The sequence below is a fragment of the Lycorma delicatula genome, chromosome 9 (genome assembly GCF_047948215.1).
Source record: "Lycorma delicatula isolate Av1 chromosome 9, ASM4794821v1, whole genome shotgun sequence".
Lineage (NCBI taxonomy): Eukaryota > Metazoa > Arthropoda > Insecta > Hemiptera > Fulgoridae > Lycorma > Lycorma delicatula.
In genome coordinates this window covers 39,618,344-39,906,701 of record NC_134463.1, presented here as the reverse complement: position 1 = coordinate 39,906,701, position 288,358 = coordinate 39,618,344, and the positions used below count along the sequence as shown (strand labels likewise).

Sequence of the window (288,358 nt, the reverse complement as noted above, 5' to 3'; positions counted from 1 at the left end):
CCTAAAATGGCTGTTGTTACTGTCCGTCGAAATGGCACCAACTATGCAGACCTCCTCAATAAGGTCAAAGGAGGGATTGGCGATGACATGGCTGAGGACATCCTCCTATCTGTTCGCAGGGAAAGTGCTAAGTGCTTGGAATAGAGTTCAAGATGTTGACTTGAAACACAAGGATGTGAAGAAGAGATTGGGGAAAACTCTTCAAGGAGCCCAGGTTATAGACCGAAGTGGAAACTTCAGATTGCAGTCTATTTGCATCAAGGACCTTGATACAACTCAAGAGGAGGTGGAACAGGCTGTTTGGAGGGGGGTGGGTGATGCAGTCCTCATGTGAGTCTCCCCTCTACGACCAGCTTACGGCAACACGTTGAGAGCCACTGTCTGACTCCTGCACAGAGAGGCAATGCGGCTTGCTGAAAAATTGCCTTGACTGTGATGATTTGGGCCATCACCAGAAGCTGTAAACATCAGACATCATGCTAAGAGTGCTGCTTTCTAATGCAAATAGATGCTTTCTCTCCCGTGATCTTGTGGATGAGCTAGCTATGGAGGTTTTGGTTGCATTGGTCAGACCAGCATACCGAAACACGCAGAATGCTACCATCGTGCTTCCACAGAAACAGGCAGTGAAATTGTGCCAGCACAGAAGAGTATTAATAGGATGGCACACCTGCAGGGTGGAGTTGCAACAGAAAGTAGACAGGTGCTAAAGATTCTGGGAGCCTGGGCATAAAACTGTAGAATGCAGGGGCCCTGACAGGTCGAAAAGGTGCTATAACTGCGGGGCAGAAGGGCACTTCAGGGCAGCCTGCAAAGAATCTGGTAGATGCGCAGCATACGGCAAGGAGGGTCACCGGATGGGTAGCCTTTTGTGTAGCAGAACTGACCGACAATGAGGATACTGCAGATCAACCTCAATAGATGTAGACTCACGCATGACCTGGTATACTTAAATGCGGTTTCCGGCCTCGAGAGGGGGGGGGCTGGTGAGGTGGAGGTTTAGTCTGTAGGGCGCAGGCTACATACGCCATAACATCTGTGGAACCTGTTAGCGAACCCAACACTTTGTCTGTAAATGGGATTACTCCCCTAACCAAAAGAAAAAAAAAGGGGATGGATTTAGGCATGGGTTCTTACATTATGATTTGCTTTTGAAATAAATTTACCAGAGTTTATTAAAGTGTAACAATAATAATTTGAATTGTAAATAAAACGGGACAAATAATAATTATAATAGATATTACAAATGATTGTTTAAAGATATTCTTAAATGTAAAAATATTTTAAAAATTTACTTTTTTTATATTTTTACATCAATAATTTTGTTTTTGTTTCAAAAATAAGTAGTGTTTTTCAATAAAAAAAAAAAAACAGTTTTTGAATATTTACAGTATTTTACAAGTAATCTCTTCAAAATATTCTCATTCTCATTGTTCATGTTCTCTCAACGTCATTTCTACTTTATGAAGCAGTTCTGGAATACACTTTTTGAAATAGATTTTAGGGTATGTTTTGATAATCTTGTATGAATTCTTGAATCATATCTATGGCTGAATGGCAATTGAAATTGTCATTAAAAGAAAATTGTCTCTTTGACAGTTTTCTGACCCGCTGTGACGACAGACTTTGCTTCTAGATTGTATGCACACGCCTGTGTTTATCAACGGTTATTATTGCAGTAAGAAGGTTTTATCATCATTTGTACGATCCAAACGTGCCCGACAGATCGCTACACGATTGTCTTTCTGCTTTTCGTTTCAAGGATTTCATGATTAGTCCATATCCCTTTGCTGTTTAATATAATTTATGATTTATTGCAACATTTCAACCCTTATGAAAAAATTTGTTAAAATTATAGCTGTGTTTTATACCTCAAAATTATTTAAACGTGTAGAATAAACATTGTTACATATTCTGAAACATAATTTATGATGTGTTATAACATTGCAACCCTTAGAAACCACCCTAATGACAAAAAAACTTAGTTTTCAACAATTTAAAATGTTTTAATGGTGTATTTATAGTGAATTATAAACTATTTACAGTTGTTAATGTAATTTATAATTTATTGCTTGCAATTTTTAGAAGATCCTGAAAATAAATATTCTTTTGTTAATTACACTAAAAATACTGATTTTCTCATAAGATTAGTCTAAAAAATTTATCCGAGTTTAAGGTATTAATAGAAAAAAAAAAGAAAAAAAAACATTTAATAACTAACAATATTTTAATTATTTAAAGTATTAATTTCAGTAAACAGCACAAAAATATGTGTAATTCCAAAACTGAGTATAATTTGTAATGAGAATTATCTCAATATCATAAACGCGCAGCGTTGTTATTAATAATTATTGCGTTCTTGCATTTGCAATTATGTCTCTTAAATATCCAGCAATTTAAAAATAGTGTCTATAGGTGAATTATGAAAATATTAAACGTATATAACAGTTACTTGAAAAAATACATTATAGAATTTATAATGAATTTTATTTAATACTGTGTATTTACCTTTTTATCCGCCTGACTACCAATTTTGCTGTATAGTCAAAATTGCTAGTCGGCAACTGTATAAAGGACTTTTTGGACTGGCTTTATTTGACTTATTAGAGCATTTTATTTGGGGTGGCTGTGCGATTTTGCAAAATATGTTTTGTTACGAACATTGTTGTTTTTCAATTGTTAATAAATGCGCCTAAGAAAAATATGACGTTAATTAGGCGAAATCTCGAGATACTGAGGGTTCCCTTGCTCTACAGTCTCAATTCCAACACCTTTTTCCTTGAATCCTTTTTGAAATCATTGACCTCATTGGATTTTTTGAACTCTATTAAATAAACTCGTTTATTTGTAACACTTATTATTAATTCCAAAATTTTAAAGTTTTTTTTAAAAATTAAGTAATAAAACACGCATTTGGATAAAATATAATCGATGAGTTATTTATATATTACAATAACTACGGCAACAGCCTTTTTTTTATTTTGAATAATAACCGACAATAAATGTTAAAAGTTAAATATTAAATTGAGCAGACTAGCCGGTGTTTTTATTAAAATATTCACGCAAATTAAAATCATTAAGTTTTACTTAATAACGTGTAAATGTTTCTAAAATAAAAATAAATGTATTATTACATTTTTAATTAAATTGCCTATCAACAAACAAACCTACTGAAATATTTTTAAATTTCTAAGATAAACTTCATTCTTTTCTTACTCGTATACCGGTAACGATAAAGCAGGTAAATGAATATTTAAAAATGATCGAAACTTTGGTTAGCGATAAAAAATATATTTATTAAATAGATACATTTTTTACCGCTTGATCGTAAGTTTACTAAAAGTTTTTGAACTACAATACATTTAAAAACGTTTGAAATTTTACTTACTTTGGTTTTTGAATATTTAGATCTTTTTAATAAATATATATAGTTCTACCCGACTGTAATTTCTTTCAAATTCTTAATGATAATTGCAGAAATTACATTCAGAAGCGTGGCGCCCGTATTTTTAATAATCCAATACTTTTGATATTTGTTTTAAAAAAAATATGTGCAATGGCTCATCGTCAAAGCCACTGTGACTTCATGAAAAAAGTAATTCAAGATCGGGTTCAAAATTTGCTTTGAAATTCGGTTATAAACTATACCATGCTGTTATGCCTTAATGGTGTTTTTGGGGAGGGGTTATAGTCGGTGAAAGCCCGACTCTACTATATATACGGGCATACGGTGGCTGGTAGAGCTTTCCTCACGCACGCAGTAAATTAAAAAAAAAAAAACTAAATAAATAAATTACAAACATTAGAAACTCGAGATTCAGGAAATTAAAAGAGTATCAAAATTTAAATATCTCTGAGTAGTAATAAGTATATATATGTATATATGTATTTTCCATAAAATTTACATTAACGGCTTGACTTACTGCGATGAGAACCCAAATGACTCCATGTAATTAATACTAAGTGAAGTGTCACCTATTGAAACGTCACTTAGTGTTAGTAACATTTTACTATTAACAAATTTTACTAGTCCTACTGTCTTAAGAAAGTAATATAATTATTTTTTTTGGCCCTAGGATGTGAGATCCCAAATAGTAACGGGATAATATAATACTAATCCATTTTCAAAAATCTGATGTGGACATCATATGACTTCCTTGTACGCCTATTAAATTACATTTACACGTTTTTAAAAGTACATAAAAGTTCATTTCATTCAAAACTTCTTATATTTTTTATTTAATTATTCATCGTAAAAACGTTTTTAAATTGAGAGGTTAATAATTATCAATAAATCAATATATTTAAATTTAAAAAAAGTTAAAAGTTAAATTAAAATAAAAAGGAGATGAAGTCTGATTCGAACCGATGTGCCTTCTCCTTATAAAATCCAAATATTTCATTAATTAAATATTTATTTGGCTATAACTCGGGAACCGATGAAAATAAGTACCGCTTTTGATATATCCTTGAAAATCTCTCGATGAGAACTTATTACTGCAGTTAAGAAAAAGTCCAAAATCTAATTTTTTCGAATTTTTGGTCAAGTCCATTTTCAGTTAATCGAGATACGTAAATACGTACACTCGTCACGCCGAAACTAGTCAAAATGGATTCAGGGAACGTCATAGAATTTATATTTCTGTTGAAATCTAGAAACCGAAATTTTTCGTTATCATAATATTTCCTTTACTTCGTCAAAGAAATAAAAAAGTTAAAAATATATATATCTGTTTGAAGTCGGATTCAAATCGACGTGTGCGTGGTTACGGATCCGATACGTTCTCAATTACACCACATAACTACTTGATCGACTTGAAACAAAATTGATAAATAAACTAATATAAAATTGCCATCGGACACCACAAAAAACGTGAAGCCATGTGGTGTCCACTGCAATGCAATTGTGCGACTGTCCACTTTATTAAAGATTGGAGAATCGTATCTCACTTTCAAATGAAATGCAGCAAAAAATGTTTATATATAATTTAATAGGCGCATAAGGACGTCGTCATACGGTGTACACGACAGATTTTTTATATTTAGTATCTTCATGTTTTTACCGTAATATTATTTCACGTGTGTATTTTATAATTAATCTTGTATTTTGTGAAGCTGCTCTGATCAAGGTTTACTGCGGTTTCCCTTGATCCATCCACACAAATGCTGGGGCAGTTGCATATTTACCCGTTCTCTGATCGGTTTATTCAGTGCGTTCGGAAAGTTTCTGTATGCTGGAATTACGGAAGCGTAATGACGAAACTTTCTTTGTAATTTTATTTCATTATTTTATATAAATGGACAGCTTATAACAAAACGGGAACTGTTTATAAAAGGCGTTTAAAATGAACTCCTCCAACACGTTTGGATATATTTTCAAATACTTTACCCTGCTGATATACTGGAATGTTTCGTACGTATGCCGTTATTGCGGTTTTATTTCATCAATCGTGCGTGGTCTGTTGCGATGCGATGCTTGTTTCACTGCCCCCCGTAGAAAGTAATCAGGGGAAGTCAGACTGGATGATCATGTAGGGCACAAACTCCTCAAAATGATTCCTTCACCAGGGAAGTTTCGTAAAAACGTCATTGACCTGCTAGCTTTCTTTTTTTTTATTTTTCCTGTTTAGCCTCCGGTAACTACCGTTTAGATAATTCTTCAGAGGATGATATGTATGAGTGTAAATGAAGTGTAGTCTTGTACATTCTCAGTACGACCGTTCCTGAGATGTGTGGTTAATTGAAACCCAACCGCCAAAGAACACCGGTATCCACGATCTAGTATTCAAATCCGTGTAAAATAACTGGCTTTACTAGGACTTGAACGCTGTAACTCTCGACTTCCAAATCAGCTGATTTGGGAAGACGCGTTAACCACTAGACCAACCCGGTGGGTTTGACCTGCTAGCTATGTGCGCTGTGGCTACACGTTATTGTAAGCAACCGTGACTGATTTCTAGTTCTGTTAACTGAATAATGAAGTTCGTTAAAACAGCACTTCGCAAAACGGATCATATTACGAGTATATATATATATATACTGAAATAGTACATTTCAGTAAGAACAGACTTTGGCAGAGACGGCTCTCATGTAATACAACCAAAACCCTTGAATTTCCTGTACCCGTACTCCTACGGAACTACTGAACGTCGACTGTCGATTAACCCACCGGGTCGGTCTAGTTTTGAACGCGTCTTCCCAAATCAGCTGATTTGGAAGTCGAGAGTTCAAGCGTTCAAGTCCTAAGTAAAGTCAGTTATTTTTACACGGACTCGAAATACTAGATCGTGGATACCGGTGTTCTTTGGCGGTTGGGTTTCAATTAACCACACATCTCAGGAACAGTCGACCTGAGACTGTACAAGACTTTACTTAATTTACATTCATACATGTCATCCTCTGAAGTATTATTTGAAAGGTAATTTCCGGAAGCTAAACTGGAAAAAGAAAGAAGGACTGTACATTACGTAATTGTTTATCGGGGTCCAAATCTCTTTGTTGAATGTCAAGCAAATGTCAGGCTTAGCCGAATTAGATCTCTCGATGGACTTAGGATCGAAGAATTGGACAACTCCAAATTAACACAGGAAGAAGACTGCAATAATAATGCATTATCAAAAAAGGATCGATGAGAAATCTTTTATTAAAACACAAAAAAAGTTTGTTGAAAATTGTGGTTAATTAAGGAAATGAAATAAAAACTTCACTATTTCGTTACTTTGTATAGTAAATGTTTGATTGAATATTTTTTTAATATTTTTTTTAATATACCCAGCAATGCTTCGCTGTTGCTAGATTTGAGTATATTAAATGAAAATGATTGAAAGTTTGATAAAACATTAACAAAATGAACGTTACAGAACTTTACAAAATTTCACTTTATACTTTTTCTCTATTTCCCTTTTCCCCTATTTTCTCTTTTCCTTTTTCCCGCACGTAAATCGGGTCGGGTTCAAAATTACATACCGATTGTATAAATCGTCACAACTATACTGTCCAAAAAATGCTCCCGTTAAAACCCATCAGGGCTAAGAACGGGGCGGGGGTGTGGCAACCGGAAGCGTAACAACGCGGGTGTCTTCCCCTCCGGGGTTGGGAAGTCCACAAAATGACAGTAACCGTTTTTTAAAACGGTTATAATTCCAAAAAATAGTTCAATATAATTATTCTAACTTTAATGAGCTTTGAGCTTTTTATCTTATAGAATTTTAATCAACTTTCCTGACAGATCACACTATATAAAATTATTTTAAATTTGCTGGCCCGTCTTGCCAGAATTTGAACCCTCGGGGCTCAGGTCAGTCCGGACGAATCCCGGAGCCAACTCACGGGCTCGGGACGTACTTTATGGCCGCAGAGCACGCCGCTCGCCATTGTCTTCTACCCTGACGGCACCATACCCTGGATCCCCGCACTGTACGTTACTCTCATAGTTGTGAAAATATAATTATATTATTATTCAGGCTTTATAGAAACCTGAAAAAGATACCAAATTACGAAAGATAGAATAATAGTAACTATGGTAACCAGAAATTTTAAGTCGAAAGCCTATATAATAAGTAAAATGAAAAAAAAATACGGTTTACGAGGTATTTCATTTTTTATTTCATCTACAAAACCGAGCTGTTTGAAATAATATTTGAACTAATGTTTTTTTTTTGCTTGATGAAATTCACTACAGAAACTCTTATTTTGGTTATGAATAAGAAATGTGATTTTTGCAGCGCGTAAAAAATGTTATGCCTGACCGGAATTCGAAGCCAGGAACTCCGAACGAAAGACAGAGACGCTACCACTCGCGCCAGAGAACCCCACATTCAATTTCATTTCCTTATATTATAAAATCTGTTTGTAAGTGTTAATTTTAACGCAATTTTTTTTTTATATTGTAAAATATTAAAACCGAGCAAATCTTTTGTTTTTATTTGTTTTAATTCTTTAGCAAACAAAAAAATATTCATGTAGCATTTTATCGACCTGGATAATTCGTTTTCATTATTAAAAATGATATCAATTTATAACTAAATCGGATGATTACCGTACATTAATTTTAGAAGTAAATCTAAACTACTTATATTAAAATCCGCTTGTACAGCCAACTTATCGATTGATTCTGAATCGATAGTCGAAATCTATCAAGATCGATAGTTACAATTTATCGATTCAACTACCATCCTAAAGATGTTACCTTTGCATTATATATAGAACTATTCCATATATAAAATTAATGTTTGTTTGATTGTCCCATATGCACTCCTATACCGTTCATTGGATTGCGATGAAATTTTGGTGAGTTGTACGCACGCCCGCAAAGGTTTTTGAATTGATTTGGCCCGCTAAGTGGCGCCGGGGTCGAGATATTTCGGAAAATTGTATTTACAGTCCAATTTGCCTCATATTTTTCGAAAACGACAAACTGTTGGTCGACACACAATTAACCCTATGTAACCATATAGTGCGTGCGAAGGACGACGGGAATGCTAGTATAAAATAACCCGACTTACGTCGCTGCGTAAAATGTCACCGATGTATGACGTCGGGAAATAAGTTTAATTAATTAAAGTTGCACATTTTTGAGAACTCGGTTGAACCGTTGGAAGTTTAAGAAAAGCGCATAATAAAAATAGTTTTCTTTGCTTATGTACTTACGGGAAGGTAATTTTTAATATTATTTCTAAAGAAAACTAAATATAAATTGAAGTACACAATTTATCTGATAATTTTTATATTTTAACGTATAAGTGAGCAGTTCTGAAGCAATACTTGTCAAAGAATTGACTTAATGAGGAAAATTTACTTCATTTTTAACGCAATTCAATATAATTGTGTCAAGAATGCAAAACTCTTAGGAAAATTTAAATAAAACCTCTTTCTACAATTTCAAATTATTTTATCGTATCGCAAGGCATTTATTTTTCGCCGAACAAAACAACTGTAGTAAATCATAAATAAATCCTAATGGCCTAAAAATAATAATAACAATAATGTGATTTGACCCCCCCCCCCCCCGAATTTATTTTGTATATAATCGTGTAATTGAGGGTACAAATTAAAATAAAGGACTATATAAATTTTCTAGCCGAATTTATTCGAAATGTATAAGAAATTTTACACTGCAATAAATTCATTAAATTAAAAGCTGAACCTTAGATTTACGTCTTTAATTTTTTCTTCCGTTCTTGCTATTTTTATTAAATTATTCCTTTTTTGATTGTCATTAGCTTAAATTGTATTACAGACCTACCGTTACAATGCACATAGCGGTCGTAAAATTGAGATTATATATATACGTGATTCAGGAGGAAGGAAACATAATTTAAGAATTGATTATACAGCTTGAAATAAGCAAAAATATTCACACAAAATTAATATAGTGGCTTCTAGGTCAGCCGGTCTTAGGTTTAATTCCTGACAAGGGTTCAAAATTTTTTCGCTTAGGCTTGTCACCCGTTGACAAGCAGCACGTTATATTAAGTAATATATCGAATTCGTTTAAAATTCCAACTATTCTTTGGATAAGGACCTAAAACTTATTTAAGCAAAGTTTTTTGATATCGCCAACCGTTGACCCGGGACGTGAAAGAAATCGAGTTCGAAGACAAAAAAATCATTCCTTCCGTAATAGGCGTAGTATCGAATCGGTTTAAAGTGGTCGTTAGTTCTGTAAACATTTCGTAAAACGTTAGATATGACCAACCCTTACGGCAAGGGATGACCAAAATATTGCTGGAACGGTAAGAAGATGGGGTTTGTCGTATCGAGTAAATTTGAAGTAAAATAATTTTAGGACGGTATCTCAGAATGGATTTGACAACAAGCTTTGACGTGGTGATATGCAAAATTATGTGAAAGTCAAATTAAAAAACTTAATTTTATTCAAATTAAAAATTTGATGTTTTTGACAATTATTTCTTATGCGTGATGAATGGCAACTTTCATTTAGTTGTAAATGAAAGACATCAGAATGATGTTAATAAACAATGGGCAACGTCAAATAAAATGACTTTTTTATCATTAAACATCGAAAAATAATAATATATTTTTTTATATGAGTTTCTACAACTTGAGGTGTACTGTGACCGTTTTTGAAATTAGCGGTAAAAAATGTTTAATAGCCGAAATACGGCAAGGGTTTACTTAAGCTAATGTTTTTGTAAAAAAATTGTTGTTTTGCTATGACCTTTAAAATGTTGTCGTAACCTTATCCTAAACTTTGGTCCTTCTGATACGTATAATCAAAGTTGTTGCCGTGACTCGAGTCTGCTTTGATGTTTAAACCGGTGTCAAGTGGTACCCTTGTAAACCGGTACCTTACCCGATGTTGAATTTAAGAATTCAAAAAAAGCCTTCTGTTAAAGCCTTAGTCGGTAAGCCGACTAAGGCTTTAACAGCATCTGTGTGAAAAGCGGGGAGCGTTCGTGATTTATTCGTTTTTGCCGAGTTCCTTCTTGGTATCTGGTGTTTGATTTAGACATGCACCTACCTCTGAAAGGGCCTTGTAAATCGATCGAGTTTTTGTTTTACAAGGCACGTGGTGAAGAAGAGGTAACGACAGCTAGTGTAAATACCCTGTAACGAGCAACGGTTCGCCACGGTAGGGCGGCGAGCTCTACCTGGGCTTGCGCTAGGACTAATCACTGTGGATACTACCAGGATACTACCTGCATACGCTCTTTTCAGAGCGTTTTTTCGTAATTGCATGCTCTTGGGTAAACTATCCAGCAGCGGCTAAGAGGTGCGAAATGTGACATGAGGACAATCAGGCCTCCGGCTGTTCGTATCTCGCTGCGTACCGTTATCGCATTTAAGGGTTGAGTGTAAGTAGATAGATTAGTTTTGCTTATTCTAATTAGTTGGGGATGCACTGGCGAAGAGATCGGTTGTATAATCTGAAGAGTCTTATGGGAAAACTCAGGCGGGTTAGAAAGCAAGAGGATGTCGGGAGGGGAGTAGAGGATGTTAAAGTCTTCTCCTGTGATGACGAATGCTAATCTAGGCAGGCGAATACGTCCACCGGGATACCAAAAATCAGGCTGAATAGTGATTTCGTTAAAGCTGGTGGCAGTTAATTCTCCCACTAGTAGCATAATTTCAGTAACAATGTGAGCAGTTGTTGGATTTCCTGAAGGCATTCGAAGCGCCTCTCCAGCGGTTCGCAGACGAGTGATATCAAGGCTTAATGAGTAGGAAAATGTTCTCTGCTTTGCCGAACGGATTTAAGACGCTTGCCTCTAAACCAACTGAAGTCAAGGAGGTTGTAGTTAAAGGAAAGAGACAGTGTCCGTCCCGGTATCAGCGCCCAGCACTTGTGCTTATTAAGGCAAAGCGGAAACTCAACGCTGCCTTAAAGGCAGCGGCAGGCAAGCAACCAGAAGTCATATTCATAAACAGGAAAGAGGACTCCACAAAAATAATGAAGAAGGAGTTTCAGGCTGCCCTCCAGGCCAATTTGAAAATTAAGAACATAAAGAATAGTAGGAAAGGTCCGGTTGTCACAGCGGATGACAAAGAGACAGAGTCGTTTCAGAAACTGTCGTTAGTAAAAGGCTAAAGGTCAAAGCGCATCAGAAATGTAAAAGTCTGTCAGAAATGTCTGTAATAGGCATTGACCTCACTACCGAATGCGGATGAGAGCAAAATAAGAAGGTATATTTTTATTAGAGGCTTATTAAATTTGTAAATCTGTTGCTTGATTTTTAAGTAAATCAAGAGGACTTTGAGTAAATTGAATTGTAGGACAAAACTGTGGTTGCAGTCAACACTTGTTTTGTTGGCGTGAGGATAGTATTTTTGGTGTTTAAAGACACAATCAAAAATGATTTGAGTGCACGGTCTAATTGAAATAAGATAAGGAAAATGTTTGTGTGAAACCATCGGTGTTAGGGAAGGCGCGGATCTGATATATCACATTTAATAAAAAATATTATGTCTGGAAATTAATTTATGACCAAATTCAATTTATATTTAACAATTTTAACCGATATTAATTAACAAGTTAATACCTTTTTCTGTCTTAGAGAATACAATATTACCAAATTTTTTGTTTTACTTTTCAAAACTGCAAAAATAAATACCGGTGCAAAAAACAAAAGTTCAGTTATGTAAATTACTATTCAAAAAAAATTCTGTTAATTTTCAACTAGATCGGCAATTCTGATGACGTAATTTGTTTTGTCAAATAATATATTAATACAGGTAAAAGTAAAAAAATAATTTTGAAATTAGTTAATTTTTATTTTAAATTGAAATATATATTTTAAAGCGTTTATTATGAAGAAGATTACAAAGTTACGTCAGGAGGGATTCATTAGAACGATTAAACAACTGTAATACCACCACTGACCAATCAGAAACACAGAAATGTAATTAACTTGTTTTTCAATTCAATTCTTATAACAAAGTTGTTTGTCTATTTTAACGTTGGACGGATTACGATATGTAGCGAGGGAGTCGCTCGGTCTCTGCGTAAACAACCGATATGATTGACCAATCAGAGACGCAGAACGGTTATCAGTTGTTTTTCAGCTTGTACGTTATACGAAGTAAGACATCTCTTTAGTTGCGTCGTAAACGTTCACCTGTGCACATGTTCGTGTGGTAACTATGAACAATCTTCTATAAAGAAAAACCACACAATTTAGGACATTACTTTAAAGTGAGGAACATTTATTTTATTGTATGCAACATAGATTTATTTTTTTTAATATATCGGTTTTAAATTAACATTTTTTTCTTAATTTACGGTTTAATGAAAATTAAAATTTAACGTATAATTTTTAAAGCATGTTGCTACAGTTTATATGATGATCTTTTTTACATGGGATTTTGTTTTTTAATTTAAAATCTATTCTAGATAAATAATAATCTTCCATTTTACAAAATTTGTTTTATTCAAAAAAAGAGGGGTGATGTAATCTTTTTTTGAAATGGATACATCAATAATGCAAAATTTTTATAAAATGAATTACCGATGAATTTTATGTATAAACTAAAATGAATTTTATTCCGGAAAAAAGTATAAAACATCTTAATATTTTCAATAATTTTATAGGAATTGCCTAATTTTTATATTGCATCTAGATACATTATTTGTATTGTAAATGTAATTTATATGTATTGAATAGATATGTTTTTTCTTGCGCTTTGCTACCTTTGTCTACTGAAAATAAGTACAAATATCTTAGTTCAATGAATATATCACAGGAACTATAACATTTTATTTATAGTTTGATATATCACATAGTTTAATTATTATTGCTGAAACAGGAAATGCTTTTTAGAAACTCTATTAAAAGAAAGTTTGCATTTTGAATTAGGAAAACAGTAAGGGCAGTTATGTATCATATTTAAAACACACTTATTCTTTTTTAGTTTTTTTCAGATCGTAATAATTGTGTTATCTCCCCAATAGAACAATTGGAATCTTCTTTCATCCAAATCATTGAACCACATCTTATCGGACATCCACACATTTTCACATCTCATTATTCAATTTATTTTTTCTGCAATTCTGTAGAAAATTCTTGAAATAAAAGCCAATTATCACTTGTACTAATATTTTCCATTATTGCAGATATAGTCTTCATTTATTTCTCAAGAGTTTATAATAATAAGAAATTAGCTTTTATGTTAATAAAAGATAATTTAAAATTTATTTTTGTTTCCTACATTTCTAAATTTTTCCTGGATGTCAGTTGTAGTTAACTGCATTCATTTCTGGGTCTCTTGATTGTAACCTGAAAAAGAAATCCTGTGTAAAGCTGTTTTATTGCGTAATCAACTGATCTTGTTTCAGATATTTTGTCTAAATTTATTTCATTGTTGTTCAGTTCACTAACAGAATATTCAAATCCAAATAAAACTTGTTCTAATCCATTTGATCCATTACCACGTTTTGCGAATTAACAACCGGCACACAAATTTCTGATTACTGTAATACAATCAAAAAAGTTTAATCATTATTTTTAAATTATTTTCAAGAAAGTGACAATTTTTTCTTTATCTCTGATTATACAGGTGACTAGATGGAAAGAAATTATAAGGGCATAATTGTTTTAATTACTCATTTTTCTTCTAAATGAATTTTAGTCTATGCTTTAATATATTTTTTATGTAATTCTTAACTTTGTTAGGCTAGGTACTTTGGTGGTTAAATTACTGATTTCTTATACCTCCCTTGTCACTTCATTCATATCAATAAGTTAGCCGATTATTTCAAATAATTTCTTCATTGAAATCATTTAAAAGTTTTTCTCTGTTTTTGCTTTTCAGTTACAATTATTTTACAGAATTTATTTAATTATGTATAGCCATTAGCAAAACTTCATACAGGAAGAAAAATACAATTCCAGTTTATATTCATGCCTTTAAGCAAGTAGTCAAATGACCATATACTGTAAAGGTTCCATTTATTTTCATAATAACAAGTAGTACGTTGTAATTTTGTTCTTTATGTGAATTCTCGGTTTTTTAATGTAATGTAAATAATAGATTTTTTCAAAAACATTAATAAGCATTATTTTCCTAACCTTTTAATTAAATATTTAACTTTAACCTCTTTGGAGAGAGAAATGTTTTTACTATGTATATTTCATATACAATTATGTTTACATGGTTTTGTTGACTCATATACAGTAATTTTAATAATACATAAAATAATTAGGTAGCTTGTAGCATGTACTTCTTATGTAGCTAGTAATTTCATGCATTTTTATGTAGCTTGTAATTGCATGTTCTTTTTATGTAGCTTAGAAATATAACTGTTTTATTGTAAAAAATTGTTTTACTAACATTGACTAACATTAATTATACTAATTTAAGTTTAGTTGATGGGTATTTTATGTATATCATTCATTCTGCTGTATATGAGTTGAATATCTAAATTTAAATGTAATAAAATCGATTTTCTAGTATTAAATTAGAACTGTCTTCAAAGAGGTTAAATTATAATTGATTCTAAGGAAGAGGATATTTACATAAACCACTTGACAAGCTGTTTATACAATTTCTGCAGTTATCTGTAAATTTATTATTTTTACTATACTTTTTTTTTAAATAAGCAGAATTTTGTGATTTGTTAATTCATAGTATTGGCTTTTTTCAATCGTATTTGATCTGTTTATGTAAAACAGCCTCGCATCTTATTTTCTTTGTGGATTTGCTTTTATTTTATAATTACACTAAAGTAATTTCTTAAATAAATAACCATATTTAACAACAAAATTAATTCTAAAATGTCCCTTTGATTATCTACATATAAACAAATTTATGAATATAACACATATAAGATTTTTTAGCTTTCATTTAAAAAGATCTTCTATCTCACCCTAACTATCTAATGTTACATAAATCTATTTTTGACACCATCAAACAGTATTTGAAAGTATACTGGTCTTCTGCAAAGAACAATCGAGGAACTATTACAGTATATCCGTCAGAAATCATTTTAGTTCTATTTAAAAGGCCCATCACTATTACCGTTGATAATTTTTACAGGAATGTTAAACCTAAAAATACACTACATTAAACCTTTCATATGAGCAAACTATATACATAAACCCCCTGGTTTTAGTCTTCTAGAGTATATGCCATATCTTGCCTGGTGGTTATCCACTGAAATTATTAGTTTATCTTTCTATAAATGTATTTTTTTATAAACCATTTTCCAAAACCATGTAAAACTGAAATAGAGCACATTCTGTTTTCTTATACGAGAATAGAATTTGCGATTTAATGGGTACCTGTCACCTGCTATTAATCATTTTGCACCTCCCACTGTTCACATATAGAATTAAATTGTAATTATATTTCATATTGAAAAAAGTCCTCCTTATGGATTACTGAATAATATTTTAATTTTTTTCTATAATCCTACAGATAAAGGTAACTTCAATATTACATTTAGTATTTGCATTATTTAATACCCCCTTTTACACTTGGATTGTCATCAATCTCAACTTGATTCCATTTGCTATTCATTAGTAACTTTACCTTTTTTTCAATAATATAAATTATAGACTTTTGTTTTTTTTTAATTCCAATTGGGATTGGCCATATTATGCTGTGAAAATGTATTCTTAAGAGAATCTTAAATGGGGTAATTAAGAGGTCTGGATGGTAATGCATACATCTGCACAAGTGCAAAAGGAAAAAAAAGAAATATGGAAAACACAAGTAAATTCATTATGATTAAAAACTCTGAGTAACTGATTTCTTTGAAGGATCTTCTATTTTTAGTATTGAAAATAATAGAAAAATCCCTTAAGTTATATTTCATCAAATCAATAACATTTTTCTGTTGAAATTATAAAACAAAAATCTTCTGGTTAATTCATATATATCCCGAGTTCAATCTTCTTATTCGGTTTCATTATTAGATATACAGTTTCAGATTGTGTAATTGTAAAAATACACATATTAGAGTATTGCACAGATAGCAAATTTGCATTTATACTTTGGCACAGTTCAGGATGTATTATTTTAGGTTGTTACCCAACAGCTAGAAAATCTGATATGCTCTGACAATTCAGGGTGTATTATTTTAGATTGTTGCTCAACAGCTAGACTCTGACAATTCAGGGTATATTATTTTAGATTGTTGCTCAACAGCTAGCAAATCTGATATGCTCTGACAATTCAGGGTGTATTATTTTAGATTGTTGCTCAACAGCTAGCAAATCTGATATGCTCTGACAATTCAGGGTGTATTATTTTAGATTGTTGCTCAACAGCTAGCAAATCTGATATGCTCTGACAATTCAGGGTGTATTATTTTAGATTGTTGCTCAACAGCTAGCAAATCTGATATGCTCTGACAATTCATGGTATATTATTTTAGATTATTACTCAACAGCTAGCAAATCTGATATGCTCTGACAATTCAGGGTGTATTATTTTAGATTGTTGCTCAACAGCTAGCAAATCTGATATGCTTTGACAATTCAGGGTGTATTATTTTAGATTATTACTCAACAGCTAGCAAATCTGATATGCTCTGACAATTCAGGGTGTATTATTTTAGATTGTTGCTCAACAGCTAGCAAATCTGATATGCTCTGACAATTCATGGTATATTATTTTAGATTATTACTCAACAGCTAGCAAATCTGATATGCTCTGACAATTCAGGGTGTATTATTTTAGATTGTTGCTCAACAGCTAGCAAATCTGATATGTTCTGACAATTCAGGGTGTATTATTTTAGATTGTTGCTCAACAGCTAGCAAATCTGATATGCTCTGACAATTCATGGTGTATTATTTTAGATTGTTGGTAAACAGCTAGACTCTGACAATTCAGGGTGTATTATTTTAGATTGTTGCTCAACAGCTAGCAAATCTGATATGCTCTGACAATTCAGGGTGTATTATTTTAGATTGTTGCTCAACAGCTAGCAAATCTGATATGCTCTGACAATTCAGGGTGTATTATTTTAGATTGTTGCTCAACAGCTAGCAAATCTGATATGCTCTGACAATTCATGGTATATTATTTTAGATTATTACTCAACAGCTAGCAAATCTGATATGCTCTGACAATTCAGGGTGTATTATTTTAGATTGTTGCTCAACAGCTAGCAAATCTGATATGCTTTGCCAATTCAGGGTGTATTATTTTAGATTGTTGCTCAACAGCTAGCAAATCTGATATGCTCTGACAATTCAGGGTGTATTATTTTAGATTGTTGCTCAACAGCTAGCAAATCTGATATGCTCTGACAATTCAGGGTGTATTATTTTAGATTGTTGCTCAACAGCTAGCAAATCTGATATGCTCTGACAATTCATGGTATATTATTTTAGATTATTACTCAACAGCTAGCAAATCTGATATGCTCTGACAATTCAGGGTGTATTATTTTAGATTGTTGCTCAACAGCTAGCAAATCTGATATGCTTTGCCAATTCAGGGTGTATTATTTTAGATTGTTGCTCAACAGCTAGCAAATCTGATATGCTCTGACAATTCAGGGTGTATTATTTTAGATTGTTGCTCAACAGCTAGCAAATCTGATATGCTCTGACAATTCAGGGTGTATTATTTTAGATTGTTGCTCAACAGCTAGCAAATCTGATATGCTCTGACAATTCAGGGTGTATTATTTTAGATTGTTGCTCAACAGCTAGCAAATCTGATATGCTCTGACAATTCAGGGTGTATTATTTTAGATTGTTGCTCAACAGCTAGCAAATCTGATATGCTCTGACAATTCAGGGTGTATTATTTTAGATTGTTGCTCAACAGCTAGCAAATCTGATATGCTCTGACAATTCATGGTATATTATTTTAGATTATTACTCAACAGCTAGCAAATCTGATATGCTCTGACAATTCAGGGTGTATTATTTTAGATTGTTGCTCAACAGCTAGTAAATCTGATATGCTTTGACAATTCAGGGTGTATTATTTTAGATTATTACTCAACAGCTAGCAAATCTGATATGCTCTGACAATTCAGGGTGTATTATTTTAGATTGTTGCTCAACAGCTAGCAAATCTGATATGCTCTGACAATTCATGGTATATTATTTTAGATTATTACTCAACAGCTAGCAAATCTGATATGCTCTGACAATTCAGGGTGTATTATTTTAGATTGTTGCTCAACAGCTAGCAAATCTGATATGTTCTGACAATTCAGGGTGTATTATTTTAGATTGTTGCTCAACAGCTAGCAAATCTGATATGCTCTGACAATTCATGGTGTATTATTTTAGATTGTTGGTAAACAGCTAGACTCTGACAATTCAGGGTGTATTATTTTAGATTGTTGCTCAACAGCTAGCAAATCTGATATGCTCTGACAATTCAGGGTGTATTATTTTAGATTGTTGCTCAACAGCTAGCAAATCTGATATGCTTTGACAATTCAGGGTGTATTATTTTAGATTGTTGCTCAACAGCTAGCAAATCTGATATGTTCTGAAACAGTTCACGGTGTATATTATTTCAACTTTTTCCTTAACTGGTAGGAGATTCGATGTGCTCTTGCACAGTTCAGGGTGTATTATTCACATCTTAGCTTATCAGGTACCAAATATGATACAAAATTATTTTTAATTATAATTCTTGATTACAAATTGACATTGTAAATATCTATGTTGTATGCAATGAATAGTTCTAGCAAGTGCACGGTACATAAAGCATTCGTACCGCGTCAACCGCGTCGCGACCGTATTTCATCATCCCGATATCGTTCATCGGGTTTCGGTTGGGGGGTGCTGTGTACATAAATGTGTTTATATATTGGGGGGTGATATATAAATATGTTAATGTTAGAAATAGTTTATTCATAATATTTATAGTTATTCTGTGTTTATTATGTTTCTTTGTCTTTTCAGCTCATCACTTCACTACCAGCGGCTGAAGTCCTCCTTATAAATCAATTTACATTTTTTTTTTTTTTTTATTACATCACGTAAAAATTCCTCTTGTAGTTTAATTGCTTTATACAATTTTTTTGAAATATTAATGAGTAGGTTTTTAAAATTATCCTTTTTATAAATTATTTAAATTTTATTAATTTCATTGACAAAATTAATCATTTAAATAAGTTCAAGAAATTTAAAAAATACGTAAAGATATAGAGGCAATTTCTTAATTAACTGTAGCTTTTAAATCTGGTTATATATTTATTTTTATATATATATTTTTTTTATATTTATTATATTACATAAGCTATTCCTTAAATTTTTTTCCTTAAATTTCCTTAAATTTTTAATGAAATTGAAGGTTAGAGCATATTTATATCTAATTACAGTTTTAAGAATTTTTTATTTTATTTTAAAGATTTTAAATTTTGAATACCCCCTTTGCTTTCCCAATCAGCGTTCAGCCACCTGCTTCAAAGAAGATGCATGCTTGCATGTTAGTTTAATTTTTTCAAACCAGGGTCAGCTGATTTTAGAGGTGCCATAATAAATTATTTCATTTTATTCGCTAAGTTTTTTATTAAAAAAATTAACTTACATAAGTAGAATGATTATTTGAAAAAATTCATCTAGCTTAACAGTAATCCAAATTACTTCAAAATTTAATCATTTTTATATGTAATATATTTGCCTTTCATATTAAAAAGGTATGAACTGATTCTGGTTTTTAGTATGTAATTATTTTATCTTATATAACATATTTTAAAATTGTGGGGGAAATAAGTGATTGGTGTAAATAAAGTGTGAAATTGAAGTGCGATCAAGATTAAAGTGTGAAATTGACGTTATCTTCCTCACTACAAAAATTTACAAACTATAAATAAAAATAAGACTTGAAATAATACAGATTACCAGGTTATATTCAACATCTCATCAACTTTTCACTTCATCCTGCATCCTATATCTTCAGAGTACCAGATCGATCGATTCTTTCAGCTGCTCGATGGATTTGATCCTTGGATTAGCCGTGGTGATGAATGTAAAGCTGTGTACACAAATGGTAAAATATTAAGGTACTACTAATTCTTTACTACATCATATATATTTCCCAATAATACTAGTATTTATTAAAAGACTCCATCCATTTATGTAATGTTTAGCTTCAGTTAGAGCAACCAAGAAATGGAGCTACTCACTCTGTGGCTTCAACCAGCCACTATCACTTTCCTTGTACCAGTGGCCAAGGCCAGGGTCAGGGCTTTACCCCACCCGGTCTAGTCTAGTGGTTAACTCATCATTGCAAATCAAATGATTTCAAAGTCGACAGTTCTAAGGTTCAAATCCTAGTAGACTTTTAAATGGATTTGAATACTAGATTGTGGATATCGGCATTCTTTCACGGTAGGGTTTCAATTAACCACACATTTCAAGAACGGTCAACATGATACTGAACAAAACTACACTTAATTTGCATTCATACATATCATCCTCTTAAGTAATTCCTTATGGTGGTTCCCGAGGCTAAACAGAAAAAGGTATTAGTTTAGACCCCAGTTTACATCATTGATAGGTAACTTTCTTTTTTGATACTGCAGTTACTTTTATAAAAATTTTAGGTAGATCTGACATAAAATGTCATGCGCAGCACAGAAAGTTTGTGTGGCAAATTACAATATAAATGCAATAAAAGAAACATCAGTATAATAAAAAGCAGAAACTTAGTATACATATCAAGAAATACCATTATCTGGTCAATGCCTAATTTGTCTCTGATATATATATTTTATTTGAAATATAAACCACCAAAACACAGTAATTACATAAGTTAAACTTGCCATATTAATTTCCATTGACTGTTTTTCATAGTACCTTGCATCTTCAGTCTGTATTAAATTCTATTTTTATTAAATTAAAACTTATTCTTTTTAATGAGTTCTCTTTTTTAACATAAATTATAATGTTAATTGTGAAATTTTAAATGATATTATGAACATAAATGTAGTTGTGAAAATATTTATAATGAAAAAAAATACAAATCAATTAAAAAGAATTAGTTATAATTTAATACCAACTGAAGATGCAAGATACTGCACAAACTGGTTATTGGAAATAAATAAGGTAAGTATAACTAATCTAATTTAAGTGGTTTATATTTCATATAATGTTAAATTTTAAATATATATATATATATATATATATATATAATTTGTGTATATATATAAAATTTGTATGTATATATATATATATATACACAAAAATTTTTATTTATGAATTTTGTTAGTTAGAGCAATGAAACTTCATAAGCTTACTATGTACATTTCTTGGCTTACGATATTTCAAGAAGACTGTTATTCATATTTTTATTTTAACCTTCCTAATAATATTTTGAGTATTTATCAGTTAGCAGTACATCACTTGATTTTTTCATCATTGTTAATAAAATTGAAATGCAATATATAATTAAACTAAATTATTCTTTTTGTTGACAACAATCATTTGTTTATAATGTAAAGAATAGTCATGAAAAGCAATTGGATTTGAGAGATTTCATAATGTAAAATGAATGAAATAAGAATCAAACTATTGTCGTTACAGTCATCTTTTCACTTGGATATCCCGAAACTTTTAATTATAATAAAAATGAATTTTATGTAAGTTTACAGATAGAGAGCAGGTTTTGATAGATGAAACAAAGCGATATCTTCATTTAACGCATTATTTTAATAGAAGATATACTGTGTGAAAATTTAGAAGTGGTTTCACAAGTTTTTTTCTTTTTTGACAAGGAAATTCTGTTTAGTCCTTTATTGTTTTGCTTGCTTTGGCGATGAATCTATTGCCTGACAGCGGTTTTAAAATTGAATGAAACCATGCTCGCACCTCTTTGTCAAAATTTGTAGAATATACTTGCAAAGTAGATGGTACATAAATAAATATTTCATGAATTTTAAATACCAGAGCGATCAAAGCAAGTGGAAACCTACATAAAAATGTGAAAATAATAAGAAAATAAATGATGCATTTCATTCTATAAAAATATTAAATATGATTTTACAAAATAATATAAAAATTAGTAAAAGGATCAGGTGGTATACAGATATCCTGTATCGATTTTTGTTACCATTCAACATTATTCTTAGCTGAAAATTTTAGCTCGGCCAAGTAGGTTCATATAACACACATTCCTGGATGCGATATAGATTTGTTACCATCTACATCAGTGAACCTTAATTCAGAATAATGTTTTTGCATTTATTCTTGGTAAAGCGCTCTGATCTTGTACGAGAGGAATCCTTGCTGCCTTAAAAGGGGCTTAGAATTTTTTTGAGCGAGTTGTCTTGTTTAGCAATCTTCCTTTCTCACCTTCTAACTTCAACTTTTTTCCTTTATTTTCTTCTACCGTGATCTATTAAAAGGGTGTTTTTCAATGATTTCTCAATGGATATCTACCCGATGCGGGGTCCGTAAAAAATTCAGTGTTCTTTGTATCTATCTAGTCTGGAAGAAGGTATAGCTTTTCTTGTGTACCTACCTAGCTAGTGATTCTATTTCTGTAAAAAATGTCTATATAAATACTTGTACCTCAGGTTAAATATTTAAGAAGTAAAAATGGACCACCTAATCATTCCTAATAAATATTTTTGTTAGAAAAAGTTAAGTGCTATCATACATGAAATGAATTAAATAACTAAAACAAAACTATTTAATTTCACAACCGCTAATTGAATTTGTTTTATTTTCTTTTGTTTCAGGTAACTCAACGGTTCATTTAATATTCTAAGGGAGAGCTGCCATGTAAGTGGCCCTCCTTACATTGTGGTACTCCCTTTTATTGTAGGATAATTTTCTACTAAAGGTACTTACTTTTGTTATTATTGTTTAATATTATACATTTTCATGTTAAAAATAAGTTGTTTAGTTTTTAAGTTGATGTATAATATTCTTATAAAATCGCGGTAGGTGCCTAGTCCCAGTAGGGTCCCCTGATAGGAACTTTCCTTTAGGGAATTATTTATGTCTATTTTTGTGCATGTTTCTATTTCAGGTTCAACATAAATTTTACATTAAAATTACTTAGATAAGCAGTGTAAATTAAGTTTTATGAAAATAGATATAAATTTTGTATATGCTGTGTATGTTTTTTCAGGTACAATGTAGATATTATTTTATTATTAGTTAAGTCGCGTCCGCGATCCCAATGCCTAGTCCCAGTAGGGTCCCCTGATAGGAACTTTCCTGTAGGAAATTTTTATGTCTATTTTTGTGTATGTTTCTGTTTCAGGTTCAACGTAAATTTTACATTAAAATTACTTAGATAAGCAGTGTAAATTAAGTTTTATGAAAATAGATTTAAATTTTGTATATGCTGTGTATTTTTTTTCAGGTACAACGTAGATATTATTTTATTATTAGTTAGTTAAGTCGCGTCCACGATCCCAATCCCTAATAGGGTCCTCCTCCCTAAGGGGGAGGTTTTTAGTCGGTGAGAGCCCGACACTACCGTCTGTTGCGGGCGCAGACGGTGGCTGGTAGAGCTTTTCCTCCTCCTACGCAAAACAAAAAAAAAAAAAAAAAAAAAATTAACAGTTCATATTAAGTGCATTACTAATCTTTTTGCCAAGTGATTTTGAGTTGTAGGTGCTGTACTGGGAGTACTTTTAAATTCATGGAAGCTGTGACAAAAAAAATGGTTACTGATTCTCAAATATAATATTGAAAGCGGAAAATGGTTATGGAAGATAAAAGACAATTTTAGTTAAAGTGACTATCAACCGTAGTTTCAAATCTGGATTGAATAAAAAGTAAGTACTGTAAATGTCTAATAGAATTTTTAAAACGCAGCAAAATATAAAAATCACATCTAGAATTGGGCATGGTATTTTAACAAATATTGGTTGCTGAATTCAAAACTTATAAAATTTTGTGTAATACATTGCATTTTTAGATACATACGATTTATTTACCAATAAATGCATAATCAGTGTCATACCAATATTTCAAAAAAGTTATTATTTTTATGTATTCATTTATAATTTGTTTAAATCAGCTAAGTTTTTGTTATTCAAATACAGATGAATTGAAATATATTCAATAGAGTTTTTAAACGATTAAATCATTGGAACTAAGTTTTTAAAATAAGTTTACAAATGTTTTCTCGCTTATACGATGTTTTATCAGTTTCTCTAAATAAAAACCAACAACAGTCGTCAATCATTCTAGCGTCCCATCTTCCTTGGTAGTGATGCTGACGGAAACGGTCTCCTTGCTCATCACTGACAGAGCACAAATTTTCAGGAAAAAAGTCTAGGTGAGACTGTAGGAAATGCATTTTTAATGACATCCTACGTACTAAATATTTGTAGTTTTTTAACAGCTTATTAACCATAAACATAGTTTTCATCTTTTCTGTTGCCTAAAAAACACCAACAATGTCTCTGAAGGACTTCCATGCAGGTAATGCATGATAAATAACAGGGCTCGTCGTTTCCTGTTGAACCGTTCAGTTACTGAGCATCATATAAAAATAACACGAGGCACCCAGATTTTATCTTGATCCCTGAGTGCGCAATCCAGAAATAAGTTTTTCTTTGAGATTTATGCGTACATTTACCTCTAATGTAACAATAATTGTCTGGATGATTTGAGCATCCATCAACTTTTTAGAGGCCATGTAGCAAATAAAAATGAGAAAAAAATCTCTTCAGTATTATAAAGAATTTATGAAAATATAGCAAAACACTAATAACTGTGTGAACACAACACACAGTATAGACAATTGAAGTTTTGACTGAATATAATTTTAAGCTCTGTAGTAGGCAACAACAGATGTCTGTATTATTTGGCTGTCTCAGCGGACAGCCGAATCACCCAGCTTTTGACCCAGTTCTTAAGAATCCTAATATGAGGGAGTATGACGACCGTCCACGTTGTATTGTGCCTGTGGGTGTCCGTACACGACGTCTGCTGCAGCATATGAGTGTTGACTCTCCCTCGTTCTTTCCATCATGTCCGTGCTCGAACCCCCCGTGGAGAATACACCATGTAAATTTTACGTCTGATCTTACAACATAATATAAGCGTTCCACGCCACCTATTGTTTTCTGGCAGATGTTTCAGTTTCTCCTCGCCAAGTTGAACCCAGGCGTGGTGATATATACTGATGGGTCGAAGCATGGCGGTAACGTTGGTTGTGCTTTTGTTATCAATGAACAGTCCTATATGTTTGGCCTACCCGGTGTTACGAGTGTGTTCACCGCAGAACTACTCGCTGTGGATAGGGCTCTAAGTATCGTTGGCCCTAAATATAGGAGCATTCTTATTTTCAGTGACTCGTACAGTGCTCTCCAGACATTGGAAAACCTTTATTCCAAACATCCTGTCATTGACATTTATGATAAAATCGCTGAGTTAAATAAACGCAACAGGGAGGTAGGTTTTTGCTGGATCCCCAGCCACGTTGGAATTCTAGGTAACGAAAGAACAGATTCTGCTGCCAAGGAAGCGTGTATTCAGCCTCCTTTCACCACCCGTGTTAGTACCTTTGATTTTATCAATCATATAAAACAATCACTGCGAGCGAGGTGGCAAAGTGACTGGACGGCTACCATCGATAATAAACTCCAACGGATTAAGTGTTGCCATGGGAAGTATAATTTTAAAAAAATATATATATAAAAATTAGTAAAAGGATCATGTGGTGTACAGACATCCTGTATCGATTTTTGTTACCGTTCAACATTATTCTTAGCTGAAAATTTTAGCTCGGCCAAACCGGTTCATATAACACACATTCCTGTATGTGATATAGATCTGTTACCATCTATGTCGGTGAATCTTAATTCAGAATAATTTTTTTGCTTCTATTCTTGGTAAAAGCGTTCTGATCTTGTACGAGAGGAATCCCTGCTGCCTTAAAAGGGGCTTAGAATTTCTTTGAGCGAGTTGTCTTGTTTAGCAATCCTTGTAGATTACGCCTTTCTAACCTCCACTTTATTCCTTTATTTTCTTCCACCTTGATCTATTAGAATGGTGTTTTTCAATGATTTCTCACTGGATACCTAACTATGTCGGAGATGTAAAAAATTCAGTGTTCTTGGTATCTATCTAGTCTGGAATAGGGTAAAGATTTTCTTATGTACCTACTTAGCTAGCGATTCTATTTCTGTAAAAAATGTCTATATAAATAGTTCTACCAGGCTAAATATTTAAGGAGTAAAAATGGACCATATAATCATTCCTAATAAATATTTTTGTTAGAAAAAGGTCAATGTTATCATAAGTGAAATGAATTTATTAACTAAAACAAAACTATATTAATTTCACAACTGCTAATTGAATTTGTTTTATTTTCTTTTGTTTCAGGTAACTCAACGGTTCATTTAATAATCTAAGGGAGAGCTGCCATGTAAGTGGCCCTCCTTACATTGTGGTACTCCCTTTTACTATAGGATAATTTTCTATTAAAGGTACTTACTTTTGTTATTATTGTTTCATATTATAAATTTCCATGTTATTATTAAGTTGTGTAGTTTTTAAGTTGAATATTCTGATAAAATCGCGGTAGGTCCCAACTCCCAGTAGGGTCCCCTGATAGGAATTTTTTATGTATACTTTTGTGTATGTTTCTGTTTCAGGTTCAACATAAATTTTACATTAAAATTACTTAGATAAGCAATGTAGATTAAGTTTATGAAAGTATATGTAAAGTTTTGTATATGTTTTTCAGGTACAATATTATTATGTATGTTTTTCAGGTAGATATTATTTTATTATTACTTAGTTAAGTCGCGTTCGCGATCCCAATCCCTAATAGGATCCCAGTAGGTTTCCCCATTGATAGAATATGATATTTTCAATGTATTTGTGTTGCATGGTTAGGTCCAATTCCTATTTCATAAAGGGGGAGGTTTTTTAGTCGGTGAGAGCCCGACACTACCGTCTGTTGCGGGCACAGACGGTGGCTGACACAGCTTTTCCCTCCTCCTACGCAAAACAAAAAAAAAAAAAAAAAAAAATTAACAATTCATATTATGTACATTATTAATCTTTTTGACAAGTGATTTTGAGTTGTAGTTGCTGTACTGGGAGTACTTTCAAACTCATGGAAGTTGTGAGAAAAAAAATGGTTACTGATTACTCAAATGTAATGTTGAAGGTGTAAAATGGAATATGGAAGCTAAAGAAAATTTTAGTTAAAATGACTATCACCGTAGTTTCAAATCTGGATTGAAGAAAGGTGAGTATCATAAATGACTAACAGAATTTTTAAAATGCAGCAAAACATGTATATTTAGAATCGTACATAGTGATTTTAACAAATTTTGGGTGCTGAATTCAAAACTTATAAATTTTGTGTAATACATTGCACTTATAGATACATAAGATTTATTTACCAATAAATGCACAATCTGTGTGATAACAATATTTCAAAAGAGTTATTATTTATGTGTATTCATTTACAATTTGTTTAAATCAGCTAAATTTTTGTTTGTTCAAACACAAATGAATTGAAATATGTTCAATACAGTTTTTAAATGTTTAAATCATCGGAACTGAATTTTTAAAATTTGTTGTCAAATTTGTACAATGTTTGATCAGTTTCTCTAAATAAAAACAAACAATAGTAGTCAATCATTCTAGCATCCCATCTTCCTTGGTACACTAATGCTGCACGGTCAGAATATCCTGACGGAAATGGTCTCCCTGCTCATCACTGACAGAGCCCAAATTTTCAGGATAAAAGTCTAGGTGGGAGTGTAAGAAATGAATTTTTACATACTAAATCTTTCTACAGAAAGATTGTAGTTGTTTTAACAGTTTATTAACCAAAAAAATTTAGTTTTATCTTTTGTATTGCCTAAAAAACACCAATAATGTCTCTGAAGGACTTCCATGCAGCTAATGCACATTCACTAAGTTATCCTCAAATGTTAAATCCTTAAGCATTTTGATTTGTGGATTGATAAATGTACTCTCCTTGAACTTACAATCACTCAATTTAGGAAAACTTATTGTTAAATGATTAAATCCTCATCCATCTTGGTGTTTTCCATTGGTCCAATTGTAATGTGAAATTGTGATTGTATGATCTTACCACTCTTAATTAATGATAAATTCTTTACATTTTTTTCACCAGGCATAAAGTTCTGCTGGAATGGCCAGTTCTTTACTTAGTAAGACCTTTTGTACCATGACTAGTCCAAAAACAAAGAAAAACAATATTTTGTAAACCCTCCTTGTAAAGCAGGAAGTAAAGCACAACTTTCAAATCACTGCAAACTTGCCACAAATGCTCTTTGTATTTTATCGCTTCTAATACTGATGCCACATTTTCATACATTTCCTTCATGTAGACTGCATGAGCTAATGGAACGGATGTCTGTTTGTAACCATTACCTTATAAAACTGCTTTCATGCTAACTTAGTAGTCAATAAAAAAAGCCATTCTTCAGGAACATGCTGAATTCCAAGCTCTTTCATCAGGGCATCGACATCAGTACAAATGCGCAATGAACTCCTCATAGTAAAGTAAGTTGAATAAGTTTTATTTTGTGTTACAAACACAGTAAATTTTGTTTTTTCTGCCAAAAGATTCAACTGTTGTAGTCTAGATGTCAAGACGTTCAGCTTTCTGCTTTAATAACTTTAAATCACAAACTATATCATTAAGTTCATATTGTTGAATTAAGTGAGGTCTCATCGGATACAGGAAGAAATTTTTCAACATCCACTACATTTTCAGATTGTTTTTCTAAAAATGTTGGATTAGATGGTGGTACACGTATAGGTAACTCCTATCCCCCATTTGGTACCAGCTTTGGACCTGAGGATACATCTGTATATTTTATGAACTTTCTTTTTTTGAATGAAAATCCAAATATATTTGTCATACAAAAGTAGCAGTGTGAAGTGTTACAAACCATCAGTACAGTAAATAGGAGGACTTGTTGTTTCCCCTTCAACCATTCGGTTACTGAGCACGATATAGAAATAACATGAGGCACCCAGATTTCATCCCTGGATGCGCAATCAAAATAAAATTTATAGGCAGTTTTTATCGATTCATGAGTAAGTCTTTCTTTGAGATTTATGCATAAATTTACCTCTAATGAAACAATAATTGTCTGGCTGATTTGAGCATCCAAAAAGTTTTTCAGAGGCCATGTAGGAAATAAAAATGAGAAAAAGTCTCTTCAGTATTATAAAGAATTTATGAAAATATAGCAAAACAATAATAACTGTGTGAACACAACACACAGTATAGACAATTGAAGCTAGACTGAATAAAATTTTAAGCTCTGTAGTAGGCAACAACAGATACCTGTATGATGTCATCATACATGTCTACTTCTCATGATACATTGCCATTCTGTGGGACTTGCATGTCGTCTCTTGTCGCATTCAATCTTTTGTTTATGGCAAATGACTATAATTATTTTATTGATTTACATTTTCAAGGTACAATTTCATCCTAAGTAACTAGAAATAAAAAAGAATTATCATAACAGCTGCGGTTCTTCTATTATGTTTTAAAATAAATATTTAAACATCAATCAGGTTTAAGGTAATTCTTGATTACAAAACATTGTTCAGCTGTTCTTATGCAATTTTAGGACAAATTAAGAAAAACTGCCAAGTTTTACTTTAGTAAAAATCTAAAGCTATCATGAAAAGTCCATTCTCCACAATGTATAGACAAATATGGCATCATGTACATGAATGAATTTTGGTAAGAAAAAAAAACAGTGTCTAAATATTTTGTTATTTAGATCATATATCTTATAAACATATCTGCACTACACTTTTCCCTAAAAATGCTCCACTCTCGGGCACTTGTTGCACTACAACACCAACTTTTGTAGAAATGATTTTAGAAATCCACCACCCATCCATTTTTGAACCCCTTGTTTGTTTCAATATACTGATTAACAGACAAATCTTTATCTTAATAAAGAGATTGTATTCAAGCAGTGTCTAAACAATAGGAGTAACAATAAAAATCTCCAACTTGAACCGACAACTAAAGCCTTTGAGTGGCCTTTAGTGTAAGGTTATGCGTTTTCATTCAGAAGAATAATCACCATTGTGAGCAGTTTGCACGGTTTGATTTGTCCAAACTCCTTCAATTAATAATAAGATTCTGATGTTTCTGCAGTCCCAAGTTCCATGAATTCTGCTAGTAGATTCTTTTGTTCCCAAAATACTGTGACAATCATTTTTTAGTTCAATAATATCATTTGAATCTGTTTGGCTTGTTTCTCTCTAATTTTCTGGCATCATGACTATGTCTCTCATAATATTATTATAAACATGAGATTGTAATCTACAGATTTTAGTTTCACTGTATGCTTGCTCACAAAAAATGAATTGCAAAACACATCTCACAGTTGGAAACAGAGATATCAACATGTCTTTCATCAATTGCTCCTTTACTAGCACTAAACAGAATGAACAATTGATTACATTATAAATTCCTGATCTGTGACTTCTGTGTAATAAAAGTCACGCAAGATATAAATGATACCATATAAAGTTGATATCTTTACATTTATGATGACACTATATAACAATTCAATGTCATGAACAGAATAAAAGCGCCAATTTCAAGGCTGAATATCATCTATAGTTTAGTCAGCTTCGTGCTGGTATGCAATAATTTTTGAGGGAAAGGCATCTGAAAAACAATTAAAATATCCATTTACCTCAGCAAGCCTAACTTGTGATGTGAGTTTTTATTAAGACTGGCTCAGCGTTTTTTTGGAAATAGATATGTGTCATGTCAGGTTATCTGTTGAGTGACTCCTTCAGAGACATAAAAATATTAATTATTATTATTATGAACTAGACTCCTTGAGTCGATTGGAATCCCTTATTCCTCAAATAGATTCCATGAATATAGATTACATCTTTGAGTTTTATATTTGATAAAATTCTGGATAAATCTCTTAGGCTGAGGCAATAGCTACTTTCTTAATGGCCCCTTAACAGAGTGATATCTCTTTGCTTATGAGACTTATATCGCAGGCAAATTATTATATTAAAAGCACAACAGACTACACTTAGATGTCTTGATGAATTAATGTACACTTCTTATAATTTAATTCACCAAATTTCTTCATAACAAAAAATATAAAATTAAATTTTATAATTTATTGGTGGAGTAACAGACAGTAACAGTTGTATTATACTAATACAACTTATAGACTTGTCTGTTACTTATTTATAATAATTTAATAATAATTAAACTGGTAAGTTTTCTTTTTCAGTAATGTCAGATGGAGGACTTTTATCCCAGAATTTAATCATAAATAGAATTGTGATTTTCATCAAATTAGATTGGAGAGGAAACAGTAATTGGTGAGTTTTCTATTTAATTATTACAATATATAAAATGTGCAATACAATAAGTAAAAACCATTAAAAATTTAATGTAGAAAAGCGGTAACATCAATGTACATTTAAGAATGTTCAGCAGCTCTTATGGAGGGGAAGACCATGTGTAAGGAAAGATTAGAAGGGCTCTAACAAAAAGAAAAAAAGTTCCATAGGTGTTTTTTTAAGTTGAGAGAAAACATTTAAAAGAATTACGAAAACTTGGGATTAACTCATTGACTCTTGATTCTACTAATCTTTATTTATTTTATTATAATATTTAAAAGGCTTAGCTCTAAAAAGAGGCTTATGAATGTAATTAAATTCCATTGTATGAATAATAATTTGTCTTTAAGATCAATACAATATTAGTAATAAAGCGATTAATTTGGATAACATCTAAAGTTTCAGGTTGTCTTTCAAATTACTTTATATAAGAGTTGAAGCATATCGTGGCAGATTTTAGTGTATCTCTCAAAGAGAGAAACGATCTACTTAATTTTCATCAGAAAGTTTTTTATGTTTTTTGGGGTAAGAGTAACATCTTTACTTTCACTGTTGGGAAATGATATTTATAACCACCGATATTCTTATGCAGAATTTACAAAATTTGCTAGATTATTATAATTTTCAAATCATATAAAGACCACTTAGATTTTATTTTTTGAATCAAATGTTAAAAGAATAAAGCTCGCAGAGACGAAAACCCTTTAAATCATTAATTCACTTTCAGGCGTGATTTTTGATTGCAACTTTCCTGTAAATTATGGTAGTAAATAATTTACTTTATAATCCACTAAAAATTTCTGTACCTGCACTTACATGTAGTTTCTGCCTTAACTTAGTTTAAAATTATATTTTAATAAATGTCATTTTGTGATAATAAAATTCTTAACAGTTAAGCCAAAAAATATAATTTTAATAGAACATATGAGATGAAGAGGTAATCACTGAAAATTAATGTAATCATTGCAGTTTATTTATTGACCAATAAAGAAAAATTCTATTTTAAATCAAACTTTTGGCATTTTGCAATGTTGTTCAGGAGAGGTACAGTGGGAAAGTTTCTGTTATCAAACCATAATTTCTAAAAAAAATAAACTCGCCTTACAGCTGCTGTTGGTGTAGTCTACTATCGGCATAAACTGTCACTTCCAATCTATTCTCAGCAATATCATATAAAATACACTTTCATGATTTATTACACCTTCAAATCTAACATTTGTCTCCGAGATCATCCTGTTATCATACAGCATTACTTTGTTCTTAGCACTATATTAAATTCTTAATCATATAAATTTATTACTTTTCATTTTACCTTCATATCTTTTGTGATAAAAAAGAAAACAAAAACACAAAAAATGGGGATATAGTGGTTGTACTTTTAAAATATTGTTGCTATAAATTTATACATAAATTAAAATACAATACTATTGCAAAAAATTATTCCATTTTACAATTTAATTTAATCTTACCTGTAGTTATTCTATCTCTTTTTTTTTAGAGCTTAATTTATTGTTGAATTTACTACAAAATGAAGCTGTATTTGTCATATATCTACTAGTTTATCTGAAAATATAACAAGTATAACAAATAATATTATCAAGATACCTCACAACTTACTAATGAGAAATAAATTAAAAAAAAAAAAGGGACTGATAATATAGATAGATAGATAGATAGATAGAATAGTTGTTGGTAATAAATGGATTTTTATTCTGTTTTTCATATACTGAATCAGTTCTTAAAGTATGTTCTGTATTACCTATCCAAATGCTACTTGAACAGAGTAAGATGTGTATTATAACGTACTTAAAATATCATACTCAAATGCGTGATATAATTAAAGAAAATGTATATGTATATTGCTATGTTTATTCTTGATAAATATTATTGTGCAGTGTACTGATGGGACAGCTTAACAGCAGATGTACTATTATACTGATAAGGTAATTTAATTTTTATATTTCCATTAGCAAACACGTCTAACAAGATGTAGCAATTTCCCAGTTTTTGTAAAGTATTTTAAATTCTTTAAGATAAAACAATTTCATTTTCAATTTTCTGAAATATTTTTAAAACTACTTTGTAGCTGTGGTATCAGTATCGGAGGAGAAACTTTCTTTTCAAGTTGTACCTCACAAATTGTGAACAGGTAGTAGAAATTTTATCTTTGACAAAAATGCACATGTAAATTTAGGTTCTCACTTCAAAATGTAGAATGTGGTGCACCTCAGATAAAAGTTTTTGCTTTCTTTATTGTTTATTAATGATCTGCCTCAAAATCTTTAGCCATTCATTATAACTCTTCTCACAGGTAACACAACTACTATTTCTAAAGATAATTATTAAAAAGAAATTGAGAATTGCTTAATTGCAGCTTCAAAAAATTATTCAATGGATGCATTGTAACCATCTAACTTAAAATATGTATAAAACAGTCACATTGTGCTTCTCGGGTAGACATAACATTGCAGATTGCATGGCCAGAATTCCCATTAGGGATATTGATAGCATTTTTGTTGTCCGCAGAAGTTTTTGATTTGATAAATTCTTGTGGGATGATCAAACTGATTTTGTTTGTTAACCAAATGGAGTGAACAGTTTTACTCTGAAGAATCTTTACAAAACACTAAGCTTGTAATCATTATGAACATATATTATGCCTAAATATTTTCTCGTATAATGTCCAGTTTTTGGGTTTTTTAAAAACATGAGTTTTGAAGAGAAAAAAAAAGAAGAGCTTTCAGTTTATTACCGATGCACACTTTATGAGAAAGGTAACTGTACAATCAGTTTATTTTACAATAACAATATTATTCTGTTGATGAATTAAAAAAAAGACAAACATATGATTTACCTTCAACATGTACAGATATACTATATGCTCGTAATAATTTTCAGTAACGATTTCTTAGCTGTTAATTATTTTGTAGTAATATTTCAAAATTAATGTATTTACATTAATATCATTTCATGTGCTTGATTAAATAATTGGTACTTACTTATAACGCCACTGCAGCTACAGCTTTATTTAAAAACAAAGTAGTCAATCAGATTTCGGTGAAAAATTATATCGGTGATATAGAGTTTAACATAGATTCAAAAGAGTATCTTTATTAATTTTAATACATGGTTATTTATATTTACTTATTTTATAAATATAATTTAATCAAACTTAACCTACGCTCGCTAACCTTGACTAATTAACAGGATTTTGTTCCGATCAGAAAAAAACATTTATTTATTAAGTGGCAAGTTATGTTAAATAATTTGTTATAATATAAAAATAAAAATCACCCTTACCAACAATTTATATTATATCCCAAGGTATTTGGGTCATTTGTCCATCCTCAGGAGAGGTATTTTTTTGTAAATTAAAACATTAAAATTAAAAACGTAAATAAAAAATTATAACTATATAATATAATTGATAACCTAACAACAAGTTGTCATTGCTGTAACAACAAGTTCGGCAAGTTATAATTATTAATTTAGATAGAAAATCATCTTCAAATTTGATATGTTCATTGATTAATTTATTGTTATTAAAAAATATATAAAATTTTTAGAGATTGCTTATTTTATAATAATCGGTGGAAAAATCTAATATTTAATAAAATTATTTGTTATTATTTTTGTAATAATTAGCTGTAATTATGTCACATTTTTATAAAATGTGATAAGCATAATTGGATTTATCGAAACAGCCTTTCTTTATACTATTATTATGTTCTTTAGCTCCAATAGAAAACGAACAGTTGGTCACAATAATATATTCTAGACGGAGGTTTACACGTTTTAAACTATAACCAACTTGTCTAAGATATTTATTTATTTGGAGGTTATTATTTTAGTAGAATCGCTATTGTTTATAAAATTTAAATATTTTACTTAAAAGTAATAGAACGTTAAATACATCTAATTTTATTTTTTATTTTTTGAAATTGACATTACACCCACTGGGTTGGTCTATTGGCGAACGCACGTTTTCACAAATCAGCTGATTTCGAAACCGCGAGTTCCAACATTAAAATCCTAGTAACTTTAATACAGATTTGAATACTAGATAGCGGATACCGGTGTTCTTTGGTGGTTGGGATTCAATTACACACACATCTCAGGCATGGCCCACCTAAAACTGTACTAGACTACACTTCATTTACACTCGTACATATCATCCCCAAAAGTAATACCCGATTGTGATTCCCAGAGGCTAAACAGGATCAAAAGAAGAAAAAATTAATTGAAATAAAGTTATATACAGAGTATACAAAAAAGTTCTTCCAGAGTTTTTAAAACATATTCTACACATGAAATTAATGGAAAAAGTTCATATAAACATACACCCTAAAATGCTTAGTTTGTGAGTAATGTCTAATGACAGATTTCACCCAGACTTCAGCAACCCCGGTGAAAGAGGTCATAATGAAATTTTTTGGACATTAATTAGGGAGTAGAAATCACTAGATTTCTATGGTTTTTTACCTTAAAAGTTGAATAAAATATCTACCACAACTGTATCTGCAGTAGTTTTTAAGTAATCTGGGATGAAAATCAATAAATTAGGGTAAAAAACAGTTTTTATGTTTGACATACAATAAGTTTGTTAAATGTGTAATAAACATGTAAAACCTTTAAATAAAACTTGTAGAGAACTTAATTCCAAACAAAATGGTGTAAGATAAGTCTAATAAAATAAACATTTAGAAATATTAAAATTTTATTTAGAAACAATACAGAAGATCGTACCTACTGGTTTATAATAAATATTCAAAAACAAGCCCGCCAGTTTCAAAACATTTCTTGGCTCGCGTCTGCTTTTGTAGCTCTTCATAGTTCTTCAGGGCTATCTTTAAGTTACTAGGCAGCGTCCATAATGTGAACAATTAATTCCTCATGAGAATGTATTTTTGTTTTATATACAATATTTTTCATACATCTCCAGATGTAAAAATCTAAAAGGTGTTAGATCAGATGATCTTAGTGGCTAGGAATCTGAACCTCCACGACCGCTCCATTTCTCAAGGAAATGATGGATACATTATCCAAATGTAGGGTCATATCATGACAGAGAGAGTACACACTTATAATTTAAGATTTCATCATATGATCATCGGGTTCAGAAATTAAGGAGCCAAGTCACAAACTTCATCAAATTATAATTATTTTTGTTGCCTTCATCAGTTTGTAAACATCAAAGATTTTAAAGATTAACTAGACAGCTGTTTACAAGGTACTTAATGTAAAAATCATTTAAAAATTAACTAACTTAAGAAGATGCATTAATTTAAGAATATAGTGTAAATTCAAGTGAGTTGTATTGCAGTAATATTATTTATATTTAAAATATTGATTCTTTTGAATACTGTTGTCGATGTATTGAAAATTACTTCTTTAAAATAAAAGATTTGTCGGATGTTCAAATCCACTAAAATTGATGAGACAGACTCAAAGACTAGTTTGAATATTCTACATTCCAAATACTATCGATTAGACATTTTATAACCGCAGATTTACTATTGTCTAAAATATTTATTCGGCTCATGAAATTACTAAAATCTCATTTACCACTGTAAAAAGGTTCTATACATTAAGTGAAATGAATTTTTATTCCAGTAACAGGCTGTACTATTATCTGTCTTATTGAGTTCAAGATAATATATAAACTTTGAACAAAGTTTAACATTTTGAGGTTGTAGAAGGATATACTTTCAAACTGATTTAATAATCAACCATCGACAACATAATTCTTTTATCTAGGAGTTAAGACCATAATCCAGGTGTTATTCAAATTCTGAATTATGGAAGTTTTTGTATGACTGTGCAGAGGAGGTTGGGTTGATTACATAGAAAGTTAAATTTTATGATTGTTGTGTCATTGTATTGATCAATTACTACTGTGAAGTCAACTAACAAACTTTAAAAATTAAAAGCGTCAAGTACCATAAAACATTTGATTTAAAACAATCGTCGATTAGTTGAATATAAAATAATTATCGTTACCTCCAAATTAAGAGAAAAGGTTCACCCTCTAATGCTAATTATCTTCTTAAAATTCCTGCGATAGTTAATTCATAACTTCCTGAGAAAACAGAAACATTCCAACAATGACAGCACCAGGGTAAATTAAAAAAACAAGTGTACAAAATCAAGGTATCTTCAAAATAATGGACCTTAAAAGTTTAAAGATCAGGATTTTCATCAATACAAAAACTGTAACTACATTGATATTATCAACAAAAAATACTTATAAGTTCTATTCTTTACATAAGTCATTATGTTTCGATTTAATTATTTTTTTTTTAAACTAAGAAGGAAATATTGTATCTTCTTCAAATTATTTTTATTATTATTAAATAGTAAAGCAAAATAGGCAACACTGTTTTTACAAGGTGGACAACAAGATGTGTATGTGTGTGTGTAATTTTATGGAATAAGATCTCACAATTCAATTACATAATTATAAAGAGCAATGCAAAAGTCACTTGAAACTTGTTTATAAAAGTACTGAATCTATTTTATTTTATTTATTACAAACAGTACTTACAATTATATTTTATGTTCAAAATGTTTTCCATCTTCATTAATATATTTCTGCAGTCTTTTGGGAGCACTTTCACACTGTACGGCAAAGTTCTCTTATCACTGCCCAAATCATTGAATGCATTGTAAATTTAATAAGTTCATCAGTAGTATAAGGCCTTCTAGAATAAAAAGACTTCTTGACAACACTCTGTACAAAAAATTCATTGGAGTATCTGGTGAACATGGAAGCATGTTAATATCTGCACGTCAACCAAACTCTCTTCTGCCAAACATTTCATTCAAATAATCGCCATCTGCAGTGACATAATTCGGTGAGTGCCATCATGTTGGAAGTAAATTTCTTTACTGTTTTTAGCATACTTCATGAGTACCTGGTACTACATAATTTTTAAGCACATCCTAGTATTTATCTCCTGACACTGTACTTCAAAAAGTATGGTCCAAGTACACCAAAAGATACTGTCACCCCTCCAAACGCTCACACCTGGTCGATTGAGTTTGTTGCTCTAACAAAAAATATTGGTTTTCAGTATGCAGTATTGTTTTAAGTAAGTGCAGTTATGCATAAATTGGCCTCATCAGGCCATACAATTTTAATGAATAACTCCAGATCTTTCTGTTTGTTAAGCATCGATTCACAAAACTGAAGATCGACCTGTGTCATCTTCAAGTAGGTAAACAAGAAATGTAACGTTTTTAAATTTATGTTTGTGTAACATTCTTTGGATGGACCTTTGTGGTAACTCCAGCTCATAGGCTAATTGTCTTGTTGATTTTCCTGGACTTTGTGTCACTGCTAAACATATGCAATTCATTTTCCTCTGTTGCGACTGTTATTGGGCTGCCAGATCTTGGTGCATCCATGTTGTTTAAATATATCTCGATGTCTACTTCCACTCATTAATAATTACAGTATCACCACTTTTATAAAAAGTTTTTAAAGCAAAAACCTTTCTTCTTTCGTTAACATTGTTATAACTACTTAACACTGAAAACCAAATCGAAAACTACAGCTGATTTCAATAAACTGACATACAGATCTAGACAGTTAAGTGTGTTTGTCATTGTATTGCCAACTTGACACAACTGAATAATCAACATTTTGTAATACCAACATCATGGATTAAAATTATTGTATGCTACATTTTCTATTGTTAATTTTTTAAAAAATTCTTTTGTTATTTGTAATTATTTTTTACCTAGTGTCAAGTGAATTTTGCGCCACTCTGTAAATAATATTATTTGTGATTATAATTACATGAATGTTCTGTTCATTAAATGTATATAATTATATTCTGCTGAACTAAAAGATTCATCTGTTAGCCTCATAAAAAAAATTTAAATTATAATGGTAATATATTATAACTATAATGTGAAGTCATCCTGAAGTTAAAAGTATTATTAAAACACTGAAAAAACTGATTTATAAAACAAAAAAGAGGCAGATTCAAACATATGAAATCAAGAAATAAAGAAAGAAATCAGATTTTATAATGGTCATCTAAAGATATAAAATATGTCAAGGAACAGATACGGATTACAATAACAAGTGATTTATTATGAACAATATATTTATGATATTCATTGAAATTACACAATTAAAGAAAAAGGTTGAAAAAATAAATGAAGTACAAACTAAAAGAGAATGATGTGAAGTTAAAGCCAAATTAAATAGGAACAAGTTTACAAGTTATAACAAAAGTAGTTTCCATAGAAAGCCAAATGAATAAATTTAAAAGATAAAAATAATAAAGTCAATAGAGTTGATATATTAATAGGAACGGATGAAGAAAACAGGAACGTATAAGACAAAGGATGCAGTAAAAGGTATCAAGTTAAATACATTCAATGGAAATCCTAGAAATCCTAGAATCCTAGAAAAGGCATTCGATAACGTAGACTGGAATAAAATGTTCAGCATTTTAAAAAAATTAGGGTTCAAATAAAGAAATAGAAGAATGATTGCTAACATTTACAGGAACAGTAATAATTAAAGAACATAAGAAAGAAGCCGTAATAAGAAAGGGAGTCAGATAAGGATGTTCCCTATCCCCGTTACTTTTTAATCTTTACATAGAACTAGCAGTTAATGATGTTAAAGAACAATTTAGATCCAGAGTAACAGTACAGGGTGAAAGATAAAGATGCTACGATTTGCTGATGATATAGTAATTCTAGCCGAGAGTAAAAGGGATTTAGAAGAAACAATGAATGGCATGGATGAAGTCCTACAAAAGAAAATAAACAAGAACAAAATGAAAGTAGAAATAACAAATATGGACCACTGAATGTGAAAATAGGAGGAGAAAAGACTATGGAGGTAGAAGAATTTTGTTATTTGGGATGTAGAATTACTACAGATGGACGAAGCATGAGCGATATAATTAAAATGTTCGGAATGATTTTTGAAAGTATATGTTTGAAGTGTCGCTTTATATGGAAGTGAAACTTGGAAGATCAGAGCATCTGAGAAGAAAAGATAAGAAGCTTTTGAAATGCGGTACTATAGGAGAATGTTAAAAATTAGATGGATGAATAAAGTGACAAATGAAGAGGTATTGCAGCAAATAGATGAAGAAAGAAGCATTTGGAAAAATATAGTTAAAAGAAGAGACAGACTTATAGGCCACATACTAAGGCATCCTGAAATAATCGCTTTAATATTGGCAGGACAGGTAGAAGGAAAAAATTGTGTAGGCAGGCCACGTTTGGAATATGAAAACAAATTTTTAGGGATGTATGATATAGGGGGTATACCGAAATGAAACGACTTGCACTAGATAGAAAATCTTGGAGAGCTGCATCAAACCAGTCAAATGACTGAAGACAACAAAAAAATAAATACTCAATTTTAAATAAAGCTGTACCTGCAGTGGCGTTAATATGTAAGTACCTTTTCTTTCTATTTTAGGTTGTGTAGAACAAAATGTAGTAGCTGAAATCGAATTGTTTTCTTCAAGTGATAGCGATGACAAAGACATGGATAAGGACTATATTCAAGATGAACCTATGAACTCATCTTCTGATGAAGGTAGTAAATCCTCCTACAACACAAACCACTGAAGTTAGAAACTCATTTTTCTATGAAAATAGGAATTCTATAACACAATCATCTGAAATTACACCACAAAAGGAAGGTGGAAAAGGTGAATTATCAAGAAAACGCAATTTTAATTGTTCTGACTGGAATAAAAATGTAGCAAAAATTAAGGAGAAATTCTGGAAAACGTTATGTTAGTGCTTCTGGTAATTGGTTAACTGGCATTTCTCTTGCCACATTAAGCAGGGTGCTATTCACCACCTGCTTATATGTCCCAACCGCTCACTTTTCAAACTAAATCTAGATCAGGGAGGCGTACCCCTCGTTACTAATTACTAAAAGTCATTAAAGTTAATAAAATAAAAGACAGCAATTTAGGCTGTCATGCCTCAGTCGCTGTACACCAGTTAGTGCCTGTCCACCATTTAAAGCACTTGGAGCTTGTATCTGGCTGGTGGTCAGCCATTATCTCAGGAAAAACTTCTCACAGCGGCGCTATAGGAATCAGTATAACCCAGATTAATTAAAAAACTCTAACGATGACGGGTTGAACTTCGCAACCTCATCGAGGAACTCCCACATGGTCCAACAATGAAATCTCTTTACACTGACTCGCCGTCAGTGTAAAGAGATTTCAGAAAGAACATTACACCCACCTTGCGATACTAAACATAGGTTATCTCGCAGTGATAAAATTTCACATTTACATAGGCAGTAGTTATTACAGTCCTATTGAAGGCTAATCGTCAAAGGGGTTACATATATCAAAAAGAATGACAATAATTGAGCCAAAATATAGATATGCCACAAGCGAAAGTGCTAAATCGTTAAATTATACATATTCCTTCATAGAAAGATAAAAATATTAAGTGTGTAAATTATTTTTCATGAATGCTCTTAAAATAAATAATAAAGTAATTCAGACAACTATAAAGAAAACCATAAACCAGGCCAGTTGAAATTAGTAGACAGGGTAAGCACATCAAGAAATCTGTTGAGGAAATTCTAAATGATGGAATATGTAACCACATGAAGTCGTTACTGAGAATACATTCTCATTACTAATACAAAGACTCAAAAAAAAAAGAATACGTTGATGGAAGCTTAAATGTACAAGAAAAATGTATTACAACCAAAGAAAACTTTGCAAAGTTCAATATTTATGACAGTATTTTCCAAAACGAATTTAATATCTCTTTTTTTATACCAATGTATTCTTTGTGAAACAAGAAAAAATATGAATCAGTCTAATATCACAGAGAACAAAGAAAAATTTACTGAACACGATGAAGAAAAGAAACTTAGCCGACAACAAAAAGATAAAGATATAGAATTACGGTACTTATGTATTCACGCCGCCGCAGCAACAGCTGCTGTTTAGGTTATGTTGACTTCGTGTACTGACAAATCGTACGTATATCAAAATAACCTTTCTTTCTTTTTCCTGTTTAGCCTCCGGTAACTACCGTTTAGATAATACTTCAGAGGATGAATGCGGATGATATGTATGAGTGTGAATGAAGTGTAGTCTTGTACATTCTCAGTTCGACCATACCTGAGATGTGTGGTTAATTGAAAACCCAACCACCAAAGAACACCGGTATCCACGATCTAGTATTCAAGTCCGTGTAAAAATATCTGGCTTTACTAGGACTTGAACGCTGGAACTCTCGACTTCCAAATCAGCTGATTTGGGAAGACGTGTTCACCACTAGACCAACCCGGTGGGTTAAAAATATATCAAAATAACCTAACTAAATATAACCTACGCTCGCTTCGCTTGCTAATCTCTTATAATTAACATTAAATATGCATAATATATACAACTTATTAATAATATAACATTGTAATTAACTAGGCGTCAAATAATGGGCAGGCAGGAGTAGGTTTCGTGATGAACAAGAACATAGGGAGGAGAGTGGAGTATTTCAAGACGCATAGTGATAGAATAATTGTAATAAGGATAAAATCAAAACCTTAACCGACAACGATTGTTAACGTCTATATGCCTACAAGCGCCCATGATGATGATCAGGTAGAATGTGTATACGAAGAGATTGAGGAAGCAATTAAACACGTAAAAGGAGATGAAAATTTAATAATAGTTGGAGATTGGAATGCAAGCATTGGAAAAGACAAGGAAGTAAATATAGCGCGTGAATACGGGCTGGGAAAAAGGAATGAAAGAGGGGACCGACTTATAGAGTTTTGCACAAAGTATAATTTAGTAATCGCCAACACCCAGTTTAAAAATCATAATAGAAGAATATACACTTGTAAAAAGCCAGGCGATACTGCAAGGTATCAGATAGATTATATCATGGTTAAGCAAAGATTTAAAAATATACTCGTTGACTGCAAAACTTACCCTGGAGCAGACAATGATAGCGACCATAATTTGGTGATAATGAAATGTAGATTGGGGTTTAAAAACCTGAAGAAAAGGTGTCAGATGAATCGGTGGAATTTAGAGAAGCTTGAGGAAGAGGAGGTAAAGAAGATTATTGAGGAGGACATCGCAAGAGGTCTGAGTAAAAAAGATAAGGTAGAAAATGTAGAAGAAGAATGGGAGAATGTTAAAAAGGAAATTCTTAAATCACCAGAAGCAAACTTAGGCGGAATAAAGAGAACTAGTAGAAAACCTTGAATATCAAAGGATATATTGCAGTTGATGGATAAAAATAGAAAGTATAAGAATGCTAGTGATGAAGAATGTAAAAGGAACTATCTGCAATTAAGAAATGCTATAAACGGGAAGTGCAAACTGGCGAAAGAAGAGTAGATTAAAGAAAAGTGTTTAGAAGTGGAAAGAGAAATGAACATTGGAAAAATAGACGGAGCATACAGGAAAGTTAAGGAAAATTTTCGGTTACATAAATTAAAATCTAATTTTGTGTTAAACAAAGATGGTACACCAATATACAATACGAAAGGTAAAGTCGATAGAAGGGTGGAATATATTGAAGAGTTATATGGAAGAAATGAATTAGAAAATGGTGTTATAGAGGAAGAAGAGGAAGTTGGGGAGGATGAAATGGGAGAAACAATACTGAGATCTGAATTTAAGAGAGCATTAAAAGATTTAAATGGCAGAAAGGCTCCTAAAATAGACGGAATACCTGTAGGATTACTGCGCAGTGCAGGTGAGGAAGCGATTGATAGATTATACAAACTGGTGTGTAATATTTATGAAAAAGGGGAATTTCCGTCAGACTTCAAAAAAAGTGTTATAGTAATGATACCAAAGAAAGCAGGGGCAGATAAATGTGAAGAATACAGAACAATTAGTGTAACTAGTCATGCATCAAAAATCTTAACTAGAATTCTATACAGAAGAATTGAGAGGAGAGTGGAAGAAGTGTTAGGAGAAGACTAATTTGGTTTCAGGAAATGTATAGGGACAAGGGAAGTTATTTTAGGCCTCAGATTAATAGTAGAAGGAAGATTAAAGAAAAACAAACCGACATACTTGGCGTTTATAGACCTAGAAAAGGCATTCGATAACGTAGACTGGAATAAAATGTTCAGCATTTTAAAAAAATTAGGGTTCAAATACAGAGATAGAAGTACAATTGCTAACATGTACAGGAACCAAACAGCAATAGTCGTGTACTGACAAATCGTACGTATATCAAAATAACCTAACTAAATATATCCTACGCTCGCTTCGCTTGCTAACCTCTTATAATTAACATTAAATATACATAATATATACAACTTATTATAATATAACCTTAATGTTATAGCACTGAAATCCAATTAATGTTAATCCACCGAAATCCGATTGACTAGTTTGTTTTTAAATAAAGCTATAGCTGCAGTGGCGTTAATACGTAAGTACGAGAATTAGTTAAGGGTGAAGATGATTTAATGGTTTGGACATATGATATTCAGGCATATGATATGGAGATTTTTCATTGTTTAACTTTCCTTTCTTTTTCCTGTTTAGCCTCCGGTAACTACCGTTTAAATAATTCTTCACAGGATGAATGAGGATGATATGTATGAGTGTGAATGAAGTGTAGTCTTGTACATTCTCAGTTCGACCATACTTGAGATGTGTGGTTAATTGAAATCCAACCACCAAAGAACACCGGTACCCACAATCTAGTATTCAAATCCGTGTAAAAATAACTGGCTTTACTAGGATTTGAACGCTGTAAGCAATTTTAGGCCTCAGATTAATAACAGAAGGAAGATTAAAGAAAAACAAACCAACATACTTGCCGTTTATAGACCTGGAAAAGGCATTCGATAACGTACACTGGAATAAAATGTTCAGCATTTTTAAAAAATTAGGGTTCAAATACAGAGATAGAAGAACAATTGCTAACATATACAGGAACTAAACAGCAACAGTAACAATTGAAGAACATAAGATGGACCACTGAATGTGAAAATAGGAGGAGAAAAGATTATGGAGGTAGAAGAATTTTGTTATTTGCGAAGTAGAATTACTAAAGATGGACGAAGCAGGAGCGATATAAAATGCTGAATAGCACAAGCTAAACAAGCCTTCAGTAAGAAATATAATTTGTTTACATCAATAATTTGTTGTGCATTTCAAAAATGAATGATACTAATTATGTGCAATCAATTTTTGTGTTAAATTCAGTGAGAATGCAACTGAAATGTTTTTCAAAATTAAAACAATGTACAAAGATGATGCTCTGTCAAGACCCGAAATTTTTAGGTGGTTTAGCATTTTCAAATGGCCAGGAATCAGTTGTAGATGATCCACCCTCTGGAAGATTGTTAACATCAAATAGTTATAATAAACTGTCAAAATTATTGCACCGTACCACAGTCAATTAAATTTTAACAAAAAATTGGACATGAAAAAAGTCTGTGCAAAATTTGTTCTAAAAAAATCTCATTGTTGAATAGAAAAAGAACAGGGTGGAAGTGTAACGCAATCTTCTAGGTGAAATTGAAAGTGATCCTGATTTTTTAAAAAATGTTTTGAATACAACCCAGGGCAAGGAATGTCACATTTTAAACTCAACATGTCCCAAAAAAGTAAAAATGAGGAAATCAGAAATCAGAATCATGCTAATTTGTTTGTTCGACAGTAATGGAATTATCCATAAGTTGTTTTTACCTACAGCACACAATTTAAATGAATATATTTACAGAGAAATTCTTGAAACACTGTAGAAAAAAAAATTTGCCGGTCATCAAAGAAAACTGGATGCTACATCACTCTCTATTAATTATTTTTTGGAAAAGAAAAACATTCCTGTAGTTCCTTAACCACCTGAGTTTAATCCCTGTTCCTGACTAAAAAAAACACCTCAAAGGACACCATTTTACCAAAGTATAAAAAATTAATAAAAACATAACCTACCACCTGAAGGATTTCTGGAGAACACTACTATAAAGATTAGTAGAACCGTTTAAAAGGTCGCATGGCTTCCAATCAAACTATTTCGAAGGTGATAAAATTCATGTATAATTGGATAGAAAAAAAAGCTTTTTTAAATTAGTCTCATTACTTTATTTATAGATCTCGTATACATTTAAAAAAAAAAAAATCGTTCGTTCGTGAATGAACGTACACACATATCTAGTAGGCTATGTTCTGACATTTTGTCCGAATTGTAAGTTAGGTACGAAACATGGCTGGAGGTTTTGATTGTTATAAACGAATACGTGATTTCGAATTTGAAAATATTATGAATAAATTTTCCAGTGAAAATTTAGAAAGTATGTTTAGTGATGATAATTACTGCGAACCAACAGTTAATGAAAATACTCTTAATTTTTTGTCTTCAGGAAGAAGAAAGTGATAGTGAATTTGAGGTTAGTGGTCTGCCGATTTATGAAAATATTAAAGTACTTCCGTAAGTAATACCGATAATTCTAGTAATAATATTACTTGAAATAATTCTAATAATCATATTCAGGAATATGGGGGGAAAATACGATGTATTTTGAAAACAATTATATTTTCTTAATACATTTTTTAATTTTACCCGCGTACTATTAAAATTATTTTTTTATACGTTTTTTTTTTGTTTTCAGTCATTTGACTGGTTTGATTCAGATCTCCAAGATTCCCTATCTAGTGCTAGTGGTTTCATTTGGGTATATCCCCTAACAATTTGTTTTACATATTCCAAACGTGGCCTGCCTACACAATTTTTTCCTTCTACCTGTCCTTCCAATATTAAAGCGATTATTCCAGGATGCCTTAATATGTGGCCTCTCTTCTTTTAACTATATTTTTCCAAATGTTTCTTTCTTCATCTATTTGCTCCAAAACTTCTTCATTTGTTACTTTATCCACCCATCTGATTTTTAACATTCTCCTATAGCATCGCTTTTGAAAAGCTTCTATCTTTTCTTCTCAGGTACTCTGATCGTCCAAGTTTCACTTCCATATAAAGCTGTGCTCCAAATATATACTTTCAAAAATCTTTTCCTGACGTTTAAATTAATTTTTGATGAAAATGAATTATACTTCTGATTCACCTGTGCTATTTCGGCATTTTATATCACTCCTGCTTTAGTTTTACATATTCCAAACGTGGCCTGCCTACACAATTTTTTCCTTATACCTATTCTTCCAATATTAAAGCGATTATTCCAGGATTCCTTAATATCTGGCCTCCCTTCTTTTAACTATATTTTTCCAAATGGTTCTTTCTTCATCTATTTGTCGCAATACCTCTTCATTTGTCACTTTATCCACCCGTCTGATTTTTAACATTCTCCTATAGCACTGCATTTCAAAAGCTTCTTCTAATCTTTTCTTCTCAGATACTCCGATCGTCCAAGTTTCACTTCCATATAAAGCGACACTCTAAACATATACTTTCAAAAATCTTTTCCTAACATTTAATTTAATTTTTGAAGTAAACAAATTATATTTCTGACTGAAGGCTCGTTTCGCTTGTGCTATTCGGCATTTTATATCACTCCTGCTTCGTCCATATTTAGTAATTCTACTTCCCAAATAACAAAATTCTTCTACTTCCATTATCTTTTGTCCTCCCATTTTCACTTTCAGTGGTCCTTATTTGCTATTTCTACTACATTTCAGTACTTTCATTTTGTTCTTGTTTATTTTCATCTGAAGGACTTCACCTATGCCGTTCATTGTTTCTTCTAAATCCTGTTTACTCTCGGCTAGAATTACTATAGCATCAGCAAATCGTAGCTTCTTTATCTTTTCACCTTGTACTGTTACTCCGAATCTAAATTGTACTTTAACATTATTAACTGCTAATTCCATGTAAAGATTACAAAGTAACGGGGATGGAGAACCTTATTACACCTTCTTTCTTATGTTCTTCAATTATTACTGTTCCTGTAAATGTTAGCAATTGTTCTTCTATCTCTATATTTGAACCCTAATTTTTTTTAAATGCTGAACATTTTATTCCAGTCTACGTTATCGAATGCCTTTTCTAGGTCTATAAATGCCAAGTATGTTTGTTTTTCTTTGTATTAATCTTCCTTCTACTAGTAATCTAAGGCCTAAAATTGCTTCCCTTGTCCCTTATACTTTTCCTGAAACCAAATTGGTCTTCTCCTAACACTTCTTCCACTCTCCTCTCAATTCTTCTGTATAGAATTCTAGTTAAGATTTTTAGTGCATGGCTAGTTAAACCAATTGTTCTGTATTCTTCACATTTATCTGCCCCTGCTTTCTTTGGTATCATGACTATAACACTTTTTTTGAAGTATAACGGAACTTCCCCTTTTTCATAAATATTACACACCAGTTTGTATAATCTATCAATCGCTTCCTCACCTGCACTGCACAGTAATTCTACAGGTATTCCATCTATTCCAGGAGCCTTTCTGCCATTCAAATCTTTTAATGCTCTCTTAAATTCAAATCTCAGTATTGTTTCTCCCATTTCATTCTCTTTGACATCCTCTTCTTCCTCTATAACACCATTTTCTAATTCATTTCTTCCGTATATAACTCTTCAATATATTCCACCCACCTACCGACTTTACCTTTCGTATTATAAATCAGTGTACCATCTTTGTTTAATACATTATTAGATTTTAATTTATGTACCCCAAAAGTTTCCTTAACTTTCCTGTATGCTCCGTCTATTTTACCAATGTTCATTTCTCTTTCCACTTCTGAACACTTTTCTTTAATCCACTCTTCTTTCGCTAGTTTGCACTTCCTGTTTATAGTATTTCTTAATTGTCGATAGTTCCTTTTACTTTCTTCATCACTAGCATTCTTATATTTTCTACATTCATCCATCAGCTGCAATATATCATCTGAAACCCAAGGTTTTCTACCAGTTCTCTTTATTCCACCTAAGTTCGCTTCTGCTGATTTAAGAATTTCCTTTTTATCATTCTTCCATTCTTCTTCTACATTTTCTACCTTATCTTTTTTACTCAGACCTCTTGCGATGTCCTCCTCTTCCTCAAGCTTCTCTAAATTCCACCGATTCATCTGACACCTTTTCTTCAAGTTTTTAAACCCCAATCTACATTTCATTATCACCAAATCATGGTCGTTATCAATGTCTGCTCCAGGGTAAGTTTTGCAGTCAATGAGTTGATTTCTAAATCTTTGTTAACAATTTCAATTTCTAAAAACTAGCCTAATATTTTTAAATCATTATATTTGGTTCTTAATCGTAATTATAACTGTTAAATTGTATTTATATCCTGAATCTTGCTAATTTTTTCATCTCCCTGTTCTATACATTTTCTCCATTTTGATGCGGGTTTATGGAGTTGCTTCTTTTTTTTTTTTCAAATGTCAGGTTAGGTATTTATTACATGAAACAATTATGTAAAAAATTATTTGAATTTCTACAAGTTCAGGAACAACAAATATGTAAAAATGTACGAGTTAATTATGAACAACATTCTGATGCGATAAGGATTTAAAGCTTTTATTTTTTCTTTTACTTTTTGAAATTTTAAGGGCATCAACTATTGCGGTCATTAGACCCTTTCTACATTAAAAAAAAAAAAAATTTATTTATTTCCTCTACAAAAACACTAGAATCGAAGTCAGGACTGGTTTTATCTTTTCAAATCTAAAACAGAACTCTGAAAATATAACATAACATGCTCTTCTATTTAGAAATGAATTTCTTATAAAATTTTGTCAAAAATTATCAAAAAACAGAAGATGATAAGGGTTTAAAGGGTCTTTACCTCTTTTTTTCCTGTTTAGCCTACAAATCGTTCAGGTATTATTTCAGAGGATGAGGAAAATGAAATGTAATCTTGTACATTTTCAAATCGATCATTTATGTGATGTGTAGTTAATTGAAACCCAACCATCAAAGAACACCGGTATCTACGATCTAGTATTCAAATCCATATAAAAGTATCTGCCTTTACTAGGATTTGAACCATAGAACTTTTTTTTTTGTCTTCAGTCATTTGACTGGTTTGATGCAGCTCTCCAAGATTCCCTATCTAGGGCTAGTCGTTTCATTTCAGTATACCCTCTACATCCTACATCCCTAATAATTTGTTTTACATATTCCAAACGTGGCCTGCCTACACAATTTTTCCCTTCTACCTGTCCTTCCAATATTAAAGCGACTATTCCAGGATGCCTTAGTATGTGGCCTATAAGTCTGTCTCTTCTTTTAACTATATTTTTCCAAATGCTTCTTTCTTCATCTATTTGCCGCAATACCTCTTCATTTGTCACTTTATCCACCCATCTGATTTTTAACATTCTCCTATAGCATCGCATTTCAAAAGCTTCTAATCTTTTCTTCTCAGATACTCCAATCGTCCAAGTTTCACTTCCATATAAAGCGACACTCCAAACATACACTTTCAAAAATCTTTTCCTGACATTTAAATTAATTTTTGATGTAAACAAATTATATTTCTTACTGAAGGCTCGTTTAGCTTGTGCTATTCGGCATTTTATATCGCTCCTGCTTCGTCCATCTTTAGTAATTTTACTTCGCAAATAACAAAATTCTTCTACCTCCATAATCTTTTCTCCTCCTATTTTTACATTCAGCGGTCCATCTTTGTTATTTCTACTACATTTCATTACTTTTGTTTTGTTCTTGTTTATTTTCATGCGATAGTTCTTGCGTAGGATTTCATCCGTGCCGTTCATTGTTTCTTCTAAATCCTTTTTACTCTCGGCTAGAATTACTATATCGTCAGCAAATCGTAGCATCTTTATCTTTTCACCTTGTACTGTTACTCCGAATCTAAATTGTTCTTTAACATCATTAACTGCTAGTTCCATGTAAAGATTAAAAAGTAACAGTGATAGGGAACATCCTTGTCGGACTTCCTTTCTTATTACAGCTTCTTATGTTCTTCAATTGTTACCGTTGCTGTTTGGTTCCTGTACATGTTAGCAATTGTTCTTCTATCTCTGTATTTGAACCCTAATTTTTTTTAAATGCTGAACATTTTATTCCAGTCTACGTTAACGAATGCCTTTTCTAGGTCTATAAACGCCAAGTATGTTGGTTTCTTTTTCTTTAATCTTCCTTCTACTATTAATCTGAGCTCTAAAATTGCTTCCCTTGTCCCTATACTTTTCCTGAAACCAAATTGGTCTTCTCCTAACACTTCTTCCATATTGATAATATTGATATTAATTAGTCATAATGTTAATAATAATTAGTCAGATTGATAAGTAATTAAAAAATTAATTATACATATTCATTTTTATACTTAATGCAATGTTAATTATGGGTATTATAAAATTAATATCTCTTCTGATTGACTACAGATTAATAATATTTTTAGTAGTTTTTTTTTTTTTTTTTTTTTGTTAGATGAGGAGTTTTTTAATTTAATTTTTTTTTAATATGTAGACTGCATGTGATTATTGTATTTATCTAGTGTACTGAACTTTGGTTATTTGTAGACAATTCATATAAAAAAATATTTCTACAATAAACTTAATAACATTATCATAAATAACAAACATTTAAGTTTACTTCAAAGAGTCGACCACACATTTATTAATAAAAAAAACAAATTTCAAATTCCAAGATTATCAATTTTGTAAACAATCTGTAGACAAATCATTTATGAATAAAAATAATATGTTGCACAATAACATTTAAATAAAATCATTCTAAAGTCAAATTTTTTCGTAACTTAAAAAACACAGGTTACAATGGTGCTACATTTTATAAAATGGGAAAAATTATTGCTTGGAAAATGCTTTTAAATGCTCTTATATGTTTGGTTTTCACTTAAATAATACACTCAATTTGATGAATAGGAACAAACGTTTTTTTTTTAAATCTGTATCAAAAATTTATTATAGTTATGTAAAATTCACAATCTTACAAAAAATCTAATTTTCTGTCAGAGAATATATTAAAAAGGTTCCAGTTTTATATTTTAACAGTTAAGGAATTGGGTGGGACAAAAAGCTAATTATAGAAAAAAAATTACCTTAATGTGCCCTAGTTGGCTTTATTACAAATAATCTAATGTAGAGATAAAGTAAAACTTCAATTTTATGGCATCATAATAGCTTTGGGTCTGTTTTATGTTTTAAAGCAGTGGTTTCCAAACTTTTCTGCGTCATGGCCCCCTTTCCATGGCGCCCTTTTTCAATTAAAATTTTTCCAGGGCATCCTACCTTAAATGAAAGTACGATTAAGCATGAAAGTAAGAAATAAAAATAAATAAAACTCATGAATCTTCATTATTCGTTTACTTTATTAACATTAAATTAATAATTATAAATGTCTTGGTTCAGTTAATTATAAAGCTTTTACAATATTTTGTGGCACCCCTGTGAAGAGGCTGTGTCAGCGCACAGTTTGGGAATCACTGTTTTAAAGGTTTGAGAGAAATTTGAAGTATACCCACTACTATAAAACTACAGATCTTGTGTATTCATCATCCAGGCTCCATTCAAAACGTTAGATACTGTAAAAGCTCTATAATTTATCTCTTTCCATAATGAGTCGTCCATCTTAGGCATGCCCGCACACGCGCATGTGTGTGTTGTGTTGTGCGAGCGTACTATTATAAAAGTTCATAACAATAAAAAGAGAAGTCTGTTTATTTGGCTGTAATTTTAAATAATTTTTAAGTCTAATTTTTTTTTTTCACTGGTAAATATTATATTGCAAAGTAGTAGGGGTTGGCAAATATTGTTTACTTATTTAATACTAAAATATTGGTTATTCAAATTACTTCATCAAGTTACTTACTTTAAAATAATATTCCTATTAATAAAATTACATAGTTTCTTTTTTTAAAAATAATTTTCATAAAAATCAGATATTTCATATCAGAATTAAAAGAAATGTTTAAGAATATATATTGTGTATATAAGAACACCAAGTGATGTTATTGGAGAGTATACTGATCTAGTCGGGAGACCTTTGATACTTCCTTATTGTGGTTTAGAATTTCACCTGTGTAGGTCTGTATTAATTTCAAACTTATTATTTTGTATTTTTTAGTTTTTTTTTGTTATTTTATTATTTTTTAACTTATAAATTTTATTATTACATTACCCGAGATATTCTCAGTGAAGTGGAATAATTTGTTGTTAATATTTAATCGTTATAAACAAACAGTAACTATATTACTTTTAAATGCTGCTGTATATATTTTAACAATTAAGTTTGAAGATAATCCTAAGTTTTTGCCGTGGGTACATTTGTATATGTTTTACGGGTACTTTCCATTAAGAAACATTATAAATGATAATAAACCTATGGGATTTTACATTGCCACTTAACTAGTGACTGCTTACCAAGATTCATTGAACTAACATCACTTATTACATGATTTATTACCCAGTTTACAATCTACAGCTTTATGTGTGAAGTTGTTGCTGGTGAGTTTTGGTTTGTGTTCAGTATGTGTAAAACTTTTTTTAAATTAGAGAAGAGAGTACAAAGAACTATACAAGTTGATTGAGCTTAGAGACTAGTTACAATGATAAAATAATGAATATTATTTTTGAACGATGAGGAAATCTTCACTGAGAACCAAACACGTATTCTAGAATAGTGAATTTGAACAGGTAATAACAATATGTTTTGTTTAGAAAAGTATCCCGTGAGGTTATAGTATTAGAAATGAAGTATTTGAAGAGAAAGTAAAAGAGACATGATGTTTAAAAAAATGATATGGATCTTTTTTTTAGTTGTAATTATATTTATACATACTGAATATTACATAAAATTAAATAATTGAAGGCCTCATCATTACCTGTTTATGTACTGATGGCTATGTTATTTAGCTAATCATGCAGGTGAATTTTAAAAGTTGCATTCATTTATTATGTTGTAAGCTATCAAGCTTAATAAAAAATATTTAAAAAAATCAGAATAAATGTTTGTTGAAAAAAAAATTAATAATAAATATGACCATCTTACATAAAAACCGACCGTTTTGATCTGCAAAACACATCAATGTAAGTTTAAAAAAAGCGAGAAAATATTTAAAAGTATTTCATGCAACAATAAAGGCCATTTTACCTTTTTAAAATACATAGCTAATTTATTAATCATCAAATGCAGACACAGATAAAAGATTTTGTTATTAACAGAAATCTAATTTTTTTTTAAAACAAAAAACAGAATTTAAATAAAATATTGACACCCGAAATAATTAATAAGTAGCAATTATTAGAGCACATTTAAATAGAAATTAAATACAACAAATTTAGTTTACAAAAGAATCAGAAACCTCTCTTTTATTGTATCTGTACTTACTTGAAAGTAAATTATTTTTATTATGTATAAAGTAATCTGTATAAATTTTATTTTATTTTATTTAAAATATATTTGATTAAGCTATAAATAATAATTTTTTAAAGCCTTACAATTCCGATAATTACTGCTAACTTAACGTAACATTGTAATTAATATAACATACATGCAAATCACATTATTCAATTTCGTACTTAAATATAAAAATATTATTATTATAAAATATAATATAAAATATTTTTCTTAATATAAAATATTATTATTAAAAGAACTTACCCGGTTTACATGTTGAATTCTTTTCTGAATGGTCGTTTAGATTCATTTAAAATATTGCTAAATATACTGAGTAAGTAAACAAAATTTGATACGGCTTTAATAACGACGCTACAGGTCGTAAAGAAATAAATATTATTTGGTGTATTTGACAACTTTAATCGTTAATAACAGTAATATTAATTTAACAAATTATCAGAAAGAAAAGATTAGATAATATATATATATATATAAGTTTTGTTTATTTTATCTACATTGCTTTATATAATGGAACAGGTAATAATAATATTATAAATAATTTTATAAATATAATTTCTCATCAAGTATCACATTTTGACACACGCAGTTCTTTTTTTGTTGACGAATTATGGCGCGAAGCAGATGGACGAGAGTCGGAACATTCCAGAAATTTTGCTATCTTGTCCCATTCACGTGCACACTCCCTCACACAATCATCACTACGTACAAAGTTATCACAGGAAGTAAATTTTGTTCAGAGCCATCTTTTTATTTTACTAATGTTAGTTTTTTATTTATTATTACTTCCTTATATTAATAATACAGATTACTGCATTCATTAGTTTTAATTTTCGAGTTAATAGTTTTTAATTCCTTGTACGAAGTAAAGAAAGTAGATTATGATCGCGAAAAATTTCGGTTTTCAGATTTCAATGGAAACATCAGTTTTGACCATCCCTGAATCCATTTTTACTCGTTTTGGCGTGACGTCTGTACGTATTTATCTCGCATAACTCAAAAACGACTAGCCTTAGATTGTTGAAATTTTGGATTTAGGACTGTTGTAACATCTAGTTGTACACCTCCCCTTTTGATTGCAATCGACTGAACAAAAAGTGCCCAAAATCCAAACAATTTTGAGTAATAAGCCCTCACTGAGAGCTTTTCAACGATATATCATAAGTATATATATATATATATATATATATATTTCACTTATTTTATATTATGGACACGATAACTGCCGTAATTTTGCGCCAATCGCTTTCAAATTGATACATAAAATATAACTACCCAAAATCTCGATCGAGTTCGTTAATGGGAAAAATCGGACTATGGGAGTGGAAATGGGGTGGCTTTTTTTTAGAAAACAAAACATCGCTATAACTTTCTTATTAAGTAAAATATTGAACTTCTGTTCAAGTTCCTACTATTCTTTGGATAAGGGCCTAACATATATGTAAGTAAAGTTTTTTGATATCACCAACTATTGGCCCAGGGGTTGGAAAAAATGGGGTTTTGAAGACAAAAAAATCATACCTCTCTTAATAGGCACAATATCGAATCGGTTTCAAGTGATCGTTAATCCTCTAAACATTACCTAAAACTTTTGTTCGAAACAATATTTGATATGACCAACCCTTACGGCAAAATATTGGAAACCAAGGGACGACCAAAATATTGCCGGAATTGTAAGATGGGCTAAAATTGTCGTACGCTAAACATGTGAAACTTTTTTTCACGTGAAATTATTTTTGTATCTAGTAAATATGAAGTTTTTCTTAACTTTAATCTGGTGGAAATCTTTTTTATCCCCTACTTAGCACCGGTGAAATCTACCTTCGCCTTCCGGCGTGCCGAAAGGTTTTTTTTATATTATAACACTTTTAAACTACTTTCAATATAATTTATTATAAACGTATTTTTTAACTGTAATCAATAATTAAAAAAAAAAGATGCTTTAAACTTTTATTTTCTTTTAGAATTACATTATTCTAAATGAATTTTTTTTGTGGTTTTCCGAGAAAAATAAATTACGATTATAAAAAAAAATTAATCAAGTATATTAACTATAACCGGCCTCCGTGACGCGAGTGGTAGCGTCTCGGCCTTTCATCCGGAGATCCCGGGTTCGAATCCCGGTCAGGCATGGCATTTTCACACCCGCTACAAATCATTCATCCTATCCTCTGAAAGTAATACCTAACGGTGATCCCGGAGGTTAAAAAAAAAAAAAGTATTAATAACTATGTTTCTTTCCAAACCGTTAACTGCCTTCCTTATTTCATAATTAAAGAGAAAAAATAACTGGATATTAATGTTGTCAATTGATATTAATAAATTATTTAAGATAAAATAGATTATGAATATTTGTTTTTATAATGCGTGATGAAGATAAAAGTTCGTTGCCGCCCTGTCTCATCAGCGTTTTGTTGCTGTACACAGTTATGTAACCGTTCCTCACTCCAATCACGTACGTTCAAGGTTAACAGAGTTTTATCGCTTTTATATATCCCTTTACCCAGTGGCAGGAAATAAAGTCAAAAATATAAAATAAAACAACTTAAAGCTTTGTCTGATGGTTTTTATTTATTTGTTTTTGAATTTCTTGTCGGGTTAAGAATTATTTTTATGTGCAAATTAAGAAAGAAATATTAAAAAAAAACAAAAAACGTTAATTCAAAGAGCCGAACCCAGTACCTACAGTTGTTTTTAATACGGTTAACCTTTCCTTTTTTTTCTGTTTAGCCTCCGGTAATTACCGTTTAGATAATACTTCAGAGGATGATATGTACGAGTGTAAATGAACTCTTGTACAGTCTCAGGCCGACCATTTCTGAGGTCCTATTTTCTAGATGTAACCGGGTATCGAATCTGGAACTTTTAGTCTAGCAGGTAAAGTAGCTACCTCTCTAATAGCACGGAGGTCATGTTACATATAAAACAGATTAATTCTGTTTTTTTCTTTAATTCCTGATTTGATATTTAAAAAATATAATAACACTTAATAGCAAAATTGTATTGTACTTACTATATATTGAACTTGATTACGTATATAAAATGATTATACATGTAATTAAATAATAAGTAAAAATCTCGTTATAACCCCTTTGTGTACGGTTGGCTGTTGTAGTAGTATGTCCATTTATAGTTTTAAGTGAAAATTTATTCTCTTTAATATTTGAAGGTTAAAGAGAGAAAGGGTAAAAAGAAAAGGTTAAATTTTGTAATTTTCCGTAATGATCATTTTGTTAATGCTTCTAACTTACAATATATATATATATATATATATATATATATATATATATATATATATATATATATATATATACTGAAATCTAGCATAGTGAAGCATAGTCTGCTAGTTAAAATTAATAAATTATTTAAAACAGATAAGAATATTTGTTTTAATAATGCGTGATGAAGAGATAAAAAAAAGTTGTTTGCTGCGGTGTCTAGCCGGCTTTCGTTGTTTTGTAAACATTCCTCACTCCACCGACTACGAACGTTTTCAAGGTTAACACAGAGTCTAGTGCTTTTATAAATCTCTTACGCAATAGCAGGATTGAGTGTTATCTTATAAAACAAATAAATTCAAAAATTTTTGGATTAAATTGTTTTATTCATTTAGAGTATTGATTAAAAACTACGAAATGTATTTTTAAATATCTAAATAAAATAAAATTAGGCTTTACATGTATAATAAAGTGAATTAATAAATAGATCTACGGGTGTATGTACGCGCTTACACACATACTATATATTTTTTTTTAAATTCCTGATTTGATATTTAAAAAATATAGTAACACTTAATAACAAAATTGTATGTGCGCGCGCGTGCGGGTCCGTATTTACATCTACTATGTCTTGAGCTTGATTACGTATATAAAATAAATATTATATGTAATTAAATAATAAGTAAAAATCTCGTTATAACCCCTTTGTATATGGTTGGCTGTTGTAGTAATATGTCCACTTATAGTTTAAGGGAAAATTAATTCTCTTTAATATTTTATCTAATTATAAGTTCGGCAAGATTGATAGTAAATTTTAAAAACAATTAAATATTAGAGGACGTGTAACCGATGGCCTGATGTAAAAAAGTTTGCGAACGGAATTTTAGATGTAATAATTTTGTTGTTGTTTAAAACAAATGGTTGTGTCTTTCGATGTCGGTTGATTCCGTATGGGGTGGCGGGAAGATGGAGAAGAGCATCATGAGTGTAAACTAACGAAATTCACCGAGATGTTTTGTCTTGTAGTTAGTTATTGGCGGGAATTATTGGTAGATAGGCGACTGAATACGTAGTGCAATTACTGCCTTCACATAACAGTAACCTAATCCACATGTAACGTTATCCAAATTTCATCTTTTTATTGAGATATTCCTTATTACTGATTTAAGGTGAGTTTTATTTATTTTGTTAATGTTATTACAATTTTTTAAACAATAATTTGCAGTTGTTTTATTCTGTGTATGTATTACTCAAATTATTTATTAGATTAAAAATGTTAGATTCCAGTTAACGCCGATTGATTTTTACACAATAAATTAATAAATGTAATAATAATAAATAAATAAAGAGAAACAAGTTATATTGTTGTATTTTAGGTTATTTGGCCATTAACGGTGTATATATTTAACTAAACTGATATAAGCAAAGGGTATTTCGTGAGTGATATATCAGTTATATTAAGTTTTAAGTCTGGTAATGAAAATGAATCGTGTTAGAGAGAAAATAATTCGCATCTGTATCGTTATAAAGAATATACTGATTTACTGGTCCTGGGTTCGACACCCAAAATAGCTTACAGTTTCTTCACCGATCTCAGTTAATGTTAAATATTCATAAATGAATGTATAGGGAATAACATAAAAATTTGAAAAAAATAATTTTTGATAGGAAAGAAAGTTACAAATAATCATTTTAATAAATTTGTAAAAATATTTTTAGAAATCTATCGGCGTATTTTTTATTTAACATATATATTTAACAATAATTAATCGTAAGAAAGGAAAAAAACATCGGTAGTGAGTTTGTAGAAGGCGACCGATATTTATAATTTATGTGAGGTTCTGAGTTCGACACCAGGTAATTATAATATATCTTAATAATTATGCCTACATAATATTTAAAGCAGAAATTATTCGTAAACAGTACGACATATATACAACAAACAGTTCATGACCAAATTTTTATATTTAACATTTCCCGTGTTTAATTTATATTTTTTAAGCTAAATAAAAAAAAAAATCACAAAATTGTTGAAAATGTATAGTCGATCGTTCTTTTAGAGGAAAACTATTTTTAAGAAATATATAACGACCCTCCTTAGATAGATCGGTTGATAAATTAAGCGACTGATATACCGAAAATTCTATACGCGTGATTTTTTATTACTACAAACGCCGTTATAACTTTTCTTCTCGTCGGGAAAAATATTGGGATCAGAGGTTAAATTTTACGTAAATTTTTAATTTACAGTTGCCGTTTTTTTGCTTTAATTCCAACGAGAAATTTTTTAAAGCTTTTTCACGAACGGAAAGGCATTAATAAATTTAAAAAGCTTCGAAAACCTTAACGGTCAATTTTTTTATTACAAAGTTTTTGTAAAAATGCAGTTTGAGTGAGAAAATTTAAAAAATACAAACATGTTTAAGTAGCCACCGCATACAGAGAGAGAGTGTGATGGAGGGGATGAGTAAGAGAGTGACTTAGAGAGAGAGGGGAGAGTGAGAGACACAGCTGGGTGAGAGAGCGAGGGTGATTGAGAGAGGGCTGATAGGGGGATCAACGATGGTGAGGAAGTGAGAGAGAGGATCTCTCTCTCTTCCTTCTCTCTTCTCTTCTAATACTATTACAAAGAATTTAACACGATTTAATTTTTTTTTTTTAATATATAAATATAAATAATAAAATAATAATATGATTCATTATTAAATTTAAAAAAAAATAATAAAAATTTTATTAAAAATGATTTTTTTTATTCATCTTGCTTACCGGTTTAACTTGAAAGATTTATTCTACGTAAATGGGACGCAACGCAGCAAATTATATGATGCCGATCTTGGCTGCCAAAGGGCCAAGGGGGAAGGAAAAGTCAGGGTAATTGGCAACATAGCAGATGTTGAAGTCACAATGTTAGAGCTGCGTTTATATATACCAACTCCGTATTAAGAATAGTATTAGAAGAGAAGAGAGAAGGAAGTGAGAGATTTTTTTAAATTTAATAATTTAAATTTTTAAGATTAAGATTGTTTTTTAAATTTAATAATGAATCATATTATTATTTTATTATTTATATTTATATATTAAAAAAAAAAAAAAAAAAAATTAAATCGTGTTAAATTCTTTGTGTTTGACAATAAGGTCAATGAACTTATTTGATATTTATTGTTAATGCATTAGTGTTAAAAACTTAAAAATCGTACTTGATAACTTTTTTGTTTATTTTAATTTTGTTAGTAAAATTATTATTATTATTAATTATTATTATTTTAGTTAGTAAAATAATCACTGATCTTATACATCCGACCTCTCATTTAACCGGGCTTATTTATTTTATTTATCCGTAAAATTTACATAAATTATTGCTTGTTTTAAGTACTCTAATCGGTGATACATAACGGTTGGCGCTGTGGAAATGAAAAAAATTGTAGATACTTAGTATGTTTTCAATACGAGTAAAATAAATTAATAATTATTGAAATATTTTAAATAATTTATTAATTCTAACTAGCAGACCCGGCAATTTCTTCACTACGCTAGATTTCAGTATATATATATATATATATATATATAATTTCATGTACACAATGTCATGTACCGCTTATTCTTCGCTCGTTAAAATACACGTGTAAGGTATTAGGGGGTCGAATTGTTAATATAACTGGAAAAATTTTATCTGCTATTAGCAATATTAGAATCTTTTTTTTTTTAAATTACTTTACAAAACGGATAAACTTTATCGTAATATTTAAAAAAAAATTATAAAAATTAAGGAAGAGATTATTATTATTTTAAATAAAATGTAGTAAATATAAAATAATCGACAAATTTTGATTTAATTTAATTATATCGAACGTCTATATAAGAAATATGGATATTAATTTTGTTACTCGACGACAACAATACACACACGTACGCACGCACACATGTAAGCAAGTTTACATCGCGTGATACTGTACTGTCCAACGGTAGCCAATCAGAGCGAAGGAAGCCACTGTGTTTCTTAAACCCCCTTCCCCTCTCACCGTCATCGCATAGTCAGACTGAGAGATGCGTCATCCCCAAAAAATTAAACGAAAAAATAATTACCTCTAATATTTATTTCTCTTAGCTCGTCTGTCAGCATATTTTATAAATTATTGTTTTATTTTATCATTGGCCTTCGAACTACTGTTTTTTTATTAAAGCATTTATTACCATAAAGAATTTACTTATTAATTTATTTTTTTTATTAAACATTTCGCTTTTATCATAATCTGAATTTTTTTAAATCTAGCACAAATTATGTATTACAGTAAATAAAACTGTACTTTCAAAAGTAAATTGAACTACCATACCGGTATGAAGCTTTTTTGTTATTTAATAAAATCTAATGTTCCAGCTTGATAAAACTATATGTGTATATGTTTTTATCAGTAATGCAAGAGTTCGCACGCATGCACACGCGCGCGCGAAAAAATGCAGAAATCTGTTACTACATAATTACAATTTTTAATTTTTATTAAAATATTACATACGTTTACTTCTTAACAAATGTTACCATTCGTAAATGAAATGCGGGGAAACATCAGAATTTTTAATTTACTAAATCACACGAATCATTTACCGGTACAAAACAAAAATTCACATATTACTATTTAAATTCATATTTTAATTTAAGCACGCTTTTTAAAAAATCTGCCTAAAAGGATTAATATTTGAATAGATGTGTAAATAAATATACACTTATACAGACTTTTGAGAAAAATACACTTAAAATCGAACCTAATCGGCTCGAAGTGCAGTTATTTTAGCGTCGCGTTTAACACTGCTATTACTAATCGTCTATTTTTGTCGGTTGTAAACTATTCCTGCTACAGTGCGATATAGTTTCGTTGTTTACGTTTATGTTTATCCTAAAATACAGTATTCCTTCGAGGAAAGGGCTGCTATCATACAAACATATGTCCGAAAACGCTTCTTTGTAGAGTTGCGGTTAGCGGAAATTTCGCTCGGATTTCAGTTCCCAGGTGAAATGAGGTCATTCTGAAATGTTTAAGGGGGTCATAAAAGAAGTAAACTTGATGGGTTTTTATGATTTTCACTTGAAAAATCGAATAAACAGGTCCCAAAATTGTATCCCCCGTAGGTTTTATGATAACCAGCGTAAAACAGAAAAATTCAGTGATGAAAATCATGTTTTTTTAGGTTTGAAGTACAATAACTTTGTTAAATGACTAATGAATGCGTAAATTTTATTAAGAAAACGTGTAGAGAACTTAATTTTGAGAAAATTGATGAAAAGAAGTCTACGAAAATAAAAAAAATATCTACTTTTATTATTAAAAACAAAACTGAACAAAATTTAACAGTAAACAGCGAATGGATTTATGAAAATTTTAAACAATTTAAACAATTTTTTGGTGCGATAAATTTAGACCGCAAACAACAAATTGGTAGAATTTAATAATCTTCGTGAGAATAGCACACTTCGCAGCACTCGTGTTTCATTTGAACGCCAACCGGTACAAGATGAAAAAATCTTCAAATAGTACAGTTTAGTTCTAAAACGAGCACGCGAAGAATTTCTACGCTACTCAATATTCTACAAAATACAGTATAGAGGATATTACACGCTCAAGGACTGAATCCTTGTCATGTCCAGTGTAATATGCTTAAGCATATTACGCTGCGACTTTTTCCAAGATTAGAAAACCCTTAAATATTCAGTCTAAGAGTAATCTTTTTAGGTAGATTTCATAAGAAAGGTACATATTGTAGAGTACCATGATTCGATTTCCGGAAAATTTTGACATATCTTCGCGTTTCACATTCCCAAGTCCTAGTAAAGCCAGATATTTTTACACGGATTTGAATACTAGATCGTGGATACCGGTGTTCTTTTGTGGTGGGTTTCAATTAACCACACATCTCAAGAACGGTCGAACTGAGAATGTACAAGACTACACTTCATTTACACTCATACATATCATCCTCATTGATCCTCTGAAGAATTACCTAAACGGTAGTTACCGGAGGCTAAACAGGAAAAGGCTAAACATGGTGATTTTGGAGACCCCAAAATCACAATCAGCACAAAGTTTTATATATATATATATATATATATATATATATATATATGTGTGTATCACTTTCTTGTGTACACGATAACTGCTGTAATTTTGCATCAATCACTTTCAAATTGTTCCCTAAATAAAAATCGGCCCAGCATCTCGGTCAAGTTCGTTAACGGCCAAAATCGGATCACTTGGGTGTTGATGTGGTGTCTTCTTCGAAAAAACAAATATGTAATAAAAAATATTATTACATTCTCTATTTAAAAATTAAATTATCTATTTCAAAAGTAAATCGATAAAACATTTCATTTAATAGAACGTAATAATATTAAAAATGCTTAAGTTATAAAAACAAAATTTATTTTTAAAAAATACGAATAATACACGTGTAATGACACGTTTGTAATAAATTATAATATGAAAAGAAGTTTAAATTTAATATTATATTATAATAGGACTAGGTTTGGGCAGCTTACACTTTAATAACGCATCATTTAATATTTAAATGACTTGAAAATAATGAGGTGATATTTAATAATTAAAGGTCCGATGTTTAATATAAACGAAGTGATGGATTTAAATGGACTTTTATTTAAAATCAGTAAAATATATATTTTTTCAAACCGAATGAATTATCTAGTTTTAAGGGGTTGTAAATGGGTAAAACACCCCAAATTACAAAATAGTTTATTTCATTATATTTTTGAACAATCTAATGTTTTAAGTAGATTTCATAAGAAAGCTATCTATTGTAATGGATATATGATTCGACTTCCGGAAAATTTCGAAATATCTGCGCATTTCACATTTCTCAAGTTTATAAATATATATATATATATTTTTTGATAAAAAAATATATCCTTTGAAAAAATGACGATTTTTCCTTCTTTCTCCCCCTGTCGGCCATTTTGTTATTTTTATATAAAAATTAGTATCTCAAGTTCGGATAGACGAATCACATTAATATTTGATAAGCGTCTTGGTTATAAAGTTTTAAAATTATAAAAAAATCAGGAATGAAATACCTTTGCAAATTAAAAAATGGGAGTCATACTTATTATTTTTCAATTCTTTTTATCTCCGTAAATATTAGCTTATCAAAATGTATGTTACTCGATAAAATATTAAGCTTCTTATTTTAAAGAAAGTGACATTTTATTTTTTTAAATCGGTTAATAAATAGCCGAATTATGGCAGAAAATTGATGTAATTTTGTATCTGTAATCTTGTTCTCCACTTTACGTTAAATTCGATTAAATATTAATTTTTTATTTGTTTATTGTTAATTCTAGTATTGTAAATTAGTATCAAATTAACTAATAATTTTCTCACAATAAGATTTAATTCTTATTATTAGGGACAAGGGAAGCAAAAAAAGTTAGGGTTCAAATACAGAGATAGAAGAATAATTGCTAACATTTACAGGAACTAAACAGCAACAGTAATAATTGAAAAACATAAGAAAGAAGCCGTAATAAAAAAGGGAGTCCGACAAGGAATGTTCTCTATCTTTACATAGAACTAGCAGTTAATGATGTTAAAGAACAATTTAGATTCGGAGTAACAGTACAAGGTGAAAAGATAAAGATGCTACGATTTGCTGATGATATAGTAATTCTAGCCGAGAGTAAAAAGGATTTAGAAGAAACAATGAATGGCACGGATGAAGTCCTACGCAAGAACTATCGCATGAAAATAAACAAGAACAAAACGAAGGTAATGAAACGTAGTAGAAATAACAAAGATGGACCACTGAATGTGAAAATAGGAGGAGAAAAGATTACGGAGGTAGAAGAATTTTGTTATTTGGGAAGTAGAATTACTAAAGATGGACGAAGCAGGAGTTATATAATATGCCGAATAGCACAAGCGAAACGAGCCTTCAGTCAGAAATATAATTTGTTTACATCAAAAATTAATTTAAATGTCAGGAAAAAATTTTTGAAAGTATATGTTTGGAGCGTCGCTTTATACGGAAGTGAAACTTGGACGATCGGAGTACCTGAGAAGAAAAGATTAGAAGCTTTTGAAATGCGGTGCTATAGGAGAATGTTAAAAATCAGACGGGTGGATAAAGTGACAAATGAAGAGATATTGCGACAAATAGATGAAGAAAGAAGCATTTGGAAAAATATAGTTAAAAGAAGAGACAGACTTATAAGGCCACATACTAAGGTATCCTGGAATAGTCGCTTTAATATTGGAAGGACAGGTGGAAGGAAAAAATTGTATAGGCAGGCCACGTTTGGAATATGTAAAACAAATTGTTAGGGATGTAGGATGTAGGGGGTATACCGAAATGAAACGGCTAGCACTAGATAGGGAATCTTGGAGAGCTGCATCAAACCAGTCAAATGACTGAAGACAAAAAAAAAACATATTTAAAGGCTTTTTACAAAAAATTATTTAAACTTTCAAAATTAATGTCTCCACCAATAGTACATTATGGGGCCTGGTGCATATCATTTTTTTTAAGCATCTTATAAAATTATCAAAAAATAAATGAAATGTAATAAATTGTATTATTTTTTTTTACTGTTTTACTTATTCGAGATATGATTAGGCATAAATGTGTCGCAGGGTTGAACATTGATCGGGGCCCGTGCGAAGTTAGGTACGATAATTGATTGTACTCACTGCAACTTAAGTGAAAAATAATACTGTTATCTTTTTTACCTCATACCGAGCGTGGGAACGCACGCGCAGGTTAAGAGTATTTCAGACCTTTTTTGTTGAAGAGAAATGTTTAAGCCTCGACATTTGTTATGTTACTCTATCTCTTGGAAGCAGGTCGTATTAAATATAAATTGATTCAGGCAACTTTTATTGCCACTTAGTATTTTTGTTTTATTTTACCTATATGTAACGGCTTGATTTATTTTTTGTTAATCGATGCGTTCCCGTAAACTGCGAGGGAACATTTTTGGAAAAAAGAAAATCAGTAAAGAAAGAATGCAACTCGATAAAGTTTCTTATGCGAATGTATTTACTTCCAAAAAAAGGGAAAACTGACTGGATTCCGCACATAGCGCTGTTTAACACATTTCTATTTTTATATTATATAAGTTCGATGTTTATTTCTTTGTTAACCCCTACAGGCTCATGCCCAAAATTAAAATTGTTGTTGTTTTTTTTTTAAATATGACAGTGAGGTAGATAAATATTTTCGTACGTAAAAAATTAACGGGATTCGTATCAAGAACCTTTCGGATATAAGTCAGTTACGTGATACATTTAATCTGATAAAGTAAAATGAAATGTACATTTTTTGTCAACCACAACGGTAGTACTAAAAAAATAACCAGAAAATTGTATCCTGTTGCCATTGTAAAACGTATTATCTGTAGTCTGTTAGTTAAGCGCCTCAATTGACCTGACAGTTTCTAATGCAGTAAATTTTCTGTAAAAAAAATAATTTTCCCTTACATTTTTGGGTCGATGAAATCAAAAGAATGGATCTGCGATGTACAAAAAATATTTCGTTAAATTTTGAGTCTGTTGCGTAATTAAAGAATAATGGAGGACGCGCGCGCGCACACACATTATATTTTTATTTAACTCTTACTCATATAGATGTTGTCAATTCGAGTAAAATAAATTAATAAAAAAAAGAACCGGTTATAAAAATTAGTTTAATTTAGTGCGAGATAACTTTGTAAATCATACAACAATAATCGACGGAAGAGCTCGGCGACATGCTGTCTACAACCCTGTTGCTATGAGAGGTTATTAACCCTCTCTATCAAACAACAGCTGTGTCCAAGGTTAAACTGCTGCTGCCGTCCCGTACACACGGATGTGCGCGTGAAATACTTTTTTCATAATTTATTTTCTCTGGCAGTTGAAGATATTGTTGTTTATCTAGCCGCTCCCCACCACTGCGGTAGTGTAGAGGTGGGGAGCGACAGAAAAATTACGTGGACAGAATGAGATTATGAAATGTAACGGTCAGTCCGGGTTTGTTAGAAAAAGATTACAGATTGCTTGCGGTACGCAGTTCAATTTTGATCCTTGCGTCTGCGGTCACTCTTGATTTATTATCAACTATTATTATTTCTTATACATTGTTTTAGATAGGTGACATTCATTATCGGTTGAGGTAAGATGTTTTTTATATTATTTTAATATAATTTAAAATAAGTGTACTTTCTGTTCATCTTTCAGCTCATCTAATATTTGTTAGAACTATTAATATATGAATTTTCACCTTTCCTTTAAAATGCTGAAAAGATAATATTACTAAATTCTATATGTGTTCTAGTTAGACAACATATTTAAAAATGTGAGTGTGTGTATATTAAAAATGTGCATTGTGAAATGTGATTTATATATTTAAAAATGTAAACTTAATTAAAAGCATAAAACTATTGTAACACAGTGTAATGATTAATTCAAAGTAAATAAAGGAAGTGCTTAACAATACTTTATATAAATCCGCCCTGATTGTTCCTAGTGGTATGAAATTAGAAGTGCGTTTCACATGTAGAACTTTCATTAAGAAAGTTCACATGAGAATCAGTTTCATGAAGTTTCCAAAAATTTTCAAGTATAGTTGAATGATCTAAGTTATTGTTACTTGTAAAAAGGGGTGTAACAGTATTCTTATGTTTACAGTTAGTAGGAAGACAACCGGTGAAAGTATATTCTAGCTTAGTCTCTTGAATAACTTTAATTTTGGATAAATTCACGAGGTGAAACAAGATCTAAATAAAATTGGGCTCTGATTAAATGATCTAGCCCGAAGGACTAAAAAATGGATAAGGCCAGATAATTAAATAATTATGTGAAATATCAGTTATATGTGAAGTTCTAATATTGTTTTATATATATGTATATATATACACATTGTAGCTTGGAAAATTAAATTTCCACTGGTTATCTTCAATAATAATTAAATTATGAATGAACAAAAATATTATTTTGGAGTTTTCTTCACTACATTGAAACTGGATTCGTAATTTACATTAACACCAATATCTATGTAATATTTGTGTAATTTAGTTTGACTTGTGATGTTTTTTGACCATATTAATAATTGTAATCATTAAGGACAAGGAACAAAATTATGTCAAAAGAAAATCAATTAAGGACTCTATTACAAGAATTGGATTATTCGCAGAGATTAAATAATCAAGAACATTCTGTAGACACAGTTATTAAACAATTACAATTGCAACTTATCAATTTACCATTGTTTAAAGGTGACATTCTTGAATGGCCTCACTTTTTTAATGTATTGAAGATTAAATCCACAATATTTAACAAATATTCAAAAATTACATTATTTACATTTGTCAGTAAAAGACAAAATCTTAGCAATTATTCAAAATCTTCCAATAATTTATGAAAATTATAAAATCACATTAGATTTATTGATAAAAAAATTTGATAATAAATCTATGATTGAATATTTTAATGCAGATTGCATTTTAAAAATAATTTTTTTTGAAAATAGAATCAGATCTTCCATCTAAATTCATTAATGACATTTCTTCGTTTGTCAACTCGCTTGAAGGAATGCAACTTCTAGTTTACATATTTGAATTCATCGTAATTTAATTTCTAACACGGCTAGATTATAGTACTGCCAGATTAGGGAATTCAGTTTAGGAAATGGAAATTTTAAAATACAACAATGCATTTAAATTTCATCACAAATATCCTACTTCAAACGTTAACAACATTCATAAACTACATAATGCAAGTTACTATTCTAGATCTAACATTAAACATAAGAATACTGTTACATTCCTATAAATATATAATATTTATAAATATATAAAGGTACAGCTTGAGGATACTACAGTGTCCCAGAACAAAGTTTATATATGGACCAAACAATTTAAGGGTGGACAAGAAAGTGTAGAAAACAAAAGTCATGATCCAAGGTAAGTCTCACAGCTGACAACATCCATATCGTTCAAGAGCTTATTGAAGGTGATCACCGGTTCACTGTTGAAGAAATCGGATCAGAAGTGGGTATCAGCTGTGGGAGTGCTCAATCCATTATCACTGATCATCTTGGCTTTAGAAAAATTAGTGCTCAATGGGTTCTGAGGTTTTTGGTTGAAAATCAAAAACCAGGTCAGTTTGGAGATTTATGAGAGTCTTCTGAATCAATTTCGGCAAGAAGGGGATGATTTTTTTAAGGTGTATTGTCACATGTGATGACACATGGGTCCATCATTACACTCCGGAGTCAAAAATGGCAATTGAGGTATGGCGAAGGAAGTATGAGGGCTGTCCAGTGAAAGCCAAAACCTGTCTTTTAGCCGGAAAAGTTCTTCCAATGATTTTTTTTTCACTTCCACGGAAGTTTATTCATTGATTTTCTCCACAATCAAGAAACTGTGAATGCGGCTTACTATTGCCAGCTGCTAGTCAACGAAAGCCACCTACTGAAACAGTAGACACTTGTATGCCCATCAGAGATGTCATCCTTCATGTGTATATTATTAATTAATAAATTTATTAAAAAAAATTACTGTTTATATATGATTCACCCTTGTACACACGTTGCTTTTCCAAGTTTCTCCAAATATCATTTAAAATATATTTGTAATAATTTACACATTTATTAGATACAGTGAGCTTGTGTCACTGCTCACGTACTGTCTTGAGTTACAGCACATCTATTATGGCCTAGATGTTGTAACACATGATTGTACCAACTTCAATGAGTAATTAATATTAACCTTTGTTCTGATTACTGATCATATAAACATACATAATCTTTGAATGTTCAATATATTATCAAAAAATTAGAATTTGGTTTAAAAATTATTATTAAGTAGGACTTATGGTATAGAGTAAATTTCTAACCTTTATTTATTTATTTTTTTCTTTTGTTAAAGGGTAAAACTGATATCTAGTGGCAAAGTTCTGGTAGATTATATGACCTTAGAGGCTCAAGGTCTTAAAAATGGTGTACAAATAATGGCAGTAATTTTATCAGAAAACCACTCTGACCTTCAGGTATGTTATTTATAGATTTTTTTTGTAGATATTAATATTTTAAAAATATTACAGAATCATACACTTTACAAGATGCTTCTTCAACTTAGTTCCATCTTACTATAAAATAACTGTTTCAGTGTATTAAACATGTTTCAGTTTTCATTCTTTTGTAGACACATTCTGGCTTTTTGACAGCTATACTCATTCCTTATGTTATCTTTTTCTTTCATATTTAGCCTCTGGAAATCACTGTCAGTATTACTTCAGAGGATGATATTTATGAGTATAAGTGAAGTGTAATCTTGTGCAGTCTCAGGTCAATCATTTCTGAGATGTGTGGTTAATTGAATCCCAACCACCAAAGAACACCAGTATCCACGATCTAGTATTCAAATCCATATAAAAGTGACTGCCTTTACTAGGACATGAACATTGGAATTCTCGACTTTGAAATCAGCTGATTTGCAAAGACGTGTTCACCACTAGATTAACCCGGTGTGGGTTCCTTATGTCCTAACTATTATTTTCTTACCATATTCTTCTAAGCGTCTTCTAATTTTTAAGTAATTTCTTGAATATCTTTAAAAAAAACACTGACAAATTATAAACCTTAAAAAAATTCTACCTTGAACTTTTGAAGTGGAAGGCCAGCTGGACCAGGGGTCATCTTTGATTGATTTGTGGCCATCTTTGAATGTACAGCTTGAAAGCTGTTTTTAAGAGTTCTTTAAGTATCCAAAGGTGATTTCCCAGTATTCAAATGAAATTTGACTCAAACTTGTTATGTTTTTTCATCCATTTTGTGAAATCAATAATCTGCCAAGAATTAAAAACTTGTCTTCACTCGCCAGGATACTACTCTCTACTGAACAAAGATATCGCAGTGATTTTTTCAGTAAGTTTCAAGGATAAAACAAGTTTCCCCTTACACATCTGCAGGCAAACCCCCCCACCTCTTCTTATTGAGCATTGGCAGCACCTGTCTTAAAATTGTCCAATCACATCTCATTATATATGCGTCTGTATATTTTTTTTGATGCTGTAATATATATGAAATAATTAGTGAATGTGCATTAATATAATAGTAAATTATTTTTATGTAACTGGATAAATAATACTTAGCCGGTAAAGAACCAGTATATTTGAACTCTGCATATATGCAGCGTGTAACAGATTAATTACTGCAGTTCATCAAATCCATGTATGAATATCAACCACTGTCTTTATGAACTTTGCGATTTTTTGTGAATGCTTTTACCTTAGATAGTCTGCCAAACTCAACCTCTCCACACCAGGCAAATCATTTTTAAAAAGTTATGAAATTTTTTTTTCTTTTAAAGTTATTTTATATATTTATAATTACTGGAGATATCTTCTATGTAATTATACATTTACAAGAAAAACTCTTTTTAAAAAAGCATAATTGAGATTTATAAATACATACAGAATGATTTTTATTTATATTTAAAATAGATTGTCTTACTTATATGTGGTGTATTTGTATGGTTTTAATGATATATATTAAATGATACTATGTACTGTTGGAGAAATTTTATAGATATAAGGTTTTTTTTTTTTTAGAAAAAACTAACTTGAACATTTTAGTAAAAAAATATCATTCAGCAAACTAAATTATCATTGGAAACGTTCATGTAAAAGACTTAAAAAATTATTTTACAAAACACATTAACTACTTATTTAAAATAAAGACGTTTTAATTTTACCTGAAAATTTAGGAACATTTGAACTAGTTTTATAAAAACTTTATGTGAATTAGACAGTTTATTTTTTGCGTCAAGGATTTGAAGCATGAAATCCATTCGTTTTCTCATCCTTCGTTTTCTTCATGGGAATATAACTGAATTTAGAATGCAGTGTGATCAGGTACATCTTCCCTGGTTAATATTTCACCCACCATGACGTGTTCAGTACATAACTTCATCTTACATCTTCCCTGGTTAATATTTCACCCACCATGACGTGTTCAGTACATAACTTCATCTTCTGTTCTTCACAATCTTCATATTGCAACCTATATCTTCACTATATAAATCCGGTTGGATAGATTTTTTTTAAATCAGTAGAAGCATCAAAGGAGCATGTTTTAAAGACAACGGAGCATGTACTAAGGACTGTATTGGACAATGCACAAATTTAGAATTTAACCTAAAAGCCAAACCATAAGCATGTAGGACACACAATTAGCAAAATCCTTTATATGTGATCTGGAGGTTTACCTGACAAGCTCATTCCTGATGAGTTATTTTCCTTAATTTGCTCATCATCATACTCACACAAACCACAGTCCGTCTGACCTAATTACTAACTGTAATTTATCAAGCCATACATTACTTACGAGCAAAGTACATGGACTGTATCTTAACTTACCTAAGTATACGGACTGTGACTTCACTAATTGTTGTCACTTTATATTTAATGATAGGGTTGTAACTAAAGTGTAATTCAACAATATCTTTCAAATACATTTGTCTTAGATACTAGACAAAGGTATTGATTTTCTAGTTAGGTACTACCTAACTTTTGTTAGATATTTATATCTAACAAAATTCATCATATACTTTCCCGACTTAACAACACCAGTTGAGTTTTTTATTTGTTTTCTCAACTGGAAAATCCTCTGGATGGTGAAAAATACAATAATGCTGATGACATGTTGACCAATGTGATAACGTCATCATAAATTCATCACCAGTGCAATGAAGCATTGAAAAATGCTTTGGAGGGGAATAGATATAACAATGTCAATTACATGATGGCCAGTGTGATGAGGGGATGGTTTCTTAAAGTGGATATCAGGAATATTTCCAATAAATTTATAGTTTGTAAAAGTGTGTAGCTACTGAAGGAAACTACTTTATAGGAAATGTACACTAAAAAATTTTTATGTGGGGAATTTTTTGAACCTATCCTTTATAATTAAGCTACATAACATTAGGTTTGAGAACATAATGATTTAACATAGTTTTTGTATTTTGTTGTGGTATCATAATAGTAGCTGTTTTGATCCTTAGAGATTGTATCATTTACTTGTTTGTAAAGATATATATATATATATTAAAAATATATAAATTTATATATATATTGACTCGGTTTCTTTTTTATATAATTACCTGTTTTTTTAAGGAATATGAAAAAAGAGTGAAAATGTTGGAAACTATGAAAGATGATGTTAAGTTATTGACTAGAAGAGTTGATAATGAAGTAGATCCCTATTTACAGGTCAGTAAAAGCTTACTCCTATTTAATAAAATTGAGTTTTTGTGTATGCCCTTCAGGCATATATATATATATATATATATATATTAAAAATATATAAATTTATATATATATATTGACTCGGTTTCTTTTTTATATAATTACCTGTTTTTTTAAGGAATATGAAAAAAGAGTGAAAATGTTGGAAACTATGAAAGATGATGTTAAGTTATTGACTAGAAGAGTTGATAATGAAGTAGATCCCTATTTACAGGTCAGTAAAAGCTTACTCCTATTTAATAAAATTGAGTTTTTGTGTATGCCCTTCAGGTGATGTAATAATGTCAAGTAGTCTGCACATCAAGCAGGTATAGGTTGTGTGAGGTTGGATAATTTGAAATGTTTTGAAAGAGTGTCTAACATTGTCAATTTTATGTATATTTTAAATGTATGTTGATTTTTTTTTTTTTTAATAATTATCATTTAATAATTTCTTGACCTAGTTAATACATCGCTTCAGTTAACTAGGCTGTATGATTTTGGTTCTCTTTTTGGATTCATTATGTTTTGCGAGAATTTGAACCAAAACAAGTTTTTGTAGCTCTTCAACTGATTTCTGTTTTTTTTTTTTTTTTTTTATGAGTAACAGCATTAACTGACAAGTATATATTTTTTTATTACCTTAGACATTTATTATAGAGGTGTTCTGTCTACTCAAACTTGGATCAGAGTTATAAAAATGTTGTTAAATTCTTAATTCTAAAATATATGCTAGGGTGAAAATAAAATATTGTATAACTTATAACATGCTCTTATATTTTCTTTTCAATGAATAGTTATTAATAAAACCATTATTGAAGTATAAGGTTTTTCCAAGTGGTTGTATACCAATTCATATGAGTATCATTCTGGTTGAATGTGGGAAAGAAGTTTCACTGGATTGGCTGGAATAAAATTTTCTAGATCTGTAGTTAAGAATAAATTAATTATAATTGTAAATATTATTAGTTAATTATTATTTCTATATCATTAATGAATGAGTAGAACGGAATGTTTTTTGCTCTTATTGATTTGATGATCCTGTTTCATGTAAAAAAAATTATATGTGCTCTAATTATTACTGGTAAAATGAATGGTAAAATAAAGTGGAATGCATAAAAAAATCTCTTTAAAGTTGGATTTTCTACTGCAAAACTTACTCTGATTCCTTGAATAATTTTTTCTCCTGCATAAGGGATTGCTGAAAAATTACTGTTACTTCTCAAAATATGTTACCCTCAAGGTAAAAGATAGCCTAAAAATGATATTTATTGTGGTTTATTGTTTGGAGTCTAATAGACTCCAAAATTAGATTAATTAAATAGGTAAAAAAAAAATTAGTTGAGTTTTATAGAATTGTGAAACCCCTATTCAAGGGGACTATTTTAATGATTCTAATATGTTTAAAATTATTATTATTAAATAAATTAAAATCATAATTCAACAATTTTTTTTCAGAATTGGGGAATGTAGGATTAAAAAGGTTTTTTTGAGACTTTTGCACAAAAACAATTTTTTTTTTCTTCAGTCATTTGACTGGTTTGAATGCACCTTTCCAGGATCCCTTATCTAGTGCTAGTCGTTTCATTTCGGTATACCCCCTATATTCTACATCCCTAACAATTTGTTTTACATATTCTAAAAGTTGCCTGCCTACATAATTTTTTCCTTCTACCTGTCCCTCCAATATTAAAACGACTATTCCAGGATGCCTTAATATGTGGCCTATAAGTCTGTCTCGTTTTTTAGCTATATTTTTCCAAATGCTTCTTTCTTCATCTATTTGCCGCAACACCTCCTCATTTGTCACTTTATCCACCCATCTGATTTTTAACATTCTCCTATAGCACCACATTTCAAAAGCTTCTAATCTTTTCTTCTCAGATATTCCGATTGTCCAAGTTTCACTTCCATATAAAGCGACACTCCAAACATATACTTTCAAAAATCTTTTCCTGACATTTAAATTAAATTTTTATGTAAACAAATTATATTTCTTACTGAAGGCTCGTTTCGCTTGTGCTATTCAGCATTTTATATCGCTTCTGCTTCATCCATCTTTAGTAATTCTACTTCCCAAATAACAAAATTCTTCTACCTCCATAATCTTTTCTCCTCCTATTTTCACATTCAGTGGTCCATCTTTGTTATTTCTACTATATTTCATTACTTTTGTTTTGTTCTTGTTAAATTAAATAAATAATTTTTAGGCATTTATAATTTAAAATTTAAAAAAAAATTGATATGGTGCTCCCTAACTCCAGGGGGAGTAATTGGGTAAAATTAATCTTAAAAAAATGTAAAAGTGGTATTGTACAGCAAAGTGACAGTACTAAATTGAAAAAGTAAAAATATATAGTCATAATTTTAGATAAATTCAAATGTGATTTTTTAGGAAGGGGTGACAGTTTTTTGTAACTATACCAACAAACAATCCTATCCCCAAACATTAGGGATAATGAAATATCAATACTGCCACATTTTAAACACAATGAGTATGATATATTGTGTTTTTAAATTTTTTAAAAATTAAAAAAACGATTTTTCATTGCCATGTATTATAGAATTGGAATAAAGGAAAATTTTTATAATAATCTAAAGGTTCATTTGTGTAGGGAATATTCATGTAAGAATTTCCTATTAACTCCTTTTCTGAAGCAGGAAATATCTAAAAAATAAAGAAACAAATTCATTTTTTGGGTCTGGAGATTAATATTAAAAAATATTTGGGAAATTTGTTATCATCTTAAAATTGTTGGCTTCAACTTTTGTAAGAAAAGTGTTTTGATAAAATGCTTCATAAACATTTTTTTATTTTATTTTGACCAAAAAACTTGCACCTTTTTCCAATTTTTACAAAAATTTAATATAATAAATTCCCCTGAGGACAGCATCTTCTTTCTGCGAAGTTGAATTTTTTCTACAAAGAAGAAAATCTATTTATAGAGTCCTGAATTATTAAACTTCAAACAGGCCAATATACGAGGCTGCACGCACAACAGAAACAGTTAAAAAATAAGGGCTGATGAGTTATAAATAGCGATCAGCAACATTGATTGGTTTGCACATGTACAGTAGCTTTAAATAGTCTGTTGGGCATGTAACCGCCACATTTGCTGTTAGTTCATTATTGTTTGCCTTTGTAAGTCATTGTTAAAATGAGTGTGGTAATAACTAATCCTGCCATTTGTGAAGATTGATCAGTGATTACATTTCTAAAAGCAAGAGAACATAATGCTAGTGCATCATCAGTTATGTGAAATATATGGGCCTATTGCAATGAGGTAAGGAAAAGTGAGACAATGATGTCATGAATTTAAGGAAGGGCGTTCAAATGTTCATGATGAACAGAGAAATGACAGGCCTAGTGTCCAGACTGACAATCTTGTTGAACAAGTGAATGCAAAAGTGATAGAAAATAGTCGCTTTACAATTAGTAATTTTTCTCTAGAATTTCCAGAAGTTTCTAAGATAACTTTGTTGAGAATCGTAGGCTACTGTAAACTGTATGCATGATGGATGCAAAAAATGTTGACAAGTGCTCACAAAGATTACCAAATGACATCTGCATGTGGTTTTCTCTATTGCTTTAGCCATAAGGGAGACAGATTTATTTCGCACTGTCACTAGTGATGAAATGTGGATTTCATATGTCAGTGCTGAGACAAAAAAACAATCCTTGCAGCGGTTTCATTCTGGTTCATCTAAACTGAAAAAATTTAAACAAGCACAATTCAAAGGAAAATCACTTTCTAAACTTAGTCATGCCATTTAAAATCTCTCTGTAGAACCTTACTGTAACTCAAAACCTAATGAATAACAGAAATTTTAGTAAAGTAAGCCTAGATAATAACAAGAGACGATTACTTTCAATAAGAGATAATATAATATAATTTCACATTTTTGTTACTGATATTTTTTTTAAATGTTTAGATGCAAATATCATAGACAGAAACTTTATTAAAACAATTCATATTTTTTTAAAACACAAAAACAAATTTATTTTTTAAAGATCTACTAAAAAGGATGAAAATTAATAATTAATATAAGAGATATCATAAATGTGCCAAACAAGAGTACAAAAAGTAATCAAGTCATCAGTACGGAAGAAATGCCATTTTATATACATAATTCTGTAGATAATTTAAGATTACCATTAATCACAGTGTAGGAAAATCAATCATGATACACATTCCAGTACTGGGTATTTGAAGGTATTGAGTGTAATTAATAAGAGAATAAATGGTACATTGGCACTGTTTGTAGAAATTACAGCAAGGATATTTTTTCCTTCACTCAAGCCAAGAATTGTTTATGTCTGAATTGTTCACATCTTTGGATGACTAATTTGAAATATCAATGCAAATGGTGAGTTTCATTTTTTATTATCCAAATTTTCCTCCATACAGAACAAAAAAAAATAAACTTGACCCCTTGATTTGGGAGCTCCCCAATAATTATTTTTCATTCAATGTATGATGTACAATTTAGAACATTAAAAAACGTTTATACATAAAAAATTTTATTCGTCAAACACATTATCTAATTGTGTTTGTAATTGTTTCATAATGAGATGATGACATTTCATTACTAAGATAAGAGTAATGCTTTTTAATGATTGAATTGCCAAAAATTTGCAATGTAATAAGTTTTTCATGCTTATAATATTATAATTATATAATATTAATTAATTAATAAGGCACATTTACCTGAGAAAGTCATGTAATCTTTTCCCAGATTTTTATCATCTACAGATGGGTTTTCTTCCCTCCTGCTACCTCAATTTTAATATCGAAAAGGATTTTTCACCAAAACTCCAGCCTTATAAATTTATAATTTTTGAAATTTGTTTTCTGTATGTTTATACAGAGTGTATCACAAAGTTCTCAGGACTTTCATAAACTATTCTAATTCTTAAAATAATGGGAAAAGTTCATATAACTATTTGTCCTAAAAGGCTTCGTTTACGTGTTAAGGCTAGTGAAGAAGGATTTAGCTCAGATTTCGCTATCCTTGTAAAATGAGGTCGTACTGAATTTTTTAGGACAATCATTAAGAGGTAGAATTATTGATTTCTTATAGATTTTGACCTGAAAAATTAAGTAAAATAGGTCCAGAACCATATCTGCAGTATTTTCTTGAGAAATCTGGGATGAAAACCAATAAGTTGGGGTATAAACCCTGTTTTTTTATGTTTGATATGCAATAACTTTGTTAAATGGGTAATAAATCCATAAAAAACCGTTTAAACAAAAACTTGTAAGAAATTTAATTCTGAACAAAATTGAGAAAGATAAGTGAATAAAACAGAAAGGTTAGAAAAATTCAAATGTTATTTTGAAACAGTACAGAAAAATACTTAATGTAAACAAAAACCAAATTCTTTTTTGGTGATGTGAAAAATAAAATTTACCATTAAAAATTGCTTTTAAAACATTTTCTAAAAACTGGAAATACAAAACAATTGTAAATAGAAATAAATAAAAATTACTTAATAAATTATTTCAAAATTGGCAATAAAATAACAACAGCTGATTAATAATTTGCAATACTGTATTAGTGTTTAAATTTTCTGTAAGGGACATTAAGTATATCAGGTACTGTGAACTATACTGTCGTTATTGAAGATCTATGAATTTTAGTTTGAATGTGATCAGTTTGCCATTGAAGTATTTACAACAAAGGAATACACTGATATTGTCTTCATTGTGGATGTGTGTAATGGTAATACTACAGTTGCTGCAGTAGAATATGAAATATCTTTTTCTGAATCGCAGGATTACAGATCCCAAAACAATTAGCGTGACTTTTTGCATCTTCAGGAAACAGATTCAGTACCTAGTATTCATACCAACTATGAATAATCTGTCCAACATTATGCTGTTATTGGTGAAATCATTATCAATGCAGTTCAGCACAATCCAGGGATCAATGCATGATGTCTTTCTAAGCAGATTGGAGGACACTTAAACAAAACAAGTTTTATCCTTATCATAAACAGCCAGTTCAACATCTAACCCAGGAGACAGTCCACTTCACTTGGAGTTCTGCAACTGGTGGAATACAAATTGACAACTCTACAAGTACGTTTCATTTACTAGCGAGGCAAATTTCATTCAAGATGGTGTCAACAACTTATAGAATGAGCATACACGGGCAGAAGTAATCTCTTGTGAAACAGTGGAAGGCAATTTTCAACACTGATTTAGCGTCAATGTGTGGTGCACCCTTTTCACAATCAGCTGTTTGTACTGTTCATATTACCTGGCCACTTAAATGCTTGAGGTCTATTTGCACTTTCTTCAACAAGAATTGCTGCAACTACTAGAAGATGTTTCTCTAGCGCTGAGCCACTGCACTTCTCTTCTGCCATTTCCACTCACCTAAATCATCATTTCCCTGAGAAATGGATCTGTCATAGAAGTCCATGTTCCTAGTCGCCAAGATCACCTGATCTGACACCTTTAGATTTTTGTGTCTGGGAATGGATGAAAAATATTATCTACAAAACAAAAATACGTTCTCGTGAGGAATTAATTGTCCACATTATGGATGCCACTGAACAACTTAAGGGCAGTCCTGAACAACTAAAAAGAGAATCAAAAGCGTGCCAGGAAACGTGTTGAAAATGGTGTGTTTTATTTTTGAACATTTACTGTAAACTGGTATGTATAATCCACATTGGTCTAGTGTACTATTTCTAAATAAAATTTGAATTTTTCTACCTTTTTTTGGTTTTATTCAACTTATTTTACAATATTTTATTCAGAATGAAATTCTCTACAAGTTTTGCTTAAAACTTTTATGTGTTTATTATCCATTTAAAAAAGTTGTATGCCAAGTATAAAAAACAGGGTTTTACCCCAATTTATTGGTGTTCACCGTAGATTTCTCAAAAACTACTGCATATACAGTGCAGTAGTTTCTACTATTACTCTTCTAGGACCTATTTTATTCAATTTTTCCAGTCAAAAACCGATAAGAAATCACTAATTCTGCCACTTAATTATCATCTTAAAAATCTCAGTAATACCTCATTTCATCAGGGTATAACTGAATATATACGAGGTGCGACAATAAAGTAATGAGACTGATCTTTGACCTTGGTCTATAAGCTACTTCTAGTCCAAGCGGCACATTGATGCAACTGCTCAGTCGTGAGTTGTGCTGTAATAAATGAACACGTGTTTGTGTCTCTCGTCACAGAAATGAAACCGCAAAATATTGCGCAACGGTATGCTATTTCTTTTTGCGTTAAATCGAGTGAAAACACGACGACAACTTATGATAAGCTTCAGAAGGCTTTTGGAGAGGAGGTTATGTCAAGAGCTCAAGTTTTTCGGTGGCATAAAATTTTTAGTGAAGGCAGAACGAATGTTGAAGATGAAGACCGCAGTGGACGACCATCAACTTCACGGACAGATGTCAACTTGACCAGGGTGCGTGAAATCGTACGATCTGATCGAAGATTATCCGTGAAAATGATTTCAGAAGAACTCAACATCAATCGAGAAACGGTTCGTCTAATATTAACTGAAGATCTTGGTATGAGAAAGATTTGTGCAAAAATGGTCCCCAAAAAGTCATACAACAACAGCGAGAAACACGGAAAAATGTGGCAGCCGATCTGTTAGAGCAAACGGAAATCAATTCAGATTTGTTGAGCCGTGTTATCACTGGTGATGAAGGTTGGGTTTTTCAATACGATCCAGAAACAAAACGCCAAAGTTTGCGATGGTGCTCAAAGGGATCACCCAGACCAAAAAAAGCTCGCATTTCAAAGTTAAAAGTGAAACGCATGCTTGTGTGCATCTTCGATTCCAAGGGAATTATTCATAAAGAGCGGGTGCCTCCTGGACAAACAGTTAACCGATAATCTACAAAGAAATTTTAGAAAGACTTCGTAAACGAGTTCTTCGCGTCCGTGCCAACATTGCTGATAATTGGATTCTGCATCACGATAATGCACCATCCCATACTGCTCTGTCAGTACAGCAGTTTTTAACCTCAAAACTACTTTCAGTACTACCACGCCACCTTATTCACCAGATATCGCTCTGTGCGACTTTTTTCTATTTCTAAGAGTCAAAATGGCGGTCAAGGGACACCATTTTCAAACAACACAAGATGTCCAAAAAGCTGTGACGAGGGTCTTGGAGGATATTACAGAAGATGAGTTCCAGAAATGTTACCATCAATGACAGAAGCGCTGGAATAAGTATGTGCAATCAGAGGGAAACTACTTTGAATGAGACAACACTAAACATGACTAAATCGGTAAGCAACATTTTTTTCACATCAGTCTCATTACTTTATTGTTGCACCTCGTATATATAGATTAAATGTACACAATTGAAAGTCTGATAAAACATGAACATTAAAACAATAAAACAAAATGAACATTACAGAACTTCACAAAATATAACCTTCCCCTTTTTCCCTTTCCTTTTCCCATTTTCCATTTTACCTATTTTCATTTTTACCATATTCCCTTTCACTTTCTCCCATTTCCCCTCTTTTCTCCCCATTCCTTCCCCCATTTATATTCTCCTTGTTTTCCCCTTTTCTTTTGTCTCCCTTCCCCTTTCTGTTTTCTTTTCCCATTTTTTCCTTTTCCATTTTCCCCTTCTTTTCTTTTATCTTTTTCAATTTTTGCCTTTCTCACTTTTCCCCACCCATAAATTGTTCCAGTAGTTTTTTAGTCTATAGCACACACATATCAGAAACATTGAAATGGAATCGTAAAATATAGTAGGTATAGTGTGTATTGCTTTTACATCCAACAGATAGCAATGTTTTTCAAAAAAAGCATGTTTTTACCTGTCTCAGGTGTGACATCTTAGGTATATAAAAACATGCACATATTCAAATGCAGTGTGTCAAAATTTCAAAGCAATCGGTGAAGAACTTTCGGAGATTGAAGACTTTGAACAAAGTAACATTTACATTTTTATTTATATAATAGAATAGGTTATGAAAGTCCTGGGAGAACTTCATGTTCCATTCTGTTATAAAAGATGTAATTCTAATTTTATTTCTATAACTAAATGAAAGAACTACTGTACTCTGCATAGTAAATTGTATTTATATAAAGTAATAGGTTGTTAATAAAAGTATTATAAAATTTAATAATAAATAAAAATTTTCTTTATTGTTTTTATTAATTTGTAACAGATAACTGACCAGGTTGGTAAAACTCTTGTTCTTCCACATAAAGAGAAAAAAGCTTTGTTATCAGCAATGGCACTACATGAAAAAGGAAAAGCTGCTCTTAAAAAGGATGAATTTGCTCTTGCACTCATATTTCTACTCGAAGCAGATAAGGAATTTAGGTTGGTTGTCATTTATTAACTAAATAATAATTAGTAGTAATATTCTAGTAAATATAGTAAATGGACAGAATATTATATAAATATTTATTGTTTATTAAATGTTATATAAAAAACAAAAATAAACTGTTTATAATTATGTATATTTATTTTACAGTTCTTGTAATTCTCAGCTGCTGAATTCTGTTGATAATTATGCATTACTTAATTTGGATATTGCATGGTGTTATCTTTGTTTGAAAAATGTTACCCAGTTACCAGACGCTGAAGAAAGATTGAAAATATGCGAATCAAAATTCAGATATAGTTATGGACCTAACTTAGAAAGAGTTGTAGCTTTAAAAGGAAGTTCTGGTAAGTTGATTAGTTTAAATACTAGAACAAGGTAGATCATTCTATCTATTCAATGATTATTTCATAAAGGTATACTTAAGTAGATGAAGGAAACCCAGCCTCATCCAAATTGTATTATAGTCGCCGATTACAATTATTGTGTAACTCCCAGATTGGAAATGGAAGTCACTGGAATAGGGTTGAGAGATATCTTTGTACATATCCGACTGAAAAAAATTTGATCTAGACACCACATGACTTCCTTGTATGCCTACTAAATTACATATATACATTTTTTAAAATGAAAAATGCATAAAATTTTATTTCATTAATAACTTCCCTTTTTTTTATTGTTATTATTGAATTATTATTTATTATATTTTTTTTTACGATCAGATATTAATAATTATTAATAAATCAATATATTTAAATTAAAATAAAAAGTTAAAAAATTGGAGATGAAGTCTGATTCGAACTGATGTGCCTTCCCCTTTTAAGATCCAAATATTTCATTAATTAAAATTTCATTTGACTATAACTCTGGAACCAATGGAAATAACCCCAAAATCCAATTTTTTTGGATTTTGGGCTTTTTTGGACACTTTCAGTCAATTGCAATCAAAAGGGGGGGGGGTGCACAACTAGATGTTACTACAGACCTAAATCCAAAATTTCAACATCATACAGCTAATCATTTTTGAGTTATGTGAAATACATATGTATGTACAGACATCATGCCAAAACTAGTCAAAATGGATTCAGGGATGATCAAAATGGATATTTTTGTTGAATTCTGAAAACTGAAATTTTTTGCAATCACAATACTTCCTTTACTTCGTACAAGGAAATAAAAAATAAATTATAAAATAAGGGTTTGAGGAGTGATATCAAATACCCTCTAGCAAGAAATGTATACTTCTTAAAGATGACAATAGGCAGCATATATATATATGTTTTTTTCCTGTATGTTTTTTCAGGATTTCCTAAGGAAACTCCTTATCTATAATTGTAGTGACATGTGAAAGGAAGTAATGTATAAGTTGTGTCAGTGCAGTAGTTTCTGAAAACTTTATTATTGATGATGATTATTAAGCAGTTAAAAAGTGCACTTATCTTTTTTTATAGATTGTCTGCATTTTCTTCTTGGTAATTTTTTTCAAAAACAGTTTAGAAATGTTAATTTTTCTGGTAGTCAGCCCTCTTGTTTTTAATATTTATTTGATTTAGCTTTAAAAACTAATCCTGCTTATATTAATGTTTTAAATTTATTCTGTAGAGAAAAAATATTTCTGAGGCTTATCATTAATTTAATCATAAAAAGTATGTCCACCAAAGAGGTGATTTAAATGCCAAATATAATCGGTTAAATTTTGAAATAAAATGTTTTTTTTTCTAAGAGATTCTGATTCAACAATCGACCTGGATCATCAAATAAAATTTTGTTTTTTTTTAAATAACCTGTGTTTTTATAAACATACCAATATTTTTGTAGTAAATATTTGTATAAATATTGAATATTTATATCTTCTGTAACTATAAAGCAACTTGTCCTAACTGGCTGATTCATTAACACCTAGTAAAAACTACTGAAGATAAATTAATGAAAATTTGTATATTGATTTTTTTAAATTCCAAGTTTAAAGGGTTGAAATGGAGTATCAATGAAATTTACAATTTTTTTTTTTAAATTTTCAGTAACAAATGATAACAACTTGATTTTTAGTGTGTCTAATCTTCATGTGAATGTTTTAAAGCTAATTTTTAGATTTTTTAATTTCCATGTTAAAGGGTTAAAATGGATTTAAAATTTATTTTTGAAGAGCCTTTTTTTTATTGTACTTTCTTGGTAATAAATGAAGAAATCAACCAGATTTTTTGTGTGTAAATTTTATGTAAATATCTAAAATCCAATTCTAGATTTTACAAAATTCAATCTTGAAAGTAGTAACGAAAATTGAAAAAAGTTTTGACAATTCTTGCAAATTTTTCTCATTTCCAACTATACAAAACAAGATATTCATTAGATTGGGGCTTTCAAATAGTTTTCAGATAAAGATCTAAAAACTATTTTTGGGTTTTTTCAATTTCGATTTTTTAAGGGGTTCAATGTGAACAGTGCGGCAGCTCAACCAACACAACCACTAACTGTATGTTCAACGCAACAGACTGCATCTACCTCCAATTACTTGACTAAAACACATAAAATAAAGGTAATTAAAAAAAAATGAGAAAATAAGTACAGTCACTTCCTACTGGTGTTTGTCGGGTAATGTTATGAACCTGGCAAAATGTCATACGGGTAACCAGTTATAATTATATTTTTAAGATGGAGGCCAACTGATTTTAAACCCATATTTGTAGATCATTCAAAGTTAAGGCCTGTATTGCCCAAACTGTTGCTGTAAATAAATTACAATACACTGATAGTTTTTATAAATTGAACAGGCTTTTATTTTTAGTTAACATTATTATTCTCACAAGCATGAGTTTAATGAAATGACTTGACGGGAAAGACAACTGAAGTGAGCCCTGACTGGCTAAACATTCCCTGACCATGATGGAAAACACAAGTAACCATATAGCATGGGCAAAGCCATGACAAGTCTGCTACTATATATATAAAACATGTCACATGAGTGATCTATAATCAACACCCAGCAAACACTTGTGAAGATAAATTGATGAAAATATGTATACATGTTCTTTTTATGGTGCACACTAAGAAAGGATTTTTTGAAATTCTTAGTTTAAATTGGAGTAACAATAAAATTTACTCTTTTTTTTTTTATTAACAAATGAAGATATTAACTTAAGTTTTGGTATGTGTAATCTTCATTTTGAACAATGATTAGAAATTTTCTCCATTTCCAACTTTACTAAACAGAATATTCAAGTGACTAAAACAATAAAATTAAAAAAAGAAGAAGAAATGAAGTAACTTCCTAGTGGTGTTTGTTGGGTAATGCTAGGAACTGGAAAATAGATTTTTACTTATACAAAGGACAGGTGTAATTTTCATGTAAATATCTGAAAACCAATTTCTAGATTTTTTTAAATTTGATCATGGAAAGAGGTGAAGAAATGTAAAAAAAATTTGAACAATGATTGCAAGTTTTCTCCATTTCCGACTATACTAAACAAGATATTCACTAGTCTGGGTCTTGCAAATACTCTTAAGATAAATATCTAAAAATCACTTTCAGGTTTTTTAGAATTTCGAGTTTTTAAGAGGTGCGATTGTGTACGATGTGGTGATTTAACCAACACAGCCACTGTTATTGTATGTGTAACACAACTGGCTGCATCTGCTTCCAGTTACTTGACTAAAAAACAAAAAAAAAAAAAATCAATTAAGAAATTAGAAATGAAGTGTGGTCATATCTATTGGTGTTTGTTGGGTAACACTAAAAACCGAGTAAAGTAAAATTTTGCCCATATGAAGGATAGATAACCAGTTATAACTATTATTTTTAGGATATGGAGGCCAACTATTTTGAAACCCACATTCTTCAGATCATTGAATGTTTTGGCCAAACTCTTTTAAGTTCTCTTAAATCCATGGCAGAATAAAATATACCTGAAAAATTTTCAGTCATAATTTTTTTTTAAAAATATTATGTTTTTTTTCTTTTATTTTGTTAATTTCTCTTTTGTTTTAGAGAAAAAACAATTCTAGGATAGTCTATGAAAATAACAGAACTTTTTTTAATTCTTCCCTTAAAGTAGTGTCATTTATGATAAAATGTTAAAAGTAATTTTTTATTTGTAAATTTTAATAAAGTTTCCCCCATATTTTTTTTACAACATTGGTTTACCAGTCACTTGTCGTAAATAGAGATGTATTTTGTCAAAATTAAATAAAATAAAGAGTAAGACTAATTATTCTGCATTTTAGAATACAGACTATTGTCAGATTTGTTCACTTTCATCTTTTTAGGAGACTTTTTCGTCATAATTACTTCAGCAATTAGGTTTATTGCATGACCACTGAACAAACTGCTTTTTTCCCATCAGAGTAAACTTTATTAGTGTATTCTGATAACTCATGCATACATCAGAATCTTTTTTTTTTTTTACTAGTTGGTTAGTTTTAGGATTACGCACAGCAGTGTTGAATTTGTAAATGCTTACTTCATTGGTCAAGCAAAAACAAAGTAGTATTCTATTTCTACTTAACCTTTTGATAATTCATCTATGTATTTTTTTCCAATTTTTACAGAATATTCCAGCAGTAACTTTTGTTGTTCTTGCTGTTAGGCAAAACAGCATTTATAATTTTTCATAAATCATTCTGTTTTAAAATCAGCACCCACATTAAATGATAGTCAGTATAATTATTGGAAGAGTGTTGATTAGGGACATTACTTACCAAGTTATTGCCTAGCAGGTACACTTTGAACATCATACTTTGCAGTTATTAATTTCATTGAATATTTATTGCAAATATTACAGTAAAATAACTGGAAAAAAACTATAAATATAGCGAAAGTAACTAATCAAAAGTCATCGGTTAATTTATATTCAGTGTCCGTACTAACAGTGGTTATAATGTTGCATACTGTAAAATTATTTTTGGCATTGATTGGATTTTTCACAATCAGTTAAAATTGACAACCTCATTTGTACTTTAATTTTAACTTTAACATTTTAATTTTAACTATTATTCATTTTCATTCTGCAGCTAAATCTCTTCAATTCACTACATGCATTATTAATTCTGCTGTTTATTAGCATCTTACTTTTTTATTCAGTTTTGAATCAGATTGGAAAAAAAAGATGGTTAAAATAATTTTTTTTTTTTTATTTTGCAAATCCTATTTTAACTTCACTACATACTATGGTTTTATCCTTATAAAACTTTTTTGAAGCAAGAATTTATATACTGGGAAAAATTTCTATTAAGTTTATGATTTACGGGGTATTTTTTTTTTTTTGTATATTTTCTTTTATTCTCATTTAACTTACACTTCTTATATTAGTTATTGTAACTTAATGATTTGTCAGGGAGCTGATATTTGATACAATTCAATCTCAAAACTGGCATAGTAGTACATTATCATAATTATAAAATATGAATCAACATTTTTGTACTGGGGTTATCCTTTTATTTATAAATATTTATAAGTTTTGAAAATATTATTTTTATTTAAGTAGACAGTTAGCATGGAACATAAAATTGCAAGATTCTAACTATATATTTATTCACCTTTAAAATAAAAACCTTATTTAGTTTCACTAATTTTGTTTAGTTTTATAATCAACTTAGAAACATAATCATGAAATTTTATCATCTCTGTTACATCATTGTGTAATTTTTCTGCAAAAATAGTGTACAGGGAATTTAAATTGTTTATGGAATTTGTATTAATGACGTAAAGGGAAAAATATAATATCTTTTTCCTAATGTAAAATTTAACAAGACCTATAGCAGTTTTTAAGCAAACTACATTTTTTAATCATTTATTAAGATGGATTTACCCATTTTTATATTTTGTAATTAAAATTTTCAGAACGGTTTCATTCACCTGTCAAAATTTCCTAGCTGATTAAATTTATCTGCTGGAAAATCTTTTAACATTTTCTCATGCTATTTGTAATTATATTTATTTAAATATTTTTTTTTTTTTTTTTAGGAAATGAGTCAGCACTTCTAATGAGATTACATTTACTTCAAGGTATCGTTTTATTTCATCAAAATAAACATTCTGAAGCTAGAAAAATTCTTGAAGAAACACAGCATGAATTAGCTTTACTTAAAGTTGATGACACAAGCCTTTGTGAACTTGTTGAATTTGGTACGTAAGACTTTTTTTAATAATAATTATTTATTTATCTGTTACATTTATTCTTTGTTAATTAAACTAAGAAATTGAAAAAAACGATTTTATAAGATAGTTCTGTAAAATCAGGATTAATAAAACTTTGGTCATCATGATTATTTAAAATATTTTAAATTATATATACGAAAAAGTATATTTAAAAAAAAATTTAATGAAATGTAATATAGAATCTGGGAAACAATCGTTAAATGTATCTTACGGTTTATGAGTATTGACATACTCATAAACCATAAGATTTAACTCATAATGTAGGACGATGTGTTCTTCATGTTGTGGTTTATTTTTAAATTTTGCACCATTCTATATGTATTAATGAAAAGTGATTTCAAGAGATTACAATTCTGCATAATATGACCTAAAATAACCTCCATCACCCAGCACTTTGCAACTACGTGCTTCAAGCAGCCATTAACATGTCCTGTTCTTACTTACATTCCCCCAATTATTATTTTATATTAAAGGAGGTATATTCCTAATTGCAGTTAATTTATTCACTGGTGACATTTTAACAAAAGGTTACCATTGAAAAATTTAAAGGTTGTTAACTGTTTTTTGAAATTTCTCTAAAACCACCATGAATTTCTTTTTTTGTATTTTTAGTAATTAATTGCTTTTAAATAGCATAAAAAAAGGCCGTTTAATGATCAGTGGTTAGATATAAACTTACAACCAAAATTCAGTTTGTTGAGAAGAGAGATACATGCTTTTTGTGATGTGTGTAAAAAAACTTTTTGGACATGGCAATATAGGCTGAAAGGCTATTGTGACTTTGCACAATAAAGCAAAGCAGTGTAATGAAATAATTAAGATAAGGAATTCTCAGCCTTTACTGAAAGCTTTTTTATCTCCCGGTGGTACTTTGACTCTACAGACTAAATCTTTGATCAACAGTTGTGAGAACGGTTGTGATACATCTGTGTGTTCTTTGTCTGGATCTTCTGATCAGAGTAATAACATTTCAGCTCCAAAGGTGATACATTTGAATCCTCGACTTCATTTACGCAAATAACAAGTATTTCCTGTTAAAATTTGAAATTTGAGCCATTTAAAAGAATGGATCACTATAGCATTTTAATTATTACACTAGACATTCTCTGTCTTTATTGCAAGAAAATGAATAATGTCTTGCTATCTGCTGACAACTAAAGGAGTTGCCCTGTGACTCCTAGATTCTTGAAAGAATATTTTTATGTATACTTCATGACTTTATCATGGTTATTCCAAAACAATGACTATTTGAAACCCCGCTATTACATTATGGACAAAATATTATCGAAATATGATGACTACATGAAGTTATATATTAATTTGGATTATATACCATTTGCAATTTGTTAATGGATTTCTATACTAGTTCCGCAGTGAAATCAATAATACTGAAAATTAATATTTATTTGTTTAGGTTTGAAAAATTTGTAAATCTACAGTAAAATGTATCTGATGTATAATCAGTATTCCTTATCTTTGTTGATAAGATTAATATAATTAAATATTATAATAAACTGATGTAGATGATACATGATATGTTCACATCATTTTTATATGGTGAACCTTGAGCCACGTTCCTTGCAACATGTTCATCTCCATTCTCATCTGTTTCCTACTAAACTTACAATCCCAAGAGCTCCCATTTCCATTAGACTTTCTACAATTTTTTATTTTTCTAGCCTCTCTTTTATAAAACTGCTGATCCTTCTAATACTATTTTAACCAATTCTCCTTTCATGACACATTACAGTCAGCTTTACTATTTATAATTGTTTTTATTATGTTCTATTCTTGTTTACTCTTTCCATAATTTCATTTTTCATTTAGTCTGTCCTTTAATCTTCTCCAATCTCTTCCATGTTCATTCTTCAAATGCTTCCTGCATTTTTCTTTTCTTTGTGTATGCTTCATATGAGGTCTACTCAGAAAATAAACAAACGTTTTTAATTACATGCCCCAGTGGAGATATTTAGTGACATGTGGTTGGCAGCATTGTGTTTCACATAACCTCCTCTGTAAGCACATGTTCTTGGATTGTTTATTTCTCATTTAGTTTTCGTGTTATTGTTATTTCAGTGCAACGTGTTTAAGTGTTGGTAGCAGTTTTTGTAATGTGTGATTTTTTAATGATTGAACTTTTGTTTCAATGTCGTAGCCATAACCAACTTTCATCTCCCATTATGATCCTTTGCATGAATGTTACATCATCATTGGGTTCTTCAAGAAGTTGCCGGCAAACGTCCACTTGATGTTTTTTCTGCTGTTTGGTCATCAAATGAGGAACAAACTTTGCTGTAACTCAATGCATGTTCAATTTTTCAGTCAAAATGTCATGGCATGATCCAATTAGTAAATACCAACATGTGTAAACTCAACAACAAGTAAATACCAACATGAGAAACTGCACCCAACATTGTTTTAAACAGTTATCTATAAAACTGATTTGTTAAATGCAGCCTGGGCTGTTACATTTTTTTTATATCTACTCTACAACTATGAAATATCAGAAGTTGGTCTGTGAAATGTTTCATACATTGTGGAATTATCAGCTTTTCAATCTCATTGAACAGAATAGTTTTGATTGAGTCCCTTGTATTAAAAACAAGCCCCCACATAATAGAAGTTACTTATACTAATAATCTATTACTTAATATTTCATATTTTTCTTAGGTTTTACTCCAGTTGAAGCCAGAATTGACAAGCTACTAATGGTTGTGTAAATTCAGCTGTCGAATATATACAAAAAAGAAGACAAGAACGGGATGAAATTAGAGAAAAAGAAAACTAAGTGTGATGGAAGAAGATTTTTTTCTTTTATACATTTCATTATAAAAAAACTTATTTTGCTGATATTGTTTTTTATAATATAGTACCTTAAGTAAGTATGTAGGCATACCTCTTCCTTGTATAATTAAAAGTTATAAAGTAAAGCAATCTATTAAATTTTACTTATAAAATAAGAAACTTTCATACTTATAGTCAAAATTAGTGTTCTATGAAATCTTAATATAGAAGTTTACATAGCATACATGCTGCTTGATAGAATATTTTAATAATGTATGCATATTATCAACAATGACAATGACAATGATAACATAGTTAAAGTTGAAGTTCAAGCTGATGTAAAGTACTTTGTTTTAAAAGAAGAGTTAGCTTCCACTTAAAAAAAGATTCTTCCCTTTCATTTTTGACTGTAGAAAAGTGGGCTGCTGAATTTAAACATGGTCGTATATATTCCATTCAAGATGTTGAATGCTCAGTGCATCCCAAAAATCACTATGACTGACAAAACCATTAAAAAAATTCAGAGCCATATTAAATTTGATTGCTGACTGAAAGTACTCAACCCTAGTGTAAATAGTTTAGAAAATAAAATATAAATAGTTTAGATTGTTAAATATTAAATAGTTGAGAAGATATGAAATAAGATCAACAGCCAAAGTGACATTTAATAAAGTTGTTCTCTTAGAGCTTTCAAGTTAAAGTTAGTTTGCTGCTATTTATTAATAACTAATGACCATACCAATTCAATGAGACACTTATATGAATAATACAGTTAGTATTATTGATTAGGTCCAGGATTAATAACTGCTGTATATTGTAATATTTATGTTACAATGAAGCAGTTTTCATTATTCTTAATTTTTATTTCTTCCTCTTGGGAAAAGAAAATATTGGGTCTTTGTTCAGATGGTCAACAGTATGTGGAATCTAGACTAGTTAAACAGTTAGAAGCGATGGGATTTTCTCGTTTTATGGCGATCAAAGCTTTAAGCCACACTAATAATGCTGTAAATGATGCAATAAATTTAATACATCAACAACCAGAGTTATTGCAAGCGGCATTGTCTGGCAATATTGACAGTCCTTTTTTTAAAGAACTTATTAATCAGGTAAGCATATTGGTGTAATTCATGGTTTTTAATTATCTGCTGAATGAATAAAAACCTGTTATTTAACTTTTTTTTGTTTGTTTTGAAACAATTATTGCTGCATATTGATTTCAACCTAACATTTACATTTCAGATGTCCTGATTCTTTGAACTTTTCTTTATTTCCTTTTTTTATCTATCATTCTTCAACTACTGTTTCTGGAAAAAATTTTAAATTCCACTGATATTAAGGATGTTTTATTTTTAAGGATCCAAGTAATAGCATTTTGGCAGTTAACCAAAAGGCTGAAGCAGATTACAATATAAAAGTTTGTTTACCATCAAAGTAAGTCACCTTTTAGAAGCTGAATTAAAGTCATAGATTGTTTCTTGTTACCTTACAGTTCCAGTAAATTAAAGAAACTTTATCACACAAAATCTCAGAACATTTTATAAAAGGATATGCAATCTTTATCTCCAAATGAAACTTTATAATTTTGTTTTAAAAGGGAAATATATTTTTTTGAAATGTAAGTTCTACGAGGGCTGTTCAGAAAGTAACTTCCGAATCGTTTAAAAAAAAAAAAAACACCAATAAATAAATAAATTTATTATAAATTATATATATATAAATTTATATTATTATTTTTATTTAGCTACTTTTCTTCATAATTGCCATCTAAATTAAGGTACTTGTCATATCTGTAAACAAGTTTTTGAATACCCTCATCATAAAACTCTACTGTCTGAATTAATCCAGGTAACAACACTGTTTTTCAACTCCTCACAATACCGAGTCCTAGAAGTTAATTTCTAAATAACCTTGAACTGAAATAATCCTGAAACTTATTGTGAGACGTTGCAGAAATTGAGAAAGGTCATACAAAACAAACAACGCGACATGCTGAGTTCAAGCATTGTTTTCTTCATGACAACGGCAATCTGCATACTGCCGTATGCACTCAACCTTAAATCAACAGTATCAAATGGGAGATGTTTAACCATCCTCCATATACAGCCCTGATTTGGCTTCCAGTGATATCACCTTTTCTCAAAAATGGAAAATGGTTAGTGACGCAATGTTTTGAAAATGACGAGAAGTTGAAAAACATTATACCTGGCTTAATTCACAGATGTTAGAGTTTTATGACAAGGGTATTCAAAAACTTGTTTACATATATCACACTTGCCTTAATTTGGACAGCAATTATGTAGAAAAATAACTATAAGATATATATAACAAATTTTATTTTTTTATTTTATCAGTTTCTGTTTTTCAATAACTATTCTGAATTTATTATCCAGATAGCCCTCATAAAAGTTAGTAATTGTATCGTATTTTGGAACCTGTTTAAATACTAGAGTACATTACCAGTAATTTAAAATGAATAACTTCTTTTCAGACATGGTTTTCAAATAACCAGGATACATGATTGAAGCTGTACTTGTTTACATGTGTTATATTTGGAAGTGATTGTGTGCTCCTTGTGAATTAGCTACCATTTGCTAAAGCTCAACTTTCTGATTATATACATTATATATTTATATATATGGTTTTCACAACTCTAATTTTTATTTTAAAAGAAGTTATTACAAAAATAATTAGGATTCTTTATGAAAACCTTTTAATTATATTGCAGATTAAGAGCATTTTGATCATGTTGTATAAAGAATATTAAAGCAATCTGTTGTTTTTTTGCCAAAATTCTGATTTCAACTGCACTACAGTATTTTTGTGTATTTATGTACATATAAAAAAGGATTATAGTAAAATTATTAAAAGATAAATTATTCAAGAACTGTTAACAGAAATAAAAATCTAAAAATTAGATTCAAATTTTGATTGTTAAACAATCATTATATATAGAAGATAATGTAAAGTAAATATAAATGAAAGATATAACTTAAAAATGTGAATATTAATAAAAAGTTAAAAAAGTTTCTATACAATATTTTTTTTTTTTTATATCTTTGTACCTATTATAAAAAAATAATTAAAAATTATTCAGAACGAAATACAATTTAAATTCCCCTGCTTGACTGAATTAAGCATTGTTTCTCACTTTTACAGGGTCTTTGCAATCAGATGTATTATTAGAGGTTGATTATGACATAGAAAAATATCCCTGGATTGTTATTTACAATTATATTCTGTTTCAGAGCTTATTTAAATGTTATCAGATGTATATTCACTTTTAAGTCGTTTGAAATGTTACCATCAACAGAAAATTTGGTATTAATTTATAACCCGACTCATAGATACTGTACATGCAGGATTTTTTGCTACTGGACTAACATTACAATTTATCTTTTAGTCACTTTAAAAGAATTATTATACAAGTAAATAACACTTCATGGATAAACTAATATCACATGCAAACAAATGCATAAACTAGCATTACTCCCACACCTTTAACATTGATTTTTTTTATTTGGTAATAAAATTAAAATTATGCTACTGATCAAATTAGATGGAAAAACATATAATGATTTTGCGTACATATGAATATTACTTTTAATTTGACACCTCTTCATTTTTTTATTTTAATTTTTTTTCTATCTTTCCTTCACTTGTTCGTATTACTAATCGCTCTTTCTTGTTTATTTCGATTACTTTAGGTTGTATTATATTTATTTTCATTCAGTACTCTTTCTTTCCTACCTCCAGATTGATATCAGTTAGAATTATCATATCATTAGCAAACCTTATGCATCTTCTTTTTCGTGCTGCTATACTTATTCCTCTTTCTTTTTTCTTCTAATATATTCCTTATCATATCTTCTATGTAAATGTTGAACAGTCTTAGTAACAGGCAGCATCCTTTCCTAACACCTCTATTGAGATGTAAGAATAAAAATTCACGTACAGCAGATATTTTAAGTAAGGTATATGTCAGAGAAGAATTTGACCAATGTGAATGGATATGATCAGTAACTCATGGTCTACTGCTAACGTAATATTATGTAATATATAGGACATTCAGAAAGACTTACAATAATGAATCATAAGTAAAATGAAATAGTAATTCTGACAGTTTTTCCCAGCAAGTGTTCAATGTGAGCACCTTTTGTCATGCAGCACACATCCAACCATAGGAGAGTTCATGCTATATTTTAATCATCATGTCTGGTGTAATAGAAATATCTCTTTCAACCCTTTTTGCCTCAAATCAAATAGATTAAATGTAGTTGAGGCCACTGGACAAAATTCTTTGTAAAACCCCAAAGAAAAAAATCATATGAGGTCAGATCAGATGACTTTAGATGTAAACAAGTTCTGTCATTGGGTCTATGCCGACCAGTCCAGCAGTTGGGGAAAATGTCATTCAGTCAATCCCAAATAGAGTTATGCTTTTGAGGACCTTGTGCACCTTATACTATCAAATAATATTCTCTGGTCCACCTTGTAATCAACAAAAGAGTCATGTACATAGCATATCTAATAAACAATTCCTGTTACGCTTGCTTGAATGAAAAAGAATGACCTCTAAACTTGCCATCAGGATATCACACAAACATTTAATTACAGGGAGTCCCTTTCGCATTGTAAGGGTTTGTTCGGATTTTCTAACCCCCAGATACAATTATTATGTTTTAACTTTTCCATTAAAATGAAATGTCGACTCACCACTTAATACAATATGATCAAGAAAATCATCATGAACCTCTTCATGCAACATTTCAATGCGAAGTTGGCACATGCAGCACAGTTAGTAGACTTCAAAGCCTATAATAGCTATAAACAGTACGGACACATATGTAAGCATTACCACACTGTAATCACCAGCATCATTAATTCACAACCAGAGCGCCTTCCTAATAGATTTTAAGGATTACATTGGAAAAACTTCCTTACACATTGAACATTTTCTTCAGACACCCTTGGTTGTCCCTTACTCTTTTCAAACTTATTATTGTATCAACAAATGATATTGTCATTTGCAAGATCACAATTAAACTTTTTACAAAATACATGTTGAACTGTACTGAAGATTCATATTTAGCAAACTGCAAAACAGAAAATTTAACTAAAACTGCCCTTTTTACTCTTTTATTGTAACCTTAAATCAACATTGTGCACCTAATCCAAGAGATATATAACAAATTATAAACAAAAAATATTTTCGTTTTTGTACACCCAGTACTTATAATTTTTAGTTATTACTTTTATTTACTTTGTTATTTTATTTTTTTATTATCGATTACTATTTTCTTGTTTTGTAGGTGTCTTCCCTTGGTTATGATCCTCAAATGGCTCTGCTAGCTTTAAAAAACATAATGGTAATATTGAAAAGGCTGTTGAAGAGTTAGTTACAAATAATGGAATAATTAACTCGATGAACTCTGGTACGTGTATTTTTATGTTTTATTGTTGTAATTTAATCTTAGTAAATTTTTTTCTATGTTGCATCACTTTTCTCTTCTTAGGTTAGCCGTGGAGTTAGTGACATCATTTTGACTCATTCCTTTCTCCATTCCTCTTCTGTCCCTATCTTTATATTCTCCAGTATCATTTAAGATGCTTACATTAAAACATCTTACCCATTAAAAACATTTTTATAATATTTTTTAGTTGTAATATATGGTGAAAAGATGTTAATTTAATTAATTTAGTACTGTTAACTTTTATTAATTTAATGATCTCAATTATTTTATTTAAAAAATATTTATACCTTATCTTAACTGATAATGGAAAATAATTGGGAATTCAGGTATACATTTACTTTTTATAATAAAGTTAAACCTGTATCTGTGTTGCATCACTGTTACATTCATATCATTCAGGTGAATATCTGTGTTATTATTTATTATTTTTGTTACTACAGATTTAAAAACCAGTTGCTATTAATGTTTTTTTTTATCAAGAAATTAATTTTGTAAAAATGCTAACTTCAATGATATTCAAATCCAGAGCACTGTTAGATTACATTTTTTACATCTATTAATGTAAATATTAATTATAATAAAATGAGTAATTTTACAAATTGTTAGTTTTAAAAAAATTGACATTAAGTTGCTCTACAATAGTCAAAATCAGAGGAAGAGAGATGAGCATTTTCGGATTCCAAATTTTCAAAAAAATAATTTACATTTGAACATTAATTTTAATTTACAGAATAAGCAACATATATGTCCTAAAATTATTTTGAAAATGGCGAAGCAAATAGTTATTTTTTCTATAGGAATTGCATAAAATTGTTAATGTGGGGCAAATATTAGTCATTTCGGGAACGGTTTTTAAAAATTTAGAAAAGGAATGGTGTTTAGAATGTAACACTACAATAATTATTTAAAATTGTAAAATATGCAATTATTAATTGGAGAAAATGGAGATTGAGATATGAAAACCAATCTGTATGGATTTTTGTATAGCCAAGTTCATTAAGCCGTACTTAGAGAGAGTCATATGAAGTTGTAAGTTGGTAAAATATTTATTTATCTTTATAGAAATTTTAACCGATATATAAATAAATACAGAATTATTTGATTTTTTCCAATGTTCCTGTAAACAACAGTGATGTTTCCTGAACGACAACAGCATTCTTTGAATGACAATTATGATCAACAGTTAAGATTGTAATGTTAAATGGCACAAATAATACACATCTCATCAAAATCAAATCTTTATAGTACTTAGGATACACTTTGGTCAATTGCATCTTACAAATAAAACTAATAGAGATCGAAAGTTGACATCAATTTTACAAAAATAGAGTATCACACTTTTACACTTGTACAATCTAATAAACTATGACAGTTTTTAATATGCGTATAAGTATTTTTTAAACATTTATTATAAAAAAACAAAATTCTTAAATGGGTAGGAATTAAAAGTAAATAGGAATCAAAAAGTGTTTATTTCTCAAAAATATCAATGTCTTCTTGAAAATAATAAAAATTACCTCTACCTTTTTTATGCGATTGAGGGATCGAAAGAATTTTCACGATTTGGTGAAAAGCAATATACAAAACGTTTTCTTCAATTTTAAACATCTTGGCCGAATTACACTGACAACGTAAAAAGGTGACTTTTACATCACCATCTTCATCAACTGAGGTGCTTGCAATTGCAGCATATCTATACATAACGGGTTTTTTTTTCTTTTGGTCAGTACATTTATGAGCAAAAATACCATAGGAAAAATTAAATTAGGTTATAAATTTTCCTTAACCTGATCTTAGGATTTAACAGCATGAAGTTCGTTTCACATACATGGACTCAGTCTGAAAGTGTTCACAAATTTTCTTCATCTGAGCTGCTGGTACCATACACATCATGGTAAATGCTTGCTCTATTAAATTTCAAAGACAGTGGTTCTTGAGAAACTTCCATGTCTATAGGAACTTCTGGTTCTTTATTTGGATAGTCCTTGCAAAAGCCTCCAATGTTACTGTCTTCAAAAATCTCACATGCTGATATAATATCAGTACGTCCAATGCTTTCTGCCACTTTATTTTAGTTACATTCATGATTCCATGTATGGCATCCAATTTTTCAGGTAATGAGTTCTTCACAGCCTTGTTTTTGTCTTTGGTAACTTCTTGAACTAAAACCATTGACTTATCAAATAATTGATAAAATATGGAGCTGTTTGGACATCTTTTCCTTTTAAAACGTAATCATCAGCTCTCTTCTTCAGTAAGCCACCTACACCATCCATTGGTCCTTTACTGTGTCCAGGCTTGCTGTAAGTCCAAGATGCAGATGTAATTTGTGGAAAATGGTCTATCAGAGTGTTTATCCATAAGTAAATGTCTGTACGGTTTAGATACTGCGGGGTAGGACCATCTGAAAACATATGATGAGTTTGGACACCTTCTCTTGTACTTAAAAGTTTCTGTAGAATTGGCTTTAAGTGACCCCAAACAGCATGAGCCTGATGGTCAAGATTATTACTCACAGTTGCAAACGGCCAGTCAGTATCAAATCATTATTTTTCAAGTAAAAGATGCCTGTGTGGAAGGTAAGTTGGCCTTTAGATGCTCCAAAGTGTATAGACTGTATTTCTTTTGCGTATTTAGTCATACAATTTTCAGCAAAACAAAATCTATTTGTACCTAAATCTGTGTCTCAACTAAAGGATCTTGAACTTCTCGCTCTGCCTTAAAGTTTTCATTCATGCCATATGAAATATGTTTTCATTCATGCCAAATGTTTTTTTATATCAAAAATATCTTCAGCTATGGATTTTTTCAGATTCTTCACTGAGCTTGTAACAGTAACATTTTTTAGTAAATCTTCACAACTTTCTTCTCGCCTTTTATTCTGTCTTTTTTTGTCACTTGCCACTGACAGTAATCTACTGCATCTTCATTGCTGCCAGGGTCCAATTCAATTTTTCCACAAGTCAAACATGTACCAAACATACAATCATACGAGGTACCATCACAATTGTATGCTTGAATCATCATTGTTGATGTAGAATTGTATTCCAAATCACCCAATCTCTGTTCAGTTTGTTTAGTTTGAACTAAAAATTTTCATGTTTTACGCACAAGCGCCACAATCTTTTATTTGAGAGACAACCCAATATGCCTTTTCTCTTAGAAGAGTAGCATAGGACAATTCAATTGCTGTTGTAGTGACAAATTTAGCATGTAAATTCTTTACACTATCTAAAAGCAAACGCTTTTGTTTTCCTCCTTTGATACAGTCTTTTTTACCAGGACACATTCTTCTAACATCATCTTTTTCAAAAAAACTGAATTTTTTCATGAACACTTTTACTGATCAGGAATGTTTGAGGCTTTCTGTCATAAACTAAAATATTTCGGTTGTCCTTGTTCTGCAGCAAAAGATTTTGGGCTACTTTATTAAAGCAATATTTTTTTAATTCGACTGCCACTCACCCACTTCTGAAATACCTCCCTTTCTTTAGAATTTTTCTGTAACTTTTCAGAGTTCTCTTTTAGCTGAGATACTAAAACCTCGCCAAACAATAATTTCCTTTTTATTTCAGAAATGAGAGAACAGTCATTAACTCGTTGATGTTTCTATTAGACAAATCAATCTTTTTCTTTGCTTCTCTCTCTCTGCGTGCTGTTTTATTTCTCACAATTTTTTTGCAGACTATGTTTCATTGTATATTGCTGATTTGAGTTTTTTCTTTTTATAGTTCTGTAGATCTATTTATTTTCACAGTTTTTATTTTTAAACTTTGTGATGCGTAAGAACCAGGATTATTTTCGCTTTCATTGTTAGTTTCTGGAGGGCTATTATTTAATATATTTGCCAGCAATCTTTTTTCTTTCTATATTTCTGTGAATTTTTCTTCCATACTTTTCTCTCTTGACTTTTCTTTCAGTTATTTCACTTATAGATTTAGTCTTTCAACTTTTTTTCTTTGATAGTATTCTCTGTCTTTTTTTCTTTCCATTTCCCTTTGCTTGAGTATCATTTTACCTAGAAATTTGCATTTCCTCACATTAGCCTTTTCATGTTGTCTGAAGTAAGCTGAACTGTTATTGTTTATCTGCTTTTTGGTCTTTTTTTATTTTTATCTTTCTCCATCATGTCACTGAAACAAACAAAATTTACATAAAATAACAAAATCAAATACTTTTCACACTTGTAAAGATCAAACATCATTCTGAGGATGAATTAATCATTCCAGGAACGTGCATCATTGTCTAAGTACATTCCAAAAATGACCTTTTCCCGAAATGAAAGAACCTTTCCCGAAATGATGATTTGACATAATGATCATCTTTATATTGAAATAACGCCATCTTGAATGGTTTCAAGGTTATCAATTAAGATACAAAATATTTTAAAGAATATCACACGTAATGTTATTGGCAAAATAAATGAAAAATGGCGTTCTTGTAATGATAAACAATTGAAGTATGCTACACAAATGATGAATTGAAAAGAACTTACCAGAAAAAAATATTATTGAATACAGAAATCACTAAAATATTGACTTCTTTGTTGACAAAACTTCACATGACTGCTCACTAGCACCAACTAGCATAACTAGTTACAACATTTGGCCAAACTATGGGCATATTCACAAAATGACTTTTCAAATGTCAGAAACGTTTGAAAATGCAATAAATCTACAATTTTAATAATTTGAGCATTGTTATCCTTAAATAATAAAAATATGTCATATTAATGTCTACAGAGCACTGCAAAAAAATTGCATGTTCCATTTTATATCGTTTTAAACTTAAATCATAAAAAATTGTTTGTGGACGCGTTCCTAAAATGACTTTTTAAGTATATACTTAAATGTATACTTTAAATGTACTTTTTAAGTATACTTAAATACACTATAAATGACTATAAATTATTATAATGACTTAAAGTGCTTAAATTATTTAGTGTGCTAATAGTTACAAACAAAATGTATGATTTGAAGAACACTTTGTAAAATTTAAATGTAATTTCAGCATTAAATTTTTATCCCAAAATTAATTCTTCACCTCTCTGTTTTTGATCCATTAACATAACTTCTTTTGGGTAAAGTTTGGTTGACTTATGAGATTATATTGTGGTTAATTTTTACATTGCTGTTTGTACCAAATTGAAAAAGTGTTCTTTATGTTATTGTTGGATTATAAACTAATAATTTTTTTTATGTTATTGTTCATTATGTTAGTAGGTAGTAAACAGCAACAAACTGCAGTAAATCAGTTAAAAAAGAAGCAGGGAGAATCTAGTGAATTTAGTGATAGTAATTGCAATAGTAATGACATTGATGATAATGCCACAGTAACAAGTGAGTTTTTTTTTATTATACAAGGGTTATTTTTTTTCAAGGTCCGATCGGTCACGAAATTAAAACCACACTGAAAATAAAAAATTTTTTTTATTTGTAACAAGTACTTACATAGTTACGCTATTTCTCTACATAGTCGCCACTCCAATTTAGACATTTGTCGTAGCGTGGTATCAACTTTCCAATACCCTCGTCATAGAACGGAGCCGCCTGTGTTTTCATCCATGTTTCTACGCTGGTCTGCAGCTCGATGTCTGTGCCAAAATGTTGTCCTCCTAGCCAGCGTTTCATGTGAGCAAAGAGGTGAAAATCGGATGGAGCCAAATCTGGGCTTATGGTGGGTGATCAAATACTTCCCAACGAAAACGTTGCAGGAGCTTCTTTGTTACAGCTCCAGTGTATGGCCGAGCCTTGTCATGGAGAAAGACAATGCCTGATGACAACATTCCTCTCCGCTTATTCTGAGTTGGCCTTCGTAGACGTTGAAGAGTGACGTAGTATGAGGCTGCAGTGATGGTCGTGCTACGTTCCATGAATTCCACCAAGAGAACTCCATTCCGGTCCCAGAACACAGTAGCCATACACTTTCTGTTGGAGAAGGTTTGCTTGAACTTCTTTGGTTTACTGGGAGAATGAAAATGCATCCACTGTTTGGATTGTTCTTTCGTTTCTTCAGTTTCGAAATGGACCCATATCTCGTCCCCTGTGACAATTTTGTTCAAAAAATCTTCTCCTTCATTGCAGTAGCGCTGGAGAAACGTTAGGGAGGCATCCATTCTCATTGTTTTGTGATCGTCAACAGCATCTTGGGAACCCATCTCGCACACAGTTTGCGGTACTGAAGTCTCTCACTCACAATGGTGTAGAGAGCTGACCTTGAAATTTCAGGAAACGAATCACTCAATACAGAAATTGTGAACCGACGATTTTCTCGAATTGCCTCATCCACTCGCTCAATAAGATCATTGGTTGAAGCTCGCTTCCTTCCCTGACCACCTGCATCATGAACATCTTTTGCTGTCACTCATTGAAGTTTCACCGTACACATTACTTATTCGTCGATGAATTTCAGCTGCATTACAACCCTCAGCCTGAAGAAATCAAATTACCACACACACTTCACTCTTGGCAGGAGATGCTATTGTTGTAGACATGTTTGCGTGCTAGCTGCATGTTTAAACGAAGTGATGCGGCGTGATTGAAGGTCATACTAGAGACACTGAGCAACACATATGCGCAAAGGTTCATCTGATTTTTGCGCGGGTTTTTATTTCACGATCGATCGGACCTTGAAAAAAGAATAACCCTCGTATATTATTTTTTCAAATCATTCAAAAATTTATTATTATGAAATAATTTAATATATTTACATTATATCGGTTAACATTTATCACTTAAAATACAACAAACAGTAATATAAGGAAGTATAGACAACAACTCTATTTCTAGAATAAATTAAATTTTCAAAATATTATACTTATTTCTAACATTCAAAAAGTGCAATTGGATAGTTTCTCCTTACTGAGCTTGGCATTTATGTAAGAATCAGTGTATACACCTCAGTTAGCTTTGTTGTCTAGTTCATTGATGTTTTTAACTTAGCTATTGTTATTGATTTTAACTAAATATCATGGATTAAAAAAATCTGAATCTTCGTTAAGTTTCAGATTCAATTACCTACAGTACTTTTGTGACATGATCTAATCCATAAATTTCAAAAGTACTACAAGAAATATTAATCTTTTTAATTGAAAGATAAGTTTATAATTATACATATTAGTCAACCAAATGAATTGAAAATATTGCTTTAAAAATCTGATATCAGGTACGAGGAATTTATTTAAAAAAACTGTTAGGTTAGTTTTTATATTATAATATATGTAAGATCTAAAGGTGGGTCCTCCTACAACCTGCTCCTAATTGCCTCCTCTACTCCACTCCTATATAACCCAGCATGCGGAACATGTGTTACTGGTTGCAACAAAAGTTAGTTCTCAAAGTGATACAGACTTGGATTTATTATTATTTTTATTTTTTTATAATATTTTATTCTACCATATTCATTTATTTTTGCTATTATTTATTTATTTAAATTTGTAATTTAATTATTAAGTATTTATTTCATCTGTTATTTATTCTACTGTATTTATTTTTTATGAAATCATTTCATGTTTTATGTTTATAAAATATTGTATGAATTAATGTTTTAATTGATTAAATTAATATCTCTATAGTATTCATAATTTTTTTTAGAATAAATTTAATAATGTTTATAGTTATATTACTTTTATTTACATTTCTTTAACACTTTATTTTTTATATATTTTTTTGTACAATTTAATCTTGTAGTTTTGTAAGCCTATATAACTCAAAAGAATATTAGTTATTGATGCGTACATTCTATTTAGAAATAATTTTTGTAAATAATTACGCCAAGTCAAAGAAAATCATAATATTATAGCCTGTAATAAATAAACAACTCATTTCATATGTTTTGTATTATGTCATTACTTCTGTTTATTTATAGCAAATCCTTAGTTTAACATACAAAAAAACCATATGCTTTCATGAAATAAATAAATTACCAGAACATATTTTGTTACTACAATAGTAACATCATAATTAGATAGGTGCAAGTCATTGCAAATTAATTGATGTGACTTTTGAAATACACTACTTCAGCTGTTGGTGTGAGGAGAAGTCGCTGAATGATGTTAAGAGCAATAGAGGGGATGCCATAGTCTACTACAGAACCACCTTCAGATATTACATACACTATAAGTTACAAGTGTTCATTCATACATTCATAGTGTTCTGCCATTAGGACAGATCCTGTCACAGCTGCTGCTCTCCACGTTAATCTATCCTTTTCTAAACACTTTTTTTTAGCATATTTTTTCTTTTCCATAATCCAATCCATCATTTGAAATTTCTTCTTTTTCTTCCATTCAACAAACCTGTCACATCCACTTATAAAATTTTTTTTCTCATACAATGTCCTATCCAGTTCCGTTTCCTATATTCAATCACATTTAGCATTTTCCTGTTCTCTCCAATTCTCCTTAACTTACTCATGTTACATGATCTTCTCATCTAACATTTATTATTCTGCACCACACACATCTCAAATGTCTCAATTCAGACAAATGCTTTTTCTTATCATCCAAATTTCAGCTCCATAGAGCATTGCAGTAAAAATCTCCAAGAAATTTAAATTTTGAAACTTAGAGCCATTTAAATTGATATACAAAAGTAATTTCTGGGCCTATATGCAATTCATCAGACATCTGTGCATTACCAAAGTTTTCCACCTGTATAGAAACTTAGCTAGACATTTTTTTTTTTTTTTATAAAAAATAAATTGCCTTTTTTCCAAGAATACTATATACCAGATAAATATATTGTGTTACTCCATTGAAAAGCTTTACATAGATGAAATCTTGATTGTCAAACTGCAAGTAGATAATAGTACTGCATAAACCATTCATTCTAAATACTCTTTGCAAGAGGTTTTGAATTTCTGTTTATATTTAGGAATCTGTTTCAGTTTTTTATTATTTTTTTATATTTTATCACGTAAGCTTTTCTTTTAGAAAGCAGCAAAAACAGTTTGATTATATGTTAGTCAATATAGTTTGATTATATATTAATTGCTCATAGATAACTGGAAATCTGAAAGCTGCTATATATACCTAAAATGGCTTTTGTTATTTAATGGACTTTTAACTGAAATCTCTGAAGTATATCTTTAAGGCTAACACTTTGCCTAGAAACAATAATAAACTTAGCAATACTTTAAGAGCAGATTATATGCCTGTGTCATTTTAATAAAATTGTGAATAAACTTATTTGATGTTTCTTTTATCTTTTATAAGTGTTTTTTTTAATACAAACATGATTTATTTTTATTATTTTAAATTATTATGTTACAGTTATAGAAATGAGTAACAAACTGAATTTCTATAAATTAAAAATATTATTGTATGGATAAATATGGAGGTGGACTGTCATGTAGTATTGTGTTAAAATGAAAAAAAAAACATGTGATTTATCTTATTTATAGTTTGGATTTTGTTTCCCTTAAATTAATAAAATCTAAAGTGATAGACTATGGTAAAATGATTAACAACGTAGAAAATTACAGCTTCTAAAAATTAGACAGATCCAACACTTTACTTAATCTTATTAAATGACTTCCAATTTAACAAAATAGATTTATGTTTAGAACAGAAAAATATTTTTAAATTAAAATTAAGTTAGAAATTGAAATAACTGTGCATGAATGTTTAGTTTAATTAACTAGGAAAAAAATCAAATAGTAAGGGTTTCAGATGTTATAAAAAGTTTGAAGTCCTGCATTGAAGAATTAATAAGCATATTGTACAACTATATTTAAAACTTTTATCAAAGGTACAGAGAGTGCTTTAATTTTAATTCTCTTCCTGTATCTAATTAATAAACCACACCCAAACAAACATTTTGGAAGGATGGAAAAAAGGCAGGTTTTCAGAACCTGTTTTTTTGGTTCTTTTAAAATTAGCTACTTGTTACTTAGTTATTTTCAGAAGAAAAAATTGTTGAAAATTAATGTTTTCTAAAGTCCTTACTAGTTGACAAACTATATTATTAGCTTCATTGTTGATTGGGTAGTAACATACTTCCCATCTTATTTAATAAAAATAACATGTTTATTACAACATATATATTTATTTTTTGATCATTTATTTTTTATAGCAGATAATCTGAATTTTAATAATATAAATGTGAACATTAATGACAACTTAACTCAGCTAGTAAATGCTGTAAGTAATTTTGATAACACATTGATGCAATTTACAAATCATTTTAATGGTAAGTGAAAGAGGTAAAAATATGCTATGTTTGCTTAATGAATTTGGATATAGTGTTGGATTAACCCTATATTTTTCATAAAGACTGTGCTATAAATAATTTAAAACAGCTAATTTTTTTATTCAATTATATATTAACAATAATCTAGTTGAATCTTCTCTAATTCAATCTTTTTATGCTTTTTTAATGACATTTCCGTGTATCTTAATGCAGTTTTATTTTAAATCTCTTTTTTAAACGCTTTAAATATTAAGTGAATACCCAATCTGTTTTCTTCCAGTGCTAAACTCATTTACCATGATGAAAATTTTGATTAAAATTCTGAAAAATATTTCCACTGAACCTTTTTTATTCAAATTTTATTCCCTTAGATATTTGACCTGAGAATTATTTATAATCAACTTTAGAAAAAGATGAGGTTTTCAATTCGATCCTTACGATCCTTATTGTTTTTTTTTTGTTTTTTTTTTTTTTTATTACCAACATTCAGTGTTCATGTATAATTTTGTAATGGTTGAACCATTTTGTTTTTGTTTGAAAAGCAATTTTTCCTGTTGGTCCAATGTAAAGTACATCAAAGTCATCTAAGAACGTTTTTAGAAATTAGCAAAAATCAAAAAAAATTATTTGTTGCAAGGTTCTGATCCTGAAGTTTGAAAGGTATGCTGTGTGTTTCTGGGTGGGTTAATAAATAAAAACTTTTGCTTTAATTAAAAAAAAAAAAAAACACACATCAACTAGGCAGAGCTCATAGTTTATGCATTTCTGCCAGTGATCTATCACCATTTGATTTGTTTAGTACTCCACCCACCGGGTTGGTCTAGTGGTGAACGCATCTTCCCAAATCAGCTGATTTGGAAGGCGAGAGTTCCAGCGTTCAAGTCCTAGTAAAGCCAGTTATTTTTACACGGATTTGAATACTAGATCGTGGATACCGGTGTTCTTTGGTGGTTAGGTTTCAATTAACCACACATCTCAGGAATGGTCGAATTGAGAATGTACAAGACTACACTTCATTTACACTCATACATATCATCCTCATTCATCCTCTGAAGTATTATCTAAACGGTAGTTACCGGAAGCTAAACAGGAAAGGAAAGAAAGAAGTACTTTAGGCTCCAAAGAAAATCCTTCTAAGATTTTCACTTCATTTGAAGCAACATACACTTGACTTTCACAAAAATCTTTTTGCCATCAATTATAGCTGTATTAGGTATAGTGCCTTGTAATTTGTGTACCACTACTACAGCCTATAATTAGCGGAGCCGTTTGACATTCAACATTCCCATATCTTTCAGTGGGTTTTTACTTTTTTTTTGGATAATTATATCACCATGTAAACTTCAAAGTTAGTGTGTGGGAATATGAAGTGGAAATTTTGTAGCATATAAAAAACACCATGCCTGACCAGGATTTGAACCCGGTACCTCCAGATGAAAGGCTGAGATGTTACATTTTCCATCAAGGAGATCAAATTGGAAAGTCACAATGACAAGCAATATTGAAATCGCCATCTGCATTTTTTGCATGATAACCAATGGTGTCATCATCAAATTGAATTAAAATAGCATCTTTCTACTCACCATCTTCTGACTGGTCTCTTCTAACAGCTGGCCATTTGAATTTCTTGACTATACACATACCTTTATTTACAAGACTGTTACTGTCAGATATGTTATGGTAGAACATTACTCGCAACTCTGTAGCTAGTTTTATTGAGTATGAAGGACATCACAATTATTGTTGACATAGTTTGGAATTACATTTGATGTTTTTTCTGTATGTAGCAGCTTCCTGGGATTCATCAATTGTATGTAGCTGCTGTCATTTTTAAGAGAAAAAAAAACTTTTTTTTTCATATATTGTACTGAAAAGGAAAAGATGATCATTTTTCCTAGAAGTTTGCATTCTGGTCATTTCTTTAGGTTAGCGCCAAATTATAAATGAATTACAATTACAATTAGATTACAAAATTACAAGTGTACATAATTTGTTTGAATTTGGCATCAACTTCAAAAAATAAATTTCAAAGATTGGATTGCGAGCGTAGTGAAAAATTATTTTTTCCTTCTATTGAAATGTTTTTTTTTTAAATAGTTATTTGCTAAACTTATCAATATCCATAGCATGTAAATTAATAAAATAAATGGAAAACTTTATAATTTGTATTTAACCCTATCACAGTCTTTCACAAAAACTAATATGTGGGTGAATAAAATTTAAATGGTAATTTGCTAGCTTTGAGCCGGCTTTGTTAGCTCCTTCACTCTTTTCTGTCGTCAGTACAGCCATGAGTGAGCAAGAGGTTTCGTTGTATGTTTTACAAGGTATAATCTTAAAGTTTTTAACCAATGAAAACATTAAACTTGCGGAAATTTTAATTTGTTTAAAGGTACCTTGTTTAGTGGGTATCGGCTATAGGAGTGCTCAATCCATTATCATTGATCATCTTGGCTTTAGAAAAATTAGTGCTCAATGGGTTCCAAAGTTGTTGACCAAAAATCAAAAATAGGTCAGATTGGAGAGATCTGTGAGAGACTTCTGAATCGATTTTGGCAAGAAGGGGTTGATTTTGAGGCATATCATCACATGTGATGAAACATGGGTCCATCATTACACTCCAGAGTTAAAAATGGCGAGTAAGGAGGAGCAAAGGAAGGATGAGAGGTGCCCATTGAAGGCCAGAACCCATCTATCAGCTGAAAAAATTCTTGCAAAAATCTTTCTTGACTCTAGGGGAGTTTTACTCATTGATTTTCTCTACAATCAACGAACTGTGAATGCAGCTTACTATTGTCAGCTGCTACAGTCAACAAAAGCTGAAACAAGATGGGGTATGACCATCAGAGATGTCATCCTTCTCCATGACAACACTAGGCTGCATACTGCAATTTTCACATGGGATATATTTGAAAAAATGCACTGGGAAACCCTTGACCACCCTCTCTACACTTCAGATTTGCCTCCCTGTGACTATTTTTTGTTTGTACCTTTGAAAGAATCACTTGGAAGGGAACAATTCGAAAACAATGAAGATGACGAGGAGCACATGCGCAATTGGTTGACGACTCGTCCTCAAACCTTTTGCAAACAGGGAATATTCAAGCTTCCAAATCATTGGCAAAAGTGTGTAGTTTGTTCAGGAGAATATATAGAGAAATGATGAAGATATGAATGTGTATATTATTTATCAATAATTTTATAAAAAGAAAAATTGCCATTTATATTTGATTCACCCTCATAGTAATGAGAAAACTTGGAAAATTTAAAACATTTTTTTGTTTTAAGATAGATAGTGAAGATTTTTCAGTTTTTTATACTGCTACTAATAAATGTTAAAATAAAACTTACCAGCTGAAGTTTTACCAAAATTCACGTAGAATATGATAGTTATCATATCCCAGCAGAGCCTATCCTTTATTTGTCTAAATTTTTTTTTTTACTGAATCTCCCTTACTTCACAAAAGCAAGTCAACATTCCATATATTTTCTTACCAAATTGTTAATAAATTACCATGACAAAACACAATCATCCAATCATTTGTATAAAATTTTACTCTAGTTTTATTTTTACTTCTTTACACTTGGGAGATCTCAAAACATCAAGATGTGTAAAACAATCTAAATTACAACCCACTATAATACTTACCTTATTATAAGTATTCTAACTATAATCTGTTATCTGTAATTGCCAAAATAATAAAACTGTAAGTGGGATATTATCTGTGGAGGATAATTTTATAACAAAATATTAGGTTTATATGTTTTTTTTAAATTTTCATCCTGATAAAATTCTATTTCTAAACATTTAAATTTTATTTTATCCATTGCATGGGACAATAGCATGCGACATAGCAAAACAACAATTTTTTTTTTATAATACAGGAATAGTTATTGGTTTTCCTCACTGCTTCATAAGTTTACATTTTGGTTCATTGCATGTTAAAATGCTGCTTTTATTTAATCTTTTGGTTACATTGCTTACTAATATATTTATATTATAAATATGTATAGCTGAAAAATATGTATCAGTAGTAATTACTGGTTTGTGTAGTAGGTTTACGATGCTCAGTTTTTCTCAGCATTTCATTCTTTTATATATATATTATATATATAATATAATAATATAAATGAATGAACATCAAGGATTATAAGTCAGCATTTTTCCTTGAATCTGCCAAAGTAAAAGAATATTACTTGTATAAAACCTGACCGAGCTAAGCAAACACTTAGCTCCATAGTCAGTACACTTCTTTGTTGAAATAAACATGATTTTAATGATATCTTGTTGACTTGTTGACCACAAGCTGATTTATTGAAACTTGCCGGTAATGGGTATGTCAATCTTCACCATTTACACAGCTGTCAATGTGTAGGTTCTGAGATTCAATCCCAAGCAGTATTTCAGAAAATGAGCAGTATACATTGACGGATTACAGTATTTTACACAGATTCATAGAAACTTAAAAAGTTTTCTATTTTTATCCACAGTCACTATACTGAAAAAGAAAATTACTGAATTAGCATATTCTAGCTGCTTTAATAATTCCTGGTTATATTATATTAATGAAAAAAGTTCATATTGACATAGATTTGAAGAAATTCTTTGTATTTTTAGTTACAGCTAGTAAAAAATTTGCTCTGATTTCTAGTCCATCAATAAAATGAAACTATAATGAAATTGTTGTCACACAGCAACTTTTTTTTAAAGATTGCATTTAATATTGAAATATGTGTAATATCTGGGAGTAAGTGAAATTTATTTGTAAATTAATACTTATTTCATGGAAGAAACTAAGTTTATGCCTATATTTCAACAAAGCTTACTAGTATTTCTTCGTGGATAGTTTGTGTTTTTGTCATAAATTACTAAAGTAAATCTTAAAAGACTAATTTATTATTATCGATACTTCAGTTGATCTCCCATCTAACCACCAATTATAAAAATTATTGAAGTGGTACATATAGTTAACAAAAAATAATTTTTTAGTCATTGCTAGAGATTTTTTTTCATAAAAAACTTCTTAACCCCAATTCTGTAATTTAAAAATATGTTTATGCTACAATTTTATGTTACTTCTAAATCATCAAATTGTAAAACAGTTGTCATAAATAAACATTATAGAATGTAATGTTTTCTTTCACTTTTATTATGTTCATTGTGAGCTTAAAAAGTGTAATAATACAGTCTTTGCTAAAAAAAAATAGTAACTTATTCTTTAAAAATAACAATACCCATCCTTACCTAACTAGTCAACAGAACTGTTTTCATATAATTCAACACATCATTTCAACTTATAATTAATAGCCATGTTTTACTTCTGTGGCATTGATAAGTTTTTGAACATATTAAAAATTCTCACCAATTTATTTAGAATACAATTAAAAGATTTTCTTTTACAGAAACAATATTACTGAGTCAGTGTATCTCATAGAAAATTCTTTTTAAAAAATCATGATTTTTCTGCATCCCGTTCAACAATTTTTTAATTGTGAATTGTTTTATAATAATTTTTTATATCCTATATATTTAAATTATTTACATTTTAAATCATTTTTATGGACTTTAATCCTTTGTATATTTTATTGTATAATTTATCTTATTATAGCATTATCTATTTAAGTACCAATCAGAATAGAAAATTATTTTATAGGGAAGCGTACTTTTTACCAGTTGCAGTGTTATATTTTTTGTTGCCTAATTTTTTCTACATGAATTTCTTTTTTTATTAGATTTTATTTTACAGATATTATGAGGCTTGTTTTTAAAGTAATATTTGTTTTGCATCTGCCGCCTACATACATGATGTAAACAGACTGCACTTACATAGTTCAGTTATTTCAATCAACTGTCAGATTTTAGCAACATTAGTTTTGTAATTTTATTGTTTATGTTCATCCATTTGTAATGAGTGCTACAATCTGTGATCCTGCAAAGTGTGAAGTATATGAAATAAACCAATCTTTGGCAATTTTTTGCAAAAAACAATTCTGTGGCTGAAATTCACAAGCAAATTTGTGATGTTTACATGCTGAATATTGTAAATAGTGCTAAAATAAGACAGTCATGCCATTCATTTTAAGGGTCAGTGAACAACCTTCTTGTTGAAGAATGTAGCGGCCAGCTATATTGCAGAACATTAAAAAATCTTAGAAGAGCTAAAAGGATTTTGTTTTTGCATGATAATTCCTGATTGCACACAACATATCAGACAGTGAGACAGTCAGAAAAATTTAGTTGAAAAATCTTGAATCATTCTTCCTATAGCCCTGGTTTAGCTCCCAGTAATTTGTTTTCTTTTTCTTCATTGTAAACAGTGGCTTATATCATAAAGATTTGACAAATGAAAAAAATGATGTTACTGTGTGGTTTAAGTCAACTGATGGCAGAATTTTTTGAAGAAGAAATAAAGAAGCCAGTGAAATGCTATGAAAAATCTGTTAAAACTGAAGGCAGCTGTATAGAAAAGTAGTAAATAAATGTAGTTTTGCATCAATAATAAAGTTTGTTCATATTTTTCAGTTTTGTTTTAATTTTACAATGGAGTTAACTTTAAATATATGCCTGATGTATTTTTATTTCAACTTTTTTGTGTTAGACTTTTATTTATAGTTTCCATGTAATTTTTTTTCAGTTAAAAATTTATTGAATCGCTAATGAATACCTGTAATGTTACCTGGGTAGCATTTTATTACACCAGCTATCTGAGAATTAAAATACTTACACAACACCACACATAATTTACCTTTCTCCCATAAACATTAACGTTAGAAATACTTTTTATTATATTAGAACAATGAAAATAATTTTCTATTTTATATTATTTTTTGTAATCTACTTGACAAGATCATTTTAAAATTTGACTTAACCTGAAAATTCTTTGCCTTTATTGGGAATTCAACCCAAACCAAAGCCTCTGGACCAAACCCAAATCCAATCTCAGGTGTTTATAAAAAAAAAAATAATGTTGATTGTTTAAATGTTTTCTTCTTTTTTTCAGGTGATGGTGCAATACCATCGACATCAATGAATCCGCAATCATTTCGTAACAACATTCAAAAGAACAAGAAGCTTTTAAGCGGTTTTCAGAATGTATAAATACTGATGTCGATGATCATTTAGATCTTACTCTGGAACAAGAAAAACAATTTTTAATGCAGTATCTCTCTTTGCTATCATAATTAATTAAAAAAATAAATAAAAGAAGAGAAAAGGCATTTTTAAATACTATAACATGTTCATGTACTATAAAATGTTCAGTTTTAATGATTTTTGTCTTTTTTTTTTAACTTTTTATATTTCTGTATTTATATTTTCTCTCCATATATGTATAGCGAAGCAGTATGATGTATGGTTATTAAAGAAACCAAACTGGTTCTATAACTAAAATTTATAGAAAAAAGATATTGTTAAGATTTTATCTTCTATTCGTACACCAGTACTGCTGTTGTAACTCTCAAAATAGTACTCTAAATAATCTTCTAAAAACCTTTTCAACAAGGCTCATGCGAAAAGTTTAGTTTAAGTATATAATTATGCGTGTAAGTTTACAGATTTAATAACACAAAAATACTTATTAAAATCATTGTGTACAAGTTTAGTATATAAAGTCTGTATTCATAACGTTCAAGCTACGGAGAACAACTACACGCCTGCACTGCTGGGAAGTGACTGCTGTTTCCCGTAAATCGTTGCACTTCCTTCCACTCATTCACAAGAATCTCCAACATAGTAGATACTTCCTTAACTGATTTAGGAATGACTTAACGATCAATCACACCAAATATTGGGGAAATTTTAATGTGAAATTCATACATAACACTGATAAACATAATTTTTGTTTCCTAACATGCGATACATGATTTTAATCTGTTTTTTGATGCTGAAAACGAATATGAACTCAGAATCTTTCTATCATCCACCATTTTTGAAAAAAATTTAAATTTTTATTAATGGATTTTTTTTTCATTTTTCAATGAATAGTTAGCATTTTAGGCTACTAGACATTCTTGAAAAAATAAATTATAAAAAACATAGCTGGAACATGTTTGAAAGTTATAGCTATTTTGTTAGGCATGTATATACTAAGTACACATGTTTCCTTTGCGAATGGGACATCCGAGGTAGGGATAAACATTATGTAACCAAAGAGTAGAAGAAATGAGACAACTTAACTTCAAATGGGAAAAATATTATTCATGAGCCCTTAGTTGAATCCAAAAAAATATTTTTACCCCGTCTCCATATCAAGCTCTAGGACTAATGAAAAATTTTAATAGCAGTGAAGAAGGATAGTCCTGGATTTTTGTACATCAGGCAGAAATTTCCAAATGTAAGTGAAGGAAAAATTAAAGAAGGAATATTTGTTGGTTCTCAAATAAGAGAGTTGGTCAAAGATGATGTGTTAGTATTAAATAATGTAGAAATTGCAGCTTTGGCTTCATTTAAAGACGTTTGCAAAACTTTTCTTGGCAAACAAAAATCCGACAAGTACCACCATATTGTTAATCAACTTCTTACTTCATACAGAGCTATGGGATGTAATATATCTTTGAAAATGCATTTCCTCCACTCGCATCTGGATTTTTTCCCAGACAACCTCGGAGACGTAAGTGATGAACACTGTGAACATTTCCACCAAGACATTTCGGTCTTGGAAAGCCATTCCATTCCATTTGGTGATGGAAAGCCGTTATAAAGTGAAATAGAATACTAACATGCAGGCCAGTTACTGTTGGACATTAATTCGGGATGTGCCTGAGGCTATTTATAAAAGAAAAGCGTCAGCAAAATCATTCTAACACAAGTATGGCATTGCAAAATTATAAATTTTACAGATTTTAACTATATTTTCCCTTATTTTTTTTTTGAAGCGTAATTTATTTAAAACTAAGGGTAATAGAAAAATTGTATTTACAGATCTGTGTTGTACGCAATAAAGCAGTTCAAGATATGGTATCACACTTAGAGAAACATTAAAAAAAATTTTGTCTATCAGTGTAATTATTTGAAACAAAGAAAACTCATCATATTATTAATATTAGTAGTAGTAGTAGTAGTAGTAGTAGTATCTCAGTAGTAGTGGTAGTAATAGTAATAGTTTAACCTGTTTAAAATTATAATAAAATATTTCACCTGATTTATAACAAATTATATAATTGTTAGATTTTGCATGTACATATGTATTTAGTCCAAACGTAAATTTAAAAAAAAAATACTCTTACAATCTAAGGATCCTGAATTATGATAGAAAATATATGTACTTCATTTTTATTCATCGAAGAAAAAATAAATAAGGTAACTAGGATTTTAAGTTTGTTCATTTTTGTGCTGTTAGTTAATTCTGTATCTTCAATAAAAATTAAGGAAACCTTTTCAATTGACTTCTCTTTATTTATCATATCGGTTTTCTGAGATATTTTTTTTTCAATCACAATCTACAAAGTTTAAATACTTACCATCATGACACAAAAAATAAACAGCATTTAAAGGGTAAAACATTGATGTTAACCATTTGGTCTCTGTATGAAAATAAAAAAAAAATTACAACGTAGAAATTTTATTTGTAGTAATGTTTCTTACTTATATGAATCTGATTAATATTAAAAATCTCATCAAACATTAAAAATAGCTGAATCGCAGTTTACTGCTGCTGCCAGTCAGATAAAAATTTATTCATTATAAAACTAATTTTTGTTTGTTTAAGGGTTAAATCTTGTCGACCAAAATAAGTTGATGATACATTTAAAAAAAAAAACACATTTTATTTAAAAGGAATCTTAGTAAAAATTACTTTAATATGGTCTATATTATGAAGATTCCTGGCTTATACATAAGAAATTGGTTGTTTTTATATGAAATTTACATGAAAAATCATACATAACTGATTATCTTGAATGAGTTTTTTAATTTTTTTTTTTTTTTGCTTGATGAAATTCGCTACAGAAACTCGAAGCTTGTGTGTAGGAATATGAAATGTAATTTCTGTAGCGTATGAAAAATGCCATGCCTGACTGGGATACAAACCCAGGACCTGTGGATGAAAGGATTATGTATTATTTTTAAATAATAAAAAAGAAAAGTTAATAAATTATGATATTTATAAAAAAACAAAAATTTCATAAATAATATTTTTTTATTACACCCAATATTATTACAGTTTTATATTATACTAATAAACTAATGTATTATATATATTTATATCTTTTGCTTTAAAAAACGACTAACTTTTATTTTATTAAAATTAACACCAGGTTATAATCAATAATCTCATTATGATCGTATTCATCTACTATGTCAACAACAAAGCACATAAAGTTTAAGTAGTTTTTAGAAATGTTGCTTGGTTACTCCAGATGAATACTTACTAGTAGTTGTGGTTAAAATGGTAGATTACTGGATAGATCACACAGAATACTGATATCATAATAGAGATTTGAATATAAAACAAGTTATGTTATGGTGTGAGATATTAATGAGATACTATTAAGTATTTAAGTAGTTTTTAGAAATGTTGCTTGGTTACTCCAGATGAATACTTACTAGTAGTTGTGGTTAAAATGGTAGATTACTGGATAGATCACACAGAATACTGATATCATAATAGAGATTTGAATATAAAACAAGTTGTTATGGTGTGAGATATTAATGAGATACTATTACGTTATTCTTCTTTGACAAAATATATATATATATTATGAAAGAGGTAAAAATAATTAATGAATGATTATAAATTATAAAATTCTCTGATATAAAACTGTTTAACATTAGAAGAATTTTATTCAATTTTAGTGTAGATGAGTTTATAGTACAAATTGATGATATTTAAATAGTGTAATATTATGAGTTATTAATAAATAGCGCAATGTATTTTATTGTATGATGCACTATATATATTTTATGTTATTGATGTTAACACTTAATTGTTCGTTAATATTAATAAGCTACAATGATCCAATATTATAAAGCCAGCTCTATATTGATGCTTGACTGGTAAAAAAAGTTCTTTCTCTTTTATTTAAACATTAGGAATACAACAGTGGATTTATTTTTACCAAATGATGAATATTTTAAATTAATGAGAAATTTTACCCAAAATTATATATATATTGACCTTAAAATGTACAGCTGCATTACTGAACCTTTATGCAGATGTTAAACAGTATTTTATATTTGTATCTTTTAAAAATTATGTTAAATCTAATAAATTTTTATAGTATTGTTTTTTATTTTTTTTTTTTACTTTATATACATACTTCTAACATGAAATTTTAAAAAAAGGGTCTTCGTAATAAGCTATTGTTTTATTCTTTTGCCTTATTTAAGAATATTCTGTAATCTGATTCAGACATATACAAGATCTATAAATAAAGTAATGAGTAATGGCTCAGAAAAACGTTTTATTTACAATCCAGTTATACATGGACTCTATCATCTTTGAAATAGTTCCTTTGGGAAGCCACACAACACTTCAAATGGTTTTTCCACTCTTCATAGCAGTGTTGAAACTCAGAAACTGGAATATCCTTCAGATGGTCGGTTATATCTTTTTTATGTTTTCTACTGTTCCAAGATGGTGTCTTTGGGATGTTTTATTTCCTGTCGGGAACAGGAAAACGTCGCAGGAACTCAGGTCAGGTGAATAAGGTAATTGAGAAACTACAGGAATGTTTTTCTTTGCAAAAAACTCATTAATTGAGAGTGTAGTGTGACAAGGTGCATTGTCTTGATGCAGTTGCCTTTGATGGCCTCACGCAGCCAATTCTTTTCCACAGTCATTCAAGAATTTCTCAGTAAACCTATTGATTTACAGTCTGTCCTGTAGGCAAAAATTCCTTATGGACAATGCCATTACTATCGAAGAAACAAATTAGCATGGTTTTGCTTTTTTGGAACATGGTGAGTTTGAAGTTTGCCACTTCTTGCTCTGGCATTTTGTTTTTGGGTCGTACTCAAATATCCAAGATTCATCAACAGTAATAACAATTTTTTTTAGAAAATCAGGATTAGTTTCAATTCATCCTAGAAAATCGCTACACACTTCCACCCTGTTATTTTTCTGTTCAACAGTGAGGTTTTTTGGGACCAATTTTGCATAAATTTTTTCATGTCCAATTCGTTTGTCAAAATTTGATGCACTGTGTGTGGTTCAAATTCAATTATTCTGCAATCATTCTGATAGTTAATCGCCGGTTGTACCTTATAAAGTCTTTGATTCGCTCAACATTGTCACTTTCTGATGTTAACAGTCTTCCAGAGCATGGACCATCCGCAACTGATTCCCGGACATATGAAAATCCTTTAAACCACCTAAAAACTTGGGCTCATAACAGAATGTCATCTCCATATGCCCTTTTCAATTTTTAAAAAGTTTCAGTCGCAGTCTCACCGAATTTAACACAAAACTTAATAACACAACATTGCTCATAATTAGTATAATTCATTTTTGTAACGCACAACAAAACTCATTTCACGAAAAGTTTTTTTTTACATCTCACATGACAGCAATAGACTAAAAATATTAATATATAATATAAATCAGCTGTTCATATAACCATATGTTTACTAGTAACTTTACAGTGTTGCCACTTTGACTGCCAAAAATCTACTCTATTTACAGACCTCATATATTTTTATATCTTCTTGTATCTTTATCATATCAAAACACATGTTAAACTGTTACAACACAACATGGACTAAAATCAAATTAAATGCTAAAGAAAGATTCTGCCAGTTTGACTTAAGTTGAGGAAACCAGTGAAATGGTTAAATTTGATTTGTCCCTTATAAATAAAATCTTGATTTACTGATTTTATACATGTTTTATAATGATTATAATAGTTAAAATCATGGTTCTGAATAGTGAAGATGAAGACTAATAGGTAACGTAATATTGTTTAGATTTTCTTTCTTTTAATTATTGAAGCATATCAATAATTATGATTTATATCAGTTTGAATTTTCATTCTGAGATTTTAGAGCATAAAATGCTTTAAAATAACAAAATATTAAAATTAATTGTCATATATATTAATAAATATATGAATCATAATACTTATATACTGTTAGTATATGTAACTATATGTGTTACTGTAACTTATATGTATTATTATTCTGTAACTTATTTGTGTTAAGTATATATGTATATTGTACCGAAGATTATAAAAAAGGTTTTAAAAAGAAAACTGAAAACATATTTTTAAATAAGCTACTGAAATTGATTACTCTTTAAGCAAGCAATGTTTTGTTATCTCTTAGATCTGTGTCTTTTTTTTCTTTAGCAAAAGCAGTTGTGTCATATACAATTAAGTTTTCATACTAAGCTGGTGAAGTCTAATCCGGTAATTGCTTTAGGAAGAGCAGGCCTAAATGTTTACGCCTTCTTGAAATCCCCAGCACAAGTTTCTTTTACTGATTTCACAAACTCACTGCAATTTTAAAAAAATAATTGTTATTTTAAAACAATATTAATATATTCAGTATTATTTACAGTATATCAGTATTATTTTATAACCATTTTTTTGTATATTTGACAATTATAAAACTCTGGAATTTATAAAAAAATATTAATCATCTCATTTAATATTTGGCTCTCTTCTTTATTTTCATTTCACATACAATCATTTTTTTTATATTTGTTCTATGAGAGGCCACAATTTTTTCCTTGCATTCTTTAAATTAATCATAGTAAGTGATTCCTATTCATCAAAATGTTAAATCTTACTATGTTGTGTAATTACTTTCAGTCTTTCATTGCGATTGCTATGCTTGTAATTTTATATATATATATTTTTTTATTTTTTTTAATGCATGTTTATTTGCATTAGAGATTAACTTATAGCAAAAGGAGTTTATTTCTAGTACAGATGCTTAAGGTCTTGATTAACTTACATATTATCATTATTCCACTTCTCAATGACTTCCATTAAGGAATTAAATTGTTATTTGTGTCCTTAAATATGTATAAAATATTAACAGTGCCTAGACTTAACTGATTGTTAGGATTATTGATAGTTTGTGTTGTTGAGTCTTATGTATTGTGTTATTCTGCCTAACTACTAAAGTTAAATCGTGCCGGTATGTGAATCGACTGACTAAACATTTTAAAACTAAATTTTTTTGTAATTGAAAAATTAATCGTAAAATTATTAATAGTTTTCAACTAAAATGGTATAATACTATTTTACCATGAACATAGACAGCTGAATTGATTTTGTATAATCTGTTATTCCTTACAATGGAATTTTAAAAATATAATCATAAATATTTATAAAAATAACAGTTATTTTAATTATTTCTAATCTACAAATTGTATAGTAACTTTTTCAAAATATATATTCATAGAGAAACTGATGGTGAAATTTTTTTATGGTAAATAAATAAAAAGATTTGTTTTTTTACTAGTACACCTGGCAATGCTTCACTATTGCTAGATTCGAGTTTATATATAGATTAAATGAACACAATTGATAGTTTGATAAAACATTAACAAAATGAACATTATGGAACTTCACATAATTTAACCTTTCCCTTTTCTTTTTCACTATCCCATTTTCCCTTTCCCCATACTCCCCTTTCCTTTTCTCCCCATCACCCTTTCCTTTCCCTATTTATCTTATTTCCCTTTCTCCCTTCTTTTATTTTTTTCTCCTTTCCCATTTCCTTTTCCTGTTTTTCTTTTTCCATTTTCCTCTTCTTCCCTTTTACCTTTTAGATTTTCCCTTTTTTCCATACATAAATCTGTCCAGTAGTTTTTTAGTCTATAGCAGATACACATATCGAAAACATTGAAATGGAATTGTAAAATATTTAGTATAGCATGTGTTGCGTTTACATCCAACAGATAATGCTGTTTTCTTAGGTATATAAATAGATTTAAGATTTTTTAAAGATTTTTAACAAATTAACATTTACATTTTTATTTATTTAGATTTAAATTCGTATTAATTTCAGGATGTATAAAATTTTTTATTTTGTGAAACGGAATAAAAACCATAATACAACATAAAGGCAGCCACTATATTTTGATACATATTCTTGGTAATGGTATTGTAACTGCGAACTTTTAGTTCCACTTTTGTGTTAAGTATATTAAATAAAAGTTAAGAATCTCATGTTTAAAGATTACATGTAATTGATTAACTTGCAGATTCAAAGATGAAAAAGTGTTGACTATACCAAAGGTACATCTGTAAGTCGTGAGGTTAAAACAAAGTTTTCTCCTTTCCATCTTGATCTAATATTTAATTATTTTAATTAATTTTACCTTCAGTCCAGTAGTTTGTCATAACTTGTTCTGAGATTTAATGTAATAATTTTACTGTAATTCTTACACTTCTCTTCAAATAAATTGAAACTTGATTTTTTTCCTATTGAATGGTATATACAAGTGACAATTCAAAATCAACCTTTTTGTGTTAGTACAAATTCTTGAGCATGGAAATTTCAAGAACAAAGACACGGGATACTGGTTTTAAATGATGTTGAGTATAATAATTTAATAGTAGGGTTATAAAAAAGGATATTTTAAATTAATATATACAATTAATTTTAAATTTTATATACCCAAAGGTTGTATTTTTGCAATATGTTTGTATTATTATTATTATTAAGTACTATTGAAAAATATGTACATTTGTATATTTTTGTATACTTGAAATGTAATTTGTTGATTAGAATTCATTATATATAAATAAACATATTTATGTATTGTTTTTCCTATTTATGTTATATTAATTATGTTTCCAAAAAACTGTTCACTTGTATAATAATTTAAAAATATTTTCAGTAAATTACTTATGAACCAAGTATTGTGCTTTGAATTATGTACCTATTAATTCATTATATTCTGAAGGTTTTATTTTATTTAGATATCTAATGGGGGTCAAAGGCATTACCATCAGTTTGTGGCCGTAGGGATCCTCAAATATTTAGAGTACTTGGCGTAACAATTCTGGGTACTCTAACTGGGTCAGACTTTCTTCAAACTGCGGAAAGGCTACATATCACATTTACATAAACCATTTCTATTACATACAGACACATTCATTAAACAATATCACAAACATACTACACCCAGGGCTTCACACTAATCTCTTTTAGAAAACTATACCAGTGGGGAAGCTTGGATGTGATAGGAAGGTCACTTTTTGATTTAAGAAGTAGCAAATGGCATATCTTGTTTGAGAGTGCATCCACTCTCTGTAAATATAAGGCAGTTCCTGTAATGGAATTTGTAAACCTTTTTGATTGAAAACTGTTACATAAGTTAACACGGGTGGCTATGAGTCCACTTGAGTGCTTACTTCACCAAGATAGGCGTTTCGGCATTAAGCCCCCTTCAGTTTAGATATTTGCTGTTAGGATGTGTTGAGAACTCTGTGATGGAACTGTGGTATGGGAGGGTGTAGGCATTGATCTCACTCCTGAAAATGGACCAGAGCAGAGAGATATAAGAATGTTTTCTTTAGAAGCTTATTAAATTTGTGAATTTGTTTCTTGATTTTTGAGTAAATCAAAGAGGACTTTGAGTAAATTGAATTGTAGGAAAAGATTATCATTTATCTAATCAACACTTGTTTTGTTGTTATGATAATAGTATTTTTGGTGTTTAAAATGCTGTATCAAGTAATGATCTGAGTGCATAGTCTAATTGAAGATAGATAAGGGCAGAGTTCTTGTGTGAAAACTTTGGTTAATTTGATAGTTGAGGATTATAAGTTACAGTAGGTGGTCGTGTTTGGAAGAAGCCATACAAAGGCAATAATAAGTAGTATAAGCGCACTAATGGAAATGTCTACCAAGGCATTTGCATTGATGGCATCCTGACAGAGGCCAAACTGATGACTTTGATGTGTTATCTGGTTTAGAGGTTCTAAAAGATAACCTCCAGGTTAGGGAGAGTTAGGCAGGGGCCCAGACACCTGAGGTGTCTGGGCCCCTGCTCCAGCATTGTGACCTTGAACTGGCCATGAAGATGTATCCCTATTCTACTGATGATTCTGTTATAAAGTTGGCTTTTGACCCTGTTCAATGCAACTATGCAAGTCAAGCACACAGTGCAATTAACAAATCCATACAAAAAAAAAACCTATGAACGGTTCTGTGGAAAATTTGGCCTTTGTTCCCTTGGTGGGGTACAAGAAACCTAAAATATCAAATTAAAACATTTCATAATGTATGATCACACCATACATCATAGTGTTTGATGCAACTAACAAAGGCACTAAAGAAAACTAAACTCTTAGCCTTTGTTATGGTGTTTGGCGCAACTAACTAAACTTGTCCTAGGTCATGATGTTCGGTGCAACTAACAAGATGTTAAAGGTCCAAACTTGCCACAAAAACAGATGTGGCGAATGTGATTAATATTTTCAATGCTTTTGTGACTAAATTTCCATACTTCTACAAGCAAGCTAAAACGTATCTAAATCTTCAGATGCAAATTTAGTTGTAATGTTTTATCAGCAGACATTTTGATGAGTTGGTTGTGAATCTCAACTGGTAACGTAGCAGCTGCAACAACGTTTTCATTAAATGGATTCAGTACCCATCACTTTGAGAAATCTTTTTTATCTTGCAGGAAGTACTCCTACTTCCAAAGCTCATGCAAATGCAAATTCATGCTATCTAAATTGCGGTGAATAATAGTGTCTTCTTCATTTAAATTTTTCTCAATGTAATCAGAAGTGATTGGAAATATAACAGAATTTTTGCTCTGAAGGCAAATAATCCAGATATGAAGCTTCTTAATGAAAGCATGAACTTTGTCTGTCATTAATAAAATATGTTTATCACATCCTTATAAATTCACATTTAAGTTCTTAAAATGCGAAAATACATCAGCCAAGTAAGCTAACAGCAATATATACTCATTATTCTGTAAAAACATTGAGAATGGTGTTTATTTATCCTGGTAAAATATTATTAATTTATCTCGCGATTCCAATAATTGGGTTAACACTTTTTCCATTATAACTACCCGACTTCTGTATAGAAATGAAGAGATTTTTTTCTTCTTAGTAGTTATGATATCGAGGAGCTGCCTACAGTTATTTGCACCAAGTTGTCATCATTATTAAATATTTATTATGCCTACATATATTCATGTATGAAGTATAATGTCATCTCTTGAGGCTCCCTCAAAAAGTAAGAATGAGTTTTTAAAATAAAAAAATTTGTTGTCGATCATTATTCAGCACTCATAAGGATGAATTGTGTAGTCCTATATTCAGAAAATTTAATATGTTACTTATACTTGCATCTATATTTATGAATATACAATCTTTGGTAAAAAGAATGATCAGTTATTTTTATGAAATAAGATTCTCCATCTTTACCAAACCAGACAATGGAACTGTGTTTTTATAATTCAAAACAATACTTCTTCAGCTTGCAAGAAAGAGTCTTATTTTGCTTCCATACCATTTTTAATAAATCGCTGAACTATTTCAAAAGTCTTCTCACCAATTATTTAAAGTAAATTAAAAACATTTTTATGAAAACATTACTCTATAACGTATTTAAAAATGTGCTTTGACATTTTGAGTGGCTACTGAATTGTGAATTATTTTATAGTAATTTTTAAATTTAATGTATTTATCTTAACATTAATTCATGTGCTTGTGTTTAAATTATTCATATGGACTTTAAATGTTTATTTTTTATATCTTAAATTTTGATTTTATATTATATCTTACATTGATGAGATTTATGTAATGTATTGTATTTTTATGTTCTGACCAGAATTAAGATTTATTTATTTAATTTAATCTTTATTACCATTATATTACATAAATGAACTTTGTAAATGTAGTTTATAAAATCTTTTTCTTTTTTTATACCTATAAAACTTTATTTTACGATATTAAATTTAATTGTATTATCAGTTAAATAATTTAAAAATTTATTTCCATCTTAGTTTGAATGAATAAAATACTCTTAAACTTGTTTCATTTCACATCATCTGCCTGACTTTCAAGAGTTGTCGTTCTTAAAACATTGCTGCATTTTTAATTTTTTACCATTATTTGCTATTTTTTTTCTTGCCCACAATCAATAAAGCTCCACTAGATATCTGAAAACACTTGAAATATTGGACTAATCTGTCATAATATTTTATACTTGTGTGTGGATTTTTCCAGGTTGTATTATTTAGTGTTCACAACTAATCATGAATGTTACGTCAAGATAATTGTTTCTGTACTTGACTACACATCTGATACTTTAGCCAGGTAAAATTTATTATTATTATTAATTTTATATTTTATTACCTTATGCATAAATTTATCTCTTTCTTTGTTTTATTTGTATTTATTTCTTGGTTCTTATTAACTTTTATGGGATTATTATTTAGTTAATAATAGACAAAATTATTAAACTCAGAGATATAAGTGTTATTCTGTTCATAATTAAGATTGGAAGATGTTATCTGCAGAGCCTAAGGCTCTCTTCCTAAAAAGATAAATTACTGATAACATAACAGGGTTATGTTATTTCACATGGTAACAGCACACATGTTAATACCATGGCTGACTGCTTCTTACTTACTTTAAATGTCATGATGGATCTGTAACTTGGCTTGGTTGATTAACCATTTAGTTATTAAGTTACAAAAATTGTCTAAGGTCTGACTGAGATTTGAATTCATAATCTTTGGATTAATACTTCTGCACTGTACTGACTGTATTTATTGTTACAGAATCTACAAGGCATATTCATAAAGTAAGGACCGTTTGGTCATTAAAAAAATTAACTCATGAGAAGAGGTTTTTACTTACAGTTTTAGTTTACTATATATCTACTTCACTTTTCCTCATAATCGCCATTCAGTTCTAAGCACTTTTCTTAACGCTGTACCAGTTTCTTTAATCCCCTGCATAAAAGTTTGCCGCCTGGGAATTGAACCAGTTGACAATGGCAGTCTTGAGTTCCTTGTAGTCTTCAAATCGTTGTCCACCAAGCCACTTCTTCGAATACAAGAAGAGGAAGTAGTCGCTAGGTGTAAGGTTGGAACTATATGGTGGGTGGTAGGGTGGTCAAAAGGTTCCGAACAAAAATCTTGAATCTTCTTGGTTTAGGCAGAGGTGTGAGGACATGGGTTGTTGTGAAAGAGGATTATGCTGAATGACAGTTTCCCACACTGTCATTTTTTGTTCACACATCTCAGTTTGGTGAGCGTTTTGTTGTACACATCAGCTGTAATTGTTGATTGATGTTTCATGAAATAAATGAAAATGATGCCCTTTTTGCCCCAAAAAACAATAGCTAACATTTTTTGACTCAAGTATGAAGGTTGCTTAAACTTTTTCAGTTTTGGGGAACTTGAATTGTGCCATTACATTGACTGTTTTGGTTTGCTTGGCATTTTTTCGGTCACCACCCCATTCGGTCACCCTAAAGCATAAGACCGAATGTCTGTGCCACAAACAGCTACTGAGCATTGAAACAGTTTTGTGACCAGTGTTCTAACTAGTTCCTAGAGCTAACCTAAAAGCGTAAGCAGAATAAGCATGGTATCACACACCACTCGCTTTTGTGTCCCACTGCCCACTTGTCATATATCAGTAAAATGGATAGGCACACTCCGCCAACTACTAAATCATGTATGACTATCAATAATTAAATTTATCTCGTCAAAGACAGCAATTCGCTGCCATGCCCAGGCCGCTGAATGCCAGCAAGTACCTGTCCATCATTAAAGCGCTTTGGAGCCTTAATCTGGCTGGTAACCAGTCATATCTCTCGGTTAGCTTCCTACAACAGCGCAGTAGGAGTCTTTTTTCCTTAAGTAAACTACTGATGTCGGTTGAACAAAGCAACCACATCAAGGAACTCCCACATGGTCCGACAATGCAGCTTTTGCCACATTGACTCACCACTTGTGAGGGGCCAGTCTTCCCCTTGACCTCTAAGTTCCAAGGTGGCCTGAGTTCTGGCCCTCCCAAGAGCTGGGCACTCGAACATCATGTGTTCATTCGACTGGACTCCCTGCAGACGCACAGCTTATCAGCTTCCAGGCGGAATCGAAACAAATATTGGTTTAAATTTACATGGTTGAAAAGCATTCGGGCTCCCACTGCCCTTAAAAACGAAAGAGAGTCATACCATCCCCCCAAATCCTGTATAAACTTATACAAGGATCTTCCCTTAGTCGTATCGTGCCATTCTTGCTGCCAAGCTTCCATCATGAGGCTGTAAAGCCTCCTCTGCAGGCAGGAGATGGGCAGCTGTTCAACTGCACTGACTTGTTTCGATTCTGCGTCGGTGTAGGACATCCATATATTGTCACCTGTAACAATCTGGGAAAACAAATCATCTCCATCGATATTGTCGAAAGCGGTCCAAAAACGCTCCCCCACCGCACATTCTTTGCTCTTTGTGTTGGTTGGTGAGCATTTTTGGTATCTACCTTGTACACAATCTGTGATATCCAAGCTTTTCTGTGACAACATGTAGATAGAGGAGCGTCCAACATGTGGAAAGTCATCAGCCAGAACACTAATCATCAATTGCCAATCATATCACAGTTTTCGGTTCACTTGTTCAATGATTTCATTGGTCTGAATACTGGACCTGCCACTCCGCTCTTTGTCATGCAAATTTGTGCGACCATTTTTAAAGTCTCGACACTATTGTCTAAACTTTTCTTCACTCATTTCTGTAAGGCCATACTCTAGGCACAACTCCCGATGAATTTCAGCAGCTGAAGACCCTTTTTGTACACAAAAATCGAATCACAGCATGCACTTCATAACTGGAGGGAGAAATTATTGTCGCAGACATTGCGATCTGCATTAATCGGCAGGCAAACGACTACTGAATCAAAATAATATTTGCAGTGGCTTCGTAAATAGCCATATATAGTCCTGCATGTGTGAAATTGTGTTCAGACCTGCTAGTATTTAAATATAAGCTGATGACCCTTACTTTATGACTATGCCTCATAGTTTTAAGATTTTTTATCTTTGTGCAGATTTTATTGCAGTTTTAACTCGTTAACATAGTAATTCACTCTCTGTCATGTTTTCTTTTGAGTAGGAAATGATAACTTATCACTGTTTTATGTTGTGATAACTAGAGATCATTTCTATATTTTGATAGCTTAATTTTTAATCATTTTATAAAATTTTGTGATAGTTTTATTTATTATTTTTTATAAATTAATCCTTTAATTGTCGGCTTTCTTTTTATCTGTTTATCTCCAGGACCAGCTTTTCTAAATCCTAATTTAAGGTATTTAAAACCATAATGATTTTGGTAAGCTTAATTTTTTAATTATGATTAGCTTTAATTTGTTCCAAGCAAAATTAAGAAAGTACTTAAAATTACAATATGTGTTACAAGTAATTTGTTTACCCTTAGTCAGAGCTGTTTGATTTACTTTCCTCATCAGCTTTATTTTGTAGGTGACTGTTAAATATTGCATTAATTTTTTCATCACGAGCACAGCTATTTCTCTTACCAAAAAAAAGGTCCATTTCTTTATCTTCAATAATATGTGATCATTAGACAATGCCATATTTGCTTCTACACGCACTGAAGGTTTAGTGAATAGCTGATATGAACTTGCTTGATTCATATATTTAAAAAATAACATTACTTTAATCGTAGTTATAAAATCTAGTTGGTTATACTTCTAGGCAGGTATTCGTGTTGCCATTAAATGTAAGAGATAATTGGGTTTGGCAAAATATGATCAAGTTAACCTGGGTTTGGCAGTTAATAGATTAATGCTAGCAATTTATAGGGAGACTGCACCAATACCATTTAATTAGTATGGTGATTTATGGTAGATAATTTATTAACATGGTTTAGGCCTAGACTTTTATCTTATTTTACACTTTTCAATTTTCAAGATGTTACGTTGAAGGATGTGAAATTCTATGTATGATGGCACCATAAGTTGTAAGAAATGAATTTTACCCTCTTATAAAGGATACATTTTACTTCAACTTTTGTTAATTTATACACTGTATATGTTTTCATTTTTTTTTTTTTTTTTTTGAGAAATTATGCTTGTATGAATGGTGATATGAGCTCAAAGATAATAAAAAAAATAAAAAATTTAACTATTAAAAATTTAAAGAAGTTTTTTAAGGATGAATTAAAAAAAAATTCTTTAATTTGTGTAATTTTTATTGGTTGAATATGTGTAATTCAAAATACACAATCCAGTTTTCTCATTTTTAATTACTTTTACACTATTTGTGTCAGTCTTCTTATGAATGACGTGCATAAACCATCTAAAATACAAGAGGAAGAGGTGAGAATTATTTTCTGTAATGACACTCAATTTGTAGCCAGTTTGTATGGTGAACAATCTGAATATAAGTAAGCATGGTATGTTTGATATTTTTAGAAGTTTTTATACCCTGTCAGATGTAACTTGTTTTCCATTTATAACCATAAGATATTGGCACCTAATTCATCTTACTACATAACACTTTTATTGAAATTTGAAAAATTGGCTGTGAATTATTTTTTTACGGGTTTTCATGTACAATTTTTTTAAAATCAAGTCAAACAATTCTAATAGTTACAGAATTAGTAATTTTGTTGATTACTGATTTCTGGATGCATAGATTAGAATTGTATTTAAAAATTTCATTCTTTTAATTGCATATTTAATCTAGTATTCTACTCATTTTATTATACATAAGAAATAATAATTACTGAAAAATAATTGTTTATTTTCTATTTTTTGGTTACAGAAAGATTATCAGTAAAGCACTTTCATCACAGAATTTATCATGCCGTTTATATTGTACTAAGTTATTACATGTCATATTGAGAACTCCACTACATAATAATGCTGATATGATAGATTGGGTGGTCAAACTTTTATTAGGTCGACTGTATGATGAAGATAGAGCTGTTGTCAATGCTGCAATACTCGCTTTTGATGAAGCTTGTGACTGTAAGGTAACCACAACTGTCTTATTTAAGTGGTGAAATTGTCTTAGAAACAAAAGTAAAAATAATTTAAATGAACTTGATTATTGCATAATTTCAAATAAAATAATTTTATATTAATTTTTAAATTAAAAAAAATTGATGCTGAGTAATCTATTGATTCAGTTTGGATGAATCCAGCTACTTACCCTTGGGTTTTGAGACCTGATTTGGATTTTCCATAAAAAATTTGTGGGTCGTCTTTTGGGAAATTTTAATTGAAACATAGGGTAGCCCTCCAAAGGGGGTCAAAGTTTTAAATAACATATTTAACACTGAAAATATGTGTAAGAATAGTACATGCCCATATATGTTTGTAAAGGGGCTCGAGTTCTGTTGAATCATGCGACTTGATAAAGATAGAGCTGATTGAGAAAGAGAGGAAGTGAAAGGGTGAGGGTGAGAGAGAAGTAGAGTAAGAGATAAAAATACGTCCGTCTGAGTTGATAGATTACTCAGTCGCCCATCCACTGGAATAAATTAGTTTAAAAAAATGTCTTATTGCGTAATAAAAAATGGCCTTTATATATTACTATTGTGGCTCACTTTGTATCAGCAATCTCTTTTTGTGCAGTATTTATTTTTCTTTCACATTCCTATATTAAGCTCTTTCATTACACCAGATAAAATTTTACTATTCTCTACTGGTGATATTTTCCTGGTCATCAGGCGATTTTTTTTTTGTTTTTATTTTATTACTTAGTTCATGGGACAGAAGTTAGATGTAGCGTACAATATTAAAATCAACTGTCATGTTTTCCTGAGATTATTATATGGGTAATTATTCCTTACGATCATGTTTCTCTTCTAACAGTATACTGTAACATTTTAAATCATGAAATACACAGCTTATTTTAAATGTGGTATTTCCAGTCACTCTGGAAACTAGATAAAACTTTTGTATATGAGTTGTAAAAAATTTTTAAAAACTCAAAAATTATTATTATTTTTTTTTTATGTTGAAAATGTTTTAAAACTATTAATATTTTAATTACAAACTGAACCAAATTTTTTGAAGTAATAAGCTTACATCATATTAACTAAAATTACTTTCAATCACTGTTATAGCCATATTCAGTGAATGAGATTTGATTGATTTATCATCTAACTTATTTTTTGATAAGTATTTAGTTTAGTTTATTAAAAAAATTAATAGTTTTGCATGATAACAGCCAGACATATCAATTTTATTAAAATATATTGTTATTATTAATGTACTATATTTTGTAGTTATTTGTTGTAATGCTTTCTTTATTTATTGTGATGCTTTCTAGGAGTATTTGGAAGCTATTGTTAAATTACGTCCATCTCTATTACATCTTGGTGATAGTGGTCTGTTGCTTTTAATTTGTTTTCTATCGACTATTGAAGGTTTTATGTATTTACAAGAAGCTAATTTTGTTTCTACACAATTGGAACGTTGGGCTACTCATTATAATTAAAGGTATGCAGTAAACTTTATTTACAATTAAATCTTTTTTGTTCAAAATTCAAAATAATCTTGATTTTTTGTAGAAAAAATAGTATTAAACAAAGTTATATGGTTCATTCATTGAGAAGTGGTGCAGTTGTTTCTAATATGCCTCTATCTGTGGAAGATTGATGGATCAAAATCTAGCTGTATTGATAAAATTTTAATACCAAGTATTTTCAGTTCTGTCCCCTATATGCCTTTAGGCATCAGATTATAATTAGCTTTACACACTAGCCTATGTAATATAACTAACACAAAGCCACAAAAGGTGTCATAATAAAAGGTTGTCAGCCTTAAGTAAATAAAAGCGTACTGAAAATGTAAGATTCTTGATTGTCATATGATTCGTTCACCCACACGTACTAAAAATATTACTCCAAAAACATGGCTCTAACAAAAATTATATCTTGTCATGGTACCAGTGGTGAAGAATTAGTTTTGATTACTAAAGATAATTTTGTTTTTTACTGATTATGTTTCGATGAATTTATTCAAGTTTTAGTTTACAAAACTAATGTTTTTGTTTAACTATCTTAAACTTTAAATTAATCTTGCTTTTAAGGTTCAGTTAATGACTGGAATACCTGTTTTGAGTGGTTCATTAATTTAAATTTATTAATTGTATTTGGTGAAATTTTAGGTATTTCTACAAAAATATAGTGAAACCTCCCATATCTGGTTCCTACAAAATAGATTGTCCATATAACTAGACTGATATAACAGTGATTGGCTACTTGGTTTGATACATATTTGTAGTAGCAATATTATAAAATATTCTTCTCTATAATGTAAATTGAATTTGAAATGTATTACTATTAAAATAATGATATTAATAAGTTTTTGCCTGATATAAAAAAAATACCTAACTAGAAACGACCAGAATAATTTCATCAGTTTCATAAAACATGGTTTTAGTAAATGCTGCATTGATTAAAAACTGCATTTTTTTAAAAAGGTAATATCATTAATTGAAGTTAAAAACAATATAAATTACTCAAAAACAATTTAATAAAAATAAAAAATCAAATATTAGATGTCAATTTTAATTTAAAGTAGATACCGTGGGAATTAATAAAAGTAGATTATAAATACAAAACCCATCGGGTTGGTCTAGTGGTTAACGCGTCTTCCCAAATCAGCTGATTTAGAAGTCGAGAGTTACAGCGTTCAAGTCCTAGTAAAGCCAGTTATTTTTATACGGATTTGAATACTAGATCGTGGATACCGATGTTCTTTGGTGGTTGGGTTTCAATTAACCACACATCTCAGGAATGGTCGAACTGAGAATGTACAAGACTACACTTCATTTACACTCACACATATCATCCTCATTCATCCTCTGAAGAATTATCTAAACGGTACTTACCGGAGGCTAAACAGGAAAAAGAAAAAAGATTATAAATGCAAAAGGAAATTTATATTTTTAATTAATATTGACAATGAAAAATAGTAAATGAATAAAACAAAACAATTTAAAACCTCTAAAGAAATGTACTTCTACATTTTATAAATCAAAATTAATAATAATGATATTAATATATTAATATATTATATATTACTTCTATATTTATATTACTTCTACATTTTATAAATCAAAATTAATAATAATGATATTAAAAGTAACATTTTTAAAAAGTGATACATTAAAAATTAGATTATTCAAGTCAGCAGTGGGAGAGATTATCCAATTTAAGTTAACTATAGATTATAAGTATACTCTGCACATGGACTAGTCATCTCGCTTTTAGTGTAGATTATAATAAGATAAAAGTTTATTTCAAGAAAGACATAAAGAATAAGTGTTTCTCATAGAAATACCTCCTTTGATAAAAAAAATTTAGATAAAATAAATGTTTAATGATGGTTATTCAATAATTAAACATACAAATAACTGTTCAGCAAAAATGGTTTATTAAATAAATACAATTTTTTGTCTACTTTTCCATGTAATCCCTACCAACTTCTCTGCACTTTTCCAATCTTTTTGCAATTCTTCTTGTTCCCTCAACGAAGAATTCTCTACCTTGATCTCGAAGCCAGTTTTGTACTTTTTTCTTTATCTCTTCGTTGTTGTTGAATTTGATCCAGTGCAAAGCTTCTTTCATCAGACCAAACAGATAAGAGCTTCCAACCCACTTTGCCAATAGTTTTCAGCATCAGTTGTTCTGTATGAGTTTGAATGTTGTCTTGAAGAAGAAGCACACCTTTCCTCTACCATCCTGGGCATTTCCTCTTCATTGCAGGCTCGACTTTGTTCTCAATCATGGCTGAGTAGTATAAGCTGTTGATAGTGTGTTGCTCCTCCAATTAATCAAAGAAAAATCGGATCATAAGCACTCCAAAAGATGGTTAACATGACCTTACCAGCTGATGGTTGCGTTTTGAATTTCTTTTGGACAGGTGATTCAGGGTGTTTTCACTGCATGCTTTGACGCTTGGACTCCGGCTCAAAATGATGTATCCAAATTTCATCATAGGTTAAAAGCCTGTTCAAAATTGTGTCACCTTTATTATTGAAACAATTTTTGAGTTCAGTGCAAAAGTGAAATCTCTCAGCTTTGTGATGAACAGTAAGCTCTCTGGGAACTTACCTTGCACAATTCTTATTACATTTTTCAACAATTTGTTTAACTGTAAGTCGTTAGTCTTCTTGGATAAGTGAATCAATACGAGAATCTAATACCAAAGTCAACACTCTCTCTGGCCACCCAGAACTGTGCTTGTCAGCCATGCTTTTGCCGCCATTTTAAAATTGTTCCACTTATGCGTAAAAAGTCACACAGTTCATGCAACTACTGCTGTATTGTTTGTTCATCTGAGGGAATATTTCTGATGGTTGTACACTTTCTGAAAGTAAAAATTGGATCACAGAACGCTGTTCTTAAAAAGTAGATAGGCCATCATAACTAAGACTTTAGAGGTTATGTTTATGTAAATATTAATCGACCAGCTGACTAACACTTCCCAAGATTGCCAACCATCATTTAAAAAAGTTTCAATTGCCTGCATTAAGCTTTACCTTTACTAAAAATATTTGTTTATTGAATGACCCTTATACATAATTAAGAATTTTGTATATTTTAATTATTTAAAAATATCAAACCATCTGCCCCTTTTGTTATTCAATAAATGATATTTCCTTATTGCTGATTACAAAAATAAGTTTATCTTATCTAATATCTTATATCATCTATCTTTTGGGTTATTTATTTTTATTTGTTGCAATATTTTATTTCAGATATGTGTCTTATTGAAAGCCAGTTATGCGATTCATTGACACTTCATCAACGTGGTGAAGATGGACGGTATTGTGCTAGAATAAGTGGTGCCAAACATTCACCAAGTGATGTTTTTCTACCACCACACTTGTACGGACAGTTGACCCAACATGAAGCTGGGTTTAACACATTAAAACAAGATGAAAATATACAAAAATCAATTAAAGTTAGTTTTAATTTATTATTTATTATTATTATTTTTTTATATCTAGATAATTAAGATAAATACTCAGTCAGAGAAATTTAATACAGCTCAAAAATATGATGATAAAAGATTGATTGCCTTAGAAGTTATATCTTAACGAAAAATGTGATTAAAAAAAATGTACTTGATAGCTATTAAATCTTGTTCTTTTTGCACATTATTATTGTGCTTTGCTATTCATTCAAAGAAAATATAAAAATTACAAAAAAAATAAGCATAGAAGGTAGTGTTTCCAATAGTGCAATTTTAATGTTTTGTAGCATTAATAACTTTTTGTTTAAAGATAATATAGAAATTTTTAGTTTAATGTATGTAAAAACAGAGCTTTATCATTTAAGTCTGTCTATAAATTTTCCTAATGGTTGTTTCAGTATCACAATAAAATCAACCTAATCAAAAGTCAGATAGACAAGAATGAGTTCAGTACTGTATTCCATGCTTTTGTGAATGACTGAACTTGTTTTTAAGAGTTGGTTGAGATTTCCAGCTGTTTTAAGGGGAAATTCAGTCGTTTCTCCACTATTAATTAAAATTATAAAACTATGCATTACTATAATGATGGTATTGTTTAATGAAAAAAAGCATGTTTCTACCTTTACTGAAAAATAAAACCAACAATCTTGTTTTCTAAATGGTTGCCATATATTAAATAAATTGAATATATATATTTTAAATCAGCCTTTGAATATTAAATAAATAAATATTAATATTAAATAGTAAATATTATTAGAGGCATTTGAAAATTAAATATGTAAGATTGAGATTATAAAATTCTGTTACTAAAATAGTAATTTTTTTATATATAAGGGATAGTTAAAAACTAAAGGAAAATTTTTATTTCTCTTTTTATTATATTTCTCACAACACTGATTGTTCTGGTAAATCATAACTTCATACAGTTTATATATTGAAAGTATTGTTTCATTTTTAGCAGTTTGTGGTTTTATTTATAAATGGATTTAAAAGGAGTGGTACTATGTCTGATTGCACCGAAGAAGAGATATGAGCAGTGATACATTTTCAAAATTCAGGGAGGGTGAAACCATCAGATTATTCAGAGACTGCAACTGCAATATGGAGAAAATTGTTTGAATGGAAGCAACATATGTGAATCAATTAGTCACTTTTATAAAGGTAGGATTTATTCGTTTGATGAACAAAAAGATACGTCTTCTCTTCACATCAAAATAATTACAAGTTGCAAAGAAAAATGGTCCACAATAATCAACAAATTAAAGTTGGTGAAATTGTGAGTTGAGTGTAAGCCATACCTCAGTATGTACAAACATCCTTGGTTCTTTAAACTTTCAAAAAGGTTGTGCTTATTGTATTTCATGTTAACTGAAGACATTTTAAAGAGAATTATTTGAAAATTTTCGTAAAGCATTCTAAGGATGACGGGAAATTCATTTCTGAATTGGATAATTACCATTGATGGGATATGTGTTCATCACTTTTAACTAGAAAGTAAGCAACAAGTTTAGTCTGGAAACATCTGTTAACTCCTATGGAAAAGAAATGTTAAATTCACATATTTTCACTAAAGTTGATGATTACATTGTAGGAAAGTCCAGTTTTTATTCATTTTACACCTAAAGGTGAAACAGTGAATAGTTAAAATTACTGTGAGCTATTGTGATCACTGAAGGAAAAACTCAAATCCAATAGAATTATAAATTATTTTATTTGAATATTTTAATGAGAAAATTGTTAAAATTGATCTGAACGTATATATTCTGATTTTTGTAAAACAAAACAAGAAACAACAAAAAAATGTTGGCCTGATATGGAAACTTCAAAAGGAAAAATTTCTTTAATAAAACTAAACTAGAAAATAGCAAGAAAACTGGAATTTTCATACGTCATGAAATATACAACAAAAGGTTTTTTGATATTCGCCAAAATAAGACATTATACCATAGTGATTGAATCATAAAGCCTATAAGTAGCATCGAGATGATGCTTGACTTCATATCGCTGACAAAAAGCAATCCATTGCATTCAGTAGTTTTCATTCCTTTGCGTTCCTTTCATGAATGCATTTCCTTTGTATTCATTTAGTGACAGTAAATGAACACCTAACCTAATCTAGTTTAATGAACTAAATGTACTTAGCTAATATACTTGCTCTTGTACATAGATATTCAATTTCTGTAGTTTTTTTTTTTTTGGAGATATACTTTTCATTTGTAGTAATTTTTAATCTTTGAACTTTTATCAACTAATTATTGATTATTATATATTTTATTGCAGACTGTTATACTCGGTCATTGTCGTACGGATGATGAAATTTTACAGTTGAAAGCTGCATTATGGGCTTTAGGTCATATCTCCTGTTCACCAGAAGGGGCTAAGTGGGCTAGAAATAATCGTGTTACGATGGCGATGATTCATACCGTTCGTTTCTCCCAAGTGTATTCTGTTCGAGCTACTGCATTTTATGCACTTAGCATTACAGCTACAAATCCAGAAGGAGCTACTACTTTAAGATCTGCTGGTAGGTTTTGTTTTTTATTTATTTATTTTTTATTTCTTATCCCTATGATAATTACTGTGATGTGATTGTAGAATAGTTTTTACATTTGATTATTGAGTTTAGGAAAAAATGTATGTACTGTATAAGACAACAGGCTTACTGTTATGATTTTTTACATTGTTTTTTTATTTATAGTGTAGATCCATAATAAATAAACCATAACCACAAACCGTAAATATTTGCGTATTAATCAAATAAAGGTAAATTATAACAGGAGGCATGTCCAGAATGGAATCACCATTAGACTATTAAAAAATAATTACAATTTATTTTTAGACAGTCTTCTTATTACAAGAATGACCATTACTTACTATTTTTCAGTATAGTTTCTACTGAGATTAAGACATTTGTCACGTATGGAACCAATTTCTGAATATCCTTTTCATAAAATGATCCTACCTTTGAAGACAGCTGATGTTACATAATTCTTTTGATTTCACCATTGTCTTCAGGCTGCAAATGAAAGTTATTCTGTGATAATTTGGGCTTCAGAAAGATGATCATCCATTTGTTACCAGTCAAAAATGATATGTTAAATTACTTGTGTTCAGCAGCAGCAGCATGAGATTAGAAACTGTTTATTCCTACAATTTTTTTTTTGTGTATGAGCCGTATCAAATTGTTATTAACAACATATGGCTTTCTGTGTTCATTTTTCTTTATATTTTTAGTTTTTGTTAAACTGTCAAACTGTCTTTTGTAATCTGTTGTCTCTCAATTTCCATCAGTCGTAGCATTTTTATCGTGAACCTCACTATTTTGTTTATGAAAATCTACTGGTTTTACTTTCTTGTGTTCAAAAATTGAACAGATACACTGTATTTCGCAATTTGTAGATCCTTCATTGTTTTAAACATACAAAACAAATTATAAAAAAAACTTCTTTAATGTTACTTTTTCATCTAATATTTTGTTTTCGTTATTTTTCTCGTTACAATGTTATAAGCATCGTTGTTCATAAGACCCACAATTAAATCTCCATCCTATTATAAGTTCTAGAATCAAAAAAAAATTGTACAGTTTTGCACACATCATATAAAACTATCATTCGCATTTCGCACTATCATTCATTTGCAATCATCGTATATACAACTATCATACTAAGATGGAAATCCAATCATAGGCCTTATGATCATCACCATAGATTTATGAATATTTAATTTATTAATTTTTACTATTACAAAGAAAGCTGTTTATAACTATTTAATGGGTTAAGACATTTTTTTAAATTTTGTAATAAAAATAGAATACGTTTTTTATTTAACTCTCTCGTGGTCATTATTTCAACTATCTAATGGTGGTAACTATTAATCTAAAGAAACATTGATTGTGGGTTGATCCTAATCAACCTACCTGTGTGAGTTAAGACTCACACAGTGTATATTTTATTATATCACTAATGCAATAAAATTTGGTCTGTACTAAAAGACCTACCTTTACTTAATATAAAAAATTAATAAAAAATTCAATTATTTTTTATTGGGACACTTCAACACCTCTCTCTTCATGATACTCAAGGAAATGTCAAACTCAACATAATGGGAGATTAAACTGTTTACACTTGAATAAAGACCTAATTTCTCTTTCTGACGTACTTTTTATCTGTTTAGAGCTACACAGTACACAAATCTGAACATATTTTTCAAGTTTTATGAACTGGTGGAATGGTTTTGGGAGTTGTATTATAGCTGGAATACTTTGTTTACATCCTACTATTTTTCTTAAGGAGAAAGTTCCAATGAGTTGTATAAGATTTTATCTGAATGTTAAATTTGTAAAACTATGTTTATTCGAGGCTGGAGACTTGGTTTGTTTGAACATAGTAAAGCTATTTATATTCATTATAAAGTAAATTTGAAATTTTGTAAAAAAATGAATTTCTTCTCCCACCACCACATATAAATAAACTGTCAATCAGTTATTTGCATTTATGTAACGAGTACTTTGAAATTTATCCAAAAAAATATATAAAAACGTATGGTTAGATTTTTATTTTTTTACAAAAATAAGATGATGTAAAGTTCCTATTTCTTTTTCCCTAGACATGATTGTTGTCAAAGAACTTTCTCGTATTTTATATACATAAAAATTAAGATGAGTCGTACACATACATATATATATATATATATATATAATATGTTGCATTATATATCAGTTTTTAATAGAATAAAGACAATTTGAAAATAAGTAAGAAAATCAATTTCTTCTCCCACCACCACAAATAAATAAAATATCAATCATTTATTTGCATTTCTGTAATGAATATTTTGTAATATATCCAAAAAATAATTAAAATGTAAGTTTAGATTTTTTATTTTTTTCAAAAATATGATGACGTGTAGTTCATATTTCGTGTACAGATTGCATAAGATGAGTTGTATACATGCATATAATATGTTTATATATATAATTTTTTAATGGAATAAAGTCAAGTTGAAAATTCGTAAGAGTAGTGTCAGTGTTTACCACTGACACTACTCTTACGAATGTCTCACTCTTGTCCCACTTCGTGAGACAGTGTCTCTTTTACCACTGCTATAAATAAAGAAAATATAAATCATTTATTGACATTTATGTAACGAGTACTTTGTAATATATCCAATATATAAATAAAATTGTAGGGTTAGTTTTTATTTTTTTGCAAAAGTAGGATGATGATTGTTCATTTATTTTTTCTTCTAGAAATGGTGTTTGTCATAGAACTTTCACATTTTTTTATTTATGTATATGGTAAGATGAGTCCTAAACACGTACATAATATATTGCGATATATATCATTTTTTAATGAGGGAGTTATAATGGAATATCATCATATTTAATGAAAAAATAGGATTGTGTAGAATTCATTTTTTATATATATATATATATATATATATATATATATATATATAAGTGAAGCCATCTAGTATTAAAGTAACTTGTAAGGTAGATCTGAATGAAAGAAAAAGCCAGTTCATTCTATTTTTTCTTCAAAACCGAACACAATTTTACTTAAAGTTTTAATTTTCGAAAGAAAATATCAGTTGTGAAATGAATATCTGCTGACTTCAGAAATTAAATTTGTTTATTGATTTTTTTTTTTTAATTTTATACTGCATTAAAATATATATTCTCATCAAGCTAATAGATCCATTATTATAATAATTGAATCTGTGTATTTTTATGTTATACACTTTTTACAAGGAAAGTAGTTAAAGAAAAATGTCTATCTGCAATACAGCCAGATTATTTTGAGTAACATAGTACAGCACTATGAGAGAAGGTTTAAGTATGTTGCTTAGCTATTTTTAATAAATTATCTGTCCATTTAAAAATTCATCCACTAATTTATTTAAAATTAAATTAAAAGGTTCTTTTTCTGAATTGGTATTATTTTACTTGTAAATTTTGAAATAAAACAATACTTAAATGTCGCACAATATAATACAATAAATAAAAAAACAAAAGAACATTAAAAAAATAAATAGATCATTTATCAGAAGTTTTTTTTTTTGTAGGTTGGTACACTGTTAGACATCACCGACATGAAAAATGGCCTGTTTTGGCATCGATGGATGTATTGGAAGATGTTTTGCTTGTTGACAATGCTGATAATGATAAGGATTTAAATCGAACTAGTGTGTATAGTAACGATGGTGTAGATCAGGTATGTAGATTAAATTTTAAAGCTTATATGTATTATTTTTCCAGTGTATGGTGGATGAACACAGTCACTATTGAAATATTGCTTTGAGAATTACTTAATGTAGTTATCAGATTAAATTTTTTTCTCTTATTTTAACAATTACTTTATCACATGTTCATATTTTTATCTTAATGTGTAAGAGATGTATTCTGTATGGCAGTTAAGCAGATTTGCAAGAATAGAAAACAAAACAAACTGAAAAAAAAATAGAGAATAAATTTCTAATAAAATAAACGACAATAAATATTTTAACAAATTGCATTCTAGCTGCGGAAAATATTAATTTAAAATTTGTGTTTTTTTTGTATGATAATAAACAACTATCTTCAGAATTTAAAAATGTTATTAATTTATTGAAATAATAATTCTTTGTTGAAGAAGCAGAGATCTCTGCAAAAGTGCTAATCAAGAGACCAAAAAAGGAAAAACATAAATCCAAAAAGTTTTTTATTTTATTTTAATGGATTGTAAAAGAAGTGTATGTAGGAGGTCTGTTCAGAATATAACCGTATAATGGAACTTTATTTTTTTAATCTTTATTATTATTACATATTATTGATCCTTGTACCCTTCAAAGTATTCCCATCCCCTGTTCACAACTTTTCCAGGTGGTGTTACCATTTTGCAAAGCAGTTTTCGATAGCTTTATTTGAAATAGCGTGTAAGGACCATGACGAATTTGCTTTAATGTGATCAATACTCTCAAAAGGTACTCATCACTGATTATCTTTCATCACTGATTATAATTTCAGAGATAAGAAAAAATCACAAGGAGCCAGTTCTGGCGAGTAGGTAGGCTGAGGGAGTACTACAGTCATTTGATTTTTGACACAAAACTGACAAATTGACAAAGCTGATTGTGCAGATGCATTATTGTGGTGAAGGAATTGTGAGTTGTCTCATCAAAATTCTGGTCTCTTCCTGTGGATTTTTTCACATAACCATTGTAAAAGGCCTTGATAGGTAGGTGTGGTTCTCTGAATCACCCTAAGGCAAGAATTCTAAATTCACAATTCCATTAAAACCCTTAACTCACAAGGTGGCATATGTCATACCACTCGACTATTTTGAAATGGTGTCCCTTGCGCATAAACTGTTTCAATGCCCCCACCACCCGAGTACCTTTTGCGTGTGTTCTTTTCTTTCAGTTGCCATTGTTATTTGTTACCTTCAGTGCTTGTTAGGGTAATGTCATCCTGCAGTTCCTTGTACTGGTTATCATGTTGTACACTTCTATATTTTAATGTTTGTTGATTCTGTGTACCTCTTTTTGTACAGTCTATTTTTTAATTACTTCATTCTCTTTTCTTTATTTTTAAGTTATGAGTCTTTTTTTTTGTTAGAAGTTGTTATATTTTTTTTGTAGTGGTAAAAAACTATTATTTCATAAAAGATAATTACATTTTTCGTTGTGTATTTTGGAACTATTTTAATTGTATTTGATGAATAGTAATCCTTGTGTTAGTAATGCTTTAACTGATGATCCTGAAATCATAAATAGTTTGGCGGATGATTTTTTTTTTTTATGAAGACCTTAGTGATGTAGATAATGCTGACATTGATAAAGATTATGTTATTGAAAGTGATTACAACACTTCATTTGAACAAAGTTAAGATAGTACGGATGGTGAATCAGTCATTTTTATTATGGCAAAAATAGGCTTAAATGGTCAACTGAACCTTTCCACATGAGAAATACCAGAACTCAATGGTACTATGTCATGGTCCATCTTCCAGGACTAAAACAACATGAGCGTGCCTTAGGTTCGAAACCAGAACCAATTGAAACTTAGGGTCTAATTATTGATGATGATCTATTATGCAGAATCATATACTTTACTAATATAAAACTTCAGATAGTTAATTTTAGTCACAATCTGTCAAGCAGGCAGTGATATTCAGCCCTTACAGGTGTATCAAAATTTTACTCAAAAATTAATAGATTACTAAATAGATTATGTGTAAATTTTTCACATAATTTAATGTCCCTTAGTTAGCAAAGATACTTTTTGATGGTGTTTAGTCTCATTTAAATATCCTTAAATTGTGGGTGGGGGCAAACAACCTTTTTTTGTAATTTCTGGGCTCAAAATCACATTTTACTTATTAGATGATACTGTTAGTTAATATGATGATCTAATTGTGTATTTGGGCGATTTCATTTTGGGATTTGGTGTAGTGAGCCCGATTTTGTTTTTGTTATCTTCAGACTGGATGAACTGATTATGAAATTTTGTCCAATGACTTATGGATATTTGTCATTAATGTCATTTAACCTGCTTTTAAAATAGATGAAAAACTGAATTTGGGAAACTCTTGTTACAATAAATTTCTTTTTCTAGATATTCTAACTTTGTGATATATATATATATATATAAAATGTGTCTCTTAAAATAAAATTGCTGACTTATTCTGTGTTTAATCATTTAAGATTAAAAAATGATGAAAAGTAGTGTATGAAATTTGTACTTTACATGTAACATTGAAAATATTTTTGTTTGTAAAATGCAAGACACCCAACATCAACCAACCATTCATAGCCAACAAATTCATTGATGTACCTTCAGATTTCATTACATTGCATTATAATATAATCATAAGAACATTTAATGTACTTATATTTTAATGTTTTCAGAAGATCTGAAGGGTATGATTGCTACTGTACTTGATTGTCCTCGATTCAAGTATATCTTCAAGTTTTTCGTTGAACCATATACTTAGCAAATGATTCATTGTAAATGAAAGGCTGGTACAAAGCTGCCTTTGTATATACACATACAGCAAGCAACCTTATTAAAAAAAAGAACACCCCTTCTTTTTTTCTTTCCCTCCCAACTAATGTGTTTGAAGGAAAGATTCTGTATAATTTTCTAAAAAAGTATGATTTAAATTGTAAATGATAATGTAATTTTAAAAAAGGTTTGAGTATGATCTCAACCATATCCTTGCTTAAAAATATTTTAGATGGCATAGAAAATCTAATTCTATAGGATTGCAAAGACATCAAAGTTGTTTGAGTTGATGAACTGCAAACCATTATCAAACAACTGTTTGAAGTTAAAAGGCAAAATTATGACCGGTTCAGATAATATCTGTTAACAGTGTCTAACAAATGTTGAAGTTAATTATAAAAATAATAAAAATCTGATAATTAACTATTTCTTTTAGCCACTGCTGTTAAATTTGTTGCTGAGGAGTAGTCTGGTTGTTTTCTGTATTTTTAAGAATGAAAAGTTCTACTGAATTTGTTATGCAGTACTTCATGTCATTTACTCTACCACTTCTAAAGGGATTATTGCCCCCACATCAGGAATCATATTTCTCCTATTTGAGCTTTCAAAAATCAGGAAGCATAAATTTTTATCCTTAATTAGTAAGGTCTTAATAAGATTTATTATGCAATCATTTAAATTAATGTGACTCGGAACCGGCATGAAAGCTCACTGTGGTGTGTATGCACCTGTGTGTTTACATTTGCTTGTGTACACAGCTTTGTTGTTAAAAGATTTCTGTTATGATGATTCAGTGTATATTAATACTGTTTTGAAAAGTTTCTTGGCTTTATTTTAGATTGGAAAAAGTGGAATCTTTTACCTTCCAAAGGATCCCTCTACTACTACTGGCAGCACAAGTGATAATGATGAATTCATGTTGAATTTACCAGGTAATATGATTAAAAATTACTTCATAAATTTCTTCATAATGATCCATCTGTCATCAGATTTACAAATTTGTTGTATTAATATGTAATCTACCAATTTTGTTATTTCTTTATAAAACCACCAAAAATCTCTGTCCTCTTCCAGACGTCTTCATTTCAGATTTTATCAACCTAGGAAATTATCAGCATTTTCTTGTAAAACCACATTTCAAAGGTTGTTTTTCATTTTTACTTTTTCCTTTTACCTATATTTCACTACTATAAAATTACTAAACTCTACACTAATATTTTCAGTAATTTCTTTTTAATTAGATCTGTATATGCTATTGGAGAGATTATTTCTGCACAAAAGATGTTCTTGCTGTGCCAATCTACTTTTGATGAATGTATTACTTTATTACCTACGTAAAAAAAAAAAGTTGAAATTTTTGGTATGTTGTTTTCACCAGTTTTAATACTTAATTCCTTATTATCCTCATTTCTGGTACATTTCATCATGTTTTTTTTTTTTACTTTAATTTATTTCAAGATTGGATTTCTTTCTCAATAATAAATACATACCATTCAGTATTTCTTCTAATTCTTATTTTGTTTTTGTGCCAAAAGTACAATTTCATCATCAAATCTATACATTTCTTTTTTTTGTGGTTATTCCAATTTGAACCCTGGTAGTTCTTATATTGCACAATTATTCCTATGCACAAGTTGAAAAACAACAGGATCAAACTGTACCCTTATCTCATTACTTTCTGAATCTATTACATATTGAATACTTGGGTTTACTAAATCTATTTCTTATTTATATACAATGAAAAGAATGTGAATGGGTAGCTAGCAAATGCAGTACATAATATGTACTGTAGAATAAGTATTCCATTTAAAGAAAGTAACTGTGTAAAAATTGAAGGCCTTTATGTTTTGACAACAAAAACCCTCTGAAGTACTAGAAATAGGAAATGGAGAAAATACAATGAACATCGGTTAGTAGAACCACTGGTTATTTGGAGCAGTTCTTTAAAAACCGATGTTATAATTCATGTAAAATTATTCTGGTTTAATGCTGCTTATAAATCTCATTAGATTTTATGTTTCTTTATCTTAGTTATAAATTAACACAATTTATTCATGATTTATGTCATTAAACATGGTTTAAATGCTTTAGGAATAGAGGAATAGAAGTAACTTCTTAAACACTAGGAGAAAAGTTTTGTGTGTACCGGTCTGCACAGTATTCCTTCAAGTTGTAGGAGTGATGACAAAAAAAATCAAAAAAATTACTCAAAAACTGGATAAAGTTGAAGGTGAATCCTAAGTGATATGCATATCTATGCAAGTTGCAAAAAAATTCATTGATGACTTCAGCAGAAGTCTATGCTACAAGGTTGTGAAGGAAGCCTGCTAGCAGAACTGCACTTTATGCCAAGTTTGTAGAAATGATAGGGAGATGACAGACCAAAATATAAGAATTTTTCAAAAAGTTTATCAAAATGAAAGAACATATTTTTGTATTTTACTGCCAGTAAAAGGAAGTCATTGACCGTTTGCATCAACAATCAAGGTGGGCTGTACAATTTTTATTGCATTTAAAATGAGTGATGTTTACGATAAATTAATGAATATGAAATTTTGTGTAAAGTGGGAAAATCCTTTACAAAAATGTTTGTAATGTTACAAATATCTATTAAATGGGGATGAAGTTTTAAGTTACATTGTTATTTATTATTATTTCTGATTTACATTAGTTTATATAATTGATTTCTTTATGTAAAATATGTGATGAATTATTTTTCATGACTTGTTATTAGGTTCATCAGGAATGATGCCGACAATTACTGGTAAATCAGCAACTTTACCGCATTACATAGGTAGTGGTAGTGGAACGGGTAGTTCAATGAGGTATCACCACAATCGAAGTGTTAGCGAGAGTAAAGCTGATACGGTATTGACTATAAATGATATTAATTTAACACCTCAACAATCGCAATATTATTATGATGCATCAAGTGCTATTGATATAAATGATATCAGGTAAATGAATCGTTTTAATATGTTAATTTTATTGTATTTAGGTGAAATAGATATTCACAATTATTATTACCAGTACTTAATTGTTTAAATTTTTTTTTTTATTATGACTAAAAGATAGCATTAAAGTACTTAAATTCTTTTTTTTTATACTTTTCATTATTTTCACCGCATCTTAATAAGTTAGTTAAATCCGGTTTTTCAGTCGCATTTGTATGTAAGTGATGTAGGTACCATTCTGTTTTTCTACCGCTGCACTGGTTTTGTGCATGTATTTCTGTTTTCATTGACTAATGAAGGGCCAGCAAGTTAGGGATTTTTTTGCTGCATACAACTAGGGACTAATAAATTATAGTGCTGCTTGTTTCTGGATTTTCTGTAGATTTTTTATTATAATCTTTTGATTGTCCTTTTGATCTCAATATTTATAATCTGTTAATATTTGATTTAGAACTTCAAATATATAAAAAAAATGACTTCCTAATTTTTAATTCAATTTTCTGTTGCAGTGTGTTCTTAAAAGTAACCAAAAATTTATTATAATTTAAACCTTTGGACTTTCCCAGCGAATGTAGCCAGAATTGCTATATTAAAGGGAAAAATATGGTGATCATATCAGAAATGGGATTTTTTTTGCAGATCTAAACATTTTAGTGTCCAACTAGTTCATATACACTAAAATCCGTATTTATATTTATATGTATGTATGTGCATACATTATGTATGCACTCCTGTTGGCTTTATATCTTAGGATTAGCCAAACCAGTTTTTTTCAAATTTGACATAAATATTTCTGTATGTGGGGCATCGATCGTATTAATTTTTTTCCAAAATTATTTTAAGGGGATGGGGTATGTTCAAAAGCGTTTTAGAAAAAACTTTATTAAAACACATTTGTTACCTACAATGTATATATAAATACCAACAAAACTGGAATTATGTTTTTTTTTTATTTTACTCTCTCCCTTCAGTTTAAATATTTTTTAGACATTTTTTGAAAGTCTATACTTCATATAGAGAGAATTAAATAGAATTTAAATTCTTAAATTTAGATTCTTAAATTAGAATTCTAGAATTTAATCTAGATTCTTGCCAGTTGTTGAATCTTGTTTCAAAAAGTAGGTATGTTTATTAACAATTGGTTGACAATTTATTACTGGAATACAGTTAAATTAATGTGTTACAAAGAAACTACTTTTATATTTATGTATAAAAAAAAAAAGAACTTATATCCTATAGTTACAATATGAGGGTGAAATATTCTGTTTTGCAAATATGCTAAGTCTAACTAGGATTCAAACCCACAACTTCCAGATGAATAGTTGAGAGAGATCTTACTATTGTTTTTAAAAAGTTGATGGTATTTTAGATGTATTTTATAAAAAAATAATTTATTTTGATTTTTTTAATTTGAGAGAATAACATGTTGGTAATGAAATGTGTCGTCTATTAATGTGATTAATGTAGATTAACTGTCATTTGTCGGTTGTTAAGAAGTAAATAATCTTAATTTTAAAAGTTGTAATTTTTCTTTTATATTATGTTAATAAGGTAGTAAAAAATGTATGTCAGAAAACTTTAAATATCACTATTTAATGTCTATTCGTTACATGATGCGTAGAATAAATTATATACATATATATATATATATATAAATAAATATTATTATCTATAAATAAATAATATATTTTAATCATAAAGATATTTAATTGTATTGATAATATACAAAAATTTTGTTTTAAATAAATTATAAAAGAAGTACATGCAGATGAAATAAGAAGAGCAGAAATTATTGCATTTTAGTAGCAGATGCTTTTTTAAAGTTTATCAGAAAAAATTAAAGTAATAAACTATTTTTTAATTGTTATTGTTAATGTTATTGTTTAATTGTTATTGTTAATTAGTGGTGATATTATATAATATAAAATGAATTGTATATTTTAATGCACGCTTATGTACTGTACTGTTCACAAATTAATTGTGCCCTAAAATTTAGATAGTGTGCAATTCATAATTAATGAAGTTAATTGTTCCTTCAGTGATTATATTATTTAAAATTAATTATGGTTCATTGAATTAATTATTAATTACCATAATTAATTATTTTAATTTAACAAATTATTTATTATATTTTATTATATAAGTAATGGAGCTGGTCATGAATTTAATGTTTTGTATATATAATTTTAGTGTCAATAAATGATAATGATTTAACTGACTTTTTTTATTGTTGTACAATCCTGATTATCTGATCTACATCTTAGTCTGTATAAAGCATTGAATATATATTACAGAATTATATTCTTCATTTTTTTAAATTAATATCTTATTTATAAATATAATTTCTTTTCAGTAACATAAATAATAAACATGTATTTTTGTGTATTTTGAGAATAATGGTTTTTTCACTTAGTTCAGTAATCATGAAATTGGTTTATCACAAATGGCGTATTTAATTTTTCAATGAATTTCTACATAGAAAGTCATGGGTGCTCAACATACTCTGAATACATCCACACTAATTGAATTCATCCCACACTTTTTTCCTGTTGGAATTGGGAAATTTGCCTAACCCAAATGCCCAGCAGCCCATACATACTGGGTGTGTGGGGTTCAACGTCTACTGCAGTGGTACCCACTAGAAACCACTCCCTCATGTGATGTGGTGTTGGAATTGCCATTAAAACATTACCTCAATATCATGTGCATCCACACACCTTAATTCATACAAAATACATCTCATTCACATGCTACTGTACACTGTATGCAACTCTTCTAATATATACAAACTTCACTTATTTACATTTTTTTTCACCCTACTCCCCTGGGCCAGACATACAATTAAGTAAAGCTGAGCCCAGGGTATATATATTTGTTCTTTTTTATTTTGTCCTTTTACTCTAAGGCAGCCAACCTGCCAACTGGCAGTAAATCTGGCACCCCTGTTCAGATCTTTGATCTTTATTTTGCCTGCCTCTAATCTCCAGGATGGAGTAACAAGGCCCAACTATGTCACTCCTGGGACTTTTTTTGTCCTTCAGTTTGAAGATGGCTGCCGTCACCTCATCTTGTGTGAAGCGCTTTCTGTCACATTTGATGTATTCAGTAGCACCGTTATCTTTGCAAGAAAACAATCTAATCAGTGGGAGTCTCTCCTCCATGAGGATGGGGAGCCGCCTACTAAATCGCTTCATAGCGATTTGATAGGCTCGCCCTCATGGATCTGAATTGAGCTCTCTGCAGAATTTTCTCCATTTATTTTTTTAGACTGCTTGATTTCATAATTTAGTAAGTGTCATGAAGCTACATATCTTTTTGCGCAGCCTCTTCATATGCATCTCCTCCTCCAACCCTTAACCGCTATTTTTGGCATCATAAACTCTGAAGATCACTTTGCATATGCACTATTTGCACGGTCCACAAATATACTGAGTAAAAGCATCAAATTTCTACCATCTCTGCTCTGTCTGGCAACATTTTCAACGACAGTTGCAACTTGCCTTCATGTCAGTCTTAAAGGTTTCTGAATGGCTATCACACAAAACAATGGGTCTTCGATTTCTAACAGTGTGGGCAAGTGATTACTTGCCGTTTTGTCCTGCAAGACTGTCCAGTTACACTTGGAGCGCTCCCATCATCTGTCCATTATGGTTAAATCCAGAATTGAGATATGTCCCCTCGCCACACAGGTAGGTGTGTGGTCATTTAAGCAGTAAAGACAATTCACTGTCATGGGGTCTGAAAGAACCTTGCCGTGCAGTTTTTGTAAGGACTACTGGCGACAACAGCCTTACAATTCAAGTAACCCATCAGGATGATCTTCCTGGGCGTTTTGGCAATGACATCGTTGAGTCTACCCACAAATGCCTCAAACTCATGAAATTCACAGTTGGGACTGACATAGGCGGCGCCTATGTCAGTCCAACAGATATGATTTATGTGAAATCAGATATTTTTGCAAAACGTGGATTTCCTAGATGGTGGTAGGGTACATGATATCCTAAAAAAAATTTATTTTTGGTCCTATTTGGTTCATATTCAGAATATATATTAGTTACATGAAACGAGATATTTTTGCTAAAATGGACCTCCTAGGTTGTGGTTGAGTCGTGATATTTCAAAAAAAATTATTTATGGTCCGATTTGGATCATATTTAGAATATATATTTCTTACATGAAACGAGATATTTTTGCGATGTCGTGGGATCGTGGTATTAAAAAAAAAATTTATTTATGGTCAAATTTGGCTCATATTCAGAATATTTCTTTGCTACGTGAAACGACATATTTTTGCAAAACATGGACCTCCTAGGTGGTGGTGGAGTCGTGATATTTCAAAAAAAATTTCTTTATGTCTGATTTATTTGAATGTATTTCCTGAATATATTAAATAATTTATTTAATATGTATATCATATCAAACATGTTAATCACCGAATATAATTAAAGTTAGAAGAGTAAGCCAGTCAAAAAGTAACATAAATCTTTATTATCCTCAAATAACACAGTTACAATTAAACAAGACAGAAAACTCAGCCGATTATTTCAAGTACATAACCTACATCTTTATTTATAATTATAACATTCAAAACATAAGTTATTTTAAATCTACATTTGATTCAATAAAAAATAAAAAGACATTTCAATCCTATTTTCTTCTGTATGCATCATCTTCAGTTTAATATTTTATTAAACTATAATATGTTGTCTATATTTTAGTGTAAATATATATTATTCTGATTTGATTATAAGATAAAAAATTACACTAAGCAAACCATGTTTTTCATGCTACTGAATTAAGGAGACTTTATATACACAGTATTCATGAAGTATAGTAACACTGAAATAAATTTCAACTCTTAAAATGAGATTCAGCAAATGGTTTACCTCAAAAAATCTATTTTTTGGTTAAAAACCTACTGCATCCCAAGGTCCCCTCTTCAAGGCCAACTCAAAAATGTTTAAAGGAAAGTCTAGAGTTGTGATACATTATTCTAATAGGTAACTCTAACTAAAATGGTGGTCATTTAATGTTTTTTCAGTTATGTACAAAAGTAACTCTTAAACAGTGACAGTGAAATAATAAAAAAAATAAAATTCAGCAAATGCTTCACCTCAAAGCGATCTAGCTTTCAATGCGAGTTTATTTGAATCTACTGTGGGGGCTACCTTTGAAACTAGCTGAAAAATATCAGATGGCTGCTATTTTGATTAAGGTTGTTGTAATCTAAAGTTTACATTAAACATTTTTGAGCTGCTCTACATGGAAGCTTTCTTTTCTGTTTAGCCTCTGGAACCACCACCATCCTCATCAGAGGATGAATGAGGATAATATGTATGAATGTAAATGAAGTGTCAGATCAACCATTCCTAAGATGTGTGGTTAATTGAAAACACTGGTATCCACAATCTAGTATTGAAATCCGTAAAAAAGTAACATGAAAGCTTGGGGTGGTTAATCCATCTCTTAAATCACTGGCATAATTAGTGACTTTTTATATGATTTTTATTCTCAGATATTTTGTATTTAATGCAGTGATCCTCCTAATTGTTACCTAATCACCAGCTGTACCTATTGACAACATGAACCCTATAAGTTGAACCTAAGTAACGTAAGTCACTGAGTTATAATTTTGATCTTTGTTATGTTTCATTGAGCTGTATTTTAATATTTCATTAATTTGGTTAACTTTAAAAACTGTAAGATTTTTCATCTTTACAGTTTTACAACACATTAAATGAGGCAAAATTTTTATGAAAATAAACTTTCAATACTGCAGAATAAGACAGAGACAGAGAGAGAGAGAGAGAGAGAGAGAGACAGAGACAGCGACAGATAGACACAAAGAGAGAGAGAGACAAAGAGAGCCAGAGAGTGAGAGAGAGACAGAGACAGAGATAGAGAGAGAGAGAGAGACAGAGACAGAGAGAGAGATAGACAGAGAAAGAGAGTGAGAGAGAGACACAGAGAAAGAGACAAACAGAGAGAGAGAGACACAGATACAGAGAGAGAGAGAGAGAAAGAGAGACAGCGAGAGAGTGACAGAGGGAGAGAGAGAGAGAGAGAGCGAGAGGGAAAGAGAGAGACAACGACAGCGACAGACACACAGAGAGGTAGACAGGGAGAGAGAGAGAGAGAGAAAGTGACAGACAGAGAGAAAGAGAGAGAGAGACAGATAGAAAGTGTCAGTCAAAGAGAAAGAGACAAAGAGGGATAGAGAAAAACACAGAGAGAGAGAGAGAGAGAAAAACACAGAGAGAGACAGGGAGAAAGACACAGAGAGAGAGTGATACAGTGAGAGAGACAGAAGGAGGGAGAACAAGAGAGAGAGACATCGAGTGCGAAAGAGAGAGAAAGAAAGAGAGACAGAGAGAGAGAGAGTAAGAATGTAAGACAGACAGAGAGAATGTGAGAGGCACATATAGAGAGAGAGAGAGAGAGAGCGACAGAGACAAAGTAAGAGTGTGAGACAGACAGAGAGAAAGTGAGAGGCGCAGAGAGAGAGAGAGAGTGTGAGAGACAGTGGCAGAGACATATGTTTAAATTATGTTTTGCAGTTAAAGAAGAATTCGACGGTCATGTGTTTAAGAAATTTGAGCATAAAGATGGTTTATGCGATGGAATGAGATTTACTGTTAGAAGAATGGAGAATAATGTTTTAAAGTGAAAAATTTCGACTGGAGGTAAGCAAGGAGAAACAATGTATATTCCAAGAATAACTTTGATCGATGAGAGTACAAAAGGGTTTTCATTGAAGAGACTTCAGTTTCCTCTGCGATTAGCTTTTTGTATGAAAAAAGTTTTGAATTGGTCGGTATTGATTTGAGAGGAGGAATTTTTGGGCATGGACAGTTGTTTGTTGCGTTATCAAGAGTAAAAAGCATGGAGTGGAATGAAAGTGAAATTGTCTTCTGAGCGTAGAAATAAACGAGTGAAAATGTTGTTTTTAAAGAAATTTTGGATGGTCTAGACCGATAAGTGGAACAGTGAATTTTTTATTGAAAAGAAGAGTTTATTAAATACGATAAAAGAATTTCAAGGTTTTTTGTTTGTATGTTCATTAATAAATTTAAATTATACTATATAATATCATTTCGTAACTTATCCTTTATGATTTTTTTTCTCTGAGCCCCCTTCAAAAAAAAAATTCAAATTCCGACGCCTATCCCTCACTTTTTCTGTTTAGTCTCTGGAACCACCTTAAGGAATACCTTAAGTAATAACTTCAGAGGATGAATGAGGATGATATGTATGAATGATGTATATTCTTGTACAGTCTCAGGTCGACCGTTCCTGAGATGTGTGGTTAATTGAAACTGAACCGCCATAGAATACCAGCACCATCTAGTATTCAAATCAAAATAAAAGTAACTACCTTCACTAAGGACCAATCTAAACCAGATTTAATCGGGAAGATTTCCTGATATATTTTTGCTTTCAATTTTCATCATTCAAAAAATATTTTTCACACAATATGTACAGTTTTGAACACCTAATAGTCTCATTCCAAGACATCGCCTGCCAAGGGAACCCACCCTAGTTTCAGAGGGCATGCCATAGGCACACCGGGAGAAGCTACTAATATAAATTAAAATAATTAAATTAATAAATAGCACACATAATAAATAAAGAACCCGACTTAATAGAGAAGGAGATGAAATCTGGCAGAAAATAGTGATACATTTTCTGTCATAAGTTGGTTATTTGTCAATCGATTTTCAAAACTAAGGTGTCATTTTGTTCTAAAAAAAATGCTTAGCATTTTCTTAAGAACACATAATATGATAAAAATTTACACGGTCACCGTTAACATTAATATAGTGAAATACTAAAATAATATAAATAAATAATTAATAAAATGAAATATTTTATTTATTAGAATGTTGTTAAAAATGTGTGTGTATCATCCTCATTCATCCTCTGAAGTTATTGTTCACTTCTCAATCCGATTTTCATATATAAATTTATTAATAAATACAAAATGACGGAGAGAAGGAAAATCGAAGGGAAATTAACATTTTTCCTTAAGAAACTTCCTGTTCACTTTTACACCTAGAATCTGTAATGTATAAGCCTACCGTTTTAAATACACACCTGTTTACAATTGGCAATTCTTCAGAATGTCTTAACATCACTCCCAAGTGCAAAATAAAATTCATTTCACAACAGAAATTCTATGAATACCTTTAAACAGTACCAGAAATAAGTTAAATTAATTAATATTTTTAATAATTTTTTTATTTTAATTTCTGCTGACACAGGGGGAACCCGATGGGTTAAGTCCTACAGGATAATTTACAGAGAGGTAGTCAGTCAACTCCCATGGATCTTGGGTCAATTGATGTGCTGCTTAATGGCAGTTTTGGTTGCTCCAGGGGTGCTTAAATAAAATTAAGGGAGAAAAAAGGGAATGTTGGTATTGTGAAGCCGTTGTTTTTCACATATATTTATGTTTTATTTACTTTTTAAATTTTAATATCGGGGTCCTTTGCATCCTGTAAGTATGTTCAGTGTTTGTGTCTAAATTTTCTGTCTTGTTTAGTTTGGTGTTTTTAAATAAAATGTAAGGGCCCTTTCCACCCTTACATATGACAAACCTGATTGTGATTTAATCCCTATTTTAAAGAGTGTGATGAGGGCTAATGACTGTAGCAGTTGATGCTCATATAACCAAAAAAATAATAATAATATCCTCGAGAAAAGATTTTATTAATATTATTTTTAAATTTAATAATAAACATAAAATGGGTATAATTCGTATTAAAATAATCAGAAGTACAAAATTTTTTATATTTTAATTTATTATTCAGGAAAAATCACAATATTTAATTAAACAAAAGCTATGAAAATTTTAACATCTTTTTTTTAAATAATAGATTTTTAAATCTATTTTTAAATAATAGTAAAATATAAGTGCTATTAAAAGTTTCTAGGATGATCATTTAAAGAACTAAAATTTCTGTTATATGACTTGACAACAATATTAAAAATATTCTTTATTAAAAAAGAAAAAAATAACATCCTTATAACTACAGGTAGATAGAACTACAGATATGGTATAGTTGATTTTTACTTTAATTAAACTTTTTGATAGCAGAAAAGAAATGATGTTAGTTATGGTAAGGAGTAAATTTTCTCAGTTAATGGTATGTGTCACACTAAATATTTTTGGTGAAGTCAAGGGTACAACCCACCAATAACAGAGTAGAACATTTGTTTACATCAATTCAAAAATGGAATCAACTTTAATGTATAAAAGAAATTTGCAGAAAAAAATAAGGAAATTAAAAACCTAAATGATTATTTATCAAGGGTTTTCAAAACGACAGAATCAGGAAAACAGAAATGACAAAAAAATTATATTAAAGCAAGTATGTTTAAAATGTGTATACTTTAACTGATGTCTGCATTATTACTTGTAAAAACAATTTACAGAATTAATGTAAAGCAATTTAAACCTTACTAATCTATTGTATTGTCTGGGAGAAAACTTTCTCCAAGTAGAATGTAAAATTTTAATTTTTCTGATTAACTGTTTAATTGGAAAGAGGTATTAGACAAAACGTTTTTGGGCTTTCATTTTCCACTTAAGGTTTTACTTTAAAATAATAAATTTAATAATAATAAACATTTATAAATACGCACATTATTCACTAGCATGTGACTACATAAAACAAACTAAACAAAATGTTAAACATAGAATTATTTACTCAAGTTCTTGGTGCCCTGTCTTCGCCAGGAAAATTGTTAAAATCCCACTAACTGAAAAAAAGAAAAAATATGAACCCATTAAACATAAAATTTATAAATACATAAGAAGTGTAAAGAGAATTTTAAAAATAATGTACTATACATAACATTGATGGGAACATTTTCATACACACTTTTAAAAATCATATCATACATCTATCATACTTGAACATAATAAAATTCCAAACTAAATTGAACAAACATAACTCAGATTAAATATAATATTTGAATACATTCTAAATTGATTATCCTATCACATTTAATGTCATTTTTCATCACTGATGAAAAACTGTATTCAAGTTCTTAATAGACCTTCTGGAAGCATATTTTCAGGTATTTAGAAGGAAAATTACTGCATAAAGTTTTATAAAAAGTTAAACTGAATTTTGTCATACTAACCTATAAAATAATCAGTTACCTTAGCAGTGGTATACAGAGGTGGTTCAAAGACTTCAAGTCTTTGAAGTTATTTGAAACTTTAACTTATTTTTGATTGAGTGATCAGACGACTAATAAAAAGTTGGTAAACAATAAACAAAAACATTTGAAAAGAAAAAATGTACTTTAGTTTAAAGGGAAAGGTAGAAAAATAACAGGTTAAAAAAAATGAAAATTGAAATTGACTTTGATGGGTTAAAGATTTCTTAGGTCAATAATTTGATATTACAATGCAGTAGTAATATTAAATGTGTTATATCAATCAAATTGGGAAATTTAATATTATAATCAGGATTGAAACTTAATGAAATATTTATTGGCCACTAAGTTAAGAGAAATTTGATTAGAATGATCTCAATTGTAATGTAAATTTATCTAAGAATCAAGTAGAAATTCTCATATCATGACTAAAAAGATGTAATCTTTTACAACACAATATTAAAATAAGTGCTTTCCATGAGAGGCAGTATGAATTTGAAAATTTTTTCTTCTATTACATGGACTTATTACTGTAATAGTATAGAATCTTGGGCTTATGCACCATCCTGATAAATGGAATCGTTTTATAAACCCCTCAAAACATAGTTTGAAAGTAGTCCTTCTTCATGTTGGAAATAATATCCAACAATTACTTTAGTTCATGCAGCTGGTATGGAGTCATATGAAATGTGTTGAATATGATTCAGAATTATAAATATTTCTGGCATATCTTAGAGACCTGAAAGTGATAGCACTGTTACTTGATTATAACTTGGGATTTTACTAAATTTTGTTGATTCTTGCGTGACCAGGACAGCAGAGTTAGGAAGAATTATTATGTTAAAAAAGAATGGCAAAAAAGAGAAATATTGACTGATAAGAATAAGGATAAATAATATTACTGATAAATGTTTAGGATAAATAACAAGGAGAAATACTGACAGAAAGAATGTAATAGTCCAATACTAGTAAAACCTGAAAAAGGTTACCTTCCATCACTATACATTAAGCAAGGTTTAATGAAAAATTTTGATACAGCAATGTATGTGATGAGACTGGATTCCACTTTCCAAAAAACAAGTTCCACAGATGAATATACTAAGTATATAATGAAAATTTCATCCATTGATGTTTGTAATCAATATTATCCTTACGGTTTTTTTTTAAAGAGGTAGTTACGTATAATATAACAAAAAACATTAAGCTAAGACTCAATGAACAATGGTTACATTAATTTAATTCAGAGTGTGTATATGGTGAACAGCATACAGTTATCCCCAGCTGTTTCTGCTCTATATTTACTGTTATTATTACTGTGTTTATAAATACAATTAATCTTATAATGATTTCAATAAGATTTTTTAATTTTATTACTTTTGTTAATTAATTTTTTAATCATTGAAGCAAATAAAAAAAATTTCAAGTAAAAATCTGAAAAGATAAAGGTGTAAAAATAGAAATAAATCAATGTGAGCCAACAAACAATAAAAGTTTAAAGAAGATTGATAAAATTAATATTGTTATTATTAATATAGTAAAGTGTTATTATTAGTTTTTTTTCAGAAAAAATCAATGATTTTTCAAATGTTATAGAATCTCATAAAACTGAATATAAAAAGATGAAAGGGGAAAACGAATTATTGCAAGTGAAGGTTTACAAAATAGGAAAACAAATAAATTGCTATAATGAGGGTCAAAGTGTCCTTGAAATTATAAAGGAAATTGTAAAAACACTGAAAATTATGAAACTGAAGTTAAAAAAGTACATATTAGGCTTCTGGCTAGAGAAAACAAAACTGCATTGATTACTTTATTTTTTAATTAATTACATTAGAAATTAACAGAAATTTACCCGACAGACCAGTGTAATTAAAACCTTTAGTAATATTATTTAATTCTCTATAAAACCAAATTGCTTATTAAAATTAACAGTTATAAATATGCCTGGGTTTGAAATGGAAACTTTATGTTAGGAAGAAAGACAATGCAATCACACTTAAGATGATTTGGAAATACTTGGGAAGCACCAGTAAACCTAATTACAGGAAGTAATCAGTAAACAAGAAGTTGATTTGCCATCAGTTAATATATTTTTGAACCTTAATGATATTTAGCATGTTATTCTATAAAAAGTTTTGATGACTGGAATTAATAATCAGTGTGAATGAAGATATTTGCCTAACAGGTGAAATCAATAATTGATTTGGTTGTAATCTACAAATTCAGATAAACACAAGATTAATTTTTTTTTTAATTTTTTACATATGAATATTGCTTGCATTACAAAAACATTAATGAATTTATGCGTTGCTTAAATAAAATTTTGGTAACTTATGCATACCTATTAATTTTAGTTTAGATTGCTACAAACTAATAAAAAAATGCTGCAAACTTAATAATTTGTTTATTTTTATCATGGATAATCTAAATTTTGATATTATTCATATGAATTGTTGGGATGTTTACTCATTAAGCATTAAAATGAAGTTTGATAATAGTGAATCATTACAAATCACAGCGATTTATAAATCACCTTATATAAATACATTTCTTGATATTTTATTTGATACTTCAGAAAAGTTACCAAGGAATAAGAGTTTACTCCTGCTGGTGATGTTAACATTGATAATATAGCAAGCAATCCTTTAATTTATGAATATATGTATTGTTATGAGCAAAAATGGGCAACAATCACGTGTAAATAGTTACATGAGGGTTATTGAAAAAATGGAAATTTGTGGTTCACTATTTTTTTAAAAATATTTAGGAAAAAAATTTAATTATAAAATGGGAAATATCTTAAAACTAATTCAATTTTAACATGGGGATATGAAAATAATCACAAGACAAAATGTACTTAAAAAAAAAATTATATAAATTCATTACAGTAGTTCTGAACTCAAGAAAATTGGTAACTGTCTAGTTGTAAAGATGATTTTGTGGTTTATTTACTGACATCTTAGTCTCCAAATTATCAAATTATACTGAACTTTTGAAAGAGCTACTCAAGCTGCCCCATAAAAAAAGATACCTAAAATCCAAAATGACAAAATTTTATTATAAACTCAATTATTTATATTTAGATACAAAATGTTTAATAAACTAAAAACAAGCCCTTTACTACAAAATTTAAAAATGAATATAAAGATTACAGACATTTAATAAATGCAACTATCAGTAAAACAAAGAAGCAATTATAAGAGTAAAACTGATGAATTGGAAAATAAGAGTGGTAAGTGGAGTACTACGTACACAAAATTATAATGATAAAGAAACAAATAATATTAAAATTAACACTAATACATATTTTTTCTAAACACAGGCAAAAACCTTTCTCAACAGATCTTTATTAGGATTTAGAGCATGGTGTTGGCAATAAGTAACTCATGTCTGATGGTAAAAGATCTCTTATTCTTTAATTCTGTCTGTTTCTCTGATGTGAAAGGAATTATTCTAAGTTTAAAAAATAACGGTAATCTGGGATTGGATGGATAAACAAATAGGTTTCCATTTTTTCTGTAATAAATAGATGCTTTTTGAAAAGCACTTAGATGACAGGTAGCTTATTGTATAGATTAAAAATAGTGAATATAAAACCAATTTTTCAAACTGGTAGCCCAATTCATGAAAATTATACACCATTCACACTAAATTCATGGAAAAATCAACTAATTACATTTTTACATTACCATATCACAAAAAGTAACCAGTTCGGTTTTCTAAATAAAAAATTACATTAGACACTTTTATTTTATTTTTAAAGAATTTTGTTTTATTTTCAAAGACTGTTGTGCCTTAAACAAAGATGAATTTTATTAGACAAAAACAGAAAACAAAGATGATAAACATTAGCAACTTTACTCGAATTGGAAAAAGCATTGTAACATTTTTCCCTTTGAGAAATTATTCAAAGATAGAAAAGCATAGAATCAGAAAGTTAACAATGTATCTTCTCAGAGACCATCTTGAAGATCGAACTCAAACTCTAACAATGGGTTTGGAATCAAGTGAAAACACCATAACACCTCATGGACTACTACAAAGAACTATGTTATCCCTGATCTTTTATTTATTATTTATTATAAGTGAATATGTATAAGTTGAATTTTGAATAAATTATTTTTCCAAGAATCTTGGGAATCCGTGTTTGAGATAGCTAAAACAGTTTCTGTGCAATAAAAAAAATGACGACTCATTAAATTAAAAAATTCTTTAAGCTTAAACACAACAAAACCACAGTAGTATATAAGTTCTACACATAAAAAAAAAATTGCACACCAATTGTATGCGTAATTATCTGGGAACTGATGAATGTAGATTGAAATAGTAAGTAATAAAAAATATCTGTGTAATAAAAAATATCTGTATAATAATGGATAAAAATCTTACATGGGAGACTAATATTTCCTATATATCTAAAAGATTAAAATTCATGGTGTAAAAATCCAACTGAACTTTTAATTGTTTGGGAACTGATGGATGGAGATGCGTGGTAATTGGAAGAGTGAAAATTGAAAACTATTTTAAGCATAACGTGAGTTTGGGACTGTTTATAACAGCAGATATAGCATCCTGAACTCAACTACATGTTGAATTCATCATTTAGTATTAATTGTGGTAGTAGACAGCTAATTTATGCAGTCCCCCAAGCAGTTTAATATTATCCCTTTTAATTTAATAGAAAGGAATAATGCCATCAAAATCATACAACAGGACTGAAAAACTGGATAATTAAATTTTGCTTAATATTGTTTCTGATTTCTGTTCTTTACTCTCTCACATCTTCTTTTTCTAGTGTAAAATCCATTTTATGCTCCTGTTACTGCTTGCTTTTGTTCAAATGATAGTTGTTAGTATTAATTTGTTTATTAGTATTAAGTATTCACTATCATCATTGTTGTTAATTGTTCATAACTGATAACCATTTTTTTAATGTAATAATCTTCTGCTGCCTTAAATCAATCTATTTGTTATAATAGATTATCATAACATGATAGATTGAATTCTGATTTTATATCATACTGATAATTAATTTAATTTAATCTGATTTGATTTAATATTTTATGATGTAAGAGTACACTTATTTTAAATTCTGCTACAGCTAGTGAGCAAATTTTTAATTTAGGTTAGTATAACCATTTATAAAAACAGTTTAATATCTATTATTTTTATTTATTGGAACAAAAAAAATTCAGCATGCTGCATTTCTGGGTATTTTTAAGAATAGTGGAAAAATATTACCAGATTTCACTTTCTCAAATTAAGAAACAATGAGATCATACACATTTCAGTTTATGCCAAAAAAAATATTTTTAAAAGAAACCTAAACTTACATTAAAGTACATCTTAATTCAATGGTAACAGTGATTACACAACTTGTGATACAACTATTCTGATTGTTAAACTGTTATGGTCAGCAGTACTTACTCAATTTATTTTTAGACAGCCATCATAAGTCAAATAATAATATAATTTTAAGAGAGTGAAATAAAATTATTTAAAAACATGATTTCAGGTTATCCATGATGCATGATATTTTTGGTCTATTGAATAAAACACTTAAGCATAAGTTATTTCTTGATTGTAAATACTTAAAAGCAAACACTGGAAAATGTTTGCGGTGGATAAGTATTCTCTTATAAGTGATTACTTAATTTGTAAGTACTCTTAATATTAATGGAATACATGTGTGATTTCAGAACATAACAAACATGTTTAGTTATAGTCGTAGCTATAATTCTTTTACGACAAAGGATTTTATTTAATCATTTGACATGTCTTTGAATGAGGAAGAATTGCCTGCAGATACAAGTACTAGTTGTGGATGGCTTTTATTTGCAAAACTTTTAAAGGATCGTGCTGTTGTTTTCAATAAATTTATTATCCCGGCAATTGTACATGTTAAAGTAAACGCATGGGTAGAAATAAAAGATGAATCTGCCAGAAATTTGGAGAAAAATTATACTGTTGGGTTAAAAAAGTAAGGTTAAAAAACTTCTTAATAATATGAAGAAAGATGTAGAGCGGAAAGCAGACAAAATACTACAGGAAACAAGATTAAACTTCTTCAGTGGGAAAAAGCATTTCTGGAAATGTTAAATAATGTTAGTTTTCCCAGATAATTGCAGGAGTCTGTGATATGTAATCCACAAACTTCATTAAAAAAATCTAATGTGGACACCACATGACTTCCTTGTACACCTATTAAATTACACATTTTTTGCTGCACTTCATTTAAACTTATTTCATTTAAAAGTGAGATACGATCCTCCAATTCTTTAATAAGGTGGACAGTTATACAATTCCATAGTGGTGGACACCAAATTTTTTGTAGTGTCTGTATCAGCATTTTATATATTAATTTTTTTTAACATTGTTCAAGTAGTTACGTGGTGTAAGTGAAAACGTGTCAGATCCATAACCATGCATATATTGGTTGAATCCAACTTCAGATACATATTTTTTTTTAACGTTTTTCTCAATTTAAATATATTAATTTATTAATAATTATTAACCTCTGTAAAAATGTTTGAATTAAAATGAAAAGTAAGGGCTCCCGGTAAATCTTATGCCGATCTGTTGAAAACCATGAAAGAAAAGGTTAAGGTTGAGGAGGCCGGCGAAATACTGTCAATTAAACAGGGAAGGGATCAACAACTAGAAGTCCGAATTAGTGGGGCGCAGAAGGCGGGGGAGTTTTCCTCCCTGCTGAAGAACAGAGCAGAGGATCTCCAGGTGGATATAAGAACAAGAGGAGACCGCAGAACAGTCGTTCATGTAAAAGACATGCTAGGCGACACTACTGAGCGAGAGATCAGGGAAGCGGTAGAGAAGGTACTAGGACAAGGAGAAAACTTTCAGGTCACATCACTAAGGGAGGCATTTGGAAACACAAAAAATGCCACGGTGGTCACAAGTCAAAGGAATGCAACAAAATTAATTGCAGCAAGGCTGAGTAGGGTGGGTGAGTTGCAGGGCCTACATCCAGATGGATATAGAGAAATGTCATCGATGTTGGGATGTCGGTCACAGCAGAAGAGAGTGCAGAGGCCAGGACCGTTCAAACCTCTGCTTCAACTGTGGTAAACCCGGCCATGTAATTAAAGATTGCAAGGAGGCGACCATATGCCTGGACTGTGGAGCCACTTCACATAGGACCGGGAACCCGTGCTGTAACAAAGGTCATGACTAAAGTAATACTAGTTAATAATAACAGGAGCCGACTCTCTAGTGATTTGAGCATAGAAATAGCAGCTAGATACGAAGCGGACTTCCTGGTGGCCACCGAACCTAATGTGTATTTGGCGGCCAGAGAACAGTGGCTGACCGATGGGAATGGTGATGTGGCAATTAGAAAGATCGTTGGAAATGTGGATTATGATCTATATGGTAGAGGTGACGGACTCATTGCTGTTGAGGTAAGCGATAAGATTATAATAGGTGTATATATCAGCCCTAACTGCAGCAGGGAATCTCTTAAGAACAGACTCCTTGACCTCCAACAAGTCATTATACGAGCTCGGAAGAGAATTGTAGTCCTTGGAGACTTTAACTGCAGGACTGTTCTAGCTGGAGCGGTCTCCTCGAACGCTAGAGGAAAACTCCTGGAGGAATTGCTGGCAGCGACAGGAATGACATGTATTAATGACGGAACAGCCACCTACCAAGCAAGAGGGCACCAATCGGTCCTGGATTTAGTTATAATTGATGGAAGGATGCGCACTGATGCAGCTGATTTCATGGTTCTTAATGACGAAACAGCCAGCGATCACAGAGCCATCTTTGTTAACTTCAGAGAGCAACGGCCAGAAATAAGACAGATAAATAACAATATCAGACTGTATGATCAACAGATGTATAGAGTGGCTAATAATGCGGCAAATAGAATTAGAAATAGTACTCAGATAACACCTGAAATATTCCAAAATATAGTTAAAGAAGAGATGGCGAACATACCGAGGAGAAATAATATTAAACATAATATGGTCTACTGGTGGTCCAGGGAGATAGAGGAACAGCGTAGAATTATGCAAAGACACAAGAGGACGGCCCAGAGGTTGCGAGCTAGAGTTGGTTCGGAAATAGGATGTAACATTGCGACAGAGCAATATAGGCAAGCGAGAAAGACGCTTAACTTCCTCATAAAGCAGGCCAAAAGAAGGAAATGGTTAGAACTATGCGAGGAGTTGAATGCTGATCCGTGGGCAAGGGCTTTCAAAATAGTAACCAAGCGGCTTGGGAGACAAGCTCCGACACTGAATGAAGAAACGGCTGCGTTGCAGATCAGAAAGTTATTCCCCAGAACGGAGGAGCAATATAATAGAGAGGTGATAGAATGCCAGGGAGGAAGATTTACACAAAAAGAGGTCATGGAAGCTATAAATAAATTAAAAAATAAGAAAAGCCCCGCCCCAGATGGCATCCCAGCGGCCATCATTAAGATAATAGCTAGGATCGTACCTTGGGAAATAGTCGATGTAGCCAGCTACGGCCTACAAAATAGAAGCTTCCCTGAATGCTGGAAGGAAGCAAGAACAGTCTTACTCCCAAAGCCAGGACAAACTCAAGAGAACACAGCATATAGACCGATTACGCTCATAAATAATATGGGAAAAGTAGTTGAAAGGTTCTTCTGGACAAAAGTTTAAGGTTCAGCAAGCATATTGATATGATTTGTGGGAGAGTTACTCCTGCTGTAAAGGGATTAAGAGGATTATTTCAAAACCACGGCACACCTAAAATGGTTATTCGAAGATTGATAACCGCAGCTATCACTTCGACGGTACTGTATGCGGCTCCCATATGGGGGGCGGCAATGAACATACAGCGAAATAAAAAGAAGTTGAGAAGTGTCCATAGACTGGCATTGCTGCGTGTAGCTGCTAGTTACTGTACGGTATCGTATTACGCGCTATGCGTACTGACCGGGGTCCTACCCATAGACCTTCAGATAAAAGCCAGAACCCTCAGACACAGCGGTATGTCGAAAGAAGAGATGGAAGGGATTATAGAACAAGAATGGCAAGAAGAGTGGACAGGGTCCAGAGTGGGAGAATGGACCAGACGCCTAATCCCTAATATTAAAACCTGGAATAACAATAGACTCGGAGATGTCAATTTTTACATGACACAATTACTGACGGGGCACGGCTCTTTCGGTCAGTATCTGTATAGGATCGGGAAGAGAGCCACCCCGCAGTGCATCTATTGTCCAGAGAACGACGATGCCGAACATACGTTGTTCATATGTCCAAGATGGGCCGTTAACAGAGGTCAAATAGTAATTAATGGTCTTACACCAGAAAATCTCATAAACTGGTTGGGGTACAACAATGAGAACTGGGAATGGTTCCGCAGGTTCGCCGGGGAGGTCCTGCGGGCCAAAGAGGATGAAGACAGAAGAATGGGAGTATAAACAGTAAGGTAGGGTGGACAGTCACTCCATGGAGGGCCTGTACGCCTTGGTGTGCGGGTACCTGAGAAGGGGGTGAACTCCAGGGGAGTTTGAGTTTGGGTTAAAATAAAAGACCAAGTCCCGGTCGGCGGGGTCGTCCCTGCGGGAGCCTAGGCTCTTTGTGGGGTCGGCGCTGTCGATTAGAGGCCAAAGGCGTAAAGACCGAGTCCCGGTTCCCTGCTGAGGCGCTGGGGGGCGGCATAGCCGGACCTTGACTCTAAAGCGGGGGATTAGAGGCAGGCAATGTAAAACAAAAGATCCGAGACCGGGGAGGCCAACCTGCCGTGCCGGACGTATAGCCGGCGGGTGGGGGACGCCTCCTTTGAGAGTAAAAGGACATTCTCCCCGACTGAGTATACTTAATTGGATATCCGGTCGGGGAGAGTAGGGGAAAAAAAAAAAAAAACCTTGACTGGATTTGACATGGAATAACTTGACTGTTATTTCAAGGTTAACATGATTTTTTTCAAATGGAATGATCTAATTTTGACTCCACCAATGAAAAGAGCAGAAACTTTTACATTGAAATATGTGATCACACATATGACAGCCTTTTTTTGTAGGTAATATGACTAATAGGCATTACTACCAAGAGCATTACTAACCAAATACATTTTTCTTCCTTGGTACATTGGAGGGAAAAACAACACATTTTTATACAGTATTTTTTTTGAATAATTCTAAATATTATTTGGATTTATATTTAATTTATTCGTATGAAGAAAACTAAATATTTTACATAAAGAAATATATGGACTGATTAATTCTCCACTGCAAAATATTCTATGTGATAAATGGAAATTACACTCGCTGATAATTTTGTTTTCAAAAATAAAATCATGGAATATTTTTTAATCCATATTGGTTACTGAAATATATAAATTTTAATAATAAATTAATTTTTTTATCAAAAAAGTTTTTGAGACATCTTCAGCGACTGAAACAACTTTTATCTGTTCTGTCTTCAGAAGATGTTTATTGATGGATTTTAATTTAGTATAAAATTAAATATTAATTTCTAATTATTCTACAAAGAGACTTAAAAAAAACAGAAGCATATCTTATCAGATTAGAAAAATATATAGTTGCATTCATTACCTTCAACCGGTTTGAAACAAATCCTACTCACAAAAATGACTACTGACTGTTGCAAAGTCGATAAGAAAGTTACTGCTTTTTTAGAATGAAACCCTTATTATCTATTAATAAGAGAACTAATATTCTGTTGTATAGTAACTAGTAAAAAAGTTTAAAAAAATGTATATACTGCATTTTGAGTGATTCATTTACAAAAGCACTTTAGAACATGCAAATAGAAAAAACCATTATTGTTGTTTTAGTCTATAATAGTTTTGAATTTGAATCTTACTTTACATAATAGTCACTAATACTTACCAAATTAACTGTAGATAAGTTTACTAGTCTGAGTTGTTTGTTTGTACTACCTGAATGTTTGAAGTTTGTGCATAGTTTGAATAGTGCTCAAAGAATTACTTTTTTGTTTGGAGTATTAAAAGTTTATAATATATTATCATAAAAAAAAGAAATTAACAAATAACTCTAATCTGATTCAAAAATATATTCTTCACAGAATATATTTTTATATACTAATAAGCAAACTTTGAAAAAATTTAAGCAGTTGGCACCCAGAAAGAAAATATTTCATCCATTAGGCTTTGCTAGTTTATTTATTCAGAACTGTGTATCACAATTATAAAATATTAAACGATTTTTTTCTTAGACCTTCAATAATTTCTAATCTGTAAATACATTTGGTAAAACTGAATTAGTAAGTTTATAAAAAATTACTGAAATGACTACAAGCGATAGGTGATAAGCTGAAAAACCATGTAATTATGTTGATAAGATCAAATAAAGAAGATATTGCACAAAACATTACAAATGATTTGGAGCACATGAAATTATACTGATAAAAAGAAACACTAAATCTTGTAAATTCAATACATTTACAATTTTTTCCCCTTGTAAGATCAAAATACTTCATTAATTAGAAGTTCATTTGGATGTAACTCTGGAACCAATGAAAATAAGTACCACATATGATATATCGTTGAAAAACTCTCAATGAGGGCTTCTTACTGCAGTTAAGAAAAAGTCCAAAATTCAATTTTTTTTGATTTTGGGATTTTTCGGTCACTTTTGGTACCAGTCAATTGCAATAAAAAAGAAGTAAAATTATTATCTTCCAAGTAATATCTCAGTTTTTTACACGACTGCCCAAAAAGGAGTGTAATGTTTTTAGGGTGTGTATATGTATTTCATTTTTTATATTTGTAAGACCAAGTAACATTGTAAATAAACAGTGATCATAGAAGACGTTGAATAACAACTATCATCTAGCAATTAGAATCTTAAATTAATATTCGCAAAAAAAGACATTACAATTAATTAAATATCAAACGAAACAATTTATTTCATCATCAAGAAATTATAATAGAACAACTTAAATAGACATTATTTCTTGATTTTAGTAAAAATATTTCACTTTCATTTAGATTATTGAAGTCCTTGAAATAATTGTTGAATTAAGTAAAAATCTGAGTGTTTGTCATGGTATAAAATTATAAAAATAACACTAGATCCAGTAGTAATCTTCGTAGCTCACGATTACAATTTTGAAGTTTTCTAACAGTTCAAGATGTATATATTGAAGATAATACGATGAATTTTGTATTATAAGTCACATATGCCACTATTAATTAAACTTATAAATTTGTTGTTATTTTCAGAAGTTTTCATAATGCATTTATCTTCCTTTAATTCAACTGAATTATCTTCGAATACCTCTATGGTCACGTCGTTACTCAGGGCTGATGAAACAGGTCTATCAGAATACGATTCTTTGCTGTTATCTGTTGTTTTCGATGATGTCTGGACATGACAGACCATTTCCTGCTTAAAACTAGCCAGTTGTTTTTCATAATCTATCTTCGTTTTGTTATTTGCTCTAATAGAATCCAAATGTTGTATCTGTAGATCACGTTTCAGATTTTCATTTTCTCTTCTGAGAAATGCATTAGTGTATTCTTGTTTTTTGTATAATTCGTTGAAATGTTCTAGTTTAGCCTTCAATTCATCATAATCTTCACTTAATTCTTCCATTCTTTTTTTATTTGTTTTCATGACCTTTTCCTGTAGAATGTATTTTTCATTTGCTTCAAATAATTCAGTTTTTAGTATTTTTATGTCTTCTTGGAACCGACGATTTTTTTCATTTAAATCTTTTAAAATATTGGTTTTCGATTCTTGAATGCGATTTAATTCAAGTATTTCAGTTTTCAACCTCTTTATAATGTTGTCTCTGATATATATCTCTTGAATTGTATTGTAAGTCTCGCCATTAATTTCTATGATTCCTTTAAATATTTGACTTGGTTCAGTTTGATTATTTTGCGACATTTTTCTTAAAACCGCTATAAAAATTCTTCTTATAGCTATGAGTAGAAAAAATATAATGAATTAGGTAAAGTAAACAATTCAAATATAAAATAATTCTGTTGAGAATAATACTTGAGAATAATAACACTTGAGAGATTTTAAGAACATTAACTCCCTTCCCATGAAGTATACTAAAAAAAAGTGTATGGATGGATCTACAAAATGGTTTTATGAAGATCTTTTTTTTTGAATGTGTGAAGATAATCTGCTACATAAATCATTCATGATGTTGGATAATTTTGTCAGATAAAATGAAGTCGGTTAGTGGGAATATTCATGCTCTTTTCAATGTTATTAATCTAAAATATATACTTTAATAACTGCCAGAATTTTGGGAAGCTGTCAAAACCGATGAATGACAGTTTAAAGTCGGGATAATATTTTAGCTCAACATCAACAAGTAACTGAGCGAGTCAGAAAGTCATCAAAACCTCTTTTATGGCTTGCAGTAATCTACAAACTACTGAGGATCAACTGAAAAAGCCATTAAAAGGAGTAAGATTCTTCATTGACATTATGGTGGCTGCGTAATGTTGCAGCATAGAAGCATTGAATAATGGCAGAACAAGGTCGTAAAAGGACTTCTTTCAACATTTAAAATGATTTATAAAGTTACTTAATGTAAAATAATAAATTTTTGTTACTTTTATTTAGAGTAATTTTTACTTTTACTTTCAAATATTCACTTTAAATGTCATTTATTTTTAAACCAGAATTAATGGGGCCAAACTGAGTGTAATGGTCCGTTTATATAAACTTGACTGAGCAATGTTCTACTACAGTTTAAACAATAATGCTATAAATTAATTAAAATGGTTTTTAAAAAAATAATATGAAGATGCTACAAAAAAAAACATCAAATAATTTTCACTTTCCAATTTGTTATTAAGCATCAGGATAAATCTATAAAATAAGAAAAGGTGTCAAACATAAATACTCACTGAACATAAATTCATTGAGTAAGGGTTTCTTATGAACATAGAAGGAGGCTTTGAAGAATGAAAAATTGGAAGACTTTTGTTGGATTTATCCAAGAATTCTTGGAACCACTGGTCATGTTGGAATTTTGCTCTACAAAATTATTATTAAACATAAAAGAACCTTGAAAAATAATCTTAACACATCACTAAATCCACTGTATGAAAGGGGGAGATGAAAATCTCAATTAGTTCATAATTATTAGGTGGTGCAGCCCTCTGTAATACTTATGTTTAAAAATAGATGCATAATGGAAAAGATTAAATTAAATTACATTGTTATTGTTCACCATGATCAAAACCGATTAGAAATTAGGGTGGTATGATTTCTGCAAGGAGCATAGTCCATGCAAATATTTGTTTGGTACTTAGTGGAAATCATATTTGTGAAAAAGTATAGGAAGTTTTTCAGAACTGAACCATCTGAAAAGGAACAAGTGAACCGTCTCAAAATTCATAGAACCATAGCTAACCTGAATTGCATTCTTATCTTAAGGTTGCACTACTCCAAAACTGTTTTTGCATCAATGGAGTGAATCTAGTGAAAAAAAATTATAGGAATTGATCATTTAAGGTGTAAGGTAAAATGAGAACAAAATAATTGACATAGAATCAAATCACTGATGAGTAGGAGGCTAACACCCTAATTATTTTTTAAGATACAAAGTATATCAAACTTAAGAAAGGAGGCCTTGGAAAATAAATAACATACGAATCTGTTTTGTTTAACACCACTTGAAACTAAAAGGAATTACAAATTAGGGATGACATTATCAGGCGGTATTAGCAACTCAAATTTTTTTTTGAGAAATGAAAAACCAAAAACTTCTAGGCATACATGTCTTGACATTCTTGAACCTGATTACCTTATCAAGCTGTGTTCATTTTGATGGGAGGGGGAGCCCACCAAAACTAATTTACCACCTAAGAATAAAACTTGAAATACATTTGAACCTCTATATATAACGGACTTTGATATTACAAAAACTTTGATTTTACAAATTGTTTTTCTGCACTGTGACATTTTAATAAGACTAAGTATAAATTTACCTCTATTTAACGTATTCAGACCTCTATATAACAAAATGGTGACATACTGCATATTAACATGATAATGTAGTAAGTAACATCAGTAACTTTTATGAAATGTTTTTTAACAGTGACACTAAATTTAATATTTTGGACATCTCTGCGAGTTTAAGATAGTTATTCTTTTAATTTCTGCACTGAAATTATAAATGTATACAAACACAAAGTATTCTTGACAACAGTCAAGAATGACAAGTTATTTTTACTGAAATTGTAAAGCAAAAATTTCCAAGATTCTCTTATAAGCCATTAACAATAAAACCGTAACAAAAAATTTAAACATGTGTTCTGCAGTTACTGTCTGCCTGCATATTAAAGATGCATAATATTCTCTGGTGATTGTTTTTTTTCATTTTCCAAGTAGTCAATGACATTACATCATGAACATCCCAAAAACAGTGGCCACGACTTTCCCACAGGTCCAATACTTTTTGCCTTCCATCGGTTTCGACCCACTGTTTAGACTGTTGCTTTGTCTCAGGGCAGTAATAATGAATCTGCTTTTCATCAGCAGTAATGAAACATTGCAAAAATTCAGTCGAGTTACGGTTGAACATGTACAAACACTGCTGAGAAATGTTCATTTGTCTGCGTTTCTGATCAACCGTTAAAAAACGCAGCACCCATTGTGCCGATAGCTATCTATATCCAAATGCTCATGTAAGATGCGAGTACGGTATACTGATTTTTTGCAAACTCTTGTATCTTCAACCGTCACTCTTTTAAATCCGCATTGTGGATTTTTGCAATGCTTTTATCGGTCATGGTGGTTGCAAGGCAACCTACAACTGAGTACAAGAAGCTTTTAAGTATAGCCTACAAGCATTCTAAGTAGGAGGTAAGTTCTTACATGAGATACATACATTTTATACAGAATGTGTAATTAATATGTAATGCATGACATAAAAACTAGACTTACATTTTTTTCTATAGCGCTATTACGAAAAATAACTATTCAATTTTAATTCATTATAAAACGAGATTCATAACATTCATAAAAAAAATTAGACGGAATTCTTATTACCCCTAATGAAAACCTCTATTTAACAAATTTTTCCTGGGATTCTCGATTTCATTATATAAAGATTTTTTTTTTTTTTTTTTTTTTTAGGGCGAAAAACGGTTGGACGTTATCATCGCTCGGAAAATAAATAAATAAAAGTAATTAAAGTTGTTACATAAAATTAAAACTTAAAACTACTATCACAGGACACAAAATCCGGAATGGGTGTAAAAGGCCCATTCTCGGATAACAAAAACACTAACATGTAACTTAAAACTACGTTAAAAACTATCACATTAAAAATAAATAAAACTTAAAACTATTATGTTTAAAGTCTTACAACTAATATCACAAAAATCTTACAACTAATATCACAGACGAATTAAAAAAACATAAAAAAAATATGAATATATCTATATATATAAAAAAAAAAATTCCGATAGGGAGTGTAAAAGGCTCGCTACTCGGATAACAAAAACAATACATAGGACTAGAGTAATTAAATTTTTTGTATTAACCCTATACTACGCAAAAACAGAAACATCCGGTTTAAAACCTCTTTATCATTACACAAGATACCACGGATGTTTCTGGGTAGTTTAAATTTACGACGCAATGCCGCATAACATATGCAGTCCACAAGTATGTGGCGCACAGTCACGCGGCAGTTGTCCTTGTCCTCTTGTAAACAGGTACTCGTGTGTCCTATCCGCAATCGACAGAGAACTACTTCCTCACGCCGGGATTTTCTGTATGAGGAGTCCCATGGTAACACAGAATCTTTAATCTGACGGAGTTTATTATCAACGGTAGCCGTCCAGTCACCTTGCCACCTTGCTCTTAGTAATTGTTTTACATAGTTAATGAAATCAGAAATAGCAACTCGGGTGGTGAAAGGAGGCTGGTTACATGCTTCTTTGGCAGCGGAATCTGCATGTTCATTACCTGGAATCCCTACGTGGCTAGGGACCCAGCAAAAACTTAATTCTGTGTTGCGATTATTCAACTCAGCGATTGCGTTGTAAATTTCAATGACGATAGGATGTTTGGAATAAAAGTTTTTTAAGGCTTGGAGAGCACTACACGAGTCACTGCAAATAAGAATTTTTCTATATTTAGGGTTAATGATGTTTAGAGCCTTATTTATAGCGTATAGTTCAGCGGTAAACACACTCGTAATACCGGGTAGACCAAACATATAAGTTCTTTCATTGACAACAAATGCACACCCAACTGTATCGTTTTGTTTCGATCCATCAGTGTATACAACCGAGTCTGGTTTCATCTTGGAGAGAACACACTGAAACATTTGCTGAAAGACAATAGATGGTGTTGATTGTTTATTGTATGTCGTAAGGTCAAAATTAAAATTTATAAGGTTTATTCTCCATGGAGGATATGAGCAAGGATACATAGGAAAGAATGACGGTGTGTCAACATTTATATGCTGCAGCAGACGCCAGGTACGGACACCTACAGGTGCAGTACGACGTGGATGGTCCTCATACTTTACTAGATTAGGATTTCTAAAGACTGAGTCAAGAGCCGGGTGATTTGGCTGTCCTCTGAGACGAGCAAAATAAGATAAAAGCTGGTCTTGTCTATCCCAAAGTAATGGTTCACCACAGTCTACAAGTAAGCTTGCGACAGTACTTGATCTAAACGCGCCTGTGGCAAGCCGAAGGAAAGCATGATGTACACTATCCAGCATTTTAAGCACGAATTGACGAGCTGAAGAGTAGGCGACACAACCATAATCTAAACGGGAGCGAACAAAGGAATAGTAAAAACGTATCATACATGACCTATCGGCTCCCCAGTTGGTGTTAGTAAGGACTCGCAACATATCTAGTAGTTTGGAACATTTTCAATTCTTTTAAATGTTTGACCCAAGTAAGACGGCTATCAAAAAATAAACCTAAAAACTTGACGTAAGTAGAGATAGTAAAAGTCTCTCCGTTCAGAAAAATTTGCGGAATAAAAGGGTTTCATAGCCGAGAAAAAACTACACATTTTGTTTTTTCGGATGAAAATGTGAAACCAGTAATCCTGGACCAAGCTTCAAGGTGAGATATAGTGTTCTGCTGTAGGTGTTGAACGGCTTGCAATGTAGATAGCAAAGTCATCAGCAAGTAGAGAACATGAGACAGGAGCCTGCACACATTTGGTAATATCGTTTATGGCTAAAGAAAATAAGGTGGCACTTAATACACTACCTTGGGGCACTCCATTCTCCAAGATGACACTATCTGAGAGCGAATCATCCACACGAACACGAGCCGTTCGGTGATTTAAGAATCCCCGGATAAAAGCAAGCATATTGCCCTTGATTCCCCATTCTTTGAGAGTGTTAAGAATACCACGTCGCCAGGCTGTGTCATACGCCTTTTTTATATCGAAGAAGATAGCGACGAGGTGCTGGCGATTTAGGAAAGCGTTTTGTATGGCTGTTTCTAGTGACACTAAATGGTCAATAGAAGATCGTCCTTGTCGAAAACCACACTGTTCTGGAGATAGAAAGTCATGTTTCTCCAAGTACCACGTAAGTCTGCGGTTTACCATTCTATCCATTATTTTACACAAAACGCTTGTTAATGAAATACGGCGGTAGCTTGAGGGGTTGGTTTGGTCTTTACCAGGTTTTAGTACTGGTATAATAAATGCTTCTGACCAGCCGGGTGGGAAGACCTGTTCGGAGAATAAACTGTTGAAAATATTCAAAAGTTGTAGTGCCGAATTAGGAAGGTGTGAAAGCATGGAAAGGCGAATGTTGTCCGGTCCAGCGGAAGTGTCCCGTGAGTTTTTAAGTGCATGTAACAATTCTTTAAATACGAACGGAGTGTTTAATTCACCAACCGAATCACCAATGTTTAACGATAATACTTCTATTTGTATCTTGTACCGTTGAAAATCGTTATTATATGATGAGGTGAGAGACACCGAGCGGAAAGATTTTGCTAGACTATTTGCCACTTCAGAGGGTGATGAAAGGAGTTCTCCTTCATCAATAAGACCGAGAATAGATTGTTTCGGTGATCCGAAAATTGCACGAATTTTCTTTCATACAGTAGACGTGGGAGTAGTGCGTGAGATAGTGCTCACGTATTTCGTCCATTAATTCCTCTTAGTGTCCAAGAATACTCGACGGCACACCGCTCTAGCCCTGCGGTATAAATTTAGATGTTCTGTTGTAGGCCTACGATTAAATTTGCGTAGTTGCCTGCCGTCGATTCCTAATAGCATATTTGCAATCATCGTTCCACCATGGAACGAAAGGACGTCTAGGATTACCCCATGTTTGGCATTCTCAAGTATCATGAACGTAAAAGAAGAATATTGATCGAGGATGTTCACTCCATCGTCATACTGAGATTGGAATGCTTTATGGTATCCGTTCCAATCTGCCTTTTCAACAATCCATCTCCGTGGCCTTCTTTTAATCTCGCAGTCTACCCCGAAACCAATAATAATTGGTTTCGGTGTAGACTGCCGTGAAAGTCATCACAAACAGACCAATTAAAATGAGGGAGCACATTCGGTGAGCATATGGAAAGATCAAGGTTAGATACAGTACCAGTTGATAAGGACATGAATGTGTGTGATCCATTATTCAGTAGGCAAAGGTCAAAGTCTTGTCTCAATCTGTTTATCATATTTCCTCGAGTGGAGCAGAAGGTTGAGCCCCAGGAAATATGATGGGCATTGAAGTCTCCTACTATTAACGATGGAGATGGTATTTGCGTGAGGATTTTTTGAGACATCTAAAGCACTGAACTCAGTGTTCGGTGAGAGATACAGATTGCAGATATGCAATTTGAAGGGAATAGAGACCTTTACTGCAATAGCAGGAATGACAGTGGTTAGTTGAATTCTTGTAGCTGACACCCCATTCTTCATGAAAATCGCTACTCCATCACTCTCCCTACTGTCTACTAGGCAGTCGTATCTCTCACAGAAGTATCCTCCGAGTGTAATTGGGTCATGTTGTAGAAGGTGAGTCTCTTGGAAACACATGGTTAGTGGATCATGTACTCTAATATCTTCAATGTGCTAGTACTCTAATATCTTCAATGTGGGACCGAATACCTCTAACATTCCACTGAATAATGTTCATAAGTGTAAAAAAAATAAATAAAAAAATTAAATAATTAAATTTCAGAAATTATATAAAAATTAGTTGTACATGATTCGGTTTTTCTTTTTTGTATTTTTTATTTTAAAGAACTCCGATGCCCTAGGGTCGGGTGGTTCTTCAACCATATCCTCCAGTATATGAGGTGATGGTGGAGGAGATTTATTTGAATGGGATGCTGCAGTTAACATCCCAGAGGGGGTGGTTTATGTGGGTTCCCTTTACGGGGAGCTTATTAGGTGGCTTACTGCCAGCTGTGATAGTCGCTACTTGTGCCGGTACGACTTTGGGAGCAGGGACTTTCATGTGTATCACACTGTTGGATTCACTAACTGCGACGAAAGATGTTTTATTCATCTTTGTCAGCTCTGAGATAGTGGCTGTAAGTGAAGCTACTTGATCAGAAAGCATCTGAACAAGTTTTTTAAGTTCATTGCAGGATCCGCACTGCTGATTTGACTATATATGACAGCATAGCACAGTTATATGACAGCGTAGCACTCTTTGGGTAAAAAGAAAATAGAAAATTATGGTTATGATGAGAATACTCAGACAGCTCAGTTTCTTGTAATTGTTTTATAAAAAAAGAAACCAATCACAAAAAATGTAAAAACGTTTTGTTATACGCAAAAGTAAACAAAAGAAAAAAAAAATCAAAAAATTGACTGATATAGTTCCAAACATTTTTTTAAATGTTGGAATATAATATACACAAATTTTAACAGAAGATTAGCAATGAAAAACAAATAATTTTATTGCTCCCTATGATTAAAATTCTATACACGTGTTTAAATTGTGCGGTTGTAATATGTAGTATTTAATAAATTCTATAATTCAAGCTTTGAGCCCTCTACTCTACCTAATCCTCCCAAACAGTATTTGAATGCGGGAGGTAATAGAGAGAGAACTAGTACAAACATTTCTGCGAGACCTACCTTAAAACTCTCAAAATTGTTGGCCAGATCAGTTGTAATCTAGATATTTTGCAGCCACCCAGCTGTTTGCACAAATGGAGAACCGACTGGAAAAATTATACCGCGAGTTAAACTTTAGCAGAATTTAATAGATTCAAGTTATGACTGAGGGGTGGAACTCGGTTTCTTTAGAGATTGATGGGACTTCTGAATGTTGTGTAGCTACCACTGTAGCACTGTACCACTGCAATGTAGGTGTTCAAATCGGGTTTTGAAAGGTAATATTTATTTACAACAAGTACGAACAGCATGCATGATTTTAATTGTTTGCGTTCATTTAATTAAGCAAAGATCTTTTAAAACCTAATTCGAACACTAGTGCCTTGTCTAGAAGCAGAGCTGAAACAATCCAGTGGCAGTCTCTGAATTAGCTTAATATAGAGCAAAAGATAGATAAGACAAAGCTAAAATTTTTAACAATTTTTCCTGTACAAAAAGCGTGCAGTTCTAAAACCGTTTTCATTTCTTAAATTCAAAGATTTTCTTATAATACCCAAAAGCCATAAAACAATTCCAAATATATCGACAGTAACCCATGATGGTGGGCCAAAAACTTTGATATTTCGAATTTGCAAAAGCTCTTAGCACGAAAGTCATAGAAATTCTTTTGGACCTTAAAATTTTTAGTAAATCTGATAAAATTTTATCGGACTTTATCAGAGTGCTTAGTAGACTCCATAATATCATATTTCTGCAAGAGTGATCTCAGAGAAAAAATTGCATTGCACCATTGTATTTTACTCCAACGTTAAATATATATATTTCTAGCCAAATCTCCTTCCTTTGGAGAATATAAGCCTGAAGTATCTGAAGTTTTATGCAAAAGTGGATTGCCAACAAAAAATTAAATAAATAATTTTTTTTGTTCTTCATCTCCTTCTATTGGTGCAGGTGTCCAGGACATCCTTGTCCACATAGAGGTATTAAACAAAAGGTGCAGTAGGAATGTTTTTTTTTTCTTGTCTATAAAGATTCAGTAATGCAGAATCAAATATAAGTCAAAAGAGAACAAAGCCACTGACTGGTAAATAACCCTAAAAAACTTTCACATTTTGGTAGGAAATCTGATGAGAAAATAATAATACCTGATAATGACCCTTTCCAGATGAATCGCACAAATGAAATTAATGCGCATCAATTTTTAAGCCCTGAAATCAGGACAGCTAAAAAATCTATTCTTTATATCTATCGGTACACAAAAGTATTGGTATATAGTCCCACCTTAATTTTCTGTTGTAACACAATATATTTAATTGAGAAATATCTTGAAAATCTTTGTACAGCTTTCTAGGTAAAGTAAAAGTGCAGGCGACGGTCCTAGTTCTTGCATCGAACAAATGTAAATTTAAAAATATTTTTATCAGGTTAGTTTCAATAATTATAATAAAGATTAAGCGAACATAATTTACTATACAACATAAATGCGATATACATTACAAGCATTATGTAAATTTCCATAGAAGAAAATGAATCGTACATAGATAACATTTACCGCTTAATAACTTTATCATTATCATAACCTCTACAATATGTCACTGAAATAGTTTAAGATAAATATGAATTATTAACACAAGTAATCTGTCTTTATCATGATATGAAAAATAAATTTTAACTTAAGATTGTATACATATTCTTTTCTGACAGAATCACTTCTACTTAAAAATATTAAATGTTTCAAATATACAAGAAAAGTAAGTGTATGTGTGTGTGTGTTATATTTAAAAAATATAGACAAAATCATTTAAAAAATTATATAATTGTATTCAGACACCATCATGTATAATTACATTCAAAATTGTTTTACACTTTCTGTCGCTTAATGCATTATTCGAATTTACAATAAAATCCTTTGAACAAAACTAAGTTTTATTAAAAATATCTATAATTATTGATGTTTGGTGGTGCTAATACAGGTACTGTAGGTAAAGTTGAATTCTCCAGCAGATTAGTGGTTAACAATAATGGCATGCTTGATATTCCTGTAAATAAAACCCGTTAAGTTAAAGCTAATTCATGAACACAACATAAGTTATAATAAAAGTAGATACAGAACAATAGATATATAAGTAAATAAAATAAATAATTATACTGAATCGTACTAAATACTACATTATACTAAAAAATAAATAATTGTGTAAGAAACAACACACACACACACGTATATATATATATATATATATGCGCACACGCACACACACACACATATATAAAATTTATAACAAACCAATTATGTTTATCAAACTGATATTTGAATAACGGTACTTCTAGAACTAAAGTAAATAACTGTTTTCCAATTAGTTTCCTTCAAATTTCTTGAAAAGTTATATTAAAATTTGTTAATATATTTTAACAGCAACATATTTTTTTCCGTCATTATATTTCAGAAAAGTTTTAACGACTGAAGATTTAAGTTCTCCATTTATTTATTTACAGCAGCCACCTAAAATTAAGAATAGTTTACAACGGTCAACTTAGGTTAAGAGATGGCTCTAAGAAGATACATGCATGTATATAGAGCTATTTTTTCTGTTTTATGTTGGATATTATGAAAACTGCAAGAGATGCAGTTCTGTGATCAATTTTATTTGATTTTTGAGGTTAAAAGTCATACAAAACCATCTGGTTTAACACCAGAAAGTTTCAGTATGAACTCATTTCACCAGGAAAACTGAAATACAGGAAAATTCTTTCACTAGCTGTAACTCAATAACAAAATGTTTTTTAGATATATGTTTGTATCAACGTTCTCAAGTAGAGCTTATTTCAAACTACAGTATATATATTTTTTTGAAAGATAGAAGATGACATGTCTCCGGTATGCTTGCACCAGTAAGACAAATACATAAAATCTGTATTCGAGAAAATAGGCCATAAAGGAACATCTAATGTAACTGCTCTGGTTAAATCCATCAATGTAAATCGCTTCACTTTATAAAGAAGTATCTTTATTGCAGAAATTCTGTAATAATACTACACGCTTATTGTCTGTTTTTCTTATAACTAATCACCTAAGTAAATATACTAATGAACAGTAAATGTAGCATGTAGTTTTTCAAACTAAGGAAAGATAAAACAAACATTCCCCGAGCTTGAATAATCGTAAAACTAAATTAAATGGGAATCTGTGGATTAAGACTGAAAATAAAAACAAAATCACACAGAAGATGCTAAGATTGTCCCTTTATGATGCATGTAAATCATTATTGGTCAGACTCAACCAGAGAGGGAAAGGCTCACCATTCTTCATTAAAGTGCTTACTATTTGACTAGACAGGAATGATCCGGTAGCAGATCAAATAAAATTTTACGAATGGTGATCCAACATCCCAAGAATTGTACACTCTGAGGAGTAAACTACTAATCGAATTTAGACATTACCAAGATTCAGTAAAATTTAAGTACACATTTCATCTGCACTCCAAAAGCTGTTACTGTAAATATTATGCTGTTACTTGTTAACCTATCAAAATGTTTTAAACACTGAATTTTACACTGAGTTCTCTTACACGTTTAATTCAGGCAATGCATTCATAAAGCAGGCCTAAATTTATGTAGAGTGATACTGAGATTTTTTTGTTAATTTAGATAATTTCACCTTATGACTCGTTCATAAATGAAGTTTTGAAGCAAACGTTTTGCAACTGCCGATGGATGTAGGCTGTTAAATCATTTACATATAATGAACACATGAAGGTGGTTTTTAATAAATTTTATAGTGTTGTTACACCCAAAGAAAATAAAATTATAGAACATCAGTACTTTAAGGCACATTTTCCAGTGTAAATGGTTCTGAAGTTAAAAACATTGTTCTCAAGGAATCTTACTATGAAGCCCAGAAAATTGCATCTACATCCCATTCCTTTAAGATTCGCAGCATATCTATTCAGCAAGTCAATTTGTAAGCCTTTTCAGAATTTAAGAAGACAGCAAACATGGCACTGGGATTCAAAGTATCCAATAAAACAGTCTGCTTCAAGAGTGAAACATTACATAGAACATTGTCAGGATTGACTACCAGATGTCTACTTCTAGTCAGTTTTACTTTTAATTCAGAAGTATAAATAAACTAGTTTTTTTTTTTTAGTTTTTCTTACACGGCGTTGTTTGCAAAATAACTATTTTACATAATTATTCTGCCACCTTAAGGATGGATTCATAATTAATATATATAAAAAATTTTAAATTCACAATTACATATTCCTCCTGTTGATGGCAGATTCGACAAAAGCGCTTGAGCAGTCAAATGGAATTTTGGTAAGCTGTTCTTAAAATTATGCATAATAGTTCCTTTTTGTTGACAAAATGTACATTTTTCTCCAATATAAAAGCCTAATTTCAGCAGGTTTTTATAATTCGGAACTGATAGTTGTACTAAGCTTCAGATGTTTACTGTCAATTGCAAGATTTTTCATTCTGATGCTTATGAAATAAATTCATTATTACTATCATTAGGTCATGTTAATATAATTGAGAAGGTAATCTACAATAGTTCTACATGCTACAAAATAAAAATATAGTTGGTAATATTGTTTTAATGAAGGTTTCTTGATCTGCTTCTGGAAAACTAAGGATTCAAACACTGCTACTAAATGTGTAAAAAAAAGAAATGTTTATGATATATTAAATCATGTTGTATAAACAAAATACACAACTGTCAGTTACTTCTGTTATTGTAATCTGCACTAATAATTATGATAGAAACTTTTGGAACACCTTACATACTTACAATTTCTCGTTAAAGTATCTGTAATTTTTTTCATCCTTAAGAAACTAGGAAATTAGAGGTAGGACTGTGAGAAGAGAAGGAGGTTAGATATATTTGTTTATTGGAGTGATGAAGTATTTTTTTTTTTTTTCAGTTTTACCAACACTTTTCCTTGTGTTTAATTGGCACTGACTGCTAGTACCTATAAGATCTTATTTTTCTCCCACGAGCAAAAGCATATAAAGGATTTTAAAAATATTTTTTGTATTAGACATATCGATACACCGACTCACCCCCTCACAGCCAAACGGCATTTGAGGAGCATCTTTATGGTCTGCTCCGAGCAAATTGTCGTGTTACATAGATGAAACTTTAGTCCAAGTATCCTGCAAGGTTTTGTATCAAATAAAACACGATGTGACACTCGCTGAGCAACCTCAGCTGCAGATGTCAATGAAATTCCACCCATCACAACACACTGCACTGTTTGATAAAACAATTACTAAAATGCATCCTTTCATCAAACAGTACAACTAGATAATGTAAATTTCACTCAGCTGAGTACACAGGCTTTGCATTTAAAGTGATTTGTTACGGCACTATGATAATTTTTGTGCAACCTTTGGAAACATACAATTCGTCTTGGGCACAGATTTCCCACCCACGAGTAATATTTTGCAGCAGCAGCATCAACGGGTCAACACCGAACTCAACACTTCCGGGTCAAGAACGGAGCTCCAAAAATTCCTCAGCACCTGAAACTGGATGTGAGAATATTTCACAGACACTGGTAGTTGACAGACGCCCACAGTAAGAATTCAAAATATACTAAAATGAAGCTTACTACTGTTGTTGCCGACGATATAGAGGCAAAGTTATTTCTGACTTCCTCGATGTAAGTGTATCCGATATGAAAGCAAGAGGCGTCCTTAGATCATCTTGCATGATTGTGATGGAAGTTCATTTGTGGAAGAGTTAATATCCGTCATGCGGCATAACATAACTCAAATGGAAGAAGCAGAATTCAAATTTGATATTCAATTGGTATTTTTGGTGTGTACGCGCTAGGAAGAGAGTTACCATGTTGTCTTATTAAGGCGTCCAATCTGTGTGGACGCCTTATCAACAACATAGTTGATAATAAATATTGGCAACCCATCATTTATCAATATCCTCGCTCCACCGTGTTGGCAGCAAAGAAAGTAACTACTGGATAGCAGATGTTAGAAGAGGTACTTGGAGAACAAGAGGGATTCAGTTACTTGTCTTCCTAGATGTTAAGAATGCTTTTGGCTCCATCAAATGGAGCCATATTCCCAGTGCATTATTGGCTAAGAACGTAAGCCCATATCTTAGGAAACAGGTGAGGAGATACCTCTCTGACACATCGTGCATAATTGCAACGCAAAGTGGAGATTTGGAAGTTAACATACACAGTGGAGTTCCCCAGGGCTCCATTTTGGGCCTGTTATTATGAGTTTTAACTTTTGACGGAATGCTGTATTTGGATTATCCTGTAGGATTCGAGGTCATTGCCTACGCAGATGACCTGGTGAGCCTTGCGAGTGATAGACATGCACTGGAAGTACAAAATAAGGCTAATTTGCCATTACAGATGATAGGTGGGAAGGCCCATTTGAGTACAACAGGTACTCCCCTGGGTGGTACAATACCAACCAGTCGGACCGGCCCAGGGGAGGAGTCAAAAAAAAAAAAAAAGCGGTTAATTTTGAACTATTTTAAGGCGTCCAATCTGTGTGGACGGGTTATTCACTTACTTTTCTTCGTGTAAGGCCAATGAATCTTTAGATGTTCAACTTTGTTTCAAATGCTCCATTTTCATAACTCAACTTCAATGATGGAGCTGTCAAAAATAATGTGTTGGCTGAACGAAGTTGAAACTCGTACTGAGCATGTGGAAGGGATGAACAAACCAGTCTAGCACAGACCAGTAGACACAGCGTTGCCAGATCGCTCGCAGTGTTACCAATCTTATTACTTTTCTCACACACCTTGTAAGTATTGACATAATATTTGATCATTTACATCTACTCCTCCCATAAAAGCAATAATGCTTTTTTAGTGAATATAAATTCACTATCATTTTAGGTTTATTTTTATAGAAACATGGTTTCTCCTTCACTTACTTTTACATTGGTTTGCAGCGACAGAATCTGTTGATAACAACAGTACTTATTTTTGGGTTTTTTCTCTCTTTACCCCAACATTAGCATAGCATTTGTTCTTTTTATACATTGTTGTACCAACTGGAAATGTTTATTTCATATCTGGTGGAATACCTTTTCGATTCAAATGCTGTGTACCAGTATAAAAGAGTACTAATATGTAGACAATTTGATAGAATTAAAACAATTATCTACAAAAACATAGTATGCTGTAAGGTTTGATAATATTCCAGTAATTTGACAACTGTAAATGCCAATCCTTTTTCTTGAATTTCTTGTTTTTCTTTGGCACCTTTATATACAAAAACATTCAAGCAATAGTGTGATACAGCACCACATATCATCCAAAGTATTACACCAAATCTGTGGTAACTCTTCAGCATGTGTTAGAGCAATTAACTGTGTGTTTTGGTCACAAACATGCTCTCATGAATAGAAAAATATTTATCTAGAGTAAAATAATGTTTGGATATATGATTCATATGGTTATAAGAGGCTGGAACCATGCACATAGATTATTATTAGTTTACTTGCCCTAGAGTAGGTATGTTAGCTATATCAATCATGTGAAATAACTATACACAGCTTGAAACCGATTCCTTGAAAACATATTCCCAAACCAGGGTACATATTGGCTGCTGCTAGTCCACCAGTAACTAAAAATTGTGGGCTTTCTATTTACAACCATATTTATAATAACTGTGACAAAAAGCTTGCATTTCAAGGGCAGTAACAGGTTTCCACTGTTTTACACGGCTTTGTCCTCTCAGTCGATCCATATTGGCTGCAATAAATTTTTCAGCATATAAATTGGTGTATTTTACAAATACTTCAAAGAGGGTAGCGGTAAAAAATAGTCTGAAATATGCTATTGGTGCCAAATCAACTGACAGACAATGTTTTACACCGGGCAAGTCTAAAAACAAAAAATATAATTATAAGCAGTATCCTCATCTGCTACATCTACAATCATTACTATAATCTTCATCGCTTGGGTTATTTGATGGGCAGAAGATTGCTGTGGTTGGCTCCTAGGCTTAAGAGCTGTTAGGGCTATGTTCGCTGTACCCCTGTCAGTAAAACTTGTATCATTTCCTTCATCAGAGTCAGAATCACTGTAAATTACATTTTGTGATGTACCTGATGTTGAGGGTGCACTGGTATCAACACAATGGTCACACATTGGATCAGAATCAGTATTGTCAATATCAAAGGTTCAGAACCCTCTGACTTGATTTCAATGTCAGAAACAAGACTGTCACTCTGTCACTCAAAGACTTGTATCATATTATCACTCATAGGTGATCAGGCCCACTTTATTTTATTTAAAAGTATTGAAAAATAACTTTACTAATAATAATAACTTTTAATACTGAAAAATAACCAAACATATACTGAAAACACAAATAAACCTCAATACACCTGACTAATGTAAACAACATGTGGGCCAACACACAAAAGAAAAATTTATCACAAACCCTAAATCATTTAACTGCATTCAAAATTGACTAATGACGTTATATTCATGTTTAAAACAGAAAAATCTATTTCTAATATGACTAAAAATATTTTATATTACTACAATTTGAAATGACTTTTTAAAAACATTTTTTCTTTGCATCCTGTTTTCAGGGCATTGGTACTTTTATGCATGAAATGCCAACTTTTAGTACGAATTAAAAATGTCCTATTTTCAGGACATTGACATTGTAAGGGTCACGTAAGGAAAAATATTTTATTCAATGCATAAATAAGATGATCCAAACATCACAACCCACTTTATATATCAAATCTAGAACGGTGTTTTAAAAATAATAATTAATTTAATAAAGAATTCACATCCTTTATTTTCACTTATAAATTTAGTGTGTATCAAAATTTTACAGATTTCAAGTAAAATTAAAGCAAATTGTACAACAATAAAACAGTTGACTTACAAATGTTTACTTCAAAGAAAACAGTTCACCACTATGCTGTGCTGTTACGTGCCATCGATGTCTTTAATTCGAAAGTGATTGGACAATGGGTCACAGAGTCTAACTGTGATCCAATCACATAAATGTTAATTTCAATCATGAATGGAGAATGTTGAGCTTCGTGATATTATATCATTTTATCTACTACCGTAACATCTGTTCTTATTTTGTTTTTTTAGTGATACCTTAATAAGATCTATAAAGATACATTACGATCCTAGTTATTAGTGACTTTAAACAATAAAGTTAGATCTACATTTTCTTATGATTTCTATTACCTACATCTAAAAATTCCTACAACTGGATTATCTATCTTACAAATCATTACCGTAAACTTATCTGATATTATTTGTTATGATGTTTAACTATAAGCAATTTTATAAGTATAATATATTTATAAAAATTAATTTCAATCTACATGGTTTAAAATTAATATTATTTAACTCATTAATATTTATGAGTTAGAATATGAGTTAAATATGTATTACGTATGAGCTGATATGAGTTAGATTAAGTAAAATAATTATATATTTTACATATTCTTTGTTTGTAAATATTATATTATCTTATGTAAGTGTTTTACATTAGATTTTCTATTATTGGCTCAAAATCAAGCTAAACCTTAATTTCATTTACATGAAATAAAACGCCCATTTAAATAACCAAAGTTTTTATTTTATTAATAAACTGTAGATAAAATTTGGACATACATCATTCACTGTTTCTAATTTTTTCTTATGAAAACAAAATGTAAAAAGTTAACATTACATAAATTATGAGAACAATAATGAAACCATGAATTCAGCCTACATAAAATAAGCATTATCTTTAATTAAATTATACATACATTATAATAATTTCTACAAAATAATTTTGCTTAAAGTAACACACAATTAATTTTAATTACTATTGAGCAAGATCAATTTTTTTTTATAAGATATTCCTTTAAATACTCAGAATAGAATCTTAAAATACAATAAAAATAACAATTTTAAAACAACATGAATTTTAAAATTTATTAACAATCTTATTCTTACACATATAAAACTAACAATATTCAAATATGATTAATTTAGAAGTAATAATAATATCTTCTATACTTATATGATATCTCAAAAGCTGAATAACTAAAAAAGGTTTGTTTTTTACCGATCAGAAAAGGCATATAATGAATAAATGAGTACATAATTATACAAATTAATCGATAATAAAGAAATATTACATAAACTTATAAGAAAGTAAATGTCACGACATTTATATATTTATTGCTTAAACATTTATATACGCATTTCTTAATCGTACCATATAATTACATCACATTTACTTAATTACGTTCTACACAAAAGATTATATAGCAACTTACTTCATTCAGAGGATAGTTCAGAAAGTCACCTAACATCTGTGAAGGTGACTTCTTAATAAAGACCATCTGTATCCTCAAATTCTTATAAAAATAATCTAATGAAACATATAATTGAGAACCATTAAATAAGAGGCAAATGTGACATGCAATTGAACAGAATGAAAGAATTTTGACTTTTTTTGAGACATTTATATCAGTCACACTTTTACAATCTAAACTTCTTACTTGATTCCAACAGCTGACATAATTAAAATTCATAAAGCGTTATAACTAAACTAAGCATACGCATATTATTAATATTAATTTTTTTTTCAAAATTAATACGTGTAAAACATATATTCAGTATACATTTTAGTTTAAAAAAAGAATCAATATTTAATATTATAAATGCAATACATAAAATCAATAGAAAAATATCAAAGAAAATTATTTATGTAAAAAATATATTAAAAAAATCACAATAAATAATAAATACAAAAAATGTATGTTATGTATAAAACTAAAACAAGACAGTATAATGAGAAAAAAATAATACTGTTATTAAATATACTAAGTACAAAAAAATAATATATTTATATATAACTGTTATTTCATTAAATAATGTCATTTATATTTATAATTATTTTGACAGGACATACAAATTAAAAAATCAGGAATAAAAACTTAAGTACCATGTTTTATAAAAGGTATCTATAAAGTATAGCTGTCCTAGCCGTATTTAAGTTCCGTATTCACAACAATTAAGTATTTTGTATTATATATCAACAAGTAATATGTTTAGAAATATTACTTGCAGTTTAATGCTTTAATACTTATTTTTAAAACAATACTTAGGTATTCAGATGCCAACAAATCAGTTTAGACTAAAAATAATGTGGAATAAAACATTTTGAAATAACTCCATATACTGTCAGCAAACTTACCATCAGAAAAAGAAACAAATCTTTTTTTATAAGAAAAAAATTACTATATTTGGACATAACATTAAAATATTTTGTCAGTTGTTTAAACACCTGATTATTAATTAATTTCTTTTTTTAATAAGGAAAAATTCTAAAATAAATTGCATATATATTCTTAAAAATAAAATTCATTACTAGCAATTTACATTTGTTATAAGATGACTGTAGTTTCTAACAGACACATTTTTATTCACAGATATTTATTTACTTGAGATTCATTTTAAAAATATTTTAAATGGGCATATAGCTATGAAAAATATAGAATAATAATGAATATTGTTAAACATTTAGGTGTATTTCATCTTATCAAGATGTTTAATCTTTCATGAAATATTAGTGCAAAACATATTAATGAAGTATTTATTTACAATTATCTTAAGACTTATTTGAAAAGTAAAAATTTTAAAATATCATTTTCCTACTTGACACTTATACATTTTATTAACTACAAACAATTTATTAAAAAGTTATTGTTTTTAAAATAGCTTGGGTAACTTAATAGCAAATAAATTAAAGAGGAAAGTAATTATTTATTTCTACATGGTACAAAGGGTTCCAACAAAAGGATTGTAATGGAAACACACTAAAAATACCTACAGTGAAGTGATAGTAAAGTGTAATGTAAATTTAATGAAAATATACAATTTAAATTTAATTTTTCAGTGGAATTCTCTAAAGCTGTGAGACTTATGGAGTAAATGAAGAAATTACTATGCAGGTAAAATGAAATGATGTGATTCACAATAAAAATTTTAATAGCAAAAAAGGAATTTTAATTAAGTTTAAAATCCTTAATTATTTTGCGCAACAAAGTACACTATTTTGAAGACAAATACAATGAAAACAGTATAGAAATTTACAAACACTTCTTAGCACATAGCACTTGACACTTTGAAAATCACTGTCTTAGAAAAACATAAGACTCATCTGTGTTAACGTGCTCTTACTTAGCAGTTTCAGTTTAAGAATACATATCTAATGAACCAAATTTTATCACTTAATTATTCATAAAGATTATTATTAGTTATAATAATAATAATAATAATAATAATATATTTACATACACAAAAATGATGAAAACTAGATAAGAGTTATAGGAAAAACAACTGTATTAAGATAAATTTTGATTTAAATTAGCTGTAAATATATTATCTTTAAAAATTTTTTAATATCTATCATAGAAAACAACATAATTTTTCACTACACTTAAAATGACAAACATCTTATTGTTTATTCTATTTTATTCCAGAAAATATAGTTATTTCATCACAACTAGTACTGATTCGGTCTGATGTAGCAGAGAATTAATTATCTTATATGCAATTATATCATAACACAATATATCAAACGTTGTTGGAAATGTTCAATCCCCCATTTTAGTCCTATTCTGGAAAGATCTTTTCTCACAAAGTGTCAGTGGCAAATGATGTGATTCACAATAAAAATTTTAATAGCAAAAAAGGAATTTTAATTAAGTTTAAAATCCTTAATTATTTTGCGCAACAAACAAATTATTTTCAAGACAAATACAATGAAAACAGTATAGAAATCTATATTTTTGTTTGTGCTATTTATACTTTACAAATGAATAACATTAACTGACTGAACAGACATTGTGTCATTAGTAAGAATACTGATAATTGAAAAGATGTTAAAAATTTAAAACTTAAAGAAGGAAAAATTTAATCACAGCGAAAAAGGGAATTTTTTAATGCAGTGACTTGATAAACAGCATGTCAGAAAATGTTACTATTTATAAATACTATATGTTCCTGTACAATATTACAAATATGATAAAGAAGAAATAAATCATGAACGCAAATTTAAATAATAGAATTTGGTAAAAATCAGCAGCAACTTAAAATAACATTTATTGTATATTACATGATCGAATTATTAATTTTAAAAATTTCAACTTCCACTGTGTATTATATGTAGAAACTGTATACAAAAGGATTGTTTTAACCACAATCCTACATATATTTTTCCTTTTTTTCTATGTGAAAGTTAACTTGGATTTCAGAAGAGACCTTAAGAAAAATTGAGAAAGCTGAAATGTAATTTCTAGAATCTATGAAGGATTACATTTTGAGGGATTAAACTACAGAAGCAGCATTATATCAACTGGCTGGTCAGTTGGTGCCAGTATGTTGGCTTCTAAATTCTTCTTTGGTTAAATTCCTGACAAGGATCTCGCATTTATTTCACTTACCATTTCATCCTTCTTGTTAAAATACAGGTGTGGCTTGTCCGAGGTTAAAATATTAAAATAAAAGATTTCAAACAACGAAAAATTATCAGAGAATGTGCAAGAATATATGTACACAGTATGTCTGAAAAGTTCCCAAACTAAACTAAATAAAAATACAGATTTAAAAATAAACGAATTTACTCACATCAGCCCTCTACATAGAAACCCTTCTCCAGTTATACACTTGTTGCAGCTCTGGTAGAGCCCATCAAACAGTCTGGAGAAATCACTTTGTGGGATCGTCTTCAACTGCTCAGTACAAGCCCTTTGGATGGCCAGAATGTCATCAAAAAAGCGGCCATTCATCTTCAACTTAAGTTTCAGGAACAGAAAATAGTCTGCTGGAGCCAAGTCGGGTGAATAAGGCAGATGGAATAATACGGTGACTTGATTTATGGTGTAACATGTTAAAACTGTTGCCGTGTGTGCCAGGGCATTGTCATGCAAGAGAGTCCAATTGCCTGGATCCCAGTACTCGAGCTGGATTCGATAAAAGCAATGCATCAAGCATTTCAATACTTCCAAATAGAATTTAGAATTCCCAGTTTGACCAAATGGGACAAATTCATGAATCAAGCCCTATGAATTGAAGAAAGCAATCAACATCCTTTTCACTCTTGATTTCAACTGCTTGACTTTTGCCGGTCTTTGTGCTCCAGGACTCAACCAAGAAGTATGGAATGAAACGAGAGCACACCTTTTGGTGGTTCATTTTTTGTGTTATAATTGTATGTACTGCATCTTAACCAATATTTAGCTCTTCTGCTGTGGCCCAGAGTGAGATGAGGATGTTCAAGGAGGAGTGCACAAACATTGACAACATTTTCGTTGTGAACAGCAGTTGACGGCCTCCCACTTCGTTCGGCATCCAATGACTCTCTACTGTCTTTAAACCGCTTCCACCACGTGTTTGCTGTAGTAGAAGATGCGGCTTCATCACCGAGTGCTTGCTGTATAATAGAATAAGTTTCAATGAAAGATTTTTGAAGTCAAACACAAAATTTCATTGCACTTCTATGTTTCATCTGACGAGCTTGCACAAGATCACATGAACACAACATAGGCAGCCAGATGTAGTTCGAGACTGGAATAACGGAACGTGATGAAATTTTGTACACACACTCATCAGTATTGCACTTCATAATTCTTTGGTTGTCTGAGAGGTGATGCTACTTGTATTGACTACAGAAATTTAGTTTGGGAACTTTTCAGACATACTGCGTATATATATTTAATATTACATGAAATATAAACCACCAAAACACCATAAATTGATATGTTAAACTTACCATATTAATTCCAAGAATCAATTTTTGCGGGATCCCACATCTTCAGTAGTTTTTAAATTCTATAATTATATAAAAACATAAACATTTATAATTTTGTTAATTTTCTAGTACTGGACAGCAGAATTTGTGTATTCGTCCATGATAAATTTCAAAAATATTCAGAAATGAAAACAATTTTGACAAATAGACATGTTTTAATGTAATTATAGAATTTAATTATAACTGAAAATGTGGGATTCTGCAAAAATCCATTCTTAGAATTAATATGGTAGCTACTATGGTAGTTACAATAATTTAATTTAATTTAAAAATGGTTTTAGAAAGAAAGAAAGAAAAATGTTTAAGAATGTTAGGTAATATAGTTCCTCTAAGGCTCCTAAACACTGATTTCCAGATGTAAGTACTTCAGCAACAGAAGAAGCAATGATTTAAAGTTGGAATAAGACATGTAATTTATCTACATAATAATTTGTTAAATAAAGTTAATGGGGATGATGATAACAAAATAATTATTTCAACAATTTAACTTATTACCTAAAGATTAATACTGAATTTAAAAAAAAATTAATTCACATATTTACTCACTTTGTAATTACTCATAACTGCCATCATGTAATTTCATTTCTGTAATATCTAATATTCTCTTGTTTTTTTTCTTAAATCAGAGCATAAAAATTCTACAACTACTATAACAATAATTACAACATTATTAACAACATATAACAACAAATTATGATATCAAAAATTCAACATGTAACAAGTAATATAACAATAATACATTATTAAGTAATAATTTACATTTGAATCAATGGAATAACATAAATTATAGTCTGGTTAATGAAAGAAGATCCTTAAGTTTGAGTTTTAATCTTGTAATGGTAATTAAAAGAAAGAGCACGCACACACAATTTAAAACATTTTATGAGAATTTTTTAAAAGAATTATGTCTTTCACCATCCATTAAATCCTACGAACATGTGAATAATCAAAATAAAATGGAAGTAAATAATTATATAATTATGATAATCAGTAGACAATATGAGTTAACCAGCTCAACATATGTACTTTAATAAGGACACTGTTATATCATGTAATATAAAAAATAAATAAATATCAATGTGAACATTTTAAATTAAAAACCACTTGTTTTCTTATATAAATATTACTACAGGTAAAATATAAAAACTTTATTCCATAGAAAAGCACACAATTTTTTGTAACACTTTCTTATTTTGGAACTAAACCTAGGAACTGAGCAAGAATTTATCTTTGGTGATAAACAGTCACAATTAACTTTTGGAAGTCAAAATGGATTAAACTTAAAGTAAATGACTTAGAATCATAAGATCCTTAAAATTTTATTCCTTATATTAATGACATACTATAAAAGTTTATAAAATCCTATAACTAAATAAAAAATAAACTAGTAGAATGAAATCACTCAGAAAGAACATAAGGCGCCATTATCTGAATAGGCGACTCAGCCAATAATTTGGATTTTTGTGCCAACAATCAGATATAACACAGAATAACTAGTCAAACCCATACACAGATCTGCTGCTTCACTAAGAAACTCCTGCATTGGCAGTTTCTACACAGATTAGTACATTGAATATTTTTTTCGCAGCACTGTTCAACTTTATTGTTTTTACAACAGTTGATATGGTTAAGTTGTTTATACATCAATAATTCTTTTGCAAGCAGTTTTACTGATTTAAAAAAAAATTGGACCAAGAAAGTTTTTATTGTAAATATTTTACAACTAAATTTTTAATTTCAAGTTAAAAAATGTTTCAGATAGAATTCATAGTCATTTTACATAAGCTAAATGTAATTCTGGTCAGAAAAGATGGAGGAGAGGAGTAGCCAGTCGAGGGGAAGGAAGCAAGCAGGTTATAACAGAGTTTTTTGTTCCTAAACAAAATATGGTAATTTTAATGTTTTCCCGGAGATAGGCATAAGTGATTATGATCACATTAATATTGTAGCTTCTTACTATGAGATGTTTGAAGTCAAGATTTTACAATTTACAATTTAAGACCTTCCTTCAGGAATTTGATATTATTTTCCTGTTCAAAATGTTTATATTTGAATACGGCTTTGATAGATTTAAGAAGTTTTTATTGATACAATAATAATTATTGTATGTCAGCAATTAAACATATAAATGTTTACGAGGGGAATCTGATAACAAATACAATAAAGTAAAATCTCAATCAACTGTTGAGTCTTCAAGCTGTTAGCATATGCAGATAGTACTGTTTTACTTGTCTAAGGTAAAATGACCCTGCAGAATATGATAAATGATTTGTCATAAAACTATGCAATATAGAATACACTTCATTTAAACTTCAGAAATGGCAGTAAATCTACAAAATACGAAAAATAGTATTTTCTAAATAAAGAGTGTGTTGGTGTTGACCTCTTTTAATGACAGCTTCTTGAAAAATTTGCAAAGGCTAAATTTACTGGCAATACATTTAGTAACATAATTTTAAATAGTACTGTTTAGTTTGTAGCAAAACTTCAAATATTTAATGGTGTTTCAAGGGCGATTTATACATACTTATCATCTACATATTTTGTTGTTGCATTTAAATTAAATTAAGAAAGTTAACAGATGCAGGTGAATCGCAATCCTATTACGTTATTAAGGGAAATAATAGGAAAAAAGATTTATTTTTTATTGACTGGAAAGTGCTACGTGAATTTATGAGAAAATATAGAATATATTAGTATCCTGAATTTTTCCACTGACAAAGCAATTAAAAATAAGTTAATAGTTGGCAGTATCAAAAAATAATGAGCAGCATCTCCTCTATAAGACCTTAATTTACATGTATTTTACGTGAATAACTTACACTATTAAAATAATAGTTTTAATAAATTGTTTAAATAAATAAATAGTTTAAGGCTTGCACAGAATAACTACTTTTATAGATTGACTGTAATCCTTGTTACAGAAGAATGGAGGTGATATGTTGCTTATTTTGTATGATCTTGCCTCAGTGTTATTAGAGTTTTGATTATAGTATTTTATGAAACCTACATTAAATTTAAGTGAGCTGAAAGAGGTTTGAAATGGAAAGAATTGGACTGACTATATTAAGCAGATACATAGAGATAATTGTAAATGCTGATATAATTTAATAAAGGGATTAGTTTACAAATTTTACATACACTTCTGATGGATACTTAAGTTAATGTCCTACAACATTTTTCGCGTAACCGATTGTTTATGCTAATCAAATCTGTTAAGAGTTTTTGATTTGGATATATATTTTTATTAACATATATATTAATGCAAGAGCATTAATTATTAATATTGATCTTGAAAGTATATAATTTGGGCATGTAGCTTTTATTCATGGAAGCTTTCAGACTATTTTAAACAAATAAAAATTTTAATACTTTAATCCTATCACATATACAAAGTATTACTTTCCCTAAATTCTTGGAAAGAGTCAACTACAACAAATATAACAATAAAGAGACAATTTAAATATTAATGTTTTTCATTACAGTAATATAAAACAAAATAGTACTACATATCTACCACTCAAACAGTTCTTAAAGTCCTTTCTAAATGATCCATTTATCTATTAAACATAACATTTCATATGTAACATCAATAGTAAATCAAGAAAATGATGTCCAACACAATGTGTTATGGATTGTAAAACCTTGAACAATATCAAGGAATGTCAAAATAATATAATTGTTACATAAAACAATGTATCTAATTTAAATAAACAGAAATGTGGAAATACACATAAAATTAAAAAAAAAATAGCTGTCAGCTATTATGATACAGGAGGGAATGAAATTTTCTTTTAATATGTATTTCTATAGTGTTATTTAAAAAATGAAAATTTTCATTGTTACTAAAAATGTATTAATATTTTTAATGGTTTTACTTTGCGTTGGCTATACAATAAATTAACAAGGAAGCTAAAGAGCTGAGAAAGAAGTTGATAACTGCCTTGTTGATTTTGTAGATTCTTTGTTACTTCTTTTAACTTTTGTTTGATGTTTCAAACTTTAACTTATGGTTAACTTATGTTTAACCTTTCAAGCAGAAAGGCAAAATCAATTTGCTAAAGAGTATAATTGTTCAAACATGCTCAGATTGCAACAGACATATACAGAGTACAACTGAAACCAACTCGTTTCAGTTGTACTCTGTATATGTCTGTTAAATACAATATGATGTTAAAAACAAGTTATTGATGAAGGAATCACTGTTCACTAACCAATATCGTAGTTTTAATATCTGCATGAAAGATTTTCATTTAGTTAATACTAAATAATTTAGCTTTTCAGCAACAATAATAGTGAAGAAATTTTAATGTCAATACTATTTTCAACTCTATATAATTAACTTATGCCTACTATTGTAATGTAATGCATCATTGTAATACTGTAAAAAATAATGAAATGTCAAAGTTTTATCTTTAGAAAAAGCCATACTATACAGTCAATATATTTTTTATTGTAATATTATGAAAAAATTGGGAAAATACTTTTATCATTTTGTTCCAGCTGTAATAAATGCATATTATAATAATTAATAAATAATATAAATTTTATATTATTAAACAATTAAAGTAACACTGTTTCATCTTTATATTAATCTGAATCTGTGCTGTACTAATGTAAAAATTATTTTTTAATACTTCATTACGCTATATGAAAAATAAAAATAGTTTCATCTTTACAGTACTGTAAAGATGAAACTATTGTATGAAACTATAGTACTCTTTATAGTACTATAGTTTCAAGCCGTACTATTCTAATATACCTTGTATTATTTTTCAACAATGTCAATTTTGTTTAACTATACATTTTAAGCTGTATTATACTATTATAATTTTGTATTTCATTAAATTTTACAAAAAAAAAAAAATACATTTTAGTTTTAGTATGTTTACAGTAAGTTAATCAATCTTAACAGCTGGTTTTGTTCCTTGAACAAACAGGAAGATGGCAAACCTAACATCTGTAAAACCCTTCAATAAATCCTTCATCCAATTGCAAAATCAGTTACATGAAAATTAATAATTAAATTGTAATTCATAAATAATCTGAGAACTTAAGAGATTTTAGCACAAGGAGAGTAGTGGTATCTTTTCTTCATTCTTATAAAACGAAGCTATAATTTTAATAAAAGTTTTGTTTGGCAATTTATCCTGATTAAAAAAAAATCAGATATAGCTGGTTTTGAATGTAGCTATCAAATGTAAAAAAATATAATAAATAATAACATTAAATATAATAGCAAAACAAAAGCATGAAGGACACAACAGCAAAAACCTTTTATTTAAAGGAATGAAATCTTTATCATTATTATTTAAAGAACACAACAGCAGAAACTTTTTATTTAAAGGAATGAGATCTTTATCTTTATTCAATAATTTTTTTTAGCAATATTCACTTCCCAACTTAAATATCCAGACTGTTTAAACTTGAGCAAAATTCATCAGTTTTTTAGATTCTGTATGCAATTACATCAAAGTCAATTTCCTAAATGAACTTTGTCAATAAGCAAGGAGATTCATGAAAATTATCTAAGAAAAAATTAGTTGCAAAGATAATCCTTTTATTCTATGAGTTTTTGTTGAACGTGGAGGTGGTTTTTTTTTTTTTTTTTAATAAAATGGGCAAATTATGTTAAATTTTACAACCAGTTTAAACCTTTTTGCAGAATTTGTAAAAATAAATGTACAAATACAATTTTATTCATTAAAATTATAATTAAATTTTTTAATTATTTTTTTTATGTTTGTATCTTTATATAAAGATACAAATCTAAATATATACATATATTTATTTAATGATTTGTTTTTTTTTTTTAAACATTCTGCTCACAATTTTACAGTCAAACCACGATAGATTATTTTTACAATTACTGATGTAATTAAAAACTCCACAACTTGCAAAACTCAGTAATACTGATCACAAATATTATTTCTAAAACAAAAGTGTTAAAAATCAGACAAAAAATATTTTGTATCCACATATCCGATTAAGATAATAAATAAAATTTCTTTTTCTCAACACTTTCTTTGAAAAATACATCTATTTATATTATAAAACAAATAATTGCACATGGAATGTTAAATAAATAAAAAAATTAATTAATGTTAATAATAATATGAGTGATAACACATTAAAATATACATTTAATAATGTAATGAAAGTTAAAATATTATAAAGTTAATTCTGGTTTTCAACAATTTTATTCACAGATAAAACATTGGCTTGACTATTAAATGTAACATTTATCTCACCAGGATTCTGTACCCAAGGTTCACCATCGACTTGAACTGCTGATTTTGCTTTTAATTTGATCTGAAAAAATATACAAAAACAATCTGTATAATTTACAAATTCAACAATAATACACATACCATACATGCACACAGCCAGACAATGGTACATTTAATCAGCTTACTAAAATACTTGTAATTTTCACCATATATATATAAATATATTATATTTTTATAATCAAAAACCAACTTGATCCACCCAAGTACAGAATTACAAAGTAAATGATATGACACTCACCTAATTTTTTCATAATTATTCCAAAAGTACTTTAGTGTCAACCCACATCCTCAGTTGTAATTTTTCTTTTTATTAGTTTTTTAAGTTCTTTATCAAATCATACAACACACTAAATACAATCAAAATATAGATTAAAAATACAAAATATAGATTAAAAATATAAAATATATAAAAATACAATTTAAAATAAACATTTAAAAAATAAAAATTAATTTAGAATTCAAAAATTTTTTAAAAATTAAAAACTCAAAACTACATATACGAGGGCTGTCCAAAAAGTAACTTATATTTTGAAATAAAAAACCAACCAAATAAAAAATGAAAAAAATTTATTATATAGATTTAAAAGGGACAAACTATTTTTCTACAGCAGTGATTTAAATTCTTATCATAACAATACACAAGCTTTTCAATTCCTTCTCTGCAGAAATCAGATGCCTTAAATTTTTGGCACCCATCTTGTGAAACTAAGCTTCCCAGATACAACTTCATGCAGTAAACTTTATGAAATTTGGGGGAAATGAAGTGAGAGTTCTGTAATCATAATGTGGCGATTTTCACAAATTTTACATTGATTTTCATTGTCAGTTAATCAGTCACAAGGGTAGGCTCTGACCACTGCAGTCCTCATCATGAACATTGGTGCAACCATTTTTAAACAGAATGCAACCCTGCCTCACTCCACCTTCACTCATTATACCATCTTCGTACCCCTCACAAAGTTGCCAATGAATTCCAATTGGTTTGAGGTTTTTTGCCAGTAAAAACCTGCCACTGAATGCAACTCCAAACTCGCGGGATTTTCTATTGAAGTGCACATTTCAATAATTCACAACGAACAACGTAGAAAAGTTTTAAAGCCAAGATGGTAACTCTATCCCCACCCATCTCCACGCTAGGCACAAACATAAGTTACTTTCTAAACCGTCCTCGTATGTAAATATGTCATAATTAAAAAATTAAAGTTAAAATTAAGTTTAAAAATAAAATAAATAGAACAAATTTATACTATGTAATGTGGCCAGCCAACCATTATTTCTATTTTTATCTAAAAGTGTGCTGCCATCTATTGCCTCTTCTGTAAGAGTGACATTTTGACAAATAATGATATAAGTGAATGTAATGAATATAACAAATAATCATAATGTATACATATAATTTAATTCAAATCCACTCAGTAATGCAACATTGGCTGATCAGGTTACATAGTATAAATTTGTTCTATTTATTTCATTTTAAACTTTATGGAATAATTATGAAAAAATAAAGTAAAAGTCATCTCATTTACTTTGTAACTCTGTACATGGGTAGACCAAGTTGGTTTTTGATTAGAAAAATATAATTTATTGGTACAGAGGGATATGGGTCTTATAAATATTGACTACAGAAAAAAATGTGTTTATTTAATATTCATATATAACAACACATCAAAAGATCAAAAGGTAAATGGTAATATTTACCTTTGCTTTGAAAAAAATTATAAAATACTATTATAAATAAAATAATTTTTTCTAAAAACTACCTTAACGCTCTTAGCTTGACCAATTCGATGAGGCTGTGATAACCCGACCTGTAACTGTGCTATATGAAATGATGAATAAACAGCCACTACTTCTAATGTTCCATCACCGAAATCTTGCTTACAAAGATCCATCTCATTATCTATAAAACACATATACATAAATAAAAAAACAACACTACCATATTAAAAATATCACCATTAACCCCTCTTCGTCCACTCAATTATCAGGTAAGGCTGTGGACCACCTCCCCCACATTCCTCCTTGGGAAACCTCTAATGCAATAAGAGTACCAAAATAAGCAGTTGTGAACAGGCAGCAGTGGTCTAAAAGTGCAGAAGGATTTTATGTGGTATCAAAGTACATATAAAATACCAAAAACGGTTATGGAATAAGTTTGATCCACCTCTTGAAATATGAATAGTGAAATGTCTTTATTTGTGTATTAAGTATTCACAGTGTTATTTTTTCAGCACATTTTTTTATTTACAATACTCTGTGATTACCGTAACAATAAAAATTATAACTTTTAATACAATAAAAATGTTTGGCAGATACAGTTAAGAGACAATATTTTCTGAATATTTATCACAAAGTACTAAAATTATAAAAATATATTTTTAAAGATTTAAAAAAGAATATCACAAAACAAAAAATTATAATTAAAATCACTAAATTAAGTCTGAGATAATTTATATTTTAATTTTAAAATACAAATACTTCACCATGTAGATAGCATAATTATTATATTCTGAAAATATGGTGTTAAGTGTTGTAACCATTTTAAGTGTTTTTTCTCAAAACACACGCTTGAGGTTTATGTAACCAAATGATATGTGGAGAAAGTTTACATTCAGATCATGAAATGGTTCGTCTGTTTCAAGAAAATTTGAAAAGAGTAATTTGTGATAATAAATTGGAACTGTATCAAATCTACAACAGGCATGAGATTGGTTTGTCAATAATACTCAAGCCAAAGAAAAAGAAACACATACTCCTGGGCATAAAATTAATAAAATAAGAATCAACATTACTGTGTGTAATGCTGATGCAACACACAAATGTAAATCTATAGTAGTCGAAAAATCAGGATATCCGAGAGCTATGAAAAATTTAACAGATACAAACCTGCAAGTAATTTATAAAGCCAGGAGAAACGCTTGGTTCAGCTCAGAAATTTTCAGATCAGGTTTCACGAAGATTTCACCCCACCTGTCATCAAATCTCAAATGGAAGAAAAGGCCATTCGTCAGGATCAAGTTAAAGCGTAACTATTATGGGATAATGCACCAGTGCATCCATCAGAAGACATTTTACAGAGTAGTAGTGGAAAAATAAAAAGTTTTTTGTGCCTCTGAATACATCAGCACTGATCCAACCAATGGATCAAGATGTTATCCTTAGCTGTTGTTTGTATAAAAAAGAAACAGCTTCATAACTGTTTAGTTTTTCGAAAATATTTCAAACTTCGGTGACATAAAAGGTGAGCAGACATTGATCAATTTAAAAAATTACAATATAAAAAAATGCCATATCCAACTGGGCTTTGAGTTGGAAGGAGGTAAAAGCTATGACAATTTCTAACATGTGGAAAATACTGATTCAAGATGAAAGTCATGGGCAAAACTACAGCAAAATTGAAGATGAGCACAGGAATGTTTTGAAACCCCCAGAGAAGTATGTATTATGGAGAACTTATAAGAATGGTTAAATGCAGATGAAGATGAATTTGGGTATGCTGCCCAGACAGAAGAAGAAATAGCGGCTGTCTAGAAGAAATATAAGCAAATGTTTAGGGCGATGTGCAACAAGATTGTTCTGATAATGAGGAACACAAATGTGAAGAAATCTGCTAAGAGACTGTAAAACTAAGTAATGATAGAATCCATGTTGATTCATTATTAAAGTTGTATAATCAAACAGTGAAGGAAATTCAAACATGTTAAACGAAATGAAGCTATATATCAAAACAAATAAACAAAACAAATTTCAGACTTTTTCAAATGAAATACTCTACTGTACTGTACGCTAATTTTTAAAATGGAACTCTGTATGTTAGTTTAAAAATACTTTACTAAACAGGTATCATAAATAATTCAGTTTTTTAAAAATACAAAGTACAGTATATATAAATATTGTAATAGTTTTTATTAAAATTAGATAATTAATATTTTTCATTTTATACTTTTTTTTAATGATTTCACTGAATTAAATGTACATTTTGAGATTTATCTAAATTATGCATGTTCATAGAAGTTAAGATTATACATGATTTTAAAAGTGTTCCATAATTCGTAATTTCACTAATTTTTATAATTTAACGCATCGACCTCCCACAACAGGTCGAATTAGTGAGGTTTCAGTGTAATTCTCCTTACAGTATAGTAGAATAGGACAATGAAATAATTTTTTAATTATGTTTATTGTTTTAAAAATAGTAACTGATGAAATTTAATGATACAAATCTTCTTTTACAAATGTCAACATTTTTTTATGATTTATTCAGCGTTACAAGCACTACCTGCACTAGTATTATTTATACTAACATTCTTTTTGAATGAGCCTTTTTTCTGTCTAATCAGGTTTTTGTAGTCATAATATGTTTCAGGAATCTAAACTCCTCACAAATAATATATTAAATTCCTAATTATTTAATATAAGAAATGTATAATTTTATAATTTTGGGTTTAAACAAAACTCTATAATATAAGAATAATAGAAAACCTATTGTTCTTTTATTGATATGTTAAGTATTGTTAATAAAATGCACAACAGCTTTTAAGATACATTAAAAAAAATTTTAATCACCAATACAAAAATGATGGAAATCAAAACTACAATAAATTATAATTTTACTTTAAAAAAAATTTCATTAGCAATATTTTAAGACAATTATTCATTAACTTTCTAACAAGTTTATTTTTTTAACATGTTTCTAAAATGAAATAACAAAAATGTTTAAGCATAGGCAGTTTGGTTTCATACAGTAATGTGCAACTTATATAAGAATTAAAATCATTGTGGTTGTCAATCAAGTCTAACGTCACATATGTTAAGTAATTTTACTTTAAATACACGAATATGTAAAAAAAACAAAACATATTTTTATAAAGAAAACACAATTGTTTGTCACTGTCATTAAATGACAATTATTTCTTTCAAAAGGTAATTGGATAAAGTCTTATCCTCACTATGAGTAATTACATTTTTAATAGTTAAGGTTCCTCATTTTTTTATGTGATTTCATTCGCCGTCAAGTTCTAATATTACCAATTCATTCTGACCAGTGAACCTAGAGAATAATGAACTAAATGCATATAGCCACTTCATCAACAAAAGATGCACCTGCACGAGTTCCAACTAAATAAAATTGCAACAGATCCTGTTATACTTTATCAGCAGAAATTTTCTCTTTCACTACAATAAAGTAAACTTGTGCATATAAATTTACATAAATTGAAAGACCACAGTGATGTCACCAGACATAGAAATGAAGAAATATTTTGAAAGACAAAATCAATAAGTATATGGAAGCGAAGTAATATTTTGAAAGGCAGAAAAATATTTAAGTTGTAACAAGTCAGAGAAAAAATAAAAAGTACTATTATTAATGCTAAGTACTAAATTACTATTATTACTGCTAAGAGTAAAGTAAACTCATACTTACCAGCACCCATAGACCATAAATCAACACCTGCTCCCCACGATGAAATGTTTAACACAACAATAGATTCAATCGAAGGCAATTCCTTACGTTCACCATCTAAATACAATTCAACTCTTTTATCTAAATCTTGGTACATTCTTTCCATTACTTGTTGTGTACCAAACAACATATATAATACCTGTAAAAATCATGAAATTATCAAATGTCAAATTAAATTCTCCTACTTTTTGAAAATTATCAATCCTAAATATTATTATTAATTTAAAAGAATAAGGCATTTTCTTTAAAATTAATCTGTAAAAAAATTTCCTTTAACACAGACAAAGTAATATTGATAACAATAATAATGTAGTTTTTTAAAATAGAATTATTTCATGTAATATTTTTTAAAGAAAAATTTTTGCCAGCTAACATATAATTCTTAAAATATAATGTATGAATTTCAAAAGTAGAACTTTCAATTTTTTAAATAATTATAAAATCTGATATACGTGGTTGAAGTAATGAAATAAATAAAAAAATAATTTAGTAAGGTTTTACCTGAAAAATATAATATTTAAAAAAATGAAGTACATCAGCATATACAATTAATGACAAGTCAAAATGATTTTAACTAAACTAGTAGGGTAAACCTATCTTTAACTCTGATTAGACTCTCCAAGGAAATCTCTGATTAAAGATATGATCTCAGACATCAGGTATGCTGCCATCTATCTAAGAAAATTAGTTGTTTTTTCCATTTAGTTACTGAGGAAGCATTTTATCAAAATAAAAATATAAAATATTTTTTTGAAATTTTGCATCTGCAATCTCCTAACAGTAGAAATAGATTTTATGATATTCTAACAAAGATGCAATTTCAAAAAAAAATGTTAAGTGGAATAAAATAAACAAGTAAAGATTAACACACATTTTCTAGAAATATTAAGTCTTTTTAAAAACACTACTATTTATCATATACAAAACCAAAAATAAGATTAAAATTATTACTTATCTACATCTACAGTTCCTTTTTACAGATTCTTTTATTTGTTTTAATGAATTTGAGGATAAAAATAGTCCATTATTTGAACCTTCCTTCAAATGTATTCTACAAGAAAAAATGGTTTCAAGTGTAATCACCAATATTCAACAATATTATTATTGTTAACATATATATATATTATTATACAATATATTATTGTACAACAATATTATTGTTTACCTCACATTTTTACTCTGCTTTCTATATTTTGGTATGAATGTTTGAGTCATTTGGGTATAAAAATTACACTAATGAACATCATTTTTGTTTCCTAAGATGCGATACATGATTTTAATCTGTTTTTTGATGCTGAAAACGAATATGAACTCAGAATCTTTCTATCACCCACCATTTTTAAAAAATTTTTTAATTTTAATTAAAGGATTTTTTTTTCATTTTTCAACGTATAGTTAGCATTTTAAGTTCCTATAATGTATTTTGTTAGCTAATTTTTTATTTTTTAACTTTGTTAACATGATTTGTAAGCTACAAATAAACAATATTACACAAAGAATTAGATCATATCATAGTCACATATTATGACACAGCTAATACTGAAGAGTGAGCGCCTTCATGCTTCATGGACAAGATTAATCATGTCTGTGCAGGTCGAAACATGTAGCTGAAAAAACAGCTGTGTTGTTTGTATTAAGCACTGCATTTAGGAATGAATTAATTTTGTTCAGTCTTATTGTAGTCGTAAGTTTATTAACAGTGCAGTGTCATAATGCCTCAAAATTTTGTAAACGATTTGGATGCCTTTTGTTATGTATGTGGTGAGTTTACCACAAAATCAAATAGAAAAAAATTATACCTTTAATTAAAAAAGCATATCATTTGTACTTTCAATGTAAAACTGGTGATCAGGATAAGACATGGCCTCCTTATACAGTATGCACTAACTGTTCTGTAATATTTAAGAGGATAACTGAAAGGTAAACGGAAGGCTTCACCATTTGGTGTACCTGTGGTTTGGCATGAATCAAAGGATCATGTAACAGATTGTTACTTTTGTTTAACAAGTGTGTCTGGAATTTCTAAAAAATCTAAACATACTGTAAAATATCCTTCATTACAATCTGCAATCAGGCCTGTACCTCACAGTGAAATTATTCCAGTTCCTGAGCTACCTGTGAATGTATGTTTCGAAAGCAGTGATGAAGAATCACACAGTAAGGCAATAATGATTTTGATGCTGAATTATCTTCCAATAAGCCACATCTTATATTACAAGGTGAATTAAATGACTTTTGTTATGAATTTAAATTTATCAGAAGATCAAGCTGAACTGTTAGGATCAAGGCTGCAAGATTGAAATTTACTTTAAAAAAAAACAAAAATTTCGGGCTTTCAAAGCTGACAAAAAGAACTTTCTCAGTACTTTATTGATCAAAATAAATTGGTTTATTACACAAATGAGCTTATGTTGCACTTAGGGCAAGTTCATAAACCTAAGGACTGGCGTCTTTTCACAGATTTGTCCAATTATAGTTTAAAAAAGGTTCTACTACATAACGATAACAAATATCCTTCGACACCAATTGCTTATGGTATTAATTTGAAAGAGACATACGATGTGATGAAAGATGTTCTTGAAAAAATAAATTACAAAAAACATAGCTGGAACATATGTAGTGATCTGAAAGTTACAGCTATTTTGTTAGGCATGCAGTTAGGCTATACTAAGTACATGTGTTTTCTTTGCGAAAGGGACAGCTGAACTAGGGATAACCATTATGTTACCAAAATGGAAGAAACAAGACAACTTAACTCCAAATGGGAAAAATATTATTCATGAGCCTTTAGTTGAACCCATAAAAATATTTTTACCCGTCTCCATATCAAGCTAGGACTAATGAAAAATTTTGTAAAAGCAATGAAGAAGGATAGTCCTGGATTTTTGTACATCAGGCAGAAATTTCCAAATGTAAGTGAAGGAAAAATTAAAGGAATGTTGGTCCACTTCATACAGAGTTACGGGATGTAATATGTCTTTGAAAATACATTTTCTACACTCATATCTGGATTTTTCCTGGACAACCTCAGAGATGAACATTTGTGAATGTTTTCACAAAGACATTTTGATGATGGAAAGTCATTATAAAGGGAAATGGAATTCAAACATGCTAGCTGATTACTGTTTGTAATTCGGGATGTTCCTGAGGCTATTTATAAAAGATAAGCATCAGCGAAATCATTCTAAAACAGGTATGGTCATGAAAAATTATAAATTTTAATTATATTTTCCCTTTTGAAGGGAAAATATATTTTTTTGAAGTGTAATTTTTTTAAAACGAAGGGTGATAAAAAAATTGTATTTACAGATCTGTAATGTATGCAAGAAAGCAATTCAATAAATGGTATCACATTTAGAGAAACATTAAAATTTTTTTTTTGTCTATCAGTGTTATTTACATTTGTAAGTAATAAATGTAAGTATAAATGTAAACATTTGTAATATAAGTATAAATGGGTATTCACCCATTTTGTGCAAGAGAACTGTAGTGCCTTCATATGTCTGTTATAATGTACATTCCTTGCTCTACACTTCCAATGTTATTTATAATAAGTTTATGTGTTCTTCTTTTCTTGTTATCCGGTGTCAGTCTGGCAGCAGATATCTTAATATAGGGATAATAATAGGAATACACTTTCTCTATCCGTATTTGTCCCAACCCTTCTCATTCATCATCTTGTATTTTCTAATTTTCATCTCAGCTATTAACCTTAACCTTCTTTTTAGGTCTTTATCCTTTATCCTAACTTTATACTTTCTCTTTAATCCGTCCTTTAATTCCTTTTGTAGCTTCTCCCGGAGATCTGAATGATAAACTATTTTAACTCCAGAATATTTAACAGAAGAAGCCAGTATCAGAGCGTACAGCAAGGAATTAACACTAAGATCTTTAATACACTGGTTTTCTGTTGCCTTCTGTATTCCAATATTGTTGACTTTCATGAACAAGTTCATCTGCTTTGGGGGGCAGCTTCCCACCCCCAGGGCAACAGAGTGCCCTGTACCTATCACCACATATCTGCTTTCAGAGGAGGTTATTGGCACTTGCAAGGGGACAGCTCCTTATATTGGGAATAACTCAGTCTCTTCATACATTAGCCATTTGTATATACTATCAATTACTATAAATAGATACAATCGTTACCCCCGTCTACCACGGGGAAGTGAATATCAGATTTTCCCTTCACCCAATCTTGGACCTTAAAAGCATTTCCTAGATTCTCTACAACTTTTAGCCTTCTTTTCTACTAATTTTAAAAAGCATTTCTTGCTTTAGCTAACTGATAACCATTTAATCATACGTATTTAACTGATAACCATCTAACTTTAAAAAAATTTACGTGGTGAACTTCTGTTATGCAACTGCTAGCTCTTTCTTTTGCTTATCATACTTCCATATTATTATTGTCTATTAATTTTATTATAAATGCTAACATATTATTATTATAATATACATTTTACTGAAAGAAATTCTTATCAAACCGAACTGTTTTACTTTTAAGTTTTAACACACTACCTGGTGATCCAAAAAGGACTTCACAACTATAAAGCATATAAAAATTTATTGAGATAATTTACAGATTAGGCTGATGTCTCATTTCATAGAAAAACACAAAGTTTATCATGCAACATTCACTTTGGTTTGATATGGCTTCCATTTATAATCCAACATATGTCCCCCCTGAAGTCGATTTCATTCCAGACTGTAGCCAGCAAATCAGGTGTTACCTCTGCAGCTGCGGTGTTAATTCAGTCTTAGCTCAACAAGATCAACAGGCAAAGGTGGTACATAAACCCAATCTTTAATAAATACAACTCAAGAAAAATCTAATGAAATCTGGGAAATGCAATTGGTGGCTATGCAATTGGGCCTTGATATTGAGTATAAGAAAATCTCGGACTTCTAGGCGATAGTGAGGTGGTGTCCCATCTTGCTGATAGTAATGGCATCCACCAACTTGGTCATCATTCTCTTATTGAAGAATTTGAACATTTTGAAGCATGTCCAGATAAATGATACCATTTATAGTTGCCTCCTGGAAAGAAGAACAGGCCGTACAATCTGTTTACTTAGAGTACAAAAAACATTGACCTTAGGGCTATCATGAACATGCTACAAAGTTTCAAGAGGGTTTTTGTTACCACATATTTGGTAGTTACAGGTGTTCACCTTGCCACTAATGTGAAACACTGACTCATCACTAAAAATGACACTGTCTAAAAATGTATTGTCGTCTGCAATTCTATCCATCACTTCCACACAAAACTGGAGCCGAGCAACTTTGTCATCATCTGTAATGTTTGGAACCATGGATAGTTTGTATGAAGGTTTGTCTCAATGAAGGTTTGGTACCAAGAATAAATTTTTGTGCCTATTAGAAGGCTCCCTACCGTACTCTCTACAAAGATTACGTTGAACTGCAGTTGCTGACTGCAAATCATGAAACCAATACACAAAGCGAGTATGTTCCGCACCAGTAATATATCCATTTTTAACAACAATGGTGGCCGAATTCGGTACTAATGAACTACATGAGTCAAAAGTTGATGTGTTTTGCCATGAAATGAAACCTCAACCGAATCTGTAAGTTATTTAAATAATTCTTTATATGCTTTTAAACGTGTGAAATCCTTTTTGAATCACCCGTATTGAATACTCAATCAATTAGCAATGGTAAACAGTTATATATTCAATTAAAAGGTCTATAATTATTGTATGATTATCTTTGAGAATGTGTAGTTGAAACTCTCATTAAAACTGAACAGTTTCATGCAAGCTGTACATGTAATGACAGCTGTCCCTTTTAACAGCTATAAAAATCATACCTTAATTACCTTACTGCTTAAAAAAAATGAAAAGACAATCAAACTAGGATGGCACCAATATTATTTTTTAACAAGTAATAATTTTTTTTTGTCTCTTACCACTGAAAGTTACAAAATGCACTTACAGAGGAATACATTTCAGAAAAAAAATTCAGTGGAAAATAATAGAAGCAGAAAATTTAGTACTTTTTCAGAATTTTAACCAAATATTCCCTTCAGGGTAATAAATAAGAACTAGTAACCAAAGCTATAATAATTCAATTTAAGACATAAATTTAGGTAAATCAAATAATAAGAGTTACTTAAATTTATTCTTTGCAACTGATTATTCCAGAACACCATCTCAGGTATTAGTGATCTGATAATGCAAAACAAAGATAAATGCCAATCATCAAAGACAAATTTTATAACCTTATTTCTAAAAAAAAACAGCAAAGTTAATTAGGCCTGCCTAAAGAATATGCCAGCAATTAACAGCTACTGATATAACAGCAATTACTGCAATAAAAAACATCATAATATAAATAATAAAATAATAATTAACCAATACCTTATTGAATAGTCTACTGCTGAATATATAAAAAGGAGATTCTCTAGTACGATGAAAATCAAGAGTCACTTGTGCATCTACACCAACACTCAAATAATTATACATAAATAACCGTCTACTGCTACCCAATGGTAGACCCATATGTCTCTGTGGTATCATACTGACAGTCCATCTGAAAAATATTTCATTAAATGAAGTTAAAAAAAAATTATTTATATAAGAAAACAAGTCATTTAAAACAAAAGACTATGAACTTGGGAACGCATAGAAAACAAATATTAAACACATTATCCAGTGTACTCCAATCAATAACTACCACCAAATGCACTACTTGAGATAATATTTTAATAACTAATAATGAATCAATGGTTCAGAAAATGCTTTTTATGTAAACTGATAAATTTACTGTTGATTTAAGCTTGCTGTTAATTTGGTGTGTTTATCTTTAAATTTTGTTGATAGTTGCAGAAAAAAATAATATAACATTTAACATAGCTGAGCACCTCACAAAAACAGACATAGAAATAAAAACAGAATAGAAAAATAAAACTTTTAGAAGTAAAACTTAATTAGAAAAGTTAGGTATACATTAATTAAATTTATGAATTAAAAAATAAGACAATGAATTCACAGGCAGATTAAACAGATATTTTGTTTAAGTTAGTAGAGACAGGATAATTGAATTGACAATCATAATAATGCAGGCCAGACTGTTTACCATAAATATTAATAATAAATTAGGTTGTGCATTAATATTTTACAAGTTACCATTGGCTTTTTACATTTTGAACTATTATTATTTTTTATCTTGATATATCTAATTTTAAAAATGAAGCAATAAAGTAGGAAAATCTTCCTCATATTTTAATGTTTAGATATGTTCATCGATTTGTATAATACTATAGAATAAAAAATAGTGTTATTCATAATAAAATGTAGAACATTCATATACAAACAAAACCCAGTTTCAAAATTAATGCACCAATTATCAATTCCAAAGAATGAAACAACAACAATGGCTAGCAATAAAAAATCATAATTTTTTGAGGATATATTTTTGAAAAATAATTGAACCAACACTAAACTAGATAAAGAAAATGTCTCATTGAACCACAACTAAGTGCCACAATATAAAAAAAAGAAGTTAGAATGAACTCTCCTGGTGCAACACAGTATCTAGTCTTCATTTCATCAAAAAACATTAAAGAAAAGAAGCAATTTACGTTTCTAGATAAAATCAGGATGTTGCTTACTACTTATGGGATTGGTATATAAACTATGACCAGCTGGAAGATTTTCCAGCAGCAATATTTCTATTTAAGTCCTATTTAGAGAGAACTAAAATGTTACAAGATGGTGTTACCTACACCAAAAGAGTTACAATATATTCTGAAGTAGATGTTAAAAAAATAAACTGGCCATGCTCAAACCTAGAAAAGAATCCCAAGCAGCACATCTGGCATTAGCTTAGAAATGCATTCCAAAATGCATTACGACAGCATAATATTTTACAGTTACAAGCTTATTATAATGAATGCATTAAAATCACAACAGCCCCAAATAACATAATTAGTGATGCTACAGTAAAAAATTATACCAAAATTAATTCTTTGTTTTATATTGTTTTAATTTTATCAAATTTGAAATATATCTAAAAACCTTCTCAGTTATGCCAAGAAACGGTAAAAATTTGGTTGTGCTAGATCACGTAGCTTTTTTTAATCCCAAACAAACAAAAACCCTCTTCCTCTTTATATAATACCAAGAATTTTTTTACTTTTACAGTAAACCTTTTGTAACGTATAATACATACCTGTCCAATGGAATGACTGATGCTCGTTGTACATTTTCAAATATACTGGAGTAATTATTATCTGAAGGTACAAATGCTTTGCCCCAACCTAATACTCTTGAAAGATCATTACCAGTTCCAAGAGGTATTATACCAATAACTGCTTTTGTCTGTAAAATAAAATAGGAAAACTTCTGAATAAAAAAATTAAGCGGTAATAAATTCAGCTGTCAAATTTTTTGTCTAATAATAAAAAAATGGAAAACAGATTAAGTTTTTGTTAGGCACAAAGAATATTAAAAACAAACTGGTACACCAATTTTTCTTGGAATTCAAAGTGGTGTTGGTTATCATTCTGACTTCTACATCAACTTGTCTTGGTTCAATTCCTGGTCTGGCATTACTTATGCTACATTTCACGTCTCATTTTTCTCATAACATGCAAAAACATGTCTAAGGTTATAAAAAAACTAATTAATAATTAACGACTACACTAAGGAATACTAGCTATTATTTAAATTACCAAAAAAGTGATATAATTTTGATTTCTTTCAATCAGTGTTTTTTTCATGTGTAAAGCTTAATATAAGCTGTAGCAGTTTCTTTTAGTAAGCCTTTAAGCTCATTTCTAAATTTTTCAAATTTTACGTACATTTCCTTAATATATTATAAATTTATATTATATTAAATGTTAAATTTCTATAATTAGAAAAACAATTGATTTGATATCACTCCTAAACTGAAAAGTTATAAGGTAAGATGCTGAGTAGGAATAATGAACGAGAACCAAACAAGTAAGACTACAATGGGTAAATAATAATGGTCGAATAGAAAAAAAAGAATCTGTTTCATAGGAAAATGGATCACTATCCATTAGAAAGCTATGAAAAGTATGGCTAGGCTAGATGAAAGAATATGTATAAAAGAGCTGATGATATTCTAAGAATACTGTTAGAGTTATAAAATGAAAGAACCAAATAAAAATAATTTTTGAAGACCTTTGCTGACTTGCAATATAATTAGGTAGAAAAAAATTGAAAATAACAATGAATACAAAGGTAAAAATAAACTTTTTCCAAAGATAAATAAACATGCACAACAAACAATTTTATTTGAAACAACAATTATAAAACTCATTGATAATATTTGCTATAATTCACAATCATAATTAACAATAATTCGCAGTCATTTCTATTCTACATCACAATCCAGTAAGAACTGCTTTGATAGAGCATATTTTCTCTATTCAGCCAACAAATGCTCAACAATATAATTTTTTTTTTGTTGCAATGATGAAAAAGTGGCTAACCCTTATCACAAATTGAAGACAAGATCTGTCAAATGAAAGCCTTCAAAAAAACCAATACACCAATCAATCAGTAAGCTTTATTACTGATAAAGTTAGGATATTCTTAAAATATATTCTATATATCAAACTAATAGCTATACAAATAATTAGATATAATTCTGTACTAGTTACCTGAACTTTCATTTTATACACCATATTTAAAACCCATGCAACAGTTCCATCACCACCAGCTACTAAGAATGTTATCTTAACATCTGATCCGATAAGAGTACACCACTCCAAAGCCACCTCTGGAGTAAATATGCTGAGATCAATGACTTGTATAGGATTCAAAACACGACGGAACATTGATAACACAAGTCCAGCATCATTGTTACCAGAATTACGATTTGCTGAAATCATACTTAAATTGGAAATAATTTTATCCACTGATCAACATTCAGAAAAAAATTAGTGTTTATAAATAAATTTAATAAAGAATAATACAAATATTCCAAACAATTGTCTTTCACTGAAACTTACTACCTTCAATAAATTAAACATAAAAACTATTATGTGTTACCTTTCAGCATTAAAAGTGGAATGAATATAAGACTGAGAAGTTCTTGGCTGGATTCAATTCCCAATGATGGACCGCGGTCGCTCACTGAGAAACATATAACTGAATCACACTCCACTATGGTTCCATACTTTAAAAATTTTACAAACTGATATAGTGATATTGCAATATCATATACGTTCAAAAATAGGGGCACTTTTTTCATTAGAAAAATACACACGTGCAGATCTAATAACTGAAAATCTCAACCCAGTAATTCTGACCCACATTCTAATGAATAGCTGAATTTTGAAGCAAGTGCTCTAGTGTAAATATCAAGATGACACGTAATCATAAAACTATCTGCATAAGTGAACAAATGATGTGTTTCTTAACATAGTTTACAATTCTATTTACTATAGCAAGTAGTATAACATTAAGACTATAGCCCCAAGGTACTCCAGTTTCTAATTTTAATGTAACTGTAATTTTTACATTTAATTAAAACATGAAAGAAAACTTCTATTATCTAAACAGAATTTTTTTTTTTCTTTATAATAGAATTTATTATTCTAAATAAATATGACCACAGTACATGACCACCTAATTTCTTCAATGTGTTGAAGGAATGACCACCTTCTCAAGCTGAAGAAAACAACTATCAAGGTATCAGCACAAAACAAAAGCACTTTTTGCTGTATGAAATTCTTTGTCATAATTAGGTAATCAGTGGCATACCAATCTCATCAAAATCCACACTGCTCTGTTGCGATGAGTTCTAAATACCATACCAATCCGCAGTTCACCTTTCTCTTCATTGGCTTGGAAAAAAATAAGAATTGTTGAATAGTAACTGGCTTGAGTTGTTTTTATCAGGCTTTGATACAATGATCATTATGGCCTTACCCCAAGATGTACAAAAAAAAAACACATTGTTGAAAAATTTTTATAATAGGTATTTTGGATGCAAAATCTAAAAGATGGGCTTTTTAAATAAACTAATATATTCTTCTCCGCGTACAACATTACACCAATGTACATTATTTATCTTAACTCTTGTAAATATTCAGAGGACTTTCTCAAATGAAAGGGTACTTTACATTGCACAGCAGGACTTGGTGGGAGAAATACACGAGAAATAGTTTGCTTAAATATCAGCCTACATGACCTGAAGACATTCATGTAATTACAATATAAAGCTAAGGAAAGAAAAAACAATAGATATTATAATGTATACAAAAGATAATCTAATGCATCAGCCTAAAAAATAACACAAAAAGAAAATTTTACATCTCGATCATCAAAAGACAAAGTTAGAAATAGAACACAAGATTTTCATAAATTGAAATAAATCAAAGTAGAAAGATAAGCATCTTAATTGGTAGCTTCCTACAAAAAAATACACCTTAATTTCCTCTAAATGGAAGTAGGAGTATTTGCAAACAGATTTAACACAATTATTTAAGTAAGAATTTAGATTATCACAATTTTATGGCCGACTGCTTTGCATTAAGGAAAATTTTAACATTCATGTCTACGATTAAACTTTTATAGATACCTCTGATTTATAAGCGTTTTTTACAATTACTCCACAAAAAGGAACTGATCCACATTTAGATTTCCCTGATACATTTACCAACAATATCAAACATGAACTATCACAATATAAGTGAACTCGCATGAATTTCTGTCAAACACTTTTTCACAATATTCCAGGTCTTAAGATTTGAAATACTTTTCCCCAATCTGAATTCTTAATCATCCATCATCCTGACAGTCTACAAACTCTATACTGACAAATGGTTACAGACTACTGAAGACTCGTTAATACCACAGGACAGCAAAAGGGAGTCTTATCCCCAACATCAAAACATGGCAGACAAGAATCTGAGCCCAAAAATCATAAAAGCTCCTATTAACTAGTGAACAAAATGAAAGCAGTGGATATCAGAACTTGTTGACAGCAAAAAATTACATAAGTACAATGAGAATGAAATAAATGAATGTATGGATGACAGTGTGTCAGACAAATAAAAAAGCTTGGCTACATAAAGAAGTCACTTGCTGTAATCATAATAGCCTTTACTATAACACTGTACTCCTTCAACAGTTGTATGTTTTGAATGTGTAATTATTTTTAGTAATAAATAAAAAAAATATGGACAGATGAAATTGGGGTTTTTTTTAGTATATTATTCTTTCATTTCTGAGTAAGAAATTTTAAATTATGTTTATTGTACATTTATTTAATTTATTTATAAATATTTATTTTGCAGTAGTTTTCAAAAGCAATTTTAAATGTTATTGCTATATAGCAATTATTGAAAAAATAATCTGTAACTTACAATGATTCAAGTTTGTAAACAATGATTATCATACTAAATATAGTTATAAAAACCAATAACTAATTTATTTACTTATAGATAGTTGATTATTCGGTCACATATTACAAATTATATTTAATCAAAAGATTTCATACAAAGAAAGAATTACCTACCTTAAAATAATTGCATCAAGAACTTCAGATAGCTTTTGATTTTAAAGGTAGTGAAACTACTTATAAAATCAATTATCAATTATCTTCAGAATTAGATCAGGTTTTAAGTAGCAAAACTAAAAAAACACAGGAAGTATTTAATTGAAAAAAACTGGTGTTTAAAGAGAATTTAATATTTAAAGGCAATTATTATCTACAGAATAATAATATTCCAATTGTTTAATTGGACAAATGGACAGTTTAGCATCTAGTTAGATGACACAATCATGGTCCTATGATAGTTAGCGATAGACATTAACTGCCAATTAATAAAGGTGAATATTTAATAATAATACAGGCCAAAAGGAGAAATGCAATTCATCCCAAAGGCAATATTAACTTGGAAAGCTAGTGAATATCATCATGACACAGACATAAATAATCTTATGAAAGTGGAATCTGAAAAATTAATTTTCAACCATCCTCATCACTGGCAGTTGTTGATAATGCTCTATATAACAATTCACAAGTCAATAACGTTCTGAATTCTTACACCAGGAAAAAAGCAAAGTCTCAATGGCTGGAAAAGAATCAGCCATTACTTCATCGATGCTAAAACCACAGTTTTAGGAATTAAGTTGTACAAAAGTATAAAAAGACAGTATCACTTTGATGAACTTTTATAAAAAAAATGGACATCAGGATCTTCAAATTTTGTTTCACCATCCTGATTTGAATCCAAACAAGATTATGGCTGGCTGTGAAAACAAACACAGCTTGTAAAACAAACAATTTTTAATATGATGTTCATTTGTGTGATGCTTTAATGCATATCCAGCTTCGGGAAGCAGGGGGAAAAATATGATATTCATAAATAAACTAAAGTACTACAGAAATGGGGATTCTGGCACAACCATGACATTTGACCCTGACCTTACCTCAAAAAAATTTACGTCATCAAACAAAAATTATTGCACATGCTTGCTGCCTTTGCAGTGACCTTGTTTACCAGTTTGAAAGTTATCTAGTGATAACTCAATTGCGTCATTCTTGCTTGTTATTTGAAAATAATCTGAATGTTAATGAAAGCAGTTACATACGAGGTGCGACAATAAAGTAATGAGACTGATTTTTCTTTGCAAGATGTGGAAACCCTGAAGCTTGCGTAGGCACACCATCTTTGACCTTGGTCTATAAGCTACTTCTAGTCCAAGCGGCACATTGATGCAACTGCTCAGTCGTGAGTTGTGCTTAATAAATGAACACGTGTTTGTGTCTCTCGTCACAGAAATGAAACTGCAAAATATTGCGCAACGGTATGCCAGTTCTTTTTGCGTTAAATTGGGTGAAAACGCGACAACTTATGGTAAGCTTCAGAAGGCTTTTGGAGAGGAGGTTATGTTAACAGCTCAATTTTTTCGGTGACATAAAATTTTTGGTGAAGGCAGAAGAATGTTGAAGATGAAGACCGCAGTGGACGACAATCAACCTCACGGACAGATGTCAACTTGACCAGGGTGCGTAAAATCGTACGATCTGATCGAAGATTATCCGTGAAAATGATTGCAGAAGAACTCAACATCAATCGAAAAACGTTTCGTCTAATACTAACTGAAGATCTTGGTATGGAAAAGATTTGTGCAAAAATGGTCCCCAAAAATCTTATACAACAACAGCGAGAAACACGGAAAAAGGTGGCAGCCGATCTGTTAGAGCAAACGCAAATCAATCCAGATTTGTTGAGCCGTGTTATCACTGGTGATGAAGGCTGGTTCTTTCAATACGATCCAGAGACAAAACGCCAAAGTTCGCAATGGTGCTCAAAGGGATCACCCAGACCAAAAAAAGCTCGCGTGTCAAAGTCAAAAGTGAAATGCATGCTTGTGTGCTTCTTCGATTCCAAGGGAATTGTTCATAAAGAGTGGGTGCCTCCTGGACAAACAGTTAACCAATATTTCTACAAAGAAATTTTAGAAAGACTTCGTAAACGAGTTCTTCGTGTCCGTGCCAACATTGCTGATAATTGGATTCTGCATCACGATAATGCGCCATCCCATACTGCTCTTTTAGTACAGCAATTTTTAACCTCAAAACAAATTTCAGTACTAACACAGCCACCTTATTCACCAGATATCGCTCCGTGCGACTTTTTTCTATTTCCAAGAGTCAAAATGGCGGTCAAGGGACACCATTTGCAAACAACACAAGATGTCCAAAAAGCTGTAACGAGGGTCTTGGAGGATATTACAGAAGATGAGTTCCAGAAATGTTACCATCAATGGCAGAAGCGCTGGAATAAGTGTGTGCAAGCAGATGGGAACTACTTTGAAGGAGACAACACTAAACATGACTAAAACGGTAAGCAACATTTTTTTCACATCAATCTCATTACTTTATTGTCGCACCTCGTATAAATACCGCGAAAATTTTCAACGGATTTATATTACGTTATAGCCTGTTACAGCGATTGTGTCGTGCATTATTGTCGATTTAAATTTACGTAATTTATCGTCATCATTTAAATAGGTGAGTGAAACAAATTTTACATATGTAAATTATGTTACAGTTTAATTACGCACTCAAATAATAATTTAATATCATATTTTGTGTTAAGCACTTTATATATGTAAATTATTTTTCCAGCTAGTATTAGTTTATTTTTATTTTCCAGTTAATTTACATTATAATTAATATGATCTCTCGAATAAAATAACGATTTTTCATAATTGGTGTATTAAGTGTATTGTAATAGATATGTTTATTTAATGTGTATTCGAGCTGTTACTAATGAAATTGATAAAATAATTTTTGTTAGTTTGTGTTTTGCAAGTTTAAAATAATTTATTTCATAAATTCATATAAAAGCACAACAGCATTATTAATAAGGTAAATATTTGCTTTAAAAAAAAATAAACGTTTTGAAATATTAACGCTACTTAAATGAAACAAAATATATTAGTAGAAAATATATAGTAACTATTAATGGTTCATTCGATCATATAAAGTATTATATTCGAATGTGTTATTTGATTATACGAATAAAATATTATTTTTATATTAGTAGTTACAATACTATCGATAGTTAAAACTGAATCGAATAAATAGTATATTCAATTCTAGGATAATTAATATTAAATACTGATATGATCTCTGGAATAAAATAACAACTTTTCTTAATTGGTGTATTAAGTGTATAGTAATTGATATGATTATTTAATGTGTTCTCCAGCAGTTACTAGTGAAACTGATAAAATAATTTTTGTTTGTTTCAGTGTTATATAAGTTCAAAACTCTAACACTGGCTTTTTGGTTAGGAGTATTCTTATATATACGTCATCATTTTAAAAAAAAACGTTAAGTCTAAAATTTATATGTTATTACCATAAATTTTAACTGATATTCTCAGTAGAGTTCAATGCAAATAATGTGTCACAGATGTCTCAAGAAATGTTCCCTATTAGCAGCGAGCAATTGGAAGAAGTTGCAAACCAGGTGTTAGAAGATGATGAGGTGGAGAGGACACCTTGTTCAGCTGAACGGAGATTATTACCCCAACGGTTGTAGTTCGCCGTTGCCAGCGATGAGGCGAATGAAGTCGAACATAAAAGGTTGTTAAATGATGAAAACGACGTCATAGTGGAGGCTGCTGCTAATGCAGAAACCGTCGCTTATGCGAGGCTGCCGCTAATATAGAGGAATCAAATTCATCAATAACAGCATTTACCGCATTAAATTCCGAAAGAAAAATATTATTCATATATATATATATATAATCGAATCAAAATATATTTAACAGTTACATAGAGAAACTAATGATACTTCTTCACGTTTCAGTGTCGTAACGAGCAGGATGCACATTTTGCAGTAGAACGGTGTCTTAACACTAAGATAAGGTATAAGGTAAGATATTGCGGTGTAGTGATGTTATCAGTGAAAGATTCGATAATAAAAACGTATTGGTTTTAGCCATAATGTAAAAAATAGTTCCATTTACATAAATTTTTAATAGAGGCTTTGCAATTTCAAAAGCTGAAGGAAAACAATAAGAAATTAGTTTTCCTATTAAGGTTTTTATAACCAAAGTTGATGAGCATGAAGCTATTTGCTAATTCTGCAAAACAGATTTAATCCAATTTACTACGGTTCCACACGGACATCCAGTCTGTGTTAATTGTAAATTTAAATATTATAGAAACTTACCTACCGAATGCGGTCTATGTTAAACTTTAATTTTAGTTTTAAATAAATGTTTTTAGTTTTATTATAAATTGATACATAGCTTTATTTGTTTCCCTTTTTCAGTCAAACGAAACAATTATCGAAGGATTATATACTAACAATATAACACAAACAATATTTACTAACAATATAACACAAACAGTACGTTAAATACGATGAATATGCACATGAGCAGGAGTCATATCGGTTACAAGATGTTGAAATACGTTCATTAAATGAAGATGAAATAAAAGAGAAAAGCATGTAAAATTTGATTTATTGAATTAATCAGTCATTTACACACCACGCGTACATTGCGTATGCGACCCAAGTAATAATCGTTTAATGGGTAAAGAAAAAAAGATCTTTTTGTACGAATTCAGTCCAACTAATGCTTGAAACGAGAGGTGAAAACGTATGTTAATTTATTGAGGTAAATCTTTTTCTTTATCCTTTAATTTTTATTTCTAATATTTTTGTTTCTGTTTAAGATCGATGTCGCAGCAGAACAAAGAAATTCTTAAGAGCTACTGCGAGAGACTGAACACTTTTAAAAAAGAATTAAAGCATTAGAATTTGATTTATGACTATCGGTTTTAAACCTAAAGACGTTTCTTATAAAAACGAACGCAGAGTGCTGCTAAATATATTAACAGCCGCCCGAAAAAACTGAAAGCGTGTACACGCTTTCAGTAAGTTTAATGTAGGTGATACCGTAAGGATAAGTATGAATAAAACGATATTTGCGAAAAGGGTATCTCCCAAATTGGATGATGTATCTGCAAGGTGAAAATGACAGCCCATAACGTACGTTCTTAAAGATGGGAAAGGGGAAGAGTAAAGGGAAGTTTTTATACAAAAGAACTTAGTAAAGCCAAGTACGGTAACGTTTACTTGGTGGAAAAAGTATTAAAAAAGCGGTATTAAATTACTTGTCCGTTGGTTGAGGTTTGATAAGAAAGAAGATTCGTAGATAGAAAAGGATCATATAAAATAAATTACGCCGTTCAAGTGTTTAGTAACAGATGGACGGCGAAGAACAAGATCGGAAGTTGACAGTAGTTAATTTATACTGATTAATAGGCGATGTAATAGATTTCAATTCGAAGAAAAGCCCTCTTCTTCCGGACAATATCAGATGTTTGGTTGTAGGTCCTTCGAATTCTTGTAAGACTATGCGGTCTTTAACCTTTTGTTTGATCCTAGCGGTTTGGTTTAATAATACATAGGTCTTCTCTAAATCGCTCTACCAGCATGAGTATTTATTTCTTAAAGGTTCACTGACGGATGTCAAAGGGATAGGTTACTGTCTATTTAGCGATAACGGTGTTATGGTAACACTGAAAGAGAGCTGAATTCCATATGACGATGTAATTTGCGAAAAAAACGAAATATTTTACGACACAATAACATCGATGTTTTATATGAGTCAGACATACCGCAAAATACTTAGGATTATTTCATGATAATGCTAATTTTCTTATAGGTTTTCGCCACTAAAGAAACCTAAGGCATATATACCATGATCATGTAACGCCTGATATGACGTTTGAAAGGTTTAAAGAAATATGTAAAGAGGCTTGGAACCAGACAAAAAATGGGGTTTTAGTGATCGATAAAAAAGCAATATCGATAAAGGTCGATACAGATTTAATTTCGACACTTTCATCAAAAAGCCTGTCAACAGCCTGACCAAGAGCCGGGAAAAGCCTGACACAAGTGTGTCCGCCGAAATGTTGAGGGAAAAAGAGGAACGGGATTACCGCGAATTCGAAGAGGTATGATATGGACTATGTTCGATCAGCTGATCGAAGAAGAAAAGATGAGACATAGTAAACGGTCTTCAGCAAACGATAGATCGCAGAGCACGCTTTCTTTCGACGAGACGGATTGAGAAAGTAAACGGCCGTTACAGAATTACACCGGAAGATGGACACGTCTAGCTCGCTTCCTTTTGGACTGGTTCAATCGTGACCCGGTCGACGACGAGATGAGCGACGTAAGTAATCAGCAAAACTCTGAAGTTTATTTCTTATGCGACTAGTCGTCGGGCTGAAAAGGCTGAAGAGATCGAACTTTTTATTCGCGAGCAAACAAGGGACGAACGCAAAGTCTTACAAATCCCAACTCACCATAGAGCAGATGCTAAATACGTCCGAAGGAAAGATGAAAGAGAGCATGTCTCTCAAGACATGCTCTCAAGCGGGAGTACTTGCTCGGCACCATCAGACTTCGAAAACAACATGGAAAACGTTTACGGCGTTCACTTTGATGGGAACGTACTGAAAATTGGTGATGTAATAATCGATTTTGATCGGTAAAATATCTTCATAAGAAGTGACGTAATCTGCGAGTCGAGGTTTGTTCGAACTGCTCTTCAAGAAGCGTCTCATATCGTATACGAAAGACAATTTAGAAAATAAAAAAGTCCTGATCGCGACAAACGCACACAGGAGAAAAAATTCCGCTTTGGAACGGGTGAAGACCAATCCAAGATTCAAATATGTGAAGATAATAAGCAACCTCCAGGCACCTCTAAAAAACGATGGAGAAGGTCTCATACCCTACGCGATGATATTGAACGAGGACCGTAAAGTCGAATACGTTTATTTCGATGATCCTAACGAAATCTACGAGGTTAAAACTGTTGACTGCATCGAAGAATTCGGGTAATACGGCTCATGATAACGAAATCATATCGAAAATTGAACTGAAAGGGCGAAAATCGATAAAAGGAGAAAGCGAAATGTAGGTAAATCATTTGAGAACATGGCGTTGAACAGGTTAGGTCAGACAGAATTCAGCTCGAGGAGTCCGTTTGGGATCACTGATGAAGGTGACATCGACGTCCGCGAAAAAAGAATTTTTAGTCTACCGAGTGCGGAAAATTATGATGACGCTGTCAACATGGATGACTGCACGTACTTTATCGAGCAGAACGCCGAAGATCGTGGTTTTTCAGCGTGTCAGAAACAGAACAATTTTAAAAACTAACTTCAAAGAAGCTCCCGCTAAAAACGCAGCCCATTCGAACGATCTGATAACGAGATATGCGTGATTTCTTATCCAGCAAAAATTCGACGAAGTCATCGCCAGAGTCGGAAGTATGATCGGGAAAGAAATGGAAATTCCTTTCGCAGGTAAAAATACAAACGACCCCTCCGTTCGACAGCAGTTAGATGAAACCGTCTCGATTAAAAAGTGAGATCGGAAAAAAATCTAATATAAAAATGGACGAATCATCCAAAGAATTTTATTCGAGTATAAAATGAGGAACGCGAATAAAAAGTTTACTAGTACGAAAGGAGGTAGCTTGATAGAATCGGTTGTAAGTCTTCCGAGTAAAGCATTAAACGTCGCAGGAACCGTATTGAATCGGGCGATAGACGTGCTCCCTGTCGAAGCTCACATACCAGGCTACCAGTACTGAGGTCCTGGGACCAAACTAAAAAAAGATTACGAAGTGGCCACTCGATAAAGCCTATAAAGCACACGATATATCATACAGCATCTGCGGAGAGCGCAGGCCGAGTTAGCAGAAAGAGTCTGGATGAAGGTGACCGCACCCGATTCTAGCTATACGGAGAAGGCCGCCGCATGGGCGGTAACAAACACTATGAAAGTGAAAAGCAAATTCGGCAGAAAACTGAAGAAAAAAGAGGCGCGGAAAAGAACCACAATGAAAAAAGGAAAGGCGTTTACCTCGAGCCGTATCGTTCAAAGCGGATGCGGTTTAAGAAAACGCCGGGCGGCAGATCGAAGACCAAATTACCGCCGTCGACAAGGCGGGGGAAGGCGCTAGAATTACTGCGCAAGCTCCCCGATAAAGTTAACGTAAAGAATAAAACGATAAAGTTAAAACTACGAGGATGTACGAGATCGCGGATCTTAGGGTAAAACTGAAACACGCGATGAGCGATTGCGAGGACGATGAGAAGAAAGAGAACGAAGATCCGAACGTGACCGATGATAAAGAACGAAAGCAATAAAACTATTCCTCCGAGATGCTTACATAATATCACAGTTGACCCTAGACTATGCATTCACGGCTTTTCTACTCTGAATTAGTAAATTTTACAAAACCCTATTCCATCCACTCTTAGGATGTGACGAGGTGGCCCTGCCGGCAAACATGTGGCACTTATCTCACAGACTGGTTAATGTTTCATCTATATACGCGTTAAGCATAACCTGCGACATCTTCCGGGGTTCTACGTTGGTGGAGAAGGTCATATAATTCATGAATTCTTTCCTAAAGTCGGACAGGGATATAAGATAATCGAAGTACCGCGCAGTGTCACCTACCTACCAGTCAACACAAAGTCGATAAGGAATACAACCGTGCGCGTGTGCAGCCAAGAATCGAACCTGATAAATTTCGGAGACGAAGAGTGACCGTAAGGCTACATTTGAGGCGAAGTAACGATGGGGCTGATTTTTATCAATGATGCCGAATATAAGTCATTTCCCCTAGCTCCTCCGTCAAACAGTCGGTCTACGAAGCTTAAACGATTAATACGGGAGAACGTGCGTTTTCTAAAATCTCTAGGTTTCATGGTTTTACAACGATGAGCGGACAGATAATAAATGTAGACTCTGCCACCTCAATGTTCGATGAAACTATTATGGTTAAAGAATACCATACCCATTATCCATACGCGGCTACGAATTTTAGTAACAGCGATGAGATAAGAATTCCCGTTCAGCAACAAGATGTGTACAAGCTTCCGTGCGAATATTATTTGCACATCTACGGGACGTATAGCGATGTCAACGGAGCAGTAAATCAGACACTAAGTTCTGCAATAATTTTGGTGCGTTTCTTTTTGATGAAATCCAATATGAGATAGCGGTATGAGAAGTCGACAAAGTGAGAAACGTGGGCATAACTTCTACTATTAAAAATGCTCTTTTGCTCAGGAATTTGGAAAAAGACGACATTTTCACGGCGGGTTGGTCATCATCCGGCGTAGACGATATCTTTCCGTTCGGTGGCGGTTATATCAGCAGGGAATCCGGAAAGTTTAGAATCATACTACCGCTAAAGTTGCTCTTAGGATTCTTCAAGGACTATAACAGAATATTGCTGAATGTAAAATAGGAACTCATCCTGCTTCGAGCTTTTACCGATAATACCGCGGTGGTGGTTCCGGCCGGAAAGACATTCGTTTTGAAGACCACGAAAATCGTATGGAAAATACCATACGTGAATGTATCAGATGAAGGCGGTTATCGCTTCTCACACTCGTCAACAAAATTTTGAAAACCGATCGATAAGTACTATAAAATTGCCATTTGAAAAAACGTCAGTCAGTTTTTTTGTTATATTTCCCTGACACAATCAACCTTTACAAACGTTTTTAGAAACTCTATATTTAAATGCTAAACGGAAGTTTGTAACCTTTCCAAAATATGCAACCATCTGTTTGTATTCCTCTGGAAAATCGCTTTCTTCCCACATCATATCCTTTAACAATGTTTCAGCACATTATACCACGCAATACTTTCGAGAGAAGCACCATCATACTCTCAGAAATCATCAATGGATAGAAGGTAATTGTTAAAAATACTTTATTAATTTTTAATTTTATAATCATTATTAATTTCTAATTACTCTAAACAAATATTTGAATAAACATTTATCAAATAAAATAAACAAAAATATAAAAACGTTAACATTCACACTTATTTTAATTTTAAAATGTTCACTAATTTTAAAATACTTATCTATTTTAAAAATAACTGATTTAACTCTAATAGGGTATGGATGTCGGCAAGGAACAGTATGAATTTTATCTATAGCGATGCATTTTATTCATTTTAATTGCTTCAATTAAGTGTTTTTTAGATTTGAATATTTTCATAGATTTATAAATTACAACAGTACTATCAAGTAAATTTTTTTATAATAATCAAAAGTTATTTCAGGTTTAACTATGTTTTAATTTTTTTGAAGCTGTTTTAAATATACACAGTTTAGCTCTCAACCCTACAAATTCTCAAATAGGAAATTCGCAACTCATCTTTAAATTTCCCAATTACTTTTTACTTTTAAATGAAAAGCATGGGTGAGCTTTAGGATAATCAGATGTATCGAAATGGTCGATGAATGAACTTTCTTCATGTCGTCAAGGTACATCAAGTACCTAGTCCTAATAAAAATCATTTGTTTTCAATTCATAAAGAAATCTGTACCCATATACAACAGATATTTAACCCATATCTTTCTCGCATCATACTGTAATGGAACTCATACATCAGGGTCTTGCTCAGTTCCCGTACAGAAAGACCTACATATATTGGTATAACGGAAAAAATCGTTTACTTCGAACTCTGAACAGCACATGTTTCATCATACACAATCCTACTTTGAAAACAGGGCTTGTTGATAAGTTTCATAAGTCTTTTATGGAAGAAACCAACTCAAGATTTAATCACTTTCTGACATTCTCCATACATTTACCAAATACAGCATTATTCATAAGTTTGAACAAATCTTTTTCAAATTCATTTGTTGCTGATCAGCGATTAGCCGTGTTAAGCTCGATATAACTTTTCAACCATGGAGACTGCACAAATTGTAGCATTTTATGAACTATGGTCACTCCTAATCATCCTAGTCATTTCTAATGATAAACCTGTTTTAAAACAGAAAAATGAAAAACATATTTTGATCTGTTTCTTAATGAAGGTATAAGTTTAGGGTATTTAGAGATCGAAGGGATCTCGTTCACAAGTAAAAATGGAAAATTACAGTGTAATTCATACGGATAAACAGGATACTCAATATCAACTTCGAGTATGTACCCGATCATACAATCATCCCTTATTGACATTATATTTTCTAATATTGAATTTTGTATTTTGCTGTCTACCCATTGTATATTCTTATAAGGTAAACATTACTTAAGGCCCACCCATAAAGGTTGTTGTCGTCAAGGTACATCAAGTACCTAGATGGATGGTTAGGATCATAATCAACAATATAAGGATTGTTAGCTTTCAAATGTTTGTTAATGCAAACCGAAATACTGCTGTGAATACCTTTTTTTAGAAAAATGTAAATATCATAATTTGTAACAAATTCTAGTTGGATTCTCATTTTGTACAGCATCGCATCAAAAGAGAATCCTGGAAGGGTAAAATAATGTGTGCAATCCAGCCCATACTCCCTCAAACAAAGAGATCTGAAATTGTCAAAAAGTCAGATATAACACATCGCATTTAAGGTATAAATCGCTATGTTTACCCAAACTATTTATTTTGAAATGAGTTCATACTAATTTTGCGTGATCATAGTCTTCATCGGTTACATCCATTCCTGTGAGGCTGCTGTAAAACGTTTCATTCAGGGGAAGAGAGGTCTCTTCTAATGTTTTCCATGAGGTAGTGTACTCGTATGTATATACGCCGTTTCAAGCTAAAGAGAAATCTGATTGGTTAAAAAACTTTCTGGTATGGTAGAATTTATTGATGGGAAAAGTTTTTACTAAATAATCTAAACTGGAAGCCATAAATTAGAATGTATCTATAAACCGTATTGAAATCCGGTCACTGATTCTCTTTGAAAATGAAATATACTTTTCTGGGGAGTGCAGTCAGTAATCCTTTTCTCATCATAACCTAATTCTCTTACAATAAAATGAAAATCATAGTTAGAACTATTATGAATAAATACGGGGATGAACGACCTATTTGACCTTGACCAAGTTACACTTGGAACGTAGTGCTGCATGATAATGACCAGTGATATGACAATGGTCTAACTGGTCATATCTGTGAAGTGAATCTAACGTCACACATCTGATATCTTATAACCGATTCAAAGCCAAGTCTATCTTGATCGGTGAACTACATAACTTTTTCTTGTTTGAGAACATCATCAACCCAAACGGTAACATCATGAGGAGTTCCATGAAGGAATGGGCAGCTTCCTTTCCTCTATAAAGGATAGGAGCTGAAGAAATCACATTTCGAACGAACTCTGGCGTAGAAGTATAGACAACGAAATAGACACAATAGCTCATATAAATGAGTCTCTCTGTGGAAACTGTGTATGAATTTTTAGGGTTGGGACACCATGTTGCGACAAGTTTAAGGATACATTCAAAATCTGCATAACATACTACAGGAAGTGGAAACATGATGGTAATTTTTAAATTTGAGCACAGGTTGAGATCCGTCTTCTTTAGAAACAGGAAGTACAACTTTTGCAGGAAGCTTACTGTTGCATCTTTCCAGACGATCAATCATATTTTCGGCAGTCTGTTGTTTTTGCAAAAAGTAAAATATCTTTTACAAATTTTCATCATGTTCTTGTTTTTAGTTAGCTGGGATCAAATCATTCTTTCAAAATCTGAGATGAAACAATAATGTTGATGGTTACCATCAACCAATAACAGAAGATAAAAATGATCCTTTTCAGAAGAACACATTTGATAGGGATAATTTTTTCATTCTCATCTGTCGAAAAAACATTTACAGAAACGTAACTTGTTTTTTCAAATTTGTATACATCAGTTAAATGTGATGAGAAATTTAGGGAGTTGAAGTTAAATTTATATTTAATAAAGCATCGTACCGCCTCTCTATACAATCACAATTAGGACCCTGCAAATACTTACAAAAGATCGCCCATTAAAATTTTTACATTGATGTAATTTTTTTACATTGATGACAGCATGCCTATCTCAAATGGATTTGGGAAGCGAAAAACAAGATCCTCTAAAAGGTCGATAACAATTTAATCGAACTAAGATCCCATCGATACTCAGTGCATCCGCTTTGCCGTCCTTCAAAATTAGCCTCTTCTTGAAGTAATATTTCGATCACATCTTGTAATGAACTTTCAATATCGTTTTCCTTAACAATTTCAAAATTCCTTGTTTTAAACTCTATAACTCTATATTCACTCACTTGCGGTTTTTCATACGATAGCTTGATTAAAATATTATACATAATAGTACCGTAACGCGCTAACTATTCAGTCAATAACAAACCCATATCTTGTCTCACCGTTGGTTGCTAAAAGCAAAAGGTACCTCTTTTTCTTGAAGATGAGTTCATAAAGGTCCATAATTCATCAACCTTCTCTCTTTTGAACTGTTTATAATTTGCCTAGTCAATAAGTCTAGATACATCTAGAATATCACTGTATGTTAACATTTTAGATAAGCTATCCATTATTTCTAATTGGTTATTGACCATAGAAAGTGGAAGCATTATTTTTGTTTTTAATGTATTTGTAAGTGTTTTAATTATTTCAAACATGAGTTTAATAGTCACGCTACTATTGACCCCTCTGAACTGTCTCTTCCCATAGCAGCAGACATTAGTCCAAAAGTGCAATATAATAATGTTACATCTATCAAACCAACATCTGCGGCTATAATATCCTCTAACTATAATGTTGATTAGTTACGTTCAAAGGACCTGGTTGTGTATCAACATTAAGGACAAGAGACCTTCTGTTTAAAGAACCTGGTTGAGGTTCCTCCAAACTGTCATCATCAAAATCATTAAAAATTTCCAATTTCCATTCTCTCACAGCTCTTGAGGGACCCGGTTAGATAGTATTTATCTCAACCACCTCCTCTTCTGATGTTAATAACTGTCTTCCAGCATGAGACATCTGCAGGAAAAACAACTCTTTTAAAATTATATTCAATATTATTTTTAATATACCGGTATCTAGAATGAATGAGACCTCATTGATGAGAAGATTCAATTCTGATTCTGAAGTTACTAAAATTCTGGCTATCACACATAGCAAGCTCCTGCCAAGTCACTGTATGAAATATTATCATACCTATCTGCACAAATTCAATTAGTAACAGTTTTATGAATAAAATTGGAAATTAAATGAAAACTACATTTATTACTGATATTTTTTGTTGAATTACATCTATATAAAATGGGGAAGACAAACTGATGGGGACATACTAAGTACACTTTCCATTTCAACCATTCCATAACTTTCATTTCATAATCTATCACCTGCTTATTACTATAATTATCATCAGTTAACCTTATTAATTCATTTATTGTAAAATACTCATATGCTTCATAATATTTTGAACTTATTAACAAACAAGCACAGGCTAACAGTTGTAAATTATTATTTTCAGTTTTCATTTTATACAAACATTCCTTTAATGTATTATTGCTGTAGTAGCTACACTATAATATGAATTTTTACACAAGCAAACTTGCATCATCCATTCCTTTAAAACTGAAAGCACAACTGAATTGATATGTGAATTAATAATATTACTTTGTTGTCAGACTGCTGTATGTTGTGAAGCAATAAGGGAAGAAAACACTCTACTACTCCTTAAATTACATTCGACCACTGCAACAAACTCATCTGCAAATGGTTCTAAACAATACAATCCCATAATATAGTCTGTAACAAAAAATAAGACATCTTTCACATTCACATCATACTTCAATCTCATTCCAAATTTAAATTAAAATAAAATGTTTTACTTACAATTAAATTCAGAAAATAGTTACAAGTGAATGAAAAATGGTATGTTGGGGCTGAGAGATGATGATGATGATAACACTGAAACCAATCAATTCATTTTTTCCATTAAAATAGTATTTTATTTCAAATTTATTAGTAGTATCTTATTTAATAAATATAATTAAAATTCTTTTATCATATTCAAAGTATTTAATATTAATTATCCTAGAATTTAATATATTATTTCATTCAGTTTTAACTATTGATAGTAGTCTAACTACTAATATAAAAATAATATTTTATATTCAAATAACACATTTGAATATAATACTTTATATTATCAAAATAACCACTAATAATCACTAAATATTTTCTAATAATATATTTTGTTTTACTTAAGTAGTATTAATATTTCAAAATGTTTTTTTTTAAAACAAATATTTACCTTATTAATAAAGCTGTTGTGCTTTTATATGAATTTATGAAATAAATTATTTTAAACTTGCAAAACACTGAAACAAACAAAAATTATTTTATCAGTTTCACTAGTAACTGCTGGAGAACGTGTTAAATAAGCATATCAATCAATTACTTTACACTTAATACATCAATTATGAACAACTGTTATTTTATTCCAAAGATCATACTAATTATAATGTAAATTAACTGGAAAATAAAAATAATTAAACTAAAATAATTTACATATTTGAAGCATGTAACACAAAATATTACATTAAATCTATTATTTGAGTGCGTAATTAAACTTTAAAATAATTTACATATTTAAAATTTCTTTCACTCACCTATTTAAATGATGATGATAAATGGTGTAAATTTAAATCGACAATAATGCATGTCACAAATCACTAATATAAATCCGTTGAAAATTTTTGCAGTATTTATATGTAACGACTATAATTAACATTCAGATAATTTCCAAATGACAAATAAACAAGTATGACACAAATGAGTTATCACCAGATAACTTTCAAACTAGTAAACAAGGTCACTGCAAAGGCAGCAAGCACATGCACATATTTTTTTTTTGATAATTTTTTTATGTCAAGGCCAGGATCAAAGGTCAATGATATTTTTGCCAGAATCCCTATTTCTATACTACTAACTTAAAATTATAAAAATAGAGAACTTTGTGAAGAATGGATGCATAGAGTACAGAGTAAATTTAAGTAAGATTTTTGGTTATTAAACATTTAAAAAAAAATTTGTAGAGCTACATTTAAAGTAAAATGATGTAAAATAAGTCATTTTTTTAATTTTTAGTTTCTGGTAATTAAAATCAAGTTTTTTAAATTATTAATTAAGGAAGGCTTAATAATGAGACATGTATTTTGTTACAAGTATATTGTTACTAGTAAAATAATACTAGGTAGGACTGTTCTTATACTAGTTACGGAGTAGTACAGTAGTTTAGATCGAGTAGAATGACGCTTCTGTTTCATCACAAGATTGTACATTCATCCAGTAACCTGCACATGGGGACAAATTTTTAACTACCTGTCTACAATGGATGTTTTTATACATATAACTGTCTGTGTAATGACCAATTTCTCAGGAAAGATGTAAAAAATGTTAGAAATTTTGGACATAAAACTTATTTGCTCTTCAGAGATGAGTCTCCTGAAGATAAAATTAGTATGTCCTTATCCCTAATTAGTAACTTAAAATACTCTTACCAAGAATAGATGTCTCAAATGTTCCTCTTTACTACAGGGTGGCAAGATAAGTTGACACATTTGGCTTCCCAAGCTTGCTTTTCTTTCCCCTCTAAAATTAGGTCAAACACAGAATCCTTTACAAGTTGTCAAATTTTTTGCAACCTTCCTGCATCATTTAATGTAGGAAATTTGTCCCTAAGTACTTAAAACGCCTGTCCTTCTTGGTTCATAGTTTTGACAAAATTTTTCATTAAACCCAGCTTTATATAAAGGGGTGGAAGAACATATTTTGGGTCCACAAGAGGCTCAGCAATGACATTTTCTTGGTAGAGTTAAAATTTCTTGCAGGGCAGTCTGCTAGAATATAATTTCCTATCTCTACTATCCCAAGTACATAAAAAGCAGCAATATTTACTGTACTCCAGCTGCATTCCTAAACTACAGCAATGACTTTTAGATCACCACAGATTTTCCACTTGCATTCAGTATATTTGATTGAGTAGGAGGACTGCCATGTTTGTATAAGTCTGCTTCGTGTGAACTCAATTCCCCCCCCCCCCCCCCCCGAGGGGAGAAGATCCCGCCTTGTAGCGTGTCAGGTTGCTACACCACCCCTTCCATTCCTTGCCAGCAATGGCTTTAACGGAGGACATCTTCTTGCCCTCAAACTGATCACATTCCATAGTGTTCAGCCCGGCCACACGAGATGCCTCAAGGGTCATCTACATCAGTAATCCGCCACGAGAGATAGTAATTGAGTTCTGCCTTCTGAAGAAGACAGCTGACACCCAACTCTTAACACGTTGTCCTCAGGAACTAAGCTAAAAGCCTACTTGCAGAAGAAAGAAGACCCCGCGCCTGTCACTTTAAGCCCTAAACTACTACTACACCCTAGTGCGTAGATGCATCAAGTATGCCACAACAGCATATCAATGCAAAATTCAGTCACCCGCAACGAGTTTCATGTGAACTGCATGACCAAGAGGAATAGAAGGAAGACAGTTGCCATTGTGAAGTAATACAGCTTTTAAACTAAGCTTGGAGAAGTCTATGAATAGCCTCCAATCAGTTGGATCATGATTCAAATTCAAACATTTCATCAAGCCATTAATAACGCAGCAAACAACAAGATTGTTTTTCTTCTTAAAAAAAAGAAATCAGATGCCTATGACGATGTCTATACTGTGAAACCCTGACATCATGTTGGAGAAGATTCCATTGTTGTAGTTTTGACCCTAGAAGTCTCTTCTCTTTCGACAAATCAAGGTCTCAAATGAGATGACTCAATTCCATTTGACTCAGTCTGTGCAGTTTATCATCTTTTTTTCAAAATCAGACTCACAGGATGTGAAAGGCTTGTTGGGTTCTTCTTCTTCCATACTGTCTTCATTTTCTACTTCAGCTTATAATTTTAGGATGGAGTAAGAACTGGTAAACTATCTGAATGTGGAACAGATCAAATAGCAGATGGAAGATTAGATATTGAACTGTTCCTCTTTTCTTCATTGACAATCCTGCCTAAGGTGAAGTCAAGCAGAAATATCTGTATGGTTTGTAGGCTCCTGCCAAACCACAGACACAGCAAAAGCCATAGATCATTTTTTTTATTTTTCAGCCATTCTCGAAGTATAACTAAACAAGAATTGCAACATATATGTAGAGCCCATTATGTAATACCAGGATAAGTATCCTGGTCCTTTACCTTCACACCAAAATAATGCTGATAGGCAGTGTTCACAAGAGGCGTCAGATTGTGTTTTTGTAACAAAAATGTTACTTCACCACAAATGTAACAAAAATTATCTCTGAATGTGCACATTTTCGTGGCATTTTGATTTAACAAATTTTTCACTTCAAAAGTACTTGAAAACCAGAAATTCTGCACTAATTACAACACACCCAATATGAAACTCACAGTCAAAACAACAGTAATAATGTTTATAATCTACAAACAGCTGGAGAACATTGTGTTTTGTCATTTAATAGGTGTGACAACTCCAAGAACAAAATTGCCCCCAAACTAAAAATGTAGATCGGGTAAAAAATGTCATTGTATCTCCAAAGCAAGAGCTAATTGGTCATTTATATGGTGATTTTTTAATTCAGTAGATGGAAATACATAAGAATAAGCTATTTTTCAGCTTAAAACATTTTTGTTGTTGTGCAGTGTTATAAATAAATATTTTTTTTTTACCTGGCATTTTATATTGTGCATGCGTAATCCATATTTCTTGGAAATATCGGCAGATGTCGCCTAATCTTTGTATACACTTCTGATTCCATAACACATCAGTTATTATTGAGCTACGGCTGATCACAGATGTTTGTCTAATCACAGTGCACTAAAGTCATGCTTCTTTATGCTGAATCAAAAAGTATTATAGTGGCTCAGCAACAACTTTGAGCTCATTTAACACTATGAACTCCATTTAGCATTCTCCATTTATATTGTAAACTTGAGGAAGAAGGCATCATAAAAGAAGAGAAACTACCTTAAAGCAGCTCCCATTTATTCTACAGGAAATATTGAAGTACTTTGAGTTGCCATGCACATAGTCCAGGAAAGTCTACATGGTGAGCTTCACAAGAAATGGGAATATTTTGTCATACAGTACAAAGAATGTTACATAGTGATCTCAAGCTGTTTCCATACAAATTGAATGTCCTGCATAAGTTAATACAACCTAACAAGCAAAAAATATTAGAATTTGCATAATGAAAAAAATTTATATAAATCAAGTAATTACACCAAAAACAGAAAATAAATATTTACTAAGCACTTATATTGTAGTAGCAAATTAATAAATCAAGAGTGTACAAGTAGGCTTTTTGATGGGCAACATGAATATTAGAAAATCAAAGTATACCAAAAGCAGAACAGAAGCAGTAGATCAATCCAGTAATATAAAGGACAATTCTTCCTTTCTGATTGGATATCGATAAACCTTGATAATTAATGCATACAGCGATAAAATCAGGTTAAAAATAATCACAATAAAAAAATGTATTCTTAGTAAAATTAATAACTACTTAAAAATTTTACATCATCCGACTCCAAATGAAAAACTTGAGAATTGTATAGAATAAACATTAATGATAAATGAATCCATAAAATAATTAATGAAATAGGGCAAAAAATACTTACCTAATATAATTATTGGTGACCAGTCTGGCCAAGAGACTTGTTTTATTTGATTTATGCGTAACTGATTTGACACACTTGCACGTCGGCCAAGCAATTCAACACTTTGTGGTGGTATTGTGTAATTACGGAATGATCCAAAATCACAAACCTTCAAGAAAATTTAATTAATAATACATATGTAAATACAAACTGTTCAAGATTTTTGACATATTATGGGCAAAGAACAGACAATTTTTAGCTCATCATAAAAAATTCACATTAGTAATTAAAAAGGAATCACTAATAAATATAAACTAGAGTAGCTAGATCTCTACTTTCTTTTAATTGTATCTACTTCAAGTAGTTTTATCACAATTTTTAGTTATTAAATTGTTAAGATACCAGCTCACATCAGTGATAAATTTAAAAATAAAATCTGAACAAATAATTTAATGAATTTTTTTAAACGGTTATATCTTTATATGTTTGTTTCAAAACCTCTAAAATTTATACTTCAAAAGAGGCAAGACATAAATTTGCAAAAAAATATAAAAGAACTTTTTTTCTATGGTTCATTTGTCTTAACTCAGATATAGATTTTGGTAAACAACCTACTCTTGACTTGTCTTCTAGTTACAACTTCATTTATAATACAGTTTGATACTTCTATATACAGTATTTAAGTGCATATAGGCCACACACATGTATAAGCTGTACCGGGTCTCTGTGATGATAATTTCAGGAAAAAATTATTTTTTCAGAATTTTGTCAAGACTAATACAGACAGCTGTATCGAGAAACTTGAGAACATTGCAAATTCCTAAGACCCACATTGTTCACATAATGGTAATTTTCCACACAGATAAATAAACACTAAAAAGCTTCAACTGCTTGCCAGGTAATGTCACCACACGAGGCAAAGGGAAAGAGGGTGAGAGCATTCCTACCCTTATTATGTATAATTTTTTTTTAGCTGATTGGTCACTCACTAAGGAGTGAAACATGGGCCGCATAAGAGCAAGTTAAATTTATAAATTTAAGTGCATTATGCACAAGAAAATGGAAACCAAGCACCTGGGAGGAAGTTTGATGTGGATGAGAAAAATATGCAAAAACGAATTGGAATGAAAGATGCTTTTGAAAAAACACCTCTAAGTAGACAATATTTTTAACTGGAAGTAGAAACCATCTCTGGAATATATCAAGAAAATATGGGCAGATGGATTTTCTTCGTCTGTGGAAATGTTACAGTTTGAAACGCATCAATTATCAGACAGCACAGAAATTCCTCAGAGTGAATTTAAAGCCAGTTATGGCTGGGGAAGGTGCTTTATGGCAAAGAAATGACCTCATTATTCAGTGGCAGACAACAACGGTGCAGCAACTTTCTGACACCTACCAGACCTGATTTTTATCATGAGTACCAAAAACTCAGTATAAATTACACAAACAGGAACCACATAGCTATTTCTTACAAAACAGAGTATCCTACGCTCTCGAAATATTTCTATACAAAAAAAGATGATGTAAAATATTATACTCTCTATTTACTGCTCACAAGTTATGATAAATTTATATCTACAACCGACCTAAAACAAGTTTTAAGTTGTCATCAGTATAAACAAACAAACAAATGTACATACACATGGATATTCCAATCAATATGCATCATTTAGGGCTCTCACATTGCTTTGTAAAATGAGTGAAAATTCTGGAAACATTTCTGAAGTCTAAGAGTTGTGGTTACAACTCAAGACAGTTAAAAGTACGTGACTTATATAACACAGGTTTTCAAAAGACTACTGCCAACAGATTGAAAGATTTATAGCATTTCCTGACAATATTAAGAACTCAAGTTTCATAAGGACAATCTGAATCTGGCAAGGTAAATGGATTTTTTCTTTGTCATCAAGTGGCCTAGAAAAGTTTCATGTGGTTACATTTGGTGCAATGTAGTTGAACATTTGATGGTCTCACAACACACACCCTGCAACTATGTTGTATGTCGCACCTGTTTGGGTAGATAGGCTAAAATTTAAAACTTATAAGGACATTTTGTTAAGGGCCCAGCCCCTTTAATTGTTAACAGTGACAGTTGGTTACCATACAATATCTAGTGTGGCTATCCTGGTGATTGCTGGAGTATAGCCTATGTTCTTGCACTTGAGCATCAACAACACTATTTCTCAAAGAAGTTAGCTACCCAGGTGGTTATGGACCGCTTGGGTGGTTTCTTGTCCTTCACGCCAAGATAGGCACTTCGTAGTTTTGTTTTGTTTTCATTTGGTTATTTTGTGATGTTCGTTTTATTTCACTGGTAGGGCTATAGTCAAAATTTAAATATCTTATTTCTACTGTTCTGTTTGTTTGAGTAGTTTGTTATTGGTTTTGTTCTGTGTTTATCGCTAGTATGTTGTTACAACGATGAAAATGTAATTCGTGGCATCCTAACACAGGTCATGGTATTAACTGAGAGATGTTATTCAGTCTGTGGGTTCAGTAATGCCCATCAGGGCTAGGTACTGAAGGGGTGGCATGGCACTGGAATCACCACATGGCAAGAACTTCCCCTTCGAGATCAGGATGTTTTAATTCTTATATAAGTTCATTTTATGTAATTTTGCAGTCTTTATATTTTACTATCACTAAGCATTTAAATAAAAATCTGTTTTTCATATCCACTTGCTACTTCCTCATAACTACAGATGTAAAACCATGACAAACAGGAAAGAACTTTTAAACAGTCTCAGAATCAATATTACAAGTTTATATTTGAATGACAAATATAAACTGAAATTTTGTTGTGCAGATTGAGGAAGAGCAGTAAGTGTGGTGGGGAGGTGCCAGTAGTTAATTGGAAATGTGTGAAGGAGAGCAGCTGGCCAGCCACGCCCATAGGTCATCTTCCTATGTCTGAGCAGGAGGTACCATTGCCTGTTGCGCAATAAATTATAATCTGATTTCTTGCCAAAGAGGGTTCAAAGCATTATGTGTGCAACTGGTTGTTGGGGCAGGCATCTTGTTTTTTTGATGAAGGGATCAGGAAGCTACCTTTCCAGTGCAGAAAATGTATTTCTGTTGAAGGAAATTATGTAGAAAAAGAAGGTACTTTACAATTTATAATATCAATAAAACTATATAAACAAATTCCGGTTTATATTTGAATGACCCTTATAATCATTTAAAAATACATAAATATCTTATTAGAAAATGCATAAAAAAGTATCATTACATTTCCTAATTTTGGCATACAGTTGGAATGTACAGCACGCTGACACCAACAACACTGGTAATCAAATAGTCCTGGATCAGTACCACAATCATCTTCACAAACATCACAGACAGCACCCAAAGAAATATTACCTATAAAAACCAAAATAAAGATTTTATTTTCCAACATTTTACTGTTCAGGACAACTGCAGTCTGCAGATCTACAGGATTTAGGAGATCTGTATATCAACCTCATTTTTCTTTATATTTCATACAACACACCTTATTAATTCATCTGAGAGTGAAGCCCCCATTTACACATATACATTCTAACTACATATAATATATTTATATTAGACTAGCTCAAATAATGGGTTTTTTCGGTCTCACAACTACCCCAAAGCAAGAATGTATTTTTCAAAACCACTTACTTAATAACTTTTTCGGCTAGGGACTTTGCAATGAATTTATCTCTTAGTAACAGTAAAAATAATAACACCTCTGAAATTTTTCAAACATACATTTCATAAAAACAAAATGAGCAGGTACAAAAATTAAATAAAGGTTTTAATACACAAATCAGTGTGTTGGAAATAGCAATGCTTTTAGAGAGCAATTACTTCATGCATCTATAATTCAAAAATTGTCACTTACACATTTGTGTCTTATTTACTGAGTTTGCTCATAATGTTTAAACATCAATATGTGTACTGATTTCTAATTAGTAATTTTCAAATTCACAAGCTACATCACAGATTTACTGCAGTGGGAAGGTACTCTACTCCTACTAAAGACATATTTCACATAAATATGCCATACTTCCTTCCTTGCAGCTGATAACTGGTTTGCTTATAAAATGCCATGAAAAATTATGTTTAACACCTCCTGACAACTAATGAAAATTCTTGGGCCAGAATATAAAAGATGGTGGGAGAACCATACAAAATAGTTACTCTCAGCATCCATGGGACAAACTAAACTGCATGTACAAGATTGAAGTGACGTCTGAATTTATCAAATAAAATGAAAATACAGATTGTTATAAAATCAAGAACAAAATAGTCTACTTTAAAAAAGTATGCCAAAAAAGCAATATCCAAAAATATGGTGTAATAACAGGTGAGACAAAAACAATATATAAAACGAGGTAGGATGAACAGGAAAAATTTTAAATGATTGGTTCACCAAAGACGTCAATTGTTTTAGAGCAGTGAATATTCAACCCATGAGAGATCATAAAGAAATTTTGAATGTCAGGAGTCACTCATGGAAGAATCCAGTCATAAATTTTCCAACTCCGCTAAGTAAATAAGTTTTATAATTATTTAAAATAATAATATTAAAAAATTAAAATTATAAGAATTTTAATTTACATTTTTAATTAAAATGTAAATTTTTCAAAAATGGTGGGTGATAGGAAGATTCTGGGTTCATATTCATTTTCAGCATCAAAAAACAAATTAAAATCATGTATCGCATGTTAGGAAACAAAAATTATGTTTATAAGTGTTATCTATGTGTTTAATATAAATCTGTCTATTAAAGTAGCAGTGATTATGATGTAAGTGTTGGCTCACCTAACCAAAACAAAAAAAAAAGACAAGGAAAATTTGAATAAATGAAACATATGTTATTTTGCTGTAGAATACATATGACAAATACAAATTGTTTATGTACATTGTTAAATACATATTTAAAAATTATAATTTTTTTTTTACCTTTAACCCAGTGATGTTTCATAGGTCCTTTATCATCAGGTAATGATAAAACCTTACAACGAATTATTTTATCAGCAATTTTAATACAACCAGTATTAACACACACGCCACAACAATCACAATAAAACCCTTCCATTAACAATGCTTCGCAAACGTTACAGTAACATGCCTGCAATGAGAAATTGCAATCAATGAAGGGAAATCTAATGAAAATAAATAAAGTTTCAATTATAAACAGAAAATAAAGCATATTTTAATTTCAGTAATATTATTTTTTCCTTAAGAGAGTATCTACAAAGTTTAATATCATTTAGCACTGTGCAGTCCTTACAACTTTCAGGGTCTGTAATTTGAACGTTCAACAATATCATATCTTTCCATTAAAGTATTTATTAAATATTCATTCTTCTGTGGTAAACCGTGAATTTATCATCAAATTCTAGATTGACCTCATTTATCTGTGTACTGATAACTTTCAGTTAAAATATGTATATAGGCATTCTCTTTAACTTCATTATCTACACGCATCAATATAATTTAAACAATCAATAAAACATAATTGAATTAATAAAGAGTGCTACTTTCATTCTACATCTTAGCTCCTCATTTCTGTCATCTTTTAATCTTGACAACCTACATCATTCTCAATAAATAATCTATATATAAAATACACTTCTACTTCACTTCTAAGTCCCAAGTATTATTTAATTACAACAATACTCAATACAATTATAATTTATTTCGGAAGAAAAGAATACAATAGGTACTTAAATAAATCGAGAATTATTTGAATGAGAACTTGATGGTGATTTTATCCATTAATATTAAAAACCTTCTACTTACAGTAAAACAATATAATTATAATTACATTACAAATGATTAATTTAGTTGATAATGAGCACTTCATTCCATCAATGAATTCCTGGTTTCAATGAGCAGGTAAAATTTAAAATAAAGGCATGATAGGTTAAATATTTTTTCTGATTCTCTATATACTGCACAGATGCCTTAAATTTTTTCATTAAAAATAAGTAAACAACCACACACACAAAACAAAAGACAGGTAATAATGTCTGTAAGATATCTCAGGTCAGGTACCTGTTCAATTTTTATTCTTGATTACAATTTTTCCTAATCAAATTAAACTGCTTGGAAAATTTTTAAATTATTTTTTCTTAAGTACAACTTGTTCACTTTTTCAGATAAAAAGAAAAAAAATGTTTAAATGGATATCATTTTGCATTATGTTTTGCTTTACAACCGTCTTCAGTAATAAACAGTAGGTTACTGCAAAATAATTTTAAAATTAATTTTATATAACCCCAAATAACATCTCAGAAACCTTGTCTAAAACCTGCAGACCTAATTTTTTATGGGCATTCAGTTCAGGGTGCATACTATTTGTATATTTATGATTCAAACAGATTTTTTTAATAATACTACAATTTTTTATCATTATACCTGTCCATTTTGTTTTGCCTGTACGAATTTCCTAGATACAATAAGACAACTATCTAAAAATTAGATAGATTATTTTATCCAGAAATTTTATTTCATTTGCAGTAAATTTAAAGCAGTAGATGGCACCACCATCTACTTTGGACAACATGCATAATTGCTTTACTTAAAATTGTTTTTATTTTATTATAATTTTTGATTTCTTAATTTTAATTTGATTTTATGTCTTGACATATATTTTTACGGAGGTAAAAAAGTTTAAATTTTAATTTTAATTTGATTTTTAACATTAATTTTTCATTTTTTAAATTTTGTTTTAATTTTTTAATTTAACTGAAGTTAGTTAGTTCTTAATCCTCACATGAGTATTTAACTTAAATGTAAACTCTTTTATCAGTACAACACAACAACATAGAAATATGTTGTTCAAAACATAATGAAACATATTTGACTCTTCACCAATTAAAACATAAAAATTATATTACACATACAATTATATTTTAAAAAATCAAATTAAATGCACTTACTCTTGATAATGAGTCGATAGTAGTCCATGAATGTCGGACATTTTTTTTAACATGTAAGTGAATATCCACAAAAAATCGTCTCACAACATGGACACCAATAAAAATAATAGTAAATGCAGTTATTACTGGAAAAAATCCATGTTGTAGAGCAAAGTCTACTGATATAATTGGCCACATCTAAACTCAGAAGAAAAAAAATTCGTAAATGCTTACTCATTAACAAAATATACAAGATAGAAAATAATTTTCCTAGTAAGTAGTTATTTTCCACTCTGTATATTGCAGAGCATAGGATCACAAAAAATAATAAAAAAAGCTGATTTTTATCCATACCTGTTCAAAGCAAACAAAATAAAACACAATTTGTACTTTACAAGAAACAAAGATTGATAGGATACTTTATCAATCTTTGTGTAAATCTATATGAATGAAAAAAAAATACATCTTTACAAGAGTCTAAAGAAAATAGGCAATTGTTAATAATTGGTACGGTACAAAATTAATAGCTGTTCTCTTAATGAATTTTTAAACTGTATTTAATTATAATTTTTTCAAATTGTATGCTATACAAAACAGTTTTGAATACACCAGCTAATTCTGGAGATATCATGTCTTTATAAAAAATGGAAAAGTATAAAAATTAATTTAAGATCCAGCAGATACACTTAAAACACTATAGCAAATAATGTTTCAAAATTATAATGATCTGGTAATGAATTTTGCGAGTTATGATTACCCAAACTTAAAGCTTCAAAATAAGCGTCAGAGCTCTATAAAATCTTTACAAAGCTGTCCCAAGCATTTTTATGTATATTCCATAAAATTTGACAGACCATTTCAAGAATATTTATCCTCAAACTTCATTACACATAATGGGTAACTGTTATTATGTTAGGATATTAATAAAATGGATAGGTATATTATTTGAAAGAAAAAAAAAATCAAGCCCGTGCATTTAATCAACGCATTTTAAAAATCAAGCCACTACCTGATTAACATCAAACAGTGATGTTGAGACACAAGTTGTATACTAGAATCAAAATTATAATGAATGAAGGAAACTACATCCCAACAACAATGTGTTAAGCGATTGAAATGAGAGCAAAGGATAAAAAAATAATAAACTTCATTCCCAGCCAAAATAGAATGCTATAAAAAAAATTACAATGGAGACCGAATACTCTTCAATAAGATGGTTGGAGGATACAGAAATAAAGAGTTAAACCTAGCTTCTGGGCTTCCTGTAATAATTTAAATACTGAGTGCCAGCATGTAACAAATATGCTTCATGAATGATTTTTTTCACATAAACATATTGTTACAATTAAAAACATATTTCACACTCCATTCTTAATTTCTCTGACAAAAAATTTGATGAATTAATGATATTACAGCTGAGTCTATTACTTCAAACAATTAAACAAAGAACTATGCTGAACTGATAAAAATCATTTCAAAGAATTACTAGATTAACATAGTAGTAGAAATTTAAACAAATAAATTAGCTACATAGACAGAACATAACTAATCAAAAACAGGCATAATAATATGAGGAAGGTCTGAAATGCATTATCAAAAAGTTCCTTTTACATAACATAACTGCTACACATTAATTGAACCTACAACACATATTTGAAATCAACTAAAAGCTGAAGGTCAACACCCTTTATAACCAATACAACTTACTATATAAAATATGATTTATAATCAGTTTTTTTAGAAATAATACCAGTATACTGGTATACCAGTATTTCAAATTCTTTAATTTAACTCATTATCTATGTAAAAATAATACAATTAAAATTAAATGCAATATTATTCTAGTAACAACCATTATTAAAAAAACAGAAACTATAAAATCTAAACAGCAACTAAATCATCTAATACTCTAATAATACAGATACTGCACCTTCAAACAGCTTATTTTGTTTGTTACTTATCAAGAATGCAGTAACAGTTATTTCCTTAATAAGATGCAAAATCTATAATAAATTACTGCATTCTTCACTGGTAAACTGGGGATAATTAAAACAGAAATGTAAAATTAATAATTCATTTCTACCTAAAACTACGCTTAAATTATGGTTGTTATCTAAAACTAGTATTTATAATGGTTTGCAAAATATAGCAAAAAACAAACATGACAACAAACTTAATTGAACATCTAAAAGGCAGCCATACAGACAGTAGCTGGATAGGTGAATGTCATCTTAAAAACATAAGGAATAGAATGTGAAACTACTTCAAACTATGAAAACAATACAATTTTGAGGAAAATATATAAAAAATACAGGGAATAAAAAACCAAACAAATTATCCAAAAATGGACACAAAAATAACAAAGGTTACAAAACCATAACAAGGTTACAAAACGTAATAACAAAACAAATATGTTTAGGGGGTTTTATATAATTTACATGCACAACAAATAGTGAAGCAGTTACAAAAGGACCCCCCCCCCCCCAAACTAATAAGAAAATCTTGAAAAACAAACAATGTAAAAAATCATGTATGAAAAAAAACTGCATGGGATGAATTAGTTAAAAAAAAATTTAATTTTCATGCACGAGATTTTTCAAACTTGTGTCCACTACAGCCAAGTGATGTACAAAATCTTGTTTTAGATTTCATAATTTTAACTCTGTACTTCAAAAAATATGTATATTTCTACGTTAAGGAATGTGCTTTTTGGCTATTTGCAAATTAACTTGCTTTACCATACTGTAATTATTTGTTAACGAACTAAATTACATGTTTTTTTTTCCAAGTTCTCCCATTTGATGAGTAAACCATCTTTATTACCAAGAATGTGGTAAAAACAAAAAAATTAAATGTTGCAACGGATAGCCTATTTAATTTGTATGGGTATTTATAGTTTGAAAAAATAATTTAACCACTATGACATCATTCCATGTAAATACAAAAAAAACTTCTAATAGCTTATTAAAAAATTAAACTCTCATCTTAAAGCGTAATTCTCTTTCATCAACCAATCTTTGGAAACGAATTAATATAGTAAATTTAGATTCAAAAGATTTAAGATTAAGCATTTATGAAGTTATATGAATCAGACAATGAATATAAAATTTAACTCATCAATTATTCTCCTGCTATTGATAACAATTAACCTAATTCTATACATCTAGAAAAACGGCTATACTATGTTTGTAAAAACTACCACCAGTATTTGTTGCATAAATGATAGCAATAAGACAAGCGGTTTTTATCCTTTAATATGATAACCTTAATAATACTGTCTTGTCATGGAAATATAACTTACGTTAATGACGATATCTGAAACCAAAACACCATAATACTACGTTAAAGATATATTAAAACACATAGTGATTAATTAATTTCACTTCCAAATAAAAGTTATAAAATAAGTAGAAAGGATTAAAAACAAGTAATAAAATTATGTATAAATCAAAATTAAATCGTATACACAGAACACCGAGCAGGTATCAGATGGCGCGTCGTCGTGATTCAGCAACGACAACACTGGAATAAGCGATCTATGCGGAATATATTAACACTAAAAGCAACTAACAAATGAGAAAAAGGTTCTTTAAAAAATAAAAAATTATTTGAATGCATACATATATATGTATGTACGTGTATATATGTAATATAGACATATTACATACTATTTTCTATTTAATCCCAATTACTATTGGGAAAAATGTTTCACAGCCTTTAAATTTACATTAAAAAAAGGTATTATTTTTTCTTAGAAAAGTAACATTTATATTAAATAGAATTATTGAAACTAGGTTTTTATTCAAAATTATCATTTATTATTAGATAATAATTACTATTAATGTTTTACAAAAGCCTTGAAACAGCTGATATGGACTCTTAATATAAAAGGTTAAATTAAGAACTTTTGTTTGAAAATGACTAAAGATACCTCGTTCGATGTTGAGCTTCCACAATCCAACAGCATTGTTATAAGATTTATAAACGGCCTTTTTAGAATTCTAGAAGCTCCTGGGGATTTTGCTAGAAGTAAGTTATGTTCAACGTATTTGTAAAGTCTAGTTCTGGTGGTTCTTCTCTATAGTTGCCATGCATATTTATATACCTGATTAAAAACCTATTACTATATCTTATTAGTTTCTTTAGTTTTTAATAATAAAAACTTGATGTGTAATAACCGTAATGTTTCAGTAACTACTGTGTTATTTGTTGTAGAAAAACTTGTTGAACCTAATCAGCAAAAATATCCTTACTACCACCAGAAATTTCGGCGAGTTCCTACTGTAGATATGTGTTATGAGGATGATCCTATTTGCATACATGAAGCTGATATGCAGTTTCTAAGAGACAAGTGAGTAAACCTATATATAGTAGTGTGCAATATTTATTGTGCGTCACTTTATTGAGTATGGCATAAAAAAACAAGTGATGTACTTCATAAAACTTCTAGATGTACTTCATAAAAAAAACAGAAGATATCGTGTGATACGATTAGTTAACCTAATCCGGTATTTTAATAAAAATCGATTAATTGTAAACTCCAATAACAGTCATAATAAAATTGATTTGAAATGCAGATTATGCTTGAAGAAATAATCATCAGAGTTAAGTTTTTACATTTCTCAGAATAGAATTCTTTACAGTGAGATTAACACCTTAGCAGATATGGCACATGGCTTCAAACGGATAATTAGGTACTGTAGAAATATTTTTATTAAAAATTGCTTTGTTTTTGTTACACTTAAAGTGGAAATACTTAGTGATTGATGTGTATATAATCAGAAACATTTTACTGGCTATATATTTTAATCTCATCCTTAATTCTCAGATACACAATGTAAATACTAGGCCTAAATTCATATTATGGGGCACTACCTTGCAGTTAATAAAAAACATTTCAAAGTGACAGGCAATACCTAACAATGGTCGTGGAGGTTAAAGAAAAAAAAAGGTGGCAGGCTGTTAACCCCTTATACACTACCAACTTTTATTTTGTCTATTAAAAAAAAAAATAACATTTTCACAACAATAGTCCATTTTAGTTAAGAAATATTATTATAGGTTGAAAAACCAACCAATTTTTTTAACTTATATTTTGGCCATTTTATATTTTTATTTTTCCTGCTATAAAGATATCATCTGGTATACTATAAAGGTAGTATAAAAATTAGTTCAAATTTGATATTCAGGGTTTCCGTTGATTGTGATGCCCACTACTTGCATAAAAAAGCAGAACATTAGGATTCAAAAATTCTTAAATGATATATGTCGACTTGATTTTTGCTTGATATCGCTGGACCAAATGAACCAATTTTGATTAAATTGGGCACTATGATTTCTGTATATGGCATGGATGCGTTATAATTTTGGTCATAATTAAGAAGGCAGGGAGATGCAGACAAAAACGGTTTGTTCTTTTTAGTCGTCTCCAGACTAAGTCAAATTCTTACACTAATTAGATGATTTCATTATGCTAGTATGTCACTTGGATTATGTATTTGGACAATCTCATTAAGGAATGGGGGAGTAACTTTTAGCTTTATCATTTTGCTTGATATCTTCTGACTGGATTAACTGATTGTTGTGAAATCTTATGTGATGACTTCTGAATATGAAACATTGGTGTCATATAATACTGGTTACAATCGGTCTTGGAGCTGGGGAGATATAGTCACCGTAGGTCTCACGTCACAAGATTTTTGTGAAAGACGAATAATTGATATTGACTCCAATATCTGATAAAATGCTAGTAAACTTTTATCAGCCAGCAGAACAGAGAGCATAAACTAATCCTGTCGGTATTTATAGCAAATAAACAATATTACTTATATTGTTATATACTATTGATGAAATGGGTTTGAATAAATAATGGCTGTTTTAAATTTTCTTTATCCACCCCAATATGTTTTATTTGCAGATTGAAAGTATAAAACTAATTCTGTTAAATAATTGAAGAAATATTTCTATTACAGTTTTGCTTAGAATTATTACAATTAATGCTCAACATTTTTCATATGATTATGATATTCTTTACTCATTATTATCAATGTAGTATTGTGATTAATGCTTTAAGTGTGCATTTCAATAGATATGATTAGTTTTAGAGTAAATATCTGCAGAACAATGACAGTCTTAAAATTTGCTATGGAAGTAATCAATATCTAAGCATGAAAAAAAAAAATATGGTTTTCTTCACTACAAACATCTAGGGAAGTACCACAAACAACTGCATTTTATATTGTTGCCCAAAGGAAGTAACTTTGGCTAGTAGGTTAACATTTTTTAGAATACTTTCGCATAAATAAAAACTAATTCTAAGTTTTAAAAATTCCACAACAAAAAAAATCTATGAAATTAAGAGAAATAACTAATAAAACATTTTATGTAACAAAGTTTTAAAAAATTCCTTAAAGATATATATTTTTAGTAGTTTTAATGAAAATTTCTGATTGTATATTTGAATATATGTAGATCAGAACCTCCTTAACTTGTATGAAAGAAGCAGCCATTTTGATTTTCTCACAAGAATTTTATGACAAATTTTTATTTCATTGTACTTAATACAAGGAGAATTGTAATCGTAAAAATTTTCAGATTTCAACAGAAATACCAATTTTAACCATCCCAGTATCCATTTTGACTAGTTTCGGCATGATATCTGTATGAACTTACATACTTATGTAAATCGCATAACTTAAAAATTATTAGCCGTAGAATGTTGAAATTTTGGGTTAGGACTGTTGTAACATCTAGTTATGCACTTCCCTTCTTGTTGCAATTAACTGAACCAAAAGTGTCCAAAAAAAAGCTTAAGATCTCAAAAATTTTATTCTTTGGACTTTTTCTTAACTGCAGTAATAAGCCCTCATGGAGTGCTTTTCAATGATATGTAATAAGTGGTACTTATTTTCATTGGGTCCAGAGCTATAGCCTAATAAAATTTTAATTAATGAAATATTTGAATCTTATGAGGGGAAGGCACATCAGTGAGAATCTTACTTCATTTTCATTTTTTTTTTATTTTAATATATTGGTTTATTAATAAGTATTAACCTGTGATTGTAAAATAAAATTTACAATAAATAATAATTCAGTAATAACAAAAAAAGAAGATAATATGAAAAAAATGTAATAAAAAATATATGTAATTTAGTAGGCGTACAAGGAAGTCATGTAGTGTACATATCAGATTTGTTTTTTTTACACAGTCAAATTCGGATGCTTCCAAACATTGCCTTTGGCATTATGGCATTGATGAGAAAAAGATTATACATTCCAGTTTTATCATTTAATTAAAACCAAATGTATAATTTAATATTATTATTCCTTTTTCTTAATTCAGAAAAGTTGAGAGCAAGATACTGTTTATTCTACGTCAGCGTTTTGAGGATTGTGTTTTGTATGAAGGTCCAGATGCTAAAGAGAAGTGTCAGCCTTTACATGATATTATGAAGGAAGCAGAAACAAACTGGTTCATTAAATGTAAGTATTTATTATTACTAATCCAACCACTTTTTAACCCTTCATAACTGGCACAAGGAATTATAATATGAATACTGTTAGGGCCTTTTGTTCCTGAGCGTTTTTATGGTAGTTTTTTGTAATTAAATAGTTGATTTTGTTTATAGTTTTGCTCTTTTGGATGGAATTTTTTTATTTATTATAAGAAAATAATTTTTACAAATTTATTGTATTTTTAGTAACCTAATGATAAAAAAATTGTCTCATTCAAAAAATAATTGCAATTTTTTAAACAGTTATTCCAAAAATATGCTTATAAGCAGTATAAGTTAGCAGTTACAAGTAAAATATTATAAATACAGAATACAAAAATTATAAATAAGGAAATTACAAAATTAACTAATAACACAAGTCAACAAAATTAAGGAATTTGAAAGTTGTTCATAATCTGGAAACTGATTTTTATGTTATTTTGTGCGCTGATTTCAAATATGGACACACCATTTTTTTCTTTCTTATAAGAATCTTTCACAATACTAAAAAAAAGAAAATGGAAAAAATGGATTTTGTATATGTATTCCTCATGGAAAAATTTTATTTATAAAAATGTAATAGAACTTAAAGAAAGGATTTTTTTTATATTTTCTTACCTCTATTAAGACTTGTACTACCTTTTTCATTTCTTTTCAGTGCTTCTCAGACCCCTTTTTTGTTGTAATCAGCTTGGGATCATCTCTGTGGATACATCAACAGTAGTCTGCAATTATGTTCACATTCCACCTTTCCTAGGTCCAGGAATCCTTTAATACCTTTATTTCAAGGTCGCTGTTAAGCCCTTCAAATTGCATATTTGCAATTTTTAAATCTCACCAAATCAAAGTTTACTGCTCTAGAACTGTCAAGTCTCCTCACGCAAATCCCATCATTGTCATTAATAGTAGGTGATTTCAATGTTCACAATATACCCTGGGACTCAACTTTCTGCTCCTCTAAGGAGATGTGGTAAACAGAGTGAGACAGACTTGGAGCTTTGCCAACTGAATGATTGGTTACACACATTCATGTCCTTATTATCTGGTACATTGACCAGCATCGACCTCTACGTCTGCTCGCCGAGTTTACTCCCTCGTCTTATTTGGTCTGTTTATGATCATTTTCACGGCAGTGATCACAGGCCAATTGTTATTGCTTTTGGTATTGCCAGCGAGGTGGTAAAAATGCCACGGAGATGGATTGTTGAAAAGGCAGATTGGAACAGTTACCATAAAGCCTTCCATTCTCAGTATGGCAGCGGCACGGGCATTCTTTATCAGCTTTCTTCTTTTGTGGCCATGATACTTATAGTTTATATCCCTCGGACATTGGGAAAATCTAGACATCCTTCCGTTCCTTGGTGGAATGTTGATTGTCAAGATGCTATTAGCAAATGTAGGCAGGCACTGCATAAATTTAACCACAGGCCAACAATTGAACATCTTGACTTGGACGCTAGAGCGATGTGTTGTCGGGTATTCTTGGACACTAGGAGGAAGTAAGTGGAAACCATCTCATGCACTATTCCTGCGTCTGCTGTGTGGATAAAGATCCGTGCAATTTGCAGATCATAAACACAATGTATTCTCAAGCTTCTTCATGAGGGAGAACTCCTTTCATCATTTTCTGTAGTAGCAAATATCTTAGCAACTTCTTTCTGCTCGGTTTCTCTCACTTCATTCTATAGTGATGAATTTCAGCGGTACAAATGGAAGTATTATTGTTAAACATTGGTGATTCAATCAGCGAATTAAATGCTCTATTCACATTCAAGGAGTAGTCACATGCACTTAGAAACTCACGTGACACCTCCCGTGGACTTGATAATATTCGTCTCTGTATGCTGTCCACCTTCCTCATTCGGTGTTGCAACATCTATTGAGCATTTACAGTGATAAATGCTCAATAGCATTTATCACTGTAAATGCTATTGGGGAAATCTTGTTCTCTGCACAAGTTTTCCCCATTCAGCTTGTCAGAAGCCGTTGTTGTATCAGTACTTAAACCTTGTAAAGACAAAGCAAGCTCCTCGCTCTACTGCCCTATCTCTTAGACAAGTGATGCAAAGTAATGGAGAGAATGGTGAATGGTGGTTCTTGGAGAGACATGGCCTTTTATCTCTAGAAAAGTGTGGTTTCCAACAAGGACAATCTTCGATTGACCATTTAGTATCTGGTTTGACAGCACCTGTTTGCTACCTATTTTGATATCAATAAGTTTTCGACACGGCCTGGCAGCGCAGTATTCTTAACACCCTCCAAAAATGGGGAGTCAAGGGGAATATGCTTGCTTTTATAAGGGGTTTCTTAAATGACCGAACTTTCCGTGTTCATGTTGGAGATTCTGTCTCGAGTAGCATCATCTTGGAGAATGGGGTACCTCACGGAAGTGTATTAAGTGCCACTTTATTTTCTATAGCCATCAATGGTATTACTATATGTGTTCAGACATCTGACTTATGTTCTTTATTTGTTGATGATCTTGCTATATACATTGCATCCCAAGGTAAACCGGCTTTACATTTTCATCTGAGAGAACAAAATGTGTAGTCTTTTCTTGTCTTCAGGTCCCCTTTATTCCATGACTCTTTCTCAGTGGAGAGCTAATTGAGTCAAACACATCAAAGAATTAAAAACAAAATGTTTCACACTTTTAGATATGCTGAGAGTCCTTAGCAATACAAATTGGGGTGCTGATCGTTCATTACTATTGCGCTTCATTGCATTGCATTTTTACTATTCCTTAGTTCATTCTCATTTAGATTATGGTTGTGTTGCCTACTGTTCGGCACACAATACCGTGCTTAAAATAGTGGCTTCTGTACATCATGCTTTCCTTCGGCTTGCAACAGGTGCATTTAGATCAAGCTGTGTCATTAGCATCCTCGTTGACTGCGGTGAGCCATCACTTTGGGATAGATGTGACCAGGTTTTAGCGTCCTATTTTGCCCTTCTTAAAGGACAGCCAAATCAACCGGCTTTTGACGCACTCCTTGAACATCCTTATCTTCAAAGATATGAAAACCATCCACATTATACTGCACCTGTGGGTATTCATACTGGCTTTTCCTACGCCTTATAAATGTTGACACACCTTCCATTTTTCCAATTTTTCTGTGTTCGTATCCTCTGTGGAGAATTACCTCATTAATTTTATCTTTGATCTCTCTATGTATAATACAGAATCAACTTTGCCAGTTTTCTTTTATCAAATGTTTCACCATATTCTCTCCAAGACTAACCCTGACGCAGTAGTATGCACAGATGGTTCAAAGCAGCATGATACCATTGGATACGTGTTTATTGTTAATGACCAAACTTATATGTTTGGTCTACCTGGTCTTAAGAATGTATTTACTGCTGAACTGTACACTATTCATAAGGCTTTAAATATCGTCATATCTTTATTTGTAGACTCATGTAGTGCTCTGTAAGGGTTAGAAAATTTTTATTCCATATATCCTATCGTCACCGAAATCTGCAATGCAATCACCAAGTTGAACCTTTGCAACACACAAGTGAGTTTCTGCTGGATTCCTAGCCATATCAAGATTCCGGATAATGAATGTGCAGATTTCACTGCTAAAGATGCATTTAGTCAACCATCCTTCACTACCCATGTTACTACATCCAACTTTAGTAACTATGTCAAACACGGCACTTTGCACAAGGTGGCAGTACGACTGGATTACCACCCATGACAAATTTTGCTATATCAAAGATACTGTGTTGCCATGGGATTCTTCCCACAGGAAAATTCACCAAGACGAAGTGGTCCTCTGCCGATTGTGGGTAGGACATATGAGAGCTACAAACAGGTATCTGATGTTAGCACTAAACGCACCATTAAGCATGTGATGTAACTGCCACTTGACTGTGCCACATTCTTGTGGCCCAGGATTTTTATTAAATCCTGGGCAGTAATAAAGAAGTTTTAGACCGGATATGTTTATTTCTTCAGGATGCTAATATTTTACACATTTTTTAATGCTATGGTTTTTTTTGTTGTTATTTTGTATTGGTATGTTTTTATGTTTTAATCTTTAGTTCAAATTTTTGTTGTCTTTATTTTAATATTTTAGTTTATTTTGATTTTAAATTTCTCCTTTGAGATTTAGCTAAGTTTTAATTTTTTTATACTATTGTTTTGTTTTTATACAGAGTGATTCAAAGAAACGGGAAATTTTTTAAATTAAATAACGTTAATGAAACATTTTTTTAGAAAATGAATTTTATTTCTTGTAATTGTACAAATGTTGCCATTTTAGGATACATACATTTTAGTTTATTTTTTAAAGATGACATCTTTCAGGTGACTTCCTCTTCTACGTAAACACTCACAAAGTCACTTCATTAAATTGTTCATGGTTTGACGTAACATCTCAACTGAAATTTCCCCAATTGCTTCTCGGATCTTTGCCTTCAGTTCTTCCATTGTAGCAGGTCTACTGTGGAACACTTTGCTTTTAAGGTGACCCCACAAAAAAGTAATCGCAAGCTGAGAGATTATGCAATCTGGGAGGCCATCTAATGTCACCATTTCGTGAAATGACACGTTGTCCAAACAATCAGCGTACAGCTGCCATCGATATTCGTGCAGTATGTGACGTTGCTCCGTCTTGTTGAGACCAGGCTGTGTTAAGAATTGGTGGAAATCTCTTTTGTTGTTCCACAACAAAGGTTTCAAGCATGGCTACATAATGAGCTGACGTCACTAATCGCAAGACCGTTGTCATCCTCAACAAAATAAGGGCCTATAACACCGTAAGATGAGCACACCACACGGTCACTTTCTGGCTGTGCAACGGACGCTGGTGTAGCTGCGTAGGATTTTCTTCAGTATCTGAAATTTTGCTTGTTAACAAATCCACTGAGGTGGAAATGCGCTTCGTCTGACATCCACAGTTCGTGAACAAACTCTTCGTTATCATTTATCTTCTGAAGCATTACATTACAGAATTGTGCTCGCACAACTGCATCGTTCGGTTTCAGTTCCTGGACGATCTGCAACTTGTATGGATAGTATTGCCAAGTCCTTCACTTACATTCTTCGAACACTTGAACTATACAATTGTAAAGATGCTGAGAGATGACGGATTGACTGATGTGGACTTTGTGTGACAGCATCTTGTAAAGCTTGAACATTCTGTGGTGTACGGACGGTTCGCTCACGGCCTGGAGGTTTCTTTTTCATTGCCGAACCAGTTTCCTCAAAATTAGATATCCATGTTTTAATTGCATGTGTTGATGGAACACGGTCGTGCCGTCCCAGATTAAAATGACGGCGAAATTCTCTACGCACTCCCTCCACACTGTCATTGTTTTTGTAAAACGCTTTGATAGCAAATGCACGTTGGGCACCACTCCAAGGATCCATGACAACTAAATGGCAGGTAAGGTTAGAGAGGCTGGTGCCACTTATCAAGTGGTACCAATCGCCCACGGCTACCAACACAACTTTCAAAAATTTCCCATTTCTTTGAATCACCCTGTATTACCTGGGGCGTTTCTTTTAAATTTTTTTGTTGTTTTTTACATAGTTCTTAAAGCACTTGCATCGTGTTTGGGTGATGATAACGTTGAAGCATTTTTCCTCAGAAAAACCAAAAAAAAAAAAAAATACTTTTCCTGAAACCAGCGCACAAAAATCTGAAAGAATCAGTTATTAGTTTTCAAACAACTTTTTCATTGTTGACATGTTTAATCTTCGCTCAGATATTTATACATCATCTAATTCAGAATTTTCACAAAGTATATTTTCTTGGGAGTGTTTTTTACACATGAATTGTTGAAATTTGAAACTTTTTTTGTCGTTTTGTTATCTAAATTATTACACATTGCGCATCATCCTCTTTTTTATTGATCTTATACTCTTCATTTTGCATAGGGGCTTTATGTTTTTCCAAGAAGCATTGAATATCTTTTGGAATTATTCTCAGACATGCTCATTCAATAAATCTAGATTTCATTAATTGCAAAGAGAGGATCTTGAGAAATACTCTTCTTGCCACTGGTTTATCATTTTTCTGATTAGCTTTTAGAATAAGATGAGCATTGATTCCCACTAAGTTCTTTATTGAGTAAAACACATTGTCCATCTTCTCATAATATGAGAAACATTGTGTTTGCCTTCCATATAGTCATTAGTATATCAACACCACCTTTGATCATCTAGGATCTTTGATCGTAATCTAGGATCACGTGTGGCTTCCTAGTGTTCAGATCAATAGTACCACTATCATGCATCGTAGAAAGCATTAAACTGCTTTATTAGGTTGATTTCATTAGAAAGCTATCTATTGTAATGGGTACCATGTTGACTTCCGGAAAGTTTCAATATATCTTTGCGTTTGACATCCCCCAGACCCCAAAACCACAGTCAGTTCAAAAGTGTATATATACATATATATATATATTTTTTTTTCATTTTCTTGTGAACTGCCGTAATTTTGCACCAATCACTTTCAAATTGACACATAAAATATAATGACCCAAAATCATGGTAGAGTTCATTAATGGTCAAAATCGGACCATGGGGGATCTTTTTCGAAAAAACAAAATATTGCTAAAATGTCGAATTCATTTAAGTTCATACTATTCTTTGGATAAGGACCTAAAACTTATCTAAGTAAAGTTTTTTGATATCACTAACCGTTGGCCCAGGGGGTGGAAAAGATGGGGTTTCGAAGACAAAAAAAAATCATACCTTCCTTAATATGCACAGTATTGAATCAGTTTAAAGCATTTGTTAGTCCTGTAAACAGTACCTAAAACTTTTGTCTGAAACAGTTTTTGATATGACCAACCCTTACAACAAGGGATGACCAAAATGTTGCTGGAATTGTAAGGCTTGTCTTATGCTTAACATGAAAAACTTTTTTCACTTGCAACCATTGTCATATTGACTAAATTTGAAGTTTTTTTTAACTTTAAGGTGGAAATCGTTTTTATCCCCTACTTAGCACTGGTGAAATCTACCTCCACCTTTTGGCATACTGAAATATATATGTTTATGTTATGTTTGAATAAAATGTATTAATTTAAATGAAATTATTCAACTTGTAATTACTTTTATTGTAAAACATTTATTCCTTGCTTATTCAAGAGGCTAAGATTCTGTTCTATTAAAGAGCATTCACAGACAAGCTAATATTAACCCTAAAAACATATATAAATAACTTGACTGGGTTTTTTGGGGGGAGGATGAATGGATATCATCTAAAAAAATCCTTTTGGGTTACTACCTAAAAGCTATGACATATAAAAAAACACTGCACTCCAAATGAACTAACGACAAGAATAGACATATAAGAACTTGGATCAACTTTTGTGTATGGAATATAGGCAACAATTTTGCTTTGTTTCTAATAAGGAAATTTAATTTTTTCTTAAATGTATCATTTTTATTAATTGTATTTGTTTTTCTTTGATTCAGATGGAGATTTAGGAGTAATAGGTAAATCAAAAGAATGTTATTTAAAACAGAAACATCGTATGATATGGGAAAGAAGACATGGAACTGTTGGTTCTGGAGTAAAAAAGTAAAATTTCCACTAATGTATAGAAGTTAGTTTTTGTAGTAAAAATGCATTGATTTTTTCCTTCATTGTAACTGTTTAGATCATAGTTGTTTTAAAATTGTATGATTTGATTTACAAGCTTATTAAAATAGTTATTAAAAAAAATTGTATATTTTCATTTTATTTCATTTATCACTTAATTGAAAACCATTCGCGTTATACTGCACCTGTGGGTATTCGTACTTGGCATTTCCTACGCCTTATAAATGCTGACGCACCTTCCACTTTTCCAATTTATCTGTGTTCATATCCTCCGTGGAGAATCAACCTCATTAATTTTATCTTTGACCTCGCTATGTATAATAAAGAATCAACCAGATATTCGTTATCAACATTGTGTACACTGAAAGCAGACCGTACACTTATGAACTTACCAACAAATTAGGTGAACTTATATCGAGCAGGTTTTATGAACAAGAATTGACAAAAACAGACCCTGATAAAAACCTAATAGAAAAGATCGTTCAACAAAAGGGCCTAAAATTTAATTTTAATGACTGTACCTGAAAATTCTATTCTTTTTCTATTTTGAAAAAGAGTAGTTTGAATATGGCAATATCTGTTTAAATAAATTTAACATTTGTTAATTTAAGGGAGGTCATCTCAAACTCGAGGCCCCACATGTGACCCGCAATGATTATTTGTGCAGCCCAGGCCAAGCCAATACAATGGTATGTAAAAATGTATTATTTTGTCATCTTATGCGCAGGTGCACCAATTCCCCCATTCCACTAACAGTGAACATTTTAGCAGCCGACTAGTACATTCCAGACAAGTAGTCCAATGCGAAGTGATTTGTTTGGTGGGTGAAAAACAGGTTATATTTTGCTTTCAGAGAACACATTAATTTTTGCAGTTATTCTATATCTTGAGGTTAATGTTCAAGAAAAAATATTAATATTTATTAAAATGTAATATTATTTTAAACAATTTTTAATGATTATTCATTTTTTTCCGCCTTTGTATTCAGCATGTCTCTTATTGAAACCAAGTGGTAGTAAAAATAAACGAAAAATTGCTGACAATCATCAAAATTACCAAGAAAAATGGGAAATGGAGTTTTTTTGTTGTTAAGTAAATAAGAAAATAATCTACTTGATATGTAATAATGCTATTAATGAATCAAAATTATACAACATTAGTCATTATGAACAATATAAGTCAATATATAATAATTATGAAGGATTAATGAGATAAGAAAAGTTGAAAGAGCTCAAGTTGGGACTTAAAAAACAACAGTTAGTGTTTACTTAAAAAAACAAGAGAAAGTGAAGCAGCGGTGCACGCAAGTTATGTCTTGTCGTCGTTGATAGCTAAACACTTGAAATTTTTTACTGATTGTGATTTCATCAAGGAATGTCTAATTAAAGCTGCAGAAATTGTTTGTCCTGGAAATGTGAAGGCTTTTCAAGTAATTCCTTTGTCTCAAAATACAGTTGCGGAAAGCCTTATTGATTTGGCCGACAATTTAAATATGCCAGATCAAAGTAAAATCATCTGATTTTGAAGCTTTTTTCACTGTCTGTGGTGAGAATATGGACATAGCTCAATTAACAATATTTCTTTGTGCTTGTGAGATTGATTTCAACATTTTTGAGGAATTGTTAGAACTAGTACTGATGCATAACACTTGTACAGAACAAGATATATTTGTGTTCTTGAACTTCTGCAAAAATACATTCTACCACTGTAAAAATTATCTACTGTAGCTACAGATGGAGCTTCTTTGATGGCCAGAAAAAACAATGGTTTACTGCATTACCACAAAAAAAAGCAAGGTGAAATTTATGGTGGATCCAAGATTGATCAAACGCATTGCATTATACACCAAGAAGTATTATGTGGAAAGGTAATGAACATGGAGAATTTGTTAACACCTATCAAAAAACTTAATTTCATAAAATCTTGAGCTGTAAATCAAAGAAGAAATGTCAAATATCAGGAAGAAAACATTGATATATTGTTGTTGTTTTTTTATACTATACTTTTCAGAATAAACATACATTTCTGTGAAAATTGATTTTGAAGTTTTTCTTTTTCCTTTTTGCAGCTCATATAAACTTCAACATTGTTTATCTGGCCCATGTCAGCTTCTGAATTTGACACACTTAATCTAGGGCATTTAGAGGTAAAGGAGAGTCAAAACATTTCATAATTTTTTTTTTGCTCCTTTGACCAGTACAGGTTTTTTGTTTTAAATTTTAGAGTTGTTTTTTAATATAGGGGACAAGATGCCTGAACCTTTTGACCCTCTAATTAGAACTTGCTTTTTAAAAAAGAAACAATTCAAATAAACAATTTTCTTATAATATTTTATTTTGTATTTATATATTATTATTAGTCATAATACCATGAAAGTTAATAGACGTGAGTTGATATAATAGCTTTTGAAACTCTGGTAGAAACAAGATTTAAAAGAGAGGAATTTTTACAGTAGTTCCTGAGCTTTACCTTGGAAAAAAACAAGCAAACATAAATAAAAATAGACTCTGAGTATATCATAGAAAAGATATATTTATAATCAATTTTCTTTTTTTAAAGGAAGTAGATTTTCTTCACATCATCATGAGCTTCACTCTAATGTTAAATATAAGAAGAATTAACATAAATCTACTTCAAAAACAATATTGAAAATTAAAAAATTTTAAAACTAAAACATAATTAAATCTTGCTCTGGCACAACAATAATAAAAAGTGAACTTATAATTTACAAAATTTATAATGAATAGGTTAATTTTTAAATATAGATTTTATAATTCACTGACAACTAACATTAATACCAAGGTAAATACAACATCAATTAATAATATATAAATGATTTAAATTACGAGATCTGTTAATATTTTTGGCAAAATATTATGTATATAATCTTGAGTAAAGTTTATTACACTTGCATTAATATAAATATTAAATTCTTAATACATAATACCATTCCAACACATTAAAATTTATTTAGTAAAACCCATTTTTTAAAACAGTTAATATTTTTTATTTAAAGATAAAATGGATTCTGATCTACGACTGATACAATTTCTAATAAATTTAATAACTCTTTAAACCATCATGTGAATTCACTAATCAAGAAATAAAGTAATAGATACTAACAATAATGTTCTTTTACTTAACTATGGCAAGAAAAATAAGTTATTTGTGTATATGCTTTGTCATGTCTTGGCATTCTCAGGTAAATCTATTACACTAAACTTCAGGGTTTATAAATAATGAAAATCCTACCAAAACATCATCAAAAACAGCTAGATAACAAACATACAAGAAAAATAATATTGTTATATACATTGTATTTTCCTGAATACAGTTCAACTATTAGTTATACACAACTGCCTCATTGTGTTCCAATTGACCAAAAGATTTTAAAATTCAGAAAAGTCCTGTTAAATCTACGAGATAGGTCAAAAGTCACAATCAAAATAATAAATAAATAAATACACATTTAACAAATGCATAAATATTTATGGATCAAATTAACAATTTTTTTTAAACCTATTGCTTTAAAAATCAATTCATAAACCATTTCTCCTAATTCATTAATTTTACAGAAAAGAAGTCTTTTTCTGTCTTTATTTTGAACAAGCACAGACAATTTTTTTTAAATGCTACAAATTCTTTAAAATAAATTTCTTATCATTACTGCACATTATAAGCCAGACAGGACTAAAAATTAATGTGACTGTTCACTTTTTCTAATAGTCTTTCCTTGTTAAAACTCAAGAGTAATAATTTTCTTTGTTATGACCATAATCATATAGAATTTCATAATCACAATTTAATTAATTTATTCATGAAATATTTTCTAGAAGTCTCCCAGGCTTCTCAGTTTTCTTAATTCAAAATCCAGAGCAGGGCCGCCTCTAGGCGGTAGGCAACTACAGCTGCAAAATTTAGGAGCAGCACTACCACCTAAACTAAAGCATAAAAAAAAAAATAATAAACCCACAAAAATAAATTTTGATTACTTGAATCTAGAAAATAAATTATTTACTATTTATTGGTACAATATTATTATTGTACTAGTTTTGTTTATTGTTTTAAAAGTATATTTAAATTATCTCTGAGAATAGTAGCTAATAGTTTTAGTTTGTAAATTCAGTGTCATTAGCTCATTAAAAAAGTAAATTATATTTTTCAATAAAACAATTTTCTATAAATCTGTATTACTATTATTGTCAATTCAACTATATGTCATTTTTCTGGTTAACATGGTTCTTTTATAATTTTGTATTTTTTTGAAGCCTGGGGGTGGCATTTTTTGGGTTTGCCTACAGCAGCAAAAATGTTAGGACTGGCCCTGTCCAAAGGCAGCACTGCACCCTTTGTTCATATAACTAGTAAAAGTGTACCTGTCTGTAGCTTACTACATTCGTGGATTGTTGGGTCAAAATGTATTGTTAATTAGAAACTTACAACAGAATGGTTGTCAAAGAGAATATCATGGAATCATTATTAAAATATAACTGGTTCGGAAATTTTTTAAACATGGTCTTTTTTTACAGAAAGCCTAGTGCCAATCATCTGGGTCACTCTGACACATGCAGTAAACATCAAATGTGTATATGGTGATGCAAAAGATGCATAAATGATTGAAAATTAAAATAATAATGCAGATTCATTCTTCAGTTCAGTTCAGAAGAATTTTTATTATTTATTGCAAACCTTCAGAGCGAAATGTTAGCATGTTCACCTTTCATCTTTAAGATTCTGGAATTGAATTCTGGTCAGGCTTGGCACTTTTTCATATACTACAAATGTATTTCTTATTTTCATTAAAAAAAGTGATTGTGCAGTCAACCTGTAAGTGTTAAGAATAAATAAATAAACTATTTTTGCTGAAATTTTATTCAATATGTAATTATTACAAATTACAAATATGTAATTATTTAATATAATTACAACTAATGAATTTGTTTTTAATATTTATCATTCTTTTAAGGAAAACTGCACATCGCATAGCTTAAATGGCTTAGCAACTTAGTCTTGTTCTTATATTAACCAGTTTTTATACAACATTATTAATTGAATTTCAGAACAAGACAAATACCATAAATACTCATAACATTGTTTTATAAGCAAAACAATTGAAATTTAAAAACATCATGTACAGATGTTAATAAAATACAATAACTTTGATATATATTAACAAAATACATGAACATCAAAGATCCCTCCTTGTGCCATGAGTTTTAGTGTTTGCAGAAAGAGTATTTAATATTCCAGAAATGAAAAAAGAAATGAAGAAATAGATTTTAATTAGCTTATACATAGTTATTGTCTGACGCTTTATATTGCTATTTTTGGAAAAAACTTAGTTTTGAATTTCAAATTTGACGCCAAAAATTTAAGTATATCAGTAACAGAGGAATTAAAATACAATCAAAATTTTAGTTCTTCAAACTAATAATAATTTAACTTTTCATGCTAATAAAATATCTCTTCTTTCTAGTGTTAGCCATAATTAAAAAAACGTAGATAGTAACCAAAAGTAACAAAAATTGTACAACTTCATTAAACATGAACAAGCATTATACTAACAAGTTTAGATTATTTGATATTTTAATTAGTTCCAGATAATAAACAAATAACAATACACAGATTTGAACCAGGGTCTTGTTGAATTACAAAACAACTGATCGGTGATCAAATTACTCACCTGACCACAAGTATAAAGAATACACAGTCAAACTTAAGTAATTAAAAAATCCTAATTATTTGGAGCTGTAATCTAAAATATCCAAGGTAGGTAAATTATAGATACTCTCATCTAGAAGATGATTTATAGCTAGCTTCTGAAATGTAATTTACTGTAAGAGTAAATTGAAATACGGAATGTTTTCCTTACTTTCAAACCAGTATAGAAGCAAGTTAGTATGTAATATATATGACTTTTTATCAAATGAAATATATAAAAACAGACTATAATTAAATTTCAATAAATGTTAATTGAATTTTACAATTTATAAACATGTGAAATAAACAGAAAAAAATCTTATTCATAAATTTATTAACATTTTGTGTTTAGTCTTAATAATGAAAGATTTTCATTATTAGGTTGGTACTATGGAATTGAATGGTGAATAGTTTTTTTTTTAATCTCCAACAGTTTCTTTATTAGAAGTTATTAATTGAAGAGGAAGTTTGTCTAAGGATGACTATAATTCCTTTTGGTAAAAATGTTTTTTTTGAGTCGAGAGTAATCATTGTTCTTTTCTTCCAAATTATTAAGTGTGTTGTAATGGGATTATAAATCTGCAATTACACAGTGTGTAGGCATATTTGTTAAGATAACTTAGGTTGGGCTTTGACCATTCTACAACCATGTTACTTTAGTACATCAGTTGAATTTTATTTACACAGAATACTACATTTCATTACAGTGTTTACATAATGAGTAAGTAACCTTGAACTTGGTACTGCTTATGTTTGTTACAGTATTGCAACTCATAATGGTTTAAATTTTATAATTAGTTTTATTTAAAAATAATTACTGGCTTATTTACTTTTGTTTGGGCAGTTATGAAAATTATCTAGGGTAATATTAGAAACATTATTTTATATATAAATGATAATCTTTAATTCTATTATTTACATAAATAATAAATATATGATTGTATCTATTATTATGGAAAATAATTTATCTAAAATTGTTATAAAATACATTTTTTTTTTAAATCGTGGATGAGCATGATTTTTTTTAATGGAAAAGTGTAATAAATTTAGCTTCTGTTTATTAAAAAGTTTAATATGAAGTTTTAGATAATAAAAACACATATAGGTTAAAGTGAAGATAAAATTAGTAATAAGATGGTTAGAATGAAAATGCTACCGCAGTTAATATTGATCACTACTTTTGCTGGCAAAGGAAGTTCCTATACAATGGCTAGTAGCTGATATTATTTTGTTACTCAAAAAAAAAGGTACTGGGTTGGAAAATGGTAACAAACCTATGACCCATGGGTCAGACACCGACCGACAAAGGGTTTTAAAAATGACTCGCATGTTGATTTTTATAAACTTATTTTTTATATCATAAAAGAAATCCAATCAAAATTATTAAAAAATTTCAGTGAAAAAACAATGACAAATTTTCAAATAGAGATAGGTTAAAAGATTTAATATTCTTATGCGACATCACTCAGTATTTAAATGAACTGAATAATAAAAAACTCCAGGGAAATAGACAAATTGTATTAATGATGTTTGAAAATATTAAAATATTTATGATGAAACTTGACATCTTCACTAAAGATTTGGAAATGGACATAATGAAATATTTTTCATTAAAAATTGTGAAAAATTGTTTTCCTCAATGAATTTTGTAAAATCTAGTAACAGAAATGAATTTATAATGAATTGACTGCAAAATGCATTAAACTAATGAATACGGAATATGAACCTAATATTAAAAAACTCTCTGAAAATAAGCAACAGCAGATCTCACATTAAATATACTTTTATCAACATTAGTATACATACACATATCTGTAACTATGTTTATTAATAAAGAATATTTCATAATATATGTGTGCTTATCTTTATTCTTTGTTCATTCAAATACAAAGTGCAGAAGTGCCACTAGGCATGGTGTCACCTGGTGCAGTAATTCAAGGTATCACCCCGTTGATATCAATCTTTTGATGTCAACCTTTATATTTTGCTTATCACTTGCAAAAATAAAAGTTTTAAATCAAAAAGAAAACATAAAACTTTTTAGAGGATTATAAAAATGAAAATCAAAAAAAGGGTCAATTGTCAAGTTTTTCTGTTAACGAATTTCAGTGTCCTTTTTACCTACCCTCCCACCACTTCCTAGTGACCCACAGGCTAGTATTAAAAAAAAATAATGGACAAAATTTGACCCACTTCTCAAAAAGGTTTGCCATCACTGGGGTATGATATTAAGAATTAGAGACCTATCTGCCATATTTTATGCTTCTGGAAAATTTTCATGAAAGTATTTTTCAGAACAAAATTTAGCTCATACTTAAGAAACAACAATAATTGAGCAAAGAGGTTTCAGTAGTGGTTTTTCTGCACGTGACAATTTATATCAATGACATGCGAGCTTTTTTTGGTCTATTATAAATGGTCTATAATAAAATTATAATTGTGATCATAGTCAACGAATGAATTTAATAAACTGAACTATTCACATACCGTAAAAGAACAGTATCAGTTAAAAATTAAAATAAAATTCTGAATTCTGAAAATTCTGAAATCTTAAAAATAATATCTTAAGAATAATAATATCTTAAGATATTATTTTCTTTAGATGTTATTCTGATTTTGACTTCGCAAATAAAAACAGGAATTTATAATAATTTTGTTATAATAAGTTCACATGACATTCACGTTGACATAATTTTAAAACATACGACGACCAACTGTTATAATTACACAAATATTACAACCTTCATAATTAATATGTGAAATTTTAATTATTGTTACAAATATGCGAGTACCTTAGGGTGGAAATTAATTCCGAAAACCCTTCAACGCATCAAATTCACTTGTTGGTAAGCGATTTTTTTGTATATTGACTATACAAACATGAATATTTTCTATTTCTGATTTTAATTTATTATTACTACTATTATTTTTATTTATTAATTTACAGTTAGGTCACCGAGCAACGTAATTTTATTAAATTTGTATATTATTGTGTTCAAATTGTTAACTTGTGGATTCTATAGCAACATAGTTTTCGTAAATAAAATATCACTATAAAACAATTTACAAAAACCGTAAACCACTATAAAACAGCACCTTAAAAAAACTCTTCTGATAAAGGAAAATACTGTAAACTTTCGATATATATTATTAGTTTTATGATATATATATAAGATGTCTTATTTAGTTAACATTTTTAGAACTATCTTTAGAAACATAGTTAAGACAAACAAAAAAAAAGAACAATTAGAAACGATAGACGATCTACCAAATGACGATCAACAATTTGACAATCTTCTAATTAAACTCCAACTTCTTCGTGAAGAAGACGATCGTTATTCCGAACGCATGGACCTTCTCGTGGATAGGCATCTAAAAGATTGCAGACAGCAACACCAGGCCTTTCCCGTACAAATTTTGTAGGCATTTACCCAGAAGGCCGCTCATTACCAAAATTTCAGTATAAATTGCCAACTATTGAAAATTATTTTACAATGTTAATACTAATTACATATAAAATTTTCTTGTACGTGTTTTTAAAAATTATATTTCTTTATTCTTTAACTGCAGTGCACCCTTTGTAGAGAGGACAGATGTCATTGTGAAATCAGGTTTAGGGGAGTGGATTCCGATACCTCTCAAACGTTTTTCAACCTATCTGCAATTCGGATTTCGAGGTTAAATTTTGCATAAGGTGATCGGAAGAAAAACACTGTAACGAAGTAACGAGGCCACTATAGCCTTTACTATATTAATTGTGGACTATTATTGGGGAAGTCGTGAAAATCAATTACTTCCTCATAGCCTTGGCACCATGAAACTTTTTTTATTAAAGCGCCAACTCCCTCTTAATTTTTTTTCTTCAAAGGATGTTTGTTATATCCACTCGTGTTTAAATGGCAGCAAAGTTAATACTTAAATTCAAGACCTGCTCTATATGAAACTGATAGACATCTGAATGTTATCATCCAGGTGATGATAACACAATCATTGTGTTCATCTGAACACAATCATCCAGAAATTTATTTTCTTTAAATGACAGGAAGAGCATGTCATGAATGAGGTATTTTCAAACTTCCTACTGGGGTGCACTGTTACACATTATTATTATTATTTAATCCTACAGTACAAATTATATATACAAAATTAACATTCAAATTCAGTACTGGTGTCTTCATTCTGATGGCAAAAATTTTCTCACGTTATTCTTTTTTCAAACCTTTCTGGAATATTTTGTTCATGTTAGTCTAACGCACAAAGCTATCTTCCAGCGGCCTTCCAATTTAATCTTATAGTTTCATGAGCCTATCCTTCTTAGAATTCAAATTTTATTATTAATATTTTTACTATTCTATTAGATTAATACTTCCGTTTCAATCAGGGCTTGGATTTCAGCCTTTAGTTGTCCTCTAAGAAGCCATCAATATTCTTTGAGCCTGGTGTCTCCATTCCGATGGCCAAAATTTTCTCACGATATTCTTTTTTCAAACCTTTCTGGAATATTTTGTTCATGTTAGTCTTCTTCACAAAGTTATCTTCGAGCGGCCTTCCATGGAAATCAAGAATTACACAAGTTAATGGAAAGAAGTGGCAAGAATGCAAATAAGATTAATAAAAATTAGGGATGCAGAGATTAAAAGGAAATGTGGTCAATAAAGTATATTAAAATCAGTAAAAAATCTTTAAGTGGAAGTAAGCTGGCGTTCCTAGATTACAGCATAAAAGACAGCTTGTAGCCTATATAGAGATTGAGAAATGTAAACAACCAGTAGTATTTTAAGGTGGAAGGATGATACAGTTAGTGTGGCAGGAGCATCTATGTCCTTCAGTAGTGCTAGCACCCAATTGGGCATTCCAAAATATGTAACTCTGATAGGTAGAGAGCTGAAGTTTTTTACTGATGTTTATCAATTATATCAATGCATGTACATCTCATCCAACAACACCAGATATCCCTGAGGGCAAACACCTTTGTTCAGAAACTATCTCTTTAACAACTCCAATAGTGAAGAAAAGAAAAGGGAAAGCATAGATTTCAAATAAATGTGAAGTTGCTTCATAAGAATCTAATTCTAAAATACTTAATCATGAAATTCCAATTGTGGTTTTTTTGAAGACAAGTCCTTTTATCACTGACACAACATGAAACCAACATAACATGTATTGGTTTTGTAATAAAAAATGAAAGTTAATTGGTGAATGGACTGTTTATAGAAACTGTCAACAACAATCAACCCATTTGATTGTAAAGAAGTGACAATTGAAGAACTTTCTTCCCAAAGCTGTTATACCTTGCAGATGTCTGAACATGTGACAGAAAGGGTAATCTTTCCCATTTTTCTAAACATTCAATAACCATCTTTTCCAGAGAGAAAACAAGCTGGTATCCATTCATTAGATATCAGAACATACATTCCTTTGCAATGAGATGTTTAAAATATTATGTCTTACGACATTTGGCAATAAGATGTACTATGGATGTATTCCCTGTATGTGGAAAAGATAGATGGAGCTGAGAAATGTAAAAAAATGCTTCATATGCGAACTGTGGAGGACAGTAATCACCAAGACCCAGGTACTGTCTGTTTCTCAAGATGGAGGTGCTGATTCAAGAATCAAAAGTACTGAGAATGATCACATAATGTTGGACAGCTATTTACATAAACTTCTAAGATATCATCTTCCTACCAATGTCAACACAATTGAACAATTTTTTTGTGATTTTTAGCAATAACTAATTGCTCTTTTGTAGCCTCCACAATACTTAAGTTTACATTTTTCAGTATCAATAAGTGCTACAACTTGAAAAAGAAAATATTTTATAGTGGGGGATACAATTAATGAAAGTATCACAGTAAATAGGCAATTTACTGTGAATGTAAAACTATGAAAATGCTTCAGTCAACATCTCACTTTTACATAGTTTATCCAGACACAACCTTACTTCTAAGTACTGGTCTTGGTGGCATTATTGGACAAAACATGACAAGCAGACTTAGTAAATTTAGCTTCCTATTATAGAAAATAAGTTCCAGCTTCAGATATTGAGGAATTAAAAAATTTGAATCAGCAACTGACTTAAAACCCCAAGGAAGAAAAAACATAGAACTACTTAACAAAACAAAACATACATATCTAGAGCATTTGCACTCCATATTTTACAAGAAAAAGATTCTTATAAAAAACAGAACTCAAGCAACAGAAAGAGCTGTCAGGAACCTAAAGAACTATTATGAACAGCGCAAAAAAAATTAGGAAAAATATCTAGTAGACAACAATGTAGTTAAAAAAAAAAAATATTTTGCGTAAATTTTAATAAAGATTTTTTTAAATCCTAAACTGTTACAAAATTCTTAAAATGGAAGACATAAATTAAATTTGTTTAAACCTATATAAGCAATTTTAAGATGATTTTTACGGAACTAAATCTATCAAAATGATGTTTTATAATGGGGAAATCTGATTCAGTTAGTACAACTATTTTCCATATGAAGATTGTTAAGAAGAGTACTTAATATTTATACAAACATGAACTACACTAAAACAAGATGGTACAAAAACATGTCTACATGAATCTTCTTACTTTACTTAATTTAATTAAACTACTGAATTTTAAAAACTCTATCAATTAGAATATAATGAGGCACCCAAACAAAACTATTTTAATTTTATTCATAATATGACATAAATCATGGAACAATAAAACTAAATCCTGTAAATTTAAATCATATGAACTTGAAAATGCATTAACACTTTTTTCAAAAATAACTTGAAATATGTTTTAGCAGGGAAGAATAAAAAAATTTATTACACATGTATAATATTCATCAAGAAGAAAAAAGTTGACTAATTTTTCCTTTAAAATAAATATTTTTGAGTAATAAGTAGGCATAATTATGTTAAAATATTACCAATACAATGCAAATAAATTTAGCAATTGTACAATCTGATACTTTCATTTACTGCTACTTCCATTTCATTTGATACAAGTGATGTGATTTTTCTATAAATGTTTTTTTTTTTTTTACACAAACAAAAATAATAATACTATCACATAAAAATAATATACTACAAATACACAAATGTGTAATAATTTTACAAGATGTATATTTTTAATTTACCAATAATCTGCATGAAGTATATTATATACAAATATTTTATATGCTTAACTATCTATTAAAATGCTTTTTTAAATTCAAAATATCAACATTGCCTTAATTTTCAGTAACAATGATTTTAGATCTAAAGGTTTTTCTATATCTTTTCAGAAAAAAAAATAGAATTTAACTTTTTTTCATTAAATTTTATTTAGGTAAATTTTTAAAGTAATGAAATATTACACCATATTTAATTAATTATGTTGTTAATATCAATATTACAGTCATGTTATCAATGTTACATCAGAATCCAAATATTATGAAAATAACTCGCTTCCATAACTGGATGCACAAGTGATCACTGGTTGTAGTATGTCTGAAATGAAATCTCTTCCTATATTATGAAAAAAATTTGTAGCAATATCTGTTACAGATGTTAAATGTGAACAATACCTGTCACAAAATGTACTGATAGCATTGATTTTAGATTATAATTTAAAACATCTATTATAAAAAACGGTTTAAAACAGCATGAGTACTTTTTTAATTGTTATTCTACCAATGTACTTATTGAAGAAACATATTTGCTACCATTTTTACATCATGAATAATACAAAAAAGATCCACAAAAATAATTTCATACATCATAAAAGGATAGATATTTCTAGTAATATAAATTGCCACTATAAAAGTGAATGGAAAAACAAAACATTTTTTTAATACAAGTAAGCTCTGTCAAAAATTTAGACTTTATTTTGAGATAAAGATGGCAGAAATTTGTTTATATTAGTAAATATTGGGCATAGTTGTATTATCAGTAATACTAAAATATCACGTTGATTAGATCAGGATGAAGGATTGATAAAAATATAGTATAGAGCAACCTAGGAGGAAAGGGGAAACAAGACAGAGTAAAACAGATAAGAGAAATGGAAAAGAAAAATTAATATTTAATGAAAAAATAACAGGAAGATATTTAAAACAGTCAGATAAAGAAGAGAATCCTGAAATTACATATATATAAATAAAGTTGAATTGCTGTGAAAGATGGTTAGTGATAACAAGAAGAAAGAATACTAAGTTTTTGTTGTATTTGTGATTGATAGAAGACTTGAATGATTATTCCAAAAGAGCTAAGACATTTTTGCATCTAATCCTGGGAAATAGCAGTGAAACAAACTAAGCATTACCAAATAAATAAAAAAAATCTCCAAAAAAAAAAAATAGTCATAAAATTTGAAACTCCCTTAAAGTATCTTATATGTTATTAATATTCAAAATCCAGCAAAATAAACATAAAAGATAAAGTACAATTTTGTAATAATTTGACTTAATGGGGTGAAGAACATGTCTTGAACCTTGCATCTGGTGGTAGGATCTGCATGCATTTGGATTGTTTTCGTTCAAACAATGGCAGTAATTAATGTTTAGACACAAACAATCCAGAGATTCAGTACCAGATATAAAAACTGAAGAATCTATTTGGTAAGTCTGTCCTATTCTTTAATTTAAAATTCCTATGTTTTAACAATTGTCTAAGTTTATTTATATAATGCTTTTAAAATGTAAAAATAATCAGTATGTTCCTGAACTAATCAGTTTTTTATAAAATAATTTATGAGTTGACATGCCAACAATTTTGACCCTAAATGATCGTTGCATGGAATACCTGCTACCAAAATTTGGTAATACTGTTTCTCCATACAATATATTTATTCAGATGATAATTTTTCTATATCAGTTACTTTCATGCTGTTTAAATCCATTTGCACATCCTGTAAATGCAAGGAGTTCTTTCATGTCATTTGAACCATACTATAAACAATCATTTTGTAATCAGATTGTCATCCTGAGGACGGAAAGACTATAATATAAATAAAAAAATACTAAAATATCACGTTGATTAGATCAGGATGAAGGATTGATAAAAATATAGTATAGAGCAACAAAATGGTAGAATTAATAAGTTACATCTACATTAAATCTAATAATATATTTTAGTAAGAATGAAGACTATTTAAATAAAATATATAGGGGATTTCTGAATACACAAATAGAGCTGGCAATGATATAGTTTGGTTAATTTTCCCAAAACAAGCATAATATTAAAATTTAATCCACCTCCAGAAAAGCTGTACACCCTTACGATCTTTATTATTTACAGAAAATTCTAAACTAATACATTTTTAACAAATAAAAATACTTCAAATGACAGTATTTCAGTCGTCATTTTTGAGCAAAAATAAAGATTGAAAACTATCTCTACTCTGATAATGACTTTAAAATAGCTAATTTAGAGAGAATTTATAAACTCACAAGAAGTTGATTGGTTGAAATTTTTTTTTATTAGTAAATTTATTATTTCCAATGAAATTACTTTTTAGTAAACTAAAAAATGAGCATGAATAAAATTTTCAAAAATTCCACCTTGTGCGAGGTGGAATACAGTTTGTTTTCTCTCTAATCCAGTTTGTTTTTAGTTTAACATCAAACCAAACCCTAACACAAAAACTGTTACACCAAATCTTGTGGGTATACAGCAGATCATTCCTGAAGTAAAAGCAAAATTTATACAAAATACAAATTCTTGGTTACATAATTTTTATATTTTTTAAATAAATGAACTCAAAAAAGAGGGATATACAAAACTCAAATGGGCAAGTCATTTTTTAACCAGCAACAAAATATATAACAATCAGAAAGTAAGCAAGCAATGGTCATCTAAATACAATAACTTCACAATTTAAAAATTAGCAGTTTTAATTTAGGTTAATTGTACAGTATTTCTGGAAACTGCCAATGTGTTCTTATTTATACAGATACAATAAAATACTTCATATTGAGATCATAATATTAAATACACGTACAGCGTGACCGGCAAGTCACTGTACCCCTAAAGTTAATGAAAATTATGTTTAGAACGTATGGTATTTTCATTGGGGTCGGTTGGCAACAGTTTTTTACAATGTCACATAATCTGAATAAAAGACAGTTGAGCTTAAATGGCTAACACAAGTAGTTATAGCATCGAGGGGCGATGAGTGACAAATGTATGAGTTCATGAACATATGAATCAAACAAAGCTAATTAGTGATATGTTTTGGCAATGCTTTAATATGCCGCAACCACAAAAAGCTACAATGTTGCCTTAGGAAATATGTGCATTTGAATTAGTCAGTGTTAAAAATAGGTCACTGAGTGGATGAAGGTTAACACATTTAGAAACATGTGCTGCTGTTGTAGTTTCCATTGTACAATCCCCAATAAACTTGTAAACAGTCAGCTGAACTTATACCACGGACAACAATGCAGAACCATATGAAAAAAGACTTGAAAGTTAGGCCATTTCGTCCAATGATCATCAATGAACTCTCAGATGGAGACATGGAACATCGTACTGCATCCTGCCAAGCTTTATTAGAAAAATTCCTCGTTGCAGTGCACCTTGAAAAGGTGCTTTCTACTGACGAATGTGCAATCTATTGCAGTTTGAATGAAATGTATTTATTATTTTGGGCAAAAGAAAATCTTTATTATGCAACAGATTTGGAAAGAAATCCACCGCACGTCATGATATGGGCTGGAATGACAGCTTGTCATTTGAATTTGGTTCCTATTTTTTTGACAGGCTGGTGAATGCATAAACTTATTTAGAGATGTTGGTGGCATGATTAATACCACAGCTTCAAGAGAAGGATCTCATGGAACAAATATGGTTGCAGCAGGATGTAGCACCTGCACATTTTGCTCTATCAGTCTGGCGTTTTTGAATGAAAAATTTCCAGAATGTTGGATTGGTGGCAGTACTCCAGTGTCATCAGCTCCATTATCATGGCCACCACGAAGTCCTGATCTCACCACACCTGATAATTCATTATGGGGAATTATCAAGGCACATGTATCTGGACATTGCTATACTAGAATTGCATAATGCTGTGACAGACGCCTACCATAACATAACACCAGAAATACAACATTACATGTCACAGAGGATGTGTCAATGTATAGAATTGGGCGTGCAACATTAGGGTGAACAAACAGACCCACTGGACCATTAAAATTAATACAATTTATCAAGTGAATATATAAAATAATACATTATTATATTGCATTTTTCATTTTATAACTCATTACAAATTTTTAGTTCTAACTTTATAGGGTGTGGTGATTTGCCGGCCACTTTATATAAAATACATGTAAGTATTAGCAGTAATACCTGTAGTTTAAACAATTTCTTTTGTATACGCAAAACTTAGCACTTAAGGTCTCTGGATGTTTTTAAATGTCTATGTGAATTTACAACTCCAGTAACATCAGCTTTTACATAAAAATTAGGTAATACTAAAGAAAAGACTTTAATCAACAGTTATTGTATAACTGCCAGTTCCTTTCCATATGGTAACATACATCAACAACTGAATGGTAAATTATCCAGATCAAAACAAATAAAAAACAATGAACTATGTGTTCATCAATATGTAATTAATTGTAGTTATTCATGAATTTTCAGATGTTTTATCACAAAAATGAAACTCAAGAATTTAACAAAAGAGAAAATTTTTTTTATTAAGAAACAATATCCTTTTCATGTTTCTTAGAGAAAGCATTACAAAATGTCTTAAAAATAACAGCTACAAGATAATGGAAATTACATATATATTTTTTAACACATTATTTTTATTTCAGTTATTTGTTAATTATTGCATAAAATGAACAACTCTAAAAAATTATTCTTACAGAATAGTTCTCTTATAGATATTATCACAAAATAACTTCAAAGTTATTTTTTAAACAACTTACTAAAAAATAATTTTTCAAACTGCTATAACTTACATATTTATCAAATTTCAACTTTCTTGTTATTTTTATTAATGAATTTTTTAGGCAATATGTCTGAACAAAAATACAGTTTGATCTAATACCTCACCAGACAACTGCCTTATAAACAGAAATTTTTTTGAATGAGTTCACTGTAAAATTTGCATCTTCATAATCATGAATTTTATCCTTCACACTGGAGTTCCCGGTTATTAAATCTTTCAACTTTTTTTTGTTTTTCACTCTTGATTTTCAATAAGTGGAACAGTAACAAATAATTTAATGAAGTGGAATCTTTTATTATATGTATGTATGTACATTAACAATGACCACTAATAAGAAAAAAAAAAGTCGGCAAGATTTATTGCAGAAGGAGCTAAGAAAAAAAAAATATTATAACTTTTTCAATGAATAATTCCATTATGGTCGTTACCTACGCTATATCTGTCGTTTCTACAAATATAATTTAATTAGAAAACAATTAAGTTAATCACAGTTTTCAGAGGTGTACATCACTGGTTTAAGTGGTGCCTTGTAATGGATTGCTATCAAATTTTTTTTTAAACTTTTGAATATATACTTGTTTCACACTTTAAAGACCAAATTACTGGCTATTGTAAACTGTTTTTAGTCCAATGAGTTATTTTCAAAAGACTAATAAGTGGAATTATAAAACCACAACTTACGTCTGTCTAACCAAATTACTTATTTGTACATTTAAATATGCTTAGAGATATGACAACAATAAAAACAAATTTTCAAAAAAAAGATTACAAGGTAAAAATTGGCTGTTATGTTTTTTAAAAGAAACCCAAATTTCAGAAAATCTGAAGGTACCATTGTAAATTGTTTCAACTTTCAGTAAATAAAATATACAATTTACAAAACACAAATAAACACTCTTTTATACAGATAAACAGAATGAAGTATGAAAATACAAATTTCCACCTACAAAAAAAAATCTATAATACTGATGAAAGCTGTATTCTACAGACCTTTAAGAATAATCACTAAAAGAAAATCCATCAATAAAAGATGGAAAGAAATTGAAAAAGTGGGAATCAGATACTATCATACACAAACTACCAGTGGTTACAGCTGTTGAATGTTACAAATTTTTTTCTCACTTAATAATAGATTTCAATAAGGAATGTCATAGCTTCATGAATAAGAATGTTTTGAGTTAATTTTATTTGGAAGGATATGAAAAGTGTTTTTTTTTTTTTTAATCTAATGACTCACTTCAAGAACTTTTGTCATAATATTGTTACTTATGAATGGATTTGAATAAGGTAGCATTATCTTTGTCATAAAATGCTCAACATTTTTTTGTAATAACAATGTTTAAATAAGCTGGCAGCTGCAAAGACATTAATAATTAAAAGGTTTACATGGCTGCCATTTTGAAATGGATTCAGACAACAGGTTCATTATTTTTATACAAGTAAACCTCTAGGTACCCTAGTAGTATAAGAAATTTCAGCTTGATATGATAACCATTCCTGAGAAATAAATGTTTACGTTAAAAATAGAAATGGTGGATAACTGGTAAATTAAGCATTTTAGGACATATGTTACTATAATGTGGAGACAATGTGGGGGATCAATTCTCCTGAATTCTTCAAGAGGTTTTTATAAACATCCTGTACATTCTTATTTATTAAACATGTTACCCAGTATTGCAAATAATAATTATCAACAAAAACTATCCTAAATACATAAAATTAATAGCAATGTAAACTTACCAATTACATAAGTGCTTTTCAAATCTGTTGTTTCATCATCAGTTACTTAAATACTGTCTCAAAAAATTCATAATTTTTTCATAAGTTAAAAATGATAGTTTAATTTAAATCAGTTACAACTGTAAGTGTAAAATTGTAACCAAATTGAATTCAGTTGCTCATGACAATTATCAGTTTTAACAATGACAAAGTTAATACGTTATCTGAAATAATATTTAAGTAACTGATGGATCAATGGATTTAAAAAGTATTTATATAGTAAATTAGTAAGTTCACATTGAGGTTGCTTTTAATTTGGTGTGTTTATGGTAGTTTTTGTTGGTAATTAAAAATGATAAATATTTAAATTTAATACTTTTAAAATTTTCATTTTTTTGTCGCGATAACAATAAGGCACTCCTAATTTTTAATTCACGAAAAACTGAAACATTTCGGGCAATTTGTGTAGTGGTTACCATACTGTCTTCTACATCACCTTTATTTTGATTCCTGGAAAGGCATTTTTTCACATATTATTTTATATCTCATTCATCTCATCTTTTTCAAAGTAAATGTATGTACAAATTAAAAAAATATAGATTGCTTGAAAGAAGTAATATTCTCCCCTTAGTTATAATTATTTGTCATGTATATTACATAAATAGAACTGTTTTCTTTTTCATACATACACTAAATGATTTTTTTTTAAATTAAATTTGAAAACATAATGAAATGTTACCAACATATAAGAAACAGGAAAAATAAATCTTTCTCATGGTATATCATTTATGAATAAATAATGCTTAACTCTAAACAAACAAGCAGCATAGATTTTAGAACATTTGAATAAGTTAAGGTAATTATTATTTGCAAGGTAATTAATGAAATATTTGCATCTTACTAGAAGAAGGTAAATCAGTTCGAATCTGACTTCATATACATATATATTTTAAAAAAAAATTTAATACATTGATTTATTAATAATTATTAACCTCTGATTGTAAAAAAAAAATTTAACAATAAATAATAATTCAATAACAATACAAAAAAAAAATATGAAAAAGATCAGAAGTTATTAGTGAAACAAAATTTTATGTACTTTTCGTTTTAATTCAAAAATTGTTATAATCACAGGTTAATAATTATTAACAAATCAATATATTTAAATTTTAAAAAATGTTTAAAAATACATGTACATGAAGTAGGATTGAACTTATGTGTGCATGGTTATGGATCCGACAATTCTCACTTACATCACACCACATTACTCGAGCGATGTGAAACAAAATTAATAAATGAACTAATATAAAATGCAAAGGAAATTTTTGGGGCCATTTTTCTTGAGTATAATTGAATATTGTGTGTTAGTATTTCGTGATGAAGACATGAAAACAGTGTACTTCCCCCCTTGTTAGCTACAATAATATGGATCTTAGCTGCCTTATACTGATTTAACTTTTTATAGTAAAAGGTGACTATAGTTATTTTCTTTTAGAATTAGAAATAATTTGCTTACGAGATGATAATTTGACAAGATGCGAGACCTACTGAAAACTCACAAACTGTAGTAACAAGTGTTATAAATTCAGAATTAAATATACAAACACGAAACCCTACAACACCACACTCATTTTAAACCCAGTAAAATCATGTTAAAAATGTAAACTAAAAATTAAGTAATTTTTTCCAGTTTTTTTATTTTTATTTTCAATGAATTTAATGAAAAATATATATATATATAACTATGATGAAATATGATGTGTGAATAGATAACACTTACTTGGTTCTCCATTTCTCCTGATCTTAAATACATAATTTTTTATTTATTTATATATTTGTTTCAGTCTACTTGATAATAAATACTGCTATAAAACTTAGTAACCTTTACCTGTTTCATTTTTGTTGATGATTACATCATAATAATTTAAAAAACATACAATTAAAATAGATGTAAGACTTACATTTATTTAAATAGTAATAAAGGGACTTTTACTCTATCCTTATTTAAGGTAAGATTGTTGAATTAATAATTGTATAAATACTTCACGTTAATAAAAACAAATATTTTAGCAATTGTGTAGCAGCTCGTTTTATTAAAGAATTGGAGGATTGTACCTAACTTTAAAATTAAATAAGTTTAAATGAAGTGCAGCAAAAAATGTGTATATGTAATGTAATATGCGTACAAGGAAGTCATGTTGTGTACAGATCAGAATTTTTTTTTTTCAGTTAACTTACATATTAGTCTTGATTTAAGGTAAAGATGTAGAGTAAACTGAATTTTATTTTAACATATTTTTAATTTCAATGTTGTTGAGCTAATTATTAGTATTAATGAAAACATAATTAATGAAATACTTATACATATTGGATTTTAAAATCATTAAAAGATTTTGTATAAACTTAATAAAAGCCAATATATACATTACAACTAACTTAAAAAAATTAAAAAATGACAGAGAGGTTTCAGTTCTTTACAATTTTAAAGTTTAACATTTTTAAAAAGAAGTTTGTGTATATATAGCATCTTGCCAATTTGAACTAAAGTGCAATTTATTAAAATTTAAACTACACAATATTTAAAAAAAAATTGATTATTGTCCATAAAAGAATAATGAGCAACGAAGCATTTTGAATATAAATTAAATGTAAATAAAAAATGTGTACATCTGATTAAAATCTAACTACTAGTAAAGACTTAAAGATATTCCATTTAAAATAAATTATAAATTTCATTATTAGTTATTTTATTTTTAAATTTATTGAACATTGAATAAATACTGTAATTTTTATAATAAAATAATAATCATATTATTATAGCAACCATTTCCATAGCCCAGTTAAAATTATTTTACATTCACTTCGGTTATTTATCACCATTGTCTACAATTGTATGAACTGTACCGTATCTATTCATAAATATTAAGACTATTTATTTCTGAATTTTTATTTTTTTTAAATTGTTATAATAAATTAATGTACTGTAGGTTATTATTTAAAATAATAAACAATAAAAATTAATCTGTGCACCAATTAATATATTAACATAAAAAAATAACTTGAAAATTATGAATAAATAATCTAATCTTATTATTAGTTCAAATCTATATGAGTATAGTATCTTGTAGCAGTATTACATCTGATTCAAAGTATACATCCTATTCCATTGTAGAGATGTATGTACATTTCAATCAAAATAACTTAATATTTTAATGCTTATTGCAGAGAGGATCAAGAATTAATAAATGCAGTTCTCACAGGTTAATAAGATCGTAACATGAAAAGAAATTAACCACTCCAATAAAAAGAAGAAATATCAGTTTATCAGGTGATGCTGGTACAAAATATATATAGCTCTGTTTTTGAGCCAAAGTTACATAAACATATGTACAAGTAAAATTTCTCTTTTAGAACCTGATGCAATATATTGACAGCTTGATGTCAAAACCATGTTGATGGTAATTCATCACAAGAAAAATATTAATGGAATGGAACTGCACAGCATACAACTTCTACATTAATTGGCTGGGTGGGAATCAGATAGCTCCTGGAGTTATTTACTTCTTACACCAGATTGCACAAGTACATGCATTTTCTACTACTCATTGCACACATACTGGCTATCTGCTCCCCATAACAAATATGTTTTTTTTTGTTCTCTCAATACAGTTAACATGGCAGGGAAAGTACTCAGTAGCATGTTGTACCAATAGATTAAATTTGTGTGTGTTATTAAGTCAGTTTAAATACATTATTAAGCAAAAAGTAATGGGTAGACCTAGATTACTAGGTAAAATCATAAATAACAGTGGTAGAATAAGTTATTAATACAATACCTAAAACCCCGCTAAGACTTTAAGCTCTCTGGTAAGAATGAAAATACAAGTACATCAACTCTGGACTTGACAAGTAAGTTTACAACGCAGATTTATTTTGCAGGTTTTTATCTTTCAGCAAAGACTACTTTGCTGAAAGATAAAAACCATTCTGCAACTTGTGTACAAAAAAAAGGATATGCCAACTATAACACAGTGGTGAATTGATATATTTGATGCTGAGGTCAGTTCTAAGATAACTGGGTTGCTTGTTTAAATATAAATGCTTTGTAAAGATATGCTACTTGAAATCTTAAATTTTGAATAATTTTCATTCAGCTGCAGAGATTCATACAAGCTAGACAATGGGACCGATTCTGACATATGTCTGCCACTCTGAATCTCCTTTTATATTAGAGCCTTCAGTTATTATTATTTAAACTGTCAATTAGTATTCTAACTTATTTAAAATTGTCACTCCAGAATCTAATATTTTAATTCTTTCATCGACAGTTTATTTGTACATTTAATGGATATTTGTAATTTAATACTTGTTAATGGAAAATTATTTATTAATGGAATTATATTTTTCAATACTTCATTAATCTAATATCCTGACATTCACAAAACAACCTGGACAATTTCATTCATTTGGATGCAGACTATTGTGCATTTCTGGCTCCAGTGACTTTTATATAATTAGTATGAGAAATTCAAAAAAAGAAAAATTGTTGAATTTTCACCGTGAAAAAATATTGTACAGATTGGTAGATAAGTGGGAGGCATACCTTGCAACCATATTTTATGATAGGTATACTGACAGGTGACATGTAATTTTTGTGAGTAGTGCTTGTTTTACGTCAGGCTCACAACAGGGAGTGTTTAGGTATACATGTCATGAAACTAATGTTTCATCTACTGCTTATGGAACAAAATGCCATAAATCATCATATATAAATCAAAATCATATTTTATCATGCATCTCTAATTTACAACAAGTTGTCACGTGCAAATTTTCATTGTCAGACAATTAACATTTTGTCAAATTTCATCGATCCTACTTCTGGTGCACACATTCAGACAAGAGGGTTGTTATGAGCATTTGTGAAAGACTTGGATTGCAAAGAATGCAATTGTTAGTAAAGAAAGAAACCTGTTTGAGTCACAGAAATAAGATGTAGAACTAACTGATCAAAGTGAGCCAGCCAATATCTATGTTCTGGTCCCCTTCAAATAATGTCAAAAACAGGTTCAGTTATTATTTTTTAGGATGAAAATTAATGGCATCAGATACAATACTTCTTACCTATAAAAGGAAGCAGTACAATTATTTTTTATTGATCACTTCAATTTCCTTAATAAAATTAGACCTGACTTAAAGAAAACTGATTAGAAATATTACTTTTTTTTTATGTTACATACTTGTACACTGCAAAAAAGTGGTGGTGGTGGAATATTTAAAATATCTTGATGATAGAAAAATTTCGTCATTAAAAAAAATAATGCACTTGTGCAAGTACAATTTTCTTAAAAAACACTTAAACATACAGAAATAAGATTTTTTATACTTTATATATTTGTTATGGTATGGATGACAAATCATACCAGGAAGGTAGCTAATTTAAAGTTATTTATATAGAAGTGTAGACAAAATTATAAAAATTGTATTTTATAAGTTTTTTTATATTGCATTTTATCGTGTTTTTTTTTTAACTCTCACAAAAATGTTATATTTATAAATTATTCTTTCTAGCTTGCTCTTTATGAAAAGAACCAATTAACACACTGATGCTAATGTTTGTTAACATGTCATACTGAACTCTGCTGAGGAAGTGATGACATAAAATTTCTGATATTTTATATTGCTATTACTTGAGCGCAGGCAGCTGGCTTGGGTTAGTTTATATTGTGCCATCAAACGGTTTTTAATGTTATTGTTAAAGTAGTGCATGGATCTCATTGCGGAAATTTTTAATTTAATTTTTTTTCAGTGTTCATTTCATCTTGAAGATTTCTAGATTTTTTGTGATAGTTTATCTTTGTTTCTTTTACACATAAAAAAAAATATAATATAATACAAATAAACAATATTATTTCAATTGTATTGATCAGATGATGGCTTAAAAAGGTAATTACAAAATGGAACTGATCACAGTACAGGCAGAAGACTAATTTTCTATTTTTTTTTTTTTTTTTCATTTTGACAAATTTATTATTTTCTTAAGAAAATTTTTGTTTCAAACATAAAAATAATTATTACATAAATTATGATGTGGTACTGAGGTAAAGTGAAAAAAGGTGGTTCTTGGCGGGTAATGCGTTAATGTCATATAAGTTTTTTATGGACAAACGACTCGGGGATAGCAAATACCCTTGTTTTACTGTGCTATGCTGAACATGTTGAATGTAAAAAGTATGCCAAAGGAATTGAAAACTTAACTTTATGCAAAAGAATCACCAAGAAATGCCTAAATATAATTTGTGGGATAACTCCCAGAATTGTTTGAGAAAATTACAAACAAATTTATGAAATACTTATTCAGAATGCTAAAAGATTATAATATTATAATTTAATACCTACTTGAAGCAATAAAATTTGTGAAGGATGACTGAAAGTAAAAGGGAAATAAAACAGGTCAGATAACTTCACTAAAGGGACTCAACTTTGATTAAATCATTACCTGTTTTTATAGCAAGGAATTTAATAAGCTTTTTCCAGTATTCTAAGTAAAAGTAATATTGACTCACTTCAAACAAACCCATTCACCTAGAATGGTTTTTGTAGGATTAACCAAAATTCTTATTTTCTGTTGATTTCAAGGAAGTTAAAATCTTTATTTTAATCATAAAGAGTAAATATTTAGTGAGCATTGATAAAATTACTTCCAGTATTTTTAAAAAAGTCATAGATGATACTATTCTCAGATGCTTCCTGTAATCCACAGCTGAGGTTATTTCTGCAAGAGGCATAACACAATTGTCAGTAAAATACAATCATAATTCTGATATTGACAGTCGTTTGAATTGATCCTAGTATTGTGATTTGTGAAAAATAAATGAAAGGGAATTTTGTGTGGTGATCAAATATTACTTTCTGAAAGGCGAAACGGCACAAGAAACTGTCAAGCTAGATAAATATTATAGTAACTCCACTCCATCAATTAAAACACTTCACAAATGGTTCAGCTATTTTCTAGCTATTTTGGTCCTGCTGAAAAAAAGATGGACAAAAGGAAGATGACCTCTCTATATATATAGGCCAATCTGCCTTATGTACTGGGAAAACTGCTTGAAATCATGATTGGAAGAAAAATGAAGGAGGAACTTCAGATTAGTGGTGGTTTATCCCAGAGGCAGTACGGTTTCACAGAGCGGAGATCAACCCTGGATGCCATCAAAAAGGTGATGTCTATAGTAGATGAGGCTGCCAGTGGAACTAGGCACACCAGACTGACCCTTTTGTAGTGATACTGTTAGATATAAAAAACACATTCAGCAGTGTTTCCTGGATGGCTGTCATGGATGAACTGCAGTGCAGACACATCAGTCTGTACTTTCATAGACTGGTTTAAGGACAAGAAACTTACAGCCTCTGCAGAAGGTGAAGAGGTTCACATTGAAATGCAATGTGGGGTCCTGCAGGGATCAGTACTGTGGAACTTGTTTATGACAGGGTTCTCAAACTGGACATCCCAGAAGGTGTGGAGACTATGTGGACAACCTGACCCTCAAGGCCAAAGAGGTCAGGTTAGTTGTGGAAAAAGTGAACAAGGCTAATGATTGGCTCCAAGGGAAAGGACTATTCCTAGCAACAGAGAAAACGATAATAATCTGCATGAAAAGAAGATGTTTGGGGGAATTCTCCATTAAGTCAGTAACCTGGATGTCCAGCTGGTCACCAAAGGGAAATATCTAGGTGTCTGGCTGGACAAGAACAGAAGGTTTGTGGCACATGTCGATGAACTGGTTGAAAGCAGGGAGGATGGCCACAGCCACATTCAGGTTGCTGGCGAATGTGGAAGGCTAAAGAATATCTAAGCACAGGATAATTGCCTGTTATATCAGCAATACTTTATGCCACCCCAGTATAGAAGAGGGTGATGAACATAGAAAGATGCATGAGGAAATTAAAGGCCCTTCAGAGGAGGGTCTCCATAAGGGTGACCAGTGCCTACATAGTGTCTCTGGAGGCGGTATTGGTGGAAGCTGGTATATCTCCACTAAAACT

At 30.3% G+C, this 288,358-nt stretch overlaps 4 protein-coding genes and 1 long non-coding RNA gene across 14 annotated transcripts; 3 read left to right on the top strand and 2 right to left on the bottom strand.

The window, feature by feature from the left end:
• Window positions 1-12,267: 12,267 nt before the first annotated feature.
• On the bottom strand, window positions 12,268-35,197 carry LOC142329874 (uncharacterized). 4 transcript variants are annotated; one of them, XR_012757606.1, is made up of 5 exons: window positions 35,049-35,197; window positions 33,218-33,311; window positions 20,283-20,415; window positions 13,669-13,930; window positions 12,268-12,615 (listed from the first exon to the last, which is right to left on the bottom strand). It is a non-coding gene; the product is annotated as an uncharacterized LOC142329874 (long non-coding RNA). The 4 variants fall into 4 exon arrangements; XR_012757608.1 differs by lacking the exon at window positions 13,669-13,930; XR_012757607.1 differs by lacking the exon at window positions 12,268-12,615 and having other exon boundaries at window positions 12,852-13,736.
• An 11,733-nt stretch (window positions 35,198-46,930) lies between these two features.
• Window positions 46,931-119,553, top strand: LOC142329873 (NEDD8 ultimate buster 1-like). 5 transcript variants are annotated; one of them, XM_075374757.1, is made up of 11 exons: window positions 46,931-47,174; window positions 71,157-71,277; window positions 74,404-74,499; window positions 74,654-74,749; window positions 83,689-83,846; window positions 84,001-84,197; window positions 89,810-89,971; window positions 92,675-92,882; window positions 98,101-98,223; window positions 108,336-108,452; window positions 115,454-115,468. In XM_075374757.1, the coding sequence occupies exons 1-8, from the start codon at window positions 47,050-47,052 to the stop codon at window positions 92,722-92,724; spliced, it is 1,005 nt and encodes a 334-aa protein (XP_075230872.1). In that variant the 5' UTR covers window positions 46,931-47,049; the 3' UTR covers window positions 92,725-92,882; window positions 98,101-98,223; window positions 108,336-108,452; window positions 115,454-115,468. The 5 variants fall into 5 exon arrangements, with proteins under 5 accessions (XP_075230872.1, XP_075230873.1, XP_075230874.1 ...); XM_075374758.1 differs by lacking the exon at window positions 108,336-108,452 and having other exon boundaries at window positions 115,454-119,553; XM_075374760.1 differs by lacking the exon at window positions 115,454-115,468 and having other exon boundaries at window positions 46,977-47,133.
• Window positions 93,742-150,253, top strand: LOC142330640 (rapamycin-insensitive companion of mTOR-like). The gene is made up of 13 exons (XM_075376084.1): window positions 93,742-93,897; window positions 98,101-98,182; window positions 103,485-103,601; window positions 115,454-115,545; window positions 128,153-128,175; window positions 132,165-132,375; window positions 133,680-133,737; window positions 137,118-137,323; window positions 139,616-139,859; window positions 143,396-143,544; window positions 147,154-147,247; window positions 149,050-149,272; window positions 149,779-150,253. The coding sequence occupies exons 1-13, from the start codon at window positions 93,742-93,744 to the stop codon at window positions 149,810-149,812; spliced, it is 1,689 nt and encodes a 562-aa protein (XP_075232199.1). The 3' UTR covers window positions 149,813-150,253.
• Window positions 150,254-182,261: 32,008 nt separating this feature from the next.
• On the bottom strand, window positions 182,262-249,423 carry Dgkepsilon (diacylglycerol kinase epsilon). 3 transcript variants are annotated; one of them, XM_075375241.1, is made up of 13 exons: window positions 249,223-249,423; window positions 245,943-246,119; window positions 243,958-244,126; window positions 242,261-242,391; window positions 239,050-239,197; window positions 216,700-216,920; window positions 215,241-215,389; window positions 213,428-213,599; window positions 207,011-207,188; window positions 203,346-203,485; window positions 201,547-201,607; window positions 195,842-195,911; window positions 182,378-182,503 (listed from the first exon to the last, which is right to left on the bottom strand). In XM_075375241.1, the coding sequence occupies exons 2-12, from the start codon at window positions 246,117-246,119 to the stop codon at window positions 195,865-195,867; spliced, it is 1,593 nt and encodes a 530-aa protein (XP_075231356.1). In that variant the 5' UTR covers window positions 249,223-249,423; the 3' UTR covers window positions 182,378-182,503; window positions 195,842-195,864. The 3 variants fall into 3 exon arrangements, with proteins under 3 accessions (XP_075231354.1, XP_075231357.1, XP_075231356.1); XM_075375239.1 differs by lacking the exon at window positions 195,842-195,911 and having other exon boundaries at window positions 182,262-182,503; XM_075375242.1 differs by lacking the exons at window positions 195,842-195,911; window positions 243,958-244,126; window positions 249,223-249,423 and having other exon boundaries at window positions 182,262-182,503; window positions 245,943-246,113.
• A 348-nt stretch (window positions 249,424-249,771) lies between these two features.
• On the top strand, window positions 249,772-261,105 carry ND-PDSW (NADH dehydrogenase (ubiquinone) PDSW subunit). Its single transcript, XM_075375389.1, has 4 exons — window positions 249,772-249,950; window positions 250,137-250,272; window positions 253,264-253,403; window positions 260,850-261,105. The coding sequence occupies exons 1-4, from the start codon at window positions 249,839-249,841 to the stop codon at window positions 260,957-260,959; spliced, it is 498 nt and encodes a 165-aa protein (XP_075231504.1). The 5' UTR covers window positions 249,772-249,838; the 3' UTR covers window positions 260,960-261,105.
• The last annotated feature ends 27,253 nt before the right edge of the window (window positions 261,106-288,358 follow it).

Bases quoted from the DNA above. Each gene is read 5' to 3' on its own strand.
- LOC142329873 (XM_075374758.1), top strand. From the start codon at position 47,050: ATGATAATTACTGCGAACCAACAGTTAATGAAAATACTCTTAATTTTT. The intron at 71,278-74,403 runs GTATGTTATTTA...TGTTTTTTTAAG, and splicing joins AAAACCACTCTGACCTTCAG to GAATATGAAAAAAGAGTGAA. The intron at 74,500-74,653 runs GTCAGTAAAAGC...TGTTTTTTTAAG, and splicing joins AAGTAGATCCCTATTTACAG to GAATATGAAAAAAGAGTGAA.
- LOC142330640 (XM_075376084.1), top strand. From the start codon at position 93,742: ATGGGATTTTCTCGTTTTATGGCGATCAAAGCTTTAAGCCACACTAAT. The intron at 98,183-103,484 runs GTTAGTTACAAA...TTATGTTAGTAG, and splicing joins ATTGAAAAGGCTGTTGAAGA to GTAGTAAACAGCAACAAACT. The intron at 133,738-137,117 runs GTCTGTTGCTTT...ATTTTATTTCAG, and splicing joins ATTACATCTTGGTGATAGTG to ATATGTGTCTTATTGAAAGC.
- Dgkepsilon (XM_075375239.1), bottom strand. From the start codon at position 246,119: ATGTGGCCAATTATATCAGTAGACTTTGCTCTACAACATGGATTTTTT. The intron at 213,600-215,240 runs GTATGTATTATA...AATATTTTTCAG, and splicing joins TCAGTCATTCCATTGGACAG to ATGGACTGTCAGTATGATAC. The intron at 203,486-207,010 runs GTAAGTATGAGT...TGTGTTTTATAG, and splicing joins TTTATGGTCTATGGGTGCTG to ATAATGAGATGGATCTTTGT.
- ND-PDSW (XM_075375389.1), top strand. From the start codon at position 249,839: ATGACTAAAGATACCTCGTTCGATGTTGAGCTTCCACAATCCAACAGC. The intron at 249,951-250,136 runs GTAAGTTATGTT...TATTTGTTGTAG, and splicing joins TCCTGGGGATTTTGCTAGAA to AAAAACTTGTTGAACCTAAT. The intron at 250,273-253,263 runs GTGAGTAAACCT...TTCTTAATTCAG, and splicing joins ATGCAGTTTCTAAGAGACAA to AAAAGTTGAGAGCAAGATAC.